Genomic DNA, 281,297 nt, shown 5'->3' with positions numbered 1-281,297 from the left:
AGCATCCTTAAAATGACTGGCGCGATGCCGGGGTACGGCAACTTTTCTCCTCCGGGAGCTGCTGGTTCAGAGCGAACGGCGGGAAGAGCGCGGGAATATTTATACAGGTGAGCGGATAGACTGAACACAGCTGAGTAGCTGATGGTTACAAAATAAGTGTAGCTTTACGGACGAACCGCACAATAAATTTCATATCATCCCGGTCTGAACAAACGGGTGGCGGTACATGGCTGGTAGATGAGTTTCTGAGTGTGACGAACGAAGGTGCCGTAAATATCCCGTATTGCTCCCTCCCATCCTTGGTTCGCCTCCCTGCCCCACATCCCACTCCAGGGGACATCTCTCGTATTCTCAATCCCAAAGCTTGACAGGTATGGGGCAAGGTGAGAGTTCAATTATTAAACTGACTGAAGATGAATCCATAAACTAAAAGCTGGAGACATTTTTTTATAAGCGTACTTGTGAGCCTGCCTCTTTATTATTAAACTGAATAGTATAATTTCAGATCTTTGTATAACTTTTCTTCTGGTTAACTTAGAAAGTGAGCTGTTACTGTTACAGGTTAGTTTCCCTAAACTACAAAAAAAAGTAACTGTTAGGGAAGCTCAAAAATTAAAAATTGGACCGATAGTAACACTGGTGTTATGTTAGATTTACCAATATATTATTTTATACATTTTTTTTTATCCGATTACGCGATTAATTGTAAGAATAATTGATAGATTACTCAATTACTAAAATATTTCTATACAACAGCCCTAAAAATAACTCACTTTAACTTTAGTGACAACAATAATCAAGCATCTCTTCTAATTTATTTTACTGGGAAATTTATATTAAATTATCACAACTAACACTGTCAAACATTTTTACTGTAAAAACAAATGACAGATGTTCTGTTTAAACAGCTTTAAGTGGTTTATGTTAGTTTATGTAAAAATTAAAATTTTACAGTAATAAAGAGTCAGCAACTCTAAACTATTTTTATTAGGACTAACTAAGTTTCAGATTTTTAAAGTTTCCCAGCATGCATTACAAATCTACCCTAACATCATGTAAACAGATTATACAAGGCAATACTGCTAATTATTATTAATAATATTTATTTCACAGTAAAAACACACAGTCACATTCTGCACATTGTCTGTCGTAAATTCCTGTTTTGAAAACAGGAATTTAAAACAACAAACATTGTTTACAGTGTGAACAAACACATTTTTATCTCCATAATGTTTTATGAGTCATTGTAAACATAATGAAAACCGTTTTGTTAAAAAAAAAAAAACAATCTGTGGAGTGTGCACTGCTGTTTGGGTAAAGATAAACACTCGTTCCACTTAACTGAATCATAATTATAAAATTAAAAAGAAATAGTTTTTATTTTTTTCATTATAATTTTATAGAAAAAACAGGAATGTGACATGTTGCTATTATATATATATATATATATATATATATATATATATATATATATATATATATATATATATATATATATATATATATATATATATATATATAAATAAAAATTCTCTTCTCACCCACATGGTGGTGATTCTTCCTCTTAGCTCGGGTCCTCTACCAGAGGCCTGGGAGCTTGAGGGTTCTCTTGAGTATCTTGGCTGTGCCTAGGACTGCACAGTTCTGGACGGAGATGTCTGATGTTGCTCCTGGGATCTGTTGTAGCCACTGTTCCAGTTTGGGGGTGACTGCCCCGAGGGTCCCGATGACCACAGGCACCACTGTGGTCTTCACCTTCCAGGCCCTCTCCAGTTCCTCCCTTAGGCCCTGGTATTTCTCTAGTTTCTCATGCTCCTTTTTCCTGATGTTGCAGTCACTTGGTATTGCCACATCCACCACAACGGCTTTCCTCTGTTGTTTATCCACCACGACTATGTCTGGTTGGTTCGCCAGACATAGTCTATATATATATATATATATATATATATATATATATATATATATATATATATATATATATATATATTATTAGAAGAATTAAAAACAAACAAAATAAACACATATTGGAAAAAGGTTTACGAGAAAATAAATTAAGGGCTACTAAAAATGTTTAACCTATAAAATACCCAGCAGTGTGAACGACACGGTTCACGTTTTTGGCTTTTCTTGTTACATGAACAAGAAAAGCCAAATGTTGCACTCATGCAACATTTTAACGCTTGGAAAACAAATGATTGGACATTGTTTCTGAGAGTTTTACGGTTTTGAAATAATCAGCCACGCATCATTTACCAATCCTTCAGAGGCACTCGAGCTTATCCAAGTCAACCTCATTTTAATGCCCCGTCACAATTTATTTATCATTTCTTTGCTTATGCAGCTGGAAGCCAACACAGATTCCTCCCACTCATCCCATTTGTCATTTCTCCACGTTTCTTTTTTCTTTCTTTTTTTTTTTTTTTTTGCTTGTCACCACCTCAGTGCCTGCAGCATTTTACAGCCATCAACTTGTATAACACATGAAGAACTCGTTTCTTCCAACAGAGGGCGCTCTATGAATGCGTTTGAAGCGCTGCTCGCACCTTCTGCTCCGGTATGTCTTATCTTCCGTTCGCTGGGCTTTGTGAGAAAAAAAAAAGAAAGAAAAAAGGAAAGGTGAGGCGACAGGCGGAGGACGGGATGTTTTTGAATCCATTAATCAACGTCACGGCTGCAGGCATGTCCCCTTTGATGTGAAACAGACACTTTGGAGAGTGTCGCCCAGGCTGTGAAAAAGCACTGATGTGCTGATGGAGGAAAAGCACCCACTCCGGGGTTTACAAATGATGGAGCTACATCTGTCTCCAAACTTCTTCTTTGTCCGTCAAGAAGCCGAGCTTGCAAACCTTCATGTTGAGACTTTAATCCAACAGAAAAAGTCATATTTCTCCCCCCTCATTTTTGTCTGATGATGTACATTTCAAACACAAGTAAGATCTGTGTTAATCCTGAAACAACTACTTCTTCTTCTTCTTTTTCTTTTTCTTCTGTTGAGCGCCTTTACCGAGTTGCAAATGCATTTCTTTGGAAGGGAGATAAAGCATTTGAACTTTACCTAAAACTTTAAAGTAAGACAGAGAAAACCAGAATTAACAAAAAAATGTTGAGCTTGTTCCTGAAAGCAAACAGCTGAAAAAGCAACTTCCTCCATCCTCATGAAATCAGAAATTAACTGGGAACAATCACATCGTTTAGAAAGCTACGTTCAATTGTGTGATTTCTACCGAATCTCTGAAACCTGACCTAACTGGCAACATAAATTACCTTAAAACATCTCCTAAAGTAAGAGCTTCCTCCCAATGCACAAAGTCTGAAGAGGTTAAAGCCATTTCTAACGCTTTGGATCTCTCATAATGCAGCAGAAGACAGGAAACCGTGATGGACCAGTCGAGCAAATTTGCTCTTTCAAAAAAGACAGACCAATGTCTGAAAGTGCTGAAGGCCTCAGATGCACAAACTGAAAACCCGTTTGGACTTGAAAGGACGCAGTGGCTCAAAAACATTTTGATGATGATTTTTGGAAAACATTCTGCAGGTTTGCGAGACAAAGGTGAACATTTTGGTCCCACTACAGTCAACATTCAAACAACAGGACGAACAGTCAGAAGTGGGGTTCTTGGTGATGGTTCGCTGCTTAGGAGACTTGATTTAATTGATGAAACCACAAATCCTGTTTGTTTTCTACCATAAAATCCAGCAGAACGTCCAACCATCAGTGTGTGAGTTAAAGCTCACCAACAAGCCAACCTCCAAAAGCCTCAAAACAGCACAAAAAAAAAAAAAAGAGTCAAAGTCTGGACTCGCATCTAATAGAGACTCTGTAGAGTGTTGTGTCTGGATTAAATTCATTCTGCAAAGCAGAGTGGGACAAACTAAAATACTCACTACCAGTTATGAAATGGTTTGAAACCAGTTGCTGCCAGCAACTAAATCAGTTACTACATTATAGGAGGCAGTTACAGCTTAACACAGCTTAACTTTAGTTTACATTGAAATCTATTTTTAATCATATAAATGCGGAACAAGAAGAAATCTGCAAGGGGCGAAACGCTGCTCCCAAGTGCAGCGATGTGCGGATGTTTATTGGGTGCTTTTGAAAGGAGACTCTGGGAGGAATTATCACCTGCAGGACAAATCTGTGCCCACAGCACCCCGGCGAGCTGCAGCAATCCCTGCAGTCCGCGATTTACATGACAGCGCTGGCCGTGGGGAGGTTGTGTTAGGCAAATCAGCCCACAGGGTGGGAGCGAGCTGAAAGGCAGGGGGACACTTTTATGTCACCTATGCAGCAGGAAATTGTTGATGACGAGCTTATTGGAGTGACTTTTACATCTAAACTAAACCGAAACTTAACACATAGAAACCAGAAAACTTTATATATGGGCCTATATATATATATATCTATATATATCTATATATATCTATATATATATCTATATATATATCTATATATATATCTATATATATCTATATATATCTATATATATCTATATATATATATATATATATATATATATATATATATAGATATATATATATATATATATATATATATAATCAGTATATATGTGATATATATATAGGCTCTGTATGATATTTGTGTATGTAAAACTATGAATAAGTATGTAAAGGCTCCAACTGTTGCGGAGTGAAAGCGACTGGTGAAAGTGAGTGTGAGGTGGGTGGGGTGCGTGTGTTCCTCCTCCTCAGCGCGCATGGCTTGAGGTCATTTATGTAAATGCTCGGATTTAATTTTCAAAAGGACGGCCCTTTTCCCCCCTTCTCTCCTCGCCCAATGAAAACGAACCGCAGCCGACACCTGGCTATAAACCCAGGAAGGAACCCGGAGCTCTAATCAGAAACCAGCTGGAAGGAGGAAAAACCGGAGGAAGGCGCAGTGAGCAGGGAAGCAGGAAGACGAGCGGAGCGACCAGCCGTGATGACTTCGAGTAAGATCGAGATCCCCGGAGAGGTGAAGAGCGACCCGGCTGCTCTCATGGCATCCCTCCAGCTGATGCCCAACCCGGTGCCCAACCCGGAGATCAAGTACACCAAGGTCTGTCCCCGTCCTGCCGCGGACACTTTCGGCTGCGCTCTCAGCTCCGAGATCTGCACTTTCTCCAGAGTTTGCGCGGAGTTTCACGGACAGAACGTCACAGCTTTATTATTTATTAATTGTTATCTAAATTAAGAGGAGACATCCTCCCTACGACGGAGGCGCACTTAATATTTCTAATTTCGCTCGCACACGCTCTCAATAAATTATACATTTAAGAAAAACACATTTTACTTGCACTGCTATGATAAAGCCTCGGAACCGATTAGCCTAAAGAGGCCAAATGAAATTTAAAGTATTTGATGAGGCAATATTAAAAGGCGTGCGCTGAGTTTTAGACGCTGCTAAAAATTTACAACCAGTCATGCTCTTCCTGTCATGTTGTTTCAGTTTTTTATTTCACCTGGACTGCAGACGTTATTACATTATTTCACTTCGCTGCGGGAAACCGATTTATAAACTGCAATTTTATGGGGCTATTAAAATTTTATAGAAAACAGCAAAAATTGGAACAAAAAGCCTCTCTGTTCCTCATTTAATTCTCATCATGAAGCTTTTATGATTTTTTTTCCCTAGTCCCTCAATTTACATTATAATAGCTCACAGTGAAATTAGGCCTCAGTGGAATTGGGATAAATTCAAGCACATGCCAACGACTTACAGTATTTGCTTTTAGTCGAGTTTATAATGGCAAAACACCTAAAGTTCAAATCCAAGTAGTAGCTCATTGTTACGACTTCGGTGAGAGATTTAGTCTTTACCGACCTGGAGTTTATTCAGAGGGTGAATAGTTTGGAGGTGAAATGTGTGTCTTGTTGCAGCTGGGCTGCTTCGCTGAAAATACTTCTTTATTTTTTTACTTTATTTATTTTTTTTTTTGGGAGACGCAGAAGCAAATTGAGAAAACGAGAAGTGGATCTAGTAAGACGTGGTTTCTGATATAAATTGTGGCACTTTGTAGAAAAGCGAGGTACTCCAAAGCGAGGCGTTTTGGAGGAATGTGTAGTTGGAGGTCTGGGCAGATTGTGAGCAGCCTGCTTCAGTTTCTGTCCTCTTGAGCGCGCCTCCTGCAGAACAAGTGTTTTTATGATTGCAAGACAAAAGGGCGTCTATGGAGGGACAGACTGACGATGATGTGGGAGGAACTGCTTTGTGTTAACACGTCTCCAGTGTTTCGAGAGCAAAGGCCACGCGGCTGCATGTAGAGGAGGACGGTGCACGTTGCAGGTTGAGCCGCGTGCTTTCCTTTCCCTCTCACGGCGCTGAAGAGGTGGAAACGACGGAGCACTGGAGGAAATTTAGGGAGCGACTTGGTGAATTAACCCCCAGGAATTTGGATCATCCAGTCCCTGTTGGCCCGGCGGACCAGGGGGCAGAAGGGCTCTGATTTATGGGCACCCCTGATGTGGGCTCTCCTCACACCCGGTTCCTGAACTCCACCCTGCGCTGGAAAGATCTCCTCGAAACTGACCGTTTGGAGATCTGAACGTTCAATTTTCCTTAACTTGACGTTGCATTCAGACGTGCCTGTAAATTGAGATATGGCTGATAGATCTCCTGTAGAAGAGAGAAGCTTGTGATAAAAAAGGTTATTGCCCCCCCTGCCCCTTCACCGAGTCATGAACTGCTCACCTTTCAATGTCACATTGTGTAATTGCTTTGGACGTCTCCTTTTGTGTGAAAATCTGGGATAATCCAACATGCATAAGTAATGTTACTTCCATTTCACCTTAATTAGTCCCTTACTCTCACCTTTACTTGGCAGAAATAGTTTAAATAGGAAGAATAAGAGAGTGATGATTACTGTTTACTGATGTTTTGTGCTTTTCCTCTTGTAGCAGAAGGGAGGAAAAGTGAGTTTGTTGAGGTTATTCGCCCTTCAGCAGGTGAAACCTCTGGTCTTTGTGATTTTTCTCACAGGTTCGTGATAATGAGTTGTTAAACCAGACACTCGCTGGGACGAATTTAACAGAAAGGGGGAATAAAAGCTGGGGCCTTTCCTGCTTTTTTTGTTTGTTTGTTTTTCAGCCTGTGATAAATAAACCCAGTATGTGGTAAAATCTGAAAACTTCAAAAAACAGTTTCAGAACAGCTTTTTTTTTTTTTTTTCTTTCTTTTAGATATCCTCATTCGTTTTATTGAGGCTGTAATTGGATAATGACCTTCTGCCACAAATCTGGAGAACTTAAAAGCTGCTAGAGCTCATTAGCCTTGTTCAGTGTGTGAGTTACAGATCTCCTAATCCAATCAAAAGTGATAAATTTTCTTTGTTGCTTTGCTCATGGTGGCATAAGGGCACTTTTCACCATAGGAACCTGCTCCGAGTCCGCCTGCTGAGGGCTGGTGTGTTTGTAAAGCAGCCAATGCAGAGACGTCCTCTTTGGTCTGCATGAAGAGGAGGCTCCATCAATCTGTCACTGATTGAGATAGTACAGATGGAGGCTCGGGGGCTCCCCGATGCTCTGCTGCTGTCCACCGGGGTGTAAATTATGACCCTGCCTCACTGTGTGGGTTAGCGGCCCCCGCCTCGCCACAGCCTGACCTGCAGTCCTGGAGTTTTTCCACTTCAAAACCTCCATCTTACCGCGATCGAGATCAAACGCAGCCCAAAGTTGGGGGATACGATGATTTATCACGACGAGCACAGCGAGAGCCTCCTCTCTCTCCCTTCTCCCTTCCCTCCGCTTGCACAACATCACATGGCCGCCAGGCTCCGCGGCGCACATCTCTTTGGCCGTGACAGGCTAAGTGTGCAGCGCCATCAATGTGTCCGTCGGTGTGAAATGTCCACTTGTGCAGCAACTGTAAATTACGGTCCGGGTTCAGACGTCAGCATCGCGTCCCCTCGTCTCTTAATCACAGCTGAAGGGAGACGAGTGACAGCGAGGTTACCCCTCTAACTTCCTCTTCCTTCTTTGTTCGACGTGTAAATCCTCGCGGTGCCTTTATAGAAAACACTTGGCTTCATAAATCTGTGGCACTAAACTTTTCCTTTAGTGTGCGCACAGGAAAAAAAAAAAAAAAAACCTCCTCTGTGTTTATTTGTCTGTGAAAGAGCAGGACGTTTCTTTATAAATGACTTCCTCTTTGTCTACTGATCCCAAGAGTGAAACTATGCAAAAATCTTTCTTTTAACACTCCCATGACTTGACTTTTGAAGAACTGTAAAGTACACAGGAAACGCGTCAAAGCCTCTGTAATTAGAGCGAGGAGGTCAGTTGTCATTGCTGATGCATGGAAACGAATCGGCCGTTTTTCTCTCCCTCATTAACCCTTCATAGGAGGATTCAGATTTTTCCTTACTGAGCTTTAAAAACATTTTTTAACAGCCCGGTTTTCTAATATGTGACACTTTCACTGTCATTCAGATATCAGCCAAGCAGAGAAATTTCAGGTGCATTCGCAGACGTAAACAGCTTTTACAAACAATGTGTAAAATCCATCTGAAAGCAGATATCAATCATTTGTATTTCAAATAAAATAAACTTTTCCTTTAGCTTAAACTTGTAGGGAAACTTGTGCTAAAGTTAAGCTAAACTTTAGGGCAAGTTTTGAGCACCAAAGTCGTTTCTTTTTGCAAAATATCACAAAGTTTTTATTACGTTCTTTAATTTCAGAAGTTTAACATGCGTTTTAAACCTGCTGTGAAAAATGTTAATTAAAAAGATTAATTAACAACATTTGACTTAATTGGAGAAACGTGTGAGGACGGATTTTAGCCACACTGATTCCTTCTGTTACACGATGGGGAAAAAAAAGAAAATCAAAAGAAATTATCCAAAAAATCAACAAGAGATTTGTGGATTTCGAAAAAGCTGATTCGTCACTGGCTGCAGTTTCCAGAAGAAACTGAAGAAGCCAAGTTCATCTGTTCAAATAATTATAGTGAAGCATAAACAGCATGAGGAGGTGCAGCGGGAAGAGGACGGATTCTGTGTGATGAAGATACTTCAGTGTAAAGATGCTGGATGAAGCCAGGAGACGCTTATGATCCACAGCGAAAGGTCGAGGAAGAGGTCATCAGTCCAGGAAGAAGGTCAAACCCAGATTACAGATCGCAAATGAATCCTGGGATAAATCAACAAAACGTGACCTAATGATCTGATGGATCAAACATGTTCTCATCGTCACATTTAGAGATTTCAAGCCTGAGAACATCATCACAACTCTGAAGAGCAGGAATGGCAGCATCATCTTGTGCTTCACAAAATATGTGACATCCTGTAGAAAGAAAGTTACGTTGAGATACTGAAGAGATCAGTGAGGAAGAAAGAGATTGGAGCAAATATTGACAATGACCCAAAGCATACGGCCAAATGAATTATGGAGTATCTTAAGGACAAAAGAAGTTCATGTTTCAAAGTGACATACAGACCTGACTGGACCAAAATGCCAGCAAATTATTGAGTTTCCTCTGGACCAAATCGTACAAAAAGTAACTTTGTATGTAAACTTCTGAATTTTAATCCTTACAGACCAAACGTAGAGATTAATTTCACCCCGACCGAAGCAGGGAGTGAAATTAATCTGATGAAACACTCATATAACAGACGGTAAATTGCTAAAATGACTTGCTAGATATTTAAAGTTCCAGTTGTTATGGATAAATGGGCAAATATATATTTACTCACAGGACATTTAAAGAACTGCGTACAATTAAAATAAGCAAAAATATCCAGGCAGATATTTTAAATTTACATCATAAAGGGAAAGAAAGTAAAAAAAGAAAAACGTCTGTAAGACAATGTAATTGTTTCTTTTGTTATATTTAGGAATTAACAATAATTTTAGTTATCTTTACCAACCAAAGAGATGGTTTGTCTTAAAAAATTATTGTTTTTTTTCATAGCTTTTATTATTACTTTTAGATATTCATATATTAATTTAGCAACACATTTGCTCAATTGAAAGCACATTGAACTTTCCCTCCAAAACATTCAGAATTATTATTAGGCGCCTAAAAAAAACGACGCTTATGAAATAAATCAAACTTAATAAGGAGAGTTGATTTTAAAAGCGCTGCTTGAATCCATTTTGGAGTCGTGACACACGCGCACACACACACACACACACACGGCGACAAGAAAGAGACGCTTGCCAGTGAGCGGCGGTGGGGTCGCCCCCCTCAGAAACGCAGGAGTGCGGGGTGGCATTGTCTCTGGGAAAAACATGACGGCTCCATGGCGTCAAACATGTGAAGAGAAGCAGGAGCAGGAAAAGAAAAGGAAAAAAGAAAACCCACCGGCTGCTCTCCCCTTTCACATGCTCTCCTCACTTGTATCAGTAGTAATTATAAAGACTCCTGAAACCCGTCCAGACGCAGAGAGGAAGCAGAGGTCCTGCGATAGGGGAGGATATGAAACTTCCTGCTCAGACGAGCCGTTTTCGGAGCCCGTAGGACACGTCTGGGCTGTGGGAGCTCGTGGTGTCGCGCATAAACACACACACACGCCCTTAATCCGGCCACCACCCTCCCCGCTTCAGAGAGAAAAGACGAGGGGCTTCAAACATTCCTCTGGCCTGCCAGCATCTGAGCCGTGAGAGGAAGCAGAGAGCCAAACAGATGTTTTGTTGGCAGCGGAAAGTATTTTGGCTTCTCCTACTTCCTACAACAGGGCACTTACAAAAAATTAATGGTCACGAAAAACGTTCCTTTAAGGTAAAGCCATTGTCTGAAATGACGAATGAAGCAATTTGTTGCTGGTTGAAAGTGTGTAATAATTTTAAAACATGTCCTGTCTTTAGGTTAAGATGATGGGACTGACAGCTTTCAGTGAAAAGCACGAGCGCTGCTAAATATTTGCAGCTGCCCTGTGACCTGTGCAGACATTCTTGGCCTGTATGCTTTGCTCAGGCATCCATCACACACTGCCTTGCAAAAGTATCAACGCCTTCGTGCAGAGGTGGGCAGTAATGAAGTAAATTTATTGTTTACAGTTCTTGAGGGTTTGAGCTTTAGTTGAGTGGCATGTTTTGCGAAAAGTTAAAACTTTCACTCCGCTACATTTCTCTATTGACTTTTCTTACTTGGCTGTGTTTGTGTAATTTTGTTCTAACGACGCAGTAAAATTACACCGCTGTACTGTAGGTGGCAATATGGAGCTTTAAACCAGCTCAGAGAAGAAGAAGAATCATTTTTGTCCCTCTTGTGTTGCTTTATAGAAAGCGATGTAAATTAATAATGCGTGAAACTGTAAGGTGTCCTTATTACTGATGATCTGTTATCTGTCTAATTTAGTAAAAATTATTCTTGACTACACTAAAAAAAACTTTCAATACTTAAGTATTTTTGAAAGTACATACTCTAGTAATTTAACCAGTTTCCTTCGTTCTAGTTAAATAGAGTCCACTTGTGCAATTTAATTGTAATGTAAACTAGAAAATTGATTCTATTAACAATTGCATTTTTAATTTTGAATCATTTCAAAAGGCTCAAAGATCTGCATGTCACATTACTCATCCACTCAGCCACCATTTGTATGTTTATATTTTAAAAAGGCCATGCAGCTAAAGCTAACCTAATACTGGTAACTGAAGAACTGTATGAACAAACCCATTTTACATTTTCATGTTTAAACTTTTGGAATTTGATTGCCCCTTATCGAGCAGTTTTAAATAAACATTTTAAATATTTACGGTCTTTTCCTCTCGTTAATTTAAGCAGAAACTCTAAACCGTTTTAGTAAAAAAAAATAAAAATTAGTTTCTGAATTAAAAATAGTCTCAGAATCAAACTGTAAAAATCAGAATCAAATCATTACCCACTGAAATGTTTGCACTGCTACTGTAAATGTAGCTGTTCTGCCAATACTGTAATGGTGACTCGAGAGGAGCTGCACGGATCCACAGCTCCATCGGGAAAACTATTGATGCGAGATTTATTAATAATTTATTGGACAAATTTGGTCTTTATGGAAAGTGATCTGAAGAAGAACCTTAATGACTCTTGCAGGTTATCTCTAGCTTGCGCCGCTGCTGTCAGGTGGTAGAAACGTGCAAAGGGTCGGAAAAGTAACTCACAAATCAACCTTCATGGTAAAACATGGCGACAGAAGTGTCATGCTGCGGTGAAAGCTTTTTATTGGCAGGGAAAAGGAAAGTGATGGGAAGGAAGATGTCTCAATCCAGGGCAGTCCTGGAAAAACTTCATCATCCAGCCGGACGACTGTAAACTTACAGCTGCTTTTAATTGAACTTTGTTCCATTTTACAAAGAAAAAACGGACAAGAATCTCAGTCTCTAATTGTGGTAGACTCAAATTTTCACTGATTTAGTGGGGGGGAATACAATTGCACTCAATGGTCTCAGATTTTATTTGTGGAGACTTTAAATAACCGTTTCCTGCCAGTACATAATTATGTTCAACTTTCATGTCAGACTATCTGATGAATGCTAATAAACTGCGTTGTTGTTGACACATTTGAAAGTGTGGAGCAGTTCTCCTACTGAGAGTGTGATTAGTTTTGGAAAGCCTCTTTACATCGCAACGTTGCAAAAGTTAACAAGTCAAAGGGTTGTTGAGAAACAACAAACAAATGTATTTTCTAGTAATAAAAGGAGACGTTTTATTGCACTTTCTGGATGGCAGCTCAAACATTCATAAACACAGACCCATTATGTGAAGCGATAGCAAAGACCCTGCAGGGAAAGGAGAAAAGAAAACACCATTAGTCATTTGAAAATGTGCACCCTTGCTCTGTTTTTTTAAAATTATTATTATTACTCTTGCGTTCTTTGCCCTCTTGTCCGAAACGATCCTAAAAAGTAATTTTAAGAAACCTTGAGAGTTGATTTACAACCCGGGCCTGTCATCTTAATCAAGCTTCTCAATGGAACGGGGACAAAAGTCTCGCACCAGTCTGAGCCCAGCGAGGCGGCCGAGCCAAGCGGCATCTGACAGTCGTCCTTTTCTCGCCGTGATTTAGGTGGGGCCTGCTCCACAGCGTTTTTTTGTGCTTTATCCCTTCTCCTTTAGTGGCATCCAACCAGAGGGGTTACGCCACGGATAAAGCTACCCATGGTCCGCATTCTTGCCCAGGCTGTTGAGGCTGTCAGGGGGGCTCCTCTGATTTAGGGCGCCCCACTTCAGTGGCCCCTATAAATTTAAAAACTAATTCAGCGCTCTGCAGGACTTTTTGTTTTTTTGCATAGGGCCCTCTTTGCCTTATAGTTACTGACAATTTTATGAAGTGCTCTTAATGAGCAGCAGATTAAAGGTGGCGTAGAAGAAAAGGTGCTAGAAAATAAAGAGAAGAAACTTCACTGCAAAACATAAAATCTTCATTTTCGTTCAGTTTCTATCTCAGTAGACTTGAAATAAGAGAAAACTAACCTAGAAGGAGTTTCTCAGTGAGAACCAGGAGCTTGTTTTAGGTCAATAATTAACTTTTAACATGGAAAAATGTTTTGTTACAAGTTAAATAATCTGTCAGTTGAACTATTCCTTCTTTTTATCAATATTATTGACTTAAAACGAGCTCCTATATCTGGTGAAAAGTTACTTCTTACTTAGTTTTGCCTTATTCCAAGTGTACAAAGATATTTTCACTAGATGTTAGACCAGAAATACTTGGTGAGGTTTTGTGTTTTTGCAGTGTATGTGTGCGTTTCGTCGTCTTGAGGATGGTACATCTTAAATACAGCTCTGGAAAAATGTAAGAGAAAGACCAGTTCACTGAACCCCGTTGAAAACCTCCTGGTTTCTCCACCAAACATTGATCTCTGAACTCTTCCTGAGTTAAAACATTAGTTTTGTTGTTTCTAAATGATTCAGAACGTGTTTTCTTGAGGTCTGAAAGCGCTGCATCTTTTGACCATTTCTCATTTTGTGCAACTAAAAGCTAAATTTTTGCTTGTAATTTCAGAGACATGTTGTCATAGAATAAAAGACCAATGTCCATTTTACTCGAACATAAACCTATATGGAGTAAAATCAGAGAAACTGGTCATTTTAAGGGGTCTCTTAATATTTTCCAGAGCTGTATCTCCTCTGAAGTTCATCCATAACTGAGTCTGCACCATCAGTCAGTGAGCTGGATGTCAAAGCAGCCTGAGCGTAAACAGAAAAGGAGGTTTGCCGCCAATTAAAAAGTCCTTGACGGGCGGCGTTTATTGGGGTAAACATGTTGGGGAGTTTCGGAGGGCTCCGGCCGCTGGGCTACTTGAACCCGGCCTCTCTGGTTTGCTCTCAGAGCGTCGGAGGAGAAGGATGGTAAGAGCACATGTATACACAGAGGGATTTGTGCCAGCAGATGTTCTCCTTGCACTCTATCTATCAGAAGGACTGACGGCCATTAAAAACAGACCGTGAGCGTTCCTCCTAATGAATCCAAACATGTCTCGTTCAATAGACACACCTCACGTTTGGAGCCCCAAAACTCCTCTTTGCAGACACAATTCCCACTTTGCCCCGTTGTGTAAACATTTATTTTTCTTGTGGTCTTTATAGACGTTAAAGATGCCGTGTTTGGAGTCCCGGCTGGTCGTTTAACGGAAGACTTGCTTTAGCGCTTCACAGAAACCAAGCGCAGCACGTGTTTTATGATCTCGTAAATGAGCGGCGATGTTGTGAAACGTGTGTTTCTGTGCTTGGGGGTCTTGTGTCTGATAGGGATTTATCCCCCCCCCAAACTCACCCTCCAGCCCTACCTACACACACATACACACACATACGGTCTCACACTCACCCAACCCCTTTGTCTGCGTGGTGGAGCACTCCCCAGAGAGCAATGCTGGACACACAGGAATCTCTGTCCAGATTTCCAGAGATTCTCCCATATCGCTTACATGAGAGGCTGGACATGCTGGGCCTGCAGCCTGAGAGCCGTTACTCTTTCACAGGCTCTGCTGCAGCAACCAGTTTACTTAAAGCAGCAGCACAAATATGCAACATCAGCAGCAGCAGCAATCATTCTTTCCACTCGCTGCTGCGTTATGTCAGAAAGTTGAACTGGCTCAGCTTCAAGTGTGGCTGAAGAGTGAAAAATGCATTTTCCCTGCAGATTTTCATCAATAACGAGTGGCATGACTCCGTTAGTGGGAAGGCCTTCGCCGTGTACAACCCGGCGACCGGAGAGCAGATCTGTGAGGTCCAGGAGGCGGATAAGGTGAGTCCAGAATGAGGTCTGGAGGAAACAGCCTGACTTATCTCTCAAACTTACAAATCTACGCATAGAATTAGACTTACTGTCAGTAAAACCTCCATAATGCTGGAAATTAAACAGTTTAAAATGATTGGACATTGGTATCAGCACAATATTTATAGTATTTTGAAATAAAGTTGGTCTATAAATGATATCCCTGGTATGTTTAAGTAAATAGGAAATATTTACAATCAGTTCATTTGATCAGAGCTAAATGTTGGAGCAGCGACGATGAGGATCTCCAACCATGAAGACCACGAATCTTTTTTACTAGGATTCATGGTTTTGAGATATTTACATACACACTGCCTTGTGACTAAAAAGGTCACTTTGTGTGTAAACTTATGAATTTGAGGGAAATAATCTCTAAACTGATCTTTGTCATTCTGGAAATAGAAATATTTGCTAATCTTGTTTGGTCTGAGGAGAATCTCACAAGGGATATAAATGTATAAATCCACAGCCAGAGCTTTAGTTCCTAACATAAAAGTAGCATAAATACCTGAATTATTAACAGGATGAGTAGATATACTTTGATATTTTTCATGTCAGTCTAAACAGAGATTATGTCCTTATCTCTTTAAATGTTCCAGTGAGATTTTTACCCAAAGATCAAACTTTTGTCTGGCAGCAGATGAAAATGACGATGGAGTCGAACGTTTAATATCTATTTGATGTAATTACTGTGTTTTGCAGGCGGATGTTGATAAAGCGGTGCAGGCTGCTCGCCTCGCCTTCTCCTTGGGCTCGGTTTGGAGGAAGATGGATGCGTCTGAGCGCGGACGTCTGCTGGCCAAACTGGCCGACTTGGTGGAGCGAGACAGCGTCTATTTAGCAGTAAGTGAATGAAAATTAAACTTTTTAGTCTGTATAAACTAATCCGTGATCTGGTGCAAGAGTTTATTTAATCCATCAGCTTGTTTCTTCCCGTTTTTGTCCCCTAACTTATCCGGTGCGTTTTATTTCCTCCTGCAAATCTGCCTCGGCCTCCTTTTGCAAATACAAATATTTGCCTTGCCTCAAAAGAGAACTGAGGGGCTGTATTTGTAGTTTAATGTTATCTTGGTGTCACTTTTCGCCCGCGGGTGAGTGTAAAGGATGAACTGGTTCAGAATTATGTGAAGATCACAAGGTTATAGCACATTTTTCCCAAAATGTCCCCCACTTCTTCTCCCCTCAGACTATTGAGTCGCTGAACAGTGGGAAGCCTTTCCTGCCCACCCTGTTTGTGGATCTCCAGGCAACGATAAAGACTCTTAGATACTTCGCTGGATACGCAGACAAGATCCATGGGACCTCCATCCCGATGGGTGAGAGCTTCCTCTGAGTCACTGCAGCAGTCTTAATGAAATCAGTCTGGTGAAAAATAGGGTTTTCCAGATGAACATGGTGGTTTTATTGGGAGTGTGATTAAAACTGAAGCTTATTTCTGGTTATTAATTATGAAAAGGCAAACAGTAACTGCTTAATTCAAATTTTTGTGTGTTTTTCAAAGTTCTGCAGAGGAGAATTGGGTTCGCTGGAAATTTTTTTTACATTTTTTTCAGATTTTAATCTTTTGAGAAAGAAGTAGTTTTTTTTGTTGTTGTTTTTTCAGTGGCCCTAATGCTCTTCTGTAAAGTTCCCTTATGTGTTTTATTTAAAAAAAATAATTTCATGACCTTGAGAAACTACATACAATATTAATCTAATGTGCGAGTTTCATCGGTAAGCAAGCATAAAAGAAAACACAAAAGCACAGAAATCTGGTGTTAGTCAAAATTTCTTTCATAATTAATAGGAAATATTTTTTGTGTTATTGTTTGTAACAAACTTTAAACTGCTAATTCACATTAATGACTTAAAATATCCGGATGACATCCATGGATGAATGGATGCGACTGAGTTTACATGTGAAGTTAAAGCAGATCGTTTATCAAATTTATACAAAATGAAACATTGAATTGCCACTTAACCTCTGACGTTTTTAACTCTCACTAGCTGTTTACTATAAAATTGCAGCTTTTACTTAGATTGTGCAATAACTGGCGTTCTCATGCTTGGTGAAGAAAGACAACAAATTGGTGCATAATCCAAACCCTTGTTATCCATTCACCGTTCTAAGGTTGCAGCCACCGGTTTCGTCCCCCTGACACAGTTAAATTTGCTGTTTGAAGAGGTCGGCTGTCGATTTCAACAGGAAGGAGAGAAAAGAATGAGAGCGAGGACATGAGAAACCTGTTGATACCACCGCTTTGTTCCTCTCAAAGCTCCTGTTATGCAGCGCTGCCAGACCGGCCGCGCTGCGCGTTTTCCCAGGGCTGCGCTCCGAGGTCCGCTCCCTCTTGTGGGCTTTCACCTTAAATAAGCGGGGATATTCCTGTAGCCTGCATGATGTAAGGAGCCGTGTTTGTTCACCTGTCAGGATACGGTGCGGTACACCCACCATCAACAGCCCCCTCTGTTCGTCTGGCTTGTTAAGCCGGGCTCACGGTATTAAATTTGTATCACAGGCAGCGTGACATGAATAGGGAGTGTCATTATGTAGAGCACCTTTGGCTACACAGTTTGGTATCGTTTACATCGCTCGTTCCAAATTGAAATCCAAGTCGATTGTCGGCGTCATAGTTTCACATGAGCCTCGCAGACACTCGAGTTTCTGCTGAAAATCTCAGCAAGCAGCTTTAAACGGTCCAGGATAAAAATGAAACGATGAGCATATGGGAAGTTTCTCCGCTGTTTACAAGCTTCTACTGTTTCCCACAAAAAAAGAAAGGAGAGCATTTGGCTTGTCATCGTCCTCTGATCACTCCGTCCAAATGCAACATTAGGCAATAATCAGCTGACCGCTGTGGTAATAAATTCATACACACATTTCTCAACATGAATTGTTTTTGTGGAGCGTGAACAAGCATGGCACACCCTCCGTAACAACCTCCTTTAACTCAACTAATGCAAGAGGAATGAGCGAACCTTTCCAGCATAACACCCATCTCTATGACCTAAAACACACACACACACACACACACAGAGGGCTCGAAATGTAATCTCTCACCAGGGTAAAGGAAGCAGGAATGCTCAACGTGGATTCATTTACAAATTAGCATGTTGAGTCGACAACGGCGGCGGTGTCGGGTGGTGAATGTTTAACATGAGTTTGAGTTACTTTTCAGCGTTTGGAATCAGAAATGCAGATTTCCCTGAAAATGTCTGCACGTGTTTTCCTTCACAGATGGAGAGTATCTGACATTCACCAGATACGAACCCATAGGAGTTTGTGGACAAATTATCCCCGTGAGTATAAGCCTTTCTTCAAGTGACATACACAACAACAACAAAAAGGAAAAAAAAAAAAAAAAGGCAGATAAGACAGAGCTGGCTCAGTATGAAAGAGAAACTGGATGGTTTATTGGATTACGTTCTGATTTTCCAGTAATTCCCTGACAGTCATTGTTTATTTGGGCTAAGCCCACTCAGTGAGACCCCTGCTCCCCTCACGATGACTGTGCCAGTGAGGTTGAGTAATGATAAATGAGAAGTGAGAAGGGAAAGGATTTCACGTGTTGGGAGAGAGAGTGATGAGAAAGGAGGAAAAGATGAAGGAGACAGAGACACTGCTTATTGTGCAAGAGAGCAGAAAGCCTGTGGTTCTGCCCCCGAGCCCCAAGGGCTCCTCTGTAAGGCAGAAATAACACAGGCCTGCGTGTCGTACTGCGATACGGCTCCGTTGCACATGTGTTGCAATTTCCCGACTTTCTCAGAATGCTGTGGGAAGAGAAAACACTGTACCAGTGCCTAGAACATTTTCTCACTTGACTATGTTTAGACAGAATGAAAATGAGAGTAAGTGACTTAAGAGCGATGAGTTATTGAGCTTGACTTGTGACCACCCAGTGTGTCAGTTGCATGATTTTTCCCACTTGTGTGTGTGTGTGTGCGTGTGCGTGTGTGTGTGCGTGTGTGTGCGCGTGCAGTGGAACTTCCCTCTGATGATGACGGCGTGGAAGCTGGCCCCGGCGGTCGCCTGTGGAAACACCGTCGTCCTGAAACCGGCCGAGCAGACGCCGCTCACCTGCCTCTGCATAGCAGCTCTCGCCAAGGAGGTAAATCTTACAGGGGATCCATTACCTGTAAAACTCACGCCTTGCTTATTTTTGTTTGTCCATTTTTGGTCTCGGCTGTGCTTTAAAAAACCCAACAACAACAAAACAAACAAACACCCAGCCGAGTTTTTTTTTTTTTTTTTTTTTGAGGGAGCGGGGGGCAATATATAAAATACATTAATGTTTTTTTTGGGTGTCAGGACAACAAGCAGTTTTCTAAAAGTTTCTGTTTAAGTCACATTCTACGGGCAGTGCCCCGTAACCTAGCAACCCCAGCCAGCCCAGCCCTGTTACCTAGCGACGAAGCGGAACTCCAGCAGATTTGGTTTAAGCTTGTTTCACTGCTGTATTCTCACTGCTATGGCTATCCCATTATTGAAAAAAAATAATATATTGGGTATTCTTATGATGATGACCTATTGTTTTTGTCAGTTCCTGTTTCTTTACCGTCTGTTTTGACATTAGCTGTTGTACTCCTAATTGCACTGACTGCACAAATTTGTTATTTTTACATGTCTGTGAAGATACTGGTGTATTTAAGTGTGCTGTACTGGTCCAGAGTTGTCTGGGAATTCAAGGATTTTAATACAAAGTTTAGTGGAAGGAAGAAAAACGTGATCAAGGAACAGTTATTGAAGCCTGTAAAGAATACTACGAGGATAAATTCTCCATCCTTAGCTCTTGAAACAGATCTGCTTAGAGTCACTAGTTTTATACATTTTAAACGTTAAGCACAGGATAGGAGGCAGTGAAATGCCTCTGTAAATTTCTAATTTAGGCTTGCAGATTGTGGAGACTCAAAAACTCTGTTAAAGTTGTTCTGTATTGGAGTTTTTGAACGATAACTCAAATATGCTCAAATGAACAGAAGAAATGGTTGTTTTCTCATATAAATACTGTGAAAAGGTGTTGATCCATTCCAAATTCATTTCGTATTTACCTCCCATAACGTTCTTGTAGTCGTTTGATTCAAGTTTACTTAAAGCTTTCGACGCTCTCTTAAGGCTGTCAAAACGTTTCAGCAGATTTTAGCTGGTTTGTCTTTTTTCTTCCTGTCGGTCATTCTGACAATAACAATATTCTCTACATAGTTTAAAAGTTAGTCTGAAAGTGTAGATTAGACTTAAAACTTTAAGCAGTAGATGAACTGAACAAATACTGCAATGATTATCCTCCTTTAGTTGATAATCTACTGAATGTGCAGCAAACTGGGACAGAAATGGGACAGAAAACAAGGTAAACAAAGAAACAATGTCCAAAGAAAAAACATTCAAAGCTTCCAAAAGGTCTGGAGAACTACATATTTATAGTATTTTAACAGAAGATTAGAAAGTTTGGAAGCAAAATAAAAATATGGAGGTCTAAATAATCACCTCGCTTTAATTGCAAAGAGAGGTGATTACTTGGCTTTAAAGGAAATTAACTTGGAAACCTGCTTGTTATTTCACAGATTTAACCAGAAGTCTGGCACAATATAAATGCTGACAGTTCACACGAAAGCGCTGACATACCAAATAAAAGATCTAAAGTGTTATCTCATTGTAATTCAGTTCTGCTAAGAGAGTTGAGTCAACAGAAAGAGTGATTACGAACACTAACAAATGTGTTTTTCATTTTGAACCAGTAGTGTGTGGTAAACGGGCTCCAGTGCGCTGCAGAGTGCAGCTGTGCAGACATTTTCCTGCTTTTCGGATTCAATCTTCTGAGCCGTCTGGACAGAATAGAAATAAACACGTGTGTAAGTTAAACACCGCAGGAACAATGCAGGCTCGCATTACGATCCGGTCCCACTCAGTTATGGGCAAATGCAAGTGTCCACATCCGCTCTCGTTTCAAGTGTTTCCTCCAAGGCTGCGCCTCTTTCTGGAGACTATCTGTCTGTGGCCCTCTTCTCCGCGATGCTCCCCCTGTTTTCTAGTTACAGGCAGGTTGGGCCGGGTCCGGATTCCCCCCACACCGCCTGCAGTTTTGCTTGGCTCTGCTGTCATCTCCGCTAAAGCTTGTTTCCTCTCATATTGTTTTGACAGGCCGGGTTTCCACCGGGAGTCATCAATATTTTGCCAGGATACGGTCCAACAGCAGGAGCTGCGATTGCTTCGCACATGGGCATAGACAAAGTGGCTTTCACGGGATCAACCGAGGTACGTGTTTGTCAGATCTGCAGCTGCTGCTTGTTTTTGTCACGAAGAACAAGTGACACAGTGACCAACATGTGCAGAGCATAAGGAGCAGGCTGGGTAATTAGGGGCTGTTGTGTGCATAGTCTTAATAACAAACAAATGGGGGCTTACATAAGTTGCATGGCCTGTCATTAATCCCAGTGACAAGGCTTTGATTTTATCTACCTCACATGCACGTATAGTTAAAACCAGATATATTTACATACGCTGTATAAAAAGTCACCCAACGTTGTTTTTTCTGCTATCAGACTAAACTTTTTCCATTTTTGGATAGTTAGGAAGAAAGGTAGTATTTCCTTTTTGTTTCTAAATACAAGAATAATCAGACTGAGAAAGAGAGAGAGCTTTTTGAACGTTTTTTCTTTTTAAAACTTTCCTGGTAGTCAGAAATTCACACACATTTCCTTCTTAATTGGTAGAGTTTTTCTCTTGAATGTCAAACTTTTTGGGTTTCCTTCTACCACCGCTGCTGTTGCTGAGTCAGGTTCTGTGGGACTAAGACAGAGGCTTTGTGATGTTTCCCCCGGACAACTTGCTTTACCCAGTGGTGGTGGTGGGGGGAGGACGTCATCCAGCAACCTTCTGTGTTTTTGAGTTATAAATGTTTAAAGTTGACAGGAAATTTGAGAATATGACTTGGTAAATATGTGCTATTGTAAGACATTATTAACAATACATGAACATCAACTTTAAAATAAAATAAAAAAGACAAACATAAATAAATACACATTTTTTGCACTTCAATAGTTTCATCCTAATTTAAGTGCCGCTGTATTTGCTGTGATTGTTGGTGGGTAGACCAGTAAAGATGGTCAGTAAAACAGACACCTCTCCATGTGATCACATAATGACCATGCAATTCCAACCATTTCACCTAAAAGACCCTATAATACCGTTACTGGTGTAGAGAAAAAAAACTTGTACATAAACAAATGATGCTCAGTCTGGCGGAGGCTCAAGTAAAGCCTGGTGGCCCGCCAGGCTTTTGACACTCTGAGGGAAACTCTGATTACAATATTGACTTTTTATTTGGCGACGAGATTCTGGGCCATTTGGAAGACCGTTTGTACAAGTACTGAAGGTTTTGCTTCAGTACTTCTGAATATTTATTTCCCTAATTGCATACATTTTGCGAAGTGCACCGGTAGCTCTGATAGTAAATTAACACAACATGATGCTGCCACTCCCTGCTTTACATTTGGAGCAGTATTCCTGGGACTGGGAGCTTCCTTTCTGTCTTCTTCAAATGTAATAACGACAATTATTGTCTTTCCTTAAATTTTTGCTTCTCCAGAAAACTCTCCAGAGATGCATTTCTTTGTCAATGAGTACATTTGCAAACCTCAATCAGGATTCTTCTATTGTTTTTGAGGTAGTGGGGTTGTTCTTTCAGCCCATTTCACTTCTTATTTCTCAATGACTCTCTCTGGAAAAAAAACTTCAGCCAACATCTTCAAAACTTTCTTTGCTTTTGTTATTTGATCGATACGCACATTTAAACCAACAGATCTCTGGGACAGAGCACTCGCATCTTTTCTGAACCCTATTATAATTGGGGATTTTCATTTTTGTGTATGCATGTATTTAATTATTTGGCTTTGAATTTGACACAGACAAAATGTGTTTCTGATGGCTTTGCAGTTTCCTTTAGATTCTCTCATGTCACACAAGGAAGTGTTGAGGTGGTTTACAATAAAATTCATCCATAGGTGTCAATGTTGTGAATTACTCCAAGTCAACTTCTGAACACAAAGAAGATAATAAAAAAGATATTTAAAAACTCTGGTGCTCACTGCTCTGGCATTTCATAAATATAAATAACTTTGCATCCATAACAGGAAACGCTGCGTCTGATTTAGTGAGTGAAAAGTGACCTATATGTCTTTCTGTGTACAGTATGTAAATATCTGTTATTGCATTTTCATAAGAATACAAGCATGTTTCTGAGCTCCGGTCTCTTTCATGTTAACATCTTTTTTTCTTTATCTAGCTGGATCTAAAGCGCGTAAAGCTCAGCTTGCCTGGCAGATGCGGGAAGCGGCTAAAACAAAGCAAAAGGACACATACCATTTTAGGTGTTGAGTGTTGTGGTCTGAACGCATTCCTGCAGCAGACGGCAAAGAGACACCAAACAACCTCTCTGCAGATCATTTATAAACATCTGTCATTTACCTCCTCTCTTCCAACCATTCGCAGCAAAGCAAAAGCAGAATATATAACAAGATGTTTTTTAACAAGTCTCTCTGGAAAGTGAACAAAGCTTCCTGCGACTCATTTATGTTGTTGCTGTAAGCAGCATCTGATAAGCTCCCGCAGACTCAGACATAATACTTCACTGTCTGGAGCCACATAGACAGTGATACCGAAATTCAGCCGACCAGAGGCAGATAACTGTTGAAAACCTCACTGCGGTTACAGTTTTATTTAAGTTACTGACTCAAACAGCGTCCACGCTGAAGGTCAATTTGTTTGCGTTAACTCTTTGAAGACTTTGTTAGTGAGTAAAAACGCCATTTAATCTCCCTTTGCGATCAAAAACGTATTTCTGAATTTGAATTATTGCTGCTTGTCAAGATTTTCTTGTAGCTCCTAAACTAAAAGCAAGTAGAAAACCAAGTTTGAGGGATCAAAATTCACAGATTTCTTTACACAAATATGACCATAAGAGTTATTTTTGATTGAAAATGTTTAAGAGCTGTTCCATTTGGGAGTTAACCATGTTCATGGACTTTTCACTTTATAATGAAAAGAGAATGAGACCAAATGTCACCAGAACTTCAATTTCTATTAATTCTTAACTTGCATTTTATTTTGTTAGATTCTATAAGTTAACTTCCCATTTGTGGACGAGAAACAAAGAAGGTTTCAACTGTTCATCAACAAATCAAAATCAAATTTATTTACAAAGCACATTTAAAAACAAAAGTGCAAATCAAGGAATAAAAGTCAAGACTTAAACCATTAAAAAAAACAAAAAACGTTCACGTTTTAAAATACACTTAAAGTCAAACAAAGACAATAAAATAAACTTACCAACTCATATTGGGCCAAACCCCATAGAAAAATATGCTTTTAAAAACAGGAAGTGAAGATGCCAGTCTAACATTGAACAGCAACAAAAACAGAAAAAAAGCTCAATCTCCTCACGTCTTAAAGCAGCTTGTCTGTTTCTTTTCCTTCCTTCGTAAGGAAATGTGATTATAGGTTTCTGATCAATAATTCGTGCCAGCAGGAAGTCGCCTGTGCCTCATTTTCACAGAGCGGTGCGGCGCGGCTTGCAGCGTTTTCAGCAGAGCGTTTTTCGCTCTGGCTGGGCGAGCAGCTGAGTTTGGCTGTAACTAGTTACATTTACTCAATTACGCACACATGTAGTGTTTGTTAAAGTTTTGTTCTTATTGAAAGAAACTTATATTGGGAAAAAAAAAAGAAAAGAATAGTCTGATTTTGTTATTTTTTGTTACTTATGAATTATTATCATTTTCGTACTTAAAATACCAAAATTTCCACTTAACTTTATATTTTGGTCCATGTGATTACATAATTTTTAAGTTTCTATCATGCGATACAGAACCATACAATGGCCTTTGCTGTTTCCAGTCAATATTTTGAAGTTATAAGTGAGATTTGAGGATTTTTCATTACAACTTGTCCCCTATAATTTCTGAAAAATAGAAGCAGGAAATGACAAAAAAAAAGCAATGTGTAAGTCTAAAATGGGGATACGTGTGGCAAACTGACCCGGGATCTAATTTCATAAAAACAGAGTTCTTTGCTATTCATTACCTAATAAAATTGAGACACATCCATTTTTTGCTGCTTTGGTTTCTTTGGATAATCTAATAACTCGTCTGATGACTCCTTCAATGGAGCCCAAAGACATCTGCTCCCATTATGAACATTATTTCTATCTTGCCATGTATGTTGGCACATTGAAAACATGTGTCACTTTGGAATAAAATGTTCTGGAACACAAAGTCCTGTTGTGACCTTGAAGTATTAGTTGGTTTTGATGCGTGCCTGTTTTGTTTGTTTTCATAACGGGATGAAGGTTTCTACTGCATTAGGACCGATATCCTAATTTTATCGTGACACCACAAAGTTGAAAGTTTAGCGTTGCCGTTCTGAGTCTCTGAATTAACGTCGGATTCACCAAATGATCAGAAAGTAGGTCGTGCATCAGTTGGAGCCACTTCAATGACTTGGCATGCAAAGGTCAATGAATCTTAATCAGTGCAGACGCAACTTGTGCAGAGTGTAGATTGAATGTAGGAAACCCAATGATTGGATCATTGCTGAGACACTTGAGTTGATTTTGCAACAGTTTTGGGGCAATGACTCCGCAATGCTGTTAGCAGCCAAGTCAGGGGCGTCAAACTCATTTTCCTTTTGGGCCGATTCTGCCAGAACGTATTGATAAAACCCGTTAAACTGTTAAATATTAAATAATATTGAACATCTTTTCAATCCCTCCAGGATTTTGTGATTGTTTTTTATTTTTTTTTTTATTATTATTTTTTTTTTTTGCAATACAAAAGTGTTTGTGGTACTAATTTAGAAACATTTCATATTTCTATGAAATAAAATGTGACTTTTTATGACTTGTATCATTACGGATAATAACTCAGCATTGAGTAAGGCTGTTTAGTAGAAGTAAGAAATGCTTAGCCGTCACTGAGATCCAATATTTTTTACCATTTTTGCAAAAATCTGCAATAAACTCACAATTCTGTATTAGCGTAAAAAAGTTAAGCAATTTTTGATTTTGCTTGAATTTCCACAATAATTCACAAGAAACTGGAGGGACTAATTGACGCAGTAAATGGATAAAAACTGCCTTGAATTGATTGATAAAATAATAATTAAGCATACTGTTATTTTGACTGTTTTATTTATGTGTCCCTTTAGAGTCTAGAGGGCCACATAAAAAGCTACAGCGGGCCGGATTTGGCCCTAGGGCCTCGCGTTTGACACCTTAGATTCTAATGTGTCGCCGAAACACATTTGATAAAGGTTTTTTTGTCCCAATGACAGAGTAAATAAAGCTTTATTCAATAACTCTTTTATGTTTTGAAAGAGTAATTTTCCCTTTGTTTCTTTTCAAAGCAATTGCTGCTGAGCTAGCCCTTGTTTCGTCTAAACGGTAAAAGGTCCAAAGTGCTTCTCACACACATTCACACGCAGATGAATACATTTTGTGCCATGATAAAAGCTAACTTGATAGCTTTTATTATTCTTCAAGCTGCTTGAAAAGTTTAAAAAATGTACAAAGGAGATAATAGAAACAAAGTGACTCAAAAAGAGCGAGATGACAACTGATGGGTTGTTTGTGGCGGAACAACAGATGAGTATAGAGAGTTTAGCTGCATGTAGTGTATAAATTGTGTAAGTTTAGTAATTATCTCTCTAGTTTCTCTTTGAAAGCAGGTTGTTCTTTTGTTCTAACAGCAGACAGTAGCTATCATCTACACCATCATTGATTTTTGAGTAGCCATCTTTAATCATTAAGCTCTACAAGTTTAATCAGTGGTTAACCTGCCATAGGTTGCACAGTCGACACTCATACGTGTGATTGGAATTACCTTATGAAAACAGGTGGTTTGAATAAGTTACTCTGGTCTGTAAAAGCACTCAGAAAACAGTACTGATGTTGGAAAATTGCTTTTTTTACTTTTGAATACTTTAAGTATTTTCAAAAATAGGTACTTCAGTACTTTAACTTGAATAAACTTTTGATCAAACAACTTTTACTTGCGACTGATCAACCTTTGACCAGGAGTATCAATACTTTTACTCGAGCACTGGAGTTGAGTACTTTGTCCCACACTGCATATCTGAGACACTTAATCAACTTCAAAGGGCAGTGAAGCAGATTTATAAACATACATTACGTTTTCCTGTTATTTTTAATAAAGTTCTGGATAATCTTTTACTACTGTCATTTTTATTTAGACTTTTTATTGATCTGTTTTATCTAAAATACAAAACAAGAACAACCTAATGCTCGGTTATAAAGCAGTTCTTCAGTTGTCTTTAGTTTTGGTTGAGTCGTGTTATTTTCACAAATTATCTAAACTAATCAAAATGAAATCATCAATATGAGTGAAATATTCCTTCCAGATTTTTAGCACACATTAACCTGCATTTTTATATCAGTAGTCCTGTTCATGCTGTGTCTGAGTAAATATAAAACAACTCAAACAGAAACATAAATCCTGTCCTGATTATATGTCTCCAGTTTATTTTCACTGGTTTCCCTGTTATTTATTCTGCATTATCTGGAGTCGATTAGTGAGTGAGCCGCTGCTGTCAGAAACGTCTGATGCCCAGACAGTGAGTCACCAGCAATAGTGAAAGACATAAGCATCCCTAAGAGTCTGAACAGCTACAGGTGGATTTTGGGAGGAAAAATCTCACTGACTCACTCCTCCGTGTTACTCTGAATTCCCAGCATGTTTTCTTTTACTCTTGGAAAAAGCGCACGCAAACATCCACTGAGTCAGCCGCTTCGAGTTTCTGATCAAAGACGGACAAATTAGATCATAAACTCTAGAGCCAAGCGGAGTGTTGCGTTGTTTTTATTCAGCTCAAGAGGCAGGCGTCGACTCCGCTCTTATCTTTATCAGTTCAGGCAGCAAGATACTGAGAGAAGATGAGCCTTTTCCATGCTGGAGGCGGGGTATTTTAGGTTGGACACTTAGAGGGTAATTTTCCACTTGATCTTGTCAGTTCCCTTGGAAAATAAAACAGGCTGTGTGAGTAACAGGAAAGACGAATACTTGCTCAGGGTGTAGGATTGTGAGGGAGCTGTGGGGGGATTTCACAGGCTTCTTATCTGTCCGCTCTCAGTCCATCACAACGGGAAATCATCAGTCCACTCATCTAAAACGGTGATTTACAAACTTTCCAAATAGTGGAAACACTGCTCTTTGCAAAGATGTGGATATTTTTTGCTGAAAATCCAAAAGGGATTAAAATCTGCCTCCGTTTCGTTTTTTTGGAGTTTTTAATTCAACATTTCCATTATGTGAACCCTTTAAACTCGGCTTTAGTTGCTCTATGCTAAGCCTTGGATGAATAAATTACAAACTTCTAACTTATATCTTCAACAATAAATCAACAGCTGTGTGAAAACACATGGCCTGGATCAGAAATCAGTGAGACTGTAAAACAAGGTGATTTGTGCCTGTAAAACTTAAACATGCTTTTTTTAAAATTAATTACACGGTAGATTTTCCTGACCAAAGAGGGTTTTCCCTCAAGTATTCACAAGGAATGTGGATCTTGAATGCTTTATTTATTGTTCTCCAGTTTTGGTTTTGTGATATCATCTGCGACGATAAGGGCCAGAGAGGAAATAGGGATAATAGGAAGATAAGAGAAAAGTCACAGGCAAATCCCCACTGGGTTTTTTTCATATCAGAACACCGGACCCGTTTCACTGCAAACAAAACGTCCCACAGTTGGCTGGATCACAGGACACCACCCACACACCTTGTGGTTGCCTCTTCCTGCCCCTCGCTACATATCAGATGGTGTTCCAGGCTGAAACATCATTTTGTTTTCCTGCCGCTCTCTCCAAAAAAACCCGTAATAGATATTCATTCTGTGTGTTTGCAGAACTCATGTTTCATGCAGCTGGCCGACTGCTGCATTCCTTGTTTGGAGCTAAGCAGCTTCTTTTGAGATATTTAATGGCTCAGGCTGATTTACCGATCTGGCTGCAGGCCTATCTCTCTTAGTAAACCCTGGATCTGTTCTCTCCGCCAGGTTGGCAAGCTGATCCAAGAGGCGGCGGGGAAGAGTAACCTGAAGAGAATAACGCTGGAGCTGGGAGGGAAGAATCCCAACATAATTTTCGCAGATGCAGATTGTGAGTTACAAAGTAATCAGAGAAATTCCACTAGGAGTTTGTGCAATAAGTCTGAAAACTTCTAAAACTTTGGATACACATACGAATTGGTGAACACATGCATATTGCGCTATTCTCACAGCGCCACCCAGTGGTATTAAGAGTGGTCATGTTTGTCACATAGATGCACCCCTCTTGACCTATTGGCCTCAGTTTGACTCCATCCTATGGATTAAATAGATCTGTTTACACGTGTAAGTGTGGTTCAATCTTATTGTGTTTTGAAAAATCCACTTTTTCCTTAAATATAATGTGACCCAGGGGGCAATTTTTCTCTCTAAGCCACTCCTCCAGATGGAAAAAATAGAAAAAACATGCCATTCAAGTAAGATAAAGCAGAAATGTAAAGTTTAAAACAATCAGAACTGTGATAGGAAAATCACTGAATGCTTTAAATGTAAAACGTTGTTGCTGAAGTTTGTGTAATCTTATAAAGGGCATTAATAGTGTAACCCTTCTATGTTCATCTCAGGTGCAGTAGGTCGACTTCACAACAGACATATTCAGGTTCACTGTATTTATTCTAAGAAAAGAGAAAATCAAGTTGGTGGTTAACATCAGTTCAGCAGCTTCTGCCTCTATACATTAAATTAAATATAGTAAATAACTCAGATATAAACCACAAAGCAATATGTCCCAATGAGAAGTTAGCAGAAGTTAACATTTGTAGCTAAAATGGGCAACATTAACAATGATAACATTTAGAAACAAACAAAACGTAACAAATTTACTCAGATTTCATCTGTCAAATTTGTCCAACATATATTTTAAAATATAATAATTGTAAAGAAAACACAGAGCTCATTCTGATACATACCACAGTTACCGACGGCAACAGAGAAAAGGGGGAGGAGCTGTCAGTTACCGGTTACTATGGTAACCACCAACTGCCAAGAGCAGCATAGCAGAACTTAAAACAACTTGTTGACTAAACAAAATAAAGTCAAATTAATAAATTTTGACAAACTTCACATGTATAATATTGTTAAAATAAAACCCTGTTACAATAGTGCAAAGCTTTAAAGATAGCAGTACTAATGGTAGCTGAAAACAATAATTTATTCCTCTTTGTACTAAAATGTATTCATTCTAAAATATTTTGTACATTTTTACCAAGTAGGTAAAAATGTATAATGTATATTCTGTTGTGGAAGAATGGGTCAGTGCCTTTGGGAGGTTTTGTTGTATAGTTAAAAATATTTCTAAACCCTGACGATACGTGAGATATACGTTATATGTAGATAATTCTCATTCAAACTATTTAGATTTTTAAACAAATAAAGGCACAAAGTTTGGAAACATGAGTAACAGCTGATTGCTTTTAGACAAGAAATTCTTACTTGGGGACTAAACATTCTGAATGATTCATGAAGTTCACATTGAAACATATTGATCATATTAGTCTCTGGGTTTATATTTCTGAGCTGTTGTATTGCACCTTCCTAAGAAAGTGAGAGTTTACACTTCTTCTGTCCTCAAAACAACAATGCACAATTTGGGAATTAATGAGTTACACGGACTGTTTTAAAGTTAATAATGAAATAGTTTCCAACACTCTTAGCCAAACGTGTGCAACATTTCCTCATGAGATGTGATTATTCTCACTTGAAATGAAAAGGAACATGTATAAATGAAACTTCATCTTCCATAACACTCCACGACAGGGAACAAAAACCGATTTGTTTTCTATTCATCTAAGAAGCAGATCTGCCTCTGTCTGAATTTGATTCACTGAAAAGATGATGCCTCAGAGCTTTAAAGCCTTTTTGTGCTTTGAAAAGTTCTGGTTGGATGAGTTTCGTATAACCTTAAGGTGTCCGACCAAACTGGGGGCGCAGAGTGTTTTCAGATGCTTTCAACAGGCGTAAGAGGGGCTGGTTGGGGCCTGTAAATCAGGAGAATGGACCCTGACTCAGTCGGGTGCTTCATAAATCACCGGGGTCCATTAACCCTTTCTGGTGAAGAGCAGGATCCATCCTGCTGGTGTCAGATTGGCTTCACCAAAGATGTCTTTCTCACATCATTTCATGCCAACACTGAGCCTTGAATCATAGAAAAACGTTTCATACTGAAGGTAATCAAAGGCACTTTAATCTCTGGACTGATTAGCTGAAAGCTCTTTTTCTTCACAGTGGATGTTGCGGTTGAACAAGCCCACCAGGGCGTGTTCTTCAACGCGGGCCAGTGCTGCACGGCGGGTTCCCGCATATTTGTGGAGGACTCCATTCATGACGAGTTTGTCCGAAGGAGCGTGGACCGAGCCAAGAGGAGGACAGTCGGCAGCCCCTTTGACCCCACGACTGAGCAGGGCCCACAGGTGAGACGACCTCGCTTTCAATTTCCACCTCCGCTTTTTTAAAAATAAGTAATCTAAAGTATTCTGTTCTTCGTGTCCTAATCCAAGCATGTCCTTTACCTCCACAGATCAGTCGGGAGCAGCAGAACCGTGTGCTGGAGTTCATCCAGAGCGGCGTCAGTGAAGGAGCCAAGCTGGAGTGTGGAGGCAAAGCTCTGGGCCTGAAAGGCTTCTTCATCGAGCCCACCGTGTTCTCAAACGTGACGGACGACATGCGCATTGCCAGAGAAGAGGTACAGGAAACCTACATATCAGTTCAACGTTTTTCAGTCAAACTGTGTGGAAGAAACATTATTTCTACCTAAAAAGAAGTACAAAAAATCAAATTATGCAATTTGTTTTTTTCATTACTTGTCCAAAAAAGATTGTTCATTCATGAAAACCTATTGTTATTTCATATTCATAGCTAATAGTAATGAATGCTGCACCGCGGCTTTAAGTTGCTTTCATTTCATAAAAGTACATTTGAAGAATACAGTCCACACAGAATCATCCACACAATTTTTCTAACATATGATTAAATTAATCAATTAATCAATCAAGTTTCAAAGGCACCAGGTGGGTTTTTAGTCTAGATTTAAAGGAACTCAGTGTTAATAGCAGTTTTATGGATGTTTGTTCCAGATCTGTGGTGCATAGAAGCTGAATGCTGCGTCTCCATGTTTGGTTCTGGTTCTTTTGAGGCAGAGCAGACCAGAACCAGAACCAGGCTTCTTTGTGAAGCTTGAAATAATGCTTAAATCTCAGGAATGATAAGACAAGCTATTTCCACTGTTTTTAAATCATAATTTTTAAAACCTCTTCATACTACAACGCCAATAATCTGCTAATTCCTCATCCTGAAAGTTAGTATCTATGAAATCTAACAGAATAGACAATAAAATGCAGAAACAAAAGTTAGGAACATGAAAATAAAGAAAAATGATCTGTGAGTGAGACACAGTCCATCCAAAGCAGTAACATAATGAAATAATATACTTTTGTTCGCTAAATTCTGATTTCTGAATTCTTATTTCTGCAGATTTTTGGGCCAGTGCAGCAGATCCTGAAGTTCAAAACGATTGAGGAAGTGATCGAAAGAGCCAACAACTCGGACTACGGTCTGGTTGCTGCCGTTTTCACCAGCGACATCAACAAAGCCATGACCGTAACCACAGCCTTGCAGGCCGGCACGGTGTGGTGAGTTCAGTTTCCTGTAACAAGCTTCATTTCTCATGTGGGAAATATTAAACATTTCAGGCGTCCAGAGCCTGTAAGCTGACACCACACTATCTCAACTATTATTACACACTCTGCAACCAGCTTCTCTTGTGTTTTTTTTCCCCCCACACACACACACACACACACACACACGCACACACACACACACACACACATAACTCCCAGAAATGCGAGATGAAGTTTGTGAGAACAGGGTTCGGTGCAATCTGCTGTGTATGCAGGAATAACACAACCACTTGTTGAGTTCTCTGAGTTGTTTGGTTTCATTTGTAATTACCTTCAGATGGTTATGACTAAGAGCAGAAGTGGAGCTAACACGCAGCATCTGCCAGAAACATTTCGCTGCCTGCACCACAGCGGTCTGGTAGCTAAACAAACGTTTATATTACAGCTTTGTCCTTCAGTTTTCTCGTGTCACAATTACACACCCACCGCCATCCACCATCACACAAACGAAGCATAATTTGTCAAAATCTTCCCAAAACAAAACTCACAAGAGCATCTTTTTAAAGAAAACACCTCCTGAGCTTTAGTTCTATGCATGTTTACCTTTATTTTCCCACAAACTCAGCTTTTCTTCATTTAAACTGACCACAGTTGTCTCCATGCCATTTCTTTTTAGCAGTTTTTTTCCCCCCGCCAGCTGTAATTAAACTCACTCACGCAGCGAGTCAGGATTATTTGATGGAGTTCAGCAGGTTGTAAAAACAACCTTCAGTGATGACTGTGGTATATTCTAGATCTGTCCTCCTTAATGCAGCTTACATTGTCCTCAACTTTGAAGCAAACCACAGGAGTCAAATGCATCAGACTGATCAATGCTTTGTGTATTTCCCAGGATAAACTGCTTCAATGCTCTGAGCACACAGTGTCCGTTCGGAGGATACAAAATGTCTGGCAACGGACGTGAATTGTGAGTACGGTTGGGTTTTCTGCCCTCTACATATACACAACTTAACCTCAGTGTCACTGATAATAACTTCATGTTTCAAAACAACATTTAATAACCTCAAATAAATCTTTTTTTAAAAGGATTTTGCAACGTTTCTTTCTTTATGCATCCCAGTTGAAACCAGATGTTCACGTCCAGTTTATAATAGACGCACAACCTGTTATTTCTCACAGTCAAATAATAAATCTGATTTAACGTTTCCTCTCTCAAAATTACCAAAGTAGATCTTTACAGCTTTTAAAAATCTTTTTCTTAAAATATGTTTTCAAAACAGACATTACTGCAAAAACACAAACTCTTGCCAAGTTTTTTTGTTCTAGTTTTAAGTGCAAATATCTTAGTTCACTTGGAATAAGACAAAACTAAGTTATATGAGTTTGGTTTAAGTAAATAATCTCTTGATATTGAATTTCTTATTTACTTTACAAAACAGGTTTCAATATGAGGAAGCTGAATTTCAAAGTATGAGACAGGAAACCAAAGTCTGGGCGTGAACAGGTCTCCCAAATGGAAAAAGCTCCCAACAATAGCACAAAATTTGTTACAAACTGACTTAAAACCCTGGAAATTAAAACAAGCTCCTATGTCTTGCTGATGAGTTAGTTTTGTCTTATTTCCATAGTATGATGATATTTGTACTAGAAACTAAACAAAAACACTTGGTAAGACTGTCTGTGCTGTGAAAGCAGTGCGAACAAACAGGACATGTATGCAAACTTCTGAATTTGAAGACAGAAAAATATTGTTATATATATATAGAGAGAGAGAGAGTCCTGGAATTTAGCAACCAGAAATAATTTTGATTATCCTAACTAACCAAAAACGGTAAAATAATTGCTCCACTTAATGCCAGAGTGGGATATTAAAAGGTTATTTGTGTGAACTTCTGGTTTCAGTGTGTGTTATCTGTTTACGTGATCAGAGCTGCTTCCTGTTTCAGGGGAGAAAGTGGCCTGACGGAGTACACAGAGCAGAAGACCATCACAATAAAGATGGCCTCCAAAAACTCTTAAAGGTGGACACGCTTCTTCCTCTCCATCGTCATCCTCACACTGTCCACGGCAGCAGACCACACCGGCCGTCCACACTAGCTCTCTCCATGGTTAAACTCAGCCTCTACTTTCTCTCCACCCACATTAACCCGACCTGGCGGCCCCCCCATCTATCTCCAGGTCTCCACTGGCAACCACTGACCCCCCCAACCTCGCACTGTTTACCTCCGGCTCCACTAACGACACTAAAGCACTCGCAGAGATGATTAGGGAGGCTGCTCTGACTGCGCCGTCCAACACAGTCGCCCACGCTGCCCCACGTTGCCCCATGTTTCCCCATGTTGCCCCACGCTGCCCCACGTTGCCCCATGTTGCCCCACGTTGCCCCACGCTGCCCCATGTTTCCCCATGTTGCCCCACGCTGCCCCACGTTGCCCCACGTTGCCCCACGTTGCCCCACGCTGCCCCATGTTTCCCCCCTGCCCCTCTCCACATGCTGGATCCTCAGAGACTCGGTCTCTGCACTTGCAATAAGCCCTTTACTAGCTACTTGTCGCGTGTTGGGAGTTTTCTTTCTGCTGTGCGGCATGATTGTCAAAACCTCATTCTTCCTCGTCTTGGTTAGGATTTACCGGAGCGCGTCGGCTCGTTCGAGACCACTGGTGTTTCCGTCAGCCTCACACATGAACGGATGAAATGTTGATTCAGAATTTAAATTGACTCCTAATTGTCTTTGTTTATATATTAGCTCATATGACCTAACACTGTATGTAAACCTTTGACTGACGTAAAGTTGTTAAACTCTTAAAAAGCATTTTACACTCACTTGTTTTAAAAAAAGAAAGGAAAAAAAAAAAAAGCAGAGTAGGTGTATTTTAAACTTTTGTAACTATCATTGATGTCCATGTATGTTTATGTTTATACAATCGTATGCTATAAAATTATAAAATGACTGTAGTGATGTTCTTTTGCAGTAAATAATTTTTCTTTTGCTGTAAAAAGTTTAAGTGTTTTTTTAGAGCTTTGTGTCTCAGGAGGTCATGCTGTCTTTAATGTTATCAACGATTTCTTTATCATTAAACTAATCTGCCTGATGAACCTTTAACAAACTAAAGTGCTGTAAATTACTTAAACTCCAACAAATTTCTTCTGTGTTCTGTTTTTTTCACACTTAAATGTTCCGGTTTATCAAAAACATTTTAAATATAATAAAAGTATAATAACTTGTATATTATGGGAATACATAATTTCCAATCTGACCTGGCCGGATGTGAAATATCAATTTCCTTCATTGCTAAATGATGAGCTAACTGGAATAAATCAGTCAAAGCATGTAGTAATCAGATTACTAGTGTAGTTAATTAAAGACGTATATCTTTGCACTTTAATGTGAATATTATACACCATCAGACTCTTTTTGTTCTCTTAACTGCAGACATTTACATAATAATTGTCAGATTAACTTCAGGGTTTATTTTTAGTGGATCCAAGAGGTTTGTGGTTGGAAATAACAAACATCTCCCAACAAATGCGAAGAAGCTAAACAAGAGAAATAATTTTTTTAATTACCTTTTTTGGAAATTATTTAAATCCTTCTCAATAAATGAAAACTGCTGGTAAGTTTATGCCTGTGTCTCCTACAGTAGTTTTTCAAACTCATCTAATCTTTTTCTCCCTTCATCTGATAGTAGAGTAGAAATATGTGAGTATTTTTAGGGCTGACTATATATTTACAAGACTTTCAGCTCATTAAGGAAATTGGATATTTAATATTTAACACGAGCGAAATATTGTGCAAATATCGACTCTGTTAGTTAGTACTGGAGGGCATTGTAACAATAAATCAAAATGGTAATTGAAGCCCTATTTTACAGTTCTTATTGCGTTTTATCTGTCTTGCATTAAAACGTCCGACATATAAAACTAAAATGCATAACATAATTTCAAACAATAACAGACTGAGACTGATTTGTTAAATTCACTGCTTTGAAATGAATGTTCAAGATTTCCATTCTTGGAAGAAGTATGCAAAGCAACCACAGCTTTCAGTGTGCAGCAGCCGCGACTCATGCTGCTCCACCCCTCTATAGCCTCACCTCTGACCTTTCTGTGGGAGTTTGGTTTGTTGGTATATTTTAGTGCAAAACGCTACACCAATGAAATAAATGGCACAACAGTTTTCCACAGTTTAACATACGATATATGCTACATCATGCAAATAATAATCACCATTGAGTTGTATGCAGCTCACTTGTATGCTAAATATGCTATTTTTTTAATATTCTAAACTACAAAAGAAATGTCTAAATTTTCAAATTCAGAGTTAGAAACTACGTGTGTTGCTTGAAATCTTTTTTTAAACCATAGTTTTTATTAGCATCAATCTTGATTTCTCAAAAATCAGAGAGCAAATTCTAAAAATTCAGGCCAAGTTAAAAAGAAATACAGTAATAAATTGTACCATTTGCAAGTTTTCCAAATCATCTGTTTGTTAACAATGAGATAAAAGACGTAAGAATTTCTTCAGTGATAATATCCAATGTATTATCAATAACACACAGATGAATAACATATAACAGTAGTTTTACGTTATATAATTTATGGTGTCAAAATAGGAGAACATTCAGTTTCAGTGTGGCTGTATTTCTGACGCCGTTGCAAAGATTTCTGATTAAAAGTCAAAAAGAGGAAGGAAATAAAGGTCATGCAGAAAAGTTGAACTTTTGCCAAACCTACAGCAGATTTTACACATCCATAGTCGTCGTCGTTGACCGACAGGAAAGGGCGCTACGTGTAACCTTAAAGGAGACAAGTTGCCAAATGTTTAATGTCCAGCTGAGTTGACCTCATTTCATGCTTTCTTAAGATAAACTGAGGAAGTGAAAGTGATTACACAGTGTAACATAAAATAAAAGTTGTTGCTGCTTTAATATGTGCAGACAAGATGGGAGGGAAAAAATCACAAAGTTGGTAATATTATTTGTTATTTTAAATTTTAATTAAAAAACATGACAGATAAATAAATAAACAAAATAATAAGGTACTTTAAAGTCAAAATGTTTTATTTTTCAGTGGGCCTTATCCTCTTCTTTAAAAAATGACCTAATTTTTCATTTAGACATTTTTTGAGCTCTTCCACTTCAGTGTTTATTTACATGGGATTTACCTTTGGCCAAAACTACACAACCTCACTTTAACCCACTAAAAAATGAGTTGATTTTATGCTGCAGCAGACGTGATGGTGCACAAAAACTTTCCTTTGTCGAATAACTTGTTGAATTATTTGTTTGCTTCTTCCCACAGTTCCTCTCTCAGCTGGTATCTGCAGCCTTGGAAAGTGAAAATGAAAAAGTGACGTATTTATTGGATCACTTTATTAACACAACAGGGAATACCAGCAGTAGCTCACTCACAGGTTGAAAGCGAATGAAAGTTTAGATATGACGATCGTTTGTGTCAGTTTTTATCAATTGAGGGTTTATATTAAGCTGTTTAATTAATTTTTTTATTAGTGATCAGCTCATTTATTTTTACTAAAATCTTGTTTGAGGTGTTAATCAAGTATTGGTTCTAAAAAATTATTCAATCTTGAATTCTGATTCAATATAAAACTGATGGATTTATAAACATTGAATAGAAAAAACTTAGAAAATATAAAACCAAACATGGAGAACCAACATTTAGTTTTATCAGATCAAGAATCCAGAGAAACCCCTACTAGTTTATAAATTACAGACTACTTATTCTTATTAAACAATATGTAGTTTTATACATTTCTTTTCTGTTAGTTTATAAATTGTGGAGTACTTTTTGTTTTTCTTTTCCTTCCTCTTGTTTTGATTGTATTTCCTCTAATTCATGTAAAGCACTTTGAATTGCCTTGATGCTGAAAATGTGCTACATAAATAAAATTATCCTACCTTACCTGAACTAATTTAAAGTGTCTCAATGCAAATTCTGCTTTTTATTTTATTTTTCAACATCTCTTGATTGCTCCATCAATGAACAATCAATGGCAAAAGTAATTTTTTAAAGTATTGTGTGGGAGACTAAATAATGTTAAATGTTGGAGCTTTTATTCAGATAAAAATTTCAGATTTCATTTACTTTTAGTAAGAAGAACCCTTTGAAAAGCTCTACTTTTTAGTGTGAGCAGGCCTAACCCCAGAGTCAGGGACATGAGCTTGTTAAAAAGACCACACACTGTCAGGGACATTCACCCTTTGTCCAGATGCACACTTATCCTTCCAAAACTTTATGGATTTAGTTAATATTCCAGAAAGGCCGTGCTGGTTTCCCTTTCATCAGCTCTCTCAGAATATTTTCTCACATGACTCACCAAACACCCAGGAACGTCTGCCAGGGTCTGTCCAGTATTTGTTAAAAAGGAGCTCTTTGTTTTTCACTCTATGATTCTTATGAAGAAAGAATCCTCATAATCACAGACAGTGGAAATTCAACAGCTCAGCAGCAGAGTAGCGCTGCTCAGTGTGTGAGGGATCTGAGTCTTCTCACCGAGACGTTGTTGTGCAACCATCTCTGTACATGCTTCCCATTCCAGAGTAGTGAGAGTCAGACGCTGTTCCTCGCAGTGATGCTACTTTGAGTTAATGTCTCCGTAAAAATGAAGATGGCATGTCTGCTAAACATTGCCAAAAATAGCTGCTACCTTAATCTTTGTCTTGGAAGTGTTTATGAGCTTTCTGTGCAAAGGCATAAAAAGCACGTTTTAATAGTATAGTATAGTATAGTATAGTATAGTATAGTATAGTATAGTATAGTATAGTATAGTATAGTATAGTATAGTATAGTATAGTATAGTATAGTATAGTATAGTATAGTATAGTATAGTATAGTATAGTATAGTATAGTATAGTATAGTATAGTATAGTATAGTATAGTATAGTATAGTATAGTATAGTATAGTATAGTATAGTATAGTATGGGATGGTATAGTATAGTATGGTATGGTATGGTATAGTATAGTATAATATAGTATGGTATAGTATAGTATATGTATAGTATAGTATGATATAGTATAGTATGGTATGGTATAGTATAGTATAGTGTAATATAGTATAGTATAGTATGGTATAGTATAGTATAGTATGGTATAGTATAGTATGGTATAGTATAGTATAGTGTGGTATAGTATAGTATAGTATAGTATGGTATAGTATAGTATAGTATGGTATAGTATAGCATAGTATGGTATGCTATAGTATAGTATAGTATAGTATAGTATAGTATAGTAAAGTATAGTATAGTATAGTATAGTATAGTATAGTATAGTATAGTATAGTATAGTATAGTATCATATGGCCATACTATGGCATACTATATCATGTAGTAGTACTACCCTATGCACTACTATGCATAGTGTAGTAGTGTATGCATAGTGTAGCATAGCAGAGTATATTATAGTATAGTATAGCATGGTGTAGCGCAGTATGCTATACTGTGGTATGGTATAGTATAGTACAGCATAGCATAGCATGGTGTTGCACAGAACAGTATAGTACACCCTAGTATATTGCAGTACCGTAATGTAGCACAGTGTGGCATAACGTAGTGTAGAATAGCACAATATGGCACAGTATAGCATAGTATGGCACAGTATAGCGTGGTGCAATGTAGCGCAGTATAGTATAACATGGTATAGTGCAGCACACCATAGCATAATACGGTGTAGCATATTATAACACATTGTAGTACAGTGTGCTGTAGTATAGTACAACACAAAATAGTATGGTTTAATGCAGTGTAGAAGAGTATGGTGTGGTGTAGTATTGTACAGAATAGTATAGTATATCGTGGAATGACATGGTGTAGTGCAGCACACTACAGCATAATATAGTATAGCATAGCATAGTATAGTATAGTATCATATAGTACAATATAATGTATTATATATTACAGCATAGCATAGTATAGAATAGCATAGCATTGTGCAGTATAGTATAGTATGGTATGGTATAGTGTAGTATAGTATGGTATGGTATGGTATAGTATAGTATAGTATGGTATGGTATAGTATAGTGTAGTATAGCATAGTATAGTATAGTATGGTATATGTATAGTATAGTATAGTATGGTATAGTATAGTATAGTATGGTATATGTATAGTATAGTATAGTATGGTATATGTATAGTATAGTATGGTATAGTATAGTATGGTATATGTATAGTATAGTATATTATGGTATAGTATATTATGGTATATGTATAGTATAGTATAGTATATGTATAGTATAGTATGGTATAGTATGGTATGGTATAGTATAGTATGGTATAGTATGGTACAGTATGGTATAGTATAGTATGGTATAGTATAGTATGGTATATGTATAGTATAGTATAGTATGGTATAGTATGGTATAGTATATGTATAGTATAGTATAGTGTAGTATAGTATAGTATCATATGGTCATACAATATAATGTTGTATTATATATTACAGCATAGCATAGTATAGAATAGAATAGCATAGCATTGTGCAGTATAGGCACAGTATGGTATAGCATAGCATACCACAGTATAGCATAAAATTGAATAGCTTTGCATAACATAAAGTAACATGTCACAGAATAACATAGTATAGCATAGAATAGTGTCGCATAGCATAGCAAAGTATGCTATAATAAAGTATAGAAAAAGGATGGGTGGCTGAAATGATCATGAATAGTTTATCCTGTAATCAGGAGTGGTCTTTCCTTTAAAGCAAAACTTTTAGATTTTTTTAAAACTGCATATGAGGAGCTGTTTGCTTGAGCTTCACCTGCAGTTTGAGAGAAATGTCAGACAGCATAAAACATTTTTAATATAGAAACAGGGAATCTAATTTTAGTGGGAAGTTAAAGTAAGAATGTGCTGCAAACATTTACATAAAAACCACTAACTTTCTCCCTCCTGAGAAACGTGAGGAGTGAATATCTTCAGATTTAATGGTGGCAGACAGGGTCAGGGTCAAGTGTTTGATTCAAAACGAGAGCCAGGCTTCAGCGAGGATCACATGATCTTTGATAGAAGTCAGGTTTAAACCTGATGAAGATCAGACCTGTTTCAGAGACTTCTCGGGAGTAAATATTATGCTCACTGCAGTGATGCAAGATATTCATTGTGGAATGCCTTCATGTCAACAAAGCATAGTATGAGGAAAGTATAAAAATAAAAGCAATCATGCAGGGAATCTATCAAAGCCAGATTCAGGAACAATCTCTTAGAAACACAAGCTTGTTGGTGCTGTGTCATGCCTGCATCTATATGATTCATAAGTCACTAACACCTTTAGTTAAATCTTTCTCATAAAACATATTTTGCCTTATGAAGTGATATCCTTAAAGACCGGTCACGCAGTTATGGGATAGATAATGTATTAGATGATTTAAGCAACGTCTTGGAATTACTCCAAGGTTAAGTGGTAATCCTATATCCATCAACTCTTGAATCCCAGTACAAATGACCTGGACTATGTATTTATTGGAAGGAGCACTTATGAAGCTTGATAAGTATCATTCACCTGCCATTACCCTATGCTCAGAAGGATGAGCTATGGGAGCCATTCGTATGCTAATCCCTCAGCCTGCTCATTAGCTTCAGAGGTTACAATTTGCTGCACAGATTTCTCTGATTCAACCTGTGAGAAATAACTTCTTAAAGAAAAGAATTGCTCGGTGATCTATGGGGGATCCATGGTGTGCCAAATGTAATCTGGAACTATTGAATTTATTCATTTGTGCTGTCAGGACTTAGATGAGACAGGGACACTGCAGCCATGAATGTCACCATAAAATATCAGCTTGATGTGTCTGTAGTCAGGCTTGATGATATTTAAATGTGCCCAGAAAGGACACCTGCCTGACTGACTTGATGGAAGTTTCTTTTTAGCTGTGGAGGTTTGATTGATTTTGAAAAATGTTTTTAGGTAGTAAGGTAAATATATTTTATACATTAAACCTTCTTAGACGATTTGGAAAAGTTGTTGATGTAGTAAAACCTCAAGCCAGTCTAACTTTCAAACATAAATTAACACATTATGATTGTGATAAATTATCTCAATGTTTTCTTCTGCTAGACTTTTCATTGTCTGTCATTTTGAAGGAAGTGGTAAAAAAACCCAACTAAAAACTAGTCATAATATATTTTTACCAAGATATTCATTGTGGAATCATTTTTGAAATTATAACAATGACATATTTAGCTTCATTAAATTTTCATTTGGTTTAAACGGAACTGAAAATTCACATTGTTCCATCACATATCAAGCAGATGAATACATGCAAAATTTTTTTTCACAGTTACAAAAGCTGCTCATTGTGTCTCAAATCTACATATAACCAATCAATCTAAAAGACTACAATGACATTATGAATGATTCATCTGAGGGCGTAACCATACACCTTCTTCCTGGTCCACTTTTACATGAATTGGACACCCGCTTACCCATAACCAAATATCTGATGGTTCGTTCATACCAAACGTTTTGGCGTCAGGCGTGTCTGGTTTACATTCAAAGTCTACGTTGACGTGCGTCGAGGGCCGTTGCGGCGCGTTTCAAGCGTCTGGCGCGTTGAGATTTGAAGCGTTTGGAGCGTTTTGAGCACTTGACACGTCAAGAGAGTCCAACGGAAAACGACGGCTAGAGCGTCTGACGCACCCTCTACGCGCCTCCACTATGACTTTGAACGTAAACCAGACGCGCAAAATGCTAAGTGTAGAGCAAAATGTCAAGCGTCTGCATTCAAAGTCCATAGGGGTCGAACTTGAAGCGTTGGACGCGTTTTTGACACGCGTAAAGCGTGTGGCGTTAACGTAACATTGAGGTTGTGATGCCGTTCTGGAGGTTGAATCCGTGCTCTGCTGCCACGCTGCCCGGAATTACAAGCACCACTTCAGTCAAAGTTTTGAAATCAGGGAACATTTCTACGATTGAAGTCATCAGAAGATGGCAAGACTCTCTGAAGTAGAGGATTTCCTGATCTCACAGGGCCTCAGGAGGGAATCCTGCAGCAGTGGTTCAGCTGCACCAAACGGGCTTCAAAACCTCCATAACTCTTCAACGCGCTGTCAGCTCATGGATATCAAGATGCACTGAGTTCAGTGTGCAGGTCAGAAATGATATTCAGATGGTAATTTTTTATGTACTCTGTGCATAAAGTTAAAAAGTGGTCAGGTGTTGGAACTGCAATCTGTCAAAATGAAAGAGCCTTCAGATTTTTCCATTATTTTAAAAAATTTGTCAAATGTGAAAAATATTCACATATTTTCCATCTTTCTGTCAGTTCAGTCAGTTATATGTTTCAAATATTTTTTTCTACACATGCATCTAAGCAAACTAGAACAACATGTCTCTTTTAATTTTTTATACCCGTTCTAAACAAATAGTTCTTCATTAAAAACAAAAACATTTAATAAACACTTGTCCTGTGAACTTTGTTGTTGGGGGGGAAAAATTCACAGAAAGATATATTTATAGCCATGTCAAAACTGTGAGCTGAACAGAAATAAATCTTTCATTTTCAGCTATTTAAATATAGTAAAGTAAACAAACACTGAACTCTCTCCACTCTACTTGAATGTTGCAACATTCTGGATTTTGTCTGCTTGTACCACAATGCTGTGAGAGAGGCTTTTGTAAAGGACAGACAGAAACTATTTGGAAATTTAAGTGATGCTGTCTTTAATGAAAGATAGTTTGTCAAGAGTGATTTTATTTATGTCTGGTTTTTAGTTGTCCAGTGGGGAAAATTATCCTTTGAAAAACGTTTCTTGCTTCCCTTTTGCCTGAGGAGACGGAGCAGCACAAGAACAAGCTGCCATGATCCACAAGTGTTTGTGTTTGGGTTTCCTTTTGTAGATGGGAACTGGCCTGTGCTTGCCCGGTGCTCTGTCTAGTCCAGTGGGCTCCAAAGCGCTGTGCACACTCAGTCATTCACCCATTCACACACTGATGCTGGTAAGCTACATAATAGCCACAGCTGCCCTGACAGAAACGAGGCTGCAATACAACCGGTGTTCTGTCAGATAGCCATACATGTCAGAATAGCATACATATGGTAAGAGCGCATGCGCACGCATGCGCATTCTGCAGGAGGTCCGCCATACTGAGAGGAGTCGTCAGCTTGTCATACGCGAGAAGAGACACAATAAAAGTAACTAAATAAATTAAATTTAATGCTGCTGCAGCTGCAGTAAACTACAAAACACGTCCTAAAACACGCCCTGTTTAAATTCACGTCCCCCACTTCCTTAATATTTTTGGGTTGGATAACATGTCTGCTAACTTGGATAGCATGTCGTGTATGAAAACGCAATTTTTACCCACACTGAAACTGGGGCAAAACCAGTGTTTCACTTTTGAAAAAAATCCTTATCTACGTCATGATTCTATGTTGCTGATTAAATAAAATCATATGGTAATGACAACGTATACATGTCTGAGCTAAGCGTATGACTATCTGACAACGTATCTGACAACGTATGCTGAAACGTATGCAAACGTATGCTGATCTGACAGATATAGTTTGTCAGTTTGTCATACGCGTATGACGATCTGACAATGTATGGCTATCTGACAGAACACCGGCACCTCTGACCAACACCAGCAGACCAGGTGTTTGAACTGGCATCTCTCTGGTTACAGGACGGACTCCTGACCTGCTGAGTCACTGCCAGTTAGGTTCAGCTCAGTCCTTTCTGCTTATTATAACCATTACAGTGCTGCTATATTGGTTAAATAGTTTCTGTTCAGTTTCTTCTCTTCTTTCTTCTATGCATTTCTCTTATTTCTGGGTTCTCCGCTTTTAGTTTGTAGATCCTTTTGAGTTAATTTCCCTGTGTGTTAATTAGTCTCCCTCCCTCAGTTTTCCTGCTCTTCTTCTGCCCCACATCCCTCAACCAGCTCACCTGGTTGTCATTTTCCACCTCTGCCTTAGTATTTAAGCTGCCTGGTTTGGACTATTGTTCAAAGCTGTGTTCGGGTCATTGTCCTTTTCTTGTTTTGTAGGGCTTCATTTTCATCGTTGAAACTCTTCACTCCATCCCTCTGCCTCTGATTCCGCCTGCTCTTGGGTCCAACTGAAATCAAACCAAGCACAAGCTGAGAATAATCACAGCTTTACACTAAATCATGTTATGATGCTCTGCAGAGCCACAGAAAAGATCTGCATTTCCTGCACTTTATCATAACATTAATTTTGGGAATGGATTCCCAAAACATGTTCTAAATCCACACTAAAACAAAGCAACATAAGTCACCGGTGAAAGGAAGTGTTACTGCTTTCTCCAGCTGATATTGCGTTTCGAAAGCAGAGTTGCCTGTAATAAAAAAGAACCTTGTGTTGTAGAAACACAGCCAGCCTACACCTGGTTCTGTCAACAGTCCAGTCCTGGTTGTAAGAGCAAAAACACGCAGCCAATGCAACACAGTTGCTTCTCCTCTACTAAAGAGGAAAAGCTTTTAACTGTCATAAATTACCTCCAAGGACACACATTCAGGCCCGTTTTTATTTCCCGTAGTTACAAAGTTCAGCAAACAAATGGGTTTTAGTATTTGTGGCTCGCTGAGGGAGTGAAGAAGTAAATTTTTCTTTCATAAATTTACCAAAGAGTTTGTTTCTGTTGTCAAATGCTAAACTTTTCACCAGGCACAAATGATTGAATTAGTTAGTGCTACTGTAAATATCACTGATATTTATCTTACTATCACACAGGGGCGGATAGAGCAGCTACTCAAAAATTGTAATCTAGTAATATGTGTAATGTACTATGTAATGTGTTATGAAAGCTCTTCTGTGGAGGAATCACTGTCTTAATGTGAGAGGCTTTCTGTGATAAATTACCAGAGTTTTCTGCAGTGACATTTAACTAATTTCACTGTGGCAAATTCTTTCAGGTGCATTGAAGACTCAGCTTTGATCCCTCGCTCCACTGGAGCCATAAAACAGCATCTAGTGAAGGACTCTTAATGATCTCTCTTTAATTGATTAGGCAGTGTTGATTATTCATTACTGAGGATTAAAAGCTCTCATTGATGTACCGGATGTACTCGTTTTTCCCACTGAGCCTATTTTTCTTTTTTTTACATTGATCCCATTTACAAAAGCGAGTTTTATCAATGCAAACGCCTTTCATTTATTAAAGACGTCACTGTTCATAACCACATATGCCAAGGGAAGCAACATCCTGGCCAGTCGAGCCGTTTGGAAGGAGTGCGTATTCGTCTGAGGTCAGCAAAATGGAAAGAAAGAATAAGGAAAGTCTTTATCTGATCTGGGTCTCTGCCAGCCAGCTTCAAACCTTTGCTCCCTTGGTTTGGGAGTTTGCTAGTTTCCCTTTTCCTCTGACATCACTCTCCAGGATCTGCACAATGATAACACAGGCCCCGATTGCATGACATTACTGCCTCTTTAAACGCACATGGGAGAGCCGAGTTAAAAATCCCACATGGCTACAGGCTAACTGCAGTTTCCAGCGCGCACCAGCTGCACAGCTGGTGTCCATGGGAGAGACGGAGCGGATACACAAATTCCAGACTGTTATGAGGCGGGGAAATATAATTCCTGGGGCAAGAGTTTTCTAATAGTATACTATGCTTTGAGCTGTAACCACAAATGTTATTTCCTTCTAAACCACCGACATGAAACCTGCACAACATCCATCAAAAGTGTGTATAACGTTGCAGCTCAGGACTTGACAATACTCCGCAAATGTTTCAGGTCATGAAACTCGCATGATTTTGCTTTTATGTCACACTTTCATTTTAGATTGTGAACTAAAATGCAATTTTGCATTCAGATACGCAGAGTGAAAACAAAATACGGCTTTCAACGAATGATTCAGTTTTTTCAGGGGAAAAACGACCCAAAGCAGCATGGCCCAGTGAGGGAAAAGCACAGTCCTGTTAGCAGAAGGAGTGGGCAGGAAAAGCCTGCTTTAGCCACTTTGAAAGCTTAATTAACCAGAAGGAAGTGTGTGTGAACCAGGGTTATAATAGCTTTTTGGTTTTATTTTATTTTATAGGTTTTATTGGCTCTAGTGGCCTTTATTTGATAGTTAATTGACAGGAAAGTGGGTAATGAGAGAAGGGGGAAGACATGCAGCAAAGGTCGCCAGAGGGAATTGAACCTGCGACCGCCGCGTCGAGGACTAAGGCCTCCTTTTGTGGGTTGTGCTTAACCCCTGTGCCACCACAGCACATCCCGTTTTTTTATTTTGTTGTCACTATTTGTTTGTCGAATTCAGTAAACTTTAATTCGTTTTTAGAGTGTTTGCTATTTTTTATTAGTTAAATATTGTTTAGTTTTTAGTTAGTTTCATAAACCCACAATATACTTCAAGTCACTTGTAGGTTTTTTTGCATTAACTGCAGTTTTTATTTATTTCAGTTAAGTTTGGTTAGTCAGTTAGTTTTAGTTAACTATAATAACGTCAGTATGACATTCTGTTGCTCGAAAATCTTGTGCGAGTTTTAAACTGGCTGCAACAGGAAGCACAATTTAGAAAGAAGCCTCACTATTTTCTTATTTTACTATTTTTTGGCCTTGCAATTCTCCCATTGGTGCCATTTTTACCCTGTCTCTCTTTCTTATTGTTGCATCATGAACTCTGACCTTAATGAGTCTTGAAAAGTGACAGAGATTGTTCTGGATGAATTGCTGATAAACACCTGGAGTAATTTTGGTTAGCCCGACAGTCCTGGGACGGAAATGAAACTCAGCTTTCCAAAAGATGTGCACAACATTATCATCTTGTTTTCTTTGTTGGATTTTTAAAAAGGTTTAATAATCCGAATAATTTGAGAAAAACAAGAAAAGAGAAGAAACCTGTAAGGATAAATAAAATCCACACAACTAGTGTTGTACTAGTTAAGTTAATGTGAGAACAAGTAAGTAAAATTAAAGAAACGCAATGGAAATTATTATTGTACTCATAAAAGCTTTTTCATTTACAAAATAAAAGTTTTCTTTTAATGGAGAATTACAAATCAAGTGACTAAAACCACTGAAGTTTTTAAACGGTACCGTTAGATTTATATTGGAGCACTTTTACCTTTCCATAATGCTGATCACTCTGCCATCACAGAACCTGAATACATTGGCTGAGTCACTATTAGCAGTGGTGCCTTGCCTTCAAAAGGCGTTCGAATGCATAAAACTTAATTTTGATCTCAATGGAGTCTCTGTCAATCAAAACTGAAAGATTTCTTTGCCAGATTTGAGAGCTGGACTTTCTGTTATTGGCTTAAACTGGTTTTATTCTCCAGCAAACCTTACAAACTCTTTCGTTTAAAACCACTGAAGCGCCAGAGATTTCTAAAATTTAAAAGCCAATTGCTGTTTTGTTTTTCACGTCTCATGACTCGGGGCATAATTTGTGTATTTCTGAAATTCGAGCCAAATACTAAAGTTAAGGAAAGAAGAGAAAGAGAGAGAGAAAAAAATGAACCTTATGTAATTTTTTTTCTGTTGTAATGTAAGCCAGATGTGCCTGGGACCGTGGAAACAGGTGATGATAGCATTACACTGGAATTACAAACAGATGGAGAGAAGCTTGAACCTATTCTTGTGTCAGTGATGGGGTCATAAATAAAGATTTTTTTTCCCCCTTGAGATGAAATAAATTCTCTTTAATTAAAACTACAGCAACTTTACGTTTTGTGTAAAAAGAAAACCATCCAAACACGTTCTGAGTAACGTTGGACGTTTGGAGGGTTTTTTGTTGCCTTTCTGATGTAATTTCAGGGTGGTTATCACTGATTGCTGATTCCAGAGTTTTATTCAGCCGTTTCAGCAAAGTGTGTTGCTGAATTTGACGGTGAAGCTTCTCCCCTAATTCTCCACGCCTCAGTGGAAGTGGAGGATGCAGGTCTGCTTCACATCAGGTGAATTTATGGCTGCTTGGGAGAGGAATGTCTCCAGTAATCAGTCCCGATGAAGCAAATGCTGAAGACGTCCTGGGAGTCGTGGACACTGTACATGTCGGCCCGCCCCGAGTGATGGAGAGGACGATGTGCAGGCCCCGCACCGAGAGGCTGCTGACCCCCCATGAGAGACGGCCCTGCAGAGAGCATTTGTACCTGCTAGCACTAATACAAGAGGGAACCCACATCTACCAAAAAAAAATAGCCTCTGCCCAATCTTACAGATATGACCACCGCATGAAAAACCTGAAAATCCAGACAAGTTGGGAGGTTTTCAAGAGTTGAAGTTTCCACACTCAAAGCTGATCATTAAGGCGGCAGTGTTATGTGTTTTCCAGCCACATTGTGCCACTTTGTAGCAAAATCGAGAAATTATAGTAACTTTGAAAATGATATCAAATATGACCTAAAATAAATTTTACTTCCTTATTTAACATCTTAAAATTGGGCCTTTGTCTCTTTAATAAACTCCTCTTATACAACTCCTGTCCTTTCTGAAACTCTGCCTTCAGGAAATCATGGCAGAGTCGCTCTTCTATTAAACCTTTAACAACAACTTTACCAGCGTTCCACTGAGAAGCAGCTCAGCAGATGTGCAGCTCCACCAGGTGTTTGCTAATTGCTGCTGGCTAGTCTGGAGGATCTGATTTAGGGAGGGCTGCTATGTGAGGCTGAAACTCTGGAGCTTGGAAACTGCAGCTCAGAGGAGGAGCTGCGCCTCGAAGGCGGAGCTAGGTCCATCCAGGCGTTTTGTACAACTGAATGGTTGCCGTGGGAGACTAAAAGATTGGCTAAATATGTATGAAAGAATCAAAGTAACTCTCCAGATATGTTCCTGATGAGGAAATAACATCACATGATGTAAAGCTCAAAAGAGTCAATTTTACATAATGCTGCCCCTTTAAACTCCTCTGAAAACAGCAAGCGATTAGAATAAAAAGTGACCTAAATCTTGTTCTCATAACTGAGAATAAAAGTGTTCAGTCAAGCCCAAAAGAAATTGAAAACTAGATTTCTTTCTGTTAATATAGCGAATGTGCAAAATGATTTTTAAGTTTTGCTTCTACGATGAATAACATCAGATTTCTTCAAAAGAAAATCAAACTGCTATATTTGCCAGATTTAGTATTTTATTTTTCTTGGCCTGCAAGCACTTTTGACTCGATAATTTTGAATATGTGACAAAACGTTTGGACACCCTCAGGTCTCACGCTGTCACATTTTTTAAGTTTCCATTGCCCCATTGCCTCTAAAAATACACCAAACAGACCTAACATTAAGAAACGTCTGTTTGGAAAAACAATTAAAAAGTAGGGAAAGGAAAGCACAATGATTCAATACGAAAAACAGAAAGTTCAGGTCCTGATTCAGTAAAATGTTACATAACTTCAACACCCAGAAAAATAAAGCAAATCGGAGATTTAGATTAAAAACGGCCTTTCTGACAAGAGAGGATCTCCTTCTGCTGATATTGTTTTTGTTTTTCTTCTATTTTTGGTAAAGAAAGTGTGCAATCGGATTAATACTTCTCTGATTGTTTTGGTTTGGTTTTAAAACCACCGCCACTGTAAACTGTGTGGAAATCTGCAGCTGGAATGGATATTTTTAAAATCTCTGCAGGAGAGTGAAAACGAGAGGAGCTCTGGTTTTGATTACATCTGAAAACATAATTCACCACATTTCTGTGGCTGTAAAGTCGTGAAAACTAATTAGCATATTTTTATTCAATATATAAGACGTAATCCCTGGGAAAATTATCCCTGGAGCTGCTTCACGTCTTGTCATTAGCTGCAATAGTAAAGGGCTGTTTCAGTGGGATCTTTTTTCAACTTTGGGCTGAATTGGATCATCTGCAGCTGAAAATCACATATATTTCAACTGGCTAACATCCTGCAGAATAATGCTGCACTCAACACAGATTGATTAGCACATATTTAAAGACTTTGCTTCTATTTCTGATTTTAATGCTCCAAATACAGTCAGTTTGTCATTTCAGAAATCTCTACAAGGGGAAAAAAGAGCACAGTTTTCTCCAAAACATAAGAAAATGTCAGTCTATCTAATTATTAGTTTGTATTCGGATAAGCTTTGCTGGGCTATTCAGAGGAGTTGTACATAATATTTTTTACTGAATTTCCTGGTGAATCAGAATAAAAATATTTTATTTTCCATTTCATGTCTTAGAAATACACATTTAGTTTAACAGTAGTGGATATTTAGCTGACTAGTTCACACATGAACAAACAGGGAATAAGAACCATATTTACACTTTTACAGAGCATTGAGGAACAAAACGATTTAGGAAATTTTGAGGAGTTTTTATTGCACTCCAAAATATTTTCATGTCTTTCATTTGAGTCTATTTCTATAAGACCGTCAGCAGCTAATGTTGAACTGCAGTAAAAGGATCTATAAATAGCTGGTTGAATCCTTTCTGCCATTTTCCAGGCTATCCCCAGAGTCACCACAAGAGAGCACAGCCGGCTGATTCTCCCACTCGCTGCCGAACCTCCCCTGCGTCGCACACAGGTGTAAAACCCAAAAGCTTCTCCACAGATTCATGCTGTCACGGCTTCTACCAGCCGCCCCAAATGGGGTCTCACGTTCTGCCATTTGGGAAAGTGGACTTTAATGGACTCCTGGGAGCCTGACACCTCATCCCGGCTTGGTGCCACATGACAGTGTGACAAATACTGAGCTCTTAAATCATTAAATTACTGTGTAAAATGATTTATTGTCCCCCGTAGTGGACAGCGCTGTCCAGAGAGCGTTAAAGATGCTCTGTGTTTTCGATTTCACACGTCCTGTAATGTGTTTATGCAGCTGGATGGTTTTATTGGAGCAATTGAATTAAGCCGCGATAAGTGATTTGAAGTGCCCTGCTCAAGAGTACACTAGAAATGCAGCACCTGCCAGTGCTGCATGCTCTGTGGGAGTTTCCTCTGGGAAACATTATACGTGTGTGGCAAGTAAATTATTTTTACCAAAACATATAATCTAGCCTCTGAGATTTCTATTCCCGTTTCCTGAATTGCTTTTAGTTTAAAATTTCTGGGAGTTTCTTTTCTTTTTCTTTTTTTTGCTTCCCAGACCCAACAAGGGCTGGAACACAAAATCCTGAGTCGTTGGTCGTCCTGATGCTGTAGATTAAGAGCTACGATGTTCAAAAGCAAGGCTTAGCTGCAGACCACTGAGGAGGATCAGCTCATTTCCTTTAGCACAGTATGCAGAGAGTAGAGCTTGTCTCAGAAGATCAATGTCTCCTCCTTTGTTGCATCAGTCATGCAGCGTCTCTTCTGCACAATAGCGCCGTGGAGGTTGGTGGGCTGGTGACTGGAGAGGACCGAGGACCACCTGACGGCCCGCTGCTGCTTGGGAACGCGCACACAAACTGCTGATTGTGTCTTTATCTGTCCTCTGACAGCAGGTTTGTTTGAAAGTTTCTTTACATCTCCTCCCCTCTCTATGGAGCAAGTTAACATGCTTTATTCCACTTTGACACACAAAACCACAAACACCGTAATGTGTAACAGGCTGTAGTTTGTCACACCTCTCTGGTTCCTGCTCAGAGCATTATCTGAAACCTCTCCCTCGGTGCTGTTTGAAACATTCAATCTGTTAGCCACCATTAATTATGCAGATTCATTATATCGACTTACTCTTTGGTTTGTTGGTCTTTCTTGTATAATATTTTTAAAATCTTTAATGCTCATAATTCACTGTGACTTTAAAAAGTATTTGCTTCAGTTTATGCTTTTTTTGCAAGCATAACTCAAGTAAACAAAAACAGTTTTTAAATGATAATTCTGTCTATTAAGGGAGAAAAAAGCAAGAAAACCAACCGGGCTCTTTACTCAAAGAAAACTAAGTTGTATTTAGTAAGAATTTATTCAAACAAACAAAGAAGGAAAGAAAGAATGGAAATGAAAACAACAATGTCAATATTACATGTTTGAAAGAGAGTAGAATAAGCAAATTCTTACCTGCTTTACATTATTAAGAAACTACCAACTAACTACAAATTACCTGTTGATTTCAGTAACCTGTCTCTTGAACAAACAACTAAAACCCCTTAAGAAAATGAATTATGCACTTACTATGCTTCCTTGAACAGGCGAGGATATGTCTATGGGCTAAACAAAACATATTCATTGCAATTATACAACCGTACATGTTTGAAAAGCATTAGTAGAGCCTCCTGCAGCAGGTGGTTTCTGGATGGTAATTCAGCAACAAAACACTTTTCCATCCAGTAGACATTGTACAGTGCATACAACATTAAAAACTAGCTGAGCAAATGTCCTGGAGTTCCGCTAGGGTTGCTAGGTAACGGGTCTGGGCTTGGCTGGGGTTGCTAGGTAACGGTGCAGCGTCCATGGAATGTGACTTAACAATCAGGAGGTTTTTGAAACGGCTCATTTTCAAGACACCAAAAAAACGTTAAGTTATTGCCAAAAAAGAGCTGGGTGGTGCTTTTAAAGCAGTACAGGTCAAACTGGAAGAACAGAAATTTTACATAATGTTTGGATGTCTTGAGTCCTCGGTGTGGCCGTCACGGGTTCGATTCCCGTACCTGGCGATATTTGCCGCACGTCTTCCCCCCTTTCCTGTCGGCCTACTTTCATAGAAGGGACACTAGAGCCCACGAAAGACCACCTGGAGAGGTAAAAACAATGTTGATAGGAAATTTTAAAATATCATTTGATAGTTATGTATTTTTGTAATACTAGAAGATTAAGATATTAAGTCTTAAAAAAGGCAATCATTAAAAAACTAATAAATTAACAATGCTAAGCCTGGTGGGGGCACAAGTAAAGCCTGGTGGCCCGCCAGGCTTATAACAGACTGAGCGAAACCCTGAGGTATGATGTGTTGCTGTTTCAGATACCTGGCTTGACCCACTTCGTGTTGTCAAACAGGTCCCCCATGTTGCATTAACTCTAAGTAGTTTGATAATCTAAAAGCATTTAAGTATGAAAGAAAATAAAAACAGATTAAAAACCATATTCCCAGCACTCTGCATCAGATAAACGTATTGATTTGTTTACTCTGGGTATATTCATAACTCCCTCTATCTCTGCAGTCAAGAACAACATCAAAACTGCTTTTCAATCGCAATGAAAAGCAGTTTCATTTAGACCGACTAACAAACTGAACTAATTTGATGAGTTTCTGTTTCAATTCACTGTGCAAGATTCCCAGCTTGCCACGTTTATGCAGCTGTGGCGATACAACAAAATAAAGAGTTGTCTCTGAAGAAGTTAGCAGGATGCGAATAGAGAGGAGACCTCAATGTGGAATTGCTCCCTCTCATTAAAACGAGGTTGCTAAGACAAGATAGAAATCAAAATAAACAACTGTGAGTCGCACCATTCTTCATCCAGAGGAAGAATGTGGGGGCCGCCGGGATCCAGGGGCCTGCTTGTGATGACACTTCTGCTCTATTTTCTCTGCTCTTCAGGCTTGACAAAATCCAGCATCAGTGGAGTTCCCTCTTCCTCCCTGACACACACACAGCACAGTCAGGCCATTTGTTTTCTTAAGTACTTGCTAAACGCAACAAGCTGATTATCAGGAAAAGAGCCGTCTCTGGTTTCTGCAAAGCCAGAGTGTTTAAAAAGGGGAAACTTCAGCTTGAACTGCTTCAAGGGCTGCAACAGATTAGTAGCAGCTCATTGCTTTTAACGAGCGAAACAGCAAGTCCCAAAACAGTGTGTTATCGATATGGACTTTAAAATTAATACGAGAGGAGTCTAAGAAATTATTTTATTTAACACTTCTTCAATATTAAAGGGATAATTCAAAAGTTGTGCTGTAAACGGGTTAAAACTTGTTAATAATTTGCCCGAAGCAGATAATTCTCGTCGTCTTCCTTTTGGATAAATCCAGATTAGATCACTGAAGCTAACAGCTAATCAGAGAGGAGACGATTTCAATCCGGTCTGAAAAATAATTTTTGTTTATGCTCTTATATAAACCGTTAAAAACCTGTTATCACCTTTGCATTGGATGGTTATTTACAGAGAAGGAGGTGATTGCACTGGAATCTAAGCATTTCCAATCAGAAAATTAATTTTTACACAGCTTTACTTCTCTTTCAACTGGAAACGCTTTACATGCTTTGCTTCCAGCACATGTTGACAGAGATATTCAAATGACATTTTGAATATCATTTTGAAACAAGAACAAGTCAAATCTCTAATGACAGAACTGATTACCATTTTCTCACTGGATTCATGCTGTCTAATCTGCCTGAAACACAGAAATGATGCAAAATCTGATTCTGGTGGCTGAATACTTCACCAAAGGCATTTTTTGTATAATATTTCCACTGAACTCAAATTTTAATTTGCAATTCTCCTCCGTAAGCAACATTCCTTTCACAGCAGGTGGGAAATTCACATGTGATACTTCAGAGTTGCTTCTTTTGCTACTAAAGACATTAGTAGTGCATGAGAGTCCAGAGTCCCAATCCGAACCCCCTCCTTCTGTTTTCAAACTGCATTTATTCAGAATTGCAAGCGTTGCTCTTTCTCCGGGTCTCCAAAGGACTGGTTTTACACTGTCTGCACGCATTACTGCCATAGTCTGCTGAAGGCTGATCCTGTCACCCACATCTTTCCTGCAGCCGGGCCACCCAGCCTGGATCTGCCTCCAACATGTCATCCCTCTGTGTGGTCCTAAACAAAACAGAAACAGGGAAACGGAGGAAAGCGTACCCATGCCAGCCGAGAGGGAAAGAAAGAGATGTTTCAAAATATGACAGTGTCATCTCTGGGAATGGAGCTCAGAGGAGAGAAAAGGCAGACAAAAAAAGTGTTTGAATAGAAGCTGAGTGTCTGTTTTATGACGCTGCAAGGTGTTTTATTATGCCTCTCTGTTCTCGCTGGACAATAAATGTTATAGATTACACTTTCCTTATGCATTTTGAACAGATTCAACCATTATTGTTCCTCTCTTTCGCTTTAGCAGAGCTTTGAATAAACGAGATGATGAAGACAATCATGTGCTGCCGAGATAAATCCCCCAATTTTGCTTTTAAACAAAACAAGAGAAACAGAAAAGTTATGTGGCAATAAAAATTTCAAATGACTTGTTGCTAAATGCCAAAAACAGCAACCAGTTGCTTAGGCAATTGTTATTAATCCTGACTTTACTGGGATCCAGAGCCTCAGAATAACTATGAATCATCCAAAAGTTTACAGTGAAGCCATAAAACCTCCATCCAAGAATAAATAGAATATGTTACAACAGATTTATGATCATTGATTGCCTCAAAAAAACAAAGTTTTTGCCGGCATCCAACGTATGTTCTGCTCTTTATAGATGCCTCGGCTTGATTTAGGACTCAGTTGATGGATATTAAATAACCTGCTCATGTGGAATCCGAGAGATAAAGATCTGGAGGTCACATGGTCGGTATCCGATGTCCTCAGCATGTTTTGCGTTAGGGAAGTGCGTTGGGTGGCTCAGCCAGTCCGGCTCCGTGATTTACGCAACACTACATGAAATAATGGAAAGTGGTGGAAATGAATGATCTGCAGGGCATGTTGATTGTTTGGCTCTGCATCTGAGCTGCAGCGTTGTGATGAAAAGCCGTTCTCTCATTACCGCAGCGGAGGTACGCTCGGCCTGTTGGGACGGCTGCCCACACAACAACACAAACGATCAGCAGACAGAGGAATACTGCACTCATAAACCTTCATATGTGTAGCGGCGAAGACGCTGTTACACAATGAAAAGTACTCAGCACACTTGGAGGTTTTACGCTTCTTGTTGCTTTTACAAATCAATCACAATAAATAAAATGTTTTTTTAGAAGAAAAACTACAAATGAGCTTCTGCAAAATACTGACAAATGAATATAAATATGAATCCTCTTTAAAGCTGCAGTTTGTAACGCTTATAAAAAAAAAGTGTTTTTTACATATTTGGTAAAAATGACAGCATGTCGTGACAGTATGACATGAGACAGATAATCTGTGAAAATATCAATCTCCTCCACCTCCTTCCTGTTCTGCTATTGCTGTCTGAAGGAACACAGACCAAAAACCACCAATCAGAGCCAAGGGGAGGGTCTTTGTGCTGTCAATCAACATCGTGAATGTGCTGCTAAATGTGTTAATGGCAGAGAAATCACTTTTCTTTACATGAAAAATGTTTATCCGCTACATCTGTGGCCATTCAAACTAGCTTGAGGCTCTACTGATGGGGAGAAGCGTTACCCTGGCAGATGGGCATGATTGACAGCACAAAGACCCGCCTCCTGACTCTGATTGGTTGCTTCTAGTTAGGAGTGGAAGACGGCAAAAGAGCTTGAATTTTTCACAGACTCTCTGTCTCACATTTTACTTTCAAGGCATAGAGCCAATATCAACAAATATGTTAAAAAATATTTACTAAAAGCTACATACTGCAGCTTTAAGTCAGAATTTAGTCAATGACCTCAAACTGGCCCATGTGGACTCTACAGTTTACTTTAATCTTCCTTGAAAAACTCTTCAAGCTCTGTCAGGTTACATGGAGATTGGCTGTGAAGTGCCACCAATTCTCCAAAGATTGAGGTTTGAGCTTTGACTGGACCACTCCAGAACACACCACTTTATATGTAGCTTTAGTTAGAAAATACACATTTCACTGCAATCATTAAATTTTTTATTACCAAGAACCAGCCTCGCACAGCGTGATGCTGCCACCACCATGCTTCACAGTGGGGATGGTGTGTTTGTGGCGACGCGCAGTGTCTGGTTTCCCCAAACATGCTGTCTTGTCTGATGGCCTAAAACAACATTTTCATCTCAATAAAGAACTTTCTAAGCTCTGATATGAGTTTTATTCTTCAACAATTACTCAGTTTGTGAGGACAGCATGACTTTTTTTTGTGTCCATCCCCTGACTTATACTTCTCAATAACATTTCCCTTGATTATCTTGGAGTCCTCATGCTGTAATGGTAGCCAGGAACACTGATCGACCAGACACACTTGTTTTTACACCACACTCCCTTATTTCCATTATTGTGAGACTTCTAGCAACAATTGGCTGGACCTCTGTTAAATTAGGTCAGTCACTTATTTTAAGATAAATACTTTTTTTTAATTGCCCATTTTTTGTAGAAATCTGTTTTGGCTTTCACATTAAAGAAATTTCTTCGTAAATTTTTATTTTTAAAAAAGGAAAAAATTTGTTAATGCAATAAAGAATTAAAAAGGGTAAAACATCCAAGTGTGTGAATACTTTTACAAGAAATTTACAGGTCTCTCATGCAAATAAGATCTTGGATCTCAATAAGGCAACCTGTATTAATAAAGGCCTAGAAAATATGTGTGTTTGACTCATCTGGTTCAAAAGGTCAGAGGAGGAAACAGAAAAGATCACAGCTTGAGCAACACACGTAGATAACACTGAGACATTATGACACAATATGATGAGCTGAAAAGTTCAAATCTGGAGAATATTGGTGTCATTTTCCTCCCAGCATAATCACTGCACCACTTTGCTTAAAGAGAAAAGTTTAATTATGCAACTAAATGGCAACTCAGATCTCCTCCCATCTCTGAACTCTGAATTTATTTTTCCAGCAAATATAAAAAGTGTCAAAATGCATTTAATTGTACTAAAATACACTATGCACAATATTTGATTACGTACATCATATCGACTTTTGGAGTATCGTATCATTTTTAATAACATGTAGATTTATAATTTAGAGCAACTCACCTAAGGAGTTTTTTTCTGCACCTTGGTGAAGTTTCCCAGTGAGCTTTCAATTAAGATTTGCAACCAGTAGACAACAATTTCCAGTTAAACATTACAAAAATCTGACTGCTTTAATGAAAGTACGATGAATGAAAGGACAGTTCTGCTTGAGCGTTTAAGGTTGAATTGGGAAGCCAGTTATATTTTTTAAAAATCTTCAATAAAATTTAAGGATATTTAAGAAATATTGGGGGAAAAAAATGGAAATCATGCTTGGGAAAAAACTCAATTCTAATTGGGAAAATGGTTTTGCAAAAAGGTCGGTTGTAGTTTGTTCTCTTTGTAAACTTTTGTTCGTATTTTATTTATTTAAGGCATTAGCTTTTGGACAATTATTCCCTCTGGAAATATTTTTGAAAGTTGTGCAGCTGGAAGGATTTTTTGCTCTTATTTTTTACTTTTTTGACACTTGTTATGACGCAGAACCGTGGCAACAAGGTATTGTTTTTACAACTGAGAGCAGCTGATCAGCATCTCAAAAGGTCAAATAATAGCTGAACTTTGACCCCGAATCCCTGAGGAGTTGAGCTGGAGGCCTCATGGACCAGAGAGCAGAGAGAAGGAGGGAGTTCAAACAGCCTTTTCCATCGATCATGGTGGTCAAGGATCAAATCCCAAACTCTAATGTCTCTCCGCTCAACTTTGTAACCGTTCAGAGATTTAAAGCGGAGTAGCAAAAACAAAGGCAGTGGATTAGCAGTGTTTCCCAACAACTGACGGTATCATACAGAACATGTTACCGTTGCATGTTATTGTGGTCTCTGCTGCCCAAAAATTGAGCCGTTACCATGGCAGCAACTGTCTTCGGATTTGTTGCAAGACTGACTGCTAATGGAGTCGATGGAGATAATCTTTTCATTAACATTTTTTCTCAAAGTTAAACTAGTTTTAAACTTTTTTTTACTGTTGCTTTGAATATCGACATGGACAGGTTTAGGTGAGCAGTTGTTATCGTGTAGTTATTCCCCGATTTTTAAAAATCATGACATGCCTGGCGTACGTGAAAGATGTTTTTTTTTTTTTTAAGAAAGACTAGAGAAATTGTCTTGTTTGTGAAGTCATTACTAAAGGAACGCCAAATTAAATCCTCTTACACATCACTTAAAATGCATTAAATTAATAGGAACTCTTAGAAGTACTAAAGCAGCAGTTATTACTTTTGTTAAACTCACCAAAAATTTATTCAAACTAAGAATAAAAGAGGAGTTTGACTCATATTCAGCGATTTTATACAACTAAAATAAAGGATTTGTTTATTTTAAGAGTATTTGCACATCTTTACCAGGAGTATTATGATTTCAGGCTGTTGGACATGGTCCCCTTTTGTAGCATAAATCTTCTTTACACTGTATTTTTCAGTTGCACTACAGCACTTTTATAATTTACCATATTCTGCATAAATCCTAAGCCATGTGCTTTCACCACAGAACAGGAGACAGAGGTAAAGTCCAGCTGTCAAATGCCAAAAAACAGAACACGTTTAGTTTCCCAGAATAGGCAGGAAGTTTAAATTTAAAGAGACAACAGCGCAGTGTGATTTCTCATGTACAAATGAAAAGGACAATGTAAACCAGATTTTAAAGTGTGATTTTTCCTGATGCTCAGTTTCCAGACACCTCAGGTTTTAAAAAATCTGTTGCTGAGCGTTTTGAATCCAACTTTTTGCTCATTCTGCTCACTGAAATGAAAAGTTATACTTCTCAGAAGGTCTTGCTAATTGCAGCAGACAACGATTTAATTTCTTAGCTAAACTGAATGTGGTAGTTTTGGAGCTGAATAAGTGTGTTTTTGGAGCAGGGGAGTTTGAGAAATCTGATCAGAAAAACACGTCAGAACCAGCAAATTCAGCTCATTCCTTCAGCGTCTGAATGAAACACAACTGTAAAAAAGAGGATTCATTCAGAATGACGAGTTCATTTTGAATTTGTCTTTTCTTTTGTTTGTTTTGAATTGTGATCTCCAGTGTCATCTCTGTAATTTGCACTGTAACCTTTGTTTCTGATTTGAGCAAGACAAAAAAAAAAAAAAAACGTCACCAACTCAGATTCAGCTGCACCACAAAACGAGGACTGTTTGTCACAGACAATTACAGCTGCTACATGACACAGAGAAACAGATTCAGTATGTCCAAGCCCAAAGTAATCCAGCATGTGGTGAACTCACACACACACACACACACACACACACACACACACACACACACACACAAAAGTAATGATGCACGAGGCGGTGAATGGATGTGAACAACAGCGCAGCATCAAGGCGTGATGGCTGAGCAGCTGAGCGACTTTAAACTGGCCTTCAGAGATCTCGCTAATGATCATTTAAGTGAACTCCCTATCCTGTCCCAAAACCTCCGGCCAATTTATCTTCAGCTGGTTTCACGCAGAGACACAAAAACATTCATTCATTCATTCCCTCTTCTGCTCTCTCAGGCCACTTGTCTGTAAATCAGAGCAGGACTTTCTATCAAAACTTTCCTTCTCAAATTAAGTTCAACATGTTATCGTTCTGCACAACAAACTACAAATCCCTGGACGGAGCAGTGCTGTGTTTTTCATGGATTGTTGTGAAAACAGTTCCTCTGGTCTCCCCCTCTGCCCCCAGCCAGCATTTCCCCTCCCCCCCCCCCACTGTAAATCATGATAAAATGGCTTGCAGGTGTCAGGATTAAAGAATACTCTCAAAGGACTTTGGGCCACAGACGCAGCCGCAGCTGCTGCTCTCCTTTTGCCAGGTCCTTTATGGCTGCAGTATTTGTTTTCTGTTTAGTGTGAAGGCCTTGTAGTACCAGTGCCGGGCCGGACCAAAGGTCGTCCTCTGGAGGCCTGAAAGAAAAGTACGGGGAGTTTTGCCATAACTTTTCTAAAATTATGCGCATAGTTTCAGTTTGTCAAAGGTTTCATAGCCATTAATTTACTTTAAAGGCGGCGTATTGTGCAAAATTTACATTTTGCATGTTTTTTGTACTTTCATTTGGGTCTAGCTTTGGCTAAAAACAAAACACACACACAAAAAAAACAAAACACAGAGACAACTTCTGGCAATATTTTATGAAAAATGAGCCATTTCACAAACCTCCGGAATGTAACAAATCCACAGGCACTGCCCCGTTACCTAGCAACCCCAGCAAAGCACAGCCCTGTTACTTAGCAACTTGAGCAGAAGCTTCTGGAAAAGACAAGTGTTTTGTGATTGACTTACCATTCAGAAACCTCTTGCTGCAGGAGGCTCTACTAATGCTTTTCAAAGATGTATGGTAGTATAATCGCAGCCATTGTCATGTGCGAATGTTTAGATGGAGGGCGTGACCAACAGCAGCTTATTTAGATTTACAGTGACAAGAGGCCCTAAAATACTGACAGATTTTGTTCAAAAAATATGATGAACGTGTTTTGTATAGCTAACTTGTTCAATGAAAAATAATAGGTTACACTTAAATCCACTTTCCTTATATACAACAGTATTTCATTGATACAAAAAGAAAATTATAATCTGTAAATACGAATGTATGAATATTTAGTCACTCTTCTCTCTGTAGCAATTTAATTTTATATACATATATATATATATATATATATATATATATATATATATATATATATATATATATATATATATATATATATATATATATATATATATATATATACATATATATATATATATATATATATATATATATATATATATATATATATATATATATATATACATATATTTTGGCCAAATGTCATGTTATAAAATTATAACCCAAAATGGGATTGCAGTGTGTGACAGACAATGTCTTTAGAATAAAGTTTTGTTTCTTAAGCAGTCAAACAAAAGACAAACTGAATCATTTTAGGAAAATTAGACTTTTAGCTGCTTTTGTATATAAATATATATATATATATATATATATATATATATATATATAAAACACACTTTTCCTATCTTTACATTTTACCTGGGTTGATTTTTTTTTTTCTCGGATTCAGTCAAACAGTTCGCCAACATGGATTACATGGTTATAAAATTCTAATTAATATGTTTGTCTATGTTGCATGATGATTGAGATGGATCAGCGTTTGTAATCCGCCCAACAAATTATTCTTAAGTGCTCCACACTGCGTCCAATTCTTAAGTTAAAGCGCCAAAAGAAAAATGGGAAAATTGCATCCACCAATCATTTGGTTTTAATTTGACTTCAGTACAATTCAAAACGTGATGTCATTACTTTGATCTGTACATTTTCTGCAGTTTGCCAACAAACCTTCATTGTTTTCTTGCACAGGTATCACAACGAGAACAGAGGCCTCTGAGACAAAACTCCATCGCTGACGAGGAAACTTTAGGTTCAGATTAGAGTTTTCTGAATGCAGGGATGTTTTACTGAGGCCAGGTATCCGATCTGTCTCAAAAATACTTTTTTATGGATTTTTGTCTCAAGAAATGACCAAATTATCCATCATTTAATCTGTAAAAATTTCATCATCAGATGGACCAAAATATAAAGTTAGTGGAAATTTTTGGTATTTTAAGGGTGAAAATGACAATAATCACAACGAAGGCAAAAGAAAATGTTTCCAAATTAGTTTAATTCAATTAAAAAACTTGTGAAATTTGAATAAAAACTGCAGATATGTGTCTGTGCCTGGAGAATTTTTGATTAAAACATGTTTCCTAAAATCCCAAAAGTTAATTGTTTTTCAAAAAAGTCACTCAGGTACATATAACTGTAACTAGTCACTACTCAACTCTGTAATGACCTATCAATAAAATCACTTATATTTGAAACACCTATTAGTTTTTTCAAAATTTTGTCTCTTAAATAAGGATCTAGCTTTATCATGTAGTTATTGAAAGACATCTTCTAATATAGATGTTTCCCACAGCGGTGAGTTTGACCTGTCAGGTGTAACTTTTAACGTTGATGATGGCTCTGTCCCATTTCGGTGGCCCGGTAAGCCGCCACAGGGAGCCAAATATGCACAATAGTAGAGGCCTGGGCCTGGCAGAGGAGCGACCGCATGAAAAACAGCCAGCATTAATGTTCTGGTCGCTCGAAATGCTGTGAGAAACATCTTCTGAATAACAAGAGAATGATGAATGTTTCCATGTTGCATCAGGATAATGGATAAAAAAAAAAAAAAACACTGTAATATTTTCCATTTATATGTCAAAAAGATAACTGAGGAACAATCTGACAGCTCAGAAATCTTTTCCATAGTAAACAATATCACTTTCTTATTTAATAACCACAAAGGTGTGTTCTTATTTTAAATTTCCACCAAGGCAGGAAAGAAATATAATTACTTCAGACTGTGCTGTCGAAATGAAACTGCAGATTGCTGGATCTCTTGTTTATAGTCTAGAGCTGTTCCAAGCACGTACCAGCCTCACTTAAAATGCAAGTCTGACGTAAAATGAGAGTTCAGACGGCCTGGCCTGCTTTCCTCCCATTTAGACAACATAGTTAAAATTACAATTACCTTGCAGCCTGAGTCCAAACCCACTTTGAGGTGTTATATGAGGTATGGCAGACTGGTGGTGAGCGCAAATCCTGCTTGGCCAAACAGTAACCAGATCCCCACAGCAATTAAACAAGGTAAGTCTGAGGTTTCATTTAATTTAATTTAATTTAAAGCAAACCTTCTGGACATAATTATGTTATGAATTACACTCAGGTATTAACAACACAACAATAAACACATTAATCTAATCAGTGAACAGTTTTTAGAAAGGTTTTGTGTGGATATTTTTGAGCCTCATGAACTGTGATTGAAAATTACCAAAAAATTCTGACAACATCTTCATTTTTAGCCCTTTTGACTGAAATTCTTTCCAAACAGAAAACAAAAACAGCTGTTTCAGCTTCCAAAAGAAAAACAAATCTCTTAAGAAATCATTTTAAATGAACAGTTTCTGGTAATTGGCACATTTAATTGTTAGAAGCTCTTCTGTGTTTTTGCCAAATGTTAAAATGTGATAAGCTAGATTTTTCAAATATTTGTGGGAAAAATTAAATGCATCCCTATAGGCACAAAACCCCTTGTTGGCCACTAAGTTGCATTAAATTATCTTAATGTTCATAAATAAATTAGTCCTTGAATTAGATTAAGTTACAAATATGCACAAACAAATGAACACAAAAACTAAATGGGTAAAATTGAACTTTTATGACTCAAAAACTGAACATAAGAAATATAAAATAAACTGACCAAAAATCAAACCATTCATCAAAAGGGTGCTGGTCTCCCAGTTTAAATAAAGTTAAATAAAGTCACAGTGCCAACACTGTGAGGGTAAATTAAAAACAGAGGAAGGTGAAGTGAAAAACAAAGTCTCAGAGCTCATTCATCTGTCCGTTTCCAGCACCAGAACTGATAAAACAGGTCAATAATTCATACTCTGACTTGGTGGTTTCTCTCTTTCAGAGCTGGGCTGGTGTCCAAGGTGTGGACAGAAAACAAAACAAGAGTTTCTATCAGAAAGTCTTACTCCAGGGTAGTGTCTTAACTTTGTCAGCAGAAGCCACCAAGATTGTTCTGTGGGTTCTGGTAGTTGGTGTCGTATGTCCTTTAATGCAGTGAAATAAAATCCTTTAGTACAGCGGACCGGGTCGCGTTGTATGGACCGAGACCGACGCAGTTGTTTCTTACTCATTCTGCTGCATGTTGGCGCGCAAGACGTAACCGACAGCATCCGGTTTAGGATTTTCAAAATAAAAGCTCCTCCAGACTCAATACATAGAACGGACATATTTAATTATTTATTGCGCGGCCCGGTACCAATTGGTCCACGGACCGGTACCGGTCCGCAGCCCAGTGGTTGGGGACCACTGCTTTAATGAACACCGTACTTCGTCTTCTGCTACGGCGAGCCGGCGGTGCAACGATCAGTGTTTGCTTGTGGTTCGTAGGGTTAGCAACACTGACCTCACTATAGCCAAATATTAGGTTTAATAACTGAGTATTTAGTTTTGTATAGTTTTTCTCTTTTTAAAATCTGTACTGTATTGGGAAAAATTAATGGGAGTTATGTTAACACACAGTGTTGGTTTGTGGTTCAGAAGGTGAAGCCGTGTTAACTGAACCGAATAAACGTAACGGTCTAAACCACGACTTTAACCTCCGTGTGTTTTGACTCCTCCTTCCTCAAACTTCATTCCAACAACAACACTCAAAACACAAAGCAGCGTCTTGGGTAGGAGTGAGGTGCCATCTCACACGGACAGGGTTACACAAAACGTAGGTGGACGTCTGATGACGTACAGTCTTATTTATAGAGGTGGTTCCTGCATGGACGACACCCTGGGTAACACCTTCCTTCTGCCATTACTCCCACAACGATTATCTTCCTTTCATGGTTGTTTGCATAGTACAAACATCCACAGAAATTTTCCCAGTTTGTGGATAAACATTTCCTTCAAATTTGCTAGTTGAGCATAACCAGAGATATTGCTCAGTCATGCTAGCCAAAGAAAAAGAAGAATTCACAAAATAACTTGTGCCTTACTTCTTGTGGGACAACAAACAGGCCTTTATCTCGCTATAATCAGCAGTGCATTGGAAATACATGGAGTGCCAACTTTCCATTGCGTGCACATGATTAAAAGCACCAGAAAACTTGTGCAGGAAACAAGTAACAACAAAAAATAAGTTTAATCATTGATTGGTTTTTTCCACCCCTTTCAAATGCCATCCTGGGCAACCACCCATACATTTTATATCAAAATCCAGTACAGGCTCTGTCACAAAGCGGCACCAAAGAAAAATGTTTGGGTGCCACTATATTCTATCATTAACTCCAGGGTGTCCAAAGTGCAGCCCGGGGGCCTTTTGCAGCCCTTCGAATGATTCTGTGCGGCTCTTGTCCATGATTCAAAAGTGTCACAAATTTATTTCACCCGACTGTTGATGGTGAAATGCTTAAAACAAACTAAAATTAAATTTTCTCTGAAAAAGAGGAAAAGAAAGAATTAAAACAATATTAAAAAAGAAAATACAAGCAAAAGTTAGAAACTATTTCTTTTTAACAGCCACATTTTTTCCTTTCATTTAAATTTGACAGTATACATAACACTAAAAACATCACGTAACTTTTACTTGAAAGTAAAATCTATTAAAATCGACCAAAAAAATGTTTTAAAAAAAGAGTTTAGTGTGTTATTTGTAGCCTAGAAGACATCTAAAAGGATTGATCGGGCTAATACATTTCATTACGATATTGCATATTTAATTTGTTTTTATAAAAAAACTGTTTCTCTATTTTTAATAATAAAAGAGATAAACATTTTGTGACCCACAGCTACTTCTAACTTCACAGTTGTGGCTCCAGAAAGTTTAGACAGCTCTGATTTACTTCAAACCAAATTCTTTAGGCCAAAAATATCAAAAATAAAATATTTTTTCCATGACACAACATCTCAAGCTTTCAGTTATTCCATTGAAGAAAAAGCCAAAATCATTCTCAGGGTTTGGAGTAATCATAAATTACTTCAAAGGTTCCTGAACTTTGAAATGAACCAAAATGAGATAATTCACATGAGAGAACGTCAACAAACAGTGCAATACATAGTTTGGCCGGATTTCTGACAAAACCTTTGTTGAACATAAAACGTTGAGGTCATAAAAGCATCACATCCTGCAGATTCCTCCAGTGGGAAAAAGAAGCTGCTTTGTCTGCATCTAAAACAGACGTGTCAAACTCAAGGTCCGGGGGCCAAATCTGGCCCTCCGTAGCTTTTTATGTGGCCCTGTGGATTCCAAATCAATAAGTCCCTCCAGTTTTCACAAATCCCCATATTTGGTAACACTTTATTTGACAGGCTGTGCATAAGACTGACATAACACCTGTCATGAACATCAACGTTTATGACTGTTGTGTCATTCGGTAAATAATGAAACTTTAATGCAAAGTTGGCATTTTTAATGGACTTTCAATGCAACTTTTAGAGCAACTTTGCATTGAAAGTGTCATTATTTACCAAATGACGTCATAGACATTCATAAAGACTCCTTCATGTTCATAACATGAAGATGTTATGCCATATTTATGACAGTGTAATGTCCGTATTATGCACACCCTGTCAAGAAAAGCGTTACCACAAAGTTTTATGAAAATTGGTCAAAAACATTGAGTTTAATTGACCGCTGCCTCAGCCTTACTTGATATCAAGTTATAGTCCGTGATCAATAAAAAGTCACTTTTACCATCAAACATTAGCACAAAATTAGCATCCAAAAATAGGAGATGTTGATTACAAAAATCATAAAAACAATCACAAAATCCTGGAAGGACTGCTATTAACAGATATTTTAACAGCTAAATGGGTTTTATTAAAGCATTCTGGCACAACCGGCCCTTTAAGAACATTTTTGATTCGGCCCAAAATGAGTTTGACATTCCTGAGCTAAAAGTTATGCCAAGCTCACTTTGAAATGAGCAGTTCCTGCAGGTCAAATTTCAAATTGAAGGCGTTTTGTACGTTAAATAGTAATAAAAATGACCATCTACACATATTATGAATTATTAAAGTAATTACTATATCTTATTCTAGATTAATCCAAAGAAATATGTGAAATTTGTGCTTTAATTTATAAGCTTTCTCATCAGTTTTCTATAAATTGTTACTCCTCCAAAGCATAGATGGTATCAAACCTGGATATGACAGTTTAACACACAACACTGCATCTTTCCCTTTAAAAAAAGTAATTTTGTTTTTTACCTCCCATGAGGTCCTTAAAAACCCCGCTTAAGAGAAATTGCACTGCAGACTTTTCTGTAAGTTACAGAGAAGCAAAATAATAAGAGCACCACATCAAAAGGAGTCCTGGCTTTGTAGTGGTTATTTCAAAACAACAAAGAGAATTACCCAGCTGAGTCACATCATGTTCACTGCTTTTTCCCAGCATGTGTCAGACCTTAAATACATCACTTTTACCATGTGCACAGGTGAAAGGCTGCGGTGCATCAATGCATCTGTCAGGAGATTAATGAAGAGAGCGCTTACAGGTTCAGCTGAATAAACACACAACTATTACTTCATTCAGGGAGGCACTTTGTGTCATAAATATTAGACACACTAAAACACACTTCTTTATTAAATCTATTGCTATTAAATCCTTGAAATGATTGACTTCCTAAACATGAGTTGAGGAAACTATCCGATTGAGACATATATTAGTTGTCATTATTTTTGTAGAAATCAGTTTTTACTTTAACATTAACAAGAGGTTGTTTTTGTTTTTTTGTATTTGTAATTTCTTTTGATCACGATTGATTTGTAAAAGTAGTAAAAGGGTAAAACATCAAAGGGGATTAGCACTTTTATAGGCACTGTATTTCCCCTGGAATACTTTGTTCTCATTAATAATAATAAGCTTTGAAAGGAATTATGGGAGATGCCGCAGTTGCACAGCCATCATCATCCTACTATTATCTACAGAAAACATGCAGGAGGCCGACGTGAGCGCGCTCTGTTTATCCCGTCTGCAGAGCATCCAGAACGAGCATGTTAACCAGCGCAGTGGCACCTGCAGGGGCCGACACAGAGATGTATACACACGAGAATCAGGACCAGATGCAACTTGTAAGTGCTTGTCAGAGTTTAATAAATTCTTCATTGGTCATGACCATCTTTGTCATGTTGTTCTGCTCTGTGCTGACAGCTAAGAAAGAACAGGAAGACAGCTTTTATGAGTTTAGCTTAGGGACTACAGAGATGACAGTATACACACTGCAGGAATTAGGCTCCACTGTCAGATCCTGGAAATACATTACTCTTGTTATGGCTAAGGGAAACTTAAGCTGGGTGTAGATGTTGTGAGTTTTGTTATTTGACAGCGACGTGACCAGATATGTGGAAGGTGAATTTTATTTTTTGTTTTGTTTAAATGCCACTCCTGCCTGCCAGTATGTTAAGTTGTTTTACTCCCATGTGTAACAGCATCCTAACATCGTCCTGCTTTAATGCTCTCCTTCTTCTCTGGTTTCCAACTCCAAATGGTCAACATCGAAGATGTAGCTCAAGTTCTTCTCTGAACTGGGAAATTCAACTGCAAGTCACATTTACCAATGGAAAACTGGGAGCAACTCAGACCTACAAGACAATAACGATTGGTTAAAGGCTCCAGCAACATCACTTATTTCCCCTGACGTTTTCGGTGACTTGTTTTCAAAATAAAAAACAGGGGTTATGACCTTTTTAGCTTATTCAGCTGTAACTAAAGTCATCTTTACAGCAGCTAAGACTCACATTTTTATAACTGAATTTTAGATACAGCTCTAGAAAAAAATTAAGCGACAGCTTAAAATGACCAGTTTCTCTTCTTTTACTTTTTGTAGATATGTTTGAGTAAAATCAACATTGTTCTTTTATTCTATGAACTACTGACAACGTGTCTCCAAATTTCCAAGCAAAAATGTAGGATTTATGTGCAGAAAATAACAAAAAAGATGCAGTGCTTTCAGACCTCAAATAATGCAGAGAAAACAAGTTCATATTCATGTAGAAACAACAGTACTAATGTTTTAACTCAGGAAGAGCTCAGAAATCAGTATTTGGTGGAATAATGACAAGGTTTTCAACGGGGTTCAGTGCAGTGGGCTCTTCATTTTTTCCAGAGCTGAACATATTCACAAATGTCAATATTTTTTGTATTTCTTTGTTATGAAAGTTTCCTTTCAAGGCCCTGAAAGTCTCAGAAACAGCTGCAGAACATCCACAACAAGAAAGGTTTGATGGAATAAAAGTGAAGTAATTGTTGTCTCTTTTTCTTCTACGCTCACTCGTTGCCTCTTTAAACCATAAAATCTGTCTGTGTGTCCGTAGGTGTTTACCCCAAAAACACTTTGCTCACTGAAATGTTGTATATCAGCTGGAATGTAATTACTCAGCAAAGGAAGTCATCTAAAAAGAGGGTGTAGCTGCCTGTCTCTCTGTCGGGCTCTCTCTCTGAGAAAACAGAACATTAATGAATAAATAAGGGCCTCCCACTCCCACTCAGTCTCTTCTGGTTTATCAGAAACCCAGAGCTGTTCTGCAGAGTGTGCACTCCAACATGCTATATTGCAATCAAAAACACCTGGCCTCGGGGCTTGGAATGGTCACAACATTACAGCTCAGGAACGAGCCAGCCGCTCCATATAGCCCCCATAATTGTTGGACAGAGGAGGATTTCAGATTGTTGTGTTTTTATTGCGTAGTTTTACTGTTGTTGTAGCACATTAGACCCGGGGCCAATTTGAAACGCCCAGTGCAGGCTTTATGATCATAATTTTGCAAAACAAATAGTAAGTTCCTTCTCAAAGATCTGCACAGCACTGACACTCCACAGATGTGAAACGCTTGCATGGGAAATAAAGTATTACTAGAGCAGATTTTTAGTGTGCAGATTGAAGCATGAGCAGGATTTGGTCACTGTATTTTCAGGAAAACAAAAGCAAAATACTGAATTAAAAGCAAACTTGTAGTGTTTTGTAATTGGGACGCTCCCAAGCAAGGTTGCATTAACTTTAATTGTGATACTCCCTGGATAACATCTAATCTAGCTGAGGGCAAACACACTGGTATGCTGCTTAAACCCAATAAGTGACGTAAAATGAAGTGAAACTTGTCCAAATCCAGAGACTAAAACCTCAAAAGCATAAAACAGGGAATGTTTGCTTTACTCTGAAAGTCTTGCTCTCTCTCACTTTCTTGCAGCCTACATGTTTCAGCTTGTCCTGGTGTGTCATTTTCTGTTTAAATGCCAACACAGTTCAGTTTGAGCATAACTTTGAGGTGAGTGTCATTACCGCAGCCTGTTGGGTTCACTGACTGAAAAAAAACATCAAATTTTTGAGTTTCTGACAACTTTGTCTGGGCAGATTGAAATAAAAATAATCCAATTCTGGACAACAGACAACTTTTAGGTGCATATTAAGAAAAAATTACCTTACTTATCAATGACAGGCATTTATGGTGTGAAACATTTTCCTTAGGATGTTTGCAAGTGGTGCGTTCGCAAACCTGTTCTCTGTAAATCTGAGCGCTGTCAACGTTTTCTTACACTTTGAGCTGGCTCATGTTGGACAATATTAAAACATAAAAGCATGTAGAAAAGGATTGTGAGCTGTTGTGTAGGCCTGTCGCAATAATCAACAGATCAATTAATGGCATGAGAGATTAAAACTAACTCAGGAATTTTCATTTGCTTGATTTATCGTTTTTCTGTTTTTCTACCACAAACTGGACAACAGAAATCTTAAGTCTGTCCAAAGACTTCATGATTCATCTTATTTGTTGTTTTAAGTTGTTTTGTTTATTTATTTTGGATATTTAAAATGTCTTCCACCTCCAGCGTTTAATGTTAAATAAAATGTAAAGTTTATTGATCTGTGAGAATGTGTTCTTGCATTATTATGCCATAACCAATGCATTACTCGAAAATTGTCTCAAAACAACAATACTATAATTTATCATCTAGCAGAATTTGTTATCGCAACAGGCTTGGTGTTTTGTTGAAATTTATAGAGAAGATGCTTCCAGAGCATTAAAAAGGCCCCGTCACTTACAGAGCACAAAATTCAAGATGAAGAGAGCACATAAACCGAAAGAGGAGTGTAAAAAACTTTTAAAAGAAGTTGGATGTGAGTTCATTGTTGCTGTAACATTAATGAGAGTACAAGAATAAGAGTGATCCTGGTCCGTATGACCAGGCTGCCAGGCAGGCTCTCTGGTTTCTGCCCCCTGCCAGGCCCTGGCACCTCCACCTCCCCCCTACAGAGACGGCTTCCTTGCCATGATGAGCTTTTGACAGGCCCCTAAACAGCCTGCTTAATGCTGTGCCAGGGCAGACATGGAGCGGCTGGGATCCTGGCAGCTTCTTGGCCCACGCTCCGCATCACGGGCCTCAACCCATTTCACCCCTCCTCCTCCTCCTCACTTTCTCCATCCTTTCTTCCTAGGGCCTCAGGATTGTTATGCAAAGCTGGCCAAGCAGAGAGTGTGGGAGGGCTGTCAAGCACACATGTGTCCGGATCATATTTGTACGATCTCCCGTCATGGTGAGAGACACGGGTTCAGACTGTGAGCTCTTATCTGCTCTGTGACGGATGGAAAGGCTGGAGCCCGTCCTGGAGAAGGATCCCCATCTCTGAGGCTCACTACCTGGAATCAAGAGGTGAATTGGACTCAAACAGATGTTGATCATTCAGAATCCCCAAAAGGTTCTGGTCTCACATTTGCTCCTCAAAGCTAGACGACTTTGATAAAATGTGTAACTACTTAGTTAATTCTCAGAACTGGTGGTTTTTTAAAGAGAAAATCATGGCGTAAACATGACAAACAAAAGCAGACAGAAGATCCACCACTGCCATCCTGTGGTGACCTGAGAGTACTGCGCCTGCAGAGCAGCAACATGGATAACTCATTACAGCCACACCATGCCTTTTCCATTTGTGGTGAGTTTTATGGCTTCTCCACTGTAAACATTATTCCAAGAAGAAAGAAATATAATGCATGTGTTGTGACATTCGAGTCCTACAGAAATACTGTGGGATGTTTAACTACTTTAACATTAAACTTGCTAATTATTTGGCAAAAAAAAACTCTAATGGGGAAAAACGTTATAAAAAAAAAAACAACTAGCAGCGCATGTATAGTAAAATAACATGTGTATTTCATCACTATTAGAAGCAGATGTGTTTATCAGAAACACAAAAGTCTAACTAAAGTAAAGTAATAATTTGTTAGTGATTACACTTATTAAATTGCAATTATGATAAGAGGATAGAGATAAACAGAAGGATTTAGAGCATTTGTTGCATTTTTAATGGCAGAAAACTGGCTTTGTACTGTTAAAATAGCACTTGAAATTATAAAAATATAATGTGAAAGGTGCAACTAATCTCAGACCTGCAACCAAAACCCTGACATTTTAAAGCACTTACAAGTAAAAGTAACTGGTTAGAAATCACCACAAGCTCAAACGGGCCAGAGACAAAAGTTTAAATGTGAATAAAATAAGAAACACAGGTGAAAATATTACTTGACTATTTTGAATTGCTTCATTTGTCTCCACAGAGGAAATCCTTGTCCACTGTAACTCTTGTCATCTCCAACATTTGTAATGTTTTCAGTCTTTTTATAATGTCAATAACCTGCTTCAACTTCTCCATATTTATAAAGCTGAACTGAAGCAAAAAGGTGTTTTAGTTTTTTGTTTTTGACAGATTTTATATTGATCTTCTGTAATCGGATGGATCCACATTTCTGCTGTCTCTTTGGAAAACTGATGTTAGTTTCCACATGATAAGAAAGATCATCCAGACGGAAAGATGCATAAATCACAAACAGCTGCTGAAATACTGGTTTCCTAGGAGGACTAAACCTACAATCAATGATTATGTTTTTGAAAAGAGATTAATGAAGAAATATTAGAGCTTTATAACATTATCTTTACTCTTGGTTTATGGTACAGTAGATTAAAGTTATTCTTAACTAAAATGCTTTTTCTTAGACTTTTTTAAATACTTTTAGATTTTAAAAGCACATTTAAAGTTGCTTGCATAAAAAACACCAAAGTCATATTCTTATATGTCGTTCAAGGTACTTAGTAAAAAACAAAACATTAATCCCAGACGTTGCATTTGTGATGGTATCTTTTAACATTATTATCAGATTCCAGCTTGATTTCAGCGTCTGTGAGCCACATTTAGCAAAAACATTCACAGGAAAAGCTCTGAGCAGATTCTCATTGAACAGTCTAGCCTTCTTATGGATGCTAAAAACATCTTGAGAATGTAAAATTGCAATAAATCATCCCTCTGACCATTTTTACAACCAACACTCACTTCCAAACACCATCGTCTTCTTCTTCTTCTTCCTCTTCTTCTTCTTCTTCTTAACAGATCGACCCTGCAGCCAGGCATTATTTTCCCGTCCAGGTTCTCTATGAGACAGCTGCAGGATCCTCGTGAGTGTTGCAGCCACATATCATGCTTCCTGAGGCAGCCAACAAACATGACATGAACTATGAGCTGGCTCACCGTCACACACACACACACACACACACACACACACACACGCCCTCGTTTCACGGTGAGATAACTGGAGCGCCCGGCACCTCCGTCCTGTCAGGAAAGTATTTGCTTTCCTCGCCGGCCTGTCAAGAGAACACAGACACCTACCAGCGCAAAGTCACAGATGTTTGCTTCTCATTTGCAGCTCATCTCATTTGCATATGAATCGTTTTTTTCTTCTTTTTTTTTTCATTTTGCATGAGTTAAAACCGACAAGCTCTTTATTTTTTGCTTCCCGTCAACATATTCAGCACTGTAATGCTGAAGCAAACAAGTTTCTTTCAGTTCTTTTTTGCTTTGTTTTGCTTTTATTGAGGAACATACACATCCAAGCAAACAAGTCTCTAACCTAGCTAGTTTCAAAGTTTATAAAGTGTCTACACACAGCCATAATTAATATTTGACATCTAAAACTGTTTTTTGTTCCATATGTTCCAGGAAACGGATAAAACACTTTGCTGAACCACACAGCTGCTCTGGTTCATCTTAACCTTTAGTGAAATACATGGGTGGAAGAGAAGTTACAAGAATTAAAATGATTTAATTGTACCAAAACGGATCATCGGGAGAAAAACATCACTGCATATGTACCCTGTCATCCATCATTTTAGAAAATGTCAAACATTTACGTGACTAAAGATGGACGTTTCTCCAGGCTGAGAGTCAGACTCACACTAAACAAAGTTCAGAAATTTCTGATTAACGCAACTTGTTTTCTATATGAGACAACACAAAGCTAAGTCTGACACAAAGACAGCACAATATAGGTACAAACGAAGTATAAACCAACACTGAACACTGTAACATGTATGGCTGTAGCTAGTTTTCAGTGCACGTCCCAGATGCACCGATTGCAATTTTCTGGCTGATTTCTTTTCTCCAATCTTGAAAAAGCCAAACCTGCCGATGCCAATTATGGCAGGTACCAATATTTTTCTCTGAATAGTTGCTAAATATAGCAAGAAAGACACTGAGTTAGCAAAAGTGGGGTGACTATTGTTAACTGCAAACCTGCAGACATGATGACTGATCTCCTAAAAGTAAAGAAACCGATACATTGGCGCACCCTTAATCCTTAATCCATTGTAAAAGTAAAAAAAACTACATTGTTAAACCAAAATAACATCACATTCACAGTGAAGCACGGTGGTGGCAGCATCATGATCTGGAATGAAATAATAAAAAGCTCCAAATGTGAATCAGTTTACATTAAAATTGTCATGTGTCTGCTAAAAAGTTAAGATAAAGAGGGAAGTTATTTGTCAGCATCCCTGTAAATCCAAACCATATTTATTATTATTATCATCAAATGTTTCAACTCACAAAAGTTTGATGATTTAACCTGGGTGTGCAGACGCAGGGTTTGGTGGAGATCGGCTGTAATCATCTCTGCAGAAAGCTGCTGTGTGCTGCATTATTTAATCTCCTTACATGCCCTGAAAAAAATGACACAAACATCAGAGAATGGAAAAAGAATGAGCTCAGGCTTTGCAACCTGGCAGACATAATCAAATCATTGTGCTGAGGGTCTAACTCGCATTAAACGCCAGTCTATACATCATACTGTATATCTAATTTAAGGCTGAGCAGACGGCTCTTTGAAGACAAAGTTTTGAAATCACATTCCAGTTTCCCCTCCCAAACAGCAAATTATTTCTACTCCCGCAGGACGTGTGATTTCGGACCCTGAGTTGGAGCAAATCACTTGCAGACTACTTCATGAGGAGCTTATTAATCTGAGTCAAGGGGTCTGGGATCTGAGTTGAAGTATAAACAACCTAGAAAAAAAACCTTTCTGCTAAGTTCCACCTCACAACCTCTACAGATATTTAGAAGCCAGCGCCATGCCAGAGAGCGCAGAGGAGGGCTGCAGCAGAAATATGCGCCATAATTGAGAACAGTCTGCAAGTGTATGTAAGCAAGGTAATGTGTAATTAATCCCAGCGCAGAGAGGATCCTCTGCAGAGCGGGATCACGTATTAGTTATCTAACGTCACCGTGGGCCCATCAGATACAGTTTCTAAATACCCAGCCATTACATGTTTCCTTTCTCTCTTCAAAACATCTTCCGCCCTTACTTCAGCCACAATCACAAAAGGTTATCAAAGGGCATCTGTCACCAAACTGTGACCTGCAGAAACCCACCCTCACTTCCCCTCCAAAGGTGCCTCAGCACCTTATTTCCTCCTTATTACACCCCCATTTCAGGCCCTTTAAATATGGAAAGTTAGCAGAGCTGCGAGACAGATGACGGGAAAGGAAAGGCAGATTGGAAAGATGCTGGCACTTCTTATCTACCATATATTAGCAGCTGAGAAATGGGGTTTGCCATATTCCATTAGCCTGCTGCCGTCCCGTCATCGCCTGCCATTCCCAGCGAAAACACAATCTAAATGCAGTCCAGATGTCTCAGCCATCAAGCCTTAATAACTCACTACCCCACATTAATCTTATCAAGCATGTGATGGATTCCTGTCTGATAACATCTCACAGCGCTTCAAAATATAAGTTCCTGCAGCTGACCACAGCTTTACTGCGAGGTGATTGGTAGCCACCTCCCTCCCCCGCCTCCTCACTCCTAAATAACCTCAAATATATTTGATATTTTAATCTATCCAAATAAAAAGCTATTCTTCTATTATTTGACCACTTAGATTTCCATCTCAATGCTGTTTATTTATAGAAATGCTGGAATTACAGACTGAAGGTGATAAATGAGAAGGATTTTTTTTATACATGTTCCTTGACGTACATCTAGGAAATATTCCACATAACTGAAGTGTGGTAGTTAATCACATCTCTATGGTTTATGAGGTCTGTATTTTCTTTAGATGGGACTTTCTGCAGGTCATACGTATTCAGTTATTAAAGAAAATAGACCAGAAAATCATTTTTACATTGCTAGTGTTCTCAGGTTTAATATACACGTAGTAGAAGGTGAAGTAAAATAAATCTGAGTGATATTTACATCAAAGTGTATTTTCCCACTTTTAAAAGTCACCAACTGTACGCAACCAGCCAGGCTTCCTAATAAATAACATTTTACTAACTGAATGAATTTGATTAATTGCATTTACACCTGAATTGAATGGTATGTAACTGAAAACATGTGTTACATTTACTGGTATAAATATGATTTATCACGTTTGAGAACTGACCAAATAGCAAGCTTATCAAGCTAAGGTAGTGCATAGACCCCCAGGCCAGCAGGGGGTGCCCAAGAGCACTTTGCGCACACGGAAGCAAGATTTGTCAATAAGCTTATTTTAAAGCTTGCAAATTTTACGTAATGGAAAAATTTACTTTTTCCTGTAGTACTATTTTTTAATATACTGATAGACAAAAACTGCAATTGTAACTGTTCTACAAATGTCTGTAAAGCCCACACACAAATGTTAATTAACAAGATTAAACAAGTCTACCTGGCCATGACTTTAAGAACTCCACAACAGAGTATGTGTTTTCATAAAGACAGAAAATGAAGAATAAAACAAAAATGCAGCAAAACGTGTCTCATTCATGTCTTGTACTTGTACATCAGTAAAGACAAAGCCAGCGAGAAACTCAAAATGAAGCTTTTATTAAGTTTTCTTTGACATCTTGTAGCTCTCGGGCCTGAGAAAAACATGTAAAGTTGTGAATTAGTTGTTGCATAGTGTCTGCTGCTGAAGCTTCACATAAACCACACCAAACTCAGAATGTTATAATATCACTGATAATTTTAAGACTCATCGTCACTTCAATGTACTTTTATACTGGCAAGACTTTGCAACAACCGGTCCAGACATAAATTTAGTGACCATCAGTTTCCTGCAGTGCTTGACGGTTAAAAGCTATTCACAGTGAGGAAGGACTGATTTTCTCTCTGGTCTTGAAATGGAAAACCCTGAACCATGAGGTCCAAAGCCTCTTTCCGTCAGAGGCCAAGGTTACACTGTTTTCCCAAGCTGTCCATCCAAAATCAGTCCTCCTCAGATGAGAGGTGGGATCCTTCATCGTGAACCTCTCTGTAGGCGGCCAGGGGGCCACCGTCAGGAGTGTAGCTCCCCATAGAGATCTTCAGTCCTTCAGACAGTTTCTGGGCGGCCAGTTTGGCCTGCAGCTCCTGAAAATAAACCCCAAGACAGAAAGACAGCTGACATGAAAAGGTTGGTAAACAGAGAACCAGCAGTAAAGCCAGTGGTGTTAAAACCTTTAACTATGAATGGTAAAGAGCTCCACTTGGAGCCAGAAGCAGCAGCAGCACAGGAGCCTGGCTCAGGAGTCTGGCTGTGACAACCAGCGACTGGATGCTGCCCTCTAGTGGTGATGGAAAAGAACTAAAGCCGACTCAATTATTATAAACGGCAAAAAATGTGAATTAGCCACTACAGTGCTTTGCAAAAGTATTCATACCCTTTGGGTATGAAAAACAACAACATGGTTGTTGTTGTTTCTTTACAAATATAAATCTGAAAAGTATGGCATGAACCTCTATTCAGCCTTTTTACTTTTTTTTACTTTGACGCTAAAAGGCTCAAACTGAGTTGAGCCTTTGTAAGTTGTCAAATTTATGAAAAGAATACAACTCTGGAGTCTTCTTCAAATATCTGAGAGGTTTGTCAGAGAACAAATGAAGAAATAACATCATAAAAACCAGAAAACACAGCAGAAAACAAGAGTTGTAGTTATTGAGAGAAAGACATAATTTAGGCTGCACCGACCTGCTGTTTCTTTGTGTGTTCTCTGACGAGAGCGGCTGACTCTTCTAAAGACAGAAGTTGTGCTGGACTGTGATGAAGAGGAGGGAGTTTGGCTGCAGTGATGTCATCCAGGTGTTTCCTGTCGCGCTCCTTCCTCTCCAGAGCGGAGAGCGGCGACGCAGTTCCAGAGGAACGCCCAGGGGACAAAGATCCTGATGGAGAGCCGTCATTTCTGTGGGGAAGTCTGGATAATATGGAGGAGAAGATGGCATTCATTAACAAAGTGAAAGAACATTGAAACAAGAGAATGATACTCATGAAACGATGTGCTCTTACTGATTTGGTTTGAATTTTTCCTTCTTGGGAGCTGCAGACCTCTCGTTTTTTTCTAGGACAGTGATATAATGAGGCTTTTTAGCTGGCTGCTTAAGTTGCCAGGTAAAAGAACCGCCTGCAAGAAAGATGTTATCTTTTGCCTTGCTGTTTAACTGTTCATTAAATTCATCAGCTCTCGCTTCTGACAGAGTAACTCTGTCCAAGGCAACCACAAGTTCACTTTCTTTGGTGTGATCAGAGTTCACTTCAGCTGTCTCTGCTGTGGAGACACACTGGTCCTGTTGCTTGTCCAAAGATGTGTCCTGTGTACCATCACCTGCAGCACCCTCATTCTCTTCATTCAGGCGTGAAGCTGCTGATGTTAAGGGTGGAGCACGGTGCTGGTAAGAGAAAGCCTGGTGATATTTGGACTGTAACTCTGCTCTGTCAGCAGACATCAAGCTTTGCCTCCTCTCCTCCTCACTGCACTGTTCAATGGCAAGACGCACTTTCTCTGCAAAGTCTCGGATTTTCTTCCCTTTGTCAGGAAGAGTCTGCAAGAACCGCCTGCATAACAAGAAAAATCTGTTATGCTTCATCTTAATCAAACAATACATGTACATTGATAACATATGTTACAGATGCCACTATGTAGCAATTTCTGTTTTGCCTGCATTTTCAATACAAAATACAAATATGCAATCAACAATGTCTTGAGTACTTGCAATGAAAGAAAATTAATCGTGCACAAAAAATAGAGAAAAAAAAATCAATTTTATTTTTTACAGAAAATAAATAAAATGACAATATAAAAAGTTATTTACAAAAAGAAAACTGATTTGAAATTAAAATAACCAGAGAAAACCATTATGTTCACGAATAACGGCAGAATATGAACGGCAGTTACGAACGTTACGGCAGTTACGAACGTTATTTGCGAACGTTGTGGCTGTTACGAACGAAGCGGAATTGCAGCAAAAAAAAACCATTCATGACTAATAATTAACACAAAATATGCTAACATGCTGAAAGTGTAACAAATCTTAAATACAGGCATAACAGTTGTGACTGAATATGTCAGCTAAATACATCTATTATCATAATGCCGAATACACGACGGAAACAAAAGCTAACTACAAAATAACGGTCCGAATTACACATATCACCAGTCGCTTGGAATACTACAAACATAATTTAAATATATTTACATTACATTGTAAATAATTTTTAGTTCGTAAGAGTTGCCTTTTATTGTACTTGTGAATCACAGAGGTGACAACTATTACCACGATGCCACGACCAGAGCTCGTTTATTCTGAACTGCGCATGCCCAGAGTAACAAACTACAACCTCTCCAGCAGACCAACAGTGGTATTATAGTGCCCTCTACTTATAAAAAATTGCATGCACATAATATAAAACAAATAGAAAAGAAGTTAAACCTGAAGCACGTGCCTTTTAAAAATGTTTTATTACATATTTGTTAAAAGTGTCGTGACAGGATGGTAAAAGACAAATAAGCTGTGAAAAAATAAAATCGAGCTCCTCTGCCTTCTCCCAGTACAAACACACTACATACACAGCTCAGTCAAACAACCAATCAGAGTCAGGAGGGGGGACTTAGCGCTGTCAATAATTCCTGTGTATACCACTCACACCAACAGCAGAGCCTGTCATGACTGCTTACGCTAATTAGCAAGGCCACTAATCACAGCAGAAAAACAATGTTATGTTGGAGCAGCATGTACAAGTGCATGATTGACAGTGCTAAGGCCTTCCTCCTGAGTCTGATTTCTAAGTAACCTGCAGACTTAATCACACTTTTAAGAACATATGCTGCATCAGCCAGTTGATATGATTGTCCTGCCTCACTTCAGCTTGATCCTATTGATTCAGGCCTGCATACAGCTTCAACACATACAGCCAACTACACAAAAGCCTTTTTCTTACACGTTTTATGGCAAAATTTTCTGTCTTTAAAGGCTCTAATTTCCAGAGTTCTCAAGCCTTGTAACCTTTTATGAGGTATAAATACAAACATGTCATTTTGTGTGTACGGTGAATAAACTTTAAATATAGAACCTGTAAAAATAAAAAAAAATAAAAAACCCAGATACATTGATTATGTGATGGATGGATAATGTATAAACACATTCTTTTCCACACCTGGAAAGTATACATTACTTTACCAAACTGAGACGGAACCCTGAACATAATATAATTACTTTTTCCAAGTGGAGCTCAACAAAAACGTGTTACAGAGGCATTATTAACATTTATTTATCCCTGTGATATCTAAAAAACACACTTGTATGAGTTCAGTAATCCACATTTAGCTAATCTGACAGTAAACACAAAAGCTACAATTGGAGAGAGAAAGCGAATATAATCACAGCTTCATTGTGTTTTACTGTACTCACTTGTTAGATAGGATCTTTTCCTGCCGGAGCAGCAGCTCCTGGAGCTCCTCTAAGCTGTGGCTCCTCAGGTCTCCAACCTGTCCCTGCCGCTTTGTCCACGGTGAGGACATCGCTGCTCTTAGCTACTGACAGCCATTCGCTAACAGAGGCAGCTCCGTTTGAAAAGTCAACATCAACACGTACCAAATCTAAAAAAATAAAAAAAACGCAGCTACTAGAATACAAATTGTTAATCATTAAAATAGATAAAAACTGCCTGAGAAGGAGGTTTCACTCCAAACCACACATGACACAACAGTATTTGAAAGTAGAGTCCGTTTTCTTCTTCGTTTGAGGAAGTGAAATGTCACAAACTGCGCTCTATCGCCCTCACCGTTCGACATTCATAAGTACGCCGTTTCCATGGAAGCAAAAGAAGCGCATTTGCTGCCCTCTTCCGGCCAAATTTGGTTAGCAGCACCACAATGGAGATTTTATGAATGATTTTATGGAATATTAGCGGGGGGTTTTCAAACACAGAGGCACTGATATACAAGTATTTTATCTTATTGTATTACACATGATGTGCTCCATTGTTTCAAATTGTCTACTTTCTTTTCTTCATTATACGTACATTTTGAAAAATAACCTCTTTGAACTGGTCTAATTTTTTCCTCTGTAAAAGTTAGATGTTTTTCTTCATTCTAAATATTATGTAATATTAAATGTTTCTTGTCTCTTATTTCCAAAAGTGGAACTCATACATTATATCAATTTATTACAGTCAGTGAAATATTTCAAGACATTTATTTATTTATTTATTTATTTATTTATTTATTTATTTATTTATTTATTTATTTAGGATTGTGGCATACAGATGTTATGGGCTGCACAATCATTGGGAAGACTGGTGATTGGACAGATGTCCAGAAGACTGTCATTAAGACTGAGGAAATGCCAAAAAATATAATTAAAAGGTCAACAGGATTCAATCATAAAAATGTGTCACTTACTTAAACATCTCACAGAGCAACTATTATCTCTCATCCAAAAATTATATTTAGTAAAGGTAGAGTATGTTCTGATTAGGTGACACTAAAACTGAACTTTCTGTCCTACATTCAAATTAAAACCAGCCAAGCAAATCACTCAGTGAAACATGGTGGTGGAGAAACAATGCTGTGAGGATGTTTTTGTTAAGAGTTAATGGGAAGACGACAGGAGCAAAAAGCAGGACAATCTTGGAAGAAAATCAGTTAAAATTTTAAAAGGGTCTGTGGTGAAGGTTGTACTTCTAACAGGAAAATGAAAATAAACATAAAGCCTGAGCTACAATGAATACAGTAGATCAGAGGATATTATGAAAACCGTCACTTTTCTTCACTGTTATGCACTACCTTGTGTTTGTCTATCACACAAAGTTCTGATAGAACACTGAGGTTTGTTGATATGTGATCAAATGTACTCCTATTGCAGGTTGTAAAATATCTCGTATGTTCAGAGGGATGTTGGTGTTTAGATATTTCTTGTTGGCTGACCACCAGTGAAACCAGTCTGAACTTTTCCAGCTTTGCAGCCTCAGATTTTCCACAGCTGCATTTCCTGTCCGGATGTTTTCCAACCACTGAACCAAACCGTTTCTCATTCAGCTCAGCAGACAATGGCCCACACTTTAACCGAGAAGTTACAGCTGTGTCCCTCACAGCCAGTGTCAAAGGTCAAAATCTGTTGAAATGAGGGTTTGTTTTTTTCTTACTTTCTCACACCGCTGCAAAGCAAAAAAAAAAAAACAAATAAAAATCAGCAGACTTTATTTCTATTACGTATTTACAAAATTCATTATCAATATGCTTATTAATGAAATTCTAAATTTGAGTGGGTAGTTTAAAACTTTGATGCTACCCCATCCAGTCAACCGGATTTTGATTCCAATTTTTCTCAGGTTATTTGGATTCTTTTTGATAAAATCTTGAAGTTTTAATGTATTATTAAGATTATAAAGTCAAATTATAAAGAATTTCTTTACATATTCGTCTTTTCTGTAAAAACCATGCAGTTGGTTTTTGTGTAAATAATTTAAATCTCTTCCAAAATGTTTTTTTCTGTCCACATTTAGCATTAGCATTTATATATTTTCGACACAATCTTTTTTTAAATCATCTATAAAAGTACTCTCAGTCACAATCAGTCTGTTATGGCACAGAAAATGGAAAGCAATGCATGTGGCTCAGTAATGGCAGTCACTTTATTATGAACAAAAGCACAACTGCAAAGTCTTAGTACTCAAAATGTCAGATAACCCTGTTGTCAATACATATTTATTCCCACCACCAGTATGAGACAGTAGGATATGTACATAAAGGCACAATGCAAGTTAATAAATATTATTTACAGGCCATGAACAATAGCAAAATATATCATTTAATATATACAAATAAAAAACATTTAGAAATACAACCAATAACCATATCAATCCCTAACCAGGACAGATATTTTTAGCTCAATAAGCGTGGAAAATGGACTGCATTTAAAAACACATTAAAATATTAATCCAGTTTATTACATCTCACTGAGAGCAACATGTATTATTACAAAAGCTGCTGACTTCAGACATCATCAATAACACTCTTTTCCATGGAGACAATAAGATGTATTATGATTTTAACTTTTACCATTGTGATTAACAAACAGAAAAAGTGACAAAAGTTCACCAGGGGTAACAAAGATTCATTAATGTGTTTCATAAACTTCATTTTTACTTGTTCAAATCAGTTTGTAAAAGCTTTATTCACTGTAAATTAGAACAATAAGCAGCACATTTTCATGTTTTTAATCCAAATGAATCACAGTTAAGCCGATAGGTGTCCATACTCCAGACGGATTTAGATTTAAAGTTAATTTAATTTAAACCAGAAGTTTGTTTCCAGTTGGGAAACACTTTAAGAAGAATATTATTTTAAAAATAAAAGTTTCTATTTACATTTTTGAAAAATGGCACACTGAAAATGATCAATACCATTTCCAATAATTCATAGAAAAACTTTTTATGACAATATAAAACTTTTTATAATTACTGAGCAGGTTTGGGCATGTTCTCACTGGTATTTTGACATGTTTGTGTTTTTAAGGTTGCAAGGCCTCCCAGACTCAAGCCCCACACTCAGGTTATAGCTGAGACTTTGACTGGGCCACTGCAAAACATTACTTATTGTCAGAAGAAACATGATGGTACAATTAAAGGTCACTTCAAATATAAATCTGTCACTGAGGTAGAGCTGGATATTAAATCTATAGCAATATACATCACAGCCCACATGGTCAATATCAATAGATAATACATCTGATAGAATATTCAATAATATAGAATATTCACTGAATTCACAGCCAGAACCGCACAGCATTCTGGGAGATGTATTTAGAGGAAAGTTTTAGCCACTCTTTGGTTACCTAGCAACTCATTCCTTCTTTGGTCACCTAGCAACGACCTGTTGAGTAACTTAAGCAGCAGCAGTTTAAGGTTTCACCACTCACAGCTGCTGAAAAAAAAAAGAACAACATGGAGTAAAAACTGAGAATAAAACAGGAAAGGTCCTGCAACCAATTTGGCAATATTTTAGATATTTAAAACAAAAATATCAAACCCATAAGTTTTTCAGCTACAATCGTCCAGCCCTACACTGAGGGATATGAACAACTTTGGGCTTAACTGTAAATGACTCGACTCAGAAAGCTGCATATTTTCTCCTGAAATTGTCTACAAGATCTGATAAACCAGAAAAAAAACCTCAAACAATAAAAAAGGAGCAAAATAAATGTAATTATTATTTAGAATTTCCTAAATTTTGAACCCTTAAAATCAATCAGTGCTTATCCTTCAGGTTGTGTCCAATCAGTTTCATGAAGGGTGAGGAAACCTGCAGCCTTGATCGCGGCCGAGAAGACGAGGTGGAAGACGTGACCGCCTGTGGTTTGGTTTGTGTAGCAGAGTCTGTTTCCGGTTCTGCATCCACCTCGTCTCTTCCGGACGGGACCGGACTCACAACGGGGTCAGACTCAGAGGACACACCGTTCATCGCCGGGTTGCTGGACTGCAGGTATTGGCTGTACTGACCAGGAGAGTACTTTAACAAACTGGTCTCCAGCCTGCTGGGTGGAGGGTTAGTTGAACTGTATGTCCGTGGCTGGATGGGCGTTGTTAGTCTGAACGATGGGTACTGCAAGGATGATAGGTATGAAGGCCGGGAAGAAGATGGGGCCCAAGATGTGGGCGATGAAGGTTCTGTCGGTGACAGAGGTTGAGTGGGTGATGTAGCGTTAACTGGTGATGAAGGTTGGACAGGTGATGTAGGTGGGGTGGAATGAAGATGGACAGATTCAACATCGTGCCTCTGCACTTCATGTCTGTAGTTACATGAAGTAACGTGAGAATTAGAAACCAGTTTGAAACAAAGCACCAAATACAATCCAGTCGACAATCCAGTCGCCGACTCCTACCTGGGGAGCAGATCGCAGCCTACTCCTACGTCTCGTCTTTCCAAAATCTCTTGAGGCCTATTCTGTGTGGACATAAAATACTTCAGCTTGTCTTCTAATTCATTATTCTAGAAAAAGGGAAACAGGAAACAGCACCATCAGCACCATCATGCAAAGGACGGCAGTCACTTTACATGGAAAAAAGGCGATTTGACGGGAGAAGTGGAAAACACACACACATTGCTGAAAGACCGGGATATCCTGCGTTCATCAAGTCAACAAATCATCTGTAGCCATGCAGAAGGAAGCCACACCTTAATTTAAACACACATTTTATTCCTCAGTCTTACCTCACACTCCACTATTGCGATTCTGTCAAGAAGCTCTGAAATGAACATGTCCTTCTGAGCAACCCGAGCTCGCAGAGATTCAACCTGCACAAAGCAGCACAGTTAGACACTTCCAAATGTTTCTACATTTCAAAAAGAAAATCCCCTTCTTTTAAGGTGATTCAAATTTGGCATAAATTCCTGATAGCTTTAACCTTTGACCTAGAGCTGTAGTTGACCTCGTGACATTGTTTGAATAATTTGATTGTTTTTCTGGATGCCTTTAATCTCTCTTATTCAGAAATGTTTGTTTTATTTCTTGATGAAACAAGAAATCTTTCTTATTTTAACAAGATTTTAAAAGATTTATGTCTCATTAAAACCAAACGATTTCCTCTTTTGAGTAAGAAAGGTCATAACAGTAAAACAGCAACATCTCCTGGGATTTTTAGTAGTTATAGATGAGAAGGAGGAGAATCGCAGCAATTTATGCCTTTTAAAAAAAGTCGTAATCTGTCAGAGGAGCATATTTTATCTGTTGTTAGAATGAAATATAAAACTTTTCTCGTCAAAACAAGATAGTTTTTCACTCTCATTATAATGAGCTGCTGCTCCTGAATTTATTTCAAAGCTCTGGCATTTAGGCAAATTTCCAGTGCTCTGGAAGGCAACTAATAATCATAAAAGTAGAAAATACTTCCTATTTGCACCTTGAATTAAGGTGCACATTTTCTGATGCACAAAAGCTCACCTGCCACAGACTAGATCAATGTTGGATTCTCTTGGATTTAATACTAAATCAAACTTTTTGGCACAGATCAGCAGAGTGAATCTGAACACTAATAAAGTGTCAGGTGAGCGTTTTTGTTTTCTATGCCATGTCATCAGCAGGAAGAGGATCAGCATGCCTTTTTATGCTGCTGGAATGTAATTATAGTGACAAGAGGTCTTCCTCACTTCCTCGATCATTCCCTTGACTTTCCTCTGCTGGCAGAACACCATGTCGTTCAAGTGCTTGATTCGCTCACGCAGTTCCACGGCTTCTTCCTGCAGCTGCTTTGACCTAAAGCAAAAGATAATTTGGGATTATCTTTTCCAAGTTTGAAAGTTTGTTGTTTGGAGAAAAATCAGAAAAGAATGTTGAAAAGGTTGAGACTGACGAAGAGGGGGAATTTAACTTGTACTTTTTGGCTGCGGCTGCGTCTGTTTGGTCCGTCAGCTCTAACAAACGGATACGCTGTTCGCACTCCTGCAGCTTCTGCTGGAGTTGGCTCTTCTCCTGTAAAATGTTTTAGGTTTCATGTTGGAAAAAAAGAGTTCAAATAGAAACCAAAACCGCGTCTCATCGAAAAGCCGCCTTACCATCCCCATGCAGCTCAGGAGACGCTCTACTTCAACGATCCGCTGGTCTCGCTCAGCGATCTTCGCCTCTGCAGTCCTGAGGTTCCTCTCTGCTTCCTCCAGCCGCCTGATGTATTCATCTAGCTGGGCCTGTGTGAGCAGAAACACTGCTGATGCTTTGCTCATGTGATTGATTCTGCTTGATCATCAGCAAAATGTGATAAAAAATCAAAGCATTTGAAGCGTCTGGAGTAAACGTCACTCTGTATTCCTGTCCTGGTGATAAAGGGTTTTTTTCCCCTGTTATCTCTGAAAACAGACTTTGGTGAGCATAAGCAGCAAAGAATGCAAACCTGTAGGTTTTCTATCTCTTCTCTGTGTTTCTGTTGTTCGCGCTGCAGTTTTTCCTCGTACTCTCTCTGGAGCTTTGCGGTGAGATCCTGCACGGCGCGGGTGTTTGTCTCCTGTGAAGACTCCACCTGGACAACCCAAAGCACAGCATATTTAAGACCGCTCTCAGCAGACGGGAACATATTGAAACTGCACTGGGAGCAGCAGGTGTAGCTCAAATCTCAGCTCTGTTGTGCAGAAAAACGCTGCTAGCTGAGGTTTGGGGAGTTATTTTGATGGTGGGTTTGATTTTCCGTAAACTCATGCAGAGAAACTCCACATGTGAAGCATCTGTGTGTTTGGCAGCTGGCATGCACCCTTTTATCAGGGTGCCAGCTTCGCACATCAGCTGCAGCAGATGTTTGAAGGCCTTTGGACATGCGTGGATTTGCAGGATCACCTGAAGTCTGAGCGTTTGGTTCTCAGCCTGCGCTGCGGCGAGCTCCCGCTCCTTGTCCCTGAGCTTTTCTTGAGTTTTCTCGTAGGTGCTCCGCAAACTCTTCACCTCGTCTTTCATGTCCACTCTGTTCTGACAGTTCTCCAAGAGGGATTTCTGTGAAGGGGGAAAAAAAAAAAACACATGTGGTTTCAGTAGCAGCATGCAGCAGTCAAATAAATAATCCTCACATGACCCAGATTTGTTACCTGCAGGCTGATGTTTGCAGATATAAGGGAGCTGTTCATCTGATCAAAGTTCTCCATGGCTGTGGTACGAACCTTCACCTCAGACTCCAATGTTTTCCGGTGTGCGTTGGCAGCCTGGAGAGACACAGGCTTTTTTTAATTATTGTTCAAGAGTTTGATGAATCAGTTTAATAACATGTTTCTTTTACGATTCTTCACCCTGATTTCCCGTGAAAGCTTCTCCATGGATTGCTGCATTCCTCCAAACTGCCCGTACATCCGTTCTCTCACTTTTTCCAGAGAGTCCCTCACCTGTTTGCAGAAACCAAGAACATACTGATGTTATTGGCACAGAAACCCAAACTTCTTCGACCTCAGGAAGTGGAGGACGCTCTGCTTCTGTCCACTCACCTCCCGGATGTACTTCATCTCATCGTGAAGGTGGTCGACGGTCCACTCGCGCGCCATCAGCTCCTGCCGTCTGTCCGCGCTCGTCCTCTGCACTACGCCGTACACCCTGGGCCCATGATGCTGTGGCGAGGTCGCCGGCGCCCCATTGGTTGCGTCTCTGAGGTGCTGAAGGAGACAGGATCACACCGGTCAGGTTTCTGCCCCCAACCTCCACTCAGGCTGACTTCTACCGTCTTTGAACTCGGGGTTTAATGTGTGGACATGCACACTTCCAGGTTTATGTGTCTGCATTTGGATGCGCACATGTGTGAGCTTGATTAGGCGTTTGCAGCACTGCCGCTGCTGGTGAGACACAGGAGGCTGGTAACAAGCAGCTAAAAGGGGTGCAGAGCAGAGTGCACAGACGGTGTCGGGTTTCTGCAACCCAGAACATGAGCTTCTGCCGTTTCTGCCTATTGTCCCTCGATCAGCCAATGAAAACAGACGCACAGGCACAGCATGGCACTGGGACGTCGACATAACTAAATAACAATAGTGATCGGTGCAGATAAATTACCAAACTGTGAGTCAGATCATGTTTCAATGAATATTTTATAGGTTGTTTGAAAGAGAAATTGGTTTGGGACTCCTAGTCCTTTAAACAGAGTGAAGTCCAAAATGCAAAAACATTTAAAAAAAAAAAATCACAGTAGAGAGCAATTAAACATTCTTACTTAAATGCAATATTCTACTATAAGTTATTTGCTCTTGAATTTAATTGAATTGAATTTAGTGCAGTCAGATTTATGAACATTCATACTGCAACACTTGCAGGTTTCGTAGAGCAACAACATCACTGCAAAGAAGAACAAGAACATCAGAAATGTCTTTGTGCTGAAATAAAAGGTCCTAAATACATGAGGCAAACAATAAAACATGTTTACAACTAACTGTAAACAATTAAATTACCATTTGATTAACAAATGGCCACAAACTAGGGACAAAGATCAGAACTCATTTTCCTCCAAAAGAATCTCTGGTTCAGTGTTTTGTTTTGTCTTTTGGCAGAAACTCTGGTTTTTATTTAGCACAGAAAAGACAAAGATTAATCACATAAACCTTCCTGCGCTCATCATTTTAGGAGATTGAAAAGACTTTTTGTGTGTTTTAAGAATTGTTTGGCAGAGGATCCAATGGGCCAACATCTGAAGTTTAAAGTTATTTTGCAGTATAGTTATCATTTAATCCTTTTTTAGTAATTTTGTTCCATATGCAATGTCTGAAACAACTATTCATCAACAGCTAAACATTTAATCTCCTCTAAAGAGGATGCCATACCACAGGTATTTAAACTATAACATCCCCTGGTCAAAGTTAAATTTTACATTCCTTCACAATAAAAAAAGACACTAAGCTGCATTTAAATAAACACAAACATCTTTGCTGCTTCATGTAGAGGAACTAACTTCAAAATAAGCAAAAGCAAAACAGACAAGAGCACCAATACGTAAATTAGATCCAAATTTAATTAACTTTTTAATTAAATCATGTTCTAATGGCAGATTAACTAAATGTTACATTAAAACATGATTTCATTTGTTGCTTTTCTGACATCCTGTAACAAAAACAGAGCTGCTGAATGGTCAAAGAAATCTCGACCAATGTAAACAGAAATGAACTGCTGCAGTTCTCTATTGTTCCCGGAGAATGGATGGGAAGATATTAACGACATCCTGAGAGTCGTGCAGAGAAATGTGTTTGTAGGGAATCAGGAACTTGAGTCACGGTGGCTTTTGTTGCGTCTACCTGCTGAGGCGACTCCATGCCAGCCGGTCGCTCTCTGTGGATCAGCCCGTTCTTCTTCTTCCATGTTTCCTTGATAGGATTCTCTGCCTCAGCCTGCGGAGAGAAAAAGTATAAATTAAAGACAGACTCTGTGGGTGATTTTTCATAGGCTTTGTGAACATCCATCCATCCATCCATCTTCTTCCGCTTATGTGGGGTCGGGTCGCAGGGGTAGCAGCTTCAGAAGGGCGGCCCAGACTTCCCTCTCCCCAGCCACTTCCACCAGCTCCTCCGGAGGAATCCCAAGGCGTTCCCAGGCCAGCCGAGAGACATAGTCCAATTTGTGGTCAAACACAAAGCCGTGAAAACACAAAGGTTGCACAAATTTCTGAGCAAAATGTACTTTTGTCATGACTCTTTTACAGGAGGCAAATGTTTATCTGTCATTAAATGTCACCTCTAGCTGTTGTTCATGTTTGCTATGTTATGTTTATTGCTTAGATTGTATCAATATATTTTAATAATATGCTGAAAATATATTATAATATCCATATAATTTGAACTTTACAACAAAAAGTAAGCAAAATAACAATAATCCCAATTATTTGATCATGACCGATCGTAATCTTCATTTTGGTCTCTGCGTAATCTGAACGTTCAGAGCTGCAACATTGCACTTTAGACCGTCATTATGCAACGCAGCCTGAGAAAGATGTTTTCACAACCAGACCACAAGCAAATAAACTCTTGGACTCGATGGTGCAGGATGTAAATGTCAGGTTTTATTTGTCCCGATGGTCTGTAATAATGTCTTTATGTGTGTTTCTGTAGAGGAGCCGTTATTGTCCCTGCGGTTTGAATTGAATAAATATTTGGAGCTCTGTTTGCAGATCATCTCTGTTCATGAACCATGTTTGTAAAACTTCTGAATCCAATAATCTGACCACCACTCTGGGGTAATTCTTCACCAAAATCCTGGATCAGCATTAATCTCTTTTCACAGACACTCAATATGTTAAACATACTTTCTGTCGTATTCATTTCATGCCTTAATGACGCTAATGTTTCCTTCAGTCCAGATTCCAGTAAGGCTGCTGGACCAGTGAGCAAATCTGCACCAGTTATTTCTTCACTTCAGTAACTGATCTGACCATCTATTAGGATTAAATTTTTAAGGAAATAAATCTGAATGTCCAAAGAAAAGGGACATTCAGTGACTGAAATTGGTCAAAAATACAATTATTCTTTCCTTAATTTAGCTTTTATAAATAAAAAGAAGATTTTATGATCAGTTTATGTTTGAATTCACTTTATTTTTTTTTACTAATTTAGTATATTTATTGTCCTTAGATCAAACACTGCTTCCTCAATCTAATCCCTACAGGCGTTGACCTCTGCGTGTTTCTCCTTTTGTTACACATTGGCACAATAAACTCAGTTTTTCATTTCTATTTTGTTTTATTTTGACATTTATCTGCAAATGTTTTCACTGAACCCAGAGCAGGAACTAGAAGAAACTTCCAGAGAAACTCCTATTAGTTAATCTAGAGAAACTCAGCATTTATCATTAAACTTTAAATATCGGAATAAGACCTGGAGAAACTCCTGTTAGCTTACAAATTAGAACAAACTCAGAAAGTACCATCTAGTTTTATCAGAACAAGAATCCAGAAAAACCCCTACTAGTTTATAAATTACAGACTACTTGTTCTTAAACATGGGGAACTAATTTGTAGTTTTATACTTTTTTTTCTTTTCTTCTTTTGCTCTTTCCTTTGGTTTGTTTTGTTGTATTTCCTTCTAACTCACATAAACCACTTTGAACTGCCTTGTTGCTGAAAATGTGCTACATAAACAAAATTACCCTAGCTTACCTTTAAGCAAAGTGTACTGAATTTAAGAGTTGATGCTTTATTTAGTGAGACAGATGAGCAATAAATTCTTTAGGTATTTTAGGTGTAAGATGTGACCAGTCAACATTCACTGCTCGTTCACAGTACCTCCGAAAAGTGGAGAGGAAACGATGCCTTGCTTTTTGACATTTTAAAGACAAATATCTAAATACAACATCTCACAATGAAACATGAGTGTGGCAGCGTCATGATGAAACAAACTGCAGCGAAACTCAATAACGAATGAGATAATTGTTGCCCAGAGACACTTTCTATTCAGTCTGATTGAGCTTTAGCAATTTTGTTTTGAAGAACCGATATAATTTTCTCTCTGGATGTGCAAAGCTGCAAGTGACACCAAAAGATGTGAAGATCTAACTGCAAACTGAACAAACAGACACCACACTTCAGTGTTTTATTTGCAATTTTAAAAAGTGCCAAGATATGAAAAGGTTGAATGGGATGTGAATAGTTTTGGAAAACTCTGGATTAAAGAAATTCGGGCTCAGAAGTGGGAGCAAAATGACTGATTAAAGTTTGGAAAAGCTCCTGCCATCTAAAAACATCAACAACATTTTCCTTTATTACACAACGTTTAATCTTTTGTTTCAAGGCGAGCCGAATAAACAAAAACTTACAAAGTAGTTGGAGAAGGAGGCGACAGTTTCACAGAGATAAGAATGAGGAGGACCAAGGACAAAGACGCCAGTGTTGTCTCTTGGACGGCGCAGGGCCTCACATTTCATCACCAGTTCATCTACAGAAGACGCGGCGGCGTTGAGAAACGCCGACGGCGCGCCGATTGGTGGGGATGTGAATTCCAGCAAATGTGAGGGAGGAAAAACAGCATCTTTATGCATTGGTAGCATAAAGATGGCTTTGAATTCAGCTTTGAGTTTGACGGTGTTTGTCCACAAAGCGGGGTAATGTTTACCCGGGTTTTATAGCTGCATCCATACAGTTCAGGTGGTGAACAGGTTTCCTTTGTTTTCACGCCTGGAGAAGCCAAGGCTGACCTGAATTACATCAACGCCGTTGTAAACTACTCATGCAGCGCATAGTTAAACATCTAAATCAGGCTGAGCTGGGAATCACATGACTGCTTTCTGAAGGAGAAAGCTGCTGATTTCCAGCACAAACAACAAAGTCTCATTTGACTTCACAACACAAAGACCCTGAGATGAAGCTGAATCATTTGGAGACACCGAGAGCCCTAAAGGAGGCAAACCCTAACTCTGCAGGTTTAGCAACATTTTTGTGGAGCTACTTTAGTCTGTGCGTTACAAAGATGATGCAATAGATCACAAAGTCACAGTTCTGGATTCTGTCCACAATGAGTCAAGCTGCGGGCCACACCCTTTCTAATTTTACAATGTAAAGCTGCTTCAGTGTGTGTTTCTGTCCAAACATGCATCTCCCCCTGTCAGAGTATTTTGGTCATTTCCTTCCTCCTTGATTAACTTCATAACTTCCTTCTATCATAGCGGGACAGACCTAGATGTGAACTCTGTGGTGATTATGCCAAAGATCATTGATAGTAAAGAGAAAGTATGAGGGTTTGTAACACTGTGAACCTTCAAGGTTCAGATAAAGCCTGAGAACAAACCTGTGCAGATAAAGAAACTCCTTCGGCTTTTACTCCTATCTGCAGAAACCTCAGAGTTATTTTGTGAACTCATGATCTCACTCTTCTGATCTTTATCTCCTAAACAAAAAGAAGCTGCAATCAACATTTAACACTTTGCTTGTTTTAGCCAGGGGAGATGAGGAGACTTTTGGAAGTTTTTTTACACTTTTTAACAATATGAAAACTGTGCAAACAGATGTCACAACTTCCACAAGTCAACACTGTTCCAACTTCCAGTGATGAAATTATTTCAAGCATTTTGACTATGGCACCCTGTAACATTTTCAGATTTTTTCCCCTTCAGTCTAAAAGTCTTTGTTGTGTTAGTGCCGCCTCATAAAAGGATTGTTAAACTTACCAAACAAATCATTTGTCAGTCTCTTACTAGCAATAGGAGGCTGACAACAAGATCATGAAACTCTTGTTCTTTCATGGGCTTTTAGTTTTTAATTTAAATGTACTATTTTATTCATTCAACAGGTTTCTTCCCACTCCTTCAGACAATCCTCAGAGAGATCGCCGGTGAAAACAGATGCCCGCTTCTCAGGCCTGCTGGTGTTTGTCAAGCTGACCGAACACTGGTTGGCGTTTCAGAGCTACAGCAAACACACCGAGGTACAGCTCTGGCACAATAAATCAATTTATAGTGTGATAAATTAAAACATGCCCAACATTTTCCATTATCATTTTCTTCTTTCTGTCTCATTCCACCAACAATTAAATGACAAAAATCTTCAGTCTGGTGCTTTGGTCTCAACTAGCTCCTTCCTTTGAGGGAAATTTTAGTTTACAGAGACACTATGCCTCTTCTTATTTGTTGTTTTGGTTATATGTTTTGTATATCTAAAATGTCTCCCACATCCATTGTTAAATGCTCATTAAAATGCAAAGTTTATTTATCTGAGAATGTGTTCTTGCATTATTACATTACTCTAAAATTGTCTGAAAACAGCAAAATTATCGTTTATCGCAATAACTTCACAATTTATCATCCAGCAAAATTTGTTACCGTTACAGGTCGAGTGCCAAGCGGGTGTGATTCCCTCCAGTTTGTGTTTCCTGGAGTCGGTCTGATCTCTGTCTTCTCATTTTGAATTGTAACAACTTAAAATACAGGGAAAATCCCAAACACGGATATGACTGCTTCATCTCTTGATGTGTTTCCCTACACAGCAAGAAACAGAGCAGTGACGTGCGGTGAGGTTCATAGCTGGTGAGGCACTGACGTCATCAGAATCAGATTTGCAAATAGATGCATAGATTGACAGCAGTTTACAGGTTATGTTTCACTTCTGCATCCTTACACATACAAACTGTAGCTCACAAAACACACATTTCCTTAAAAAACAAAATAAAATAATCCATGTCGAAAGTCGGGATAAGCGAGAGGAAAAAAATCACTATCTCTATTATAATCTATCGCTGCACTTGACTTGCTTCCCGAATCGTTTAGCCTAGCTCGCTGTCACTTACTCGGCAGTTGAGGAGTGAACAAGACGAACGTCTGGGATCTTGAGCGCCCCCTGCCATGAGGCAAGAGAACTGCCTGCCTCACCTCGAACCTGTTCTCTGCCGTTTATAATCGCTCATTACACGAAACACTTTACACAAAAACAGTTGGTGACAAAAAGCACTGTACATTATATACATAAGGTAAATTATTGGAAATAAGTTCACATATTAAATTTGTTTAAACCATTTTATTGACGCCGTACAGCAACATGCTCTCTCCGCTTAGCAGGCAGCGCAGAGCCAGGGGTTGCGCAATCCAAGGTGAGGCAGAGCTCGCTGCTGCCTCACCGGCATCGCTTCCAAGCATTTGAATGGGAAAATAAGAAAATTCAGCGATTTTGAACAAATAAAAATCGAAATTGGTGAAGCTACATGAAAAATAAACATTTTTTAGTACAAACCACCGGATGAATATAACAATTGAAATTACTTTATGATTATATATTTTCTTTCTTTCCATGATGGCTGGTGAGGCACTGCCTCACCTGCCTCCCCTGACCGCACGTCACTGAAACAGAGGTATGTCTCTGTAACTTCAGCTTTTTCCACGTTCTAGAAAGATTAACCTTAAATACTATAAATGTGCATTTATACCCTCTCATCCCAGTTATTATTTGGATAGTTGGACAAATAAGTGAGGTAAAACATTTAGGCTGTAGAGATTCACTACGACACAAGCTACATCCTGGTAGCAACATTCATTCATGCATTTTATCACCGTTTTCTCTTTATACCGTATTTTCCGGACTACGGAGCGCACTATACTTTAAGCCGTAGCTACAATTTAAAAAATAAAATAAAATAAAATAAATAAATAAATAAAAACTGCAAACGTACTTGTATACGCGGCACCGGGCTGATATCTCGGTTTTCCACAAGTCCTAATAAACCTGTTGGATTTATTAAGGACGCAGCCCTCCGTCTCCAAAGCCGAACCATGATTTGTTCACGCCGAGTTTACGTGCAGCGGTTTTATTTCCCTCCTGTACTACCAGATCGATAGCCCTCAGCTTAAAAGCTGCATCATATGAGTTTGGAGAAATTTACCCGTCGTGCCTGCTGCTAGCTTGTTGTAAATGAAAATTAACGCTTTCTTCTTTGCTTTCCAATTTTGACTTCCAATGATTCACTTCCTGCTAAAGAGCCCCCTGGTGGTTGAAGAAAAATCCACAGAAAAGCCGCAGCGAGTTATAAGCCGCATAGTTCTAAGCGTGGGGGGGGAAAGTAGCGGCTTATAGTCCGAAAAATATGGTAATTTAGAAAATCAGCTCTATGCCTAAAAAACGATCACCTCAAAAATTTTCTCAGAAACGACCAGGCTGAGATATGACTCAAATCTGCAGCCTAAATGCACCTCTCCATGTGGAGTTTAGCCAATAAGTTTGACCTAGTAGTAGTTTTTTTTTTTTACACTCTCGTGTGTGGGAACAGCTAAAGTGAAAACTAGAAAACTGAAAAAAGTTTTTTGTCAGTTGTACCTCGAATGAGTTTTCTAATGTAGGGCGAGTCTGAGCGTTTGAAGGTTGTATTTTACTCTATAGTTGGCCTCTAAGATGATATTTTACTATTTATTTGGATTTAAATTGCCATTAATTGAACATCTCAACTTCAACTCCTTCATTAGACAGAGACTCTTTAAAACACATTTGGAGATTTGGTAATATTTGAGAAAAACGAAGAACAAAATAATGAGATTCTCACTTTTCTCAAAAGTTAAAATCTCTTCTTTCATCTAATGAACCCCATAATATTATACAGGCACTGCATCTCGAATCTGTTCGAGATGGCTTCAGGTGTTGTAAGCATTACAGCTGTATAAGGTCACGCATCTAAGCTGCAACAAAATCTTCCATAGAGCACAGAGTCAGTCCTCCAGTTTTTAGCTCTTCCTTGGTTTGGATCATGAAGAGTGTCTGCAGAGCTTCATTGAGTTTCCAGGGCTGAGCAGCTGCACTCAAGCCTAACGTCACCAAGTGTTGTAAATGATGTCACCACTGGACTACAGCCTTCTCTGGAGGAACAAATCATATTTCTGTCTGTTGATCAAACTGACAGGTCTGGATGATGCAGCTGCCAGAAGAAGAGCAACTCTTTTCTGACTGCATTTATGTTTAGCTGGCTGCAGATGGAGTCATAATGTGGAGCTCTCCTTCTGAATCTTAGTTCCAGTTAAACAAATTCCTAATATTTCAACAGTTTTTTTCCACTCTTTTTGCAACATGACCAGCACACAAAGCAAGGTCCATAATACTTTAATAAAACTGAAAAGAGTCCCAATTTTTAAAATCATTTAGGGCAGAGATTATGATCCAGGCTTTCTGATCCAACATCAGTGTCTGACCTCAAAAATAAGAAATGATCTTTGCTTTCTGGTAAAATGGTCAAACATTTCCACGCAAACTATTAAAGCTTGCATGAAGGCTTCCTTAAAGAAGTGAAGCTGGTGACTCAATATGTTTGCGGTATAGTGCATATATATATACACGGTTTTCTTGGAAAAGGAGGAGCAAGAACTGCCACCAGTTGACCACAGCTCAATAAATATATAAAAATTACATTTATGTGCACAATAAAGGTTGCATTAAAGGTACAAATTATCTCATATGTGAAATACTCACTGCAGTCATGCTGTTAGATTTGGCTTTGCTGCCAAGGAAACTTTACACCTACCAGAACCGGAGCCATAAAAGCTTCACTTTATCAGAGTTACTTTAAAGTGTTTTTTTTTATTTATTTATGGACATTTGGTAACAAATTAACTTTCTTCACATTGTACTGCAGTAAATATTTTACGTAAACAGTTCTGCAGGTTCTGCCCTGCTGCCTTTCCTGTTTATGTTGAGCAACAAAACACAGCAAAACATCAGAAAACAAGTTCTGGTTGGTTTAAAAATAGATAGAGGTAATTAGTTTTACATGACTGAGGCATTTTACATATTTATTAATAAGCCTTTTTACGGAAATGTAAAATTCTCTGTTGCTTAAGGGCACTGTTTTATTGTTTTAAGACTGATTAAAAGGTTGGAAATGATCGCTCCCCAACAGAAATAAACACCTTCCTTTGTGAACCGTCACGGTCCCACCCTCCCAAACCAAAGCACGTTCAGAGATTACGCCGACATATCAGTGTGGAGGTGTGGCAGCGAGATGACCGCTCTGCTCTCTGGCCAAGGTTCACTCCACTCAAAGCATGCCACTGTAATGCAGTCAGGCTGCTGCACGGCGAAAGCAAACCTCTTGAGAGGCAAAAAGCAAGCAGAGGAAAGTTCTCCGTTCTCACGCTCTCACTGTCGCACTTAGGACCAGATCCACAACACAAACAAAGCCTGTGTAAGAGCCACCTACAGCATACACCCACGCAGCCTGCAGCAACCACAATTCACACTGTCACCTTTAAAAATGTCTGCTGCCTTTCAGCAAGCTAATAATTTTATGGGCTTTTCTTAGCGGAACGTGTGTCTCCGCTCGGCTGGTGTGTGTTTCTGAGTATTTTCTCCTGGATCGGTCGAACTAGCAGAACGCTCTGACGTTATCTTTGAAGCAAATGTGAAGCAGATGTTTGTGTATTATTAAATCCACACGCCCTTCGGTCATGATTGCATAACTGGACCTGATGATAAAAGGCATAAATCTCAGACTCTTCATCTTGGAGCTAAGGAATCAAAATATGAGAAGATTGAAGGGGCTTCCCAGTTACAGTAATTTAGTTTCCTTGAATTAAAGGTTTAACTTAACTTGATTTAATAAAGCTTAAGCTGCCTGAATCGGACCGGTGCGCCTTATTGTGGAATGTCACTGTGAGAAACTTCAGACTTACTGTGTCTGCAGTTTTTTCCTCCTTCTTTCCACCATTTCCTGCAAGCAGAGTCAACCTGAGGACCCTCCTCTGGAAAGAAAAGACATTCAGAAACACACTGCAGTGAGAAAATGTTAGCTTGAAACAATCCAGAGTCACCAACATCTCCACAGTTTATTTATAGAGAATGGACAGCAAACAAAGTTTATGTAAATGATGTGAAATTGTGAAAAAGCAACATCTGTCATATCACATGCAGCACAGTAAATGCTCTGTAATGGTTAATTTCCAAGCTAAAAGTTTAGCAGTTAATCCTGGTTATTTTTGTAATGATAAAAAAAAGACAGGCAGCATGCAGCATTTACTGCAAAAACATAAACTCTCACCAAGTATTTTACTGCAAATGTAGTACACTTGAAACAAGACAAAACTAACTCATTAGTAATGTTTCAGCAAGATATGGGAGCTTGTTTTAAGCCAACAACGCCTTAATATTGATCAGAAAGTATGAAAATATTTCACTTATAATAAGACATTTTTCTCATGTTTTAAGTGAAACAATCTGCAAGTGGAATAGCTAAATATTTGTTCATTAATATTAAGGAACCACTGACTTACAACTAGCGCCAAACTTTACTTTGTCTTATTTCAAGTGTACTGAGCTATTTGTACTGTATACTAGACCAAAACAACAGAGTAGGAATGAGTGTTTTTGCAGTGTAGAAATTAAAAACTGGCTTATTTTATCCAAGAGGCGTTGAGATAAACATGACATCCCTGCCTCCTGCCCACTGGGCTCCCATTACATGCTTGTGAAACTGATCACATCCAGCAGCAAACCATAACCCACCAACCCTGAGAGTCAGGGGGCTGTAGATGTCAGCTGAGAGAGACTCAAACAGGAGGAAGGGGAAAAGCGCAGAAAACTGAAGAACTGAGGGAGAGTTTCATCTTTCTTACCTCGCTGGAAGGAGTTGCAGAGTCCTCTGTGGTGGTGGTGGTGGTGGTAACCCTTGGTCTGGAACCGTAGTGAAGCATGTCTCCTCTACTCTCCGGTCCGACTCGCCTGTCTTCGTCTCCCTCTCTCCAGCCCCCCGTCTCTCCCACCCTTCCTCTCACTCTCCTTCCTGGGTTCCGCTCAGGCTTTCAGTGCGACCATCTGCCCCCGGCTCCAGGCAGCGAAGAGGAGGGAAATTCCACTCAGTCAGGCCTGCTGCTGGGAGTCCAGAGGGCCCCGAGGTTCAAAGGTCCGCTACCTCTACGCCAGATCCACCCTGCGTCTGCTGCTGTGACTGCAAGTCAGTCACCTCCCCTGCCTCTGTCTGGCAGCGTGTCTGTGTTCCCATCAGACCTGTCGGGCCAGATTTCACCTGCCTCCCTCTGCTGCGCTCCTCCTGCCCCGAGAGCTGGACTTTCACAGGGCGGGTCCTCCTCCCCGGGGCTGGGGCAGGTGGAGCGGCGCTTGTCGGACACTAGTGGCCAGCAGGAGGGGCTGAAGTGGCGGTGGAGCCTTTCATAAGAAATATTAGAAAACTTATTCTGAGTCGCACAAGTTCTAGAACAAAAAGTATCAACATATTTTCAATTTATTCCAGTTGTGCTCATCTAGCAACTCACTCGTTCTTTGGTTACCTAGCAACTCGCTCGTTCTTTGGTTACCTAGCAACTCACTCCTTCTTTGGTTAGCTAGCACCCACCTGTTGAGTAGCTACTTGCGCGGCAGTTTAAAGTTTCACCACCTAAAAAACAACAGCGTGGAGTAAAAACTGTGGCTAACAGGCCAACAGCGAAAGGTTGAATCCCAAAATATTCAGTAGTCATCTAATTTTACCAACATATTTCTTCTGACTAGAAGTAATATTTACGAATCTGTTGAGCAACAGATTCTGTTGAGCAGGGGTGTCCAAACTTTTTAAGTGAGTCAAAAATCCCATTCAAAAGGACTTGAGGGCCAAAATTGTGTTATTTTTAATAAAACTTATACTGTAATATTCGTTGTTGTTATTTGTTTGCTTGTTTTACCAACTTAGTAGTTTCATTAAACAACTGAAGTAGTCTGATTTTGGGGGGGCTGGAAAGAGATGTGTAGAGACTTTGAGATTGTATAGATTTGTCCAATTAGATGAAGTATTTGACAGATGTTTATTTTTTTTTAAAATAGCAAAAATGTTGTCAGTTTAGAGCATTAAAAACATGATTCGGGTCACTCTGTATTTGGAACTGGAAAGAAAAAAGTGTGGTGTGAGAATTAGGGTCCTTGATTAAATATAAATAATTGTATCCTAATTCTACCAGTAGATATGAATAATTTAACTGCCTCAGAGGAAGCCCCGCTGACTGCATGGAGTCGTTGAGTTTCCTGCTGAGCAAACATTTTCTTTATTTCACTAATCAATAAACTGGACGTCCCTAACAGTAAATGAAATAAAACCTGCAAATTTAAAGTTAATATATCCTCTAGAGTATTTTTTAAAATTCTACTCTGCCTTACTAGTTCAGTTCATTTTTTCAATTTCTTACACGTTCAACACTTCATTTGTCTTGAATGAATAGATGCTGATTAATGACTTGTTTGATGAAAGTGTGACCTTCACTGTTATCAAGCTTTTAAGCGCATCGTTTACACATAAATACATCAAGAACGAAAATCTAATGAATCAATATCCATCTTGAAAGTGAATACTTTTAATCCCTTTAATCATTTTAATGCATCTCCTTTTTAAACTTTAATTTGTGATTAAATATTTTCCCAGTGCAGCTATTTGGACTTGAAATGACTTGAAATCTTGAGTCAAAGCTTCAGAAATGAGTTTCCATCACGGACAAAGCTGGTTCAGGAGGTCCACCGGCAATAAATAATTGAAACGTCTGACAATGGATATTGATGAAACGGATCCCAGCCATTATTTTTTAATGCTAACTCTACCTGGGCCCCTACCACCAACAGGCAGATCACCGGGTGTTTACATCGCTTCACATGCTGTTATCGTAGCAGAGCGGAAGGATGATCATCCTGTGAACGACTGCAGTCACTCCATTTTCAGAGAAACAGATAAGAGACTCAGGTTGCCCAACAAAAACTTGATCAGTTGAATGTCAAAGCTGCCAGCAAAAAACAGTAAAAGTGAGAGAGAAGAAAATCCGTACAACGGCTGGTTAATCAGTAACCAGACATCAAACAAATTTTTTTTTTTACATCTGCATTCAGTCCAAACTCGGTCCAGGTCCATGTGGGCCCTTTTGTTTTCTACTATTTTCACTTCTCGTCATGTTGACACTCTCACTGTTTGTGACGTCAGCGGAGGCCTGGAGCGTTTACGCTGCTACGCCCTTAAACTCCACCTCTGCAGGAGCCAAAAAGCAGAGAAACGTGTTGAGGTTTTCTGAAATGCCTCGCATATTTACCTCACACAGCTTCATACCTTACTGACTCAAAGAGAGAAAGTTTTGTTTTTAAACTCCACAGCAGCACGTCTACGTTTTAGAAGAACGTGACACATTTTGAGCTCTCTTAAAAGTCTTGTTTTAGCTTCCCTTTTTGTCTTGAGCGATCGTCACCTGAGTAATTTAAGAGCTGTCCCTGTTGCTGCTGGGAAACAGGAAACCTTTGTTTATTCTTAGTCTCTGGTAATTTACAGGTTGATCAAGTTGGTAGGGAGATAAATGAGTCACGAGTCAAACATTAAAATCCTGTTCACATATAGAGAACCAGAAGGAGCAGCTCCTCTGGGTTTAGAAAAAGACTGAGTGCTCTGCTGGTGCTTTGGAGAGCTTTCCCAGTCCGTTGAATCGTTGGGACCAAATGTTTGGCAGCAAACAGAAGTTTTCTTCTGCACAAACTTTGCAGCATCAATGTTAATAGATCTTCAAACATTCAAATTGCTTTTATTGAGAAATGCTTCAAGTTCAAGAAAAGCATCAGGGATTCTTTAAGTTTCACCCTGGCCTGCTGGACATCAGTTTCTGGGATTAATCCCAAGTGTTGGTGCAAGTATAATCCCAAATGTTTTGTGTCCATTCACTACTCTGGGATTATCTTCTGGAGAGTTCGTGGTCCCGTCACTGATGCCAAGCTTTCAGACTGTCACACTACCACCAACATTTTCATAAGATAATCCTTTTCTTGAAGACTATGTTAGTTTAATACTCTTTTTGTCACATTAACTCAAAATATTTAGAAATTTAGGGAAAATGTCTTCATTTTTCTTAATTTTGTTTAGGAATAGTTTTCTAACGACAACAACAAAACCATTTCTAGTTATTTCTGAAGAAAAGAAAAAATAATTAAATACACTCATCAGCTCTAAGTCAGTGAGAATATCCTTGTTACTCATCCATCCATCCATTTTCTGTTCACCCTTTGTCCCTAATGGGGTCAGGAGGGTTGCTGGTTCCAATCTCCAGCTATGTTCCGGGCGAGAGGCGGGTTCACCCTGGACAGATCGCCAGCCTGTCGCAGGGCAACACAGAGACATGCAAGACACACAACCATTCACACACACACTCACACCTAGGGAGAATTTAGAGAGACCAATTAACCTGACAGTCATGTTTTTGGACTGTGGGAGGAAGCAGGAGAACCCGGAGAGAACCCACGCATGCACAGGGAGAACATGCAAACTCCATGCAGAAAGACCCCGGGCCGGGAATCGAACCCAGGACCTTCTTGCTGCAAGGCAACAGCTCTACCAACTGCGCCACCATGTAGCCCCTCCTTGTTACTCCTCTCACTGAAAAGAGGTTAGTTGCCATGTGTTGGGTCAAACCATCGACCCAACCCAGTTGAGTTAAAACACCCCAGCGTTGGGTCGGCCCATATTTGACCCAGTACTGGGTTACGAATCGGGTTATTTTCAACCCAGCAGTTTTTACTGTGTGCAAGGCTTTTTACAGTTTAAACATAACACAAAAGAGATAAATCCAGTCGATACGTGCGGCTCAGGTGCCGTGAGCTGAGTTTGTTGTTGGCCGGCGCCTGCAGGTCACAGAGACGCCGTTTGATCCGGCCTCCTGCGAGGGTCTGTTTGTTTGGGGTGGATTTGGTTGTTGAAACTGGAAACAATAGTTTGCCTGTTCAGCACAGCTGCAAAAAAAACAAACTCCCCCAAATAAATTTGTTACACATGCAAAAGAAAAAAGATTAAATGAGAAATAACTGCAGAATGTTGTATTTCTGAGAAGTTAAAACTCAAACTGGCAGTTTGTGTTTCTTTGTGTCCCACATCAAAGTTCAGTCAGCGCTGGGCGACCAAACGTGTTACATGGTTTCCATTTCATCAAGGTTGCGCCTTTTGGAAGCTTTCAGAAGTCAGGATGTTAGGAAAAGTGTTTTATTCTAGTACTTTTAAATAAAAATGCTAAGAATAGAAGAAAACATCAATGCTAACAACATGCCGGGGCTTAATAGTATTCATATTCTTTTGACCTTTTCTGTGTTGTGATATTATTATTCATATCTATTTTAAAGATCATGCACAATTGAACGTCCACTTTACAGTTAGACACAGTTAGTTGGTTTATCATTTAACTTCTTAATGAATGTAGCAAAATAAGAGAAAAAAAGTCAAAATGTTGGCAAAGCAGGCGGGAAAATATGCCAAAGTTATTCACACAGTGATGCTTTTATTTCTTGTATCAATAAATATAAGCTATTAATGTACAAACAAAATGATTGATTGTTCTTTTTTTTAATGGAAAAGCTCAGTGCCAACCTAAAGGTCAAGATAACAACTCCATAAATCGATAACAGACTGATTAAGCATCTAATCCGTCATCTACCTGACAAGATAAGATCAATGCTCTTATCCTTCTCTTATCTCACACCACTGCTAATCTGGATTAATCCACTCATCAATTTGTTTACCTGAGCCTTAATTTCTGACATCGAGGTTCAGAGCTGAAATAAGCATTTCTTATTTTATAGCTTCTTCCTGCATCATTTCAGATGTTTTAAGCTAATTTAGCCTCTGCTAAATTAGAAACATTTAAAGATTAAATTATTCAGTTTTTTTTACACCTGGATTTTATTAATCTAAACAAAGGTGCATCTGCAATAATTAACATGGAGAGAGGCGACTTCTCTCTATAATAATTATAAATTATATAAAGCTCAACTTTTCAGTAAATTAGTGTTATTGGCATAAACATTGACATCAGTTTTCATGGTGTCATTAATGTGGTATTTTGTCAATGTATGATTAATTATATTGACTCAGAGTGAAGTATCATTACAAAGGTAATATTTTTTTTATTATTTAAATATGTTTATCTGTTTTGTGTGTAAATATGTATTAATATGGATGATTGATTGATGCTCAATTGCATTTTATATTTCTTTCTTTCAACTACTCCTTTTCATTCAAAACTTTTGTTTATCAACAAGTGACAAGTTAATTTTATCATGTAAATAAATAAACAAATAAATAAAGAGTATATTTCACTGACACCAGAGCAGCTGCAAACCTTTGCGTGTCCCTGGAAAATCAAATCTAGTTCACGGTGCGTCAGCAGGTTGGTGTTGAGCTCGGAGCAGGTTCGTCCTGCTGCACTGATGCTTTCAGGAGCCGAGGCGTTCACCGGATGTTTGAGATCTGATCCCGAGCCAGAACATCACGGATGCGTCAGACAAAAACAAAAAACACTCTGGGTCTTGTTCACAGACAGGTCAGACTCCTAACTATGTGTCTCAGACAAAACAAAGAAAAAAAATCTTTCTCAGCTACTTTTAACTGTACTCGATGAGTTCGCAATTATAACTTGCGGTAACGTTTAATTATTGTGGGAGCAGATTTAAAGAGTCAGGTAAATAGAGGACAAGGAGATAAGTAAAAATAAAATAAAATAAAATAAAATAAACAGCCGACTTTGCAGAGCCTGTTTTAAGAACTCATACCTGAAGTACAGGAAGATTTTGTAAGAAATATTTTTCTTTTGCACCAATTTACACAGAAAAATGTAAATACTTTTCTTCGATACACGTTATCATTTATTTATTAATTTAATGAATTAAATTAAAGACGTGTAGGTGCCTATGCTTGATCCTCCGCTAGGGGGCAGTGTTGCACTATGAATTTTCATAAATCTCCGTTAAACTCGGAAAAACCTGAATTCCTACGAAGTAAAGAAAGTCCTAGCGCTGATTTCTATAAGAATCGGCCAAGTCTCTCCTTAAATCTCCGACCTCACGTCATAAATTAGCCACAGTCTCCCCTCTCGGTGACATCTGTGTCCCGCTTTGTGTCCCTTTGGCTGAAGTCACTCAGGCACATGAAGGAATCCCAAGAATGATCCCCTTTTTCAGGCTTGCGCAACTCTTGCCTCTTAATCCTGCGGCCTCATTCGTTCACTGCTCGGCTTGACGCGGGGGAGGCAGAGATAAGGCCGCGGCACCGGACAGGTCGGACTGTTTGTTCCCCTCAGAAAGGCAGCAAACGAAGGTCGTGACCTGACAAGAAGCAGCTATTCCAGGAACATAAGGGAAGCGCTTCCTGCCACAAATGTGGAGAATTAGGTCGAATCATCTTTCAGATAAATCAGTTTATTGACATCAACATTACCTTTGTTTTTGCATTAATGTTTTTTACTCCACATGCGTCAAACTCAAGGCCCGGGGGCCAAATCTGCTCCGCCGTAGCTTTTTATTTGGCCCTCTAGACTCCAAAATTACATCAATAAATTCCTCCAGTTTTTCACAAATCTGCAAAATTCACACAAAATCAACATTGAGTTCAAGTGACTTCTGCCTCAGCTTTACTTGATGTCAAGTTATCATCTGTGATCAATACAGCTAGTCATAAAGTTACATTTACCATCTTACATTAGCGCAAATATCACAACAATTCCTTGCAAATATTTCAAAATGATCACAAAAGCTGTGATTTTGTTTGCAAAAAACACTAAAATAATCACAAAGTCCTGGAGGAACAGCTATTTATTGATATTTTTACAGTTTAATTGGTTTTGACCATGTATTCTGGCACAACCGGCCCTTTAAAAACATTCAGATTATTGATGTGGCCCAAAATAAAACAGAGTTTGACGCCACAGATTTACTCTGACTGCTGGAGTTATGATTAAAATGCTCAGTGTCAATCTAATTGAGTTATTTATTTACAGAGATCATAAACATGTTTTCAACAAGCTAATTAAATTAGCTTCATAAAGATTTGTTTTGAAAGAGATTTAAATGTATCATTTGACTTTGAAGAATTATTTGTGGTTTGTTTTGGTTTTTAAATAAACATATGCTCACAATGAAAACGCTGACAATGAAAATCTACACTTTAATAAATTAAAGTGTAGATTTTCAGGACAGAACTTTAAAGAATAGAAAACTTAAAAAAAAAAAACGGTTCTGCTTTGTGTGCATTTTGGTTGATGACATCACAAAAGGTAAAGTGATGGAGCTTAAAACCTGAAGGACAGTAATTCACAGATTTTATTTTTGGTTCTGAAGCATCAAAGTGGGACTTCCGTGTTTACTCCAAAGGAATATTTATTTTTTAGTTCACATCCATTTGAGTCAAAATGTCTGATTGCTCTTTTGCGTTTTGCTCGTACTCATCATGTTATCGTTTACTCCTACTCAGACAGTATTCCTACAACAAAAAAGCAAAATAAAGTAGCAGAAAGTAACTTTATTTTGTCGCAGCAGGACTTATGAACACACAGTTGCGTACAGAGAGGTAGCTGCAGGAATCTGCTTCCCTCCACAGGCGTCAGAAATCAGCATTTTCTGCAAACGGAGTGCAAATCATCACAGTGTAGAAAAACATTTGATTGTCAGTTCATCACATCTGAAGAAAGTCACTCATCCAGGTAAAAAGGAGAATTTCAAAAAGTCTCACTGCTCGGCGCCAAAATCAGACAGGAAGTGGAAATTAAATCGAAGATAGGTTTGTACAGATGTAACTAATATCTCATTTAGTATAAAAACTACCTTTTCCAGAAGGCTTATAAACAATACTGTGATTATTATACAAAAGCTGATTAAATAATAACACAGAAATTGTTAATAACATATAAATGAAAGCAATTGTGTTACAAAATTGGTCATAAAAAGATACATTGTAAAAAAAGATGCGTTACAAAGTCCCTCATTTCCCTAAAACCAACCCTCAAAAAGCCAAGAATGAATAAATTAAAGATGCGTCCTGGCAAAATTCACTTCATATTAGATTTATATTCATTACAAAAAGAAAACGTTTGTATATTTCATATACCCTGGTGGTAGAAAAGAGAATATAAAAGGTTGCTGATAAAGGCAGTACTGGTTGTTTGGGTTACAGAAGCTGGTTTTCAAGTTTACCACTGGTGAGATGATCAACAATGAGCAAAGAAACATCCAGTAGGGAATGTCAATTATTTACACGATTCATTTCTTCAAATTAAACCTTTTAAGTGTCGTCCTTCAGAGAGCTGCTCGAATAATACTGAGTGAGTTTACAGACATCAAGATGGCGTCCTGGAGGCTGCGACCGCTGCTGGCAGGCAGGTCAAAACAAAAAGTCCCAGCATTTACACGGATAATTCAGGGTGACATCAACAGTAGCACATGACAGAAAACGAACATCCTGCTGTTTGGTTCATTAGTGGCACATTTAAAAAGCATTTCCGCTCATACGCCGAAGGATGACAAGATGTTTTCCTGACTGGAGGAGCGCTTGTACCCCGACGAGCTGAAGTACATCTCTCCGTCGGTGCTGACGTCGTCGTCGTCGTCGTCGTCCAAGTTGTTGAGCGACGTGTTCTTGCGTCTGCATTGGGTAAAAGAAAGTTACTCCTTGACCTTTTTTTGAAACATCAACATGGGATTTTATCTGATGGTCAAGAGGCAAAAATGGTTTTCAATTAAAACAAAAACACGATCATCGTCTTTACTCTGACGCCACTAAATACAGCTGGATACGTCCTGTCTTCAGAGTGTACTTGCGTGTAACTTTACCTCGGTGTAAATCCAGCTGTTCTGTGAAATTGGTGAAGAGGGCAACAGAAAAAGTGTTAAATTGTTGAAAGAAAACTATAAGGAATTCTTTTTCTTCTTTTGTAAAAAGAATGAGCAATTACAGAGGGCTGCAACTAATGATTATTTTAGTTATCAATTAAATCCATTGATTATTCTGACACTTTTACATGTAAGAATTTTTTATAAATTAGAAAATAACGACTCTTTTAATGCAGAGTTGACTCTTAATGCAACTTTGCATTAAAAGTGTCATTATTTACCAAACAGATATAAGCTTTCATAAATACTCCTTCATGTTTATAACATATAATCAGTCTTATGAACATCCTGCAAATAAAACGTTACAAAGATTTTTTTTTTTCTGCATATGTTGTTCGATCAGAAAGTGGTCACTTTTCAGTCTATACGGTCCAGTTAACAATTAATCGCTTACTGAATTAGTTGATAAATATATCAATAATCAATTAATCACACATAATCGCAGAGCCCTTTCATCAACATGCAGAAAGGCTACATGTGGAGAAAAACTAACACTACACATCCTTCTGAATACACCATCCACTCAGTGAAACATGGTGGCGGCGGCATCATCCTGTGGGATGTTTTTTCTTTTTTGAACAGAAAGCTTTTCAGATGATTAGTTACTGAAGAAGACTCGACACTGGGTTGGATGTTCACTTTCCAGCAGAACAAAAACCAGAAACAGGTGGAACAGTTTGGATTGAAGAAATGGCCCAGTCAAAGTCCTGATATAAATAGAGTTGACAAACTGCGGCGAGGCTTAAACATTTCTGTTTGCCATTATACCTGCTGCACATCGTTTCCCTTCAACGTCAACACTTCTTCACATGTAAAATCCAAATAAAAACAGTGAGTGTCCGTGTCGCTTCACCTCATCTCGCTGCGCAGAGCTTTGAGTTGACCGTTGAGTTGCTCGTTGGCTTCCTGTTGCTCGTCCAGCTCTCTGTGCAGCTTCTTCTTGTTGTGCTCCAGCCGGTCGATCGTCTCCTCCGCCTCATCCATCTGCCGCTTCAAAGCCTTCAGGCGCAGATTCAGCTGCAAGAGGGAAAAAAAATAATTAAAAATAAAAATAAAAATCACATCCTGAGCTTAAAAGGGTGGCAGGAAGTTCAGCAGACAAAGATCTGACCTCAGCGTCATTATTTAAGAGTAAAACTTAAATATGGATCTTATGGGGAGAGAGGGATTGAAGGAGGTAAGAATAAACAAAAAACTAAACAAAAGAGAATAAAAATAAGGTGGGGAAAATAAAGGCAATGAAAGCAATTATTAGTACAATTCAGTTGTTTCTTATCTTACAGTCAGATGTGAAGGAAGAGAAACTTTAAAGATTAAAACATTAAACTGAAAAAGTTTAGGGACTTGCTTCTTTCAAGCCACAAAACAACAAATTCTTAAAATCTAGACTTCTTAAATTTGATGATGTGGTGGAAATTAAAATTAAAAGGAGCTCATACAGAGCATGTTCTCTGAAGGAGAAGGGATAAAACTTTAAGAGTTAGTCAAACTTAAGGATTCGTAGTTTGTGAACAACAAGAAAGAGCTTTTACATTTCAGTTCATGGTGTAAAATTATGGAACAAGTTAAATGAGGAGCTAAAACAAAGTCAAAATTTAATACAATTAGAAATCAAATATGAGGAGGTCATTTTCACAAGATATAGAAATATGGGTGAGAGTTAGCACAAATGTGTAAATGTAAATTTAGGCTAAATTATTTTTTTACCTGCTACTTATTTTAAATAAAAATCTCTGAAAATTGGTCTCAAAATGTTAATTTTAGCTTCCAGCAGCCAAAATGAGAACCTCTTTGAAAAAGGTTAACTTTGTTTTACCAGATGTGATTAAGAGATCTGTGGCCGTACTGACTCACATTAAAATGTACCTTAAATTTATTAAATCAGATATAAATTCATTATTGGAAATCTCACAAAGAAAAAAGTCTTGCTGGAGTACGGCTGAAACCATTCCCAAGTTGTGTCCAGTGGCCACACAAAACTACTCCAAAGGCCACAAATGGCCCCCAGACCACACTTTGAACACCCCTGAATGAATCTACTACTAAAATATTAATTAGTTATAACAATATTACTGAGTGAGGATGTGTGCTACATACTTGGTCCTTCTGGTCTTGCATCGTGTGATGTTCCTCTTCGATTTGCATCATCATCTCTTTCACTCTTCTCTCCAGCCTGCGGTTGGCCAGCGACAGGTTGGACTTCTCCCTATAACCAATCAATCAATCAATCAATCAATCAATCAATCAATCAATTTGCATAGCACATTTCAGCAACAAGGCATTTCAAAGTGCTTCACATCATAAAAACACAAAGTCATGCAACATAGAATCAACAATTGAAACAAGTGCCATCGTTAAATTCTTAATCGGTTATTAGTCATGTCTGTTTTTGGACGAGAAATTGGCCCAGAAAACAAAAATATTGTTGTTTTGAGAGCATTTCCAAGAAATATAATAGTAATAATGGGTGAAAATGCAAGAACACGTTCTCAAAGATTAATAAACTTTAAATGCTAATGAACATTTCAACACTGGAACTGAAAGACATTTTAAATATTCAAGATAAATAAACGACAGAAATAAAATATATAACATATATTTTATTTCTGTCGTTTCTTTATATTTATATTACAGAGACGTTATATATTATTACCATATATATATATATATATATATATATATATATATATATATATATATATATATATATATATATATATATATATATGTATAATATAACGTCTCTGTAAACAAAATTATCTTTCAAAACAAGAAAGATGATTTCTTTCTTTCTTTCTTTTGCTGAAGACTTTTATCATTCAGTTTTTGGTAAAAGAGAAAAACGATAAATTAAGCAAATAAACATTTTGTATTTTTTAAAATTTATCATGCGATTAATTGATTAATTGATTTATTGTGGCAGGCCTATCGATTATGCTTCAACTCCAAACAGGTTTGTTATAAAGCAACCATCATCCTGTATTAAATATGAAGTAAACGCCTCGTCTTTATTGCACTCATTACATCAGTCTGGTAATAGCTGGTTATGGTGTCATTAAAGACGTAGCTGAAAGACATTCTTGGCTGATTTTCCTCACCGCTCCTCTTCCTCCAGCTTCTCCTCCAGCTCTTGTACTCGAGCCTCCAGCTCGTTCACCAGGCTGCCCTTGTTGGACTGGTGAGAGCCTTCGAGATGAGCCACTCTGGACTTCAGATCTTTATTCTGGAAACGACACAAAACCAGTGAGCAGCTCCCCAAACCCACCGTCAGACTCTCCACACACGCTGAACCAACAGCGATGACGACGATGGACACATCAACATGAATGTGATGAGAAAATGAATGAGGTGATTGTTGCTGTGTTGTTGTCTAGCCAGGAGAGTGTACCTGTCTCTCCAGAGCCAACTTGTCACACTCCAGGTCCTGTCTGCTAGACCTCTCCTGCAGGAGTTCATTCCTCATCTGCTCCACCTGTCAAGCCGAGTCCAGACACTGTCATCACTGCAGTCCCACAACAATTATCCCCACGCTCCGTCTGCGTCTCGCCCACAGCAGAAACCGCCGTGGCAGCCGCCGAGTCAAAGCGCTGAACAATGGAGGTGCGAACGCCACAAACGCTCTGCCTAACTGGAGAGCTGGATTTTCCTCCTCGACTGCATTCCAACACTCGTTTCGATTACTGTGCCAGCTCTCAGAGGAGCAAGGTTGGAATTAAGAGTGGCTTCGTTTTACAAAATGCAGAACGACACAGATGCTAATGCAACACATGTTATAAAAAAAAAGACTCAAAATTAAAGATTTTTATGGCCTTTTTAATCATATTTTACCAAGTCTGCTCTTTAAACCCTAAAAACAGAACGGTAAAGGTTCGATCTTGTGCCTGATTAAGATTATATCAAAGTGTTTTAAAAATAATTTGGCACAAATTGCAGGTTCATTGAAGAATATTATTATTATTATTTCTGTTTGGCAGAGTTTCAGTGCTTTGCTTTGAGGCTGAACCACAACAACAACAACAACAACAGGTCCAGTTTGAAAACCTGATGCAAGGTGTTGGCCCATTTATCTGTGCGTTCTCTCAAAGCATCTTTAAAAACTCAAACTGAGTTATTTAAAATCTTCAAGTTAAAATGAAAGGTTTTAAATTTTTGTCTCTCAAATGATTTATTTTAAACCAAATTGTTGTTTTTACTCTGCTGAGAACAAATCCTAAAAAAAATTTGATTAATTAATCCACTTAATATTTTTTTCAAGATTCATTTATGAGGAAAAAATTCCTAAAAAAAAACAAACATTTTTTGTATTGATTTAAAGGTTAAATAACATTTAATTTGTCAAATTATAAATCAAGACATGCTCTTTAATCATAGATAAGTGGACAATAAATCCAAAACAAAATGGGAATGATCGATTTCATTGTAAAATGTCTTTGAAAGTGTTTAAAAGTGACATCAAATTTTAATGCCATCGAATTCAAACGCATAAAACTTACCGAGTGCAATAGCATAAACATCGCAGATGTGAATGCAATGAGGTTTAAATATACCAGAGGAGGACTCAACTATTAATCTATATCTATAACACTCATCAGTTTTAAGTAGATCAGCCCAGAGAGGTGAGAGAGCCTGACTGCTCAGTGGCATGAAAAGTGATCAATACGGCAGTGATGGCTGTTTCTGTGGAGAATCGGTGATATTTTATGCCAATTAGCGGGTGACAGCGGGCTGCTCTGATGAACGATGGGCCCCATAACTGGTGCAGCCAGCGCGGTGCTAGAGGGAGCTGAATCAGCAGACTGGAACATGCAGCGAAACTAATCTGCTTTGTGAGAGACGGCAGGAGAGGAGAGAGGAGATTACTCTCATTTAGACAGGAGAGGAGCACCTGGTGCCAGGAGAGACGCAGGTGTTCGTCCTGCTGCCTGCGCTGCACCCCCTCCCCTGCTCAACCCCCCTCCAGACATCAGAGCACATGCACACACACACACACACACACCCACACACACCAGCAGCACTCAGGCTGCACAAAGCTCGGGTGTTGCCTTGACTACAGACCTCAACCTCGTGCTGAACCAGTGGCACTTTGTCACAGTGCCACTCTCTTCTCAGTGCCAGGACCTTTCCTCTTTAGGGAGAGCAACGTTTTAAGACTCCGCTCTGCCACTTTAGCCTGTTTCTTATTTATGACCTGGTCACAACTTTTGAATCCGTGTTAAGATTCACACCGAGAGGAGAATGACATGAGAATAACTTCAGTTATTCAAGGTGAGAAACCCCAAATAAAACATTCATATTTTTATGAAAATACTGTTTCTTAAAGCTGCAGTAACTTTAATAAAAAACATTTCTTTACATATCAGTTGAAACTGTCAGCATGTCATGGCAGTAAAAAAATCAAGTTCCTCTTTCTTCTCCCAGTGCTAACTAGAAACAACCAATCAGAGCCAGGAGGCGGGACTTAGCGCTGTCGATCAGCATACAGGTGGCGTTGTTCATCTCCCCTCCAGCTTCCTTCCTCTGCTCTGTGCTACGCTGCAGCTGGCGTAGCCACTGATGGATGGACAGTTTTCCTGTTGTTTCTCCACCATTAGCACATTTAGCAGTGAGTACATAAGGTTAATTGGCAGCGCTAAGACCCTCCTCCTTGCTCTGACTGGTTGTTTATGACCAGAAGCGGTGCATTTCTTCAGACAGCAATAGTAGCTCAAGGAGGAGGTGGAGGACATCGATCTTTTTGCAGATTATCTATCTCAAACTTTTCAGTGACAAGATAATAAAAGTAACATAATAAAAATCTCCAGGTACAAATTCCTCTAGAGACATGCTGAAAGCGTGTTCACTTCATCTAAACCAAACTCCACAGTGCCTCCATCAGCAGCTTTATCATAAAGGAAGGAGAAATGGAGTGCTTCTCAACAAGCGTGTAGAACCTGCTTGTTCTCAGACTGAAGTTACTCAGACTTTTCCAAGTGAACTCTGCAACCTGAAAACCTGAGAAGTTTGGCAGCTTTAATATTCTGGCTCAGGCGGCGCATTAAGAAGGATCTTTATGTGACGGATCCTTGAAAACCGGAGCTGGCTGGCCGGACTCCAATATTATAAAAGATCAACTTACAGAGCAAAAAACCTGCAGAACCTAAAGTAGAAACTATGAACTGTGGGTTGCGGACATGAAAACACAGACAGGTGAGAAACAGACAGGTGAGACACAGACTCACTGAGGACATATTTGGGACATGTGAAGTTTTCTTAGTGGCTGAAATAATGATGTTAGAAGTGGAGGACAAAGCAACAGGAGATCATTTACAGGCAGAGATGGAACAGTGACACGTCTCAGTGAAGACGGACAACGTCTCCCTGAGACAGGTGAGCCCTGATAATGAGAGTGTGTTGAGGGTGTGTGTGTGTGTGTGTGTGTGTGTGTACCTGCTCCCTTCCTCGGTCTATCCTGTCCATCAGCTGGTCTCCACTTTGACGCTCCTCCTCCAGGTCCAGCTCCAGCTGAGCAATCCTGTTCTGAAAATGAGAGGCGATGGATCTGTGAGTACGTGATGTTATCGCTGAAAACCTTCGTCAGTCACTCCAGTTGTTCTCAGAGATCGCAGAGAAATAATACGATGTGAAGTTCACAGGTAAAAATTAAATAATGCAGAGCAGGAGTCTGTGGATCCAGAGCCACAACGGATCAAAATGGTAAAAACTTCAAGAACGTACTAAATAATGTTTTAAACATATTAATATGTATGAATATATAAACAGAGCCCACGTCTCTGAACCCCTTTGAAAACCTCCTGGTTTCTCCACTAAATATCGTTTTCTGAACTCTTCCCGAGTTAAAACATTAGTATTGTTGTTTCTAAATCAATATGAATTTGTTGTCTTTGCATTATTTGAGGTCTGAAAGCTCTGCAGCTTTTTCATTACTTTCTGTTAATAAATACAAAATCTTTGCTTTTTGTGTTGTCAGTAGTTCATAGAATAACAGAACAACGTTAATTCTACTCAAACATTTACCTACAGAGTAAAACCAGAGAAAATTATAATTTTAAGTGATCTCTTTTTTTTTTTTCCAAAGCTGCATATAACATATAGATTATTTTTAGATCAACACATTTCCATATGCAGTCGGTTTTTATAAACTTTATCTGTAATGATTACATTTACATTATTTATATTTAACACCTCAGATGAAGCAGCTTGTCAATTAATAAATAATTTTCCCTTGGGAATAAATAAAGTATACTCTGTTCTTTTGTGCATGCTTTAGAAGTTATTCCAGTTCTTTCCAGGGATAATTACATTGACCTACAACAAGATGACTCTAAAATATGGAGAGTATATGATTTTTTTAAACTTAGTTTTATCAACGTCCTGCAGAAGAAAATGTATCCACCATTCTTCATAAAGGGTTTCAAGTTTTAAAAATTACATCAAATTTACTACAGTAGATATTTACCAGAAGTCAAATTTGCCTTTTTTTAGTTATTTTCTTTTCTGTTTAGGTTCTAAATGAAGACTGTTTAGCTGCACTGAGGACAAAAACGTCCCTTTGGGTAGTTAATGTTGCAGACGCCCGATGTGGAGGTAGATCATCGCTGTGGGTTACCTCCATCAGTTTCATCTGTCTGGATTTGTCATCCTTGGTCTGCTTGTTTTTCTCAGCCTCCATCTCCAGATCGTGAACTTTTCTCTCCAGCGTCTCCTCCTTCAGAACAGCTTCGTCTCTTTCTGTCTTGCAACGTCGCAGCTCGTCCTCCCGCAGCGACAACTGAGAACAGAAATAAAGACTGTTCCAGATGTCTGAGCGGACCGCAGCTACAAAACAGTGACTTCATCTTAACGTTAGTTAGCAGCAGCAGATAGTGATTTACAGGAAACGCTCAGACAGCATTTATTAGCTAATTCAAATGTACCTGTTCATTGAAAAGAGGAAATATAATTTAAAAATGTTAAATCCATTAAACTGGCTTGACAAAGATTCAGTGAGATCATCTGTGCAAAGATCACAGGTGGAGTTCCTCAGGGTTTCTTCATCACTCCCCCAGATAATTAAAAGATACATACATTATGATACAGTGATGACTCGCAACTTTATATTTTTGTGTCACCAACTGAACGTCCCTTCAGGGAAAAATACTCATAATATGGCTGAGTGAAAGAACATTTCTGTCTCTGAAGTTGTTATTTTTGGTCAGTGGGTGTAGTAATGGCCACATCCTTAAAAGTCTACAAAGTTTATTAATAAATCTTCCTCCTGTGATCTTAAATACATTTACTGGACTTCTGCAACAAAAGAAAACAAAAATAAGAGGCAGCTCATCCAAAACGCTGCTGCCAAAGCTCTGACCAACACCAGGAAAATTGTCTTTAACCCTCTGAGTCCTAAGTTTTACTAAACAAGTGACTTATCAGATTCATTTCCCTCCCCGCTACAGCAGGGTGAAATTGCCGTAATAACCCGATATTAACTGGAAAGTGCAATATAAAGTTTCACCATCTGAAATTTTACAGATGGTGCAAAGTGTGGATGAATTACGGTACTGCAAATTTGGCTGGATCGCCACCTATTTGTTCAGTCAGACAGGGTTAAATCACAATACTCGACATAGGGTAAATAAAAAAACTACTTCTGAAAGCAACAAATTTTGTATTTTACAGTCTTTTGTCCTATTACAACCCTTACATATTTTCTACTGATTTGTATTGATTGTTGCTACTGTAGCAGTAAACAATCATTTAAACTTTAGTGGAATAATTTCAAGGCTCCCCTGTGTGATCATTAAATCCATAAGACCTACTTATCATTTTCCTTCAGCGGTAAAAAGCCCCACCCCCACTGCTTGCTGCCCAGACAAGAGAAATTCATCATTTACCCAAACATTGTTACAGGTTATTGTATGTGTTTTTTCCATGCACATATCAAGATAATGGTTTCCTGTAGATGTAAGATGACAGTCAAGAATCTTCACTTCAAAAAAGATCATTTTTTATTCTTTTAAATCTCCATTCATTATCCCATAACTGCAGTGTTTCTGAAATGTTGGGGTAAAGTAGACAAACATCTGAAACCAGCTCAACCAGAGGACTGACTGGACCAGTCATCAGTTCCTCAGTAGTGGAGGAGGATGTGAATGAGCCAGCGCAGCGATCTGCGAGGACAGACATCCTCCTCTTCCTGAACCCCAGCTGAACAAAGATTCATCAGCAGGGATGCAGACAGGAAGAACATGCACACTGACTCTTTGCTCTCTATGCAGATGAAACCTCATCTGAGAAAAATCTAGAGCAGTCAGAAAGGGAGTGGTGGACTGTTTTTACAGCAGAATGTGCAACTGGAAGAAAACAGTGAGGAAATCTGCAAAGCCAGAACATTTTGTGTTCAGTGAAACCTTTTAAAGCCTGAAATGACTGCAGGACCTGCAAAACCTCCGTCCTTAAACGGCATCCAGCTGAGCTTTTATTGTTTTGTTTACAAAGTTAGTCACAGAACATCTAAATAGTGTTTTTCCCATCTCATAAAGCTCTTTAAAACCCCCATCAAATGCATGTTTACAAAAAAAAAAAAACTGCAGCAGGAAATATTCAACCTTTAAGTAAGAGTTAAAATAAAGCAGTATTTTCTTAAGTGGCTATTTAACACAGAAGTTGTTTTACATTTGAAACACTAATTTTACACACAGTTCTGGCTTCACTTTGCAGTGTGGCATAAAACCATAAAAACTATGTCAACTGCTCGGCCTTCGGTAAATGTTTGGTGTATAAATAAAGCCATGCTACACGTTAAGCATATATGATCATGTTCATCTAATCCAGTTTCCAACAAAAAAAACAAAAAACATTCTCCACATTCCATAATGCTGACTAGAAAAGAGATTCTGAGCGTTAATTATGCATAGGTCACGTGTTAAGTTTCATGTTTTTCACCTTTATCCAAGAATCGGTGGGATATAAAAGAGAGAACAATGTCTTTCTTTTAGCTGAAAAATCAAGTCAAGCATTCATAAAGCCTGTGCTGCAGCCGGGGGAGGCAGAAATACCTAAAAGGTGACATCACTGTTTTAACAGAGGCCGTGATTTTGAAGGAGGAATGATTACGAAGCTGCTCTGCATGAGCCAGTCTGACTAATGATGACCTACAGCTGACCATCACCTTATCGTAAAAGCAGAGATCGCACCGTCCTTACGCTTTACCTCCTCTTGCAGAGTTCTGGTGGTCAGCACCAACTTCTCCAGCTCCTGTCCTTTCTCCTTTAGGAGCCGCTGCAGCTCTGCCAGCTCCCGCCGGTTCTTCTCCTTATAAATATCGATCTGCTCCTGCAGCTCGCGAGTGGACGACTGAGACGCCTCAACGATATCGCTCATCTGCAGGAAGAAACAGCAGCAGAAAGTGGAGAAATTAAATGTGTTTCATGGCCTTTAATTTGTTTTCCATTTTGTGACATTACAACCAAACTCCAACTAACAATTATTTTATTAATTGATTAATCTGGTAGCTATTGCAGATTTTTCAACCAACCACTTAAACCTTTTTATGCAATATTAAAAATACATTAAAAGATGCAAATGAACCAACAATTCAATTCCTTTTTTAAACAAGAAAATAAACTTTTTACCGCCTAAAATGAATTCCTTTAGTGAATATGGACCAAAAGAAGCTAAAACTATGCTACTTGAAAAATTTTGGTTAAAACACATTTACAGACAATTGGGTTTTTATCTTCGATGCAAAATTTATATGCAACGTTTCAGTTTAGTATTAGCTCTGATGGTGTTCTTTTAGCAAGTGTTTTTTTATTGAGTCTACACACTCCAGTTGACAATTCATAAATTACTTAGTTAGCTGACAATTATTTCAACAACTGATTATTCCGATTAATATTTTGAGTTCTAAACCAAACCAAATGGACGCTCAAAACAGACGGAGACAAACCCCAGTAAGGTGGTTTGACGATGTATTGAATACAACAATTTTATACGTTTTTACTCACCAAAAATTTGAAAACATAATTTTTTTTCCCCCTTTCATTTTACTATTTTGTGTGAATTTATCAAATAAAATTGTTGTAAGTGGGATGCTTACTTCAAAATCATGCTATTTGTACTAATACAGAAGTATCAAAGGGTATAACGTTTTTTGGTTAAAAATAAAAACAAACCTTTGTTTTGTTGGATTAGTTTATATATTTTCCAATATTTCAGTTTCTCCTCCCATTAAGACCTAAAGCACCTCATATATTTACTGTTTCTCCATCCTTTGAACAAAAATCCAATTTACTAATGTGGATCTTAATTTCATTTGACTAAAGGTTTAATGGCGGCCAACCTGGAGTCAGGCTGAGGTTGACCATGTGAGAAAAGCTCCTTCTTATGCTTACATGACTGCTCTCATTAAAGCCTGACGTGCCCTCACCTCCCGCTGCAGTTTTTCCACCGTCCGGTCCAGCAGACGTCTCTCATCTTCAATGTTGTTCTTCATGCTTTTAAATTGCTCCTTCTGAGACTTTTCCTCCTGCAGCCTGTCCTCCAGCTCCTTGTTCTCAAAGTCCAGTTTGGCCAGGTTCTTCTACAAGTAAAAGAAGTATAAAAAAAAAAAAAGTTTTGAACTGAACATTTATCTACCTTCAAGCAGTGTCACCACTCTTAGGGTGTTTTCACACCTGATAATTCAGTATCAAAATAGCAACATTTGTAACATTTTCATCTGGTTTGGTTCTTTTTCACACTGCATTGAGTCAAATGATCCAAACCCTTTAAAAAAACCTGTTCCCCTCCTCGCCTGTGGTGGCGCTGCACCAAGACCCACAGAAGGAAAAAACACAAAAACCTCAGAAGAGGATATGAGTACAACTTCCTTCTTTGCAAAAGACAGACAAAAATGGAGAGGTCTCAAATTTTAGTGTTTGTAGGATTTCTGTTTTGGATTGAAGTGGACCAAACAGGACTGGTGTGAACGCCTTCTTACCTGCACATCTTCCAGTCGGATGTTCAACATTCGGTTAGCACGAGACATCTCCTCCTCCTGCTCCCTGATCTCAGCCAGAGACTCTTCCAACTGCCTTTTCTCTCTCTGTTTTTGCACATTACACCATTAAAACATTCATATCAGTCACTGAACAGGTAGATCAGAAACCAGATTTGACTTGTATCGAGTCTTTGCACCTCTAGGCGGCCAGCTTTGTCTCCCAGTCTGCTCTCCAGCAGCTTGGCCTCGTCGATAATCCTGTTGAGTTTAGCCACCTCATTTTCCAGCTCATTCGTCCGCCTGCGCAGTCGCTCGATCTCCTGGTTCAGTCGCCCGGCTTGGCCCTCCGCTTGTCCTTTGGCTGCCTCCACCTCGGCCTTCTCTCGGACCACTGCTGCGCTGTTCTGCAGAAGGCGAAGAGGAAAGGCGCTTCAGTTCAAAGGAATCATGAGTGTGTGACTCTCAGACGGAAAGCAGAGCTATGATGCATGAAGAAGCAACTCAAATGCCTCTTAACAAAAGGTATCTGTTGAGCTCACTTTCTCTCTGCAGCTGGAGGGACGCTGAAGGACAGAGCCTTCCTGTAAGTCCCTCACACTTCACAATAAGCTTTGATTGAAGGCTGCAAAGTGAGAATTTATTGCTGCCTGATGACTGACGGCTATTAAAAGTCAGGAGAGGGTGACAATGTGACCGCTAATAAACTCCAAGTACTTGTGATTAAAAGGTGCTAAACAACAACAAAAAAAACGTATGACAGAAAAGTAAGCAATGAACATTTTAAGATGGAAACATCTTGGGTAATAGTCGTATTAGGCAGCTGTGTCATTCATTTTATGCTTTTAATGATTCATCTAATCCATTTTTCTCCTTCAGGGTAAATAGGTCTGGACAATCAATCAATAAGAACATATACTGGGACAGACGCATGATCAACATCAATACATAATACATGTTATAGAATATTCAACCTCTTGTTAAATCTCTCACAGTGAGCTAAGCTAAGGTTGGTGGAATCAACTACTCACTGTTTGGTTACCTAGCAACTCACTCGCTCACTCTTTGGTTACCTAGCAACTCACTCGCTCACTCTTTGGTTACCTAGCAACAACTTGTTGAGTAACTGCCGCAGCAGCAGTTTAATTTTTCGCCACAGAGCGTCAAAGCTGCTTCAAAATAAACAACGGAGTGGAGTGAAAACTGTGGATAAAAACAGGAAAGGTCACAGTATTTAAGATAGTTAAAACAATAAACTAATCAATAATAATCCATAGAAACAATTATCGATACTGGCTGATATGAAATGCTTATATCGTGATTAGTTTTTCAGCTTTATTGTCCGGACCTAGGGTAAAACAAACATTTAAAAACAAGAATTACCCAAAAAGTTGGAATTTATTGCAGATTTTCTCTATCACAGGATTAAACTTTTCCATGCCAACATACACACTTGACCTGAACAGCACACAAAGTTTAGTGGTTGAGGCTTCAGGACAGCCATGTTAGATTATGGATTACACTAAAAAATATGGGTGGAAGACAACAAACTTACATCAACTATATGAATTATGTCAAGACCTTGTTGGAGGATTATTACTTGCTAATAGCAATCAGACGTTTAGATATTTTATCTACATACTACAAGACTACCAGTAATAATTTTAATTTGAAATTAAAATTTTGACTTAAGTTATTGTAGATCGTATCCATTGTGGATACACCAGTAACACACAGCCTCAAATATATACAAATACGGCCACTAATGGATAAAAGGCAACTGTATGTATTTATGGAAAAGGCAGCAACTAAAGATAAAAAACGAAAGATCAGGGAAACGAAACAAAGAGATGACTCCCTTATCGACGTCACAGAGGAACAGGCTTTTAAATGTTTGTTTTCTGTGGCGAGGAATGTCAGATAACTGGTTTGACAGCTCCCTGTCATTTCAGCGTGGTTAGTACACACCTGCATAACTAAAATTACAGATAAAATCAGTAAAAATCTATTGCTACCGTTTTACACCTTCAACATTAGTTTCTACAGAGTAAAATATTTTAAGGCTTGAGGCCAAATTTGTGTGCAGGGAGGCTCCTCTTTGTTGCACTGCTCATGCAGATTGTCACTGAACGTGTGTGTGTTCACACAAATGCAAGACCTAACACACACACACACACACACACGCCCTGTGCTGTCAGCTGTTCTTAAACAGGTGACAAGTTTATTTTAGCAAAAAGACTAACACTGTTAGAAAATAGTGAACCACACAAAAATCTTCCAGCTAAATTATATTTAATGTGTTTTATCTACAAGGTCTTAGTGCAACTTGCTTTGTATGAAACTTTATATCCAAAATCTGAGCTAATCTGATAAAGTTACAGCTGTTATGAGACCGTCTTATCATGACAGCTTTCCTTTATCACCTTATCTGTGACAGGTGTTTAAAAAAAAAAAAAGCGATGGCCAGTTCATCTTGTTTTTGTTCTGCAAGAGCAGGGAAACATTATCGAAGAAGAAAGGTTGGCGGACGCCTCCCTGCTTCAGTGCGTCCCAGCCAGTCAGACCAGTTCCTGCTCCTCCAGATGACAACATCCCAGCTCAACATGTATCAGTTTCACGTCTTTGGTTCATCAAATAAGAATTTATATTAGGCAGAAACAAAACAAGGCCTTCATATGACATAAATACAGTTTCTGTCATTTTTGTGTTTCAACAACTTCCTTCACGGTTACCATTACGAAAAGCATTTGCTCCTTTCAGACTTATTATGTTTTTGTTTCTTTGTCAAACTTACATATTTTAGAAGATCAAACTAATATTAGTATCAGACAAAGGTAAACTGAGAAAAATACAAAATGCACTTTTAAATTTTTTAAAGGCAAAGCAAACCTGAGTCATTGAGCAAGTAGGACTGGACAGTAAATCAACAACAACATATATATGGCGATAGACATATTAATAGATAATATATCTGATTGAATTTTCAATAATTTAACCAAACTTTGATCTGGAACTGCTCAGCATTCTGGGAGATGTAGGCGGAGGAAAGGCTTCAGCTGCTCAACTTCTCCCAACCAGCTACGCAAGATTGGTGGAATCAACTAATTCACTCACTCTTTTGTTACCTAGCAACTCATTTACTGTTTTGTTACCAAGCTACTCATTTACTCTTTGGTTACCAAGCAACTCACTCACTCTTTGGTTACCTAGCAACTCATTTACTGTTTGGTTACCTAGCAACTCACTCACTCTTTGGTTACCTAGCAACTCACTCACTCTTTGGTTACCTAGCAACTCACTCACTCTTTGGTTACCTAGCGACAATCTGTTGAGTAACTGGCACAGCAGCAGTTTTAGGTTTCACCACTGTGCCTCAAAACTGCTTATAAATAAAAAATAACTCTGTGGAGTTGAAAAGCTCAAGAGGAAATTGTAGTTAAAAGAGGAAAGATCACGTTACCAGTATGTTTAAAACAAAAAACAATAATTATCAGTATCAACTGATGTGAAACTATTATGTACAGATACATTTTTCAGTCATATCATCATACAGCGCAAGTAAAGTTTGAATCACTTAAAAATAGAACCTGACTGACAACATGAAGGGATCTCAAAAAGAAATGCATCATGTCCCGATTTAAAGAAATTCAACGGCAGATGAAAACCAAAGTTTTTGACATCAATCTGCCTGGAATGGGCAACAAAGTCCTTGATAATAATTCAGCGAACTGCAATCAGAGCCATTATCTAGAAATGGAGAAAACGTAAATCCGTGGAGAACAGTGAGATTATCATCACGAAACTGAAAGTCGTCTAAAGCCACGCAGGCCTCACTTCAGTAAAGTTGATTTGAATAAAAAGAATTTCCAGATAGAAGAAAACTGACAACTCTTATGTATTCACAAAGGTTATCTTTGCCAGGTATTATAATTAACTTTAAACACGTAAAATAAAAACTGTAGAAATCTTTAATAGAGTACACATTTCTTGACAGCACATTGTCTTTAGGAAATATCTGCATCCAAACTGCCGTTTTGTCCCCTTCAAACCCTGTTGGCTCGTTTCAGAATTATGCTGATTGCCATAATTGAGGTGCAGCTAAAAATAAACAAAGGGGGGTAAGGAGATTAACACAGTGTTCATTGTAATAACAAAAGCACTGAATAACAACAAACAGGACACCAGAGCAAACCCAATACTTTCTTTCTGCCTGTCCCACTTCCCACATTAGCCTGCATGTGTTTAAACTATGAACAAGGATGGTGCTGCTGCTCTGTGACAGGAAGCAGGATGGAGATGAAATAACATTAACCTCCTTTGTTTGGAGACTCTCCCTTGCAATGTTATTTTTAATTTGAGTCAGTGCAGCAGGCCTCTAAGATAATCAGGATAATTTCTAACTAAAACACAAGTGCTTGTATGAAAAGATCCACTTTCTATCCAAGAAAACACTTTAAATCTAAACTTCTTACATCTCTTTCAAATAACAATACTAACGCTTATTCAAAGTAACTAGAAGATGAGAAATTAACATTCAGCAAGACATGACTTGGTTACCTATTACAGATTGATTCCTTTATAATTATGCCACACAGTCACAGTGAACATGAGTTAATGCTGATCTATTTTCTCCATTTTCTACCCTAAACTCTGAGTTTGACTTGGGTCTCTGTCTGTACGTGAACTGTTTATTCAAAGTTGCACATTAACTAACTTTGTGCAGTCTTTGAAGCGCAGAACAAACGTGGAGGTGAAGTGCATGTTCCAGGTCGTGTGCTGCGCTCACATCGCCACTCTTTCTTCTGGACTGACCGGCCTCTTTTCTTTTCAAAGACCACAAAGGTTTGAGTTTCAAAATCACAATAGAAATTGATTTGCAGATAAACTGACCCTGATGTATAAATAACATCTACAAACAGGCCTGATTACAAACAGGCTAATCCAAACCAGGCCAACAGAATCAGAGCAATGAATTAGGGCTGTGCACTGCTGGAAAAAAAAAAGTCATATTATTGTTTCAGATTAACATAACTTCCAACATTATTAACCCACAATGTTTTCACCATTTCCCCTGAGCTTTCTGATCTTGGGCAGGCTCAAAATTATTCATACGTCTGGTAGATTTTTATTGAAATGTCTATTTATGTTTTTAATCGAGACATCTTGATTTTGGAGGTTCATAATTGGAGGTTCATAAATATGCAAGGTTGTTGTGTAACAAACCTTTAAACAAATAAATAAATGCATTTTTCAGGTAGTTGGCAAAAGAGGCCAGCTCACTCTTGGAGTGAAGGTGATAAAAAGCAGGAGTAGTCAGTTCTTAGATTAAGAGTAGTCCAAATACCTCACTGTCATGGCGCTTGGACAGAAATATGTAATAAAAATGTTCTATTTCATCCCTACTGACCGCCAGAGGCGGTGCTTCAAGCACTGAATGATCATTCTTGCGCATGCGCAGGTCGAGTACTAATGACAACAAAGTCACCTGTGACCTGCCGGGGACCCACGTGACTCTATATAGTCACGTGGCACCCGGCAATCAATCCCTTTTGTTCTTCTCGCGCGCAGGTGTGTTGAGTACAGTTGTGTGGTCGTGTGAAGCTGGTTGCTTCTGTGTGTACCACTATTTTCCTAGCTGCTTGTTGCTGGTAGCCCCGTGACCGGCTTTGGTCGGAGCTGCGGGTAAGTCTCGCCCTCCAGGGGCTGCTGCTTTCACCTTACCTGATCTGCGGTGGCCGCGGCGACTGGTAAGTTTTTCTTCTTTTCTCGGCAATAGTTTACTGTTCGCTTTGAATTGCCACGTTAATTTTTGTGGCTCTTTTGACTCACGGTAGCGTTTCTGCTCGCGCTGAGTTCGTTTTCAGTTGGTTTCTCTAAACTCACCCGTAGCGTCTCTGCTCGCGTTGAGTTGTTTACCTAAACTCACCAGCAGCGTTTCTGCTCGCGTTGAGTTCTACAGTTTGTTTGCCTACACTCACCAGTAGCGTTTCTGCTCGCGTTGAGTTCTACAGTTTGTTTGCCTACACTCACCAGTAGCGTTTCTGCTCGCGTTGAGTTGTTTACCTAAACTCACCAGTAGCGTTTCTGCTCGCGTTGGGTTCTTCTATAGTTTGTTTGCCTGAACTCACCAGTAGCGTTTCTGCTCGCGTTGAGTTGTTTACCTAAACTCACCAGTAGCGTTTCTGCTCGCGTTGAGTTGTTTACCTAAACTCACCAGTAGCGTTTCTGCTCGCGTTGGGTTCTTCTATAGTTTGTTTGCCTGAACTCACCAGTAGCGTTTCTGCTCGCGTTGAGTTCTACAGTTTGTTTGTTTGCCTACACTCACCAGTAGCGTTTCTGCTCGCGTTGAGTTGTTTACCTAAACTCACCAGTAGCGTTTCTGCTCGCGTTGAGTTGTTTACCTAAACTCACCAGTAGCGTTTCTGCTCGCGTTGAGTTCTATAGTTTGTTTACCTAAACTCACCAGTAGCGTTTCTGCTCGCGTTGAGTTCTATAGTTTGTTTGCCTGAACTCACCAGTGGCGTTTCTGCTCGCGTTGAGTTCTTCTACAGTTTGTTTATCTACACTCACCAGTAGCGTTTTCTGCTCGTGCTGAGTCCATTTTACTTTGCTGTTATTTATCTGACTCACCAGTGGCGTCTCTGCTCGTGCTGAGTTCATCTTTGGTTGATAATCGATTTGCTAGTGGCGTTTCTGCTCACGCTGAGTTTGGAACCTCTACGGGGGTTTTCCTACAACGGAGTCGCCAGTAGCGTTTTCTGCTCGTGTTGACTTCTTGTTGCTGGCGGGCTAATCACGCCTTTCAGCAGTATGTTGCTGGATAATTTATGCTGCTCGACCTGTCTGGTTCCACTTCAGCCCGACGACGGGCATGACTTGTGTCCCTCCTGCCTTGGTGTGGAACATCTCCGGGAGGCACTGTCGGATAACGCTTGCCCCAACTATTGCGTCATGCCCCGGTCAGTCAGACTGGATAGGTTGGCTGCTCTGGAGCAGCCTACCGACTGGGCGGGCGCTGCGCCGCGTAGTCAGTTGCCGATGGGGAAAGCGATGTGCAAACGATCTACTGTGGCTGCACCTTTGGTACTGGCAAAGCGAGCCAGACAGACCGATACAGGGAGGCTGTCCACGAGCGGATCATCTCACTACTGAGACGGCCCAAATGAAAGCCCTCCTCCAGTCCTTTCAGACTGCTGGTGATCGCGGCGCGGCTCTCCCTCCCGAGCAGGATGAAATGTCAGTCAATGACGACGATGCTGTTTCTGTGGCGGCCTCTGGCACCCATTTCTGTGAGGATCTTCCGGAGCTGGGCTCCGGGGCCTCTGGGTCGGACTCCATTGCCTCCCAGGAGGATACGGGGGAGTCTGTGACATCTGCTATTCGAACGGCTCTTGCTCGTTTACAGATTAGTGTTCCTCAGGCCCAGCCTACGGCTTCCAGCGCCTTCTTTAAGCGCAGTAGATCAGAGACTGCCTTTGTGGTAACTCCCTCGGCGGAGTATGTGCGGGAACTACATGCTTGCTGGTCAGACACCAAGGCGCTTTCACGTGACAACGGATGGCAGGGTCCTGGCAGCTATGCAGAAGGCACCCAGGGTTGGCTTGGGGCAGATGCCAGTGGTGGAACCGGGCATTGCCTCTCTTATTATCCCACCTGATGAGGCTTTGCAGCCCAATGCCCGTTGTCTGCGTCCTCCGTGCCGTATTACCGACGACCTTCTCTGCAAGGCCTATGACTCTGGGGCCCGCATGGGCCGGATTGGGAACTCTCTCTCCCATCTTATGCTGGCCCTGTCTTCCTCCTTGGAATCTGTTCCACTGGACCATGCCACGCAAGGCCTGGTTGATGCATCTCTGCAGGCCTTTGCTCTTATGACGAGGGAACTTGGGCGCACACTCTCCACACAGGTTCACGCGCCGCCAGGTCTGGTTGGCGCAGTCACCACTTACTGAGCCTTGTAGGAGGACCCTCTGGGCCCTGCCTGTGGATCTGGGGATCTTTTGGTTCTCGGCACTGGACGCCTAGGACCGTACAGCTCAGGCCTCTAGAACAAGGCAACAGCTGGCAGGGCTTCACAGGTGTGATCGCCAGCCAGTCAGCACCTGGGCAGCTGCGGGTCCTTCACGGAGGTCCTCAGGGCCTTCTCCTTCTTCCACTAAGCCCCAGGGTCTGGTACCAGGTCAGCGATTGGTCCAGGGACCTGCTCCAGCTCAGAGAAACAGAGCTCCAGACCGAGCTGGGACAAAATCCTTTCATCCCTTTCGAGCCGCTCAGTCTGGCCGGCATCCTCCCAGGCCTTCAAAGGGCCGGGGGGCCCGTGGATGATGCCTTAATTGCCGGCAGTCGGTTATTTTACTCCGGGACAGCTCAGCTTCTGGGCTGCCCACACCCCGGACTTGTGGGGTACCGTCTTCAGTTCCGCCGGCCACCTATCCCCGGCCGGGTCAGGATGACTGTGATCCGCGACCCGGTGAAGGCACAGGCACTGAACCAAGAAACCCTCACCTCGCTGGCCAAGGGTGCTATAGTGCCTGTGGACCCCCTGCTGGATCCAGGGGGCTTTTATTCCATGTATTTTCTTGTTCTGAAGAAGACCGTGAGCCTGCGTCCAGTCTTGGACCTCGGAGTGTACTTGAATGTGTACTTGAAGGCCATGCCTTTTCATATGCTGACCACAAGGAAGTGTTGCAGGTGATTTCCCCAGGCGATTGGTTCACTTCCATAGATCTCAGGGATGCTTATTTTCACGTTCCAATCGCTCCGCCCATTGGCGGTTTCTTCGTTTTGCTTTTCAGGGGAGGCATTTCCAGTTCAGGGTCCTCCCGTTCGGACTTTCACTGTCTCCCAGGGTGTTCACCCGGTGTGTTGCAGCGACCCTCTCTCCTCTGCAGGCACAGGGATTAAGGATCCTCCCATATATGGCCGACTGGCTCATTTGTGCCACGACACGGGACCAGGCGGTTCGAGATACTCTGTTAGTGCTCCATCATGTGGGATGCTTGGGCTTGCAGGTGAACATGGAGAAAAGCAGTATGACTCCCTCACAGGAGACTGTCTTCCTGGGCATTGCCATGGATTCCATCTCAATGACTGCTTGCCTGTCACCCCAGCGGCAGAGCAGGGCACACATCAATGTCTTAGAGTTACGGGCTGTACTTCTGGCTCTTCAGAGCTTTCTTCCAGGCTTGCAGGGGAAGCATGTGCTGGTGATGTCGGTCAACACCACTGTGGTTTTCCACATCAACCACCAGGGGGGAACCAGGTCATGGAAACTGTCGTGCTTGACTCAACGGCTTCTGACCTGGGCAGCTCCATACATAACCAGCCTCAGAGTAGCCTACATCCCAGGGCCGGAGAACATGCCAGCAGATTTTCTATCCCGTCAGAAGCTGCTTCCAGGGGAGTGGAAGCTTCACCGAAAGGTAGTGGAGTGCATCTGGAAGGTCTTTGGCAGGGCGGACCTCTTTGCCTCAAGGGACGCGTTTCACTGTCCCCTTTGGTTCTCATTGTACAACAGCAGCCCTCTGGGCCACGATGCTCTGGCACACGACTGGCCCCGGACCCTCCTTTATGCCTTTCCACCATTCAGCCTACTTTTTCAGACTCTCCTCAGAGAGTCAGGAGGGGTGGCCCCCTACTGGCCAGCGAGGACTTGGTTTCCTCTACTGTGCGAGCTCCGCTCCGGCTCGCCGATGCGTCTCCCCTCCAGGAGTGATCTTCTTTCCCAGATGGGGATCAGAGTTTGCACCCCAAACTGGACCGGCTCCAGCTCTGGATTTGGCCCCTGCAAGGCCGGGGTCCACTTTCTCAAGATACACTGGGTCCATAATGCGTACAATGGCTAATGCATGGGCGCCGTCTATGCGAGCTGTCTATGCTACAAAGTGGACGGTCTTTGCGACCTGGTGCCGTAATAGAGGGCGGGACCCGGTGCAGTGTTCAGTTTCTGACATACTGACCTTCCTGCAGGCGTTACTGGATCAAGGACGGTCTCCGTCTACCTTGAAGGTGTGTGTGGCTGCCATTTCCTGTTGGCATGTCGGACTGAATGGTTGTTCTGTGGGCAGAGACCAGGACGTTGTGCTGTTTTTAAGGGGTGCTCGGCGTTTGCGACCACCCAACCGCCCTGTGGCACCGGCGTGGGACCTTTCTCTTGTGCTTGAGGCTCTTCGGTCCCTCCCAATTGAGCCCCTGGCATCAGCAGACCTCAAGTGGCTCTCACTGCAGACAGCGTTCCTTTTGGCTATGGTTTCTGCAAAACGTATGGAGGAATTACAGGCTCTCTCGACAGCTGAGCCCTACTGCCGGTGGAAGACTGGTGGCTCAGGCGTTACACTGTGGTCTGACGTTGGTTTATTCCTAAGGTGTCACTGGCGGCACGCAGTACCCAGCCGCTCCATCTTGCCCGGTTTGACACCGGTAGCCCCTCTGAACCACTGTGGCCTGTTCGTGCCCTTGAGGCATATGTCAATGCCACGGCATCCTTCCAAAAGACAAATAGCCTTTTTGTTTGCTCGCTGGCTCACGGAAAGTTCAGGCACTTTCTAAGCAGCGACTTGCACACTGGGTTGTGGATTGATCTCCAAGGCTTATGCCTTGCAGGACCGGCCTCTGCGGCGGGAGTGAATGCCACTCTACAAGGGGCATGTCGACATCGTTTACTGCCATGACTGTGGTGCCGTTGGATGTTATATGCCGTGCGGCCTCCTGAAAATCACCTAGTACCTTTACTTGGTTCTACAGGGTGAATGTGGCTGCTTCAAGGCATCCTGGAGCAGCATGCCTCTACATCACATTAGGTGGGTGGTGTAGTCGTTTCCCTTGAATGTTGCTGATTCCTCGTGACCTTGTTGATATGAGTCATCCAGTGCTTGAAGCACCGCCTCTGGCGGTCAGTAGGGATGAAATAGAACGAAAGTTACTACCGTAACTACGGTTCTATGAATCCCGGATGACCGCCAGAGTGCTTGGTCCCTCGGAATCTCTGCTTCTCGCGAGAAGATTGAGGGATTGATTGCCGGGTGCCACGTGACTATATAGAGTCACGTGGGTCCCCGGCAGGTCTGAAATGACTTTGTTGTCATTAGTACTCGACCTGCGCATGCGCAAGAATGATCATTCAGTGCTTGAAGCACCGCCTCTGGCGGTCATCCGGGATTCATAGAACCGTAGTTACGGTAGTAACTTTCGTTTTACATAATCTGCTTTTATTAATAACAAATTGATTACCAGTGTGAATTTGATTTTGATACAAGAAAAACAAAAAAATAAGCACCCACTAAAAGTAGTTTAAAAGATAAATATTACCGTTTCTCCCACTCTAAACCTTATAAAGTAATATGAGCCTAACAAGCTGCATTAGCTAAACTATGAATATTCCAGTCTAACAAATTTAATTTTAAAACGGCTTTTCTTAAAAATATATTCCATTTCAAACCACGACTGTCCATGTTTATCATGATCAGATATACACACACTCACTGGTGTTTGGACTCAGGTGTTCACCGATTTACTCTTCATTGGACTCTGGCTGCTGCTAAATACATCCTATTTCAATTAGTACTCTGTGCATTTCAGTGTTGTTACTGTGATATTTGTACATGTTTTGTCGTTGTGTTTACTCCGTTCCCTGTTTTGTTTTCTCTCGTTCTGCAGGTGTAAAAGCAGATTTCTTTATCCTTTAAAATTTTCCTCCATCCCACCATCCTTTTTTTCCCCTCTCTTTTTCGGTTACCATTCCCACTGCAACTGAAACAAACCAGAAGTAATTTCTAATAAAGTTTTTTAGATACTTACCAACTGCACTTGGGGAAGTAAATACAGTACAGACCAAAAGTTTGGACACAAACTTTTGTGTCCAAAAGTTTTTGTACACAAAATGGCAGAAATGCCATTTTGGGAAGATTTTAAAATGACCTATATGGGAAAAGTGTAGCACTTTTTCAGCCAGCTGACTGACAGATTTCAGCAATAGGTGTGGGATGGGCAAAACTGTGCTACTCTATGCCCTAAACAACCAAAAAAGCAAAAGAATTCAGTTCAGTCTTACATTTTATTAAGACCACTTTAACTATTTAGGGATAAAATATAAGTTTGTCACTATGAAAAGCAACCCAGTTAATTGCATGATAAATAAAAACGAGCTCAATTCTTTCCATTTGGAGGATTAACTGTTTTTCTCTTTCTACTAAAGACTGGACAACAAAGGGCTTCAGTCTGGTGTATTGGTCCCAATTAGCCCCTTTCTGTGAGGGACAATTTTGTTTACAGACTTCAGTATCCATTTGATTTGTTGTTTTGTTTATTTATTTTTGTTATCTGAAATATCTTTCAGTTCCAGTGTTAAATGTTGATTAGAAATTACAGACTATTAGCCATTTCCAAATTTTTAGTGGCTCTGAATCTGCGAGTTTAAAAAAAAAAAAAAACTTGACAAAAAGAAAGAAAATGCTTTTGTTTGGAGCCTGTGCCAGTTTCTTAAATCAACAGTTTGAATTTATCCACAGCTTTCAAGGTAAAGAGGCTTCAAGACACAGAACCTCTGAACACGATGAACCGTGCAAACAAAAGGTTAGAATGTCTCAGACTGAAAGGAAGGATAGAAGAAGAACTGGACGTTTTGGCATCTCTTTGGTCAAGGGAGAAGGTAAATCGTGTCTCGTCTCAGAAAAACAGAAAAAGTTGCCAGCTTTTAGAAGGGTCTCTGTTCGAAGTCATACTGCACATTTACTGAAGCATTACAGTAACCATGGTAACCTGCGACGGTTCAGAACCTCTGCAAGATCATTTTCCCCGACATGGCGACACCTGAGGCTACGACTGTAATCAACATTGAAACCAGAGCTATTTTCAAGGAAATATTTTTGATGAATTTTCATCTCAGAGGAAACCAAGAGGAAGAAAGTGAACATCAAAGATCTTATTATTTCAGGTTGGACGAGTTGTTTTCATTATCAACTCCCGGTGAGTTCATTAGTTGATGCACACAGAAACCATGAACAGTTAAAGAAGAAATTAATCCTCCAACTCAATAACTACAGGGCATTCATTGTTTTTCAGACACCATTCAAACAAGAAGCACCGTCCTGTCTAACATGTTCGACATGGTAAATGAAGGACGACTCACAAGACAGAGAGGAAACACCCAAAACACACAACAGTTCAAGTACAAAGATTAACAACTCAAGCACAGAGGCCTCTGTCTGTGCACCAGCTAACAATCATGTTAAAGCAACTCCTGTCAAGAGCAACAACCTAGAAAGAGACAACGAAGGGGCAAAAAGGAGGATTTAACTAATTCTGCAAAGAAAATGAAACAAAAGAAAATGGACCATTAAAACAGTTGTGAAGATAAATTTGAAAAGCTCTGATGAATGTGAAGCTACTGAATTTTTATCATTTTTCCATTTGTTTAGTTACCCATACCAATGAATGGCAAGGTGTTTATTAGGTCACCACATAGAGAAGAAACAAACCAAAACACACAGACTGTGAACTGGGACATTTTAGTACATTTCACAAATCTGAATTTAAACATTTCAGTGGAAGATCCACTCATCTCTGCATGCTGAAAGCTTGAAATGGCTCCAGTTAATGGCATCCACACTATGGGTGATAAAACAAAAACAATATATATAAAATGCGATTGATATGTGATCAATATTGACAGAAAATATGTCTAGTAGAAAGTTGACCATTTCACTGAAGAGAGGAAAGTCTTTAGCCGTTCAACTTCTGCCAGCTAAGTAAGGTTGCTGAAATTGACTAACTCACTGTTTGGTTACGTAGTAACAACTCACTCACTCTTTGGTTACCTAGCAACAAGTCATTCACTCTTTGGTTACCTAACAACAACTCACTCACTCTTTGGTAACCTAGCAACAACCTGTTGAGTAACTTGAGCAGCAACAGTTTAAGGTTTTTCCACATTGACTCAAAATTTTAAAAAAGATAAAGGTACATTGAAGGGAGAAAATGAGATCAACAGCGCAAGCAGAAATTCTGGACGAAAGAGGAAACGTCACATCAGCAGTTTGGCAGCATTTTGAATATTTGAAACAAAAAACAAATCAATAATTATCCATATTGACTGATATGAAATGATTATCTCCTGATATGGTTTTTTGCCATATCACCCAGCCATAATCCCAAACTATTTTCTCAATAATTAGACTTCTTAGAGAGCATTAAACCTTCATCCCCAGATGGTCAAGAGAATATTAAACATTAAAAAGGGTGTTTATTTTACATCCTGCATCCTAATACCCACACACTATATAAAACAGGGTCACACTGGAAGCAAAACATCTTAATTCATAGACCTCATTTATAGATGGACCTTGACCTTTGAGGAAGTGCCTTTGTTTTGTCATGTTCAGGTGCTACAGCAATTTCAGCATTAATTTAACTAGATACTCAAGTTACCCTTGATGTTCGACCTGATTCCTAGAATAGAGTGGAAACTTCATCTAATCCACATAAAGTTGCCAAACAGCATTTCTGAACCAAACACCTTGTGGCAAAACCCCCCTGAGTATTTAGTTCTGTTTCGGAGATGGTTCAAAGCTATCAGACTTCAAAGTTGTCACTATGACTATTTGAAAACTCAGAGGAAGTCATATTTCACGTGGAATAAACTGTTAATTTCTGTGTGGAGATCACCTTTTCCTCCCTGCCTGGCCGTCCTACGTTTCATTCCTCTTCTTTCCAGCCGTCTGCTAAATCGTCTCCCAGAGCTTTGCTGGGGAATACGGCGCTATCATCAAATATACAGACTCGCGCTGGAGTCTTTACCGCCACAACAAGCCTGAGGGGGAACTCTTTTCTGGGCTGTGTAAGTTTGATGATCAGACAGCGAGACTTGAGTTCACACGCTGGTGGAGATTAGTGGAGAGGCGGGCTGGGTTAGGAGCGCGGCCGGGAAATAAACTGCGTTCAGGTGAGCAGGAGACACTGTGGAGTTTTGAAATTAAAAAATACAGCGTTGGGGATTGAGGTTACAGATGAGGGCTTGATAACAATGGTTTAGGTCAGCTGGTGAAACATAACAAGAGCTGGAAATGATGCGATAAGCGCAAGACCCCATCTCTAAAGTTTGAAAGGGCTGGGACCTATTAAAGCCTCCGTCACTGGGAATCTGGAGCGCTGCAGAGACGGGGATACAAATACTGCGCCCCGAGGAGGCCAAAGTGAAAAGATATGAGCCTCTCCCGCAGTGGGAGTGGGTACAGTGTAATGGAGCTGGAGCTGAGTAAAGATGAAGGTCTACAGGGTGCACATTCTCCAATCTGACCCCGACATTCCTGAAAGAGAAACCTCATCTCCTCCAGCCCAACATCATCCCTCTGCGTTTCTCACACGCCGCCACAGAGCAGTGAGCCCGCTCCCAAACGAGCAGATGGCTTTTGTTAACGCCGACCGCCGTGTAATACTTGTGAAAATAAGCAAAGCCTAATCGGTACGGCCAAGATTTTTCAACCCTGATAAAATTCCACAGATTTCAGCCCATGAAAAACACAATACAGCTTTCAGGTTAAGACACAAAACAGGCCCCCCAATTCCTTTCACGGGGGTTGGCCTCGCACCCCCTTTCCTCCAGCACACTGACCCACTTACTCAGCACGTCCCAACCCCCGCTGCTTTTATTGTGTGAAACAAACTCATCATTCATTATTGACCGAGGTCCACAATTGCCACCCACTTTTTTTTGTCGGGGCTCAGAAAGAAGAAGAGGCACGGCGCGCCCGGGGGAACTGCAGCTCATTAGATTGGTGATGGGTTGCCACTACAATTAGCATGCATACAGAGCAAATTGGTGTTCCACTTTCCAGCATTCCTACATGGCGAGAATGTCTAACACGACGGAGTATTAGAGTAATCATATTTGAAAGAAAAGGAATAAATCTTAGCCAAAAAAAACGCAGAAATTCTAAGATTAATCTCAGGTATTTTCTAGACAAAAACGTGGAAATTTCTGAGTTTGAGAAGTCACAATTTAATGAGGATTTACCTAGCAAATCTTTTGACATTTCAGACTCAAATATTTCCAGGTAATTTTAGTTTAAAAAAAGCATCTTGCTATGGGGAAGTCGGCTTAAAACTCAAAATAAAGATGAATAAAGCGAAAGCACAGGGCTGGGAAATATGGCTTAAAAGTAAAATCTGTCCACAATCTTTTTTATACCAAATTCAATTTCCGATTTTAGTTTATTTATCTACACTCTTTTCTTAAAATTAAATTAGAAATATTTTTCAAAAGCTTTTATTTCAACTATCTCTTCTTTTAGTTGACCTGATCAAAGTTAAAATAATTAAAAGCTTTAAAACACGCTTGACAAACAAGATGGCACTGATTATGGAAATCAAAGGCATGCATTAGAGAAAAAATATTCCTGATTTTCCCAAAATAAAATATTCAAAAATCCCAAAATGCTGCACAGTGGCGCAGTTGGTAGAGCTGTTGCCTTGCAGCAAGAAGGTCCTGGGTTCGATTCCTGGCCCGGGGTCTTTCTGCATGGAGTTTGCATGTTCTCCCTGTGCATGGTGGGTTCTCTCCGGGTTCTCCGGCTTCCTCCCACAGTCCAAAAACACGACTGTCAGGTTAATTGGTCTCTAAATTCTCCCTAGGTGTGAGTGTGTGTGTGAATGGTTGTTTGTCCTGTATGTCTCTGTGTTGCCCTGCGACAGACTGGCGACCTGTCCAGGGTGAACCTCGTCTCTCGCCTGGAACGTAGCTGGAGATAAAAACCAGCAACCCTCCCGACCCCATTAGGGAAGAAGGGTGTAAAGAAAATGGATGGATGGATGGAAAATCCCAAAATTTTACAAATTGATTTATCCCCCAGCCTTGGGAATAACATAGTCATATTTCAACAATGGAACTAAGGAGAACAACAAATGTCGCTGTAGAACAATCCTGCATTGAATCAGAGGGAGAAAACTTCAGTGAGTGACTCATTTATGCTCCAAAAGTGAAACAAACAATGACTTTATCTGGCCAGGTGTTTACAAAGCGGCGAGGACAAACTCCCTGGAGAAGCAGGACCTCTGTTCAACAAAAGGAAATTTCCTCATGGGTCTTTTTTGCAAGGCGTCGCTGAGGACCCCCTCCGGCCCTCAGGAAGCCCAGAACAACAACGACTTCCACTGTTTGGAGACCAACAGGACGCACATGAGCCACACGGAAAAAATTATGCTCAAACTGTGCGACCAGTCTCTCTAAAGATGATTACATCCAGTTTTTATTTTACCCAAGTACACCTTCCTATTTAAAAGTTATATAATGAAATGACAAGCTTGTTTCTCACCCTTATCTGTTTAAGAAGACGGCCGAGCAGCATCCTGTGATCATTTTTAAAGTGAAATCAAATAAATAGGAGGGATATCAGGTTACAAATGTCTGGTTTTAGACTAGCTTTTTACGTCCGTCATTTATTTCTGGAGAGCGTGACGTCACAGGAAAAAGGTCAATAAAAGTATCCCTATGCAGAAACCAATACATTCATTTGCAATTTATTTATTTATTTATTTTTTTTACATTTTCAAGAGATTTTTTCCTGTAAAAATGTTTATATAAAAAGTAACGGGCTCAAATAAGAAAACATTTTATCATTTTCCCATGCAAAATGAGAAGCTACAATTATGTAACTCTGAAAAAAAGTGAAAGAAACAAAATTCCTAGCCGTAGATAAACATAGTTTTCAGTACTGCCAACTCTGCATAATTCACATTGGCCGAAGAAATTTAAATCATTACAAAATGAAAAATCTAAGCTCTTCTGCATTCCTTTGCAAACATGCAAACCATCTGCAGAAAACCATCGGCCCATCACTTAAAGACATCTACGCTGCTAAGGTTGGAATTTAAAGGTTAATTGAAGTCAGCTGCCGCTTTTCCAGCAAGGCGTAAAGCTGCCACTGTGGTAACAAGATCTTATTTACTAACATCAACTACAATGGCTTGCAGATTTATTCACATCGCCTGAACTCTGTCAGATTACAACCACAAACCTCCAGGCATTTTATTGGGACTTTATGCGACCGACTAAATGTGTTTGTGGAAAGAGGGGATGAATGAGTTTTTCTTTTTCAACAAAGAAAAATTTGTCTAATATGTCACCCATGAACAAAACTTAGTGTAACCAATCAGAAGTTATTTAAATAGTAAATAGAGTCCACCTGTTGTAATTACAGTTTGTTGGACAAAAACAGGAAGAACAGAAAGATGTCAAATAAGGCATCTGGGAAACCAGATTTAAATAATCAGATATTTATATTAGTTTAGAATATTTTTATGGTCTGGCTTCTGTACCAATGAATCATTCCATTAAGAGAAAATCCCACAAAGTGCTTTGGAGTGTGTTTATTCAAACTGTTCCCACTGAATTAAATAGTTACATCTTAGAAGAAGTTCTCTGAATCCATAAAAAGGTCGATGTTGACTCATAATCTGCAATCAAATGTAGATTTACTTTTGTTTAGTCTTTGTAATTTGAAATATCACGTGATTTAATGGTATATTTCCTGATTCATATCATCAAACTGCCAAAGATCAAAGGATATGAATTAGCCTTAACGTGTAAATCTGCTTAAATCAAGGTTGTTCAAATTGGGGTTCAGAGGCTGTTTAAGGGCCCATGAACTGATTTTGTGCGGCCCCCTGACCACAATTCAAGAATAACTTGAATAGATTAGGACAAAGCTGTGACTTTTAAATTAAACATCTACTAACAAAAATGTTAGATGCAACACAAAATGATAATCTTTTACAGGTTTTCAGGTTTCCTTCTGTTGTCATGGTAACTAGGACCACATCTACTCATTGACTTAAACATTGGTGCATCTAAATCTGCTTTTAATTGCTGTGTTCAAACTTGCCTTAATATAGAAGGTGTTTTCAAATGAAGACTGATCTAGATATTGTTTTATACTTGAGAACAGAAGAAATTTTGTTTTTTAGTTTTCTTCAATCGAGCCCAAAATAATAAGAGATCTGGATTCATTTAACAAGGAAGACGTGTAAAAACCATTTGAGGTTTTGGATTTATGATCCTGTTTTTACAAAAAGAAAGAAAATCTGTTTACTTAATTTATTTAATTAAAATAATTCATGTTTAGTTCATTGTTGAACAGTAAAGACAAACTTGCAATATTTTTGGTGATATTAGTTTCTAAAAATTATACTTTTAGAAACTGTCCAAAGAAAAAGTTTGGACACCTCTGGTTTAAACAAATGACTAAAGCGCTCAAAAATTATAATTTCTGTAAATTATAAATCAAGATATTTAGTCCACATAGGGGGACAGCAAACGTAGAAGATGGTGGTCTGGTTTAAGGAGACCAGTGAAGCATGGTGGTGGCAGCATCATGATGTGGGGATGTCTCTACTACAGCAGAGACAGTGAATCTGGTCAAAATTCACTTTGTCAGTAAATAGAGTCCATCTGTGTGTAATCTAACTTTATAAAAGTTGTTTGGACTGTTATTGTGCGGGTCTTTCTCCAACATCCCGATAAAATAGACAGCAAAGTGATGAAGTAAAAAACGTGTCACTGACTCCGTTTTTCTGTAAAAGACGAGCCGGCCACTGACTTATACAAACCCTGCTAATCTACAAACCCCTGCTGTCTGCAAAAATGGTGACCAGATCAAACTGTGCTGCTTTAAAGCATAACGCCGAGGCCTGATGACAAACGTATGGCGGCGCCATCAGCTCCCCTCATGGTGTGCTTATCTCCACGCCACTCTGAGACAGGCTGCGCTCCTGGAGGAGGAGGAGGATGAGGAGGAAGAGGAGAGGGATGAGAGGATGATTACCTGCTTGGCCTCCTCCAAAGACATCTGCAGCCTGCTTATTTCCTTCTCGTACTGCTCCTTCATCTTGTCCACCTCCTGATCATGAGCGGCCACTTCGTCCTTCAAAGCTCCTTTGAGTGCTGCCAGCTCCCTTTCTCGCCTCCTCAACAGTTCTTCCTGCTCCTCTTTGGCCATGGCCACTTCCTGCATCTCCACCTTCAGCTGCAACACGTCCTGAAGCAAAGAAAGCCAAGCTGCTAACGTTATCTCAGACAAGAGTTCAGCTGCAGAGTTCAACCAACAGCCTGAAGTTCTTCTCATTAGAACCGTTTGTTTTCATTCCTAAGGTCTGTGAAAGCGCCGCAGAATCTGGAGGTTTTGTAATCAACGACAAGCGAGTCATCAATCCAATTATCAATTAGATAACAGATGTTTATAATCTAGAGCCGTGTGCATCATGTCCAACACTGCAAAATCACAAAATTTTACCAAAGAAGCAAATGCTGTAGTTTAGTCTTATTTCAAGTCTTCTAACAAGTAACTTTTCAGCAAGATAGGAGCTTGTTATAAATCAATAATCCCTTGATGGAAAGTCACTAGTTCCACTGGCAGATTATTTCATTTATAACAAGACATTTTTCCCATGCTACAATGAAATAATCTACCAACAGAAAAAGTATGTTTTCATTAAAATAAGCTAATATTTCTTGCTGAAAAGTTATTTATAAGTTAGTTTTGTCACTAATATATTTGTACTAGAAACTCGACCAAAAACACTTTATAAGATTTTGTGTTTTTGCGTTAAAGACACAGAAACTACTAAAACTGTGCCATTAAAAATAAAATAAAACCTTTTAACCTCTAAATATTTTTTAAATCTTCATTAAAAATAATTTATCACAAATAATCTTGGTTAATTTGTCCTTTCCATATATGACATATATTGTTTAGGTGTTTTTGTACCAAACTTTTACAGATATGGGGCATTTGTACCAATTCATACCGTTTTGTTTCCAAGCTGCTGGTAAAACTGATCATTTAATGTAATTTTCTATAATTTACTGTGAGAAAATCTACCACCAGCAGGTCACTCATGATTATTTTAGCTTGATCACAGAGGCTTTGATATAAATTGTTCAGATATTATGTAATTAAATTAAGCCATACATTTGCTTAAAGCAAATTAACAATACTTATCTAAATAATTAATCAGAAACACTTACAAAACTGCCACAGTGTGAAAAACTCTGTGGCAGTCTGGAAATAATCAGACCAGGATGAAGAGTATAAAATTAAAATCCATCACATGAAGCTGCACAGCAGCTCCATTTATAATCATATTTTTACATTTTTGTATTTATTGATATTCTAATTGAAAATAGTGGAGTAACCCAGACAATACGAACAGTTTTGGGATTTTTAAACATCATTAATTTGAATTTCTCAAAGATAAATCAAAATTCTTCTCACGACAAGAAATTAATCACAATAAACGATGCAATAAACACCCGTCCCTCCTAGTTTACAGAGTAAGTCTGTCCTGGCAGCTCAGCCTGATGACAGCATGGCGGCTCACCGCCATGAGGACGTCTTTCTCTCCGTCAGCGGCGGCCCTCTTGGCGGCGTCCAGCTCATCGTGCATCTCTGACAGCTGGTCCTGCAGGTCCCTGATCTCCGTCTGGTACTGCTCCCGCTCCATCTTCACCTGGAAAAGCCTGACAAAGCACAGGACACGTCAGCTCCGGAGAGCCGCTCTGCATGCACCTGTAGTTCACACACATAACTGGGAACACCTGTGGTGAGCTGAATGCGAGCCCTCAGAGGTTACCTGCCTTCATGGCATTACTGTTGGTAGTTAATGTGAAACACCTTTATTAAAGTCCAATTGGTACTACTCCCACCACGATAACAAACCAGTAATTATTGCAATAAATAATAATATAATTATTTTGAGACTCTTTTCAAGCAATATATTGATGATTAGGCCTGTCACAATGAGCAATAAATTAATTAATCACATGATAAAATAAAACAAACTCAATCATTTCCATTTGCATGATTTATCGTTTTTCTCTTTTCTGTCTTTTTTTTTTTAACAAAAAACTGGATAACAAAAGTCTTCATTCTGGTGCTTTAGTTTCAACCAGACGATTTTGTTTACAGAGACATCAGTATCCATTTTATATGTTGTTTTCTTTATTTATTTATTTTGGATATTTAAAATGTTTCCCAGCTCCAGTGTTAAATATTCATTACAATTTAAATTTTATTAACCTTTGAGAATGCATTCTTGCAGTCTGAAAACAACAATATTATCATTTATCGCAATAACTTCTGGGACAATTCCTCGTCCAGCAAAATTTGTTATTGTGACAAGCCTACCGGTAATGGCATAATAATAAATATTAATAAAACCGATAAACTTTAATTCTGTAACGAACACTTCACATTGGAACTGGAAGAAATTATAAATATCCTGAATAAATCACAACAACCAAAAACAAGAAATAAACTGGAGAAAAAGTAAAATCAAGAAAAATAAATAAATTATGAACTCTAAAAATAAAAATTCCCTTCAAAAAAGTATGAATCATCATAATTAAAATGATCAATGTTTTTGCGACGGGCTTAATCGTTGCACAAATTTAACCACACACTTTATTTCCACTAAAATATGAATCAGCCTGAACATTAAACCAGCAGCTTCAGCAGAACGCCCAAAAACACCTGAACCAACTTCTCAACGCAAATCATGGCACTTTGTGCTAAAATAAAACAAACATTGTCTATAGGTTGCTTAACTATTGACACACTTTAAAAGTTGAGCAGAACTAAATCACTTGCACTGACAAGACAGAAAAGATAAACCAGAAGGTTAATGATTTGTGCGGCGCTCACTCTTCCACCGAGGAGTTGAGCTCAGCCTCGGTTTTAGTCAGTTTCTCCTTCAGCTGCTTGCACTCATCCAGACTCCGCTGCAGCTCCTGCTGCAGCTCCTTCAGGCCCGCCGCCACCCGTCTGTCCGCCTGACTCACCTGCTGGCAACAACACAAAGCAGGGGTTCATTTATTTATTGTTTGCCGATAAAAATGGTATTTCAATTAAACTGATCTGTATTTTTTGGCTGCCTCCAGTTACATTTCTTATAATTTCTTTTTCTTGATTAATCTAAACAACTTGTTTTTCTTTTTAAAAAAAATTTTCTAAATTTGTGCTTCTTTTTTTTATAAACACAAAGTAAAATGAAAACACTTTTCTCTTTAAAGTATAAAATATATGCACAAAGTGCAACTTAAAGCAGCATGAAGATGAATTAAAATTAAACTTATTTATGCTTTAACAAGGACAAAAGCCTGACAATATTTTGGTAAATATGACGATACTGAAATGAGGGGAAAAGAAATTTTAAAAAATAATAAAAATTCAGTTAAAATTTAACTCAAAATGAAAAAGAATCTATTGATCCCTTTATCTGACATATAATAATGGAGACTTTATCATTATACATATCATTTAGGAATTTTTCTGGTTTAAATTTTATTTTATTGACACTCAAAGTTAATTAATAATTAAGGCGGACTAAAAACTTTACTGTAAAGACCTATTCAGAGAAAAAAGCCTAAAAATAAACGGCAAGACTGTCTCCACTGACTGACACACATGATTTAAACACAAAGTTAAAGAAAAATAAAAACCAAATATGTGTCAACTAAAATACAGATTTTATCAGCCGTGGTTTTTATCTCTTATAAAGCTGACCTTGCCTGATAGAAAACTAAAACCCAACTAACTGTTTCACTGCTGTGGCTTTTGGCCAGAAAAAAATAGTTTTTTTTATTAAGTTTGACACTTTAGATCTAAACAAAGTCCTTAAAACAAATCCTTACACTGTTATCCCTTAAAGCTCTTCAGAGAGCAAAGCCATGTTTAAAGGATATTCCAAAACAACTAGTTCAGCATTAAAGGGATCTGTCAGCACAAACAGCCTGGCATCAGCATTACAGCTGCAGTTACCGTGATGTTACCTTCATTTGTTCCTCCAGCTGTCTCTTCAGCTCAATAATCTCTTTTTCCAGTTCAGCGTTTTGCTCCTGCAGAGCTTTGGTCTGTGCAGCCAGGTCCACCGACTGCGAGAGCACATCAGATATTTATCATTTACAGACGGCTACTTATTTATTTCAAATAGACAAAAAAAGAGGAAAGAATAAAACTGATTATCTCGCCGATTGACGTGCAGTTTTACATTATTTGCTCAAAATGGAGCAGGTTTATATTTGTACTTTGTTTAAGCTGTGTCACCAAACAGAAAGCTTAGTCGTTGTTTTACTTTCTAGAGTGAAACAAAACTATCATTAAGCTTGCAAAAAGATATTTGCCTCTAAGCCATGATAAAGATTACTGCACCTGTGTGTAAAAACACCCACAATGCAACAGGAGACTCACTTTGTTGTCGCCTTGTGCGCTGGCTGTGGCCCTAGACTTCAGCGTCTGTATTTTCTCAAAAACCAAGTTCACCTTCCTATTCGTCACGTCGTCATTATCGCTGCTTCTGCGTGAGGAAAAAGGTGGAATTTTTCAATTAATGAAAACATTTCTGTGTTTTTAAGGTGAATCACGACTCCAGGCTGTTTGGGAAACAAAGCAGTTCCTTCCCAGCTTAGCAGGAGTCAGGAAGGTTTTATGATGCTCTGATGTGTCACTTCACAGAACAGGCAGTTTCATTACAACACGAAATGAACATAAATGTCTCTCTTTTTTGTTCAATACGAGAATTGAAACTGCAAATAATTTCCCTAATATTGTAAACAACCTACGTAGATTTGATTTCCTCAGTATCAGATCCCTTCAGTTTAAAATTGATGAAAGATAAAGTTTTACGTTTTTGTAAAGTTTAGCCACACGCACAAAAAAAGTGGGAGTTTTCTTGACTCAGAGGAACATTTAATCATCCAGCTTTTGACTCAGCAAAACCAAAGTTTCATAACTTTAACCGACAGCAAATGTGAAAGAGAAAACCCAAATCCCCCATCACCATCCTCTGCTCTCTGCTCTGACAGATGATTTTCATTAGAGCGCTGTAAACCCTGTCGGTGGGTGTTTGTCTTCGGAGCCTGGGGAAAGCAGCTCAGTTTCAGACCCTGAACTTCCATCTGCGTTTCCTTTCCTTCCCTTTGTCCTGCGACTCCTGACCTGCCCTCCGACACACCCAAGCAGTTTCCTGAGCTTTCAGCAATATTCAAACCCTGCAGCGAATGGAGAAACTGTACTGCGCAGAAATGCAACAAGTCTTTCCAAAACTGTTTTACTGTACAAATGTTAGAGTCAGGTTAAAATATTGCTCTTCCACATGTTTGTGATAGAAAAGTCACACTGGCTTCTTAGTTGTGTCAGAACTGTTATAGTTCAATTCCCTCTGGCTGCCTTTGGGCTGTCAGTCAAACATGCGTCAAACAAAGAACAAAAGCTGCAAAGGCAGGAGGGAACGCTGAGAAAAGTTCCTCTTGTTTTTTTTCCTTTTCAGGCACCGTGGAAAAAATGATTTGGATTTGATCAGCTGGTTAGATATTCATTAAACAGCACACTCTAGCATTGTTGACATGCCAGACTAACATTCACATCTTGTACTCACTTTTCCGTCAATGTAGCTGTGTCCACTTCAGTTTTGTGCTTCAATAAAAAAATTTTTTTGATTCTCAATTTAGCTTTTCCAGTCAATGTTTCATCACAAAGTAACAAATGTTTTCATGAAGTGATAAAGTTCATGACTAAACTAACACATAAACGCAACATTTCTTTCTAAATGTGACAAAAATAATTTTGCACTTTTGTTATTGCAGCTCTTGTATTGTTTAACTTTCTACTGATAAGTGCTATTTTGATTCTGACACACCAAATTTTGGAGTAAGCACTTATTCTTGTCTACCAAGCAAATGCTAGTGAATTAGCTAGCCCAGCTAGCTGCAGCCACGGCTACGCACAGCTTAGCTACTGCAGCTTTTAGTGTTTCCTAACCTTGTCATATATCGAAATATTCAAAGCACTTGTCTTTTAAAGCAGCAGTAGAACCAGCTGTCCAAATGTGTCGGAGTTCCGCTTGGTTGCTAGGTGACGGGGCTGGGCTTTGCTGGAGGTTGCTAGGTAACAGCGCAGTGCCACTGTAATGTGACTTAATATGGAAGTTTGTGAAACGACTTGATTTCAAGACACCAAAAAAACATTCACTTAAAGCCCTGAGGCTCTTTAGAAGCAGCTGGGACCCAAAAGAATGTATAAAAATGTGTGAAGTGTTTGTTTTGTATAGTAGGTCCCATTTAAGCGTTTTATTAAAGAGAAATCTGTGCCAGATGATGACCTGCATGTAAACAAATCCTACAGTTCATAACAGTCAGGATGGGAGAGAGAAATTAGCACATTCACACTATAACTATTTACCAATCATTCAAAATATGTTGGTTTCATCATGGTGACTTTTTACTAGCATAAATGTTCATAAATGAACATAAATTCTTAAAGTTAAATAAAAGTCTAGTAAACTCACCCTTCTTTGAGGTAGCTGAACAAAATCTGTTTGGCTGTCTCCTCGTGTGTTTGTTGTGAAAGCTCCTGCTGACCTTTCAGGAGATCTGGTGTGGCCTGGATGTGACGGGAAAGACCAGAGCAGCTTAATGAAACCCACAAGGTCAGAGTTCAATAAGTTAAACCATATGTGTGTTATTACAACAGCGGCCATTGCGGGAAGGGATGAGTATGTTTTAACCAAATTTCACCAAATAATCTCAAGAAGAAACATGGAAATTTATAAGTTTGAAAAGTTAAAAATTTGCTAGGAAAAAAAAAAATCTGAAATATTGAGATTAATCTTTGAAATTTTTGCAAAACAAACTTTGAATTTTTTAAGTTTCAAAAGTCAACATTTTTTGACTTTTGGAAATTTTCAGAGTTTGGGAAGTCGAAAATATTTTTACTTAAAGCTCATAAATTTTCCATTTTTTTCTAGAAAATTTCTGAGATTTTTTGGCAGAAATTTAGAATTAAATTTTCTCATCCTAATACGCCATTATATGTAGGGTTGTGGAGTTTCACCTGGACGTCTGCCCCGGTGCTGGTCTTACTGTCAGCGGTGGGCGGGAGTTTGGATGGGGACGTTGTTGAGACTTTTCCGACAGAAGAAGGAGTTTCTTCACTGCTCTTGAAGGACGGTATGGCGGGGCGTGACTGCAGCTTTGTGTAACCCCGGAGGGAGCCAGTGTATTTGGAGATGGAGCTCTGGGGGGATCCTGGCGCACTAATGGCCCGGGATGAAGGCCCGTCTACAGCCGTAGACCAGAGGTCCTGACCGCTGGCCGTCCTCTGCAGCCGCAGCTGCGACGGCCGTAGGACGCGCTCCTTTGACGTGCCTAGAGGTTGACCAAACTCGTCCATGAAGCTAGAGTCAGACCTCGACCCAAAGGCGCTGTCCACACTGCGCGACCGCTTCCTGTCCTCCGGGTTGATCCTGTTCCTGCGCCCCGCCCTGCCCCTCCGCTGAATGCCGCCATCCTTGCTATCAAACTTCTCAATTAGCTCATCAACGCCAGGGATGGACCCTGTGTCTATGTCTCTGCCGGAACCGGGCTGGAAGGGGATGTAGCGGCGATTCTCGTGGCGGTTTATGGCGTCCGTGTAAAGAGCCTCCATCTGCTCGTCTATCAGAGACTTACTGGTGGACGATAAGGAGGAATGGCGGGACCGAGAGGAGGACTGAGCGGGATCGCTGGAGTCGGTCCGGTGTAGGGGAAGGACGTCAGGGTCATGGTGGGTGCGCTCCAGACTGGAGTTGGGACTGCGAGTGGAAGTTGGCGACGCTTTCCTCTGGTCGCTAGATGGACTTGACACGGGAGACGGCTGAGGCTGCGCTGCCGGTACTGGGGGAGTTCTAGAGGTCGGCTTGGGCTGAGATGGATTCAGACTGGTGAGGTACGGTTTAATCTGAGGCTGGGTCGGCTGTGCCGGCTGGGTCGGCTGGGTCGGCTGGGTCGGCTGTGCCGGCGCTCTGCTTTGAGGCTGAGGCACCTGGGCTGAAGGTAATGACGGAGAATTTGTTTTAGGGGTGTCGAGGTCCGTTTGAGGAGGCTGCCTGTTCTCCTGCTGTGTGCGATCTAGGTGACGATCAAGGCTCGAGGACCTGAAACGGGAGGGAACTTGTACTTCAGATTTGGGGTATGGGTTCTGGTATTCTATCCTGGTGTCGGCTTGTGGCGCAGGCCTGGATGGGAGGCTGTGGAAGCCTTCCAGGTTTAGGGAGTTGGTCCGGGGATCGTACGGCTGCAGGAGCTCGGGGTGCCTCTGAAAGTTCAGAAGCGTGGACGGTTTCTTTGCCTGAGATTCAGGAAGCCCATTCTGGGGCCCGGAGTAATGCCTCGTCTTCTGTGTCCTGTACTCCATGAAGGGGTCGCTGGATCCAGCTTCCTTATCCCCTCTGAAATCATACTCCTGGTAATTCTCAATAAAAGAGCCTTCTGTGTCCGGGTAGCCGTTGCTGTCAGGGTGGCGACCCCTGTCCTGGTTGTTCAGCACCACATAGGGGTGTCCATCTATACCCTGGACACGAATACTGAGGCCATAAGAGCCGGCTCCATTACTACTGGGCCTGGAAAGACGGGATGGCTGCGTGTATCCGCGCTGCGACCCGCTGTTAGGAATGCCAGTCGCTCTGTAGGACTCCATCAGGAATGTAGAAGGAAAATAAATCCCTCTCCCTGGATCAGGTGCCCCACCTATGAGAGCAAAGAATCAGACCGGCTGGATTAGTCAGAGATCAGCCTGCATAATTCAAATGCTTTATCTCTTTCTCTTTCATTCTCTTGCATTGTTTTGCATTCTTGGATGTTTGTTTTTCACCTTTAAGGAAATGTTTTCTGTGAGACTTTCCAGTTGAAGTGCTTTGGTTAAATGATTCAGGAGACAAAAATCTCCCTCTGTTGCAGGTAAACCTCTCTGAACCCACAACCGTCCTGAAGACGTGACTCAAAACGTGACGCCGGTCAATTACAGACAACAATTATTATCACACACCTGCCTCTGCAGGTGAGCGTTATAATAAAAACTGATCCGTGTCTGAGAAATAATCCTCAAAAATGAGTCAGGCGTATTAGAGAATAAGCTCACTTTTCTACACCGTTTAAAGGCGTTTGTGCACACACTCCTGTTGAAATGTTTCTGAGACTATATGAAACTGTTTGAAAAGTTTCTAAATCTTTATCTGACTTTGATGAAGCATCTGATTTAGTCTCAGCATTTTGTCTTCTTCAGTTCACACCTCCCAATACTGAAATACCTCAAATTAAGGACGGGAATTTATCGTATCGTTTATCATGATACATTTCTTATCATGGTAAGATTTGAATTCATTGTTGTCACAATAAATTTCATAATAATAATAATAATAATCCTGATGCTTAAGAACACCTAAAACTGTCCGTATTAACTGGATTGTTATTTTTACCATTTATCTCCAATGTCTGTTCAACAACAGTACCAATTTTGTACAATATTATAGTACACTTGAAATGAGACAAAATTAACTTTTACCTAAGTTTTCAGCAAGACATAGAAGCTTGTTTTCAGTCAATAATTCTTTACTATTGAGGAAAAAGTTTATTTTATGTTAGTTAATCTGGATCTCAGGAAGTCCAAGCACAGCTCAAAATGAATAAAAAATGCAAAATTACAGTTTTGAACTGGAGAGTCCAGATCTCCAAGTTCGTCAGAAAATGTAGAATCACCTGAAGAGGGTTGTGGGCAAAACATTTTCTCACTATCTGATAGATTTGAAGAACGTTTTCAAGGAAATTACTGAAAATACAAGAAGTGGATGGGATGCTGATCAACTTCCACCAAAGAAAGTTGAATCTCAGTTACTGAAGTCAGGATTTCATGCTTCCTGCTAAACATGGATGATTAATGTTGTGTATTTTTCACCTTTTTTCTGACTCATGCTTTTGTGAAGGATTATCTAATTCTCTGCAAGACAGACGTCAGAAAAACTCTGCACCTTATTTACGGTTGATCAGATCTACTATCATTTTTAAAGGGTGCCTTTTTTAGAGACACTATGCTGAAATTAAGTAAAACAAAGCATTATTTTAAGGGTGTGCAAACTGCAGCTTTATCTTTGTTTTCCACAAACTTGTTTTCCAGGTCAAAACGTGACATTAGAGGTGGAAACATTTTGAAATGATTCATCATAATCCCAGTTTTCAAGTCTTTCAAGCTGGAATCAAACTCACAACTTTTGGACTGCAAAACCACTTTTCTCCCCAGTGCACCACAAACGTCAATTTTACACACTTTAGAGAGCCAAAGCAGAAAGTAAAATAGTCGTACGAGGAAACAAAAAGGAAAGCTAGTCAGCTCAAATTTCATAATTGATACTCGTTTTCTGACAGATTTGCAGTCAGATGGTGGAGGAAAAAAGCAGCTCAACTGGCAACAAAAATACTACTGTTTACAAATATCAAAGTGAGCAGCTCAAGCTCACTTTTCCTGGGAAACCATTAGAGGCACCATGTGTTTCAGCAGACAATGGGGTTTGAGCAGATTCCTGTTTGCCTTGATGTCAGCGGCCTGCTCTACCTGGTGTTACGATGCGAGGACGGAACGAGATGAGCCCAGAGGAAGGACGCTGATAAGGCCGAGAACAAAGGCCAAGGCAGGATATGTAGCATCAGCAGGACATAAGTCAGGACAAAACAACTTGGATGTGATGCGGTGCTTACAAGAAGCAGTGCTTATGGAGGGGGAGGATGGCTGGACAAAATGTGCTCTAAACACCGATCTGAGCTGAAAACACTGCAAAAACACAAAACCCTACCAAGTATTGTTGGTCTAGTTTCTAGTACAAATGTCTTTATACACTTTAAATAAAACAAATTTGACTTACAAGTAACTTTCAAGGAAAATATAAGAGTTTGTTTTAAGTTAAAAATTACAAAATTCCTTCAAACATACTATTTCCACTAGTATTGCTTAGTTAAAACAAGCTCCTATATCCTGCAGGAGAGTTCATTTTAAACTGGTTTTGTCTTATTTCAATATGGCTGAAAAAATATATCATGATAAAACGGTTTCATATTGATAATTATTGATAAATTTTTTTGCTTAAAATATCTTAGATAGTGCCAATCTGGTGGCGTGAGATTTTCAGTTTTCACTCCACGATGTTGTTTTTTTATCATTATTTTTAAGCAGCTATGAGCCACAGTGGTGAAACTTTCAACTGCTGCTGCCAAGTAACTCAACAGGGTGTTGCTAGGCAACCAAAGAGTGAGTGAGTTAGTTGATTTCACCAACTTTTCTTAGCTGGCTGTGAGACGTTGAGCGCCTGCAAAAACACAAAGATTACAGAGTATTTTTGGTCTAGTTGTTCATACAAATACCTTAGTATACTTTAAATAAGAAAAAAACTAAATTATAAGTAACTTTTCAGCAAGAAATAAAAGCTTGTTTAAGTCAATAATTCCTCAATATTGATGAAAAGGCAATTTACTTATAGCTAATCCATTTTTTTTATCAATATTAAGAAATTATTGGCATAAAAGAAGCTTTTATTTCTTGCTTAAAAGTTACTTGTAAGTTAGTTTTGTCTTATTTAAAGTGTACTCAGATATTTGTACCAGAAAATAGACCAAAAATACTTAGTAAGATTTTGTGTTTTTGTGAATTAAAGTATTTCCTCTGCTTATATCCCCCATAATGCAGTGCAGTTCTGGATCAGTTCAGTAACATACTATCAGACGTGTTATCTATCGATATATTGTTATCGGTTTATTGTCCAACCTTAGTAATATATTTGTACTAGAAACTTGACTGGAAATCCTTAGTTTGTGTTTTTGCAGTAATATAAATGGACACGAGTTGTTTTGTTTAATCAAATGTTGAATGGATCCACATATTCCAAGCCTCCTCCATCAACCAAATCATTCCAGCACAGTCATGTTATCTGGCAGAGAACTACCAAAAAAAGAAAGATGTTGAATGTGAAGCCAGAAGCTGGAAGGACACCACATCCCTGCTGCTTCGCGAGATAGATTCCATTAAAAGAGGCACACCCACTGAAAATAAGACCGCTTCATGTTTTTCATTCCAGGCTGACATTCAGCTCATAAAGCTGTAAATTTTCTTCTTTTGGCAGTCATAAACCACACAACACAACCAGTATTCATTTTCATTACATCTCCATGAGCCAGTGAGTGACTCTAGCTTCGCTTAGTTGGAAGATTTCTGCGTCGAAAACTTTAGAAAAAACAGGAACGAGGAGAAAAAGGTGTCCTGAACAGGACAGCAGTGAAGGACAGATTAAGGCGACACAAAGGAGCCTTTCATGTTTGCTGTTAGCTCTGCTTGATACGCAAAGGTTCAGCTGAATGTGCAAGACATTTTCCTCTCATTGTGTTTTTCCACCAGAAGAAGAAACATGCCTGAGTCATGGCGGTGCTGCCTTCACTGACCTCAGGGCTGCACTCTGCAGGAGTAGCCACAACCTGAACTTTTCCACATTTTGACATAAACACCACAAAATTATTTAAATCATTTTATTAGGATGTTATGTGAAGAAAATAACCTTGACATGAATATGTATTTTGGTCCCTTTACTCAAATACCCTTTAATAAAATCCTGTGTTGAACTTAAGAAGGAGAAAACTAAAACTGCACTCTGTCCTGCGACACCAACCTCAGTGTGAAGCACGGTGGTGGCAGTATTATGCAGTGGAAATGGAAGCTAATTATGTGGAGAATGGAAAGAGAAAATTGTGCTTCAGGAGTAAAATTTTCTGTGATCCTAGTAGGAAAAGCTGCGACAACGAGATTCGAGATTCAGACGGTGAAAGTCGAACCTTCTTCAAATTTAGTGAAATTCATCTCAAACTTGTGGAGAAAAACTTTTAGTTTCTGCCACTATTATTTTATAGACATTAGCAAATGTTTCCAGAGGTTATCAAAGGTCAACAACTCCCCCCATATTTACTAAATTAAACACATGTTGTGTCAGTCAACTCTGCAGCAGTAGAATTTAATTTCTCTTAATACCATCTGATTTTGTTCATGTGGATGAGGTCGAGGTTCTGGTTGATCTCTGGAAACTTTATTTTTAAAATCTTAAAAATTATAACGGGACTAATGGAAACGTAGCACAGATGTTTCACACCAATTTTGCTTAATTTGGAGAAGATGGAGGAAGAAACGTCACTCCGGTGACCACTAGTGACAGATAAACCTTTAAAAAAAAATTCTTTTAAAGTGTAAACCAGCTCCTCTGATGGGCTGCAGCTCATTAACCCAGTGGCAAACATTGTCCTATAGAGTATCCTCGTGTGTTTTATATTTTAGCACAAAAATACCTAGTTGTATAAGTTTTTGTAATCAGACCTAAACAAACATCAAACCAGAGCTACACTGGGAGGGTAAGAATCAAGTCCAGAATGGTCTAGTCAAAGTCCAGACCTTAATCCAGTTGCCTCCACAAATTCTCACTCTCAAGAGACTTTTCCAAATGACTTGAAGCTGCATTGAATACTGGCGAACCTTTTAGATTTTGTTAAAATAACAAAGTTTGAAAACTGAACAATCATTTTCCTTCAACCTCAGAGTTCTGCTCTACTTTTTGTTGGTCTACATTAAAGTTAAAGTGCACTGAAAGTGCATGACAACCTTTGCAGGCCCTGGTATGTCTGCAAATACTTTAATTTATTCATGCTTTTTTTTGTTGACTGGTTTCACCTTTGCACCTTTGTGGAGAGAAAATGATAATCCAACCTCCTTAAACTGATGAAATGAAAGACAAAAAGTAATCTTGACCAAAACACAACAAGGAAACAGAACACACCAAACAGGATACTCAACATTTTACACTCCATGCTCTTCTAGTATCTTCCGAAACTCAAAGTGCTTTTCGCCCTAAAGGTCACCGCGGATCAGAGCGGAGAGAGAAAAAAGTGAAGCAACACCAAGATTTACACTGTGGGAGAATACGAAAAAGTTACGTAACGTGAATCAGAGCGTCAGGTTGTGTGGGTACAGCAGCAACAGTAAACACTGGTAAAATCCCAACACAATAGCTGCAGACCCGAGGCTTGTTCAACTGGGAGTCTCGCTGGAGGCTACTGGTTTCAGTGGGAAAACATTGGACTGGTTTGGAGGAGTTTAGATGCTCGGAGCAACAGGTGGAGAAAGTTCCGCTTCATCACTTTTCTCCAGCCTGCTGCAGGTTAATAATCTGTCATATTTCGAGTTAAAAGTTAATTTTCTGTCCCTCTTTGCGTCGCTGCTACTCACCAGGGTCGAGTCTCTGTCTGGTTCCTCCTTTCCGCAGGTTAGAAGCGTTTGTCCGGAGTTTTCCCTCTAAGGAAGAAACTCTTGCCGCACTTTGCAAACTTATTTGCTCCGATAAAGTCTGCTGAGTGTGAGGGAGAAGGACGAACCGCCCGTCGGCCCGACCCTCCGGGAGGAGTCGGCCGCTCCGCCCCCAGAGAGGAGCGGAGAAAACCCGCCCACCCACTCAGGCGCACCGCGGCCGGTCCTGGAACAAGTTTCCACGCCACGGACCTGGAAAGACCTGCAGGAAGTGAGGGTGACTCAGTTTGGACCGGGTCAACTTTCCACACGTCCTGAAACCAGAACAATTCACAATCGGCTGGATAATGGACGAAAATCAGACAAAAAATAAATGTAATTAATTTAAAATAACATCTAAAAGTACTATTTTTATCTAAAAATAACATCTACATGCAAGTTTTATTTTATTTTATTTTTTTATTAAATAGTAACATGTAACAAATATTTACTTTGAATCTTGTTATAACATAATTTTGGAAAAACTGAAACTTTTTCCTCTTGTTTGAATATTAATTGTTTTCTATATATATACTATATATTTATTTACTTATTAACTATTTTATGAGGATTACACACAATTATGATCGCATAAAACTCCTAATTACTAATTAGCACTTTGCATAAATGTAATTTATAATGCATGTCTTTAAAAACCTACAGCGTCATCTAGTGGGCTGAAGAAGAAGAGAGATTAGAAAAATATTACAACTACATTTACTCAGACATGAATCTTAGTTTTCTCTAAAGCTTCATTTCTGGGTTAAAAATATTTTATTTATTAGCCCGATGTAATATTTTAATCTTAAATGATAAGTTTTTATTTACTGTAAGAAGAAAAGCATCGTCATTAATAGAAAGAAAGGCTTGAAAACATCTGTGTGTGTAATTAATCTTATTAATGTGATCTAAGTGAATTCAGTTACTGATACAAATTACTTTTCAATAATAATATATTTCACTGAATGGGTCTGCATTTATCCCCGTCTACATTATGTATTTAATTCATTCTGATTAATGTGTATTTGATTTTTTCATAACTTTTTAATTAAATGAGATAAATATAGATTTTCCTCTCCCCAAAGTTAGATTTTTAAGTTTACATCTCAGGATTACGGATAAAATTGCCTTTAACATCCAATATTTAACATGCTGCATGCAGAAATGATCTAACTTACACCTATTGTTTATTATTTACTTTTATTTTATTATTCTATTACTGAGAGCTACAACGCTTTTTGTATTAATGATGGATAACTATGGAAGTAAATATGTGCCATCAGAATTTGAATAAAAAATACCTCTGAAATTTGAATGTTGTATATTAGTGCTTACTTTTTCAGTATTAAAATAAATTCAGAATATATTTTTAACCTAAAAAAAATTCAATGTCATTATTTTTGCAGTAAAAAAAAATTCGGTGTAATTTTTTTACATGGTTGCAATTTTCAGTTATTAAAAAAATTCACATTCCTATTTCAAAGTGATCAAATTTTCAATATACATATTTTTCACAGTTTAAATTTTCAGTGTTAAAAAATTCAGCATATAAAAAATTCAACTTTTCAAAATTCGTTGTGCTCAAATTCGCCGTCTCAAATTCAGCGTCTAAAAATTCGCTGTCTCAAATTCAGCGTCTAAAAATTCGCTGTAAAAATGGCCAAGGTTACTTCAGGTCACAGACATTAGCAATGGATGTCCGATTCCAACATCCACCTAATCACGTGACACAACCGTCATATTGAAGAAATACCAGCATCACCCAGGCTGGCGACCATGGAGGCGAACGCAAACCCAACGGTGAGTTTAATGCTTTCATATTTCTATAGTATATTTTATTTTGTGCATGAAGTTTGATACATTATCTTAAAGCCTGATTTAAAACACGGGTTGGGCCGTTGTTAATCTTACAAATTGTAGATTTATTTGTGTTTTATATAGTTTCTATAATTTTAATGAGAGAAGAGCACAGTAGGATTGCCATCCCTTCGTAAAATACGGAATCGCCCCGTAACGAGACGCGATTTGTTCGGTATTTCTGTATGTCCGACAGTAACGCCTATCACATGCATATAAACATTTAGTGTAACAATAATTACAAAAATAAAACACAAGACATGTTAAGCTCAGCTAATGTGGCGGGAGCTAGTAAGGACCCCAGAACGCTTTGGACCATTGATGATGTCACGGTTGCCTAGAAACACTAGGGTGCAAAAGAGGGTTAGCAGTCGTGGTGAGCCGCTCTCAACCTGCGTCTTTTTAAAACGTCCTCAACCGATACTCTACCATGTCCTAGCAAAGATACAGGAGACGGAAGACACACATGCCAGGCTGAACAGTGTCAGTGAAGATGAATGCTAGCAATTGTAAAAAAAAATTAAGAGGGAAACTGAAGAAATTATACTGTCTCTTTATTCTTTAAAACTTATGGTACTGCAGTTTTAGTTTCTCTAGTGAAATAGAATGACACTTTCCATCTGCTAGATCCTTATTTTAATTTCTGAAAGGTGGGAACCCTACAGCACAGAGCTTTCCTGAGTAAAAGTGATCATTCTCATGAAGTGTAAATTTCTTTTTAACTAATCCTTTTTCAACTGCTACTTTGTCTTTTATATATTTTGTGACTACAGGGTAATCAGGATGCTATTGTTGAATCTGCAAGCCACTTACTTAATTTACTAACTGAAAGACCACGGAGTGGAGGAAGAGGAGACATGATGAAATTCTGGACTGGATGGGAAAATCTGCCAGCAAGTCTGTCTGTGGAGATTGTTGGTGGAAACTACAAAACACTAAGAATTCCTTGTCACTACTGGAATTACAACTCTTTCAGTGAGGATTTTGTAGCATGCATTTCCTCTACGCAGTCTGGCTTTGAGTGATTGACCTGTTAAAAAAAATAAAATAAATAAAAAACAATCTATATTTAAGCTGTAGCAGTTCTTTGTTTGTGAATCAGTTTGTTAAAACAAAACAGTTTTGTTGAAATGTAGAATCAATTCAATTTTCTGATTTTTGTCAGACCACAAGTTCGATACATATGTTTAAATGTGATCATATGTATTACTCATTAGAGCGACAACATTGCTGTTACTCTAATTTCTCTAGTTTTGTCAAATTCAAAACTAGAGGAACTAGAATAACACAATGTTCAGAGTAGATATTTCATTTCTCTGAGTCAGTACTGTTTGTACAGGCAGTTTTAAATATGAAACTGAAATTGTTTTTTTATGCAAAATTTTATTGAATGTACTTAGATGAGTTCATATATGCTTTAGGTATTAGAAAATAAACAACATAAGACAAAACTTTTTCTGATTCTTATAATTCAAGTAATGTAAAGCAATACAACAATGTACAAATGTACCTAATGGGTTCCTTTTGAGTAAAGAAAAAAAACAAACAAATTACAAATTTAGAACATTTTTGTTCTCTGACATGTCTACCATAAAAGCACTAAAATTCACCTCTGTGGTAACATGATCAGCATTTTGCTTTACATTTCATAAATGGTGAATTTTTAAACTGGCACGGAAGCGTATTGCTGTCACAGGAAAAAAAATTGAGCGCTATCACGTTATAACGTCATATGTATCTTATTAAAATGTGATAGTTATCTTGTTAAAACATGATTGCCTTCTGGTGATTTTGGTTGCTTGGTTACAAACAGCCGTTTGCCGTTATTCAGCTATTGTTATTCAATAAAAATCTGAACATAAAATGTTCAGCAAATACATCTGAGCCTCCGTTATAATCTTTATAACCTCTGTCAAGGCACCGTGGGGTTCAGGAATTGGATGATGTGTACGACCAAGAACCCAGAGCAGGTTAGGAGTCATGTTGCTTCAGTTCGAAGTGGGTGATTGTCCCAGCCACTGCAGAAAGTATCCAGATCATGCAGACATGGCAGGAAGACATAATGGCAACAGAAGAGGAGTGCTTCATTTGAAATGTCCAGGTATCCCTCTTCTTTAAGGTAATGTAGCACGTCATAATAGATGCATGTTACAGCCGTCCACAGATCTCTCCACAGTCGCTCAGTCCTTCAATTATGGAGTAATAAACAATTAAAAACTGCCCTTCAAATCTCATCATATTGAAGACCACACAAAGCTAATGTTACTATAGACATTCAAAAGCATCACATATTGAAACTTGTCATTTGTACAAACCTTTGATTGTGCACACTCTTCCCAGATATAAAACTGCTTCTTCCTGCTCCAAACGATCACGGAGTCTATCAAAAATATGATTCAGCAAAAGTTCCTTGAAAAGAGAAAAAGGAAAAACATTTAAAAATTGTCAGTAAAATAAAAAAGTATTTTGACATCAGTAGGTCAGCATTGAGAAGTCACAGTAATCTAAATTAAATTATGATATTTAATCTAAAATAAGTTAACAGATGTACTTACAAGCATATATTTTCTTGAAAATGAGTTAAAATCAACTGAAAAAACAAAGGCGGTTGTTTATAGTGTTGCTAGGTAACAGAACGAGGTTTTAGGCAAAGTAAAAAGAATGTAAATTAATATTGTATATCAACAATTGTCAGATAAGAGAAGCAGTATTTTGGATGATGTTGTAATGAAGTCACCTGAACAATACGGTAGCTGATCAGAATGGGGTTGTGGTTATAATTAATGTCGGAAAGTGTTCACAGCCCCTCTTTGAAGCACACAAGGCAGCGATATTAGCGGTAGCATCTCCTGAAAAATTACGACTTTACTAAGACTGCCTGTCTCAGTCTCACCTAAGACAACATACAAACAACCCAGAATGTCGCCACCCATCAGTTCTCTTTAAAGATTCTTGACCCAAGTGGTATTTCTTTTTGAAATAAAACTGGGGAAATTGGACGTGGGACAGCGGGAGGGCTGGGGTGCTAGGAGGTAGCGAGATGTAATATGCCGGTACTACACGGTGTAAGATTAACAACGGCCCAACCCGTGTTTTAAATCAGGCTTTAAGATAATGTATCAAACTTCATGCACAAAATAAAATATACTATAGAAATATGAAAGCATTAAACTCACCGTTGGGTTTATGCGTTTCCATGGTCGCCAGCCTGGGTGATTCTGGTATTTCTTCAATATGACGGTTGTGTCACGTGATTAGGTGGATGTTGGAATCGGACATCCATTGCTAATGTCTGTGACCTGAAGTAACCTTGGCCATTTTTACAGCGAATTTTTAGACGCTGAATTTGAGACAGCGAATTTTTAGACGCTGAATTTGAGACGGCGAATTTGAGCACAACGAATTTTGAAAAGTTGAATTTTTTATATGCTGAATTTTTTAACACTGAAAATTTAAACTGTGAAAAATATGTATATTGAAAATTTGATCACTTTGAAATAGGAATGTGAATTTTTTTAATAACTGAAAATTGCAACCATGTAAAAAAAATTACACCGAATTTTTTTTTACTGCAAAAATAATGACATTGAATTTTTTTTTAGGTTAAAAATATATTCTGAATTTATTTTAATACTGAAAAAGTAAGCACTAATATACAACATTCAAATTTCAGAGGTATTTTTTATTCAAATTCTGACGGCACATATTTACTTCCATAGATAACGCATAAACTTGCATCAGATTTGTATTAAACCATTAAATGTCACTCAAAACTACAAAACTTCATAATAGTGAAATTCCCTGACTTTTGTTTAGATTTTAAGTGTTAATAAAATTATGAAACAACTATGAATTAAACCAGAATATATTTTGCTTTTTAATCAATCCACTCAATAAAATGGATTGATTCATAATTTGAATGGTAAACACTCATTAAAATGCATGTTACTGTAGAAAAATGTGAATCCTGATGAGGTTTGATTCAATCATAACCAGGTTTTCTGAACAAACTAAAGCAAAATAAAAATGAAAAGCAAAAAGGGAAATCTGACTAAAAAAACAACAACAACAAAGTAGTAAAAAGTATTTCTTGATTCCATAAATAGAAACCTTTGTACCAAAACTGATATAATCAAAATTTATGACTTTTGATTATGTCCGTCTTGTTCCACCATACATTTGACCTAAAATCAGGTAAAAAGTTAAAAATCAAGGATTGTGACGTGAGGAATAAATCAATCAAAACTTCAGAGTTTATTTTGGAGAAAAGTGTAAAAAGGGAACATGCAGTAATTTTATTTCTCACAGATATAAAACAAAAATCTCAATTTGTTTCATTCTGGTCTTTTTAATTTAGGAGCAAGAAAGTCCACTGCTCAGAACCCCTTTGAAAACCTCCTGGTTAAATAAATTAGTTGAATAATCCAGTCTCCAATGCATCAACTGTTCAGCCAAAGTCTCTCGGCTGGTGACCAGTCAGGTCACTGTCCACCCGTGCGCCTGGTCCTCTGGGCTGGGGCTCGCCATCCAAGTTCAGGAGAGGAGGGTCTTGGAATCTCTGGCTCTTCAGGCCAAAAGTGTGTCATACAAGCAAAAAAAACCTGACCTAGAACAAGGCCAAAGTAAAGCATCTTAGCACACAAGACGCCAGCACCAATCAAGCTAAAACTATCTTTCATCATTTCTCAAGTTCTTCTTTTTTTTTCATGTTGTACAACATTCGAGTTAACAGAATACAATTTTACCAACATATTAGTAAAACTAAAGAGATTAGCTTATATGTGGTAAAAAAATAAATAAATAAATACATACATATATATTATACATTCCAATCTTAAAATAAATGCAATTACATAGAACAAATACAACATACACAACAATAAGGATACAAAATCTTACAATACCATTTTATTTTGTATTAAATTTGATCATTTAATAGGTATTTTAGCCAATTTCCACCAAATTTACTTAATCAACTGCCGAGCGCGTGCGATGACTCACCGATGCTCAGACGCTATCAACGGCTTTTTTCGGGCTTCAGTTGTTCACGAGGGAAACCCTCTGAGATCTAACAAAAACGAATTTAGTATTTTGAATTATATATTTAGTGAATTTATATTAATATTTTTTTTCTTACCAATTTCGAGATTCATCAATTTCCTACCAGCTCTTTACGGAAACAACCGTCAGCTGTTAGCTCTCAAGCCTGTCTGACGCGTTCTGAGCGAAACAACTGTCAGCTGTTGAAAGGGGCGGGACAATCAATCCTATTGGCTGATGCGAAATCAGACTGCGCCAGCCATTGGCTGCTTAATCCGTCAATAGAAGCAAACACTAAAGGCATACCAAGTCCTGTTGGTCTCCGACTGACCTCCAGGGCTTCGTAGCGAGTCCCATTGGTCTCCGGCTGACCTCCAGGGATTCGTAGCGAGTCCCGTTGGTCTCCGGCTGACCTCCAGGGCTTCGTAGTGAGTCCCGTTGGCCTCCAGGTTGACCTGTAGGGCCTTGTAGCAAGTCCTGTCGGTCTCCGAGCTGACCTCCAGGGCTTCGTAGCGAGTCCCGTCTCCGGCTGACCTCCAGGGCTTCGTAGCAAGTCCCGTCGGTCTCCGGCTGACCTCCAGGAATTCGTAGCGAGTCCTGTCGGTCTCCGAGCTGACCTCCAGGGCTTCGTAGCGAGTCCCGTCTCCGGCTGACCTCCAGGGCTTCGTAGCAAGTCCCGTCGGTCTCCGGCTGACCTCCAGGAATTCGTAGCGAGTCCTGTCGGTCTCCGAGCTGACCTCCAGGGCTTCGTAGCGAGTCCCGTCTCCGGCTGACCTCCAGGGCTTCGTAGCAAGTCCTGTTGGCCTCCGGGTTGACCTGCAGGGCCTTGTAGCGAGTTCTGTTGGTCTCCGAGCTGACCTCCAGGGCTTCGTAGCAAGTCCCGTTGGTCTCCGGCTGACCTGCAGGGCTTTTTATCTGAATGGATGGATGGATGGAAATATACGATATCTGTAAACACTTGCTAATAGCTTTAAAATGATAGCAACACGAACGAAAGCTTGTTTGACAGCAAGTTTATTTAAATTGAATAAGATGGGAGGGCAATTTAGGAGCTACTTCTCTATTTTCACTTAAATCTTAGAATTTAGATTATTTAGTTAATTTCTATCTGCTTATATTCTATTTGATTTATAATTAGAATTATTGTTTAATTTTAGTTATTTAGAATAGGATTTTGGCTAGTAATTCACTTAGTTAATTAATTTCAGTTTGGGACGTGGGTGTTTCACAGTGTAAATCGGTAGGTTTTAGGTGGTCATATGGTTTTTTACCAGTTATCAGTCCTCAGTCAGTCAGGCAGTCTACCAGCTGGGCAAATGAAGCCTCATTTCCAACCTTTTGCTTTGCAGAAAGGTTCATTACTCCATGCTTCATTCATCACTCACTAGTGACATCTGCTGGTGAAACTGTAACAGGCTTGTCACTCAGTTGGATCATCCATCCATCCATTTTCTGTTCACCCTTGTCCCTAATGGAGTCGGGAGCAGCAATTTTAGTCTTGCAACAGCATAAAATCTGTTTCTGCTGTTGCAAGACTGATGTATCTTTGCTGATCAGACTACAAATAATAGAGGAAATTTCCAGAAGGTGAGAATTTGGGAGGCAGAGGGGTTAAAGTCTTCCCAGATGTCATTGACATCTGCTGGCTCTTGCTGGCTCCATTTCAGACAATCAAGTTTATTTGTGTAACACATTTCAGCAACAATGCCGTTCAAAGTGATTTACATCGTAAAATCACAAAAATATAGTCATAAAAAAACCACCATAATCAACAATTGAGAAAACCAGTAACAAGCATTACATTTTGATGAGTGCCATCATCAACACATCAAATATGTTGGTCAATGTTCCTTTTATTTTGGCCACTGAAAACAATTTTTTTTTTCCCCCACCAGGGGGTCTTTTTTGTGGGCTCTAGTGTCCCTAATACCACAGTAGGCTGACAGGAAAGGAGGAAGGAGAGGGGGGAAGACATGCGGCAAATGTCGTCGGGCCACGACAGGTTGACCTGCAGGGCCTTGCAGCAGACCCCCTTTTACTAGGTACACGCCTCGAACCCGGCTTCAGATTGCCCAACTCTACAACCAGCCTGTGACTTGTTTCGCCTGAACTGTGGAATAAAGCAACAAAGAACTGCATTTTTGGAACTGCGTAAGCCAGAAACACACGGTGCATCAAGTGGCTATTTAAGTTGAAGTCACCTTTTGCTCTTAACACTTTGAAATCTTAAGTTTTCTGATTTTTGGACAAATAGTCACTACAAGCAACTTCACTCACAAACCAAGGGAAGAATTTGGATCTAGATACTAAGTGCTATTCACTTTAATGTATTTCTATCCATAATCAGACAGAAGTAAAAGTTCAGCGTGGACTTTGTGTCCTGATTTCAAACCGTTTCTGGAGAGTGGAGGTTAAAAAAAGTGATTATTTTTCCATAAATGAGCGGCTCTGGAAGAATCAGAAAGAGAAATGTGACGAGCGAGAGGCTCGTTTGGTGCAGCTTGCCTCCTGAACGTTGGATGATCTCACCGTCAGCGCAGGAGGAGCAGCCGGCTCTTTGGTCCGCTTTCAAGGACGAGAGCCAAGGACCTTCTGTCAGCTGCCTCAGCCAGCAGCCATGACAGGAAGTCAGCCTTCAAACATGGTGGTCCCACTCCCACTGAAAACGTGTACACCCACCACTCTCACACGCTCCGCCATGAATTTTCGTCTGATGACAGCTCTGCGATTTACGCCTCATCTCGGAGCCGCAGACAGAAACAGCAGTCAGCGTTTTCCCTCAGCGGGGCTGAGACCCACGCTGATGTCTGCGTGGAGAAATATTCCGTGCAGATGTGGAGTCACAGCGTTTTGTGGCACAGAGGGACTTTTGACAACAGAGCAGCAGACTGGCTTACAAAACACTGGAGAACAAGAGAGAAAAGAGACCAAACGTTTTAAAAATGGACCAAAATAAATACCAACATTTTAATGTGTGACGATGTCACTTAAGAAAATGTAATGTTTACTGGTTCACTTGATGATGTAAAGCTCTTTAACTGCCTAAATAACTCACTCTATTTACGTTTGTTTAGCAAAAAAACACTTAATTGGATAAACTTGTAACAATTTAACCCTTTCATGCATAGTGGTCACTGCAGTGGACAGCGAGCCAAAAGACATTTTCTTCTGTTTCTTCTGGATTTTTATGTTACAAATGCACACAGAAGTGGACACTAGTGCAGCATACAATACACTGCCAACTACTGGCCATCCACTGCAAGTGCAAGAAAAGTTTTGTTAAATTCAATATGGCCGACAGACGAAAAGCCAACTCGGGAATATCCAGTTCCTACTAAAAGTAATCTCTAGAGATTATTGGTGTTTACAAATAACGACTTTGTATTTGGAAAAAATTACAACTGATCGCCTAGAAAAAAAAAATAAATTTCCCCTACCTCTTTATGCCTTAAAAAATAAACACTTTGGTAAGAAAAAAAAACCCAAAACCTGACAAAAGATCCTAATTTACGCATGAAATCGTTAACTAATTTAAAAAAAAAGTTAAATCAACTGTTTTCTTTTTTTAGTGTGTTTTTCAATGGCTGCCTTACTTTCAGTGCTGCTGTTTGATGTAATTTAAAGCCACAAACAGAAAACAGTTCAGGTATTTTTCAATAAAACATCCTAAAAAGTTTATTTATTTCAATAATTAACTAAAAAAAAACTGAAACTCATTTGGATTTATTGCACACAAAATTATATTTCTCCAACCTTTTTCTCTGAATTAAAACTTTATTTTCCGCCTCTCTAAAAATCCAGTTAAGGCTGCAACTAGTGATTATTTTAGTTATTGATTATTCTGATAATTTAATTGATTAAAAGTTGGCACATTTTACAGATTTTTGATTTAATTTAGCCACTTAAGTTAACCAAACAACAGCCTGAAGACACCGCCCCTCATTATCACGAGAAATGGAAAGTGAAACATTGAAAAACTGTTCAGGAAAATAAGGAAATGAAAAAAAAGCTCCAATAGCTGCTTGTAAGTGAATTTAGTCTTATTTAAAGTGCATTGATAGATTTTTTCCAGAGACTAGATAATATTTGATGTCGCTCCTGAACCAGAGACGACGACCAGAGGTTTCTTACCTGAAGGTGAAAGTCACTGGATCGTTGATCCACAGGAGAAATATCATATTTTATTTAAAAGTGAATCGTCTAAACTAGAGTCTGGAGGAGGATTGGTGAAGCAAAGTTATGTTATGCTACAAAACAGAAGTGCTTTCATCAAAATCAGCAGAAACGAAAGCTTCAAATATGTCAGTGAGTGTCTCACCTTTTGAATTAAATGCATCTTTTAGTCATATTTTACAATATTGAGATGTAATTGTATATCGAATCAGTAACGGCTGCCACTGTAGCGAAACACTGAGGCATTCAAGGACGACAGCACATCACGCTGCTATCACACTTTATTAAAAATAGAAACATATATATTCATATTACTTTTCATACAGACTACAATGGTCCACTGGTAAAAAGAAGTTACATACTATAAAACACTCATTTGGCCTAAATCCACTGTAGAAACGTCTCCAAAAGCAAAAACAGAAACAATAATAAAGTCTAATAATCAAGACTCTTTCTTCTGAGGCGACCTTTATTTTTTTTCTTTGTGTTGTTTTACAGGAAAACGTTGTTGCGTTGGGGAAAAAGGTAAAATCTGAGAGGGCGATAAAAACCAAAACCGCTTTGCTCAGAGGGAAATGAATGCACATACAATCCAGTTTAAAAAAAGATGGCACATTTATTGCAACATAAATGTTATATACATGTTTTCCTGCTGTAAAAGACAGAAAATTAAAATTCCCCCTGCCACAGTTGTTTTATCTTTTTTTCCTTTGTCTTTTTTTTTATTATTATTTTTTTAATGCGGATCGACACCTTTTCTTATTTGACACAAGATCAAATGTTTTATCAGCGAACAGGAAGAAGAAAGTCTCTTGTTTGCAGGAACCTGCAGCTCGATCGACGCCTTTTAAAGAACGACGAGCCGCAGCCCTCCTGTCTTCTGCCGCCTGCAAATCTCTTGTAATAATTGACAAGTTATGGTAAATAACCGTACATTTTACTATCTAACATAGTAAAATAAAGTAAGAAACTTTTTACTCAAAACTTTTGCTTTCAAAAATCTAGAAAGAGTAATATTTAGAATTCAAGAAATATTCTTACAGTATTATTATTGTATAAAAGACTAACTACAGTGAAAAATAAGCCAAATGTTTTTTGTTTTTTTTTCTTTTGATTTTCTTGTTTTTTTCTCATATATTATACAAGGGAAAGCATCTGGGAATACAGCAAAGTCTAACTTGGCAAACAGAGGAGCAAAAAAAAAAAACAAACAAAAACAAAGGAAGAACAGCAAACAAAATGAAGGAAATAAGAGCTGGATGTGACACCCTCAGTCTGTCAACATGAAGAACTGAAGGAAGAAGAAGAAGGCCACATTCAGCCAGAGGATACACATTATTCTACAGTTTTCGTCATAATAATAATAATAATAATAATAATAATAATAATAATAATAATAATAATAATAATAATAATAATAATAATAATAATAATAATAATAAAAATGTGCTGAATGTAAACTCCTGCTGCAAATCGTTGATTCTGGATGGAAACTCGTTGTGAACGTGGCCGCCTTGCTTCAAATGGAGGAAATCGCATAATATACAAAGAAATATATGGAATATAACGCAAGTCTTAAGACCAAAGATACAAAAGAGGAGAGATGCAAAGCATGCACACTGATGGGGGAAACAAAAACATGATCAAGGAAACCTTGCCGACCGCGTTTGTTCAAACGAACCTCGATCCGAACGGGAGAACAACTCAGACGGCTGGAAGTCGAGACGAAGAACGGACTCGCAGATAAGCATAACTCTGAATAACTGGAAGTTTAGTGAAACGTCAACAAAAAGAAAACTGATATGTTCGTCGGGCCAGGAGATATCATGGTCGTCGTTCTCTTCTTTTCCTTTTTTTTTTTAGTAAAACTTTCACTCTTTCACTACATCTCATTAAGCATTTTGATTCGCTGGGCGCAACAACGGCAAAAACAAAACAAAAAACAACAATAATAGGAAGGAAATGTCAGGAGGCTAAACGCTGACGGGAATCTGAAAAACCCTTGAAATGCTTTTTGTTTAACACTGTATGGCAAAGGGACGACGGGACGCAGAGTCCTGTTTTTATCTTAGTTAAGACACTAAATATGCTGGGAATGCTAACCAGTTCGCTTCTTAATGTCTAAATGGAGGGAAAACAAAAACAAAACTACACCTGAGCTTTCAGTGAAACTACAGTTTGCCAATCACCTTTAGAAAATACACATTAGGTAGTTTTGGTTTCACACGTGGCCAGCGGCAAAATCAAGCAAATAAATATAAATAATATATCTTCTTTTACAAAAAAACATTGGACAATTCTGTTGTTTGCATCTAAAAGCTAGTATTTTTTTTCTTGTTGCAGGGTATAAATATTAGTCTAAACTGGCCAATAAATTAATCTTCTCAAATGTTTTCCCCTGGTCTCAGCAGGGGGCAGCGCTCTGGTTTAACGGTGACACAGCAAACTATAGCTGGACTGAAAAGCCGCTCGCTTCTCTGTGATTTTACCAAACCTCCCCTTTCGGCAGACACCTTACAGCTCAATAAATAGAAAAAAAACCCAAAACAGACAGACAGAAAAAAATTGCTGTTACAATGCATTCGTCAATTCAGTTTAGGCACAAGGCAACTTCCACGTACGGTTGGCGGAGGTTGCGTAGGTCTCTGATTGTTCAGGAGCAACACGCTTCTTCTTCTTCTTCTTCTTCTTGCAGACACTGATATGTGGTTTCGGTTTTTCTTTGTGGGGAGAAATTTGCAGATGGAAACTGGATGGAGCTGGACGCTTGGCTCTCTTCAATCTGAGGGCTGGATCGTGTTGGACTCTTTTAGTTTCGCTTCAAGCGGTCTGGCTCCTGCGACTGGCGTGGGAACCACGAGTCCAATCTGTCGCCGGGAAGCAGCTCACCAGCTCACACAGAAGTGAGCCGCGTGGCAGCGATCTGCGGAGGAGACGCGGCGATCAGACGCTAACAATCAAAAATCGATAGAAAAGAAGACGTAACTTTGACGTGTTTATCTAGTGATTACAACAACATATTGCATTCCATTGCAGACAGAAAAAACACACAAAAGAACTGCCAGAAATTTCTGGCTTGAAAATCAGAAAATTTGCTAGAAAAACTGGAATAAAAAAAAAATGTATAGCAGAAATCTTTGAACAAAAAAAAAAAGTTGAAATTTCTGAGTTTAAAAAGAAAATTTGCTGAAAAACAATTTAGATTCAGCTCAGAAATTTTATAGAAAAAACAAGTAAATTTCAGAGTTTCAAAAGTCGAACATTCGTTATAAAAATCTCAGAATTTCTTGATTAATTGCAGAAATCTTGGAAGAAAAAAAAAAAACCCATACAAATTTCAGAGTTTGAAAAGTAAAGAATTTGCTGGAAATGTTTCTTAGAACAATTTCTGAAGTTCTATAGAAAAAACGTGAAAATTTCAGAGTTTGAAAAGTAAAATATTTGATAGAAAACATTTTTAATTAACCTCAAACATTTTGTAGAGAAAAACAGAGAAAGCTTCAAAAGTGAAATTTTTTTACATTTTGAAAATCTTCTGAGTTTGAAAGGTCAAAACTTTTAGAATTTAGAAACTCAGAAATTTCCTTGTTTTTCTACTAAATTTCTGACATTAATCTAAAAACGATTCTATCAAATTTCCTACTTTTCAAACTCAGAAATGTCCAAGTTTTATGGTGGAAATTTACTCTTCCTTTTTCCTCTTTTTACGATGAGCCTCATACGTCGTCGTAAATGATTCCTCTCTTACTTGATGCAAATAAAACTAACCGGTAAATTGTCTTTTTCTATTTCTTTCTTGTTATTCTGGTTGTTTGGTAATAAAAACAGTTTTGGAGTTTGGAGAATCGGGGAAAACCGGTGATCTAACTTAACAACATTTTGTTAATTTGTTACAAGTAAATAAAATTACATTTGTCCAAGTGAATATATTACGTTAAACAGATGTAAATAAATGAAAAACAGTTCGTCGGTAGAGGGAACCGGGAACTGGCGTACCTGCCTCCTGCTCAGAGGTGACCCAGGGGGTTGGACGTGTCGGTGAGGCCTGGATGGACTCCAGTGTGCCCCTGCTGGGCGTCACTGGAACTGCCGGAAACCTTCTCCTCCTCCCGTCTCTTCAGGCAGGCTGCTTTGGGGTTCAGATTCCTCTCTGCAGAGTCACACAGACAGAAAACAAACTTTTATTCCAGATGGTGACGACTCAGAATCAAACTGAGGAAAATGGACTTATTAAAAATTAATTATTTCAAGAAGAAGCTTTTACTGAAAGCATAAAACTGTCATAAAGACTGAACTATAAACACACAGGAAAAAATATGATGATAAAAGTATCTGACATCTATATGTGAAGCTCCTAATACATATATAATATTAAAACATGCACTGAAAAAAGTGTCTTTTTGAACCAAATTAGAAAAATGTATTTGTTGCAGCTATAATTCTGGTCTCAGAACGATTCAAATCAGAATCACAGCTAATAAAGTTAGCTGTAACAAAATCAGTATTTCTGTATGAATCTAATTTACAATGTGAATATTAGTTATATATGTTATCTGAAAAACATTTTATGAATGTTGCATTGCAGCTTTTTTTCAGCCATCAGTGAAACTCGTTTTCATTTTACGCTTCTCAAACTATTTCTATTTAGGCATTTATTCCGGTTATTTTTCTGATTTTAAGCCACCTTTTTTATAAATAAGCCTTCAGACTGCACAAATGTCATAAATATTTAAAATATTTTCTGCTCTAAAGATTTTTGATGAAAAGGAAGAGAAATCACTTTTTGATTTTTGAAGAATATCATATTTGCATCCAGTTATGTTGTCTAAAATAAAGACCAACTCAAGTATCTATTCACTTTTAAACCTTTAAATTTCATTTCATGAATAAATCACTTTAACAACGACTCCACCAATAAATAAGTGCGTCTTACACACTGATGATCTGCTTTGTGTTTTAAAAGAAAAGCCCAAGGTTGACATGATGTGAGGCAGCGTTGACATTTCATCTGCAGCAGCGCTGCAGCACTGACCTCTGACCTGCTGCTCCAAGCTAAGAATGACGGCCACGGCCTGATGCAGGATGAGTAGTTTAGTCTGGGGCTTCTCGCTTTTCAAGTGCAGCTGGCACATGCGGCCCAGCTCCTTGAAGGCCTCGTTGATGTCTCGGACCCTCAGGCGCTCGCGGGCGTTGTTCGCCATCCTCCTCTCGCGCTCGCGCTCGGCCTTCTGCTCCGGATTCAGATCCTCGTCTTCAGTGATGCTGCGAGGAGAGAGAGCGAGAGAGAGAGAGAGAGGAGAGAAAAACTGAGTCCTAAAGCAGAGGGAGAAAAGATTTTTTTAACCATATAAAACAAGATTAGATGTTTATTCACGACTGAAGTCCAAGACATTTATTATCAAGCTATTAGCAGTTCAAAATCCTAACCTTGCATTACCTGAATTATTTAGTATTCATAAAAATCTTTAAATACGTTAACAGCTTATATGAAGTATATTAAATGTACCCAATAATAACCCAGTATCTAACATACAGATCCTTCGTTTTCTTGAATTAGGTGAATTCAGTTCAACTTCAAGCTTTTTCTGTTTGAAAATATTCCCAATAGAAATGTTTTCAAATCAATCGTTCGATCGTTCTAACAATTAACAATCTATCGATCGTTCTAACAATTAATCACCCTTAACCTTTTACGTATTCTTCATTTAGCCCTTTAATGCAACAGTAGAAATATGTTAAAATATGCAAATAAACAACAAATAAAATTATTTTTTAGATAAGAAGACAACATTTTATTGCCTAAAATACGATAACATATCATTCCTTTAGTAAATCTGAACATTAATCGATTCCACTTGATGAGTTTTGGCTGAAACATGTTTACAGACAAAAGTGTTTTTATCCTAAACGCAAAACGTACAGATATGCATATTTATATAAATAACATAAGCTGTTTTGGCTCATTTACTGCTCTGGATGTATTGGTTTTTTTCAGTTAATTGCTTCTTTTCTTGTCCATCTACTTCAGTTAATAATTAATAGATAATTAAATTAGTTGACGATTCTTTCAGTAAATGATTAATCGTGATTAATCGTTTCCTACCTTGTGCGTTGGCCTGTCCTGGGCGTCTTCATGTCTCTCCTGTCGCTCTCGTCGTCTGATTTGTTGTCAGACAGGCTGTCGTTCATGTCGTCCTTTTCCTGCTTCTCGATCTTCAGCTCCAGGGTGGCAGGAATCTGACCGGACAGCGCCGAAGCAAGACCTGCAGCGGGAGAAAAACGCGCAGCGGTGAGACATCGCAAAGCTGCAGATCTGTGCGAGGAGCACAAAGGGTGACCTCTGACCTCTGAAGGCCTCCACCTGGTGGTTGAGCTCTGTGCTGGACGTGGAGCCGGTGCTGGGTAGGCCTCCATGGCTGTTGGTGAGGCTGGCAGCGTCGTCGCCGCCCTGCTGGAGAGCAGACAGGAAGTGGAGGAACAGAAAGGAAACGGAAGAGCTTAAAATACACGACAGGAGAAAACAGGCTGGAAAACAGAAAACCTCGTTACTGTGAGCTCCACCAGCAGAAGATCCGAGACTGAAAACACTGATTTACTTCAAGACAGACGAGCTGCTTTTAACAGGATTCATTCAATTTAATCCAAGTTCGCTTTGGGATTAATAAAGTATTTTTGAATTGAATTGGGATTATTCAATTATTTTATTTTTTTATTTTGAACAGACAAAAAAGTCAAAAAGGAGCATGTCAAAGACACACGATATTATAATCGATTACTAAAATAATCCTCAACTATTTTAGTAATCAAATAATTGCTAACTAAAGTAACAACAGTAATTAAGCCAAAACTATATTTACATTTTGCATTTGAGATGGAAAAACTTTTTTTTTTCTGTGAATATTTTCAACCCAGAATTCCTCAAATGGGATAATTTCAGCTTCACTTGGTTCAAATTGTGTAAAAAAATTAAAATAATAATAAAAACATCTCCTACGAAGCATTAAGTGCTTGGCCAAAAATAGTGAACAGATCATCCCTTCACTGTATTGACATTAGTTAAAGCAGAAAATCTTCATTTCTTCATAGCTGCAGACTCAGGCTTTTCTCATACTGATGTTTATGATGTTTTTATTGTGTCTTTGTTTTATACTTGTTTTAATTCTTTGCTCTCCTCCTGTGATGAAACCTTTAATTTCTAAGCGACATTCAAATCGAGTTCTTCGGAACCACAAATAAAAACACGTCTTCAACTCCCCAGAGTTTCTTTTCAAAAAAAATGTTCAACTGCTCTCAGTCCAAGTTCCTAAACTAAATCCCTCATTCATTACGGATTGTTGCTATAAAATAATCAGCTGCTCCAGGATGGAGTCCTTCCTTCATCACATGCTGAAACACAAAACGACTCCCAGTGGAGGAGCTGGGAGAAGAGTTTCTCCGCCTTTCCTTCAGGAATTTGATCCCCAGTCACTGCTGGCCTCTGTTCACCCTGCCACTCCGAGATCCTCCCCTTCCTCGGCACTACGCTAATCTTTGCTGCACTCTCAACAGGTGTCCAAACAACTCTTTGTCTGTGGGAGGAGGAGGATGAGAAGGGAGGAAGGCCGGGGTGAGAAAAAGAGTGCTGCCATTTTCACGCCTGGGCCTGATTACCATACAGCTGAGCTTCTCTGTTCGGGTTCAGACACACGTTTCCAACCATTCACATTTCCTGGGTTGTTAAAAAGCGGCGATGAAAAGGCTAGCGAGGGGGCAGAGGTCCTCTGAAGGGACCTCTCCCCGCACAGGAAGTGCTGTGTTAGCGGAGACACAGTATGTTCTATCTCACAGTCGCAGTCGGTCAGCATCAGAGCCACAAGCCAGCAAACACGTCACACTGAGCTCCTCTGACGAGCACAGAAACATTTCTGTTCGGGGACACGACGACGGCAGCATCAGGCCTGGAAACACCCACCGACACAAAAACACGCCGCCTTCAAACAACACGAACGGCAACTAAAAACACCGAAGAATAAACCTCTGTTCATTACTGACAACACTGCTGGTTTCACATGTAAAGAAAACTGAAATAGCATGTTTGTTTTTGTTAGGCTTGCCTTCATTTAGAGTCACAAGTTGTACATTTTCAGCAAACTAACAGTAAGAGCTTGAAACACTGAAACATTTGGTCAAATTTAATCAACATACAGAGGTGGGCGGAGCACACAAAGAATGTACTCCAGTAAAAGTAGCACTATTTCATCATATCTTTACTAAAGTAAAAGTGCAAAGTAGCTGTCCAAGAAATTATCAAGTATGAGTAAAAAAGTATTTGGTAAAAGGTTCTGAGTAACTGATTAAATTATCAATCGCCTAATATTTAAAAATGGCATAATCAGACGGACCTAAATGTAAAGTTACTAAGTGAAAACTTTGGTATTTTAAGGACTAAAATCACAATAATTCATTAATGTAACTAAAACTATCAAAATCAGGCATTCATTTTCCTCAAATCAGTTTCTTTCAAATCTGAATGCTCTTAAAGGGCCGGTTGTGCCAGAATCTATTGATAAAACCAATTAAACTGGTTTCACACTGGTCAGTCCATCCAGGTTTCTGTGATGGTTTTTATGTTCTTTAGCAATTAGAATCACAGATTATGTCGTGATAATTTGGAAATATCTGTAAGGAATCTTTTATGACATTTATGCTAATGTAAGATGTTAAATGTGACTTTTTTTTTTAATTGCCCTACTTGACATCAAGTCAGGCTGTCACTTAATAAACTCAAATGTTTTTGGTCAATTTTGAGAAAGAGTTATGGTAAAATTAGAAAACAAATGTGGAGATTTGTTGATTTTGTGTGAATTTTGCCGATTTGTGAAAAACTGGAGCAACTTCTTGATGTAACTTGGAGTCTAGAGGGCCACATAAACAGCTACGGCGGGCCAGATTTGGCCCCCGGGCCTCGAGTTTGACACATGTGAGGTAGACCCTGATTTCTTCAGGGTTATGTTAATCAAATGGAGGCATACTTTAGTTTCTATGCTTGTTAACTTTGGAGAAAACTTCCTTGAAACCCAGAATAGACAGAAACAATGGTCTCCTCTACATCAGGAACAATAATGTTTCCTGTAAAGATAAAATATTATGGTCTGACTTCACCTTTTTTATATGTTAGTGACTAGTTTAATTGGAAATGAGGGTTTAACTTTTCTCAGTTTTCAGTTTTTCTCAGTTCTCAGTGTAGTTGTTTATTTAATTCTTTGTTTTCTTGTTAAATAACGTTGATTTACCCTTTAAATGCACAGATATACCTGCCTTGCTTTGCTGTTACAATTACAACAAGTAATCTGGATTTGCATCCATAATAAAACTGACCTTGCACGACTTTTTTCATAGTTTTTGAGAGACCCAAAATTATTTCCAAACACCTCCGGATTACAACAAGATGAGCTGTCCCGTTTTGATTTCCCCTGCAGATGTGTTCAAATCTCTTGGCTGCAGAAAATGAAATACCTCAGATTGGATGAACACATCCTGATTTATTCCGGATCGTGCATTCTCCGTCTCCTCAAGAGGCTTCCACTTTAAGAGGAGAAAGAAACACAAACAAGTCCTACGGAGAAGCGCAGCCTCTCTTTACTGCGGCTGCTTTTCTCATTCCTCCTTCACCCCAGCCGCTCTCCGGAGGAGGGTGAGCTTTAGGCCAGCCATTACGCTTATGGAAAATATGTCGGTATAAATTCAGCTATTCGTGTGTGGAAAACGTCTAGTTTTCACTCGTGGCGGCGCACCAGCTTTGGGCAGGTGGTTGAGCCTCTGATGGGGAGGGGGGAGTTTTAATGAAAACCATACATGAAAATGTTAAAGCGTTCGTCGTACCATCGCTGCAGTCCGACTTGGAACGAGTGCAGAGGCGGGAAAGTTTGGCCCGATGGTTGTAATTGGCCCGTTCTGCGCCTGTCCCAGCAGGGTGTGAATGTCGCTGGGCAGGCTGGCGGTGGAGCCCACTGCATGGTTCCTCAAAACAAGGATTGCATCATCCAATCTGTCCAGGCGATCTTCCATCCGAGACTGGAAGGGCCGGGGGGGATTGTGGAAGCAAAGATTTAGGGAAAGAGGAGAAGAGAAAAGGAAAACAGAGCAGCTTAGTATAAGCACATTAGGATGAAAACTGAAAACACTGATTGTATGGTGAGGACTTGGAGGGGCGGGGATGAAACAGACGATAAAGAAGGCCGTTCAAACTCAAGATAAACTCAGCCATTTCAGCTTGAGCTGCAAAGACAAACTGTGTCCTCTTTTGTTCTCCATTAATCATCTGGTCAAATAATCATTTAGAAATCGGCACCAAACATAATCACTGCAAGCTGGAATGACTGCAAAAGACAACATGGCATGGAAAATAAAGGCAACTTGGGTAAAAAAAAAAAAAAAAAAATCATATTTTTAAAACCAATAATGTGTTTGTGCAACAAAAGAAAAACGTGAAGATGCGTGGAGGATGCATGGATGTAGACTATCGGAGTAGTACCTCGCAGACATCCTTTAAGAAAGACATAGCATCCTGGAGATGCTCATGTAACTGCTGATGGACTCTGTTTTTCTGGCAAAGTCAAATAAGAATAAAAAGAATTATAAGAAGAGATCAGAGACTATAAATACCACAAACACACTCAAGTTAAAGATTGCTTTTCTGAAGAAGTAAAGGATTTGGAGAAGCATGCAGCTGCTGACCATCCACTTTGAAAAGATGAAAATGTTTCCACGTTTGCACATTTAACGGCCCAAACTACGCCACTGTTCATGGGGTTTATTCTTTAAATGTATTATTTAGATCTTATTTCGCACTTCTGAACACTTTATATGGATGAAAAACTGAATGTTTAAGTGTGAGGTATTTCTACGAGCTTTAATGAATGTCGCTTGGCAGCAAAATGACTCGTCTGCTTTAGTTCAGTCTCTGACTCGCTTCATCACCTCCTGAACCTGACGGGACTTTTTCCATTTTCCTGGTAGCTCTGACTCAGCAAGCAGGGAAATTTAGGTTTTATTTCAACACTTTGAATCAAATCCTCATCATGAAAGCATTCCTTCATCGCGTGCCAGTAGAAATATTTATCACTTACAAGAAAACTGTGCACAGAATGCATGTTTGCTGCATTCCAGACTGGATGAAACTCTAGCCTCTTTTAGTTTAGTCTTCTAATACAAAATTAACGTGTTACTTAGACTTAAAACATGTGAAATGTGTTTTTATCAATCAATCAATCAATCAATCAATCAATCAATCAATCAATCAATCAATCAAGTTCATTTGTATAGCCCATTTCAGCAGCAAGGCAGTTCAAAGTGATTCACATCATAAAAACACAAAATTATAAAGTTTTGAAGAAAACACAATACAGTCAACAACTGAAGGAACATTATATTTTGATGAGTGCCGTGAATGTTTCACTTATTACAGTTCAAAAACAACTTAAACAAGTGGGGTTTTAGTCTTTATTTTATTATTAGTGAAATAATCTGCCAGCGCAAGTTAGCTTTGTCTTATTTCAAATATGCTAAGAAACTAAGATTTTTTGTTTTTGCAGTGTGGTGATTATTTTACATTACATGTTCCTGCACCTCTAGTTATCAGCTGGTTTGCGTTTAAACGCATGCAGGTCTGCAGCAGGTAATGCAAATGAATGTCAACAGGTAGCTGGGCCGGGTGAAATGTGATCCTCAGCTCTGGTCGCATGGCAGCGGAGGAATTCAGGAGAAGTGGCTCAGCAAACAGCTGCCATCCCTCCACACCCTCCCACACCAGCCTGCTTAACTCAGCCCTCCCCCCAACTGTCATCCACGCCCGGGGGTGGGCCCTCGGAGCCGGGGACAGATGGCAGGCCCCGAGGGACGAGTATTGTTCAGTTTGGTTATCCCTCGACCCCCGTCTTCCTCAGCACAACATTTGTCAGACAGGAATCTCCGTGTAATGCTAGCGCATGGATAACGTATCTAAAGCGAATCGCAGGGTTGAGTCCCTGGGAGCTTACCAGCGAGTGGAGGGAGTTCTCGTAGTTTGGAGAAGAGGGAGTCTGTCCACCGGCGCGGGGCCACTGGTTGGCACCTGGGAGGACAGGAAATGGGTCAGAGAGGGTCGTAGTTAGCAAAGCACAACCAGAAGCCGTGAGGAGTCCTGCAGAATTAGCCACACATCACACAAAAGGTAGCTGACAAACACAATAACATGCAGTCATAACACACCGACATCCTGATTTTCTGGCCTCTTCTTGTGCCATTTAAGATATTTTTTATCTTTTAAAGACCCAACTGCATCACTTCCTGCCGGTTGGACGGCATCCTGAAATATGAGCCAGCAAAGGGTTCGACTAACTTCCACCCTGAGACGTACACAGCATCGGGGCATCCAGAAGCCCAGATATGAGCAACACCCTGAAAACTCACACTAATATTTTTAAAGACTGTGTCTGAGCACATTTAACATGTTTTGACACAGCTGAACCTCTTTGTTCTCTAACAGCTGGAGTACAGAGAGACAGTGCGTTCTCCATTAGGTGCTTTAATGAACCAATATGGGAGAATACAGACTCAAAAATGGACATTTGCTGAACAGAACAACACAGTCAGAACATTAATGCAGCTAAAAATGTACATGCATTTTGTAAAATGAGGAAAAAAAAACCTTCTTTGTCTTGTAAATATGTTCTACCCTGAGTTTTAGCTTCATCAGGTTAAAATTGAGCAAAATTCTCCAATTAAGTAACTTTTATTATCAAATTATTAAAACACGTAATCCAAAGAAATAATCAGCAAATTAGCGCTAAGTAATGTTAAATCAAACGGAGAAAGTTTTTCCACATGTTCATGTTAGAAGGATTTTAACTGCATCCAATGATCAAGCTTTCACCAAAGGAATTTAATTATTTGTTTATTTGCATCTTGTACAAAATGAAAAATCTGAGGAATATACCAATTTTTTTTGTTTTTGCAGCTCTAAATATTTACACATATTTATTACACAAAGTTGGACAGTGGTTCAAAATAAAGCAAACTACTGCATTTTAATCAGATTATCTTGATGTAAAGTAGTCAAGCTTTTTTTTTCACTAGAGGTTACGATTTCCAGCTTGGCTTGTAAATGTTCCATTCTGGATTCACTGAACGTGTGAGAGCCAAGAAGCTGAGCTACAGGCCAGCACCGGAAGACAAATCAAGCTGATTTGATCTGGTGTAAATTAAAGAAAAGGAATCCACATCTGCTCATCACATTTGAAGCTACGCAACATTTCTTCCCTTTATTTTCTTCAGCGTGACTGTCCAACTAACTTGCCTTGCATGTGTAACATGAGACAATGGTACATTTAAATAACCTCAATGGGTTTTGACAATACTGGAGCTTTCCAGGTTATTTCCAGGGTAGGGAGTCTCTGGCCGGTCCAGCCCGCTCTCCTCTGGCGTCTTTCCCTGTGGACGGACGCCAAACTCAGCCTACATTGGTTGTAAATGAGGTCTGCTATTGCACAGTTCACAGATGGAGGCTTTTATGCTGTTTTAATTAGTGTAAATCCTGAAATTCATTTAAGAAGAGACCTATGTGCTTCGTACAACAGAAATGTAAATTTAAACGTATTATTAATAAATAATTAGTTTGGATGTTTCCACACCTGAAATCTGGTAAAACTGCAACATTTGTTACATTTTTAGCTGGTGTGGTTCGCGTTCACACTGCATCGTGTCAAATGAAGCAAATTCTTTGAAAAACCTGTTCCCCTCCCCGCCTGTGGTGGCGCTGCGCCAACAACCACAGATGGAAACGACTTGAAAACCTCAGAAGACATGAACGAAACTTTCTTCACAAAATGTAAACAGAAATGGAGTGGCGTCAGATTTTAGCTATTGTTGGATTTAGTAAAAAACCACGAGCCATCTCTCCGGCTAGCATTAGACCCAGAATGCCTTGCGCAATAGTTCACTTCCTGCTTTTGGAGCTTACATCAACATGTGCATTTGAACTGAGACTTTTTAGGGGGACCAGAGTTTGAATTCTTGGTCCCTATTAGAATTTGATTACACATTCACTCCTCCCCAAACAAACTAGAGTCTGATTAAAGCGGACTAAAGATGGCTGGTGTGAATGCACCTTTTGTCAAAATGTCCCTGTGATTTCAATGGTATATGGACTGAACTTATATAGAGCTTTTACAATCATTTTGACCACTCAAAGTGCTTTACATTCATCCATTCACACTCACATTTTTACATCAACATGCAGATTGGTGGGCACTTTGGGGTTAAGTGCCTTGCCCAGGGGCACGTTGACATGTGGCTGGAAGAAAGCTGGAATCTAACCTACAACCTTCCCATCAAAATTCAACTTCTCTACCCACAGAGCCACAGTCGACCCGGTCATTTTAATAAGAAATAACAGAAACTATTGGAATGATCAGAGTTTTCTACAGCTGTATGGAGCATATAGCAGCTGTGCTGCCCCTCCCCCGCATGTTTCTGCACAGTTCTGCTCAAAAGAAGACTCCAATTTTCCATTGTTTACAATTGGCTGTCTGGAAATAGTTTAGGTTGTAAAAGCCCTGGAGAGTCATGGTGTGGAGACTAATGCCTCCATCACATCGGCTGCATTTCAAGGGTGTAGGAAAGAATGAACTCATCTGAAAATCACCTTTCTCTGTAGCATGCACAAATAAAACACCAGCTAACACAGACTGCCACACGTTAATTGGCATCCGTTCTGAATTCGTGTAATGTAAGTGTACTGCAAATGTGCACCTCTAAATCGCACACCAAGTCAAATTGATGCAATTTTAGCTTAAGTTTGAAAAAAAACAACAACAAAAAAACAGTGTTTAAAAACACTAAATTCCTCAAGTTTCAGCCTCATAAACGTGCCCTATTCAGAAAAGCACATTAAATGATACATTAGCATTGGGCATTTATTGTATCCTTTCTCGTTTATCATGAATAAGAATTGACGAAAATGTCATTTTTACTATTTTGTTCTTTTTTTTTCCCCATGAGGACATCAGTAAACATCGTAAATTTGAGAATATGTTTAAATGAAGTCTCGATGTGCAGATTAGTTGTGTAAATCAAGATCCTATTTCAAATATGAATGTTTTAAAAGTGCAGCACCATGAATGCTGAGACATGCACTTACCTAAAAAAGAAGTGAGGAATAGTTTTTTTTTTAATGATTATCACAATAGTACTACAAAATATTGTGATAAAATCCTAAGTCTATATCACTCTACACGACAGTGTATAGCAAGAGAAACAGAATTATTTCTTCACTACAAACAGGGTCATGTATTTTTTTAGCTGATGAAGAAGCACAAAAAAAAAAAGTTACACCTCCCTACCGTCAGGAAACCGTTCCCAGCATTTTCCATTAATTAATTCCACTGAAATGTCTGACTGAACCTCTAAAGTCTTTTGTGCTGGGGTTTTTATGTTCCCTCACACTCTGCCTTTGAAAAAGCAGACTTTAATTAACAGACTATTAAAAGTGAAGGAAATGAAAGTCTGCTCTGCCTCAGCTCCCTCCCAGGTGAGTGAAGAAAGTACTTTGCCTGAGTATTCGCTGGCTGGCGGCTGTGAAAAATTAGCCTGAGGCTCAGTTCCCCACATGCACCGGAGAGGGCTAATTGAACAAACCAGTCTTGAGTAATGTGCTGTATATTGGTGTAATCCCGGTGATGAATGGATTTTGCAACTAAAGTTAACAGAGAGCCAAATTTTGGGCCAATTTGGAAGACTTGCTCTTTTTCCAGCCCAATAAGAGCAAATAATTAGAGACACAATATCCCCTTCCTGCAATCTAACATGAATGTATTCCATACTATCAGTTTAAGAGTTGCATTAATCATCGTTGTTACAATTCTGTAATGCAAATAGATGAAGAAAGTGATCAGAGTTCGGGTCAGCTGGGTCAGAGACACCTTCCTTCACACAAAGGCAAATGAAGTCTTTTCCAGTCTGCTCTGTGTGTGTGTGTGTGTGTGTGTGTGTGTTTGTTTCTAATACCTTGTGGGACCATTTCCTGACATACTACGTTGTGGGGACACACTGCTCTTTGTGGAGACTGAAGGCTGGTCCCCACAAGGGGAAACGCTGTTTTTGGGTCAGAGGTCAGATTTAGGACTAAGGTGTGAATTGAGTTTTGGTTAGGGTTAGTTATGTAACGGGTAGGGTTAGGGTAAAGGTATGGGTAAGGATTAGGCTATAGAAATGAATGGAAGTCAATGGAAAGTCCCCACAAAGATAGCCGCGTAAACGTATGTGTGTGTGCGTGTGTGTGTGCGTATGCGTGTGTGTGTATGTGTTGGGAGAACAGCTGTCCATGGGGCAGGGTAACAGCTGAGGATGAGGGGGGCATACGTGTAGACAGCTGTCGCCACTCCATTACCGTACATGACACAACTGCCCGCTAAAACAACACACCGGGCTTTCCCTCACCGTTCTCCTTCGTTCTCTTTCCATTACTCTCCCACCTCTGTCAACACCTCTGACAGTCCTTATTACTGTAACGCACATCTCTTTTGTCTGTACTTAAACTACCGGCGCGCTACAAACAAGAACGAGTTTTTGCTGCTCTCTCAAGCGTGAAAAGACGCGCTGAGCTGTTTTCTTTTTCTCTGTTTTTGTTCTCTGTGTTTGCTGCAGAAAATAATTACAATTTAGAGGGAAACATGCATATCCGTCCTCAAGAATCATAAAGTACCACAAAGGCCTTGTCGTGGAAAGCAGGATTACGTTACAACAAATCCACTCTCTAAATTCTCTCTCATTACAAAGGAGGGTGAATGCCAAGAGCTGCTATTATGAGTCAATAAAACAGTTTTGCACGAATGAAATGCTTTTTAAGAATAGTAATCCAGTACCCACTTCAAAGACTTTAAATGTAAGATTTTGGTATCCTTCACCACTCTAAACGCTGCGGCGCATTTTCTTTTGAAAGCGCTTGTCCCAGAGATGGTTTGAAAATTGGTTTAAATTGAAAATAAAGTTCCAGATAAGTCAAAGAATGAATGTTATTCTGTCGGGTAGGAAGTAAATTAACTAAGCTGAAAGAAAAAGTCTCTCAATGTTTGCGGGGATTAGCTCTGTAAGACCAAAATATGTGGAGAATAATAGAGCAACACAGCGCTGATCTTATGATTTTAATGGAAATCTCATTATTATTCTTCTCATATAGTACAGATAAGAAAAGGCCAACTTCCTTATTTGAGGTTAATGTTGCATTTGTTCACTTAAAAAGATTAGATTTCAAATATCATCAAAGTTGTTAACTGCACTGCTTAGAGGATGAGAGGCAAAGCTGGATGGATTCCTTAGAAACTGTTCACACATGGCTTAAAGAGCAAGTATGAAATGATTAGACTTACTCTAAAGCTAAAAGTGGTATTTAATTAAGTTTTGGAAGAACTTTCAACTAGCCATTCTGCTCAGGCTTTGATTAATCAAAGCAGAATATAGCACGCAGTAAAAGTCATTAAATTAATTAAAGTCATAGGGGCCTCGTATTTGTGGCGGTGCGACGGCAAGTGCAAGGAAATCTGCGACAGTTTGGCAAATACCAGACCTTGAAATTCACTTCATCTGTTTGGTGTTTTGGTGCCAAGCACAGAGTGCACAGCACATACAGTGGGTGGGAGGCGCACTCGAACGAGGCAGCAGGAAGCCACTTGTTGGCTGTTTGGTGGAAAATATAAACATGAAAAATTTTTATGGATCTACAAAAAAATGTTTGATATGTTGTCCTGAGGTTGAAATCTCTGCAGCCCCTGAAGAAAGCACTCCCTTTGATTTGAGAATTGCCAAACCAAACATCACGCACAACAGTGCGCTGTGTTTACTTTAATTAAATCACATGCAAATGATACCAGGCTGCTCCAAAGTCGCTCAATTCAATTCTACAGGCAACAGAGCATTCTGTTGTGACTAAGACTTGAGCTTTTATGAAGGAAAGGGAGATTACAGCAGCTCATCATATATGTCACCGTCTCGTTTCAAACCTTCCTTTTAGTAAAAGTACTTTTGTTTTGACGCGTAACGAGACACATTTAAACTAAACTTTTACTACTCCTAATAGATAATTACACACCTTACAGATTTTAGTTTGCTCTGCATTATTCTGGTTGCTGTAGTTCAAGGTCAGAGAAATAATCTCCGTTCATCCGGTCGTTTTCAAAGTTTATATGGTTGATTAATGGAAACAGCAGGTTTCTTATGAGCTTGCTATTATTCTTCTGCAGTTAAAACTGGATCCCCATTAATTAAATCCTTTTAATTGGGTCAAAGCAAAACACAATGTACGAACTATTTAAACAGGGATACAAGAAGTAATTGTCAGATTTGCTTTTAGTAAAATCAGGACTTCTTCTAAAATAAAAACATGTTTTTTCCTATTTTAATATCCTAACTGATATATAAGACTTTTAGGATTATAAACAAACATATGGCAACATAATTACTTGATACAGCATGTTCTTGAGGAAAGCACAAGCATTGTTAGAGAGGAAGAGTTTTGGAAAGACTTGCATCAAAAAAAGATACATTTGGCTCAGATCCTGAAGCTGTAAAGAAGCTTTTTCATCCTCGTATGGAATCCATTTATTTAATCTTACTGCTGGTATTTAGAGGGTAAGATGTGTGCGTGAGAGAGAGATTAAAATCTGAAGGCTGGAGTCGTACCTGGCCTTGCAGACGGGGTCCCTGCGGCGCTCACGACGGTCCCCGCTGAAGCAGCTCCTGCTGTGGCCGTCAGAGGTGAGGGGGAACCCACAGGTGTGGACGGATTGGACGGGAAGCTACTGCTAGTGTGGTCAGGTGAGTAAATCTGGAAACACCAAGAAAGACAGCCGAGAGTCAGCCCTGCTGCAGACGAAGCAAGAACGAGACATAAGCAGGTCAGTTTATGTGATGTTGAGTGGAAGTTTTGGTGGCGAAAACACAGAGGAACAAATAATCTGAGAGATTAAATGAGATGTTTCTCATTTAATTTCAGTTGTTTTCTTTTTTTTTGTCTTGAGCAGCTTTTCAAATAAAGACAAATTCTCAGCTTGTTTTGCCCTTGTATGTTCAATCGAGTCACTCTGCTTATTATTCCACTGTGGTTTCTGGAGGTGCAGACGCCCAACCTGGAAACCCCGTTAAGCCAAACACAGAAAATCTCCAGGGCCATGTTTTAGTCTGCAGCCAGAGATTGTGCTGCGGTCCATACATCAACATCTACAAGGATCCAACTGTTGTTTATTTTTGCATCTGTTTGAAACTTTGCCGCTCCTATAAAGAGGACAACTAGGACAAAAGTTTTCCGTGAGACGCCACGATTATTAGTCATGTCGGTTTCAGCGTATCTTTTTGTTTCAGTGCTGCTCCGTTTGGTAGGTGAGGCAGAGTTCATCGGGTTCTGCTTCGACTGGAGATTGAGGAGATTAGATCTTCATTTATTTAACCGAGCACTAGATTAAAATATAAACACATTCCTGCTTTTTTTTTTTTTCCTTTTAATCATAGATTGTTTATGCCATAAAGGAACATGTCTCACCACTGAATCCTGACTAATTAGCAAGGAAAAAAACAGATTTCTGGGATGAATTAAGATCTAGTCGAACTTGAAAGCAACTGTTTCACTTGTGCAGGAATGACAGAAAGACCTCAATCTTCTTGTTCAATCTTGAACTTGCGGTTTTTCAGTCGACAATCAAGGTGGAGGTTCCTCAGCCTGACAAGTTATAGTCCGTAATTGATACAGCAAGTGACAAAAAGTCAAATTTAACATCATACATCAGCGCAAATATCGTAAAAATCCCATACAGACATTTCTATATTGGCACCATAAAATCTGTGATTTTGATGGCAAAAAACCGACTAAAGCAATCACAAAATATTGAAGGAGAAGCTACTTATTGATATTTTAACAGCTTAATTGGTTTTATCAATATATTCTGGCACAACCAGGCCTTTAAGAGCAGTCAGATCTTTGAAAATTAAAATGAGTTTGACATCCCAGCTCTAAAATCATCACTGGTTGAGGTGAAGAGTTGCTCAAAAGTATCATTTGTGCTTTTTTCCCCCACTGTTTGGACACACAGCAGGCAAAAACCAATAAAACTCCCCAAATATCTTCCCGGTGTCTAAAAATCAAGCCGTTTATAACCGTGACTCCTGACCAGACGATATATTGGCTTTCTCTTCTTTTCACTGCATTGAAAGTGAAGCACGGCTCATTTTACTGGAATAGATGAAGCCCCGCCTCATCATCAGTTACACTCCCGCAGGCGGCATGGGGCCAATAAGCACGGCCAATTTAAAAGGGCGGAGAACAAAAGCCCCACAGAGGCGGGGGGGTGGAGGGGGCCGTGGAGTTGAGCCACAGCAGTTATAAACTCCCATGTGCCCCGTGATCCGCACCCCCACCCGGGTCCAACCGTGTCCGTTTCACTCCAGCTTTGTCATGCTAATAGAATTGAGTCTGCAAATATAAAAGACTTAATTTGTTATTACCGTCCCAGAACTCTCATTATGTGAAGTCGCAGAGGTTAGGAAATATTCTTCCTGAAGGAACAGCTTGTGCTTCAAGTTTTAGTTTTACCAAAATATTACAGATCACATTGGGGCGACGCAACGTCACCAGCAGCCTTTTAGGACACTTTGTTCAGATCAACCACACATTTGAATATTATCTCGCTCCAGACACAGACTGCACATATTCCAATATGTTACAGGGCAGGATAAATGATGAAAACCTCTCACAGATGACAATACTTTCCTCAGCCACTGCGTTTATTCTTGAGAAACGTTTCTTAAGCCTAAATGTGCAGACAAACTTTCACGATTTGATGAGACGACAGATTCCTGCAGGAACGTAGGGACTAAAACGAAGCTCACAATACAATAAATGAGCCTCCCACATAAGAGTCCAGCTGATTTTAAGATGAAATGGTTTAACCCTTTAAAGCCTGATACAAAAATTACCTTCAGAAACTGCATATTTAATCTCATTATCAACAAATAGTTTTTTAAAACATTGATTTTTTTTGTGTAATGTAATTAAATAAAAAGCTTCAAATGTGGCATTATAAAACCTTTACATTTATCTTTAACAACATATGTACATGATCCAGTGGGTTTTAAAGATGTCATCTTTTTAGAATGATAAGTTTGATTACAAAACACACCAAGTCTTTTTTGTGATAATTCCATAACCGTAAATGAAAGAAAAAGAATATAAAAACAAGTTTATATCAAATTAAAAAATATTAATTGAGTTTCATTTGAAAAATCAGCAGCAATCAGATGGTGGAGGTTAATTTATGTCACAGAGTATTGGATGGTTTTCCTTAGGAGAATCAACATAAATTAAGCTTTTTTTTGTCCAATACTTAATAATTTCTACCTTCCTGTTGGGCTCTATCATTTTATATTAATGTAAACGTTGTCATGTTATTTCAAAAGTTTATTTATCTTGAATCACTGAATAAGTTTGATCATGAACTCTATAAAGCCAAAATGTTGGTTATAATTATGACATGAACAAAATAAAGAAAAGCAGGTGATGTTTCAAACGATGGGATGGTTTCGCCTTTGTTTGAGCAACTGTTTCAAGTAAATAGTTAAATATTTTGTTTTTAGATATTTTTTCTGTCAACTGGTCAATGAAACACCTGACCAACTTTGACACTTTCCTTTTTCATGACAACATTTTATTTAGCGGAGTGATTTAGAAGCTTGAGAAAGCTTTTATCAAACTTATATTCAGGGTTATTTGGATCGTAGAGCGGGTTCTGACTCACCGAGGCCAGAGCCTTGCCCAGTGCATCTCCAGTCTGCGAGCTTCCAGTAGTCGTCCCCCGATTCGCAGCGACTGGGAAAAACACAGAGAGCCGCCTTGTTGGTACAAACTCTGACAGATCGGTCATGATATACACAGAAGCTGTTCGACTGACTCACACCCTCAACAGAACGGACTTTGATCACACTGAAGGTCAGCGGATTAGTCATTTTGGAGAAAACGCGCCGAGCCGTACGTACCCATAACCCCGTCGACGGAGTTGACGGACGAAGTGTGTGCTGCGGTGACAAACGGTGAAGTGCTGGTGTTGCTCCGGTGGAAGCTTGACATGGGAGGAAGACTGGCGTTGATGTCCGGAGAGACTGAATGTGCGGGGTAATTCTGAGGGATTAAAGATAAATAAATAAGCAGAAGCAGTTTGTCTTCAAACACGAATGTGTGTGCGTGCATCGGGACAAAAACAGAGCTTTTTGTTCTCTAAATTGTAATTGTCCTTTGACATCTCCCAGGCTGTGATGGAGGAAAAGTTAATGGGGGTGGAGGGATGGAGATAAAGAGAGGGCAGGCAGCATCTGCAGGCTCCCTGTGATGCTCTGCCAGCTGAAGCAGGCAGGCAGACGAGGCCAGATCAAACACTGACAAAAACCGGGTCAATAGTGTCTTCTCTGATAATAACCAGACAACGACTTAATACACACCAACACACACACACACACACACACGCACACACACGCACACGCACGCACACACACACACACACACACACACTACAGGAGTGGAAGCAGCGCTAAAAGAAAACGAGGATTTAGAAGCAACACGATTCTCACACTTTAAGGAAAAGAGAAAAAATAGTAATTAACATTAATTTATGACCAGTTTTTCCGGGTAGATCTTGTGCAGACTGCTTACCAAACGGTCATGTGAGTGCAGGCTGCTGTAGTTTCCTGTCTGGGCCATGTGAGAGGAAGATCCTGCCAGCATTCCCCCGTAGCCGGGCTGACTGATCCCGCTGGACGAATTCCACGGGTCAGACGAACTGTGGGTACCGTCTACCAGAAACACACAAGGTTTCACTTTATAATCCAACGCAGCAACATGTTTTCACACAGCGAGACACTAATAACCCACTTTATAACTTTGGGCTCAATAAAGACGTGCTTTTAAAGCTGGCAGGGTTTTTTTTTTCTTTCTTCCTGGGACTGAAACATAACAGCTGAGATAATAAAGGAGTTTACGCCTGAAAGTCAATAATAATAATCAATCATTTTTGTTCAGGTCTTTCAAATCTTTAAACTTGACTTCAATAAAGCACATAAAAATCCAGATTTTTTGTTTGACAAAATAAGTAGACATTAATATTGCCTGATCCAGAAGGTCCTCTCTTTATAAAAGAATATCAAAAAGAACACCTCTGGCCGCTTAGGATTGGAAAAATGAAAAAAAGTCAAATAAAAAGTCTCCATTGCTTTGAACTTACCAAAGAAAGTGCTTGCAAACATACTGCTGGAAGGTTTGGGCGAGGAGTACGAGGGGGAATCTCTGTTGAAGTCCTCTGAGTTTGGAGACGGTGCGTACACCTGTCAAAACAACACAGATTTACAGCAACAACTGGCTAAACAAACAGTAAAACACTCCAGCATCTATTTGTGCGTTTAGGCAGAAAATGACAGTACAGCGTTAATAAAAAGATGAAAGGCACTCTTACTGCCTTAAATGTTTTCTTCCAGAAGGAAATGCATGACCACACAGACATAAAACTGCTTAATCTCACAACTAAAACCAAGTCCTGCAGATGCAGCCCAAAGCCAACAAACACACACACACACAGGCACACACTTTAATGACTAGCGAGCAATCAAGCTCATGAAGAGAGGAGTGGATTATCAGGAGTATTTGCATTTCAGGTCAACTCAGTCTCTAATGGAAGTATAATGATACCGCTTACGCTCAAAGACTAAAAGCCTGGCAAATTAAAGCATTCCCACAGAGGCAAAAATCAAATAAGTGCTACAAGAAGGGCCTGTTTAGCATTCCTCATATCTGTACCTGCGTGTTGGAGTTGGGAAAAGGGAGGCTCAATGGGCAGGCTGTTGTACAGCTGCGTGTTTGTGCCAAGCTGGGCGGCGGGGATCAAAGGGACTGGAGGCCAAACACCAGTGATGTGGTCTGCAGCTTCACATGCTGGGAGCGAGTGTGAGGGCGGATTCTTCCTCCCACTGACAGAACTAGATGACCTTCGTCATCATGTAGCACTAATCAGAGCCAGACCTGCCAGATACATGCACCTGCACAGTCCCAGCTTGCACACACACACACACACCCACACACACACACACACTCTCCACGGGTTTAATTCCTCGTTTAATAGCCTCATTTCACACTCTGATGTTGACAGCTCACTCATCAAAACTGCTCCCTACAGCACATGAAAGAGATGACATGTTGTTTATTTGCGTTGTTCTTGTCCGACACAATGCATTGCCCAATTACATAAATTCAAATAAAATACTCAATCAATCAGATGAATTGTTATTGATCAATTATTGTTAACTAATTTAGTAATTGATAAACTGATACCTGGAGTACACAGACTCAAAAAAGAACTCTCTCAGCAGTAACTAACCCAAAACTTTATAAAAGGCACTTTACCCCAAGTTTCAAATCTCTGCCTGGATATTTTTGCTTATTTTAATTGTACGCAGTTCTTTAAATGTCCTGTGAGTAAAAATATTTACCCATTTATCTGTAACAACTGGAACATTTAATATCTAGCAAGTTATTTTTGTAATTTACCGTCTATTAAAAGAGCGTCTTATCAGATTAATTTCACGCCTTGCTTCAGTCGGGGTGAAATTACCGTAATAACCCGATAATGGCTGGAAAGTGCAACGTTTGCAATTTTTCTACAAATGTGAACATCAATTTTTCAGATGTGGCAGGATTACGGTACTGTAAATTTGGCTGGATCGCCGGCGCCACGTTTGGTCTGGAAAGGTTGAGATATAACAAAACCTTTGTCTGTAAATACACCCAAAAGCTCATCAAGTTGCTTCACCTGGTTTAAATTCTGTAAAAATAAAAATCTCCTGTTGCTATCGAATTATTAATCAGTTAATCATTTCATCCGATTAATCGATGAATCATCAGACTAATCGATAGACTGTAATCAGCGTTAGCTGCAGCCTTATTCCCAGCCCAGGGCGTGTTGTGGAGGCAGAACGTGAGTGTGTGCTGAGTGAGCAGGACTCCGGCGTTCTGCTGTCTGGATGTGTAATTAAAGCGCTCTGGGAGGGGCGGAGCTCTCCTGGGCCTTCTGGCTTACACATGTGACCCAGGTTGATGGTAGTCCACAGAGATCTCAGGTTAGCCAGGGCTTTGTCTTTTCCCTGTGTCAGACGCTCCACGGGCAGCATATGGCGCTGGATAATGCTAATTGTCCTTTTTACCCTGGGCTAACCAGTCCAAGCATTAATAAACCATCCCAAACACCGGGTGCCTCATTCCGTCGGCCCATGGAAGAGAGAGCCCGCCTGGGTTTCCTTTTACAAGGCCATTAATTAAAAGCCGTCACTCACACGGATCAGCACACCAACACAGGCTTACACCGGCTATTAGAGCAGCAGCCGGTAAAGCTTAAATAAAACGACCCGTAACAGTGACACCGGGGTTCAAAGCATTCATTCAGGCAAGATACTTGCTAAAACGTTTAACAAAACTGTTTTTTTTTCTTATATCCCATTACTAAAAACCACAAGCAAGATAAATGTAAGACAAAAACCTCTGGAGAAAGAAAGTAAAGACACTTATTGTGCCCTGTTGACACCGAATGTCCCGGTTGAGTGAATATTACTCCTCTCCACATGCCTCAGAGCAAACCAGCCCGCCTTTGAAGCTCACGCCACACCAATCACAACGTCACATGTTAAAACACAATCTGTCAACCATCACAAAGGATGTAGCCCGACGACATGAAGGGGAATCTAAAGCGATAAAAGTCAGGTAAAAACAGGCTCATGGCCAAAAAGCTCAAAGGGAAGAACTTCAAACAAACTCTTAGCAGCGTGTCCTGTTTTCCTTTTCTTTCATTTAAGAGCATGTCATTACTTGGATTCAAACCAAATTACTAGGGGCCATTTTCAAGTCCAACTCCAAATCTTAGACACTGACAAGACTTATACTCAGCTTAGCCTACTTTTAATAATAACGTGAAATACCTATGAAAGGCATAGGTAAACACAAAACACCCAAAATAAAGTTTAAGCTTAACTTAACGTGTAGCAAGTGATTAAAATGTACATAACATGTTGAATCGTTTTAATATAACTGAGATGTACAGCTCTAGAAAAATTAAACCACTTAAAATGATCAGTTATTTGATTTTACTCTTTTTAGATAAATGTCTGAGTCAAAAGAACATTGTTATTTTAGTGACAACAACATGTTATTGAAATTCCAAGCAAAACTTTTGTATTTATTTGCAGAAAATAGCAAAAAACACGCAGTGCTGTCAGACCTCAAATAATGCAAAGAAAACATTTAGAAACAACAATACAAATGTTTTAACTCAGGAGGAGTTCAGAAATCAATGTTTGGTGGAGAAACCAGGAGGTTTTCAATGTGGACTCTTAGTTTTTACTAGAGCTGTACGCAGTAAAAAATGCCCAAAAATACTTCAAAATCTAAATAAGCGATGAAAACATTTTGCAGACTTAAGTCCAAAGACATCAGTAAAAAAAAAATAAAATATAAAAATAATAATCAAATTAAGAAAAATCTATTAAGGCAAGGATCTCAAAATATCAAAATAAAATAAAACAAGGTGTGACTCAGATTAGTGGGATCAGTCAAAGTAAACACAGTCTATGAGTTTCATGCATACAGGACATGACGGGTCAAGACACACACACACACACACACACACTCAGACTTTGTTTTGGACCTGCAGTGAAGCGTGCATGTTAAAGTGCAGCAGCACATCATGGAGGAGGGGGGATTAGCTGTAGAAAGAGTGATGTAACCTGTTGCACCGCATAAACAACAACAGGTAAATAACACTTGACAGAAAAAGTTGTCATAATATTTCCTTTTTTTAGGATCGACTCCAACGGCGCACCACTTTAGAAGAAGCGTATTCGGGGCAGGGGGGGATTGTCGACAAACCGGTGGAGCATCAGATTTAATTTGTTCCTCTTTCGCTAACAGGCAGTGGAAGATAGATCAGCGAAATGCTCCATCTGTATTGGTGCCGTGCCACCAGTTCACAAGCCAATGGCCCACTGCGAATTCTCTCAGTGCTCCAGATGGTGAGGCTGCTATGCAACTTTGCACTGCAACAAATTAATGTGGATCAAGTAGTTTTAAAGAATGAGCATCATCTTTTTTTTCCCCCCTTGCATAAAAATCAGAGGGGAGGAAAAAAAAAAAAAGTTTGAGGTTGTTTAGCAAAAGCTTTTGATCAGAAAGTTTGCCCGTTCTGTCCACATGCTATCAATTTCCCCCCCCATCACTAACTGTAACACAAGCCTGTTAATGCTTAATATAAAAGGAGATCAAAGTCATTTTTTTCCAGAGGGAAGAAAAGGGGAAATGCTTTAATAGGCTCTAAGAAAAATTTTAACTGAATCCAGAGAGAGATGACCTTTTGAATAAAAATCTGTAAAAAGTTTTTCTCTTCCTTCAAACACATGTGGCCTTTGTAGAATATTAAAAGCACAGGAAACGACAGGTGGAAATCTACTTGTGTAATCGACTGATAACAGGACCGATAGTTTAGGATTTCACCGATACAATGTGAAGCAAATTACTTTAGTGGCTTTACCGTGAAAACAGCAGGAGAAAAAAAGTCAGGCACAAACAGCACTGAAACACTGCCAAGCACCTTCATCACGCATGTATACACAAAAAGAAGAACTTACAACACAGAGCATTTTCAGAGCAACAAAAATCAAAGAGGTGATTACAGAGAAGTTCAGAAATCACATTAGGCTCCCTGTGGCGTCCAGAATGCCAAAGTGATTAAAAACAGATGGAATAACAGCAACACTGGTGCTTGGAGCTCAATCTGCAAACAGGAAAGTCTAACCTCAACAGGCAGGCAGCCTCTTTGCCTTAATCATTCCCAGACTCCCACTTGTTATTATTTCAACCAGGTCTTAGAGCTGAAAGAACCAGCCAGTAAAAATAAATTCAAGACTTGCAAGAAACGCTTCGTTCTGTGCATGAGAAACTTGTCCTGAGCTATAAAGTCGAATTGGACCGACATAAAGTTTAAAGCACTTTTTACACACTCAAACCCACTGGATGGTAATTACACAGAAACAGTGGAACTGATGTCATGGAAAATCAGCAGGAGTATCCCTGTGCACAAGCATCCACACGCTGAATCCTGCGTTTTCACCTGAAACGACTAAAACACAAAACTTGGGCAAAACGCAGGCAGACCGAAGCTCAGAAGGAAACACACACTTCTCACAGCTCGTCTCTCTCTCTCTCACACACACACACACACACACACACACACACATTCCCAAAGAGACTACTCACCGATTTCCCGTTGTAGTAATACATTAAAGAGTTACTGCCCATTCCAGGGACTGGGTAGGCGCAATACATTATAGCTTCAACTATTCAGGTGACAACGGTGTTATAACAGCAGCGCACTAGCTTTCTCTCTGCACATACATCCAAACCTTTCAAAAGGGACTAATAATTCTTTCAGTACTGGCCTCCACACAAGACCCACTCAGAGGAAACTTATGCAAAGCAGGATCGTACCACTGCACGCTGTGGGAAAGGGGGGGAGGCTGCAAGAAGGGAGTGGCTCGCATGGTACATCCCTCGCTTAAGCCTCTAAATGCTGAGGCCAAGAGGAAGAGAGGATGGGGGGAAGGGAGGCGAAGGGGAGGTGGGTCGAGAGAAGATAAAGGGAAGTGGGTGGGACGGAAAACAAACGTGTGAGCGGATTTAGAGAGGGAAAGAAAGAAAACGTTTAATTCCAGGCATAAAAAAAAAAATGCAGAGAGAGAGAGAAAAAAAAAAAAATCCAGCTTTTCTGCAGGGTAACCCCTGACAAACTGGAACTAAAATAATGGCTTTCTAAGCAGGATTTTATTAATATGTGTGGCAATCAAATGAATGCTTAAATAAGCACGGAGAGCCTGTTCTCATCCCAACGTTTTAATCCAGAGTGTCTAATCTTTTTGTTTTTGTGATGATGAAATGAGTCTGCAGGCAGCGGAGCAAATTATTTGTAAGGAGACAACAACCAGGAAACCGATTTTTACCTGCTCCCACACATGGATCAGTTCCCAATTAGGAGCTATTAGAGGGAGAAAGTGAAACCTAGACATGTAAGAAAGGGAAAAACCATTCTGAACCCTTGGAAACGGAGGGAAAACCAGAAGGAAAGTTGAGTCTTTACAGTTTGGTATGTTGAATATGAGCGCGGTGGTGTTATTTGACAGGAACCTTTTGCTGAAGTGGCTGCAAAGAGAGTTTTAAAGCATGCAACAGCTGCAGAGGGGTTTGGCTTGTGACGTCGAACAGGAAAATAATGCTCCGCTTCCTAAATGCTGGGGGCCTCAGAAGGGGGAGAGCGGTGGGGAGGACGCTGGGGGGGTGGAGAAACACTGACAGCCATTTTACCATGGTTTACTGTCACACAGCTCCCTATTACCTTCATAAGGTGGAGGGGAGCAGAAGAGAGGAGAAGAAAAGAGAGGATGGATACCATATTCCAGTGAGAGCCCAGTCTGCCTGGAGCCTTTCATGTGCGCCACTTGAAGCCTGCTGGACTAAACCCAGGCCTGTAGACTCATTCAGAACATTACAGTCATAGAAAGATGAAAGCCTCCACTTCCCTAACAAAACTAGGCCCTTATTATGCTTTTCCTTTTAGCACTGTTATTATTTATCCCCCTTTCTTCTCAGAATCTCTTTTAAACTCATCCAAAACACTGGCTCTACATGTTTTTGCCGTTTTATACTTGGCTCCGTTTCAAGTTGATCCTTCAAGGAAAAATTGCTCGCGATGGAAACGTTTGAAGGGCTCTAAAGCAAGTCCAGACACAGAGCGCAGAGCTGCACAAGGGTGGGGGAAAAAAGCCGGAACAGAAAGGGAATAACGTAGGAAATAAGATCACACAACACAACCAGACGATTTAGGACAAAACAACCGCAATTTAATTCAGCTATAACAAGGATACCACACAATCCAAAGCTTTGTTTTAGTGGGAAGTGCTTAAAAGAGACGCAGGTTCAACTCTCTGCACCTGTTCACGTCAAACACTACAAGGTGCTTTTCAGGAGATTTGCTTGGAGGGTTCAAGACAAATCCGCGATCTGAGCTCACTTCGATCTCATGAATGGTTTTAGCGGTGATGTCATCAGGCAGGAAGATTGTTTCCGGTAAGAAGATCTGGTTCTAATTAGGGAAGGTCGACTCAGAGAGCAGGGGGACGTTTCAGCATTCAGACCCTCGCCCATCCAAACCCCCTGACTGCAATATTCTGAATGACTTTAACAGACTTCAGACTTTTGGTAGAAAAACAGGAAAGATGAGACGCATGAAGGGAGATTTCTAATTTTCAACCTGTCCAACCAAATGAGAAATGATTCAACTAATATTATGTTTATGCCAAGAAAAACAGATCTATATCAATAAAAAAAAAGACAAAAATAAAAATACACGGCGGTATGAAAAACATATTTACATCCTTACAGGTTTCTGAGTAAATGTTTATTACGGGAAAAAAACTTTTTTAAACTTTTCATTACATAAAAATATCATTTCAGTCATTATTTAAAGATGAATCGACTAATTAACCACATTTTTAGAGCTTAATTTGAATAACAAAATCAACTGTTATTTCACTACAGAAAAGCAAAAACCGAGGAAATCTATAAATATGCAAATACATTTCCATCCCTGTGTAAATGGATTTATTTATTATTCACTATTTATTCACTTTGGCTAAATTTTTGATTATTTTGGCACATTACCTTCCATTTTTGTTATTTTTATACACACACATTGTCCTGCATTTGAAGATGTATTTATATAAATGGTTGATTAATGTTTAGTTGTTTATGATATGGTGACTTTTGAGAGAAAGCGTATAGTATACAAGATGTTTTCCTTCAAACTATTCATTTTCATTCAAGTCAATTATGTCAACATGTGGCATGTTCATTTTAAACTGTAAATAAATTAAATAAACAAATAAAAACCCTTTTAAAGCTTAATGGTGTAGTCTCTTATCCACATGGTGAAGCCATTTTTGGTGAGCAAAACTAAAAAAACAAAGAATTACAGAAAAAAAAAAAACAGTTTCCAAAGTGGAGATTCAAAAAACTAACATTACAGCTGCCTTCATTGTACCCAAAACTGTTTTATACTCTGGTATCAAGAGTTTTATACTGGTTTTCCATATTGTTTGCTCTTTTTTAACTGTGCAACAGTTATAACTAGCAAAGTATGGCAGCTCATAATCATTCACTAATCAGCGCTTTTCTGCAGCAACATCTAAAATTGCATACATATTAAAACGAATAATAATTTAAGATCTTTAAAATACTTTTAGATGAAATTCATTGACTACCTAATTGATTTTGACTACTACTTAATAAAACTAGAAAAACCTCTAAAACATAACATATCCATCCATCCATCCATCCATCCATCCATCCATCCATCCATCCATCCATCCATCCATCCATCCATCCATCCATCCATCCATCCATCCATCCATCCATCCATCCATCCATCCATCCATCCATCCATCCATCCATCCATCCATCCATCCATCCATCCATCCATCCATCCATCCATCCATCCATCCATCCATCCATCCATCCATCCATCCATCCATCCATCCATCCATCCATCCATCCATCCATCCATCCATCCATTTTCTTTACACCCTTCTTCCCTAATGGGGTCGGGAGGGTTGCTGGTGCCTATCTCCAGCTGCGTCCCGGGCAACACAAAGACATACAGGACACACAACCATGCACACACACACTCACACCTAGGGAGAACTTAAAGAGACCAATTAACCTGACAGTCATGTTTTTGGACTGTGGGAGGAAGCCGGAGAACCCGGAGAGAACCCACCATGCACAGGGAGAACATGCAGACTCCATGCAGAAAGCCCCCTGGCCGGGAATAGAACCCAGGACCTTCTTGCTGCAAGGCAACAGCTCTACCAACTGCGCCACTGTGCAGCCCACTAAAACATAACTTGTAAAACCAAAAAACAAACAAAACAAAAAAAAGGATTACATTTCCTGACAAAGATCTTATTTAAGCTACATAATCTTTTTCAGCATTTTGGAAAATGTCTAAAACGGTAATTCAGAAGAATATGGGAGCTGATCATGTAAAAGACAGGGAGAAGATACGCTTCAGCGGGGAGAAAGAGACGTTGCAAGTCTCTGAAAGATTAGACTAATCTGATTTCAGATGATAAGGGGGGGATTGTTTTGTTCTGGCAGGACCAGGGAAGCTTCTGCATCACAGGGGAGACAGATATGACAAGGCTGGACAGAGAAACGTCAAACTGATTCAAACAAACGCCTAAAAACTGCACAACATCACCGTTTGAAAATGAGTATGATTTTATCTGGGTAAACAAGCTCTCCTTTCTTTTGAGCTGAATCAATTATAGCTTTCTATCGAGCAAAAACATGGCTTTTACGTCTCCAGCACAGATGGAGACAGCGTGACCACAAGCTTATTCACGGTATCTACGGATCTGTAGACTTGGCAGCCTAGACGCTGCTGCGTACTGTACTTACCGCACAGGCAGAAATACTTTGAAGTAAATTTTCACTGACATTTTTACAATGTTGTCCTGTGTAATTGACAGGCGGTGTCAGACTGTAAACTAACAACAGATGAGTTTTTAACAGTGTGAGGTATGAATTGTAAAAACTAAGGGGCTCCAAGGCATTTTATTACTATCCTTCACCAGTTGGTACGAGAAACGGAGCTTATATCTTCTGCTCATATCATCCTAAAATATCACAATGACGCTCTGGTTTACAAAGCTGAAATGTTTAAGTGCAGCTGCAGCTTAAACATTTATACGGCAGACTGATACTTGGTTTTCTTTCCCTACCGCTTCTAATGTCCAGAATGAACACAAATGCCTGATTGTCTGGTAGACTTGGTTCGATTGGAGACCAAGATCGCAACATTTGTTACATTGTGAGCTCCTGCGATTTGCTTTCACACTGAGCTGTCAAGCGCACCAAACGCTTTGAGCAACCTGTTCCCCTCCTGCACTAAGAACCACTGAAGTAAACAACATGAAAACCTCAGAAGAAGACATGAGCACAACTCCCTTATTCAACAAATGTAAACCAAAATAGAGTGGCGTCCAAAAGACCACGAGTCATTCCTCCTAGTAGCATTTATTAGCGCTTTAGTCCACTTCCTGTTTTTGGAGCGGCCTCCAGTCCACTTAGCATTTGAACCACACCATAGTTCACGTCAACCGAACACTGATTTTTAGGTGGACCAGAGTTCACATTTTTGCTTTGCATCAGAGTTTGATTGCGCGTTCACACCTCCCCCAACAAACTGGACTTTGTAAAGTACTCGTGTTGACGTACAGAGCTTTAAATGGCCGGGCTCCTAATTATCTTAGTCAGCTTTTAACCAAATATTCTGCTGCTCTTGGCCTTCGTTCTCAATTTTTAAGTCTCTTGGTTGTTCCATGTACATGGTTAAAAAGCAAAGTGGACCAGAACTTTCACTCAGTGGGACATTTTGCCCTTGCAGCTCTGTTTTGCTGATTCTGTGGAGGTTTTCAAAAAGCAACTAAAAACATTTTTATTTTCCCAGGTTTTTATCTCTCGACTTTTCTTTTGTACAAAGTTTTGTGATTTTATGTCTGTGAAAAGCGCTTTTTAAATAAACTTTACTTACTTGTGCAAACGGACTAAACTTCGGTTAAAGCGGATTAAACAGGGTGAATGCACCTTAAGTGTCAGAAAAATGGCTGTCAGCTCTTTACAACCTGCTTCATTAAATCCAACCAGGTTAATGGAAACTGGTCTGTAAGAAACTCCACGAAGAAAAGCAATTTTTAAAAACAGCCTCTCACTTTTTGGAAGCAGCTCTGTGATAAACCAGCCACTTGTCCTGGGTGTTCCCATTCCCTCACCCCATTGTAGCTGGGACTGGGCCCACCCAGTCCGACCAGTATAAAACCACTACACGCACAGGATGGATGCCAATGTTTGAACTCAACTGTAAGGAAGGAACAAAAAGACAGCACTGAATGGCACATGTATTTCTAATAACGCACTGATTTATTGCTCACCATCTGTGAATTATGCACCTTTTGACACAACCAGGGACTCCGAGCTTCCTGCTGCATCGCCATGTATTTACTGAGTTGCAGCAGCAAGACTCAGACAGTCTCTAAATAACAAACACTCTACCTTGGTGATTGCTGACAGGCTGTGTTCCTGTTTCTGCCAGCGATCTGAAATCAGGGTTTGCATTAATGCTGCAGACTCACGCAAGGCCAACATGAATAATTTACAACAGCGGTGAATGCGCGTAATGACTTTAATGTGTGCATTATTTTCATTCCCTGTCCTTTTAACTCCTTGCTCTCCTTGCAGATGAAAGCGGCCCGGTCTCTGGCTTGCTTGCCTGCTCTATTATCTCAAGCCTCTAATGCATGTGGTAAATTTCAACAACCCAAACAAAGATAAACGCGAGGCCCAAAGGTCCCAGGGGTGGCTGCGACTGTTTAGCATCACCACGTCAAACCAAGTGTGTCCATCTAATCAGCCATCTGATGAGGGCATCTCCAGGGAGCGCGCTAACTGGTGTCGGGTCATAGACTAAAATACTGCCCCCTGCCAGATGTATGAAGGAAACTTTTCATCTCCTGCAGCAAAAATGCAGCAAAATGTAATATCTAGGAGACAAACTAAGTATCTGTCATGCACAAACAGTGAGGAGAGGGTGCAGTAAGAACTTACACATCAGCTCCTGATTCATAATGTTCTCTAGTTCAACAAAGTTGAAAGTAGCACAAAGTTCAACCTGAGTGTCAGGCTTTGTGGGGGGTTTTTGTGTGTGTTGCACTTTCTTTATGCATCATGCATCAGCCCATCAGTGATGATGAAAGTTTTTAATCACATTACCACAAGTTTGACCTCTGACTGGTGGTAGGGTAGAAAAAGCTAATTTTTACAGAGTTTTTTAGTTCTGCAGATCACTTTAAACAACTCATCCAAAACCTTTTTCAAACATCTCCAAGCTAAGAAGGCAGGTGGCAGAAGAAGATGATAAGATTGGCATTCAGACATGAAATCATTTTGAATTCCTGACTTTAACTTGCAGAGCGCTGCTTGGTTAAGCTTGTTCCTATATTAATTAATGAACGCTACATAATCTAAAGTTCTCAAATAAAAATATTTTAGTATCCAATAGGGCCAATTTCACATCTGAGAATGTGGGTGGACGTCTTTTGCTTTTATGTTGTCTTGACTCATAAAAATCACCTCAGTCTGTTGTGTAGATTGTTCAGATTTAGCAGCTGGTAGCATAAAGTAATAATGGCCATAAAAATCCTGCTAAGGATCATTACATTATAATAATTCTGCAAATATGAATACAATTCAAGGAATGTCGACAAGGAGCCACAGACAGTGTCTATAAATCTGGACATAAATAACAACAAATATTTGAATAAAACTTCATAAAAGTGTTGAAAGTAACATATTTAAACTTGGATATCGAGATCAGGCTCCCAAAATTTAAGATGCACCTCTACACCTCGTTTCCTCAGAGAACTTAAACAATTTTCTAAAACAAATAAGGAAAATGTGAATCTGTGATTGATTTCTTTAAGTGCTTAAAGTTTAGATGCATGTTTCAATTTGAATTTTAACTTTGTTCCTGGGTGTTTTGATCTGCAAACAAAACAAATTTACCTTCTTCCAGTTGAAATCACATTTAGTTATGTATATCATGTTGATATCTAAACAAATCTCATTTAAACCATGCACACTCAAAAATATTACAGTACCTAAAGTATTAATATTAAATACAAATTGCAGTTTTTATAACTACATTTTAAATTTTAACTACATTTTAAAGTATAATAGGAACTGATTTTTTTTACCGTTAGCTTCTCAATCGTAACTGAGCTTAGGCCGATTTTATCCAGTTGAGTCTCACCGACTGGATAAATAATATAACATCTTTATATTAAATGTTATTGTTAAGTATAACTTGATGTCGAATGCAGTACAAGATTATTGTAAAAACAAATGCAAGTAAAACAAACATTTTCCTGGAGACAATTCATTGTTTAGATTAAACAATTGATCAAAAAATGATTAATAATGTTAAGGTTTAATAATAAAGTACGACAACTCAACATGTTGCAAAAATAAATCATTAATTGATCTAACTTTTCTGAAAGACGTAAATGATCAGGAAAATAAAGTGAGCATAAAAAACAAGATACCTGGTTTTATCTTAAATCTTTTATTAATATTGCTTGTATTAGTATTATTATTATTATGCTAATGTTTCATTTAATATCCTGAACTTGTTTTTTAATCATTAAATACATGCAAAGGCGCTCATTGTTCTTCTAGAACTAGTTATGATTGTGAGTGAAATAACATGTAGTAAATATGTGGTAACGTTGATCTTTTCTTGGTTTCTCAGTCAAATCAATGTTTCTGAAAACAGACCAGTTCTTTTTATTTCGGCCATGCGTGTGGCTTTACAGGTAAATTGCATCTAATTTGACACCAAGCTGTTCTGTTACAGTCCCACCCTGCTGTACTTCAAACCAGAAACCCCCCCAAAAAAACATCCTCCCTTTCCTTCAAAAACAGATAAATCAGGTTTCTTCTGCCGTGTGTTGTTATCTCTTGTTTTTCAGCTGTTAAAGACTAACTGATGGAACGACAGGCAAACTGTTTGAATGTCACGCAGAAGACAGCACTGCGAGGAACATTTCTAGGTCTTAAGATTCAGAGCCTTGAGCACACTTCCTTTCTTACAGCTCACACAGTACAAATCTCTGAGAAACAAGGGTGTCTGAGTGATCTGTCAAAAGCAAATGTCAATCTTTTTTGTCATCCACACTGAGGGTTCTCGCTTGCAAAACTCCCCGAGGGCAGAGGAATCTCAACCCACCACTTTCTTTTTCTCATCCCGGAGCTAAAGCGTCACCAAAGCCAGGGAGGAAGTGTCACATCAAAACGCTACGCCTCTGACAAGGGGGAGAGAAAAAAACCCCACACTGTTTACACAAACAAGCTGACACATAGACGAACACACACATACAGATCGTGCCCTTGCAGATTCCCATAAATATCCTACAAGATGCAACTTTCCCCCACGAGCTACAAAACGCTTTCTCTCCTCCTCCTCCTTCAGTCCTGTCAAGACAGGTGCCCACGCAGCTGCCCGTCAGCATCCTTCAATGCAGCCTCTCATCTGTCCAACAGCAGCAAGCTGTCCTCCGCTCCTGGTGCTCAGTTTATGCAGGGAGCCAATTATAGCTGAGTAATCTAGTGTAATAAAACGAAAGGATTTGTGCTTTGTACAGCTTTTTCACATAAACAAATTGATCTCGGAATTAAAGCCACCGCTACATCCAAAGTTTTCAAGCAACATCAGACCACAGAGGAAAGTGTGTGTGCAGCTTGAAGAGGAGACTGTCTGCACACATGATGAAAAAACCCCATAAACATTTAACTGTTTGCAATCACCAGCTGGCCTGTCTAGATAGTCTTCACATCCTGGTGAGCTGCAGTGTCAAAAACTAAATGCACAGAGGATGTGCTCCTGTAAATATTTTGATTCAGCTTCATCATGAAGTGTACACACACACACACACACGCACAGAAACACACATCAAGCTTCGGCTTGCAACTTGCAAACGCTCATCTGATTTAAACTCTGAAAATTATTTTTAGACTTGGGGAGCAAGAATACAAACCGGATAGAAAAGGAGGGTTGTGGGGGGGATTTGAGGATGAAATAAATAAATAGGAAAATTCCCAGCACCAGACATAATGATAGGAAGCACTGTGTTGATCTTCTTCTTCTTCTTTTTTTTTTTTTTAAATCACCCCAGCTATTCAGGTCTCTGCTGGGGCCCTTGAGTTTGCTTACACCAGCAGAAGCTTTCAGCGGCATGTGCAGCTGCATTCATGCTTTACAGGTACGCTGCAGGCTCCTCACACAGCTGCCTCTGGCACAGCAGATCAGGCTCCAGGTGCGCTTTCCCCTCCACACTTCTTCGACATCACCTTCGCTGCTCCGCGTATCGCTGCCGGCAGTACAAACACAGATTACGGCTGATAAACCAACCCTCCGCATACATCTTGCACTCAAACGCCTCACCTCTGCTTCCAGTGACGGCAACAGCAAAAACGCAACCAGAAAACCTCCGGCTTAGACGCTTCCCACTTCTGCCATCTACAGAAAGCAGATTGAAGTTTTGCTTTCTCTGTCGGCAGCCTATAAGGCGTCTATAGCGGGTTATTCAACAGTGCAATCTTTATTCTTTCAAATGGGATCAAAGACTAACTGGGATTATTCCTCCAAGCTCCTGGCTTTATCTTCAGAGCGGTGCGGAGTGACAAGAAGGAGCTGTATTTTATCCCATGCTCTGTCACTGTTTCTCCCCATCCAGCATTGTGCTGCTTGATTGTACTCTTATGAGTCACAGAACCGCACCTGCGCCCATGTGTTAAGTACTGACAAATAAAAGCCCGGCGTCCATTTACACAACAAAGAGATGTAACCCGTGAGGCAGCCATTCTTTACCTCCCTCCCTCCGCCTGACAAGGCCTCAAATATATCACTTAGTTAAGAAGGAGGCAGCTCACGTTCCTGCCTCTGCCGGGGACCGGGACGCTCCCTCATGCTCCGGCAAACTTCTTTTCAAACACAAATCCAGAAACAAAACACAAGCCACCCCTTTATGCTCGGTGCCCTGTTCCATATTTAATTTCAGACTAACAGCGGTAGAAGAAGTGACGATCATCAGAGCCCTGAAAGGCAAATCCAATCTCTGACTCCCTCATCCCAAAAACTAAAAAAAAAAAATAAAAATAAAAAATAAAAAAATCAGAAAGGAAAAGAAAGCCTGTCATTGTTTAAGGAGATGAAAAAAAAGAGGATTTTGGAGAAGCACTTGCTTCTTATTAAATATGGAAAAAAACATCTCATTCTCCTCTGCAAGTTCTAGAAAATGTAAGAAAACGTTTAATAAAATTCTTCACGAAACCACCGGGGTTTTAACAATGAACATCTGACTTACTGATTTATGCATATTAATGAACTCCAACACCCCCTGTCTAAGCGAATACAAGCTGAGCTCCACACTTCTCTGCATCCTAATGGTTTCTGCTCCACCGGGATCATTACCAATAGAAATTTCAGATATTCTGTGCTATTAATCTCTGTCTGTCCTCCTGTTCAGCCACGTAATGACTAATTAAACATCAAAAGAGCAGAGCTGGGGATCCGCGCTGACAGCCTCTCCTTCTCCCAGGAGAGGCTGTGAGGAAGCTAGCCTGTGACAGGTCAGCACTGAAAATCAATCAGCCCGAGGTCCACACACACACACACACACACGCGCGCACACGCACACACACACGCACACACACACACAATGATGCATGTAAGGTTGCACAAAAAAAGCTAAATAAATACAGAAAAGGGTGTTTCCAACAGAGACCTTTGCATGTTAAGATTAAACAACAAGAACGCAAACAACAAACATCCCTGAAGTGTCCCAGTCAAACAAAGGGAACAAACAAGACAAAAGTGTAGTGAGGATGTCAAGTCGGCTCTTTGTGTGCATGCGTGGAAAGGGAGAGCAGTGAAAGAAGTGTGTGTGTTTGCTCAGGTAGGCTCACTGTAAAATCTATTTATATGAGAGGTAGATGATCTTCCACTCACAGATGAAGGCAGGCCAGGAGGGACCTTGCGAACCTTTTTTGTTTGTAGTGGATCTGTGAAAAGATGAAAGCGCACGGATTCATTTAAAAGCAAAAAGGAAAAGAAGTAAAAAAACAAAAAAAACAACTCAAAAACAAAACTTGTTACGGATGCATTATGACTGCAACAAGAAAAAACAAAAGACACTTTTTACATTAGATGCAACAGAAACGTGGAGCAGGGATGATTGATGATTGATTTATTTACATGTTCTGATCTCTGCCCAGTAGAAAAATGTGGGTAGAGCTTAAACTAAGCTAACAATATGCACATAAAGTTCAGAAAATAAAGTTTTTAAACATTTTGAAACTAATCTTTCTCTCTCATTATTCTGGAAATTAGAAAATTTTTCGCCCATATTAAATATCCTGAAACACTTTATCTACATAGCTTTCTATGTCATTTTAAGGGCCTATTTTTAGCTTTACTTTGTAATTCTCTTAAGATTTTTCTCTGTATGTTTGATAAGCCTCAACACTAATTTATCAATCACTGCAGCTATAAAAGGTAGCAGTGGTTTTTACAGCTTTACACAGCTGCCTGCTTGTAAACCAGGGCACTGAGATTTACTGTACATGCGTCCCTGAGCGCAGTGTGTTGATAAACACTTCTCTAGACCAGAAGTGGAATAAATAAGAAACATTTTAAAAGCTTCAGACCTCACGGTTGTATACATTAAAACCTACGCTGCCTCGGAAACTTTAAATATTGTTCTAAAGTCTGCTTTATGTTTTTCTACCAGACATTTCAGAGGTTTCTTTGAAGTCGTTGTGACTAACCCATGGGTGGAGCGTCTTGCAGAGAACGTCTTCTGGGATTGGCTGCGTTGAAGGAGTAAAACGGAGCAGTGGATTTCCCCGACGTAGTCACAGCATTGGGACTAGTCAAAGCTGCATCTGGCCTGAGAGACGCCTGGAAGGCAAAGAAAACATAATGACATAAGTAACGCACAAGTATAGACACTTATAAAATTACAAAGACCAAAACAAATTCAACCATAACGGCGCAGCGGCTTTTGAAGCATCTCTATATCATGTTGCCGCGAATATATTTGACCCCCTACAGCCTCACCAAATTGGGTTAAGCGGCCATTTAAGGGCTTGGTCTCATCAGACTAATCTGCTGCAGAGAGTAAGGATCATGGGAATAAGTACCAATCAGAGTGATGTGTAGTAGTTGGCTTGAAAACGTGCCGAGTCAGCCGAAGACTTTTCACAGAAAAAGCTTTTTATTTTTATAACAATAGATAAAAAGTGTCTTGCAAGGGCATTCATGTAATTCACAAGTTGTCATATTACAACAAGCTTCATTGAATTTTATTGGGATAATACAGCCCAAGAAAAAATGAAGAGGCCACTTAAAATGATCAGTTTCTCTGATTTTACTCTCTACAGGTAAATGTTTGAGTAAAATGAACGTTGTTCTTTTATTCTATGAACTACTGACAGCATGTCTCCACAATTCCAAGCAAAAATGTTGCATTTATTTGCAGAAAATGAGAAATGGTCAAAATAATTAAAAAAAAGCTGCAGTGATTTCGGACCTCAAATAAAGTAAAGAAAACAAAACAAATTCATATTCATTTAGAAACAACAAAACTGAAGTTTTAACTCAGGGAGAGTTCAGAAATCAACACGGTAATGGCAGCATCATGCTTTGGGGCTACAATTTACAAGAATATGAATGCAGATAAATACAGGGAGAAAACCTGTCAGATGAAGAACAACCACATAAACATATCAAAAAGGTTCAGATGAAGTCCAGAGCAAAATCCCATTTTTATTTTGTGGCAACACCTGGAACATCGATGCTAACAGGCTTCCAGTCTGGTTCATCCTGAGAAATTTAGCAAAGAACAATGGGGGAACATTTTCCATAAAAGTGATTCAACAAAGTATTTACTCTGGTGGGCTGGAAAAAATAAAATGGATGTCACAAATTTCATCTAAAACTGATTTTTACGCCATAAAAATCCCAATAAATATAATAAAGTTTGTAGTTTAAACAGGACAAAATTGGATCAGGATTCTTACGTTTGCTTTCACAACATTGTGTGAAAAAATAGGAACATCAAACATAAAAGGAGAAACAAAAAAACAGGTTTCAACAAAATCTTTGTTTCAAGAATAGTGAGGAATCTCCAGATTTGCTGGACTCCCAGCTGAACAAAATGTAAATCCTGAGGATTATCTCTCTCCAAATTCCTGTGAATTAAAATTTAATACAATTACCAGCAAGTTGTTCACCTCGCAGAGAGAGAGAGAGACAGGCAACAGAAGAGGAGAAACCAGGAGTCAAATTTTCACAGCTTGGAAGAGTGTAAATGTGCAAAAGCTGAGTTTTGTGTGAGACTCTGTGGCAGAAAATTCTCAGATGTATCACAGAAAACCCGATGTGGAAGGAAGCCAAACAGAAACAGTTTTAGTGAAGTGATATACGACAGATTAGGACAGCACTCTCTTCTCCCAGCTCTGCCAAGAACTCAGCAGATATACGAGTTTTATTACGGTAGGAGAAAACAACACAAACCAAATAAATAAAAAATAAATCAAACAAAAAAGAAAAGAACAAGTTGAAGAGAGCCTGATTAAATTTGTGTTTACTGTTCATCCATCTGGACCAAACAAACTCAGAGAGGAAGTACAAACACATTATGTATTACTTCAACTGTAGCAAGCAAATGTTTAAATACAACTCATGTTGCTGTGAGCTGTTAGGTAAACACAAGTTATCTTAAGTTACAAAAACAAAAACTTTCTTAAGTGAAAAATTGAAATGAAGGTCAAACATTTTAGTTTCTGTCAAAAACATCACAACCTCTAGCGACTTTTAGATCACTAGAACTGTCTTCCTGTTCATGCTTTGAGTTAATTAATTCTTCTTTAGTTCATATTATCAATAATATTCAACTATATTAAGCAAGGCAACTTGACTAACAATAAGAAGATTGTAAAGATCACACATAACCTGCAGCTTGAGGGAGTTTATAGCTGATTTAGAGCTATAAACTCTTACTTAAGATGAAGATCTTGTCGTAAAAGCAATCCTAGCAACCTTCTTTTCATATTTTTGTCTACCAATAGTATGTATCTGAGTTTGCCGAAGATTAAGTTAAGTTAATTTGATTTTACTCTCAAAACAAGACATTTTTTGGGATTCTAAACAGATTGCCTTTCACCTCCTTAACAAAAAGCTACGAATTATTTACCTGAAATGTCTTTGCTTAATTCTTCTACTAAATTTTATTTATTAGGGAGAAGTAATGACTTCCAGTTTGCAGCAGTAACGTAAAAGCAACTCCTTTTCACCAAACGTCTCAGTTTCTATTAGAAGAGCTGCAACAATATCTGACTCATCAGTGAGTTTGTTTACAACACACTTTATTGTTCTGAGATTTACCACTTTCAGTTGTTTTCTCTGAACAGACAACCCACAGCAGCTAGGAGTACAAATCTCACTTGATTTAAAGAGTTTTCACTGTAGTATGATGTTTTCGTCTATGAAACCTACCTGGCAGCCAGATGCTCCAGGATCCCTCCCGTAGCCAAGAAACGAAGCCCTTTCACTTTTACCTGTAACAACACAAAGGATGGAAATAAACTCTGAATGGGGTTTTGCACAACGGCAGCATTGTGGTCAGGCTTGGTCTTTAGTACTTCTGTCAGTGTGGGCAGGTTCCGGGTCCTGCTGGCTCTCTATAAAACCTTTCAGAAGAGGGAATCATGAAGTGCTCTGAAATGTCCTGGTACAGAGCGGCGATGACCTTGGACTTGACCTCACGAAGTGGAACAACATCATCTGGGCTTTTATCAACAACCGTCTCAAGGCTGCAGTTATCTCTGCCGCCTGTGAACATTTCTCTCATATTCCTTGGATAAAAACTCTTTTCTGGATTGTTTTGCTTTATTGTTTTACTGGACAGCATGTAATTGTGTTGTTGTCACAATAGCACATTTTACTGGGGGATAAATTGTCCCAATAATTATCCCAATAAACTATAATATTGTTTTTTTCTTTTTTCTTTTTGAGACGATTTTCAAGTGACTTATTGATAATAGCATAAACATCCAGTCAAACGCTAATAAACTTTAATTTTGTAAAGAACGCTCAGCATTGGAATTGGAAGATTTTTAAAACGTCCAAAAATAAAAGACGACAACCAAAAATAATAAATAAAACAGAAATAAAAGAAGCGCTTACCACTGAAACCGTGAACAAAAAGCATTATGAAAACTCCTTCAAAAATATTAATCATCAGAATATCAATTATTGAGCTCAGTTTATTGCTATTAATTAACTAATTGATTTTTAACATAACATTTCTGTTGCAAACTTTGTGTGTGTTTTACCACTTTTGTGAGAAACGAAATTTTGCAGTTCAATTTAGTATAAAAAAATTACGGCAAAATATTTCACTCTGCAATCTAAATAGTAGCTAAATGAGTTTCACTGTTTAAATTATTGAAATAGTTCCAGTGCAGTATTGTGCCATTACTCCCATATATCAGATCTTTAGCTGATAAAAACTGAAAAGAAAGAAGAAGATGATACCAATCTGGATTTAATAACACATTTCTGTTCTTTACTTTGGAGACAAATCTCCCAGTCTGACAGGAAAGTTTTCTGCCAAATGTATAAATCACATTAAAGTGAACTCTGCTTTTTCTCCTTTACCTCTCATGTATATATATATATATATATGTATAGCATAAATACACAAAAAATAATCTAATGCATGCAAAAAAAATCTCATCCTTCAGCAGAAGTGTAATGACTCATGGCGATGTCAGCAGGCAAAGGATGTTTTCAGTGAATTAATTAAGAGAGTAACAATTGTCAGAGTCCTTCGATCAGTGTCACATCCAGTCTGCACGGCTTAACGGAAAGATAGCAAGCAGCCGTCAGGGGAGAAATAAAAATCTGAGTGCAGAATATACATGAATCACACACATCACAACATCCAAACTCAGCAGTTTTAGTCCCCTAGAAGAACAAACAAATAAACAAATGAGAGCTCCTCAGGGAGAATGATGAATAACTTTAACACCATCATGTATTATTTTTTGTCAGACTTCCAAATATTACAAGCACAGACACAAACCCTGGAACTAAACTCTGTGTACTCTGGGGACGCAGTAAATATATATATTTTTTTGTGCGTTAAAAAAACATGCATAGCCTGGATCTTTTGTTCCACAGTGACTGATCTGAGCCCTGTTTCCACCAGCGCAGGTGAACACAGGTACATCTAAGAGAATCCACTTGTGCTTATCTGAGCACTCCTGAAGGAGACAGTTGTTCTGCATCTCTGCACACCGTCTCTGGGGACGCAGGAAGCTGAGGAAATCTGGGAAGATGGTTTAACTGGCAAAGCTGCTTCTCCTCCAACAATAATGCGATACTGTTCTGAGCCATTGCTCTTGCGAAAGGAAATAGGATTAAGTTGTCGGTTCCCACCAACATTCACTATAATGGCAGGATGATGAAACGTCTCCTGTGACGAGAATTTCAATTTCTTCACTTTCCCTCTAATATGTAAAAGTGGTCCAGTAAGAATAATTTTTTATTCTTTAGAAACAAGGTCTGCTCAAGTGCAAGAGTTAAATATTCATTGGCAGCATGTGTTTTGTCACACACACTGGTTTTGACATGAATAATTGATGGACACTGTTGTATTTCAGGCCCAGCAAGCAGACAGATGTGAAAACACAGACATCGACTACAAGATAATACAATAAAGCAGCAGTTCAGATCTCAACTTTTAAAAAAATGCATTGTTAAAGAAGAACAAGCTTGGCTGTATAAAATTTGGGAAATTAGTTTGGCACAGTTTAAGTCTAAATTAAAGACATGACTCAATATTCTAAAAAAGGGTTGTGCAAAACAAGTTATTTAGTATTTTACTGGCTTTAGACAGGAGTCAGAATCTGTTTAGGGAACTAGGAGAAGTTTTTATGAAAGAGTTGAGCTACATAAATAGCCACAAACACCTGTGAACAAGCGGAAAGCTGTTCAGAAAAGATATTGAGGATTTCATTGATTATTGAGATACATATTATTTGGTATCTTTAAATCAGCACACATACATTTTTACAACTGATTCTCAGATAAATATTTTGTTTTACGATCGTTTCATTTTCGAACAGAAACAAACTTACTGCTTGACCGAACATCACTTTAAATCTAAATGCCATTGACATAAATTAGTTTAGGCTTAACTGTAAGACTCAACTTTGTCTTTTGGACTTCCATCACAGCAGAGTAATATATATAAATATATATATCTGCTTAGATTTAATGTTAGGCTCTCAGTAAGAAAAAAAAATAAATCTACATTTTCAATTTATCCACTGCTAATTTTCACAATCAACCCGGGTAAGAAGTTTAGCTTTTCAGATAATCTAATCTCATCCCTTTGGCTTTAGGGTTGGAGCTCGTCACTTCAGATGGAGCTGAGTGAACGCTAGAGCAGCGCCAGGTTTCCTTTTAGCTCAGATTAGAGCCGGCTGGGTGTGACCTCCATCTTCACTACAACATTATCACATTATCATTTAAATTAACAAACATAAATGAACTAACAGGACAGAGAAAACTTGTGCATACATAATCAAGAACGAAAGAAGAAGTGGATTTAATTTTTTTGTTGTTGTTGTTTTGCTATCTTTATACTTGAGGAGTTCTTTGTCAAGCAAGCTCATATGTTTTATCATTACATCTTTCAAGAACTTAATACCTGCAGTAATGCAAAACTTTTAAATCTGGCAACCATCTGTTCAACTGCAAGACCTCAAATAAACCAAAAATAAAAATCATAAAGCCTTTGTCTAGTTTAATTCTGATTTTAATAGAAAGCTTTTCAACAGTTTTCTCAAATGAAATAAATCCCATAAAATAATTTCTTTTAACAGCTGCTTTAGGTTAGTGCAGATCTTTGTAATAAATACCAGGGTGGGGAAAAAGGCATGACAAACAGACTGCTGAATCTCACCACTCTGAGTCTGTTCATGCTAAATTTCTCATGAATCAACCTCTTAAAAAATGGATTCATCAGCGCTCCAATTCCCAAAACATTCACGGAGATCACCAAAGAAAATAAGCACTGAAGCAGAAACAAAAGCCCAGTAAGGTTTCTCTCCGCTTTTCACGCCAAGTTCTTGTAATTTGGTGTTTAAATCTGTCTGCTTCATCCGCCTGCTTACAGAGATTTACAGAAATCTGCACACGAATTTCAGGAAAATGTATGTTCATGCTGCAGTGGTAAAGTAGAACAAAGTGATACATCAAGTGGAGCGTACTGCTGGGTTGGTCACTTCCAAAGCAGAGAGCCTAAATTAGCAGAATAAAATATCTTGCAGTGACACAGTCTCCTGTCTGATGCTCAGCTGCTGTAATATAGGTCACTATGATAAACGGTGCTTGGCAAAAACAAAATGTTTGAAATTAAATGTTAAACAATTTAAATGTTCAGGCTTGAATCAGCTCATTAAGAGTAGGTTGTTTATGTTGTAAGGGAAGAGGAGCTAAAAGCAGAATGTGTCCGTTCACATGTTACAGGCTGGTTCTGTTCTCCCTCCTGTGAACGGACCCGTGAGATCGCAGCATCACAACAAGACCAACACTAATATTGTTATTATTACGTCTCATAGAGGCCCATTTGTTCTGCGCACCCCTACGAGGAACCAAGCATGTGTTTTCCTTTTTCTGCCACACGACTATTAATTAAACTGCGAGCGAGCGCTGACGGAAAGTAAAATTCACCGCCCTCCTTAAAACATCAGGAATGGGCAGATAATACAGAAACTACCATGATTAAAACGATTTAATTACTGCAGTCGTAATCAATCACATAAATTGTACGAAGCCTACCATCACTTAGTATGTCCGTGTTCAAATGAAAATGTAATCTCATGAGGGGAGAAGATTCCATGAGTTCAGATGAAAACGCTCTGTGAGTCTGATAATTAGCATATCACTCAGAGGTGTGAAGGTGTGAGCATGCCTGCGAGGCATCTCTCTGCAGAACGGAGTGCATGTTCACCAGCGTGTCATAGTGATGTAAACAGCACTTTATTATGAGCTAAATATAATGTGTAGCAAGTATAGAACTGGGTGGGAAACAACTCTGTTGAGAGCAAAACTGACACTGAGAAATAGACAAGAAAGTTGTGTTTATAATATTCTTTTTGGTGTTTATAACACAGTATTATTGCCTAAAGATCTTATTTTCTGGATCTGTGTCAGTTTATCTGACTTTGAAATAAGATTTTGTTTTTTATTATGCAATTAAAAAATGGTCCTGCAGCATCAAAAATGACATGGACTGTTGTGAACTTTACTCTGTATTGAGTTTATATTTTCGCACCGTGTCGACCCTCCATCACACTTGTCAAACTCGAGGCCCGCCGAAGATTTTTATGTGGCCCTCCGGACTCTAAAATGCATCAATAAGTCCTTCCAATTTTTCACAAATCTGCAAAATTTACAAAAAAAAATTAAAAAATAAAAATCAACAGATCCCCACATTTTTTTTCTGATTTTACTGAAATAATTTTCTCAAAATTGGCCAGAAATGGGGCGTGCTCCGGTGGCGTAGAGGGTAGCGCGCCCCACGCTTGGAGGCCCCCAGTCCTCGACGCGGCCGTCGCGGGTTCGATTCCCGGACCCGGCGACATTTGCCGCATGTCTTTCCCCCTTTCCTGTCAGCCTACTGTAAAAAAAAGGGACACTAGAGCCCACAAAAAAGGACACCCTGGTGGGGGAAAAAAATAAAAAATAAAATTGGCCAGAAATATTGAGTTTCAATGACTGCTGGCTCAGTCTTACTCAATGTCGAGCTTTAGTCTGTGATTGATGCAGCGATTCATAACAAGTCACATTTAAAATCATAGATTAGTGAAAAAATTGTAAAAAATCCTTACAAATATTTCTAAGTTAACGCCACAAAATCTGTGATACAAAATCAGTGTGAAAAGATGGTCAATATTATTTAATTTTAAGAAACAATTACTGAATGCTGAAACAATTATTGATATTTTAACAACTTAATGGGTTCTGTCAATACATTCCGGCACAACCGGCCCGTTAAGGATGTTCAGATTTTTGATTTGGCACAAAATCAAATTGAGTTCGATGTGCTCCATCACATCACCTCACATTAATGTCATGTGTGATCATCAAAAGCCTTTGGTCTGATTTGAATTAGATTTTACAGAAAACAGAGCATAGATGCTAAGATTGTGTCCAGAAAAGCCTCGTTGACCATCAGCATTGAATTAACAACAACAGTTTTAGATGAAATCCTTCCGGATAAAAAGCCAAGCTGGCCAGTTCCTCATAGAGTCACATCCTTACAGATCAAAGAGCAGCAGAACAGCGCGGCATGATGCTCTGTTTAGCTCTTTATTTTGGTAATGTGAGGGGCGGTGACCTCACCGTCCGCCGGGATCAATTCAAAACCACTGCCGCAAAACGTAGCCAATTAGTGAATTCACTGCCTCTCAGATGCATTCCAAGGGCCTATTTTTCCATCCAAAAGAAATGAGTGTATTTTCCTTGCTCCAAGGAAAGCAAAGACCGTGAAAACAAACACAAGATGCTGAATGGCTGTATGCTGTTAATGTAGAAACCAAATGCACTTCACCATGCACCAGCTCACTTGTTTCTCTTTTTTTCTGATTAACTATGTGTTTGGTGTTGGTGTCTGGGGCTTATGTTCCAGTCTGATGAGATTCATGGCACATTACTGCAAAACATTACTCCTATAATTAGATCATTACGGGATGCAAAACATAAACAAGAGAAAAGTTTTCAGCACCTAATCACAGGGAGCTATGAATCCATGGAAAAGACCAGGGAGATCTCCACCGTATAAAGTTCAGGATTCGGCCCGTCTGGCTGCGTTGGAAGTAAAATTAGACAGGCTCCATGGTTACTAATACATTCCTCTGGCAACCAGAGACGGCACGGGAACACATCAGATGTACACTCACTCATTCGCCTTTTCATCACACCTTTTAACATGCCTCCTTTTGTTTCCCTTTTGAGAGTTTGTGTACATCCACTCTGTCAAAGCCGTTTGATGCTTCCCCTCGGGTTTTCTTTTTTCTCCACTGTAAGTAAAAGCTGGCTGTGTTGCAGGTTAGGTCAGCGGCGCGGATGAGGAAATAAGGGGGCGGAGGGGCACTGTATCATATCAGCTTCCTCCCTGCCTTTCGGAAGAATGTTTGCAGCTCAGTATTAGGAACAACAGCGGGATAGAGAAGCACGACGGAGCAACAAAACACCAAGGAAACATGGCTCTCCTGCCCTGAGCTCGACATCAATTTCTGCGTACAGCCCTCTCAGCATGTGACATTATTCAAAGCAAGAGCAAATGTTAATGAGTTCTTATTTGCATATTTATTTATTTTTTCTTTGTTGAAATGTCACTGATTATTACGTACTAGGATGATGAATGTATCTGCTCATGCAGCTTGATGTGTAATTAGCCATTAGGTGAAATGAATAGATCAATTAAAGGCAAGGGACTGGGATTAAGAGAAATCAAACTGGGAAGAACAGAGGAATAAGAAAGAGGATAACACATTAGGCTCATGGGGAAATAAACGCCACCGCTTTTATAAATCAGGCTACTAATCAAAACAAGATGGTGCAATCAGCAAAATCACATACATCCAACATTTTGGTAAATATGGTTTTCAGTATCTGGAGCTAAACTGTTTATTTTCTCCTAAAATCCATCGCAACACAGGAGAGAGACAGAGAGAGAGAGAGAGAGAGAGGCAGAGCAAGAGAGAGGGAGAGAGAGAGAGAGAGAGAGGGAGAGAGAGAGAGACAGAGAGAGAGAGAGGGAGAGGGAGACAGAGAGAGAGGGAGAGAGACAGAGAGAGAGAGAGCGAGACACACAGAGAGAGAGGGAGGAAAAGTGGATTTCCTGATTGTGTTTATCCCCTCCCAGGATTATCAGGTGCCACGGCTCGGTCTATTTGAATTTTTTCTAACTCTGTAAAAAGAAGGAGGGGAAGAAACGAGGGAGGTGGACAGGGGAAAATGTTTTCGCTTGGCCTTTGCCGTTTTCCGATCCCAACCGCTCTCCCGCCGGTGCTTGTTATTCACAAACGAGGAAAAAAAATGCATTACTGCGGACCAGATGGGAACATTCCACATGACCAAACCAATCAATCACTTCGGTGGGACGCAGGTGTGACACAGCCGTGCAGCAACACACCATTTCACAGTCTATCAGGCACAAACACATGGTCACCAATCAATGGCACCCCGAGGACCCGCGAGGAGGGGTGCTCCTCTGTAGCCACGCTGGTTCAAAGCTGATGACTTCATAATCACGCATCCATTCTCTCAGAGGAGAAAGGCGATGAGCTCCCTAATAACGTCTCCCAACATGCGAGCGCCAGCTCTGTAACGGATGCTGCCGCCGTGACACGCTCTCCTGCATCTCACGAGCTCAGTGCCATCGTCCCTGTCAAGATGTGAGATTGTTTTAAAGGAAGAAAGAGAAGAAGCAAAAGAAGAAGAAGAAAAGAAACGGAGCGTGTTTAACAAGCTGCAGAAATGTCTCCCTGTTGGCTGTTAGAATCAGGACGGCATGCAACATCAAAGAATGAGTCGATGTTTGGTATTAGATGCCAAACAACTGTTGAACAGCAAAACAACGGAGAGCTAAAGAGAGGTGAAGGACGAGGAAGGATGCACACATGGGTTAGGAATGCTGATTCGACTCACAGCACTGTGGGCATATTTTCTTACACAAAATCCCCCACAAACCCTGAGCGCTCTGGAGTTTAAGAGCACAAGGCTCCACTAAATAAAACATCCAACCAGCCAGAAGGGGGGAAACTTTTGATGATCTCTCTATGTGGGGATGGCACAGTGGGAGAGTAAAAACTAGAGCAACCATTGAAGACAGTCTTGCTGGTTTTAAGTTGATAAAAAAAAGAAAAAAATGGAAAAATCTACCTAACCACCCCCATATCCTTGGCATTAAAGTCTCACAGAGACGTGCTTCTCTCTTCACTTCCCACACTTTACACTGTCGGGGCTGTGCCAGCGTAGGAGAACATGTCAGGCATTGTCAAGTGGGAGTAAAGGCGAAACAAATGTTTGCATTTCATTATCCAATCACAATCCACTACAGAGCAAAGAGAGGGGAGGGGAACATTATCTCGTATTTTGCTTGCCAGTACACCCAGCATGTACACAGGAGGACAAGCAGTGGTGGCTGTGGGAGTCGGAGAGTACTGGGAAAGAAAGTTCACCAAGACTACTGGACTAGACTGTATTTGGTGTATCACAGAGTAAACTTTACAAAATTCCTCCTGTCCAAGTTTTTTGTCTTGGACAGACTGAGGTGAGGACGTCGTTGCCACCTTTTAAAGGTGGAGCTTCAGCGATGTTTAAAAAATATTTGAGGGAGCGTCTAACCATTAATTTATCATCCCACTTTGTCTGAGCTGGATTTGTCTTAAATCAGATTTTCTTCATAACAGATACAATTTCTGACTTTAATTAAATAAAAAAAATAATGCTTTCAATTTAAAAAATAAAAAAAAACCATAAAAAGAAAGAAAGAAAAAAGAAATTACAAACAAACATTTTTCAAAAAGTGGCTTTTACTTTAATCATTCTTTCAAGTGTGAATAAAGTGGATAATAAAGTCAAAATAATACAGGAATACAGTTGTACTATTGCCAGGATAAAGTCATAATATTAGCAGATTAAAGATGCAATTTTACTAGAAGAACATCTTAAAATAATGAGGAAAAAAGTAGTTTTAATAAGAAAAAGGTTTGAATCTTTTTGTGTTGGCGTTCTTATAAAATTACTACTTAATTCTCCTAATATTATGACTTTATTCTGGTAATATTAAAACTTGATTCCTGTATTACTTTGACCTTAATGTCCTATGATTTTATTCTCGTACTGCGATAATATCTTAGTAACATTATGGCTTTATTGTTGTCATGAAAAAAGAAAATAAATCTCAGCCTGACCGTTATATTTGGTGAATAAATAGAAGCTACAAAACATGTTTGTCAAACAAGATGGCAGCCTAGATTCCTCTATAGGTTACTAGTGTTTATTTATCATTTCTGTGTTGTACCAACCCCATCATGACAGCACCAGACTTTTTCCTTCCATTCAACTTTCCATTTATATGCCTGGACTCTAAACAATCAGAGTCCAGTAATTAACTTTTATGACTTACTGTGCTTGTGGAGCGTATCATTGACCATCTCCTTCCCCATGTTTGTGCAGACCAGATTAGGCTTTGTGTATTTAAAACCATCTAGTATTGGTCTCATGCAATCAAATTTTCTGACAAACAAAATTCTGAAACTACAGAACAGTTCAATAATAATATAATTTAATAAACCCACTGAAAGACTAACTTTAATGATCTGTGGATAGCAGATGTACTCAAGTATTTTTAAAATCTTTTAATCTATATGCAAAATAAACTGTTAATATGGGAAGAGCATCCAAAAATGCTAGGCTAAATTTAAAAAATACAGAGTCCACTGCTAATCTGAGCTATGAATAATTCTCTGTTAGTGTTGAACTTGTATTATATGAGCTCCAGCAGTAACACTGGCCGCAGCTGCAGGCAGCATGAAGCGAGGGAGGAGACAGGGAGGGTAAGAGGAAGAAAGAGGTGGCTTCTGGAGGTAGAAGCACAGCCTGTCTCTGTAGCAGATATTAAGTTTAACTGAACTTTTTTATAAGCCTCATCAGCAGAAAAGTTCTTTGAAAAAAGAAATTAAACTCTTCTTCTAACATCTTCCGACATATATATATGCAACTACCTACAAAAATCTAACAAAGATGGCTGACCTTTCCCAGGGAATCCAACTATCCTTTAGAAAAGTTTAAAAGTATATTGAGAAGAAACTCAAACAAGCTGCATTTTCCAATTATTATAATATTTTATAGAGTATGGTTCTCTGATCCTTGCAGCTGCTTCCTGAAAGACTGGTTATGTCATCATAACTTGGCTATACCACTGCTGCTCCTCCATCCTCTTTAGAAAGGCGGCCCTTGGGGTATTACTCAGTATACAGCTGATCCTCTACAGCTGGTCAGCCTCGCCAGCCTCACGCTGGGAGCCAGGACCTGAGGACGGGAGGCAGGGGCGGGGCGGGGCCGAGACGGGCTGAGGGAAGCATGGAGGCGGTGCGGGGTGTGAGAAGCATGGGCAGCATGGGGAAGGAGAAATGGGATTTTCGCCCTTTCAGCTCATCTTCAGCTCTTCACGCTTCACTGACCACAGTAACAGATAAGCACACCCAGCAGCTCTGCATAATGAACAGCTACTGCAACTAAACGGTGCTGCATACATCTCATTTGCTCAGCACACATCCCATCTTACATTGTGCCTGTCTGTACACTATAAACACACACACACACATATATATATGTATATATGTATGTATAATATACTAATTATCTTAGTAATCCATTATTCTATTGATTATTTTGACCCTTTAATCAGACAGAAACAATTGGTAAATAGGCTTGTCACAATAAATCCATTAATCGCATGATAAATTAAAACAAGCTCAATAATTATCATTTGCATGATTTATTATTTTTCTCTTTTCTGTCTTCCTACCAAAAACTGGACTGGAAAAATCTTCAGTCTGGTGTTTTGGTCTCAACTAGCCCTTTTCTTCTTTTTTTTTTTTTTTTTTTTTATACAATTTTGTTTACAGAGACTTTATAATTCATTTTATTTGTTTCTTTCCTGTTGTTTTGTTTATTTATTTTGGATAATTAAAATGTCTTCCAGTTCCAGTGTTAAATGTTCATCAGAATTTAAGTTTATTAATCTTTGAGAATTTGTTTTTGCATTATTGATTATTACCATGAAATATTGGTCTCAAAATGACAACATTATTGTTTATCGCATCAACTTGTGGGACAATTAATCGTCCAGCAGAATTTGTTATTGTGACTGACAGGCCTATTATTTTTATTAACCACTTGGCCTATTTATACAATATTAGAAGCACATAATAAAATGGAAATAGACAAACTAATTTGTTCTTTAAAATGGAAAAATAAATATTTTAATGCAATGACCAAATAATCCCTTTTGTGCATGCGTGATCATTTGTAGCAAAGGATGCATCTGCAGCTAAAAAAATACTTCTACATGTGAAAAGCTCTTCAGCTTTTTCTGCTGGACTTGGCGTCAATACTGTGTAGGGTTATTATTTTTGTCAACATCAAATTTATTTATATAGTACCTTTAAAAACTACACCAAAGTGTAATACAAGAACGATAACACAATAAGTGGATGAAAATAAAAATAAAAAAACATAATAGAAAATAAATAATAATAATAATAATAATAATAATAAGTAAATAAAATGAAAATAAAACATCACAACAGAAAAGTTACAGTATCAGGCCTCAATTAAATGCCAACGAATAAAAATAAGCGGGAATATCTAATCTGGAAAGGCAGATTATTCCAGAGAATAGGAGCAGCAGCGGAGAAAGCCCAAACTCTTTCACTCTTAAGTCGAGTCCAAGGGATTTTCAGCAACTGATTTATTTAACTGGTTAATTTTTTGGATTGATTGATTAATAACAGGATAGGAAAAGGTTGTTAGAAAGAGATTTTTGTTACCAAATCTGAACAGGTGAAGCACTGAACACTACGCCACTAGAGGAGGTTTGGGAAGAGCATATTTTTTTCATCTTAGATGCAAAAACGTCTACATTTTTTTGTACAGTTTGTGCTTGCTCGTTTTTGTATACTCCAATTGATTACTAAATTAGTTGGTAATTATTTCAATAACCGATCCATTGTGATTCATCCAATTAATCCTTTCAGCCCTGATAAATGTGTATAAATCTGCAGACTCACATTATCAGCATGTGTTGCCACTACATTATGTCCTGAAGGCCTGCAGAGTGTACCCGTGTGTGTGGGTATGAACAGCAGCGAGGTAAAAGGATGCAGCGCTGGCAGCACCTGTGACCCACGCTGCTCTGCAAACTGAGTGCACACCTGAACAGCACCTGGCTGTAATCACAGCCTGGGTCTGGGGATGTTCTCCCAGGAGACAAAGCATTAGCAGATGACACCTGCCCCAGTAAAAACACACTGGGGATGCCAGTATGATGTGGGATTTGACACCTCGTGCAGAGCTTTGGGGATCAATTAAGTGGAAAAGAAAAAGGAGAGAGGGGAATCTGCAAAGGGCTGGCCTGTGCACAACGCAGAATCAATGTCTTTTTGTTTTTATTACTTTTAAAAGAAAACGCCACAGACACAAATGTTTCATATGAAGAAATTCCATTTTTGCAAACACAAATTGTAGGGTAGGTAGGCTTTCCTGTAAGTAAATGTAAATATATTTATAGGAATTGGTGCAAATCTTTGAGACCAGACAGGACACAGCTACACTGTGCCGTGTATTATAATACAACTATTAAAAAGAGCAGCTGTCAGTTTACTCTTTAAAGATAAGATACTTCAGCTGACATTTTTATGCATATTAAATTTCAAACTCTACCTACATAAAAACAGTCTAAACTTAGATTTACTTTTCCTGTCCTAATGTTCCCAGCGCTTTTCTGTAGACTCAGTTTATTGTTTACATGAACCAGCACATCAGCACACATTGGAAGTATTTGATAAATAGCAGTCAAAAATAAATCAGCTCAGTAAAGCAGCATCATCAGCCGAGGAATCCTGCTGCACTGTACTGTACTGCACTGAAGTGCCTCGGGAAGCAAAAACCCTTTGTGTTTATGCATAATTTGCAGTTATTGCCCTAAAAGAGACAGAAAAGGCCTACTACATACAGTGGTTCCTGTTGTTCATTATCATTGGTGTAATAAACTAAAACATGGACTCTTTGAAACTACAAATATAGTCACAGTTTGTAAGGTCCAATGTAAATCAGTGGCTGTGACAAACTTTAATGAGTCAGCTTCTAAATTAAGCTATGCCAGTCAGGTAGTCTTCTTAAGGTCACACGTGTTTGTCTACAGGGCATCTGCATGTGACTGTGTGCATGCGTCGATGACACCGCTATAAGCTCATTAGCTTTTATGCAAGACTAAAGCCGTATGAACCGTAGATATGAAGCAGGACAGAGAAACGTGAGTATTAAACAATGACTCAGCAGTTGTGATGTCACGCCCTGAGGCACATGGCAGGAGAAAACGGATGTGAAAAACTCTCGAGCTAAGCAGCGAGTATCCAATGAGCACTCGCTTTGTTTTACAACGATACAGGATAAAGTTGTTGATTTGAATTTATGGAAAACAAAAGAAGAAGGGGGGATTGTTCAGATCTTATTGCAGAAGATTTTGAGCATGGATAGCCTGCATGCTTCAATCATAGAAAAAAGAACTGTTCGATATGGATTACACATAAAATCTCAGATCTTTTCGTACCAGGACTGATCTCCGATTTTAACTGGGGTTTTGTTTCTTGCATTCTTTTCTAAAAAAGAATTGAATTACAAATGACAGAAAAAAGTAGCTTTTACTTCAATTGTCCCTTCTGTAAGTTGTCCGACAGAGTACTAGAGCCAGGCTACGAGAATTTTTGCTTAATTACAAGAATATATAGTCAAAGTATTTGTGGAATAAAGATGCAATTCTACAAGAAGAACATCTTAAAATCACAAGTAAAACACTGTTTTAATTAGAAAAATGCTTAGTTATATCAATGAGTTATTGAGAGCTTGGATGAGCAGCTTGGTTCTTGCTGTTTTCTTCAAAATAAACTCAGTCATTTGGTTCGAAACCCTGCTACTGACAATAATTTCATACTGATGTGTAAAACAATGAAGTAATTCCTTATCTGTAAAGAACAACTTTAAGGGATGTTCAAAATTCCTCATTTTAAATTTTTGTTAATTTTTACCCACTTTCCAGTCAATTCACTATCAAATAAAGGGCAGTAGAGCCAATAAAACCTTTAAAAAAATTGCAGCCTCGCTTTAATATTTAAAGTCTAAATAAATAAAAGTTCTAAAACTTGCTCGTCAATTGGCTTTGTCCATGCTGACATTACTGTGAACTGCCGTATTCCCAAAGCGTGGGAAAGCGTGGCTTTCAGCCCGGTGCGGCTTTTCTGTGGATTTTTCTTCAACCACCAGGGGGCTCATTAGCAGGAAGTGAATCATTGGAAGTCAAAATTGGAAATCAAAGAAGAACGTGCTAATTTTAATTTAAACAAGCTAGCAGAGAAGTGTTTTCAAATTCATACCCCCTCATCAAGAAAACAACACGAAGAAGTTCATATAAAGCAGCTTTTAAGTTGAAGGCCATCGATCTGGTAGTACAAGAGGGAAATAGAGCCGCTGCTCGGCGTGAACGAATCCATGGTTCGGCGTTGGAGACGGAGGGCTGCGTCCTTAATGATTTATTAACCTTGTAAAAACCCGAGAGCGGCGGAGATATCAGCGGCTTTTGTACTTTTTCCAGTTTTTGGAAAAAACTTTGTAGATGTGGCTTATAGTATGGTGCGCTATATAGTCTGGAAAATACAGTACAAAAACACAATGGGTCCATTGGGGGGGGGAATCCAAATTTCCAAAAATTAAATCCTTCAAAGCCAAAAAATTGTATTAATCGATAATATCAATTGCTTGCCCAGCCCTATTAGAAGTGACAAATAATAAAGAGACAGTCTAGAGGTCTAGATGTGCAGATGTTGAATTGAAAAGTTAACTCTTACTTTAGACTTGGAGAGTCTTAGAGACTCTAACTAATTTACTGTCTTCTTATTTTCTATACAGTCTAATCACACCTGTTACTAACAATAACTTAGAGCCACTTCAGTCCTACATAACAACTTTAAAATCAAATTGTCCCTGATCTTGAGTAAAAAAACAGAAATCTAATGGCATAAGCTGCAAGCAGTGGGTTACGCTCACAATATAAATGAGTTAAATGAGCAGCTCTGTCAGGTGTAGCTCATTGCCTGAGGTAATTGCCCAGATTGCCTGAAATGAGCCTTCCCCACTGACTTCCCCATTTCAAGCTGACACCACCAGAAAAAACTCTCAGCGGGTAATCAGATGTAACCATTTCTTGTCAGTGCTACGAACACTTGGCCATCCCTGTGGCTAAATAATTAGAACAAGGAAATCGAGGCCAAACACCCACTAGGACCTACAGAAGACCTCAAGTGAAAAACTGATAAAACTACTTTTACAATTTTCTGTCCTCTGACTTATAATATACAACACAGGCAATGACTCTATTCGAATTAAATCTTGTGCTTTTGTTCCACTTAACTGGGGCATTACAGGGCTAAAGGTTTATATGGAAGAGGACTGATGGACCAAACAAAAGAAGAATGGTTCTAAGTTGGGAATCAACTGTTTGGCTGTCAATTAATGCGCCCGAGCAGTAAATGTTACTTATTTTGACAGGATAATATTAATATTAATAATTACTAGATATCCACCAATTAATCAGCTAGAGAGCTAATTATCCCCTGATTTGTTCTCGTCTGTGATCAGCAAGTCAAGACATTTTATTCCCAAAGCGTCAAAAAGGAAAACTCACAATTTTCAGCCTTTCTAAGCTAACTAAAAATCCGATAAAAGAATGAGACAAATGTTTTGATGCATAAATGGACACAATCTTGAAATTCCTTACATTTCTGCTGGATCCAAAAATATTATTTCTAGCATAACGTCACCATTCTGCGAGTTACAGCCCTTAGAAATGTCCCAGTCCTTTAAGAAGAACAACTGGTGAATCACTCACAATTAGATAGTGTGAGTACATGTGTGATGACTGACTATAAATATACAAAACCTGTTGCAAATCCCCTTGAGAACAGCTCTAAGGCATCAAGAGTAGCATGTCTATCGTTGTTACGACCAGCTGAGTCACAGAGTTTCATGTGGCGGTGACTAAGACTGCTTGTGATGTTCTGTGTACATGGACATTGAGGCTGCCCCCTACCAGGTAGTTTGCAGCTTTTACACAGAGCAAACCAGTAAGAGGCTTGTGGCAAATACAGGTGGAGAAAAAATTCATAATTTGTTCTTAATTCCAGGCCTGCTGAGAGACCGTTGTCACCGATGGGTACTCAGCTCTGAATTAAAAGAATCTCTCCTCATAAGCTTTTAATGCACACTATGCATAACATAATCCAAAAAAAACACTTTAATTTTGGAACTCCACAGATCCCTATAAGCTAATTATCCATTGCCTGTAACTTCTATGTAGTGAACAAGAAGTAAGAAATGGCTAAAACAATTACAAAATCACATCAGGTTGTTATTCAAGAGGAATTTTCCACTTAAAGTTGTATTTTTAAAGACAAAGGCCATTTATGATGTAGCAGGCTGATAAACTTCACATTACGTAGACCAGTCTTTTAGGTTTGCATAGGGGACTTCCAATCAGGAAGGATACTCTGAATAAGAGGCAGGAAGTATGAAGTATCCCTAAGAGGTTTGCGTCACCAGCCTCAGTTTTGCCTGTCAGTGGACATTTTCCAAAGCTCCTTTATTTTTTCCTGAATAATTGATCCTGAATGTGGTAAGCGGGCTGACAAACATCTGAATCAACAGCTCGCTCCAGTAAAGTCTACAACACACACCGATGCTTTCAGATTTGAAGCAATTACTTTAAAAGTTTAAAAAAGGACCCACTAAATGAAAGTTTCACTTCTTCTGCGGTAACAAAAACTGCTGCTTGAAATACAACCTACCAACCAGTATAAAGGCATCTTTATACTGCATGGCTGTGCTGCCAGAAGCACTGCTGAGAAATAACCTTTCAGGCTTAACTTAATGAGAACAGAGAAGGGAAAAAAAAAACGTGATTTATGCAAGTCTCGGATCTTACTCTGGAAAACAATTCAATAAGACTGCAGACTTCTGAGCCTGAGATAAGAAACGGCAATGCAAAGTTTACAATCATGCTGTCGAGAACTGACATATCGCAGCAACAGATCGCATCCATAACCTGCTGCTGTCGAGCATATTAGAGGCACAGCTGAAGCAGCCACGTGACCAATTACAAGAGAGATAATATTTTAGTTCAATTCAGCAGCAGCCATTTGTGAACTAATCACTGTGCTTGGAAACCAGTCTTTAGGGCCATCGGACAATGAGCTGAGACATAGTTAGCCATAAGAGTGTCAAGTGGTTGCACATCACAATGATGCTGGACACCCACTAACATACAGCTTTTAATTGCTGTAATGTCAGCGCATGTTGCCAATCAGTAACAAAGTGCAAGGAAGGGGAGAAGCTGGCAAATGATTTTGATCAGAGCTAAAAAAAGAAAATATGTTGAGGTTGAAAAAGCACGTTATCGACAAGCTGGTGAATGGAACATGATGGCCGTTTTGATGAAAGGTTTGGCAGCATCGAACAGAAACAATGTTAAAACTACATAATATGTAAAAAAAAAAAAAATCTAATTTATAATCGCATTTATAAAATAAAATTAGATGGTGCTACATGCAGCATTTAAACCTGAAACCTTTACTGAATATCAGAAATGATATAAAATGAAGGTGTTTAAATGTACTATTAACCCTACACACAGCGGAAGCTGATGGCAAATTTCATGTTTCGGACAGAGCTTCTTCGTCTGACGGAAAGCTAGACTGATGCTGTGACTCCTACCCTGGGGGAGGGTCATCACAGAAGGAGGGAGAGGGAGATGAGGAAAAGAGAGAGAGGGGTAAATACTCTCTAGTATCCAAGCAAGGCTTTCAGCATTTCAACCTCCAGATGCATCGTGCGTCTTGCACATCAGTCAGACCCATTTTTTTACAGTCTAACACCAAAGGGCATGTGAGGGCTGATTTAAGAGGAGTTGCTTACTTACCAATTATGTTGGAGTTCATAAAAGGTGTTGGGGACAATTCTTCATGGGACACTAATCGGCTGTCACTCATATGATCGCCGTAATGAGGGCTGTCTGCAAAACCCTGGAGGAGGAGATCAGAGTATTATTCACAATATTTAGAAACTTCAGTGAGCAGCAAAAGGAGAACACATCTGGTCATTAATGTCAATAAGCAATCTGGATGATCCTCCAGAAAAAATTTAAATATTCGGATTAGCTGGTTACAGCTCATCTTAGAGACATTCGACACATTTATTTTATGTATTTTATTTGAGATTATTCAATCTAAATAAACGATAATAAAGACAATAAAACAATCAACACTAAAGATTAAGTTTTTATCTTTGTGTGTCTGGCATATTTACCGTGACTTTAGTTTTCTAGTAGAAAACCAAAATGGTAAAGGATGTCAAATATATTTTATTGGTGCATTTCATATGCTCTGATGACAGATTATCACTTTTCTGTAGGCCTGAAAAGATTAATTGGATTAATTGTGATGAATCAATTATTGAAATAATCAGCAGATAATTCAATAACCCTAGCTTCAACTGGCTTCGATTCTCTGAAAAATCTCCAATTAAGCACCTTCTGCCATCCAGTTATTAATTGATTAATCCAAAAACAAACAGATTAGCACAAAACACTGAGATTTTCACATTGTTGAAGGAATTTTACCAGCAAATGCCTCCATTGCTACAAATAATCAACACTAAGGAAAAGCTGTTATCCCATTTTTTGCAACATAATGTTTACATTCTCATTTAAAAAATGAATTTAATTATTTGCATCTTTGGTACTGCTACAGTTGCATAAAAAGGTTTAAAACCTGCAGAATGTGTCATTTTTTAAATATCCGATTATTCCTCAGAAGAACCGATTATTAAAATAATCTTTCTACTTTTTTGGTACAAGATATGCATGTACTTTTATTAAGAATTTAATATTTATTTAATGAAAACCTTATTTTACTGCTTTACTGTTTCTTCTTCATCCATCAGTTTATTAAGAGCAAAACGATCCCGATTACCCAAACCTGTATTTGAGCCCTGCGTATTTGTGCTACCTTCTAAGCGTATCATGAGACTCTGTTGTTTACAGGAAGGGGGAAAACACAGACGATGTTTCCTGACACCTGCAGCTTATAAAAATTGCCTTTTTCTCCTGCAGTTTCACGCAGCCTTTTCATGACAGTTATCAGCATCTGGGGCTTAGGTCTAACTATCGGTCACAGTGTGGTCTTGGAGAACTTGGGGTCCCATGTAATAAAAGATGCTTCGTTACAGAGTTAATCCCAAGCCCTGTGAAAATCCTCCAGTCGAACGCATCTTCCAAAACTACATTAACTTTCACCAGACGGACCAAGCAGCGTACGCTTGCATTTCTATAGAGCTCTTTTTTTCCCCCCACCAACTCGTAGTCTTTGCATTCAACATACGGTAAAAAAAAAAGAAGAAGAAGAAGAAGAAGTACCGTAAATCTTATTATCCATCTTTTTTTTGTGAGTGGATGGTGATGGAGTAATTTCAAAGGCAGCGAAGTGTTGTGCTGCGTCGAGGGATTCCCTATTGTGCTCCTGCCAGCCTGCACACTCTGTTAATCACGCCATGAACCGACTCAATAACAACAACAGCCCCGTGAGAAGCTCAAGCAAACTAATACACACACATCCACAAAGACTCGCGCACACGCCGCTGAAAGAAGGAAGTGGAAAAACATTTAATCTTTTCGACTGCAAAACAACGAGCGAGTTTTGTGAATTAAATTAGAAGGAGAACCCCTATTTCATTTTCCTTCAAAGGAATCAGATTTTATTACCAGAAGGATGGGTTTCATGGAAATAAGCCCAGTTGGTCAAGCAAATTTGTAAAAATCGCACTTCAGATAAGACTGATGTACTGAGCAACTATACTTGAGATTGGCACACCAAGGATTCATCAATGGGAGTGTTGCAAAGTGTTGCATGTTTTGGTTCAAAATATATTTTAAGCTTCACAGATGAAATGATTTTCTCCTCTTGAGGGAGAACCAATGAGTCGACATTTGAGTGTTTAAAAGTATTTTGTTTTCAGTGCAGCACAAATTATTAATTGACCAAGGAGACTATGTACATTACAGACCAGATGTTTGTAAAGTTTGGCTTAAGTTGTCATCCTATTAACCTCTAAATTAACTTTTTTTTTGTGATAAACTCTCTAAATAGGATTCTTATGGGTCTATCCTTATGTTTCTGGGAGAGTTTTAACATTTTTGATGGTTTTAGGCAAAATATTACAGAACTAAACAAATTTACACTGTAACATCAAAATTTGCACAGAAACATGAAGAATGAAACCTAAAAAAAACCTATTTAGACAATTTAGGGCAGGGGTTTGAGACTCCAGTCCTGGAGGGCCGCAGTCCTGAAATTTTTAGATGAGCCTCTGCTGCACCACACCTGAATAGAATAAGTAGGTCATTAAGGCTCTGGAGAACTGATCTACACAAGGTGGAGGTCATTAATCCATTTCATTCCAGTGTTTTGTACCTGTGGCACATCTAAAAACCGCAGGACATCGGCCCTCGAGGACTGGAGTTTGAGACCCCTGGTTTAGGGGTTAGTTGCTCTTTAACGTTAGAGATAATTACAGCAAAACATAACACAGACCAGTAACTCGACATAATAATCTTGTTTATTTTCTTGCAAAGTATAACAGTTAAATTATCATCATTTTTGGTTTTTTGGGCTGTTTTTTGAAGCATTTAATTGATTACCAAAAATCCAAACTATATTATCTTAATGTTAACTAAAACCTAACTTTGAAGGATGCAACAAGAGGAACTGGAAAGCTCTGAGTGCGGCATCCAGACGGTTTGTGGCTTGCATGTAAAGCCAGAAACAAACGTTAGCTTTACCCTCTGCAATAAGAGACGAGAACATACAGCACAGGCAAAACTGAAATGTAATATTTTTAAAATATGACAAACACGAGGAGCCACATCACATGGTTCACCCAGAGGCAGAAGAAAAAACTTGTCTGCCATCATCAGCAGACAACCGTAGAGCAAGAAGTGTGAAAGTTCACCTTTAAAAGGAAAGGTCAAGCTAATTACAAAATCCATAGCGACAATGTTATGATATTACTATTAGCTGTTAGGACATGTAACCCAGGGTAAAAACTGCCCTTAATCCCACCTTTGGTGCCCCATTGGTTAGAATGACAGTCAGTCACATGGTGCATCCAGCCAATCACTGCATCTGGAGTGGTTAATCAGACCTGCTCCAGGTGCGAGGAGGAGACAAGGGAGCTACAAGTTTGTGCTTCACAACAATTAGTTCATCTCTGTTTATTATGCACTTTTAAAACTAACAATATAAAAAAAATCATGTAGATCTGAATACCCAGTGAGCTTGGAGCCATGAAGTTGTCATGCACTGAACTATATATGGAAGTGGTGAGTAGTGAACACAAATGTTGTTTTGTTTGTTTGGCATGTCGGTGGTGGTAGCAAATGCTAATTGTTTGATCATCAAACACGTGATCTAACTTTTTAAATTCAATATGCGTTTAAGATAATGAGATAAATGCTGATATCTAGTGATGGTGAGATGAAGCCTCATGAGGCATTGTACCACTTGAGCCAATTGGTTCGAGAACGGGTTCATTTCTTGAGGCTTCATGTGCACACGAAACCACCTACTGGCCAGGTGTACAATCACAGCCCGCTGTATCTTAACACATGTGATGCATTGAATTTTTGTCTATTATGGGTCTTGGGAATGACTTCACAAAAGGTGTACATATGTGTACAATTAAATATTGTTTGAACAATAAAATATTGTTGGAATGTATTCTCTGTGTGTATTTATTCCCAAAATAGTAGTGTCATGTGATATGGCAGGTTGTGTAATAATGTTTTTCTGTGACTCTAGAAAAATGGCATGAGCTTAATCAGGCAGAGGACAGTGAAAGTGCTTGTGGAAGTAGGGAGGGGGTAGTGAATAGGCTAATGCTTGTGTAACTTGGATGATTTCATTCATTTTTATTAAGAAACAACAATTTCTCCACAGTTTTAGGTTTCAAACGATTTCTCTTTTTTGACACTACTTCCAGCCTTTGAAAAGACACGCTCACATGGCACAGATAATGCCGGGGTGCATAAATAAATAAGTGCAAGTTTGTACAGATTGGGGTACAGTGACCGATGATTATAGTATAGTATATAGTATAGTAATGAAATACCTTGGCTGGGTGAAGCTCCAGTTTCCTCCCTATTCTCATGCAAGGCACGGTAGTGTCTTAGCATGGATGAGGTGTTATTATTGTACCCCAACTCCTTGGTGCACAATAAACACCTCACCTTTACAGAAAATAAGAAACAGTGAAAAATACAGTTCCTCATAAGCAAACCTAATGCATCTGCAAATGTTCAGTTCACCTTACCTCTCGCTGGCTCCATCCTACTCCTATCCTGTCTTTGCGCTCCTAAATCTCCTATCTATCTATCTCTCTCCTAAACTCTCCAAACACCAAACTAACTGTCTCAAACTAAATAACCATTATCCAAACTCTGCTATCCAAACTATCAAAACTCTATCCACTCTCTCAACTGACCGCAACTCGCCTACAACAACCCACATTTTGAATGGAGCCTGTGGGGTTTATAAAGCTGTCAAACCGCGCGACAAAATCTGAGCCATTTCCCGAAGCAGTCACGTGGTACAGCCGGGCAGCGAGGCCTCGGACGTCATCGTTTTCGGCTCCTCCCCTAAATGAAGCAAGCCTCGATACGCGCTTTACGGAAACGCCCCCTCCATTACTCGACACACGCCTCGAAGCCTCGGCTCATCACGTAACATCACTACTGATATCTTTATTTTGTCTTAAAGATTTGATTGTGGATATAATTACATTTATTTCTGTATATAACTGAAACAAGTCTAGTTAACTAGCAGACTGGTAATTTACTGGTCTTGTTTATTTTAACACAGGCCAGGTGACCCTTTTTAGGGTTAAAGGACGGCGAGCTTCTGACAACTGGATGGAGCCAGGAGAACCTGATATTCACTCCATACTGGTCTGGTAGGAGGCTGATGGTTCATAGTATTTCCCCCTCCATAGACACACAATCCATTACTCATCCTCTTTTCATCAGAAATTAATTGCGCTTGGACATTTTCCCTTAAGTATCTGGACAAACAAACCATGGACTTCTAATTGTGTGTCAGTCAGACAATGTGCTGACCAGCGGGGAAAGTTGGGACTCTTTGTGCATATCTATATAGAAGATCTACTACAGTATTGTGTGTGTATATATATTGTATTTATTTATTTTTTTGGTTTCTATGTATGTTTTGTTTCTTGTGGTGTTCTCTTAATTTTTCTTCTTTAAAATACTTAGTATTGAAAGCAGTTATTCTTTTGTATTGTTTGATTGATTACTGACGATAGATAAATTTAGTCTTCTGATATCAGATGCTATCTAGTTCATTCAGTTCATTAAGTAGTGCTACAGATAGTTACTAAATAAGTGGAGTATAATGTTTATTAAATCTCATGCTTGCATTTTTCTTGCTGTATTGTTTGGTGGATCTTATTTTTGGCCTGTTCAGAAGAAGCATTAAACATGTTATTGTACTTTGAAATTAAATATTTTATTGTCATTACACTATTCTTTCTTTCCTTATTTTTCGTAAAAACAGGCAATGTTAAAAATAACATGGATTAAATTGAATTACGGATTGCACTTCAGTGCCATTTTTTGTCTGTTTAACCAGCTTGAGCTTCACATGTGAGCTTAAATTATTACATTGATTAAATCAAAGCTTTGCTATCATCATCATTTATCAATTCTGAGATCTCTAAAAGCAAAAAGGGATTAATGCAAATAATCTAAGGAAAACTTCTCCTGGTATTTAACATAAAACCAAATACCCAGAGAGTGTATCAGCATGGTGTCTGAAACACAAAGACGCCACACCACTGTGTGTTTTTTCTACATTAACAGTCTTACTGCTCTGTGTTTGCTGCTGTGAGTCAGTTAGATCATCAATCACAGGTCCCTCATCATTTCCAAACACTGGTGGCCTACATCTATCTAAGACACTAACGCATCCTGTCATGGCAGCCAGGGGGCTGCGTTTGCACTACTGGCTAAATAACTGTCAGATAACTATGGCAGCAAGCAGGCCAGAGCTCACGCCTTGCTCCCCGATCACTCACCACACTGTTTAAACAGTCATTTCTTCACACTCTGGGCAGCATCCCAGGTGAATGTGTGGCTGCATGTGGCTCCTTGGGAAGTCATGATATGGTCGTGATGGATGCGCGTGGGGTCGGGTATCAATTGGGGCAGGGCACATGGGAGAAGGGGGGTTGTCGTGCGGTGGCAGCGGGCACAGCCCTGCCTGTCAGAGCGCCAGTCTGCAGCCACGGCTACCCAGGAAACAGCGGCTGGCTGTGAGCCAAGGTCAGCGCGGCAGGTCTCTGGACTGTTCACAGTCGACTGATCACACATTCATAGCGCACCAGCAAACAAGCTCAGGGACAAGACTGAATTCCCTTTGTAGCAGACTGAAGGATGAGGCACGCAGAATTTCTTCCACAAGCCTTGGACACATTTAGTGAATAAACCATAAATTGATTATCTTTAAAGTTTTTGATTCTGGGGTTTTTTTTTGTTTGTTTTTTTTGTAAACAGTAAGTAAGAAGCACGTCTTCACTTTATTGAACAAAATAGTGACTTTTTTTCACTATTTTTGGTGAAAATAAGTCATTATGACCTCTTGTACAAAGACGAAAATGTGAGGAAGGCCTTAAATACATAACATATTTCTTAAGAGAACTCTTAGGAACTTAATAATCTCTGAAGACATTCAGAAATATGCATCGACTCTAACTAACTGAATAAAATTAATTCAAGATGATGAATTTCCATCCCTATTTTGGAGTGAAATGAGACGCTGTGGCTTGACCATAAACCCTCCAATGCGACACAAGCAACACAAAAGACTTATTCATTCATGGATGTATGGCTGGATGGTAAGGGTGGGCAATGTGAACTTAAAAGTTTCATATTATATTGTGATGATGATAAATGTGGAGATAAAAGTTATTTGTGTCACTAAACGTCACACAGAAGAAGCTGTATTAATCTTGTGTTTGAATTTTTTGATGCTTTCATTTAACAAAACGTGGAGAACTTTGTTAGTAAAGCTAACACTCCCACCAATATGGACAATTTTGGGGAGTTAAAACATTAATTGTAATTTATCATTACAACAATAAATCAAAATTCTTATCATTTGGGGTGTGCTGTGGTGGCGTAGAGGGTAGCGCGGCCCACACTTGGAGGCCCTCAGTCCTCGGCGCGGCGGTCGCGGGTTCGATTCCCGGACCCGGCCAACATTTACCGCATGTCTTCCCCCCTTCCTATCAGCCCACTGTCATATAAGGGACACTAGAACCCACAAAAAGACCCCCTAGGGGGGAATAAATAAATTCTTATCATTATAAGTAGTATATCACAATAAATAATAAACGATACAATAAATGTTACAAGATAATGTTAAGAATAGCTTTATAGTCAAGTCTGTGTGAGGAAAAGGATGTGCAGCTGTTTCAGAGAGTTGGATGTGCAAACAGCTGTCTGCTGGCTGACGCCGTGCCTTGTAATGTCAGAATCACTCATTTATATGCACCTGGAGCGAAGATATCTCAAGCTTCTCTGTCTTCTAATTCAAATCAAGCCGCCTATGCTACCATAGCCTGTAGATGTTCATTCGGGAAGGGCACCGAGAAATAAACAAGGTAACGCAGGCCGAGTGGCTCTGACATTTAGCTGAGTTCTAATAGAAAGTGACAGGAGATTGACATTAACTGGAATTCATACAGGGCATCGGGAACAGCCAACGTGTGAGAGACAAACAAACAGGCAGAGCTGTTCACACTTGCTCATACAAACACTCAGAGCTTCTTATTTAGACATTCACTTCCAACAACGTTTTGATTTACACTGAACCTCTGTGTAAAGTTGCTATAATCACCCAAATATCACGTTTAAACTGCACGACGTTTTAATAGGGCGTTTTAAGTTTAAAGGTTTACACTGACAAAGGTAACAGTTTCTACAGATAAAGACTGGATAAATCATAGTTTATTCAAAATAAAAGCTGCATAAAAATCTGAAACACGTCCTCAGATGCTCAGAAGGTAAAAAGCTTGTTTTGACTGTAAGACGTCGAACATCTTTCCCCATAACCAGCAAATGTTTAGATTTGCATCACTTTGTTGTACAAAAAAATTAAACTGCAGTTTCTGGAGTTTTAATCAGACTGAACAAATGTTCAGTATTTCAGCCAAACAACATTTCTCAAGGTAATATTTGTTCCCTGTTCAGTATTATCATCAGACATATAAGATGTAGTTTTACATTGCTTGTGAGGCAAAACTGAATTTGGGGGGAGCTAAAAATGAAATTTTAGGTGTTACATGAAAACCACTGATCACCTACCAAGAACTGTAATACAAACATTTCTCTTTGTGTATAAAAGAGAAAAATAACACATTTTCTTTTAAACGAAAAGAACTTGGACATTTTAAAACTAAAGAATTCACTCTGCCAAAGAGAAATGTGTCTATGACAGGTCAAATAACACAACAGGCTCTGGGAAAAGGTGAGATAAAACATTGTGAATTCCCCACTTTGACGTAATGAGTGTTAAATGATGCGCCGTGGAGCAGAAAGGCCACTCAGAGGCATTAGATTGTGGGTCATCTTACCCGGGAGGATTCATAGGAAGGACTGGACTCGCCACCTGGGGCCCAAGACGCTTGGTTGGTCCGCTCATCCATACCTGTCAGAACAAGAGATGCACGATTCAGTCAGCAAGTCCCCTCAACTCTCGCAGATCAAACTACATTTACAAGTCACTGCTTCACACTTTAACTGAATGTATATGAAGAAAAACAAACCATTCTTCACTACAGGGAAGTTTTAGCATTGTACATTGTGTTTATACGTGTATACTATAGATTTAAAAGACAGACCAAAGCATCTGGTCTAATAAGAAGAAAAAAATACGTTTACTTTTTAAATTGTCTTAATGAAGATGTAGGTTGTTTGCAGGTAATCTACAACACAAACAACCCCCTAGTTGTTTGTGTTGTTTGATTTTAATATCACAGAAAAATTAACGCACACTATTCCGTTTCATAACCTTAAAAATTAGACATCCTCTTTTTTGATTTTCAATGATTGGTTGGACAAAAAATATCAGCATTTGTTCGCATCTTACAAGAAATATTAAATAGACGTGGTGGAAAAGCCTTAAAAAATTAATAGCAAGCTTTAAAAAGTGGCAATCCACCAGGTTAGTAGATATTTAATAGGCCTGCAATGATTCCCTGAGTGATTCAAATACATCGATTATTAAAATTCCTTGAGGAAAATTTATCTGCCTTGAAGATTCGTTAAATTATGTTTTATTTAGCGCACCGGGTTCCAGCCAGATCATTATTTGTGTTGGGCAGCGCTCTGACTTCTGCCTATGAATTATTGCTAATTGCTAGCAGCATAACGTCTCATTTTCCGGGTTTTCTGTATTTTTGGGGGGACAAATGAACATTCCTAAATTGCCTGGTGCGATGCTTGGAGTACAGGAGAGATAACGAGAGAGAGACCCGATTACTTGATTAATTGTAAAAATAATCAATACTATTACTGAAATATTCTTTTACAACAGCCCTAATATCTGAAAAAATACCCAAATGATGTATTCAAAAACATTATCAAGCTCTTATGCTTAAGTAATTTTATATAAATTAAGTAATTTATTACCTAAAAAATCTCCTGCTTTATGTTAGTGACTGGTATCAAACACTCGTCTCTTAATGGAAAGGTTGGCCCAGTTTTAGAGATGCACTGATAATGCTTTACCCATTTCTAGTTGTCTGAAATTAAACCCGTCGTTTTTGTTTTGCCAATTCAGTTTTTTAAAGTACATTTTAATTACATTTGACGATGTTGGTTGTTGTTGTTCTTGCAGGCTGAAAATTACTGAAGTTCTTGATGCATTTTATGAAAATGGAAACAAAAATTCTGAATTTCTGTTTTGTTATTCCATAACCAGTTAGAGCTTATTAGTGGAGAATTGTTGCTATGTTACCATCAATACATAAGAAAAGAAATGTGAACATGCAATATCTTCAAATGTTCAAAAGTTACAAGATCTTGTTTATTTAACTTTAAATGCCTCGGCGACTTTATTGGTACATATGCTCCAAATCTACCAAAAGGCAACTAGCGATTGGATGATTTGATGCAGGCCAGGCTAAGCACCTGAGAACTGAAACATGATAAAACTAATTCTTCAGACGAACAAAAACCTCCATCTCATCTTTCAAAAGACAAACAGAAAAACGCAAAAATCAATAATGCCTACCAAACTGTCAACCAAGACCATCTGGCATATGTTGAAAAATATAATATCTGGTATTTACAATCTAATTTATGTGATATAGCCATTAAGAAATATTTGATGCCTCGCTTCTTCTTGCTGTTTAAAACAATATTGTGCTGTAGCATCAACAAAACCGCAGCAACAGAGCATCTACATTTATCGCGTTATTGATTATCCCTCTTGTAATTCTATCTGTCTCTGTAGAAAGCAATATAATATGCTCTGCTTCAAGTTCAAATAAAGAAAATCAGATTTCAAAAAATGGGTGTATTTGAAGACAATAATACTGAACGAAGCAAAAATATTTAATTTTATTTTGTATTTTTCCAATTCAAGTTTCACATGTTTTACTAAGACTCCTCAACGCAACAAGGATGACCTTGTTATGAAAGAGGTCAAATTAATAAAGCATTCAAAAAACTATTTATTTTCAATCAATAATCATAGACTACAATGTGTCCACCTATTTTTAACTTAATGAGATTAGAGAACATTTTGAGGTTGATCTGTATGGTTACAGTAAACATACAGAAAAATTCAAATTTGATGCACAGAGGTTATTACTGTTAGTCATATTTTTATCCTCCTTGATGGAAATAAGTTCTTCACGAGAAATTTGTAAAGCTAATTATACACTTTTGCAGAAAGTTGGTGACATTTCACTACCCAGAAATCACGCTCCAGTGAGCAGAGCTGTAGATTTGAAGTTTCATCCTGACAAACACGATGCCTTGCCGCTTTTGCACGCTGTAGATTCGTTTCCTCTTCTGCACCGCCTCCATGGAAAAACTACACATGTAATTTTATCTCACTTTCTGAATTTTGGTTGAGATGTTTTGCATTTTTAGCTCTGATACTTGTGTAGCTAATTCAAGCAGTCCCATAGGTATTTGAGCCACTTCATTGTGATGCACTTCAGCCGAACTGAGAACTTTCTCAGACAAACTGCAACAGCGGTCAGTGTTTGCAGTCTCACCTGACCCCTCTCTTCACAAACCCATGAGAATTAGAGCAAAACAATGAAAGCACTGGACTCAATGAAAGAACAAGGACTTCAGAAATCCAAGCTGCTGTTAGCATTTCTTAAATAGTAGCTGACTCTTAGGGAGTCAGGGAGCCTCTATGTTTCCTTTGTAAAATGTATTTGAATGTTTTTATTTCTCAACATTTGTGGTGAGAATCCGGTTTCATAAAGTAATTGTAAAGGGGAAATGACAGAGAAAGCCCATAGGTTGTCGCTCATAACTGATTGCTCTCTGCTGGACCATTAAGAAACAGCTGCACCCTCTCAAAACCCGGATTCAGCAAGAGCTTTTACAACAGGAAAACAGAGGCGAGTTTTGGCATGAAAGGGAACATTTCAAAAACATGAACTACAATACAACACTATGCGACAAGGCTGAAACTGCACAGAGCATCAGCTTGGTCATCAGTGGAATAAATCCACTCAATGTCAACTATTTATTATTTAAACTGGGAATTTTCTCATTTGACATAATTGATTTCAGCAGATATGAAAACTGGGCCATGCAGCTCTAGTTGTTTTTTTCCTGTCATTATCATTAACGCAAAAACTTCAAAAGGGCTGAAACGATTAATTGGATTAATTGTGATTAATCGATTATCAACTAATTTACTAATGAATAATGAATCCATTGTTAACTGGAGTACACATACTATTCTGACTATTCTTATTTATTAGTTTTTTATCAGTTATTTGTTATGTATTTCTTATATTGTGAGTAAACAGTTGTTTTTAAGCATATGCACTGACTGATGGCACTTTTTAAATTTCGTTGTTCTTGTGACAATGACAATAAAGATTTATCTATCTATCTATCTATCTTAAAAACAGTCATTTGAAGAAACAACACATTCAGGGCTGTAATTTAAACAATATGTTTAAAACAAAAACATCTTTATCTGAAGATATGTTTTAGCCAAAACTTCTCAAGTCTTAGTTTCACCCTGCTCAGATTTACTAAATGAATTGTATTTTAGACAATAACATGCTTATTTTCTTGCTTAAAAAAGAAATTGAGCTATTTGTCTCTTTTAATGTATTTCTAATTTGTAAGAAAAAGCTTTAAGTAGTTAAATAAAAAAATATGTACAATGTGCCAAAGTATCTTGGCTACATCACAGTCCAACCACTGAGTGAATATGCCCATCAGACAATCTCTGTGTTTCAGAAACATCCCTAAAGTAGAGCTGCCCTCTTCAAAAAATATGATCTATTTCTGATTGATGCAGCATCGAGCCGCTCCGACGGACGAGCAACGAGCAACGAGCGAGGCATGGGAGCAGGACGGAGACACCAATCAAGTTTAGAAACAAATCAACAAGGCCAAACTCACAACTCTCTGTCGCACACATTGATAAGCAAAACCCAGTGAACTCTGTCCATCAATGCTTGATGACACACAGTGGGTGCAGCATAAATAGGTTTGATTTAGGCGCCTAAATCTTGTTTGAATTTCACTGGGATTACACACATTAGTAGTTGAAAACTGATTGACCTTTAGCAATCCGATCTTACTTAACACTAAATATAACCTTTTTTGAAAAATGTCAATAACCCATATCAAGAGTGGTTTAGTTATTTTTCTAAGACTTCTGAAACTGCGGGTACATCTGATTGGCTTATCAAGCCTGATCTTCAACATGGACTGTCATCAGTAATCAGATTTTTAAGCAAGCTGATTTGTGAAATCTAATCTGAATGGCAATTCAAACTACCTCCACATGTGATTTTCATCTGAGTTACATTTTGTGGATGAGTGCTGCAGCAAGAGGATGACTTTTGGATTATTGAGGATTTGTTTATTTGATCAAATCTGTAAATAGAAATGAGAAGAGAAACTAAAACTGTCTCTAGTATTTACATTCCAATATATTTGCAGAATTTACTTCTAGTGATAAATGGTCAATAGTTACTTTTGATCTTTGCAGACCAGGTTTTTTATTTTTAGTATTCTGATACACAAAGCTGCACATGAAGCGAGGCAGGAGTGAGGATCTGTAGGACTGTGGTCAGGAATGAGTTACACACAACCAACCAATGCATCACTCTGCAGCGCTGAAAGAAAATTAGCTACTTCACAATAGGCTCATCAGGTCTGCATCATCAACACAGCTGGAAGGGAGAAGCGATGAATCTCTGTTAGAGCCATTTTCCCAATCCATCTTCTCCAGCATAATTTTCAAGGGTCTTTGCCCGTCCCACTCTGGTTCAATTATCAGGCTATACCCAGCTGAGATGCAATAATCCAAACCTTCATTCCCAGCAATTTCCACACTCGTGTCTGCACACTCACTTGCCTTAAGTTCACTAGCACTTATATAGGTGCTTCTTCCCTAACCTTGAAGATCTGAGAGACAGGTGCTCTGACTGTAGTCTGAAGGAGGGATTTACCCTACACAGGTCCTCAGTACTGGAATATTCAAATGAAAATGTATGCAGATGCAATCTAATTTTAGCCTCCTGAAATTAGAATCCACTCCAGAGGTAAAGTCGTGTAGGGGCCTGTTTGTAGGGGCCTGTTTGTTGAAATTTGAAATACTAGACAAGGATGCAAAAAATCCAGCCTGATTCCAGACTCGGCTATAAAACATGACACTGGGGTCATCTTTTAAATGCAAATCTGCAATCTAGAAATTCTATGACGCACAACATTTTCTTCTCCTTGATGGAAAAATGCTTTTCTATTTTAAAATTGATTACAGGTGTACTACTTTATGCCAAACTGTCAGAATTTGAGGCACTAGTTCAAAAGGTTTCAATGCAAAATTGTATATAACATAGTGCTTCCGTTATCCCCAGTGTGTGTTATGCAACAATTCAGCCGCATGTAGCCAATTGGAAACCTTTTGTTGTCTGGTGCAGTCTGCTGCTGGATTCAGAAATGTACAACAAACGTGTTTTGGCTGTAGCAGAAAGCCATATATTAACTATGAATGCCAGGACTCTGCTCAGATGACAGGATTTTGAGGTCAGTTCAGTCGACTTTGAAGTCGTTTCAGGAAAAAAACAGACATTTGGTGCCGTGTGCCAAAGAAAGAGCATTCAGACAGTTACTGTAAAAAGATGCAAAAGCAACCATCTGTGGCAGTATGGGGTGGATATTTGTGAAGGCACCGCTGATGGAGAGGCATTTATTTTGAATTTTAAAGGGACTCCAGCCAGTGTGAAGGCAACACCTTTTCCAATAACGGTTGCAGACATTTCAACAGGGCACTGCCAAACCTCATTCTGCCCCAGTTACAAAAACATGACTTCATAGACACACAATGTGCTCAACTGACCTGTAAGCAGTCCAGATCAGAATCCTCTTGTAAATGTGTGGCAAAGAGTCCTCTTGCAAAACAGCACAAAGAAGGTTCAATGTAAACATTTGTGTAGTTTTTAATGTTTTGGAACAAGAATTTCCCTCTTATATGTTCTATTTAAGTTACCAGGTCTGTATTGTTTCTATTCTACTTCCAGAATTATTAGTAGACCAACTTTCAGACAATTAAATCTATAAACAGATTTGCACTGACCAGGCTTCTGCTGCCCAATACCAATTACTGGTTTCTCTGAGGTCTAATTTGCTAATTTTAGTCATGTTTAAAAAGAACTCTCAAAACGTAAGACTTAAATTCGCTACAGCTTCTTCAGAATCACACTGAAAAAAAGAATCAACAATTGTTCTGATGTTTATTAAACTCAAAAAGTGAATGAAATTACATCCTGGGATTTAAGGCGGTTATAGACCAAATAATTAGTAAGTAAGGAAAAATATGTTTTCAGTTCTTCATCTGCAGATTGGACGATAAATTGGATAAATCAAATTGCAAATTTTGTTTTAAATATAATTGGCCAACTGATTTTAACATGTCTATTGACAAGGCAAGAGAAACAATGAGCCAAACCTATGAAAATATTATCAAGTGTTCACGCCTGTGTCATACAATTTCCCTTTAATCTTTTACTATCCTGTCATGTATAATAAAATGTAGCAAGTATTGAAAAACATTTGTCATGTAGATCTAACATGATGCATCAAACCAGGTTTTATGGAACATCGAGTTTATTCGTGTCTTTCAAACAACAGTTTTGATTTTGATCCTTCCCGTTCTGAATAGGGCATCTGCACTGGGATCAAGGGTCTAGACTGTTGGAAATAATATCAGGTCTGCGGTGTCAAGACATTAGGTCATTTATGTTCTCACATCTAATGATCAACCGAATGTCTGGGAATTAAATTGCAAAGCTCTGTGAGAGCCCTCGACTTGTCAAGCAATTATCAGCTGAAGTAATTAGAAAGTAGGTCAGAATATCAGTTTTGCTTTCAGCTTCAAACATCCTGCATGCCACACTCAGCCATTAGAGCAGACAGAGTGTCTTCATCGTCTTGTATGAGATTAAGCAATGTTATCATGGGTCACACTCACCCAATATTCATCTTTTACTTTTCTAACATGTCCAAAAAATCTGCCTAGCTTGCAAAATGTGTTTGTTAAATTATGTATGCTGCTTAGGAAAGTGATGCTGGAGCTTATTTACCTAAGGCAAACTATCTTACTGCACTACAGATAGGAAAGCCAGATATCCAATGTGTGATAAGGGAATGACCAATAAAGTTTACAATAGTAGTTAGAGGTTGTATCCTAGCAACACTGATAGCTTGTACAATATTCAATTATCAAAAATGTGCAGCAAAGTATTCAAACAGCCTTTTTTGCAAAATTTAATTTTTACTCTCATCACAGTGGCTGACCTCGTCAGATTTGACTCAATTTTACTCAGATGAAATTCTAAAAAGTTAAAGCAAAAAATACTCTGTTTTAGAGGCCAAAAAGCAGACAACCCAGTCTGCTCATCTGATGTCTACACATGTCACTGCATTCAGTTATCAAACACAACGCTACACACACACTTTGATGATTCAGCCCAGTTTTAGAAAACCTGCATGCTGCTTTGAGCACAAGTTAATGTTTACACATTTGTTCTGAGACATCTGGGTAGAAAACAATAAAAATAATAATTATTAAAATAAATATAGAAAAAAAATGTATTATTTACAGGTTTATAAATAAATTCATAATGTGATTTTTCTGTCAGGCAGAAGATAATAGTCAGAAATAGCTGTATTTTTGTAATTATTAATGCAGATCTCAGTGCACACCAGGATAATGTCACATTTCAAATCTAAAACCAGACACTTTGTCATTTGTTTTACTGAAGAGCACCCACAAACATAATCCTTCTCAGCTGAATGATTAGGTATCACAAAAGCCATCGTCACAGCTCTACAGGTCATGTGTGACAGCTCTGTTCTTGTTTCTTTGTCATTTCTCCTCAATGTGTGTCTTTCGCTTCACAGATAACCCACTACAACGACGGCCTTTGTGGATTCACACAAGACACGCTTTCAGGAAACATAATGCTCGATTGTTGACTTTCTCTAGTGGCACATGAGACAATAGTTGTGCTTCAGATTAATGTCCTGTAGTGTTTATTTCTAGAGGAAGCGATCCAGAAGAAGAGGGGCCTGAACTCTTGCTAGTGCAACTAAGCCATTCACAAACATTCTAGATATATATATATATATATATATATATATATATATATATATATATATATATAAAATAAGGTAGGTAATTGTGTGGGAGATTTCTTTAATGGAAGGAGCAATTATCAGTGTGAGTTCCTCACTAACGGGGAAAAAAGCTCAACAAGATGTTTCACCACCTCTTCACACTACCCAGTATAAGCAGCTCCAGCACTCACATATGCTGAAACTAATTTCTTCTAAAACACCTCACTGCAAATCCTCTGTAATAACAGCCTCTGCAAGCATCACAGCACCTGACCATTCGAGCCTAAACACGGCTGATTTATGCATTATTTATTCATCGAACAGTAATGCAAAACATGATTAACATTCACAGCGGTGTGCTATAATTGCACACAGATCAATAAAACATGTCTATGGTCTAAACTGTGCTTTGTTCAACTTCTTCACTGCAGCACTGCTCCACAACCCCAGGTGGGGGGTTCAGGTTTCAAGCGCCAGATGTGAGGAGAACACACAGAGGAATTACATCCAAGACTGAAGGCTGAGACACTTTTCCTACAGACTCCATTCATGAATAACTCTGGGAGCAACGCATACAAAAGCAAAAGACGTCCAGAAACTGATACTTGTGTGCAGACTTTAAGCAGGAATAAACACAGAGCTCAAATCAAAAAGGTCTGCAGAAAACGGAGAAAGGCTTAAGGGATCAGTTCCTACCTGATGCACTGAACTGACTGCTTCCAAGTGTGGTGGGCCTATTTTTCCCTCCGCCTACAGGTGGAGAGAACATCTGAAAGCACAAATACAGACAGATCTAAAAACATAGCAAGGACTCGGCTATGTGGAGCAGAGATGCACAGCTCAGGCTTTTCCTGTCTGATACTGATTTACGTTTTTCTTTGAGGACTGAGACGCTGATTCCAATTTCGACCGATTCAGACTTTTTTCATAAGTATAATAAGACAAAACAGAAACAAATGTGCAGCAAGCTCCTAAACCTAAAAGTAATATTTGTCATTTAGAAACTAATGCATTAAAAGATCATCTCATTTATGTAAGCTGGAGCTTCATCTGATTTTTAGTAAACGCAACAAAGCGCATCAGACAGTATGTGGTTGATTTAAGGAAGAGGAAATTGAAAAAAAAAAAATCCTAATTTTACTTGCCAACTAAAGGAAGAACAAACTAAAGTAACTCAAACGCTCCAGATTAATTATTTTTTATCTTAAATAACTTGGATCATTACATTTACTATTTCACAATTACCTTATCATGATTTTTGTTTCAAACCCTGATCATTTCCAGACCTGCTTTTTCCCTTTATTTAGCTAAAAACAAATAGATATAATTTATATCTATCACCATTTTCAACACCAGACACTTTTACTATTTGACTGATGCTGTTGAGGTTAAAAATGTGCTGACTGTGAGGATTTGGATTCCCCTGCAGAGCCAAACAGAACTAGATAACTGTGGGAACATTTTAGAAATAAATCACGTAAAAACGGGGTGGACCAATAACTTGGAGGGGAGTGGGCTGCTAGATTTGTGGCGAATGGATGCATACAACCTTGATAGTTCGACGAACAGCAAACAGCGCAGTTAAGGAACATGAGCTCAGACTAATAGTGAAATAAAAACTATATATCTGTAATGAATTTTCAAACCTGAAACTTAAGATGAATCACACCAACAGGTAATAACAAGGAGTCCTACCGCACTGAAATCCAGCAGGTCACTCAATTCCTTATCAGTTCCGAGAGCGGCAATCCGCTGCTGAGGATTCATCCTGACGATCTAGAAACCTGGGAGTAAAAAAAAACCACAACAACAAACACAGAGTCTATCAGATCACATCTCTGCAGCTTTATTTAACAGCGGGGACTAGTTCCACACTGGAAATCATCTCTACGGGAGGTACTTCTTATGCATGCGGAATTAAAAAAAGACCATCACCCTGAAGTAAACTTGGCTCTGTCGTTGCCGTCCTTATCATCATCACAGAGATGAAGGCAACTTAAACACATTGTAATTGATGAAATGGTGCTAAAGCGTGTCATAACCACATTTGGTTTGCGTCTTTCATTCGCTGGTAGAGAGAGCTGAGGGATGCGTTAAACCCAGGACCTGCAGCATCGCATCAGCGCAGGAACAATATCACTCCGAAACAACACCGCATGCTGGTTGTTACACATGCATACGATCCGCTGATGATGCTGCAATACGCCTGGTTAATGTCAGTGATTTCTGGAGCCTTGTATGCGAGCAGGGAGATGGTTTTCCCTGCGCTGAAGCACCTAACGCTTCTGGGCTAGTCGCGGCTAACGCTAGCTGCAGTTACTCGTTCATATGGGCAGATGCAGCCTCTTACTACTGGCTTTGTTGGCTGTACAACGAGGAAGACAGTGGCGTTTCGGCGGCTAAAACCTAAATTAAAGACCGAGTAAAGACAGGCAACACAGACAAACAAACACTGGACGTGACAATCTCAGTGTCCAGCTCCAGAAAACAAAACGCAATGATGATCTATATCTCTCTCAACTCCCAACTTATTTCACGCGTCCGAAAGCTTCTGGCAAACTCCCCTTGATATTTTACCTGTTTCTCGATTAAAATCCGGACTAGGGTGATCTGGTGAAGAGTCGCTTTCTTCCGACGCGCCTCGCAAGGGCAAAAATCGGGTTTAAACGGCGATACGTGGGAAAATATCCTCTATATATCAGTTACGAGTTTCCCTTAGGCAGACATTTTTGCTTTGCAAAAAGCCTCAGCACCACAATGACAGCGGCTGTTGTATCCCTCCGCCGAGGGTCCCACACAGCGGGAGATGCTGTGGGAGTCACTGATGAACTGCAGCTTCATCACCGCATCATTACCACTGTCCTCACATGTGATGGCTTTATGCACAGCACGGCCACAACATCACCCACAATGTGACAAAGTTTCAACAACTAACCTGCTAGACCTTATGGATCAGTGTTATAAGGTTAAACTACAACTACAGGTCAATAAACTGTAAATGTGTCTAAAAGCTGTTATAGTTTGCTGACTTTAATAGGAAGAAGCACAGCGGACCGTCAACCCTCACAAGGCTGTAGTCATTGTTGTTGCTCTTGTCTTATTTTCTGTCCCAGTTTTTTCTTCCACTCAACTTTCCATCAGTGTAACAGCACATTGTGACCAGCCACGTCTTTAGCAATGACCTTTGGCTTACCCTCCTTGTAGAAGGCATCGTTGTCCGTCTACTTGTCAGTCTCACCCATAATTGTGGATCATAACTCAGCTCTATTTATGTTTTAAAACTTCTTTCTTATTTGTCTTGTCTTGTGGAATATTCCATTTTTTGACAACCAGAAGCTAGGGTCATTAAAAGGACGATAAAACATTTAACATTATTCTGTTTGTCTATTGAATCTTAACATCACTTTCTGAATAGTTTTCAGATATAAGTTACATTTTCAATGCTATTCTAACTTACTGAGATGCACCACATTTTTCTCTAATATTATCTATTTTATAAAGTCTAAAGTAAACAGCAAACTTACAAAATAGCTTGTAAATGACACATTAAACCAAGACAAATATGTTTACAAAACATTGCCCATCCCTTTGTTTGTTTCGGTCAGATTTGCTATATATATATTTTTCATCAAAAACATCATTATGTAAACTGGATTACCTTGCAGATTTCAGTGTCAGTCTTTAACTCTGTACATTTGCTTGTCATATCTTATAAAACTTTTAATGTATTAACTTTTTTCGCTCTTTCCTAAGGGCTGCTGTTTGTTTTTATATATTTTCTATAATGTACTTTGTTAAAAAATATTTTCATCAATGTATAGTCCTATTCATTTGTATTTTGTTGGAGGGATTCCTTTACAACTTTGAAAAATACTTCAGCTTTTTTTTTCTTCAAACATTTTGCTTGTCTTTACATCTGATGTACATACAGCACTATTACTGCATGTTTCTATTTGTTTGTTTTGTCTGTTTATATTACTTGAAATACTTTCTTATGATGTATTACTTCTCACTCTATGTGAGAGTTATTTCAAGCAGAATGTTTTGTGTCTTTTTCTGACACGGTGCTGTAGCAGTTCTAAGAATACTGGGAGAATTCACTTCTTTTGTATTTAGGTCTAAATAGTAATACAACTATTTCTTGTTTGTGTGCATTTATCACTACAGCTAAATGTATTTAAAAGGGCAGTATTGTGTGTTTTCCAGGCACATACTGACATTTTATGGCACAACCAAGAAACTATGTAGCCTTCAGGTGTTATAAAAACACTGTAAATATCAAACGTACCTTAAAAGACATTTGACTTCACAACCTAGCTCCTTGAAATTGGCCTCTATCTCTTCAAGAAGCTCCTGCCCCTTTCCGACACTCGGCATGTCATCACAACAATGCTTCTCCATTGTGCTTTTACTTTTCTTAGGAGTGTTGGACTGAAAAATATTTGTATGATGAGCCCAGCAGACTTGCAGTTCCACCAGGTATTTGCTAATAGCTGCTGCTGCTAGTTTGTAGGAGTGGAGAGGGAGTAGTGCAGACGAGGGCTCCTCTGTGAGGCACAAGTTCAACTGGAGACTGCAACTCCGAAGCAGAGCTTTGGGTAAATAGGCAGAGTTTTGTGAGATCAAACATTTAGGCTCCCACATGGTTGCTGTGGCAGATTTAAGGATTTCTCAAACATTCATGAAAGAATCAAAGCAACAGTCCAGATGTGACTATGAGGGGAAAACATTAGAACTTCATATAAAGCTAAAAAAGAAAAGTTGATTTTACATAACAATTCCCCTTTAAACTCTACAATAGCATAAGTTTAAGCCACTATTTTTACACTGTTCAAATCTAATGTCATTCCACAAGAGCTTGACATGCCGTACTTCAAGCCTTCCTGTTAAAGGCTTTCAACCAGCAGACCAAATTTTTGATAATCCGGTTTAGATATCCTACAGATGCTTACTTTGGAAGCTTGTTGGACCCATTTCTAAATTATTACTCTAAAGGGTACAGGTCTACTGCTGTGACACAAGAATAATGATCCAATGTGATCATTTGATGGCTGATTGGACATTTTTTAACTCCATTTTGTTTTCCTTCTTCCTATCAGTCAGTTGTCTCATTCTTCCCTTTATTTGAAAGACTTTAACTTCCTCTCACTGCTTTAACTGTGGAATGATTTAACTTTTCATGTACAGTCAGCTGAGACTGGTGAGACTCAAAACTTTGCTTAAGATACATCTGGCATTTTATTTAAAATTAAACAAAGATTGAAATTCTTTTACAATGAGTTTACGGTGTGTATTTGTTGTTTGTTTTAACCTTGCTTTTTTTAACACATTTAAAAAACTGATTCATGTTAAAAAGTCTAAAAGTACATATATGTCCAGCTGTTGAAAACATTAAGAGACTTCTGCAAAATGATCAGTTTCTCTTATTTTACTTTTTGTAGATATGTTTGAGTATAATCAACATTGTTCTTTTATTCTATGAACTACTGACAGCATGTCTCTGAAGTTACAACAATGGAACAACGTTTGAACTAACCAAATCCCTGCCTTCTTATGGTTTTATTATTAAACTACAACAATTTAACCCATAATGTGCAACTTTCACCTGTCTCAGGTCTGCATTGCTGTTATTTTCTAGCAATCAAAAACCACAAATACACATACAAATATCCTGGGATTTCATAAGGACAGAAAAATCCTCGCTCTTCCCACCACCAGCAGGAAAAATGACTCAGTAGAGGAAAATTGTTCTTGAAAAGTTGCTGTTCCAGCATTGGGAGCAACTGCTTACACAGCAAAGTAACCCTCTATATACAGTATGAAGAGGGGTGTGCATACTAAACAGATTACCACAAACTGTAAACATGTTCAAAGGACGTCTTTTAAAAAGGTCCATAACCACAGTAGAGCTTTTGCGCTGTCATCATGTAGGGAAGCACAGCTAAATATGCTTCTTTTTTTATAAAGATGCAACAATAACAGATGGAAATGATTAAGCAGACACAAAGAAAGTGCAAAAACAGTCAAATATGAAGATAATCTAAATCTGCCTTCCTCTGCTTCATTCACGGCATGTTTATCATATTACAACCCACAACTTGATGATTTTTGGACTTTATTTCAGCTGATTGTTGATCATGTTTAGATGAAAAATACCTGCTGTGGTCCATTTCAGAGTTTAGGATTCTCAAGTATATCTTTTTTTATTATTATTATTATTTTTGATCAAATTTATTTGACACCTTGAGCCATATTGGTTGCTTCTTAGCACTTATGCTGCATTTTATTTAAACTAGAAGTTATGCTAGTGTTTACTGATCCATGTCAGTTTTTCTTTAACTTAATGCCAATTTGCAAACACAGATATGGATTGGTTTAGTTTGCTTTACTGTTATTCTGCAAAGGATCAATTTGAGCCCAGAAGTGGGTTTATGTAATAATTTCCTTCTTTAAAGCTCTCTATTTAGTATCCGTCTACCGAAGAGCAGACTAAAGAGAGGAATACAAAACTGCTGCCTACCTGGTCGCTGTCTAATGAATCTCAAGTGTCATTTATGTCTTGAATGTATGAACCCTACATATTGGGGCATCACAGTTCATCTTTATGATGAGAAGTCAGACTTTTATAGTTTACTTTTTGGGTACTTGTAATATTGTATCTTTAATCTGTACTTTCTGTTGTTTATTTTAGGGTTAAATAATGTTCATTTGTAGATTATACTACCTACTTTTTGGAGGATAAAAAAAATTAAAACTTTGGATTTTGTTCTTTACTGTGTTAGCGAAAAAATATTTAGATACACAGCTGTGGAAAACATTAAGAGCCCACTGCACTGAACCCCATTGAAAACTTCCTGGTTTTTCCACCAAATACTGATTTCTGAACTCTTCCCGAGTTAAAACATTAGTATTGTTGTTTCTAAATGAATATGAACTTGTTTTCTTTGCTTTATTTGAGGTCTGAAAGCTCTGCAGCTTTTGGTTATTTTGACCATTTCTCATTTTCTGCAAAAAAATTCAAAATTTTCTATTTGAATTTCAGAAACGTGTTGTCAGTGGTTCTTAGAATAAAAGAACAATATTTATAACAAAAAAAAAAGAACAAATTTAATCAAACATATACCTATAGAGAGTAAAATCAGAGAAACTGATCATTTTGCAGCAGTCTCTCAACTTTTTTCCAGAGTGCCTCCAGGTTCTGCCAGTAGGACCACTACCAAAGTTTGCGAGAAAGCATGTTTTAGCATATCATATCAGCTGATGTGTGAATTTATAAGTTTGAAACCAGACTGTTGGATTGTTAAAAAAGAAATCATAAATGTTCAAGTATTTGTTTTTGGGTTTTTTTCTACCATGCATTGTAAATTCCAGCAACATATTCATTAAACCTCTTGCAGTTCTGTTCTGGTTTTAGGTTTTATGCGTAGAGCAAATAATCAGTGGTCCAAACTGTGGGTAGTGGTGAAACCTACTGAATGTGCCCCATGCAGGTTTGTAAGGCAAATCTGGTGTTTGGGGGATTTTCTGAGGGCAGCTTTAAGGTGAATTCTGTGTCATAATGTTCTTAAACGTTAAATTGTTTTACTTTAAATGATGAAAAATATTTATACTTTGTTGAACTTTATGCTACTGTTTTGGCTTGCAGGCAATTAATAAAGAGAGGAGGGAAATTGATCGGTTGGGTGGGATCCAGGCTTGTCTGATCATCATCACATCCTTTCTGAACTGTCATTAGTTCATTTTTTGTACATAAGAAAGTATCTTTAGACCACTGCTTCAACAAGACAAGTGGTTAGGTCAAATAAATGTTATTTGTAATCGTTCACTTTTCCTTGTGGTCTCTGGGTTCATCACCAGTGGAATCAGATCCAGATGTTTCACTAACAGAGGCCTGTTCTTTCCACACCTTTATCAGAACCACCAACACATTTGGATCCGTCCTCAACAAATTATCAAACGTGGGAGAAAAATGTCTATTTTGTCTTTCACACAATGGACCCTACAGTACGAAAGAAGATGTTTTTTGTGTGTGAACTGAATGAACTTGAGCCACACATTTTTGAAATCCATCAAATCACACAACATTTCTGCCCTCATTATTTTTGGGGGGTCTTTATAAATTGAGCTCTTCTTTATTTCTTCATAGTATTTTAACTGCCATGAACAACTTTTTTTTCCAAGACATTCTCAACATTTTTATGTGTGGGATTTTCCAAGGTGAAGACGAAACTTATCCACATCAGACATTGATTTGGTTTAGTTTGTTGTTTTTTTTTTGTTACTGATCTCTTTTTCTGGAAATGACAAAAAAAAACCTCCTTCTTAAATGTTTCCTGAAACGCCCTGACTTTATCTTGGCCGACAGCGCCAAGCACGTTATTTCTGACACAAACATTTCTAAGGCCTTTACTGCATCTATTCCTCGTAAATCTTCTGTATCCAGTGAAAGTGGTGAACTGTATCTTACACCAGCTCTGTAAAATGGAGTCTAGTGTATCATTTGGTGCAAAAATGGTGAGAAAAAGAATACTAAGAAAGAGAGATAAAACTATATAATGTTTAAAAAAATGGTTTATTAAAACATTACAATAAAATCTTTTGTATCCGACTTTAAATAGTTAACATTTCCCCATATAACTGTGAAATCTTAAATTATCATGCGACTTAAAACACTTCTTTATACATAAGAACTTTTCGTTTGCAACATGGCAACAAAGCATTCAACTGTTTTATCATTTCCCAGAACAGAAAAACACGTTTTTGCATGAATTTGAGCATAATGCACTAAATGCCAGCAGATTTTGAAGAACAAAAATTCTGATTTACAAAGTCAAGATAAAAAAATATATATACACCAAAAAACACACAGATTTAAAGCTTTATCCTTATTTTTAAATGAAAGTGTGTGAGGGTCATTTGCTGTGGATTACTAGTTCCAGACTGCCACCTGTTGGACAGATCTGTCAAACTTCTCCAGCAGCTACTCTATCAGAAAGTTAACCCACATTTAGAGTTATATGTATTGTATTTTATCACTCCACACTCATCTCTATGGTGCAATATTGAACATTTTAAGATTTAGAATATAGTTTTATAATTATTTTGTAAGCATTATTTGTTTTACTTACCCAGGAAATACTGGAAACACTGCACTGCACTGTATGTTCTGTTGTCTGTAGGCACAAAACATGAAATGTAAAATACTTTATATTGTTCTGTACACTTACAATCACCCTGCATTAGTTCTGGTGTCACCTAATAAACCAAAGTTGACTCTTCAGAGCCGACTTGCTTCTTGAGATTCTTGGAACCTGGTCAAAATACGTCCACTCTCCCTCTGAAACAGCCTCTTTCCTTTCCTCGCAAAATGCAAACTAATGCAAAATGAATAGTTAAAATTAAAACTGCACAGGCTGAGCTTTTCCAGACTTTTTACAGTCTATACATTAAGATTCAGATACACGGCGCTCTAGTTTCTACAATGTGCCAGATGTTGACTCAGTATTATTACTTTAGCATTAATCATGGAATAAAGACTCTTATCCTTAAATGTCTTATAGTTAAAAGTATCAGATCACACATTTTCAATTAAATAAGGAAAAAAGAGAGCATTTGGAGGCTAGTTCTTTGCATATTAAGTGACATACAGCCGGTTGTAAGTCCTCTAAAGGAATGGTTTACTTTAATCCCTTCATTGGTTCTATGTAATTATAATACGCCCAGCTGTACTCTGTAATTATTGGATGGATTAACAAGATGGACTTGGTTTTTCTTCACTCATATTTCATTGGAAGTTCATGTAGTCTTTTTATGTCCACACAACTTCTTCATTTTATATATTTGTTATGAAATGTATCCTTTCCACATTGTACACAGGTATGTACAGATTGTAATCATTGTTGTTATCAACAACAACATAATACTAATACTAACAATAATAATAACAATAATAATGATAATAATAGCTATTATGATTCTTATTTTCTCTTCATTCCTCCAGACTCCGTGAAATACAACTTTTATTTAAAATAAAATAAAATAAAATACAGCGTTTACTTTTATTTCTATAAAAGGAATTTGGATCACTGAGCAGTCCAGGTTTCTTATAACATGTAAGAAGCTTCTGGCACTTTCTCTGTTTCAATAGTATCTTAAAACAAGGAGTGTTTTAAAACGCATCCATGTTCTGGATATTTCTGTTTGTGGTGACTCAGGTTTAAATCTCGTAAATCTGCCTAAAGCTCTTTAGTGGACATTGCTTCACTGTTCAATAATGTTGTGGAGAAATATTTCCAATGCAGCTTTTTTTAAAATCACACTTTTTCCATCCACTCAACTTTCCATTAACACAGTTGGATATAACACACTGTATGCAGTCAGAGGCAATAACGTTTTCTTGCTTGCCTTCTTTTTGGTCAAGTCAGCAGTTTTCCTGTGGCCATTATAAACAATCCTCTGTTAAAATGTGTTGTTGGTGTTATTAAATCTAACTATTTTAGACATAAGATATCATAAAATCCTCAGAAAGAAACATTTCAAAGATATAAATTTAAATTTTTATACTAAAAGTGTATTTCCAAAAGATGACCAAATTTATTTTTATCTTAAATAAGTGCTTTCTCTTTTTAAACGTTTTCTTGATTTTTGTTGTGTTAATAGCCCCAGATCGTAGTAAGAAGAAATGCAAACTAAACAGCTATTAAATTAATGTTATAAGCCCCTAAAGCACTATTACAAATTATTCATATTTACATAACTTCAGCTCCTAATGTTTACACAGTGTTGGAAAGGAAGAGTCAACTTTCTGCTATAGACAGGATGATGGATTTTATGCAACTCACTGCATTAAAGAAAAATTAAACAGTTGTGTAACCAAACAGCAAAACATCTTTTGTTAGAGAAGATTAATAAATATAAAGAGTAAATTTAAAAATGTTTCTTTTTGTCTTAATTTTTCTTAATCTTCTACTTTAACTGTAACCCCCCCAAAAAAGAAACAAGTTGGATATTTGTACTTTTTTTGTTTTATGTGCCAAGCAAAGGCAGGTGACTGACTAGCAGAGGTGGCAGTGACTCTTCAACATATATTTACTGCAGTAAAAGTAAAATCAACAAAGCTTTGTCAGATCAATTTCTTTTAAATAATTCACATAATTACAAAATAAAGTGAAGCAAAAGAAAAAAAAAAGATCAAAACTAATTTCTTAATATGAAACTTCTGAAACTTTAACAAAAACACAGGAGATTTGGTGATTTTTTGTTTAAAACAAACTTGTTCTTCATTCACTGAAGTTACTCAACGTGGGTAGAGGATCCAGGAATTTTACTCAAGTGAAAGTAGCGATACTTCATAACAGAATTACTCAAGTAAGAGTACGGTAAAAAAAAAAAAAAAAAAAGTACAGTCTCGTTAAAAAATTTCTAAAAATATTGCTGGGTTGAAGATGACGTAGTAGCGACGTTGCGCAATGCACATGGGGATAAGAGAGGAAACGCAGCCAATTGATTTCTGTTAATCCAATTTCAAAATGCCTGGAGTGTGTGTCGTGTATGGTTGTTTCAACCGATCAAACAGAGAGAAAGATAAACGTTATTTCCGTGTTCCCAAAGTAGTTGGTCACAAAGGAGTTAATTTTAAAGAACTTACAGAGAAACGACGAGAATCGTGGATCAACAATCTACGGCTAAATGCAAGAGCTGCGCAAAGTATACATGCCAGAGTTTGCAGCGACCACTTTCTAACAGGTAAGGTTCGCATCGTTTAAATTGTGTTTTCAGACATTTTATTGGACAGTTATTTAGAAAGATAAGCCTTCATACGTAAGGTAAGATATGTTATTTTTACGCCCAGCTTGGTTGAAACCAGAAAGTGTTTGAGTGCTAATGTTGTTAGCAGCTAGCTTAGGGCTCACATTGGCATTTCACATCTTACTGTACTACTTTTTAGGTTGTCCGAGCGCAGCAGGTGATGTAGATTCCCAAGACTGGGCCCCTACTGTTCACCTGGGATACCAAAGAATAAACAAGAGGCCAAAAACAGAAGCATCACAACAGCGGAGGAAAGAGCTAAGGCACGGAAACTTCCCTGCACCCGTTTATCATAGACTAACTACTTACAAAGTCACTACTCACCCGGGCAGAAACAAGTAGAGAGCCATTTAATGCTTCTTTAAATTGAAGCAAAAAAAAAATCCTATGCTTCCAGGCTTTTGAAAGCGTTCATCTGGCTCGTTGAATAATATGAAGTCCTCAGCATCAGATAGTTATGAGGATCGTTTCGACACCGGGTAAATCCTGAAGATTACGTGACAAGTCTTTTTGCCGAGATAATATGGATTATATCGTAAATATACACGTATTTGTTCACGATACCTCGTCTGTGGCAGCCCATTTAGGGCATTATTAGCGTGCTCTCTGAGATCCATTTTGCTCTGTTTTGAACCGGAGAAATCCACTTCCTGAAAAGCCATCTGAATTTCGCGCGTCATCCGGATCACGTGTCTGCGACCCAGCAATTGTTTTTTCCAAGTTACTCAAGTAAATGTTACTAGTTACTGCCTAACTCTGCTCACGAGTATCCCACAATAGTATACTATATTTATATTAATTTACAAAATGTTTATATTATTCTCTCGTAAAAACATACTGCGTCCGGGCTCGGCATGGACCCAGCGTTTAAAAGTCTTTAAAATTACTGGTTCAATCGGGTTTGATATAGTTCGAGATGTGCATAAAGTAATAAAATCGGAGTGTAATTGTTAGCAAACACGTTGTCAGATTGAATTGGATGCTTCTTGGATTTTATATTTCCACTTTGTTGAAGCCAAAGGAGAAATATTAAGACCAAACAGGCTAAAGGAGTACATGACACAGGCTCTGGGAGTATTTAAAGTCGTATGGAGCAAATTAAAACCCCGCCAGAGGGACTGGGAAGCAGTCTGTTCCCGGGAATGTGATTGGTCCAGACTCTCCGAGTATTTCCGCTGCCTGGGACTAGCTAACCGACCAGCACCAGACCCCCCCTCTCCTCTGTGTGATGTACAGCGGCAAAGAAAAAAAAAAAAAGGCAAAACTCACCGCTTTTATGACTCTTACTAAACTGTAGACCGCATGTAGAAAGTTTCGTCTCCTGAACCCAGAGCGTTGGAGTAAAAAAGGTGAGCTGTCAAACAAATCCTATTCAGCAGGTCTTTGTGCCAGATCCCTCCTGCTAATGCTAGCTAGCCAATGCTGCTGTTATGGAGCAACATTACCTGGTACCGATAGTCAAAATCTGTTACGACGTGGTGTGAAGCCGGGTTGGAGAGAAGATTTTTAAAATGCAAAAGGGTTTTAATTTGTCCTGAAGCTGAAAGCAGACGCATCAGCGTGGTGAACAAAAGCTCTGCAAAAGCCCAACATTAGCATTAGCTTGTCTGCAGAAAGAGCTAGAGGAGCCAGACTGTAGCTTATAATGTCTGCTGCTCGGGTTTTTACTTGCATTAAAAAGAAGTGTTAGAAGTAGGTAGGTTGTTACAACAAGCTACGTTTAGTTAATTCTCGTGGGGGTTTTTTTGTTTTTTTTTTACTCGACAATGATTTCCTACAGTCAAATTACAATGCTTTGTGTTTATTAGCCCTCTGACTGCTTGATATTCATCAGCTTATAATTAATAAGTCACCGTTAAAAGAAAGAAAAACCTTTATAGACAGGTTTTATCTGGGTAGTGCTTTAACGAATTTAATAGAAATCTATTTTATTGTCCCTCAGTGGGGATATTCAGGTGTATTCAGTCAAGTCGAAGCAGGTATTTACACAAAAATTAACTGCTATGTCTTCCTCTTCACAACAGTCCATAGATACTCTAGTACGCTAAGCCAAGGCGAGCAGGGTTACTTAAAAATGCGCATAAGAAACAACAGCAGCTTGTTTATAAGAAGTGTAAACAACGACAGTGAAAGTGCTACTGGGAGGAAGGGTCTCCTGTAACGCTCATATGTGCACCTAGGATGCAGCACTTTCTCTTCAGGAGCTTTTCAGATCTGTAACAGCCTAATGTTTAGGGTGGGTGACATTGTCATACAGTGCATTATGTGGAGGGGTAATCCTACAACACAGCTGGCCTTCCTGAATTGATGATGAATTGTTAATGAATACTGTTAACTTTAATTCAACTTGTTTAAATTTATTCATCCAAAAGAACTAGGGATGTACCGATTTATCGGTGCCGATTTCCCTCATTTTGGGAAATCCTTTTATAGGAGAAAAGGAACTAATCCTTGTCATACAAAATATTATCATGTCAATCTAATTGTAAAGAGATATTGAAATTCAATAAAAATCAAGTTAAATGTAATTATATTACAATACTGTTAACTTTTAGATTATAATGCCAAGTGGCAAAAAGTTATTCAGTTAAGAAGCCCCACCAATTGCATCGACATCCTCAGCAAATCCACTTGAGCAGGCATATGGCGACTTGACAGATGATTGCATCAAATTGAGTTGAAAGCAAGCCCTCTTTCTGAGCTAACATGTGGCAACAGTCCAAAAGACAGACTCCATTTTAACCAGAACAAACCTGCAGCCAGGTAACGGCGTCTTTCTGCCTCTTTGAAGGCAGTTAAGCAACCTCCTTTTATTAAGGTTTTATGGTGAATTTTGTTTCCATGCTGAAGTTGGAATTCTTACTTGAAAAGTCAGGGTTCTCGAACAACCCTGGTTTCAAATCCAATATGGCTACCATTTGTTTAAAACCTTGTGAAAATTCCAGAAATATACATTTGAATTTCTGCAGTTTGCTCCATTCTGCTCTGAAATCTGGACTCAGACCTGGGAATGTAATGTTGTGTTTGATTGGACCTGAGAATCGGGTTTTCTTCCATAATCTTCAAGGTCTGGAAAAATATGGAAAAAGTTGTGTGAAATATATTGGGTATTTCCAGATGTTTGTTTTTTACATCTTTCATTTCTAAATGACAAAAGTTCAATTGTGCTAACTAAAGTCAATAGTTTTCACTTCCAAACATAAAAAAATGCAATTTTACTACATGTCTGTCTCTAGATAGATTGCTCACATGACTCTTGAACTAGGGGAAGATGTAAGTACTAATGTGTAGTAGTGACTGATTATGCTTCTTTGAACAGCTTATGAGAAGGTCTATGGGCTAAACAAAACATTTTCAGCACATTTTTTCCTCGTTATAACATAATGAGATTTTAGTCTGCTCAGTTCTGCCTATTTTTAAAACAACTTCTTTTAGAATGAGCTGCCTGTTTCAGGATCTCTTCTCACCTTCGATCCAAATGTTTATGAAATGTGAAAATGGGTGTGAACAATTGTGCAATTATACAACCGTCTTTGAACATTGTACAAACACCTTTTCTGAGTCAACAAATAAAACACTTAGGTTTTTAGTTTGTTTTTTTTGTTTTTTTGTTTTTTTTTTTCAGCTGCCATTTTGCAGCTCATACAGCAGTAAGACCAGCAGATCGAACATGCTCAAATTCCACTTGGGTTGCTAGGCGAGGGACTGGGGTTTGGCTGGCGTTGCTAGGTAACGGGCTGGGGTTGCTAAGTAACAGTGCAGTGTCAGTTGATTCTGATTTAACAGTTGGGAGGTTTTTGAAACGGCTTCTTCTTCAGACACCAAAACGCATTAACTTGTTGCCAAAAAAACGACCGGGCGTTTTTTTTGTTTTTTTAAGAGCTTAGGCTGTTTTTAGAGAAGCACTTGAGCCCAAATGAAGTATAAAAATGTGAATTTTGTTGGGGTTTTTTTTCTTTTTCTGTTTCAGGTCCACCATGTCTGAGCTGTTCATGGAGTGTGTAGAGGAGGAGCTGGAACCGTGGCAGAAACAGGTTCCTCAGGTTCATCTCATCGATGACGATGATGATGATGACGACGACGAACCCATCTTCGTTGGAGTTCTCTGTATGTAAAAGTGTTTTCTCTATATGCTCAACATTTCTCAGTAAATTGAAATATCCTAAATTTAGTTTAAAAGTAATTAAGAAAACTGAAACTCGTACAGAGTTATACATGTTAAGTGTTTATTTCTGTTATTTTTGATGACTTTGGCTTGTAGCTAATGAAATCCCTAAATCCAGTTTCACAGTACATTTTAATATTATATAACATCAATAAATGTGTGAATAGGTTTGTAATACTGAAATGCTAGCTTATTAAAAAGTACATCCATGTTCTGCGCATTATAAAGACTCAGTGTTTGGTTGCTTTTTCATGAATTATTGCATCAATGTGGCATGGCATGGAGGAGATTAGACTGTGACTAATCCTGGCCTTCAGCCCATCTGGATTGTTGGTTCTGTTGTCTCTCATCTTCCTCTTGACAACAGTCCGAAGATACTGTTGTATGCAAAGGCAAGATGAGTTCAGTGAGTTTATTCATCGATATGCTCTGATGCAGCACTCAGGACTGGCAGAGTCTTTGCAGTTGATTTTTTTTCTGTAACTTACCTTTGTTGACATTCTGCCTGACATGATAGTGCAGGCTTTAACTGGGGAAAAAGCAAAACATTTCTGTATTAAAATTTTTTTTTTAGAAACTGAATGTTCAGTTTGATTTCAAATTAGTAATATTTTAGCCTTTGAATTGAATTGCCTAAACAAATGAGCTTTTGACAATAGTCCAATTCATTGAGATACACCTGTACAACAGCTCTGAAATTAAATATGAATATGTTTTTGGTGAAAGTTGGAGTTCTTGCCTCCTGCAGCAACATGTGATCACCTCTTTGTATTTCCTTACAGCTGGTAACCAGAAGGACAGTAAGCCCAGCCCCGCTCCTCCTCAGAGGACCAGTACAGGAACACAACAGAAGAAAGTTACTCCACTTCAGGCCCCTGCAGGCCCCTCACCTATAGTGCTGCCACTGAATGTACCTGTGACTACAGTGAAAACCGTATCCCCCTCCCTGACAACAGTGGCTCCTCAACCTGTTATAGTTAATAATCAGGTATTTTCAATTAGATTTATAAGGATTGATAATCAATAGGAATAAAAAAAATGACATTTCATGTTGATTTTCTTTTCTTCTTTAAGGGATTTATTGTCACTTCTCCACAATTAGCAAACAGCAATGACCTTATTGCCACTCTTGGAACCCAGTATCCCCCTGGAACATCATTTACAATTGTTCCAGGTAAATCCTGGTCAGCTGTGCTTGTTAGCCGATTCGAAATCAACAGGTTACAGCTAATATTTTCTGCTTGTGTTTCTCAGCCCCTCGGCAGCAGGTTTTTCAGCAGGTCTCTTCAGCCATGGGTTTGCCTGGTGTGGTCCACCGGCCTCAGGTTCAGCAGATCAGAAACAACGTGGTGACTCTGGCGAATGTCCAGAGCCCTGCCGTGTATTCAGCTCAGTCTAATCAGCTGCAGCCCCAAAGGTCCAACACGCCGTCCCTTCAAAACGTTACTGGGAAGGACCTGAGTGGTATTTGACTTTATGTGCTGTCCAAACTTTACTTTAGCATCAGCTGGAAGTGATTTAGACCACAAATGTTTCTGTTTGACCTCATTCAGATCAGAGCTCAGTCAAGCGGGGATTGATGGCGTCGGAGGCTGACAGAGTAGTAAAAAGAGTCAAAATTGATTCTGGTAGGTTTTCACCTCAAAATGAGCATATGTTTTGGATTTTCTCATCGTTAAAATAGTGCAAAGTGTCATTTGTAATATTTCTCACTTTTCTGTGCGAAAGTAACGATCCAAGTGGAAAATGGTGTTTTAAAGAGAACCTGTTCCAAATGTCATGAAGACTTTCCTTCAGAGGAGGCTGTAAACTTTCATATGGTGGTGAGTAAACTGTTGTAAAATCATGGAAGATTCAATCTTGAAGAAAAATGGGTCAAATTCCTGCTTGTTTTTAAGTCCTTGTACAGTTTTCTGGCCGATTACCAGCCTTTTTAAAAAGCCTAACCTAACGATTCCGTTTTTGGCCATTACCAGTTTTTTTGTCTGAGATGTTACTTAATATATCAAGAAAGTTGCTGAATTGGCAACAATGGGTTGACTGTTGTTAACTGTAAATGTGCAGACATGACCTGGTCAGCAGGTTTGTCAGTAAAACCTCTCACAGGAGAAAAGAAAAGCACAGTGGTTGATTTTCAGACCTTTGCCGAGTTTGGTGGATAAGATCGGCTTCAAATCGGCCGATCACCGATCTCCCAATATTAAGGAAAATCGGCTGGCCGGTAAATCGGTGCATCCGTACTATATGCCCCTTATTGCCCTACGGTACGACAAATCTGCGCTGTGGAACTGAAGCTTGTCTTTATATTTCAGCGTTGTTGTGCGACTGCAGGAGGTGCAGCTCCGTCAGCTCCGAGCATCACCAACACTAACAAACTCATCATGCTAGTCGCAGATTTCTACTATGGAAACTTCGAAGGAGATGCAGAAAAGCAGGAGGCACAGAAGACCAACACAACATTCAAGTGCCAAAGCTGTTTGAAAGTTCTCAAGAACAACATTAGGTAAGTTTGTTGTTTTATAAGTGGGTGTACTTTAATTTCCACCCAGAGATCAAATATGTGCCATAAATAATTCCAGCTCAATTATTAACTTCAAAACAAGAAGATATGTTTTGTGTTTTAGTTTTTAGGTTATTATATCAGTAAACCAATCAGAATGGAATATCTAACACTACTAAAGGTTATAGAGGTAAAGAAAATCCTTAAAATGGATAACCATTTCTTATAGTTAGATATCATTAATTATTAACCTTTAAGAAAATGACTACATAACATTGAGAGAAGAAGAATCAATAAAAAATAAACACTTTTTTCAATATATCGGTAAAAATGGATTACAGATGTTAAAGTTATCAAGAAGAGAATAAAAGCTATAAGATTTTGTGGCTTTTTAATTATTAAATGAAAACTTTTAGGGGTCAAAAAAAAAAGCAATCTAATAATTAAAAAAAAATCACTGGAGATTTAAGCCCGCGTTAAAGACTTAAAATGGTCCTAATGAGCTTTACTCAAAAATAGTCAGCAGAGGAAATAATACATATAAATAATTTGAACGCCTTGTAACAGTGTGATATATATATATATATATATATATATATATTTCCCATTGTGACTCATTCCTTTAATGAACAAAAGTTTCTCTTGAGAATTTGGTTCCTTACATGTTTCTGGAATAGGGGTCATCATATGCCACTGATCAGCCAATCGCAAGTCGATTTTGTTGTTACTATGGCAACATATCAACAGTGTCCTTAATGTGGGTTACAGAAGCAAAACTGCACCAGTAGTAAGCAAAGTTATAAAAACAGTCATTATTTTTAGAAACTAAGACTCTTTAAGAGTGAAAGTTTTTTTTTTGTTTGTTTGTTTTTTTTAGATTAATTATATAATCCAGCTGAAATGGAGGGAGAAGCTTGTAGGTGAACGGTACATTTTTATAGGTGAGCTTTGTGCGGATAAATCTGTTTTTTATTCCTTTTAATATCTTGTCTGTGCTTGAAGTCACAGTATGTTGCTTTTTTTGTCTTGTTCATTAATATTTTTGAGCCAAACCTTTTCCGTCAGTGAGTGGTTTGTGAAATCTCCATCACACAGTGATGAGCATGTTCTCAAACAGCACCTGAGGACTTTAAGGAGTTCCTTGGAAATATATCTGTCTTGTGCAAACGCCGGAACGGTGCACATCCTTGTCTGCCCTAACTTTCCTCTCAGATAGATGACTGCATCACACCGTTTTCCCTCCTGGGCCTAAAGATGAAAAATGACTTCTAGTTTACTTGGCGTAAAAACTACCCCTTTGATTAAATAACTTTGCTTCAGAACATTGCAAAAAAAGCTTCTGTAAGCTGCTTTTAATGGGGAAGCACATTTGTACTGGTACAGCACTCTTCACAGTCGGGGGTCATAGTTCATCCACAAGAAAATTTCTGTTTGGGGAGCTGAGGCTGCAGAATGTTCAGGCTGAAAAATGGGCTGCGCCTTGTCAGGGCAGCGGAGGCAGGTAGCTGTGGAGGTGCTGAAAGCAGCCATGGAGCACTACATCATTAGGAAGAACAAAGACATTCCCATATAATTGCTGATATTATAACGCCCATTATACATACTTAGAAAGTGAGTTGTGGGGAGCTTTCTTCATTTATCTTAAAACCCCCAAGGATTGGGACTAATGTACACAAGTCATGAATAATTAATTATCTCTCCACATCTTAATGACGTTTATTGTCTTTGAGAAGCTAATATGCCAAAATGTTTAATGAAAACCGATTTTTTTTGTTTGTTTTAATGAACTTGATGTGTTTAGCACAACATGTTTGTTCATTGGTTCTTTGAATTTGTCTTCAATTTTATTTTTATATTATTATTATTATTATTTTTTATTTTTCCCCCACCAGGGGGTCTTTTTGTGGGCTCAAGTGTCCCTTATTCGAAAGTAGGCTGACAGTAAAGGGGGAAGGAGAGGAGGGGAAGACATGCAGCAAATGTTGGCCGGGTCAGGGAATCGAACCCGCGACCGCAGCGCCAAGGACTGAAGGCCTCCAAATGTGTGTCGCGCCATCCCCTACACCACCACAGCACGCCCTTCAATTTTATTTTGGAGTCAAATCTTTAGAGGGAACCTATTAAGCGCTTAAAAAAAAAAAAAACACCAACCATTTTTTCTTCAATAACTATATTTTTTGGTGTCTGGAAATTTAGCTGTTTCAAAAACTTCTTAAGTCACATTCTGTACTGCACTGTTACCTAGCAAGCCCAGCCCGTCACCTAGCAACCCAAGTGGCGCTCTATCGTGTTTGGTCCGCTGGTTTTATCGCTGTCTGAGATGTATAATGGCTACTGGAAAAGACAAGTGTTTTGTTGTTGGCGACTTACTGTTCAGAAACCCCTGTGCTGCATTCTTGTTGGCTGTGCAGGAGGCTCCATTTCTGCTTTTCAAAGATGTACAGTTCTATAATTGTTTTAGGCAGATCTAACCAGACTAAATTCTCATTATCTAAGAACAATTTTGTATAAAAACAAATGTAATGAACATGTTCTGTATATACTCATCTAGGCCTGTCGCGATAAACGATAAATCAATTAATCATACGATAAATTAAAACTATCGACGTAATTTTAATTATCGGCTTTATCGTCTCTTCCGGCCTTTTTCTCTTTTCTGTTGATGACACTGAAAGAAAAAAGGCTCAACTCCGCTGCTCTCCACCGACCCTCCCTTCCTCATTTCCTTAGTATAATGCCCAGTTCACACTACACGATCCTAGAGTTGTCGGTCGATTGTCGGCCCATTTTCAAGACCTGAGAGATCATACATTAGCTGACAGAAATCCTAGGTATAACGGTTCAATCGGTCCTGCCGTGTGGTGTCCAACAATGGGCACTAAATAATGGCTACAAGTCTAGTTAACTAATTTTAAAACCAGGCATTAATCAATGCTTTACTACAATCTACCTGCAACGCATGTGGCTCAAGTGTCAGCGTAACGTCCTGACTGAATGAAAATCATTACAACCTATTTTTGTCACAAGGATCAGCTTAAAAGTTACCGGGTTCATCAACTGCGTAGCAATTTCGCTCCAACTCCTCCCCTCGTCATTTCTATATTCTTTGCACCAAATGTTTTATAAACATTAGTGTTGTTTCCACATATTATCTCCAATATCTGCTGGACTTTGGGTTGCTGTGTCAGCTGTTTGGGATTCCCCTTGGTAATTTCCCCTCAGAAAGCCAGGAGAATCCGCGCTTTCTGATTGGCTGCCTGTCACATTCAACAGGCTGCTTAAGCTCCCAGTGGGGAAAACCCCTGATTTAGATGAAGGGGCCACAACGATCTAGCGTAACACACCACACACTACAGGATGATCGGTTATGAAATCACAAGCGACAATCTTAGAACAGCCGACGTTCTAAGATTGTGTAAGGGGAAAATCTAGGTGTGAACTAAGGTGTAGTGTGAATTATTGCATTAGGTAGTCGATGTGTCCATCTTCTCTATTTAAATCTAATGATTACTGAAGGGCAACATGGTAATCAGACTTCATAATCTGCACTCTTTTGGTTGAATCCAGAATTTATTTACACTTTGGTGTTTTTAATCAAGTACATTTTTGTTAATGGAGACTGAGAATCCATCTTATTTTTGTTTTTGGTTGTATCTATCTTTGGCAAGAAATCCCATGTATTATGTCATTTCCATTAAATCAGTGTACAAAGGTCTTCAAACAATATTATCGTCTATAGCAATAGTTTTAGAGACAATTAATCACTCAGCAAAATTTGCTATCGTGACAGGCCTATATATATATATATATATATATATATATACATACCGTAATTTCCGGACTATAAGCGCTTTCGACCCTGCGGCTTATACAACGATGCGACTTATTTCTGAATTTTTTCTAACGGCCAGTAGGGGCGCTGGAGCAGAAAAGGTAGGCGTGAGACAGCTGGAATATATCTGTAGAGGAAGACTAATGTAACATCGTGCTTTGTGGATGAATAAAATTAGCTTGAACAGACCCTCATCATGGAGAATGCAAGAAGAAGTGCATATGATACAGCTTTCAAGTTAAAAGCAATCGAGCTGGCCGATAAAGAAGGAAACAGACACTGAGGAAGAAGACTTCCATGGTTTCAGTGAACAGGAGGAAGAGGATGACGGCTCTCCGTGACTTTTAACCGTATGTTATTTAAACCAGCCCTGTTAGTGTTGTTTTGCTATATTGCTGCTGTCCAGAAAGAAAAGCTACGACATATTATTATCCGTTTTATTTAAACCAACCCTTTTAGTGTTGTTTTGCTATATTGCTGCTGTCCAGAAAGAAAAGCTACGACATATTATTATCCGTTTTATTTAAACCAACCTTTTTAGTGTTGTTTTGCTATATTGCTGCTGTTCAGAAAGAAAATCTACGGTATATTATTAAAACTTTTAAAATGTGTTTTCTTTAAAAATGTAGGGGGTGCGGCTTATAATCAGGTGCGCTCTATAGTCCGGTGTGTGTGTGTGTGTATATATATATATACATATATATAGAGAGAGATATACATATCTATATATCGATATATATATATATGTAGATATATATCATCTACATCTCTATACATAGAGATGTAGATGATATATATATATATGTATATAGATCTATATATATGTATATAGATCTATATAGATCTATATATGTAGGTATATAGTATTGATATTATAAAAGTGTCAATTTGCATATATCTATCTATAGATATTTATATAGATAGATATATAAATATCAGTATATATCTACATAGATATATACTTATAAATGTATTTAAATTTGTATATATATATATATATATATATATTTAGTGATATATATATATTTATATCTCTATATAGATAGATATATAAACATCTATCTATAGATGTAGATATATATATATACAGTATTGATATTGTCAATTTGCATTCACTATAAAGCTAACTAAATCTTTTTAGACTGTGGCAGGAAGCCGGAGCACCCGGAGAGAAACCTGCAAACTATTTATAAAGTTTAATTACAAAATTTAATTTTTAAGTGCACCTAAAGAGAATTTAGAGAGACCAATTAGACAGGCATGATTTTAGAGTGCCTGGAGAGAAACGTCAGGCGAAATAATGGTAAAGTATATTCAGTAGGGGTACAAAACTTTCAAATGTAGAAACACTAAAACAGAACAAACCAATGCAAAGAGTGAAAAGTGTGGAAAACCCAGCCCAGTATGAAATAAGACATGGAAAAAACACCCAGAACAAGGTAAACAAAAAGTAAAATATTGGCACGACAAACATCCAGAAAGCTTCTTCATCTATCCTGTCGTAAAATTCAGGATCCCACTCTTCCATCTGACTGACCCTCACTACTCCCTCCTCAATACGGCCGCTTGTTTTGTCCTCTGTGGTATTCTGATCCTCCACATTTAGAGGTTCTGGAGAGGAGCCAGCCGGGTCCATTTGCTCTTCTAGGCGGCAAACGGACCCAGCCTCTTCTAGGCGGCAAACGGACCCAGCCTGGTCCGTTTGCTCATCTAGGCGGCAAACGGACCCAGCCGGGTCCGTTCGCCCTTCTAGGCGGCAAACGGATCCAGCCTGGTCCGCGTTGCACTTTCTAGGCGGCAACGGATCCAGCCTGGTCCGTTCGCCCTTCTAGGCGGCAAACGGACCCAGCCTGGTCCGTTCGCCCTTCTAGGCGGCAAACGGACCCAGCCTGGTCCGTTCGCCCTTCTAGGCGGCAAACGGACCCAGCCTGGTCCGTTCGCCCTTCTAGGCGGCAAACGGACCCAGCCTGGTCCGTTCGCCCTCCTAGGCGGCAAACGGACCCAGCCTGGTCCGTTTGCCCTTCTAGGCGGCAAACGGACCCAGCCGGGTCCGTTTGCTCTTCTAGGCGGCAAACGGATCCAGCCGGTTCCGTTTGCTGTTCTAGGCGGTAAACGGACCCAGCCGGGTCCGTTTGCACTTTGGGAACCATTGTGGGTTGGTTCCCACAGGAAGTGCTCTCGTCTGGAGAGGCACTCTGGTCTTGCTCTTCTAGGCGGCAAACGGACCCAGCCTGGTCCGTTCGCTCATCTAGGCGGCAAACGGACCCAGCCTGGTCCGTTCGCCCTTCTAGGCGGCAAACGGACCCAGCCTGGTCCGTTCGCCCTCCTAGGTGGCAAACGGACCCAGCCTGGTCCGTTCGCCCTTCTAGGCGGCAAACGGACCCAGCCTGGTCCGTTCGCCCTTCTAGGCGGCAAACGGACCCAGCCTGGTCCGTTCGCCCTTCTAGGCGGCAAACGGACCCAGCCTGGTCCGTTCGCCCTTCTAGGCGGCAAACGGACCCAGCCGGGTCCGTTGTTTCTAGGCGGCAAACGGATCCAGCCGGTTCCGTTTGCTGTTCTAGGCGGTAAACGGACCCAGCCGGGTCCGTTTGCACTTTGGGAACCATTGTAGGTTGGTTCCCACAGGAAGGGCTCTCGTCTGGAGAGGCACTCTGGTCTTGATCTTCTAGGCGGCAAACGGACCCAGTCGGGTCCGTTTGCTGTTCTAGGCGGTAAACGGACCCAGCCGGGTCCGTTTGCACTTTGGGAACCATTGTAGGTTGGTTCCCACAGGAAGTGCTCTCGTCTGGAGAGGCACTCTGGTCTATGTCCTTTCCTGGCAAGTAATGGTCGCACAGTTTTTTCATTCCTGTTGTGACGAGGTATCCAAGTCCCCAACCAAGAGGAAAAATCAAGGGGTAAGGCATTTCTGTAATAGTAAAAATATTTGTCCGACACTAAGATTCGTTTCAATGAACTGTTTGGATTCTGACTGACGATGAACTGAGTTGCACTCATTTAAAGTCTCATTGACCTTCTATGAGGTCATCATAGAAGGTCTGTGATGTCATCAATGACCGCACTGGAGCTCTGGTGCAAGGTCTTGCTTCTGATCGTTGCTATGGAAACGAACACATCAGTTCTGCATGACTCAAACTATAGATGAAATAATGACTAAATATTTAAATAATGTCATTTTTTTAAATTTATTTAACATAAAGAGATTGATAATAGATTTTTATATGATTGAATTGTTTCATTTGTAGTTTTCTGTATCTGCTGTGGTATAAATTGTCTTAACCCAATTATCCATTATTATTTTTAACACAATCCTTTGGTAAGCTAGCTGCACCAGTTTGAGAAAGATTGGTTTAATCAAATCTAATCTGCTATTATCCGACACTTTGATCGCTCTGATTTAAGGGGATAAATCAGATGAGATTAACAATGATTTCCCAAAATGAAAAAAAGAAATGAAATGATCTATGCGGTTTGTCTTCAGGCAGCAAAAAGGTGCATAGACCCTGCAGTCATAGTGATGTAGCCTATAATTTATTAAATGATAACCTGATAAAGAAAAACCTACTTTGAAATATATATTTCAGGGCTGTCAGCGTTAATCCGCCAATACAAGCGATTAATGATCTGAAAAGTTTAACTCGTTAATGTTCCTTCCACTGAAGCACCAATTGACTGTTAACAAAACGACTCATTTTAAACCAACTTCAATAAAACTCAAAGAAAACTGGCGTGAGACAACAAAAGGCTTTCAATAACGGTTTAACGGTTCGTTACTTACGTGAAGCTGCTAGCTTACAGCGAGTAGCGCTGTAAGCTAGCGTTCCAGAGTGGACTTTTACATCACTTCCTATGAATTCATATGTTTTGATTTTCTGTTAAAAGGTCGCTGATTGGAGATGGAAATATTAACTGAAGGGTTGTTGTTTACTATACTACCACAGTGTGAGTCACATATTCTGTAATGATTAATAAATAATCGATAACTGTTTGTCTATTCTTATTCTAGAAGTTCTATGAAGTGTAAAAACTAATTCACTGGGTATTTCTGTCATCTTTTTTTAATGAACTGATCAAGTTTTTTTCATTGGCCATCAAAAACAATATGTAAAACATTTTGAAATGCCTTGCTGCTGAAATGTGCTATACAAATAACATTTGATTGATTGATTGATAGTGTGAACTATTGCATCAGGTAGTCGATGTTCCATCTTCTCTATTTAAATCTAATGATTACTGAAGGGCAATCTAATATACATACTTCATAATCTGCACTCTTTTGGTTGAAACCAGTATTTCTTTCCACTTTGGTGTTTTTATTCAAGTATGTTTTTGTTAGAGGAGACTGAGAATCCATTTTATTTTTGTTTTTGGTTGTTTTGTTTATCAGTTCCAGTGTTGGGTGTTCTATCTTTGGCAGGAAGTCACATTTATTATTATGTCATTTCCATTAAGTCAGTGTAAAAAGGTCTTCAAACAATACTATCATCTATCGCAATAGTTTTTGAGACAATTAATCGCTCAGCAAAATTTGCTATTGTGACAGGCCTTTACTCATCCTAACTTGTTCCAGAAGCATAACAGGTCACCTTTGAGCTTCTTTTACCTCAATGTGTAAAATACATCTCTGTATTTTAAGAACTATATCTTCTCCAGACTCTATCACTTCCACCTCTTCTTGACGGCAATAAAGAGTTCGTTTAACTGATGGGATGAAGTCAGCTTTAATGCAAATCTTTAAGGTTGTTCTTGTTACGGCTGCACTTTCGTTCCCACTGACATCAACACCAACGTCAAACTAAAAGACAACATAAACTTAAATGAAATGAGTACAGTAATGACATAGAAATGTTATAAGACATATAAACATACGTCGCTGGCTGACCCAGCGATGTATGTTTATAAACCCATTGAAAGCTGCAGAGAAAATCCCACAGAGCAAGGCAGGAGTGACAAGCCGTACTTTGAAATGACCACTAGGAGAAAGCAGAGAGCCTGAAACAGCGCCCTCTAAAGGCTTCATGAAACCAGCAGCACTTGTTGGTGCTCAGGCTTTACACTTTATTGATATGTCTCTAATCCTCGTTTCTGATCATGTCTGTAATTTTGTTTTTGATTATTCTTTTTAATGTTTATTTCATAGTCTTTATGGTTGTCCTTGTTGCAGCTCCACTTAAGTAGAAATCAGGTTATTCAATAAATTCTTTAAACTTAAATAGCTTTTCTACAGCCACTTGCTAAACTTTCCATATGTCCTGCATCTTTTTTCTGGTCTCCCAGCGAACATGCCGGATTCCACTTCCTACTGAAACCTTTCAAAATAAATGTCACAATAACAAAAAATGTGCATAATACAGAATAAAACATATAAACTAAAATTCCGGCAGTAAAACTCAGGGTGTGTCTGTCTGTCTGCCTGTGCAGGTTCATGAACCACATGAAGCACCACCTGGAGCTGGAGAAGCAGAACAGTGAGAGCTGGGAAAGCCACACGACCTGCCACCACTGCTACAGGCAGTACATGACTCCCTTCCAGCTGCAGTGCCACATCGAGAGCGCTCACAGCCCAATTGAATCTTCAAGTAAAAAAACATGATCCAAACATCTCCTCCACCCCAGACCTTTTGATTTAATGTTAGGGCGTTGATTACTTTTGTTTGTGCTCACTTTGCAGCCAATTGCAAGATATGCGAGCTGGCGTTTGAATCGGAGCAGGTGCTCCTAGAGCACATGAAGGCCAACCACAAACCCGGTGAAATGCCTTATGTCTGCCAGGTCTACTGCTTGTCATTATTGTTCAGCTATTGCTTACCTAATGTTTCCTGAAAAGTGGGAACCAGACGCTAACATTGTGTTCAACTGACTCCACAGGTTTGCGATTACAGGTCTTCCTTCTTCTCCGACTTGGAGGCACATTTTCGAAGTGTCCACGAGAATACAAAAGACCTGCTCTGTCCGTTCTGCCTCAAAGTGCTGAGAACGAGTCACATATACATGCAGCACTACATGAAGCATCAGGTACGACGCTAATAGGAATTAGCATGACATAATAATAGTGGTGGGACTTGATTACAATTTTTAATTGACTTAATAAATTGCACTTTAAATGAAAACCATATGTTGACAAAATAGGCAAAATTTTTTTATTCAAAACCTGTTTTTGCTGCTAAACTATTGAATAAATAGACATATGAGCTCAACAACAAAAGCATTTATTGCTTAACTTCTTTGAGAACATACTTATTTAGAAATGAGGACTATTATCTTTGGGGATGCTCATATTCTTATATATATTTGATATTTTAGCTCTGGATAGCTTAACATTGTAATATCTTTTTAAGCGTCTCATAATCTGATGTCTTTTTTTATTATTATTCACTAATGAACCCCAAGGCGGGACAAGAGAAGCGGCTTCGTCGTCCAGGACCTTTGTTTCCAGATGTCGCTTGTGTGACATATTTAAGGCTGTACCAGAGACGCAATACAAAAGGTTCCTGCTCAAGACTGCTATATCAAAAAAAAAAAAAAAAAGTGATTTACATTTTTAACGCTTTTAAATTTTTTTTAAATTAACCGGTTAAAGTTCTGGCCCTAAATTAATTATATTGGAACAATAAGGGGAACAAATGTTTGGTAAAACTTTCTAAAATGTCTCTCGGAGGTGAAATTAGGTTTGACCTGAAGCTTCCTCTCTTTCAGACTCTTCTTCTGCAGTAACCTTCTTCGGGGTTGTCTAACAATGTAAATGTTTTACAAATAAACATTGTTCTATTTCAGAAAAAAGGGATCCATCGATGTGGAAAATGCAGACTACATTTCCTCACCTACAAGGAAAAAGCGGAGCACCGGACTCACGTCCACAAGACTTTTAGGAAGCCTAAAGCGTTGGAGGGTCTTCCTCCGGGTACAAAGGTCTGAACCGGTCAGCAATATCAATTCAGACATTTTATTTTAGTTCAGCTGGCTGAATCCAGGTTCTGTTGTGGCTGCAGGTTACAATCCGGGCCTCGCTGACAGGAAAGGGACCGATAATGGCACACGGCTCCAATCGATCAGCGGTTACTGTGACCCCAGAGCCGACGGGTTTCCCGAACTTCAAAGTCAAGGCTCCAGTAAACCTATCCAGGTCTAAAATAAAAGACCCTAGGATGGGAAAGGCCAAGTCTACTTATAGCAGAAAGCAAGAACGTCGACCTTCCAAGCACAACCTGGCGCTCAAAAACCTCAGGTTCGTTAAGGATTCACTGCACGGTTCTCTAAATTCACAGACAGCTTCAGCTGAAACACACAAGACGGAGCAGGAAACTGAAATCTTATATAGTATTTTATATAGTTGCTAAAGAGCTGACCTGAAAGAAGACACTCACAGCAACACTTTGAGAATGAAGTAGAAACATGAAGTTCCACGTTTTCTTGACATAATCAGTTGTTGTAGGTTTGCAATCCACAGTCTCTAATTATGGTTTAAGTTAATTTTACGGCCAGTCTTGCTAATGTAGCAAGATGTCCTGGTGTAAAATGGTGTTATGTTTAGACATTATGGCTAAGATTTAACTTTGCTGACTTTAAACCTGAACATAATCTTAAAAAAATGACAGATTTTCTTTGTGCTGCGTTTGCAGTGCCGGTGAAGGGTGCTACACATGCATCGAGTGTAACAGCGAGGTCGACGACTTCTTTTCACATTTTCCAATGCTCTCAAACTGCGGCGCATGCACATACCGAACAGGATGTAAAGTGTCTTTCGGGAATCACATGATAAAGTGAGTAACAAGTCGTCGGGTTTTTTTGCTATTAGCCACTTTCCCTTATCGTGACTATCACAAGCAATCTGACTTTGCCTCTTCACCACCTTTTTTTTTAGATTTCATAGCACCATCAGCAAACAGAGGATTTTAAAAATGGATCGCAGAAAGACTTCACCTGGAATAAAGTAAAAAAGCTTTTTTCTTGTCTCTAAAGGCAAAAGATCTGAGGCGGAACGTGACGGGAAGATTTCTTGTTTTTTGTTCAGATTAACCCTCATCTGTCTCAACTGCGATCTGCTTGTTGATGCGTCCGGCGGAGACCTAATGTCCAAGCATTTAACTGATCAGCCGCATCACACATGTAGAGTCATTCAGGAAAAAGGTTTGTATTTTTAAATTCTGAGGCCTGATACAAGCTTTCTTATAATTGTGAATAAAGAAAGAAGTGTTTCTTTCTTGGTTTAACTAAACAGACATCAGACCTGAAGACAAAGACCAGGACAAAGTGTGAGTAGAAACTCTTACTGGCATTAAATCTTAAACTAAAGAACTGCTGTTCTACTCAAAGGGACTTACTGGTGGCCTACATAAGCAGCCATTAGTAGTTTTTAATGTACAAATTTAAGAAAGAGTGTGGAAGTTGTTTCATTTAGCAGAGAAACACAGCCAATCATTACTGATCTGAGTCCGTAATCAAATCATAACATATTCATCACATCTTTTGCACAAAATCATTCTTGGATAATAAGATTTTAGTCTGTCTTATTTTGAGCTCCTTTCAAAGTGAGCTGTTTTAAGGTCTCTTGTCACTTTAAATCAAAATAAATAAGCTGCTGCTGGACACAGCCCCCAACTCTCACTTTATTCACTTCAAACAGATGTGCAATTATACAAATATACATCTTAGAGAAGTATAAGTAGAGCCTTCCACACAACCAACAAGAAAGCAGCAAGTGGTTTCTGAATACTTGGGCTACGTTCACACTGCGGCCCGAAGTGACCCAATTCCAATTTCTTTTTTGCCGTGGCCATTCACCCTTCCAAAAAAGTGCGACCTGTATTTGTTCTCCAGTGTGAACTGCAAACAGTCTGAAAGTGTCCTGCATGCGCAGTAAAGGGCCCAATAGTGTCACACATAGAGAGTGTGCTCAGTGTTTTACTACTATAAAAAGAAGTAGTAGTGCTTAGTGTTTGCAGAAGTAAACATGAATGCTAATGGAGCATAGCTTACACATCTGAAGTTGTTGTCCGACCGGAGCCAGCATATTAACAACTTAATCCTTATAGTAGTCCCTCATGGATGTAGTTTTACTTCCTGCTTGCATGTAACAGGACGTAGAATAGTGACGTTGAGTATCAGTATCGGTCAGGTCGGATGAATGCGATCTACAGATTCAGGTCACATTTGAATCGGGTACATATCGGATATTCAAGTGCATCAGACACAGGGCGCATTACGTCAAATAAAAAGATCAGACACAGGTCGCATTACGTCAAATAAAAAGATCAGACACAGGGTGCATTACGTCAAATAAAAACATCAGACACAGGTCGCATTACGTCAAATAAAAAGATCAGACACAGGGTGCATTACGTCAAATAAAAAGATCAGACACAGGTCGCATTACGTCAAAAAAACAAAAATTGGAATTGGGTCACTTCAGGCTGCAGTGTGAACGCAGCCTAAGTCAGCAGCAAAGTACATTTGTTTTTTCCATTAGCCAAGCCACTGAGTAAAAACCAACTGGCCACATGTGCTTTAGTTCCGTTTGGGTTGCTAGGTAACCGTCTAGGTTTGGCTGGGGTTGCTAGGTAACGGTGCATTGCCCGTTGAATGTGACTTTAGAATTTTTCCAGACAATAAAAAAATATTACTGCTAAAAAAATGACTGGATCTTTTCTTTTGTCTTTGTTTGTTTCAATGGCTCGGGTTGTTTTTAGTGGTACAGACCCAAATGGAAGAACGAGAATGTGAATTTTAATATCCTTTTTTTATTTAATTTGACACAGGCATATCCAGCAGTCAGCAGATGACAGAGAGACAGTGGCCCTCTTGCCAACGACAACAGCTTTAGAGCCAAAAGAAACGGACTCGAAACCGTCTGATAACGACATATCATTTGATGATGCCGGCCGGCCTGAATTAGGGCACAAACTACCAGCAGACGAGCAGGAAAACGACTCGCCAAATCCCAGGTCGGAGGAAGGCGTTGCATTAAAACAGCCGTCTTCGGAGGCCGCTTGGCCGTCTTCATCAGATGTGCTTCTAATTCCCTCTGAGGAACCTGAGGGTCACACAGAGAGCCTGCAGCTGTCCGTCTCGGACGTTTTGATGGATCCAGTGATTGGAGAAAAAACACCTTAAATTATCCGTCGCTGACATAAGCAGAAGAGAGCAGATGATTCTCTGTACGTTGTTTTCAAAGTACAATGACAATATACTTTTTTTTTTTTTTTTTTTTTTTTGTCCTGCTCTGCCTGTTCTGGACTTTTGGTTTACCAACAAGAACAATCATTTAAAATATAGTTAAAAGGTTTTTCACCACTTGTCTTTTTAATAATAAAAAAAGAAACATTAAATGCATCCCAGCATCTGTTTGCCATTAGACTTGAATGTTTTAGGCTAATTCTGTGTTTCTTAAATGCTGATGTAGTCTTTGCAGCACATAGGTTAAAATATTTTATGAAACGAGATAATTGTGCTCTTTTTTTTTTTTTTTTTTTAACCATTGGAAATTTTTTTTTTTTATTGCTTTTATTTTAATGATTTTACTGAAATAGACCTTTAAGATGGTTTTATTTTGAGAAAAATCCTTTCTGTTAAGCTTGTGCATGTAGTCATCCTCTTGCCATCCATTAAAAAAATAACACAGTTGTTTGGGGGATTGCTTTAGCGGTGTGTGAACCTTGGCAGAAAAATCAATTTTTAATTTAATTTTTTTTTTTTTTAATGATCTGAATTAGGTTTTACTCTAACATCAGTTTTTAAACCTAATTTTAATTTGTAGATTGTGTGATGGTTTTTTTTTTTTTAGTTGTGATCTTCCATCAGCTGAAGCAAACTTTCTTTACTAAAATGTTCAATTGTTTACATGAGATTCTTGCGCGTGCGTAGGTTAAAGTGTCGCCTTTCGTTCAGTATTGACTGATAGTTTGCAGCATCCCAGACTGACTTTGTACATTCTGCACTCTGCTGGTTTTCAACCATGATTTAAATCATGAGCAGAAAGTCGTTGGGGGTCTCATAGGAAATGTTTCTTTGTGAACGATGTGGCTCAGACGAGCACACTGGGGAAATATTTATGGACGTTTTCTGTCTTAACCAGGCTGAAAGTTCCTCGTAAAAGAGATGTTGACACGTTCCCTTCAGAAAAAGGTGAAAATGACAAAAGTCATTTCATTGTTTTTAATTCTTTTTATATGTAAAAACTACCCTGTAAATACATTTACTTCTATGTATAAATGTTTTGATGATATTCCTGTTATATTCTCTATATACATCACATTATGCCGGAATCTGCATTGTGGATTATAGCAACAGTTTTCTGTTTTTTTTTCCCCCCCTGTAAATAAACATTGAATAGAAGACTTGTGTGTTAATCTTACTTTAAATCAATTGGTATATTAAACCTGCAACTTGTTAAATATAGTGAATAATAAATCCAGCTAAATCTGTTAATTGAATCTCATTTGGATCAATTCTGAGAGTCAGTGAAGTTATTATTTTTTTTTTTTTTCCCCCACCAGGGTTTTTTTTTTGTGGGCTCTGGTGTCCCTTATGTGACGGTGGGCTGGCGTGGGGGGAGGACATGCGGCGGGCGTCGGCCGGGTCCGGGAATCGAGCCCGCGACCGCTGCGTCGAGGACTGAGGGCCTCCAGGTGTGGGTCGCGCCATCCCCTACGCCACCGCAGCACGCCCCGAAGTCCTTTTTTTTTTAAGTTGAAAATGGGAATTTCAGTTTACCTCTTAAATAAATTTAAAAAATCAAAACTTGTTTTTGAACTGGTTTAGTTCCTAGTGCAAATATCTACACTTTAAGACAAAACTAACAATTTCGCAACAAGATATAAAACCTTGTTTTAAGTAAATAGCTCTTTAATATTAAAAGAAGTATTAGTTCCACTGGCAGATTATTTTACTTACACATTTTTATCATAAATGAAATAATCCGCCAGTGGAAGTAGT

The 281,297-nt window shown here is 38.9% G+C and overlaps 7 protein-coding genes and 1 long non-coding RNA gene across 26 annotated transcripts; 3 read left to right on the top strand and 5 right to left on the bottom strand.

Annotated features, from left to right (window-relative positions):
• Window positions 1-4,795: 4,795 nt before the first annotated feature.
• aldh1a2 (aldehyde dehydrogenase 1 family, member A2) lies at window positions 4,796-35,995 on the top strand. The gene is made up of 13 exons (XM_044138667.1): window positions 4,796-5,056; window positions 15,058-15,162; window positions 15,895-16,035; window positions 16,379-16,508; window positions 18,410-18,471; window positions 19,152-19,280; window positions 21,308-21,421; window positions 29,228-29,330; window positions 31,502-31,686; window positions 31,794-31,958; window positions 32,747-32,904; window positions 33,785-33,859; window positions 34,839-35,995. The coding sequence occupies exons 1-13, from the start codon at window positions 4,940-4,942 to the stop codon at window positions 34,909-34,911; spliced, it is 1,557 nt and encodes a 518-aa protein (XP_043994602.1). The 5' UTR covers window positions 4,796-4,939; the 3' UTR covers window positions 34,912-35,995.
• A 43,187-nt stretch (window positions 35,996-79,182) lies between these two features.
• polr2m (RNA polymerase II subunit M) lies at window positions 79,183-83,412 on the bottom strand. 2 transcript variants are annotated; one of them, XM_044138646.1, is made up of 4 exons: window positions 83,036-83,412; window positions 80,637-81,182; window positions 80,322-80,544; window positions 79,183-79,723 (listed from the first exon to the last, which is right to left on the bottom strand). In XM_044138646.1, the coding sequence occupies exons 1-4, from the start codon at window positions 83,143-83,145 to the stop codon at window positions 79,580-79,582; spliced, it is 1,023 nt and encodes a 340-aa protein (XP_043994581.1). In that variant the 5' UTR covers window positions 83,146-83,412; the 3' UTR covers window positions 79,183-79,579. The 2 variants fall into 2 exon arrangements, with proteins under 2 accessions (XP_043994581.1, XP_043994589.1); XM_044138654.1 differs by lacking the exon at window positions 83,036-83,412 and adding an exon at window positions 81,829-81,928.
• A 1,829-nt stretch (window positions 83,413-85,241) lies between these two features.
• LOC122843661 (myocardial zonula adherens protein) lies at window positions 85,242-103,104 on the bottom strand. Of its 5 annotated transcripts, XM_044138601.1 has the most exons (15): window positions 102,791-103,101; window positions 102,134-102,683; window positions 101,195-101,263; window positions 92,368-92,460; window positions 90,583-90,747; window positions 90,391-90,483; window positions 90,193-90,306; window positions 89,948-90,100; window positions 89,511-89,636; window positions 89,179-89,307; window positions 88,977-89,095; window positions 88,774-88,879; window positions 87,838-87,921; window positions 87,509-87,615; window positions 85,242-87,415 (listed from the first exon to the last, which is right to left on the bottom strand). In XM_044138601.1, exons 2-15 carry the CDS (start codon window positions 102,209-102,211, stop codon window positions 86,875-86,877), a joined length of 1,977 nt encoding a protein of 658 aa, XP_043994536.1. In that variant the 5' UTR covers window positions 102,212-102,683; window positions 102,791-103,101; the 3' UTR covers window positions 85,242-86,874. The 5 variants fall into 5 exon arrangements, with proteins under 5 accessions (XP_043994536.1, XP_043994558.1, XP_043994525.1 ...); XM_044138623.1 differs by having other exon boundaries at window positions 87,509-87,570; window positions 102,134-103,104; XM_044138590.1 differs by having other exon boundaries at window positions 102,134-103,101.
• Window positions 103,105-109,794: 6,690 nt separating this feature from the next.
• Window positions 109,795-157,382, bottom strand: cgnl1 (cingulin-like 1). Its single transcript, XM_044138568.1, has 19 exons — window positions 157,242-157,382; window positions 150,012-151,684; window positions 149,467-149,561; window positions 147,372-147,477; window positions 146,954-147,055; window positions 145,827-145,966; window positions 144,505-144,643; window positions 142,950-143,162; window positions 123,336-123,542; window positions 123,139-123,243; window positions 122,587-122,739; window positions 121,368-121,538; window positions 118,783-118,944; window positions 117,603-117,692; window positions 114,565-114,648; window positions 114,275-114,399; window positions 113,274-113,382; window positions 112,030-112,193; window positions 109,795-110,928 (listed from the first exon to the last, which is right to left on the bottom strand). Exons 2-19 carry the CDS (start codon window positions 151,632-151,634, stop codon window positions 110,790-110,792), a joined length of 3,927 nt encoding a protein of 1,308 aa, XP_043994503.1. The 5' UTR covers window positions 151,635-151,684; window positions 157,242-157,382; the 3' UTR covers window positions 109,795-110,789.
• Window positions 128,842-136,727, top strand: LOC122843656. Its single transcript, XR_006372752.1, has 3 exons — window positions 128,842-128,882; window positions 135,642-136,098; window positions 136,195-136,727. It is a non-coding gene; the product is annotated as an uncharacterized LOC122843656 (long non-coding RNA).
• A 6,746-nt stretch (window positions 157,383-164,128) lies between the features above and the next one.
• On the bottom strand, window positions 164,129-165,562 carry LOC122820520 (SUMO-interacting motif-containing protein 1-like). Its single transcript, XM_044098005.1, has 3 exons — window positions 165,558-165,562; window positions 164,293-165,192; window positions 164,129-164,223 (listed from the first exon to the last, which is right to left on the bottom strand). The coding sequence occupies exons 1-2, from the start codon at window positions 165,560-165,562 to the stop codon at window positions 164,490-164,492; spliced, it is 708 nt and encodes a 235-aa protein (XP_043953940.1). The 3' UTR covers window positions 164,129-164,223; window positions 164,293-164,489.
• Window positions 165,563-168,631: 3,069 nt separating this feature from the next.
• On the bottom strand, window positions 168,632-259,478 carry tcf12 (transcription factor 12). 13 transcript variants are annotated; one of them, XM_044138475.1, is made up of 23 exons: window positions 259,434-259,478; window positions 259,194-259,355; window positions 256,190-256,234; window positions 248,757-248,845; window positions 247,758-247,830; window positions 238,799-238,872; window positions 230,016-230,118; window positions 211,676-211,737; window positions 208,945-209,077; window positions 208,127-208,179; window positions 191,642-191,741; window positions 191,074-191,213; window positions 190,404-190,545; window positions 190,166-190,236; window positions 187,062-187,206; window positions 180,386-180,459; window positions 178,882-178,953; window positions 178,230-178,421; window positions 174,714-174,819; window positions 174,472-174,631; window positions 173,401-173,681; window positions 172,365-172,518; window positions 168,632-171,291 (listed from the first exon to the last, which is right to left on the bottom strand). In XM_044138475.1, the coding sequence occupies exons 4-22, from the start codon at window positions 248,826-248,828 to the stop codon at window positions 172,376-172,378; spliced, it is 2,196 nt and encodes a 731-aa protein (XP_043994410.1). In that variant the 5' UTR covers window positions 248,829-248,845; window positions 256,190-256,234; window positions 259,194-259,355; window positions 259,434-259,478; the 3' UTR covers window positions 168,632-171,291; window positions 172,365-172,375. The 13 variants fall into 13 exon arrangements, with proteins under 13 accessions (XP_043994410.1, XP_043994401.1, XP_043994419.1 ...); XM_044138466.1 differs by having other exon boundaries at window positions 259,194-259,461; XM_044138484.1 differs by lacking the exons at window positions 259,194-259,355; window positions 259,434-259,478 and adding an exon at window positions 256,317-256,387.
• On the top strand, window positions 258,565-280,697 carry znf280d (zinc finger protein 280D). 2 transcript variants are annotated; one of them, XM_044138436.1, is made up of 19 exons: window positions 258,565-258,806; window positions 259,009-259,132; window positions 262,840-262,976; window positions 263,817-264,022; window positions 264,109-264,208; window positions 264,289-264,498; window positions 264,588-264,662; window positions 264,763-264,857; window positions 265,347-265,537; window positions 274,788-274,945; window positions 275,038-275,138; window positions 275,235-275,381; window positions 276,141-276,275; window positions 276,356-276,591; window positions 276,986-277,126; window positions 277,228-277,296; window positions 277,378-277,493; window positions 277,585-277,618; window positions 279,122-280,697. In XM_044138436.1, exons 1-19 carry the CDS (start codon window positions 258,590-258,592, stop codon window positions 279,474-279,476), a joined length of 2,847 nt encoding a protein of 948 aa, XP_043994371.1. In that variant the 5' UTR covers window positions 258,565-258,589; the 3' UTR covers window positions 279,477-280,697. The 2 variants fall into 2 exon arrangements, with proteins under 2 accessions (XP_043994371.1, XP_043994380.1); XM_044138445.1 differs by lacking the exons at window positions 258,565-258,806; window positions 259,009-259,132 and adding an exon at window positions 259,838-260,218.
• Window positions 280,698-281,297: the final 600 nt, after the last annotated feature.

The sequence above is a fragment of the Gambusia affinis genome, linkage group LG02 (assembly GCF_019740435.1).
Source record: "Gambusia affinis linkage group LG02, SWU_Gaff_1.0, whole genome shotgun sequence".
Taxonomy (NCBI): domain Eukaryota; kingdom Metazoa; phylum Chordata; class Actinopteri; order Cyprinodontiformes; family Poeciliidae; genus Gambusia; species Gambusia affinis.
This window is presented reverse-complemented; position numbering and strand designations above follow the sequence as displayed.

What these genes read in the sequence shown, in the direction of transcription:
- tcf12 (XM_044138475.1), bottom strand. Translation starts at nt 248,828, where the DNA reads ATGAATCCTCAGCAGCGGATTGCCGCTCTCGGAACTGATAAGGAATTG. An exon ending in CAGTCAGTTCAGTGCATCAG is followed by an intron (nt 238,873 to 247,757) that starts GTAGGAACTGAT and finishes TTGTTCTGACAG; the next exon opens with GTATGGATGAGCGGACCAAC. An exon ending in GACCCCGTCTGCAAGGCCAG is followed by an intron (nt 180,460 to 187,061) that starts GTACGACTCCAG and finishes CTGTCCTCCCAG; the next exon opens with GTGCCAACCAGTGGCCCCGC.
- znf280d (XM_044138436.1), top strand. Translation starts at nt 258,590, where the DNA reads ATGCCTGGAGTGTGTGTCGTGTATGGTTGTTTCAACCGATCAAACAGA. An exon ending in ATCATTTACAATTGTTCCAG is followed by an intron (nt 264,209 to 264,288) that starts GTAAATCCTGGT and finishes TGTGTTTCTCAG; the next exon opens with CCCCTCGGCAGCAGGTTTTT. An exon ending in AGCACTACATGAAGCATCAG is followed by an intron (nt 275,382 to 276,140) that starts GTACGACGCTAA and finishes GTTCTATTTCAG; the next exon opens with AAAAAAGGGATCCATCGATG.
- LOC122843661 (XM_044138590.1), bottom strand. Translation starts at nt 102,211, where the DNA reads ATGCTTCACTACGGTTCCAGACCAAGGGTTACCACCACCACCACCACC. An exon ending in AGCTTTCACGGGAAATCAGG is followed by an intron (nt 90,307 to 90,390) that starts GTGAAGAATCGT and finishes GTGTCTCTCCAG; the next exon opens with GCTGCCAACGCACACCGGAA. An exon ending in TCCTGAGCTGCATGGGGATG is followed by an intron (nt 89,096 to 89,178) that starts GTAAGGCGGCTT and finishes AACATTTTACAG; the next exon opens with GAGAAGAGCCAACTCCAGCA.
- polr2m (XM_044138646.1), bottom strand. Translation starts at nt 83,145, where the DNA reads ATGTCCTCACCGTGGACAAAGCGGCAGGGACAGGTTGGAGACCTGAGG. An exon ending in GAAAAATTCAAACCAAATCA is followed by an intron (nt 80,545 to 80,636) that starts GTAAGAGCACAT and finishes CATATTATCCAG; the next exon opens with ACTTCCCCACAGAAATGACG. An exon ending in AACACACAAAGAAACAGCAG is followed by an intron (nt 79,724 to 80,321) that starts GTCGGTGCAGCC and finishes GTTTATTTTCAG; the next exon opens with GAGCTGCAGGCCAAACTGGC.
- cgnl1 (XM_044138568.1), bottom strand. Translation starts at nt 151,634, where the DNA reads ATGGAGTCCTACAGAGCGACTGGCATTCCTAACAGCGGGTCGCAGCGC. An exon ending in AGCTGGAGGAACAAATGAAG is followed by an intron (nt 145,967 to 146,953) that starts GTAACATCACGG and finishes TGTTGTTGCCAG; the next exon opens with CAGGTGAGTCAGGCGGACAG. An exon ending in GACAGATGAAACTGATGGAG is followed by an intron (nt 117,693 to 118,782) that starts GTAACCCACAGC and finishes TCTCATTTTCAG; the next exon opens with AACAGGATTGCTCAGCTGGA.
- aldh1a2 (XM_044138667.1), top strand. Translation starts at nt 4,940, where the DNA reads ATGACTTCGAGTAAGATCGAGATCCCCGGAGAGGTGAAGAGCGACCCG. An exon ending in GAGACAGCGTCTATTTAGCA is followed by an intron (nt 16,036 to 16,378) that starts GTAAGTGAATGA and finishes TTCTCCCCTCAG; the next exon opens with ACTATTGAGTCGCTGAACAG. An exon ending in TCTGGCAACGGACGTGAATT is followed by an intron (nt 33,860 to 34,838) that starts GTGAGTACGGTT and finishes TTCCTGTTTCAG; the next exon opens with GGGAGAAAGTGGCCTGACGG.